Source organism: Grampus griseus, assembly GCF_964374135.1.
Source record: "Grampus griseus genome assembly, chromosome: 6".
NCBI lineage: Eukaryota > Metazoa > Chordata > Mammalia > Artiodactyla > Delphinidae > Grampus > Grampus griseus.
In genome coordinates, this window is record NC_139000.1 from 48836572 (window position 1) to 49124929 (window position 288358).

General features: G+C 40.5%; 1 protein-coding gene across 3 annotated transcripts; it reads right to left on the reverse strand.

The window, feature by feature from the left end:
* Nucleotides 1–282: 282 nt before the first annotated feature.
* MAMDC2 (MAM domain containing 2) lies at nucleotides 283–163845 on the reverse strand. Of its 3 annotated transcripts, none has more exons than XM_082656560.1 (14): nucleotides 163510–163845; nucleotides 163055–163171; nucleotides 85275–85546; nucleotides 83598–83682; nucleotides 80354–80491; nucleotides 65714–65970; nucleotides 61834–61927; nucleotides 55716–55859; nucleotides 52347–52612; nucleotides 33360–33453; nucleotides 31523–31675; nucleotides 6667–6926; nucleotides 1439–1523; nucleotides 283–1300 (listed from the first exon to the last, which is right to left on the reverse strand). In XM_082656560.1, exons 1-14 carry the CDS (start codon nucleotides 163541–163543, stop codon nucleotides 1236–1238), a joined length of 2064 nt encoding a protein of 687 aa, XP_082512686.1. In that variant the 5' UTR covers nucleotides 163544–163845; the 3' UTR covers nucleotides 283–1235. The 3 variants fall into 3 exon arrangements, with proteins under 3 accessions (XP_082512686.1, XP_082512685.1, XP_082512687.1); XM_082656559.1 differs by having other exon boundaries at nucleotides 163055–163168; nucleotides 163510–163661; XM_082656561.1 differs by lacking the exons at nucleotides 283–1300; nucleotides 1439–1523 and having other exon boundaries at nucleotides 6693–6926; nucleotides 31527–31675; nucleotides 163510–163661.
* Nucleotides 163846–288358: the final 124513 nt, after the last annotated feature.

Below are 288358 nucleotides of genomic sequence, written 5' to 3' on the forward strand. Positions count from 1 at the left end.
AATAGCAAATAAAACAAGAAAGAGTTGTTGTCTTCACAGAGTTTACATTCTAATAAGATAAAATTTGGGAGAAAATTGAGATTATGTGAAATAAAACACTCCTTAAAAATTAATTATTGCATCCATGTTTGCAATGCTTATGTCACACATAAAAAGGCTTAAGAAGCATTTAAGTGTGGCAGAGGAGAGATTCAAATTAGAATTGGCAGTTATACAGTGAAGATATTCTGATAAAGAAAAATAATGTTGAAAAAAGTTAATTGCTAGTGAAGAGATTTTCAAATTATTTTTTATTAGGTAATCGTAATTTCATAACAGTTGTTTGGGTATACAAATATGTATATACAATTTTCTAAACATGTAAATAAAAGGCAGTAGTCTAGTATACCTGCTTGAATTCATATTACTCAAAATATTACTAAAACATTTATTTTAAAAATCAGTAAAATTGTTTAACCCATTATAAAAATCTGGGGGTATGTGTACATAAACATTTTTAAGCTTGCTTTACAAAAAAAGAGTGCAATTTCTATCCAAGTGTTCAGAGTGACTTTCAAAAGTAGTTTAAAGGGGGAAAAAAGAAGGTAGCATTGCCTTGTAATACAGCATTAATTAATACTGACTTATACCTTGGGACATTCATGAAAGATCCTTTGTTATCACATATGGTAAAAATATTTAAAAATTAATACTCCATTTCTATGAATAAAACATAGAAAATAAGACTTTATTTTCTTAGATTAACTTGTTACTGTGAAAAGCTGCATTCATTCTGCAGACATTACTGACACCTCACATTATTACTTCAAAAATATTTATGATACTTGAACTTCAAAAGAAAACCCACAAGACCTATTCTCCTCCCAGTACATTCACTGAATGCAGATTTAAGTGAGCACATCTCATTTTGATTGTGCCCTTTATTTGCATACTTTAAAATGACTACAATATAGTACATTTGTATTTTTAACTGGTACCAAAATTAAGATGAATGATCTAGGCAAAACCAGCAGCCTGTACTTCTAGTAACAGTTGTCATATGCAAAAAAAAAAAAAAAAAAAAAAAAGCCCTGAGTCAGTATTTTTTGCAAAAGTAATGAAAAAGAGTGCTCTGAAGTCATTTTATAACTTATGAAATGGTTAAGACTGTCCAGTATTCATTTGTCTTTTTTTTTTTTTCATTTTGATTGAAGAGAGGTATGGCTTTGTTTAGTTAATCCAATTCAGATCATTCCTTAATACTCAATTTCATTTAAGTCCTCAGAATATCCTGATGAGTGCTGAGTTATATCTTCCATTTCTGTCAGGAAAGACAAATAGACAATAATAGTTTTCTCTATTTTTACTGCAGAAAATACTTAATTTGCATTCTTATGATTTGAGACTATTGCAAAATCCCTTTTCAGTCAAACTTATATAATTGTAAAAATATTGTTACCCGCACAGGATCCTGCTTGAAATTTAACATCATCAATGGCAATATCACTTCTTATTGACACTCCCCGAATGGCTTCAAAAATTATCTGAAAAATAATGAAGTTTGAATTTAGAAATAGAGTCATCCTGGTGAAACAATGCTGGTCAAGGGCAAATCCAGGCTGTATGGGTCTGGAAGCCTAGATTGTTCTCAGGGGCCCCCTTTCAGGAAAATAATACAAAATCACCAATTCAAATTTAGGTACAAAAGGGAATATTTATTTGAAATTTAAAGAAATTCACAAAAATTACTGGAGCCTTGGAGATTCAAGTTCCTTTCTTCTGAGACATTTTTAGGCAATTTCCCAGAAATGCCCACCTAGAAATGCCTCCTGGTGGTGACCTGGTTTCCGTCCCCACCTAGAACATTCTACTCCCGGTACTCACAGGGCCTATGAGAGTGAGGGGCCCAGAAGCCTAAGATTCCTTAGGCTCTCCCTAAAGCTACCTTCATACTAGTACTAGGTGGGAGAATTAAAATGACGGATGAGACCCAAGTATGAACAGCAACATATAACAATTAAATTTACCAAAAAGACAATGGGTCACTTGTCATGTTAAATACCATAACATCCAAGACACAGCCCAAGAAAAAGAGGAAACCAGTTTCATGACTTTAGATCCTAGAAGAAAATAACTGATCAAATATTCAGGTTCTAAGGAAAATAGATCATATTACCAGCTCTAAGGCTGCTCTGATAATGGTTAATAAACCACCGAATACTCCAGGGAGGCTTATAGGTAATGAAAATCGTCCAGAAGACACATTTGCTCTACTCATTTTATGAGCAAATGACTCCCCATTGAACTAGTTTATGATTTAAACTAAATCAGAGACTATAAAGTGGATAATTAATAAGCATATGAAACTATCTTGAAATTAATGACTCAAAGAAGCTTTAACGACGGAAATGTTGCAAAATAACATTAATAGAAATTCTAAAGATATGACCCTAAACAAGAATCCAAATAAATGGCAAAAAGAGGAAAAAATGTCCTAACACATCTTGATAGGAAGACATATGAGTGTAGTTAATAAGTGTTTTGGTTTTCTGGACAACAGTAAAATCGGTTTTTTGACCTCCACCTCTGCAATGAAAGTATAATAGGAAAATCACCTGATGGAATTATACCCTGAATTGTCTTCAGTTGGGCCAAACACTTGATTTCATACAATCCTCTCCTTTGAATTTCCTTCATATTTGAGTGATCACCGTTTTATAGCATCATGATTGCCCCTTTGTATTATTCCCCTATTTGTATCTGTAGAAATTCTATTAAATAATTGTGGTTATTTTAGAATTAGATAGAAATATTATTTTTTTCTTTCAGTTTAAGTATATTATTTTTTTCAAAAGGTTACTAAGTCATTAGCACATAAATACTAATTGTTGGGACTCCACTACTTGATAAATGGAACATTAGCTATATTTTGGTCTAGGGACACCAGGAAAAAAATTACTGAGATTAAGGGTACCATGAATAAGAAAATTTGAAGACCTGCTCTTAGCTCAGTACCCAGCACATAATAATTCCTACTAAATGTTAGGCAGTGTAATGAACAATATGAATGATATAAATATTTCATTGAGCTGAGAATTTGTCTAACACTCTCTTTCAATGGTATCAAAATATAAGAAATCAGGGAGGAAAATACCTGAGAGCAGAGGAGGAAAGGTAAGCAAGGAATCCAAAGGAAATAAAATCATTTTGTGTTTTTGATCAATGGTGAGTCAGGTTCTGCTTAGCACTTTAATAAATCCCTTAGGAAAGGACATGATTAAAATTTTGCCACTTAATGCATTTTTTTCTACAAAGAAAAAAATCTGATGACTGGAATATCATCCAGAGGCCACCCAGGTATTTCCCCTATAGGATAAATCTCAAATGACGGCAGTACTACAGCATTCTAAAAATCACCTACACCTGCCCACCACCACTAGTGATGTACACATTTACTTCTCTAGTTCTGTGCATTTTCCTCATCTCCAGTCTCATAGCCTATTTTTTACTTGACACACCCACTTGGATGTCTGATAGACATCAAAAGCTTTGCACATCAAAAACCAAACCAGACCAAACCAACTGTTAATTTCCCTCCTGCACATACCGCCCTCACTCCTCCAGATCTGCTCCACCTAAGGTCTTCCTCATCTCAACAAAGAGTGACTCCACTCTAGCAGTTGCTCAGGTCAAAAACTTTGAGGTCATCTGGACTCTTTCTCTCAAACCCCACATTCCACACGGAAGGAAGTCCTGTGGGCTTCTGATGACATCTCACTTCTGCTGCACAGCCCAACCCACCACTCCTACTCCTCTTGCAGGAGCCCCCAGAGTCTACTCCACTGCAGCCTACCGTCCATGTAGTACCTGGAGTGATCGTTTTAAAATATAAATCAGACTGTATTACCTTAAAGCCATCTGATGGTTTCTCATTGCTTTTGGAATAAATTTCAAACTCTACCATGTCACCCAAGGCCTTACATGAGTATTCCCTGATACTTCTTTGACCTCATTACCTGATCAGCTTGACTTATTCTTTTCCATATCACTTATTAACACCTGATGTTACATTGTATATTTTTGTTTCACATTTTCTACCTCTCCACCACTAAAATGTAAACTAAAAAAGAGTAGGAACTCTATGCTATGTGCATTGCAGTATCCCCGGCACTTAAAAATAGTAAATGGTCAATAAATATTTATTAAAAGGAGATATTTTGGCCTTATACTATAGGATCTCAGTCTGGATGCCTGATGTAGCTATTGAGATTACCAAGTCTGCCATGGTTATAAAGACCAGAGATATTTGGGAGAGAATATATTTTTAGAAACAATAATAGTATCTTTTTATAGTTTGGTACTTTAAAGTTTATAAACCCTTTCACAAGCATAATCTCATTGGACCCTCACTCTAACTCTGGTGATATCAGCACGGCAGGCATTATTACCCCATTTTGAAAATGTATAAACAGTCTCAGAGAGGATAACATTTCTCCAGGATCACTCAGTGCTTGTGGCACCCAGGGCAATGAGTGTATTTTGGGACTTCTATGGTGGGAGGGAACGTAGAACAGTGGCTTAGAGATACAAACTTTGGAATCAGTCAGATCTGGGATTGAGTTCTCACTCTGCCACTGACCAGCTGGAGATTTAGTTTTCTCCATCTTTAAAGAGGAGCTATAATATCAATTGGAAGAACTCATGCACAGCTCTCAGCACTGTAAGTACCTGGCACATAGAAGATGGCCATTTGCACATGAGTGTCTCTGTGTTTTATTAGACACTAGGATGTTTTGGAGAACCTAGTTCATCGTGGTCTCCAGACAGTCCTGAGGGAATCACAAAATCAAGAAGAAAATTCCTCATGGCAGGTTCACATCTGTTCCATTCTGAGCCAAAGGGAATGGTCTGGAATCTTCTTTCCAAATTGAGAGCTGAAAGTCTCTCAGGTCATTCCTCACCTTTGAACTTGAACACCCCAAGATGCCACCCCAGGTGCCTCACTACTTTGTGCTCAAAAATATTTTCAAACAACAAGCCACCTAGCAAGTCTAGTATATGCAAGGACCTGTACCTGGCCCCCAGGTTAGATGCTGGGAAGTCACCTGTTCCATAGAACTCAAATTCTAGAGCTCTTCTGCATCAGCATCATTTGGGGCTTTTAAAAAACATCTGTGCTCAGGCTCCACCTGAGAGACTCAGATTCCTTTCTCCCAATAACAGAGATTCTTCATCTTTAGAGTGCATCAGAATCACCAGGAGGCTTGTTAAAACATAGATTTCAGGGCCCTAATCCCCAGAGTTTCTGGTTCAGTAGTTCTGAGGTGGGGTCTGAGAATGTGCATTTCAGGTGAATTTCATATTAGGTGCATATGCATTTCAGGTGTTGCTGCTGGTCTCAGGACCACACTTTGAGGACATTTGAATAGGGTAGGAGTATGAGTGCCCTGATAGCCTAAAAAATTAATTCATCATCTCTGAATGATGATCAATGATATCAGTAAGTTCCTGAGTGATCCATTTTCCTTCTGTAAGCAGATATTAAATCACTATCAAAATTATTCCTGGGGCTTTTTTTCTTTGCTAAAGTTTTAGATAATTTTATCCATGCCGAGATAATGGGCCAACAGTAAAGAATGGCACATCTTCCCTCTGTCATTTGTTCTTAGCAATCCAGCACCCTAGATGGCACTGTAACCTGGTCACCTGAGCTTCTGCAATTCATTCCCATTTAGATCTGCAGAAAATTAATTTTGGTTAAGGGCTGGTGTAAAATAATGTCTTTCTTTTGGATACTTCTTCCTTAAATCTTCCTTTAAGATTTGCTTAAACCAAGCGGCCAGTGGTTGAAGTTGAGGGGTGCTGGTCCAGAAGCAAGGATGAGGAGGAAGTAGGGCTTTTAGCTGAAGGTCACACCTGGAATTCCATAGAGCAATTTCAGGAATAGTCAGGGGTCTGATGATATCTCCCCAAAGCTTTCTGGAGCCTTGGCTCACGGCAGGCAGGTGAAGTCAGTGGCTTTCAGGAGGCTGCTGCTGATTTCTAGACTAACTGGCTGCTTAATCTCACCCATTGGAATTGAAAAGCCTCTTTCTTATTGCTGTCCAGATTCCCTTATAATTGGGATCCTGTAGGATGGAGGTCTTCTACCGCCCGTGAGAAGACCCAAGGGGAGACCCAGGACATAGGATCAAGACTAGTTTCTTCTGCATCAGTGCGGACAGAGGCTTAAAAATTTACTCTGGACCACATACTCTGTTAAATAGACGCTTACAACAAAAGCCCTTGTGTGTGGCTAATGATGAGTGAAAGATGCAGCTGCAACAACTAATTAGGTAACACCATGTTTAGAAGAAAGAGAGACTCTGTTTTGGAAGTTTGCAGGATACACAGAATATACCTGACACTCAGAATGCACCAAGACAAAAATAGATACACTTTCATCACTGAGTTGCAAAAATCACTTTATGCATAAATACCCAAAGCTTTCCCTTTCTGCCTAATTTCCCATTCACTGCTTAGGTTCAGTCAATATAGACTAATTATTTTTACTCTTAAACAAGTACTGCCTTTATCTATGACCCTGAAAAAGAACAAAACATTCTTGATGGTAGCAAGAAAAAGAAAGAGCATCAGAAGGTTAAAGGAACATTTCCCATCACTTGATTCTTATCTCTTTTGGCTTACCTGGTGTCGCCTCTCACAGGTGTATTCAATCAGCACTCGTAGCCAGGAGATGCTCTGCTCACCTTTTCTTCTCCATAAGAGGGACTCTTCACTGTCACCTTCCTTTTTCAAATAAACATTCAGGAGGCCAGTCCCTGCTCCATACATGTGGTAGAAAAAAGTCAAGCAGTGTTTTCCAGTGACTCCTCGTAGAGGCCTGGACAAGAGTCGTGCTTTTTGTCCATACACCATGTGGGAAGCCTCGATGTACATGTAGTAGCCTTGACAGCAATGCAACGTCAGGTATTGTTAAAAAGGACACTAATTATATTCGCTTCTTTCTCTTATATATACATGTATATTTTTCCAGATTATTTTCCATTATAGGTTATTACAAGATATTAAATATCGTTCCCTGTGTTGTACAGTAAATCCTTGTTGCTTATCTATTTTATGTATAGAAGTTTGTATCTCTTAATCCCATACTCCTAAGTTATCCCTCCCCTCTTCTTTCTCTTTTGAGTAGTGTTCTTGGAAACAAATCAGAGTCAATGGATGACCTGACTACAGTACTGATAAAGGATTTATAATTTTGGAGAATATGTATAATCCAAGGAGGATAAATATGCTACAAAATTTAGACCATCAAAATAAGTGTTTTCATGTAATAATTTATAATTCAGTTTAATATACAGGAGGTAATAAATATACTAGTATTGTGCCACTGAGGTGGCAATTAACATATCAGAACTTATCCTACTAATTCGTGGACAATACTCTGAGCTTCTAGACACTGGTTTAGGGGAATAGTCAGGTAGATCTGGGTTCAAGTCTTGGCTCTAACATTTGTTGTCTGTGTGACTGTGGTCTAATGGATTATCCTCTCTGAACCTATTTTCAATTTAAAAATAAGGATTAATAAACCTGTGCTACAGAGGTGTGAGAATTAAATAATGTGTGCGACATATGCTCACATCTAATACATATTCAAATATGAGTTTCCTGTCCTGCCCTCTTTCCTGAGGTTTTCTGTGACACTTCTTGAAAATATAATTATATAATATTTAATATAATTATATATGACATTTTATATATTATATATCTTATACTATATACTGTACATTGTATACATGTTAATTATATAACACTTTACATTTCCATTTTCCTTTCCTAACTTTAGTTTGCTTTTTAATTTACTGGTTTCAGGCAGAAGCGGAATTAGTTCACATGTAAATAAGGCAGTGGTGTGTTGGAGCCTGTTTCCACTGGCTCCCAACCATCAATTGTGTGATTTCTGTTGGTAGGTCCAAATGGCTTCACATTGGTAGTTTGAAATGGGCCATGATGGAAGTATTTACACCACAGAAATGGGACATAACTACAGATCAGCCTTCCCCGCAAAATTGAGCTGGTTGGTATTAAATAATTACCATGAAGCTACTGAAACAGGCAATATATTAATAGTAATTTCTAGAATAATACAGCCATAATATAATTCTGTGCACCTGTGGCTCATTTTAAAAAAGCCTTGCACTCTACATAAGTAGCTCTTAATCTTTGCTCATTTGATGAAAACTTTATATCTCTTCTACCTGAAAAAATATGCACAGGTTTTTGTATGTGATTTCATTGTCTTCTTTGCCAATATTGATTTTTTTTACATACACAATCTAAAAATAATTTTTCCATAGTGTTATCTATTATTTCACACAGAAATTAATGGCTGCATTGAGGGAAAAAAAGAGATCCCAAATAATGCATGCAAATGAAATGGCTTCTAGAGCATCTTTATAGTTTGAAGTTTAATCAATGAGGTCCATTCATTTCCCAAAAGGCAGTGCGTGAGATACCCCAACCAGAACTGATCAGAAGTTCCACCTACGCTCCTTCAAGGCACTCCTCCTCTTCCTTTCCCTCATTTCCGTAAAGACCTGAGAATCCTACATGCTATTAAAAGGGTGGGAGAAAGAGTCCTACCCAATTTGGTCTTATCAAATAGTGTGCACTGTGCAACCCCTTCCCCCAGCGTTTCACTCAGTAAAGTTATCACCCTGAAAAACTGGGCGATCAGAGTCATGGGGTGTGGGCTTTGTCAACCAGTCATCCCCACGACCTGCTCTAAAATATTGGGAAAATATTGTCATGTTTCTGGCGTGCTCGCCAATGACATCCTCATTACTAAAACCAGTGGTCAATTTTCAGTCCTGGTCATTCTTGTCATCAGTAGCATTGGACAGAGTAGATCACTCCTGCCTCCTAGAAGGACTTTCTTATCTTGGTCTGTGGGAAGCTGACCTCTCCCGGTTTTTCCGCCACCTCACTGCTTACTCCTTTGCTAGTTCACCCTTTCTTCTCTGACTTCTTGACCCTGGAATGCTCCAAGGCCCAGTTTTTGAACTTCTCTATTCTCACTCACTCCTTTGGTGATCTCATCTTGTTTCATGGCTTTAAATGCTCTGTGTTGTCATATCTCAAATTTAAATTTCCAACCTCTTTTCTGAAATCCAGACTTGTTTATTTAAAGTGCCTAGTAGACATCTCCACATATTGTCAAGTAGACATCTCAGACTGAACATGGTCAAAACGAGGCTCCTAACAGCCTTGCCCTAAAGCCTATCCTACCCTTTCTAGTTGACCAGGCCCCAAACCTGGCCATCATATGCCACTCTTCGCCTCCTCTCTCTCTTCACATCCAGATGGTCAGGAATTCCTGTTGGTTCTACCTTCAAAATATGTCCAGAATCCAGTCATTTTTCTCCTCACCACCTGCATTGCTACCCCCTGGTCTGAGCCAGTATCATTTCTCAGGTGGATTAATACAACACTTCCCAACTAGTCTGCTTGCTTTTACCCTTGTTCTCTGCAATCTAATCTCAACATAGCATCCACAGTAAACCTTCTAAAACAAAAGCTAGCTTTTACCATTCCTCTGTTCAAAACCTTCCATTGGCTCAGCATTTCACTCAGAGTGAGAGCTGAATGCCTGAAAATGTTTAGGGCCCCATACGATCTCCTGCTCATTTTCTTAGCTCTCTGATTCTACCACCTTTCTCCTCACTCACTCTGGGTTGTGTGGTCACACTGAGTTCCCTAGTGTTCCTGGAATACAGTAGGTATACTACCACCTCAGGGCCTTTGTGTGTGCTAAACTCTGCTTAGAATGGCTTTTCTCTCATATAATCTCAGGTCTCACTCTCTCACCTCTAACTCTGCTCAGATATTACCTTTTCTATTAGGCCTATTCTGACTACACCATTTTCAAATAGCAATTCCCTTCCTCTGGCACCCCTCTTTCTCTATACCCTAATTTATTATTTTCCACACCATTTAATTGCCTCTTAACATACTGTATGATTTTCCTATTTTTTATGTTTGTCTCCTTCCTCTGGAACACACAAAGGCAGAGATATTTCCTTGTTTACTTCACTATGCCTCCAGGTCCTAGAACAGTGCCTGGAACATAGTAGATGCTCAATAAATATTTGTTGAATGAACAAATGAATTTTTTCCACAGCTCTAAGCCACAGACCAGTTTGACCATTTCCAAAGCACATGGCTCTACCAAGGTCCCTCCAGTTGCATGAGGATCTTGGCAATGAGACATGTACTTGAATAGGATGCGCCAAGGCAAAGCTGGAACAAGTCCAAGTTTTGATAAAATTAAAGTCATATCAAAGCAAGTGTTCTCAAGCTAGTTCCACACCATCTGATGTATTTTTTAACCAAACACACATTTTTAACTTCATTATCTTCGTTCTTTCACTGGCAATAAAATTGCTACACAAGAAGCACTGGGGTTTTTACACCTTTAGCAATGAGAGGAAATTTTGTTGTTCTTTTCTCTAATATTTCCTAACTTAAGCAAGACTAGATATAAACAAATACAGATACACAAAATCCTTACAGAAGGGTGTATTTAATTTAATTCCATGGAAAATAAAGTCAAAGCATGAAATGACCACGGTTTCTCACCTACTATGCACAAAGGTATTCCATACTATCCTATACATAAGTTAGTATAGCACAGTGAACTGAAACCCTACTTTAATGCATGTTTAAATTAAAAAATATTTCCTCCAGAAATAATTCTTAGGTAAATAAGAAGAAAGTCAAAGAAAAATAACTTTGGTGCCTGGCTTTGGGGCACTCAAAAGCCTACTTGAATCCTAAGAAAAGGACCTTGGCTAAAGATGAAACACTCAATTGTGGGGCGGGGAGGGCTCCTCTGAAAGATGCTGTCACTGGGAAACTGGAAAGTAGAGACTATTGTGGGTCTAAAACATGAAGTCTTTTCAGAGTGGAAAGGAAGCAATAGATCCATCATAAGTGAGAGATGACTCAAGAAGTATCTTCCGTCTAGTGATGTTAGTGCATCCCAGTGATAACGACATGAGTCCTGGCCAAAATAGTCTGAGGTCCTGGAAGAGAGGTAAACCTCTAATCACCTCCAGGATTATCTAACTGAATTCTTTCTTTCGTGAGTACTGTGCACTAATCATTTAGCCTCAACTGGATGAAGCATTACTCTGGTAATGCTTTCAGCTCATGCGTCTCTGGGTCTTGGGTATCTGACTGAAGCCATTACCTAAGGCTTCCAGTTCCAGAGATTGTTGTGTTTAGCACCATGAAAGATGAAATGAAAGCTCCTAAGGTGTTTGACATGTGTAATTGTGCTGCTTTTGGAAGAGAGGGGTAACATCCAGGGGAGTGTCAGTATAACTGTGCCTCTCTGGGGCACTGGCACCAGTCTGCTTTTCTTGAGTAATGCTGACCGTTCCAAAAATCCTTCAGGTTTTTTTGTTGTTTTTTTTAAAATGGTTTCTATTTTAAGCACATATGCATATTCCATAAGGCAATACTGATTTAGACTAATCTAGATCAACATCTATACCTAAAAATAATTGTAACATATTTGTCAACTGATCAGAATTTGTCCCTTTGATGCCCAGACCAATTATTCCTCTTGATTCCAAATATGTTTTGCTTCTTGACTTGCATGTGACACTTCCTTTCCCCAGAAAAGATCACAGCTTCACGGAGAGCCAGTCTGCCTCACATGTGTTTGGAAAGCAGAGAAAAGCCCTGTGTGTTGACAAGCTTTGCCACATTCCAACTCCAAATGCTGTCTGTCTCAGCAAACAAAAGCTATGGATTGGAGCCAGGAGCCCCAGTGCTGAAACCTCAGACTGGCTTACGTGTTCCTGCACATGAAGGATTCCAGTCTGCAGAAGGGATTATTAACTAGAGAAAACAAATCACTTTCTCTCTGTGGATCACTGTTTAACATTCAAGACGGGGGTTCCAATGGGTCTACTGGGAGATGAGGGTCCCATCTGTTCTTTGCTCAGCAGCTGTGATGTGTTGAGACACACACCATATTTGTAATTTGGAGCAGTGAAGCAGCTGTTCCTCTAGTCTAGCAGCCTCCTCTCACCAGGGCCAGGAAGGAGTGGGGGGCCGTGTGGAATGAATAGCTAGCTGCTTCATTAAGCTGAAAGAGGATTCTTAACAATCAGGGAAAAAAGACACCAATGCTTTGGGAAGAACAACTGCTAAATGCGTCTCTCTAAAATTGCTCTTTGCTATATCTTTTAAATGATTTTTAAAGCTCTGTCATAAATGAGGAGTTATTATTTATTGGGTACAGAGTTTCAGTTTGGGAAAATGAAAAAAATTTCTGGAGATGGATGGTGGTGATGGTTACACAACAAGGTGTATGTATTTAATGCCACTGAATTACGTATGTAAAAATGCCTAAAATGGTAAATTTTATGTTATGTATATTTTACCATTATTTTTTTTAAAAGCCTGTCATAGAAGCCTTCTCTTGTGTAAGCAGAGTCTGACAATATCAGAAACTAGTGTGACAAGTTATGAAAAGATTGAGGGAGATTGGAGATTTTAATAATCTGGAGCCAACTGCCCCAATAGTTACAGCCTAGTGGGGTAGCATCATTACATGTCTGGATATTAGTACCAAAATTCTTAAAAGACAAGGACTTGAATGAGACTGCTATTAAATTTCAGCTATATAACCAACACATTAAACATATAATTTTGAATTTCTTTTGTCTGACAGCACACTTTTATAAATAAATGTCATTATTTGGTATTTTAATGTATCATTGATATTTCTACCACACAAGAAGGGGGTGTTCTTAGAAGTGCATAAGACTCCTACGTTTAGTAAGTAGCATGTCGGAAGAGAATTTAATTGTCAGAAGTACAGAAGATGTATTGAAACACTGAACAGTACCACAAAAGAAACTGATGGTGTCTCTTTCTTTGGAAATTGTTAAGAAAATGATGAATAGCTACTTTTCTAGGATTTGGTGGTAGGGAGAAGAGAGGGAGGACTGGATGACTTTTAATCTATTCACTGGTGGACTCAGTGAGCTAGGAAATGCTACAGTTGAAGGCATTTTCTCACTAAACTGGATAGCTATCTGTTCCTTTATTTATTCTACTATCTTTTGGCCACAAAAATCCATGTAAACTCCAGGGCAACTAAAACAATTGTTTAAAAAGAATTCTGGGGCTTCCCTGGTGGCGCAGTGGTTGAGAGTCTGCCTGCCGATGCAGGGGACACGGGTTCGTGCCCCGGTCTGGGAAGATCCCACATGCCGCGAAGCGGCTGGGCCCGTGAGCCATGGCCGCTGAGCCTGCGCGTCCGGAGCCTGTGCTCCGCAACGGGAGAGGCCGCAGCAGTGAGAGGCCCGTGTACCAAAAAAAAAAAAAAAAAAAGAATTCTGACAGCATGGCATCATATAAATGTTAATAAAATTTCAATAGCCAATAAAACCCTTGGAATTTTGTTAAGACTTTTCTTCATTATCTTGTAAAGAAGTAGCATTAGTGTCAGGGAACTTTCTGATTCTGCGAGGATAGAGCTACTCAAGTAGATGGTGACAAGAAATGGATAGACAAATCCACCAGAGTCCATTCTAGCTCAATGCAAGTCAAGATTTATCTGTCACAAGTGCCTTTATTATTTTATTAAATAAGGAACCGAATGGTGGAGCTAGAATTTTTTTTGTCTTTGTTGTTGTTCTAGTAGAATGACATATTCTATGAGATGACTGACTTAAACATTGAAAATGTTTCCCCAACTTTAGTCACACAAATACTACCATCATGATATATATATTTACTTATCCACATACTACCTGCACTGTTATTCATTTAATATTTTTCTTTAAATAGATTCCAGTTTTGCTACTTAAATCCATTTATTCAAATAGGAAATGCATGTTAGCATGAAAACAGAAAACAAGCTATAAATCTGTGAAATAATGGCTTTGCTGTACTGATTGTATATTTTTCTTATACATAAATATTACTATCAAAAATATTCATCCACTTACCCCTTAAATTACCCAGTGGTACTCTGGAAAACATTGGTTTAAGGTCTACCAAACCTTCTGGTTTCTACTAAGTCATTTTATTTGTAAGCATAGGCCATGATTTTCTATTTATAAAGGCACAAGTGACACAAAACACCGAGTCCAAGAAAGTATCCCAGAGATGAGCATCAGATTTTGTAAACTAGTCACTCATTATAAAAATAGTAATACTGTTCACTTCAGTGGAGTTTATATAGTATCAAGCCTTTCAGAAATATAACCTCAGTTAATCATCACAGCAGCCCTAAGAGATTAGCAGGGCATCCACTGTTGTATTTATTTTACACATGAGGAAACTGAGGCTCAGAGAAGTTATGTGACCATTTTCCAGGTTATGCAGGTAGCAAGTGGAAGAGTCAGCTCACTGTGTACCCATTGGTCTTTCCACTAGACCACATACACCATGCTACACCCTAGAACTGGAAACTGCATCAGCAGTTAGTGAGTCAGGAACTACGGCTCCCTTGGAATTGCTATGTAGGATGATGTATTGATTCTGATAGACACACAATAAACTATATCATAGCCTTTCTGAACTTCCTTTTTTAATTTAATGAACCTATATTTACTGACCATCTAATGTAGTTGTCTGTAAAATAGCTTTGTATGCCTCTCCTCTATTTTCTCTTGTATATGTTCTTCCAAGTGTAAATTGACAGGCTTTAAGGATGGGAAGTAAAAAGGCAGAATGCAGTATATGAGTACAGGTATATCCTCTGAAAGTCCCAGAATGCATTGCATTCAAAAAAGATTCTGCTGTCACTAACACCTAACAAATACCCTCCAGTCATCAAAGAGAAAGATACTGTTGCTGGTCCAGCATTTGAGCCTGTCACTTTATTAAAGTATGGAATAAGAAATTCAGCCAATTTTGTACCCTGCCATTATTTTACAGCCTGTATTTGAAAAAAGAGACATAGAAAAGATTGTTAGGACTAAATGTAAAAATAGCAAAAATTCAACAATGCAGGCAATAGAAGACATTTTTGGATGTAATTTCATTATTGTTTAAATTGTACATCTAATCACAGGCAGGTTTGCTATTGCTCTCCCAGGATCCAAGCAGACAATAATTAAAATTACTTTGAATGAGTTTCAGTGCTTTCATATTTAAAATGTGTATGTTGTCTTAACTGATCTATAAGATCTTGTCTACCTCCAGCATCCTATAAATCTATGAACTGTTACTAAGCCAATTACATTTTCTTATTACTTCAGACCATATCCCTGTTGAAGAGAAATTCTAGGGACATTCATCTAAGCAACCGTAAGTACATTTACTATGTAAGTCACTTCTTTAAAAAAAATAGGAGGTGGACTTCCCTGGTGGCGCAGTGGTTAAGAATCCGCCTGACAATGCAGGGGACATGGGTTCGAGCCCTGGTCCGGGAAGATCCCACATGCCGCGGAGAAACTAAGCCTGTGCGCCACAACTACTGAGCCTGTGCTCCAGAGCCCACAAGCCACAACTACTGAGCTTGCGTGCTGCAACTACTGAAGCCCATGCACCTAGAGCCCATGCTCCACAACAAGAGAAGCCACCGCAGTGAGAAGCCTGCACAGCGCAATGAAGAGTAGCCCCTGCTCACTGCAATTAGAGAAAGCCTGCATGCGGCAACGAAGACCCAACGCAGCCAAAAATAAATAAAATGAAATAAAAAATAGGAGGTAATTGTTAAGTGGTTTCTACCATAATTAAATTTAAAAGGCATTTGCAGTATTTTTTTTTACTATGATAGTTGTCCCCAATATTTATTACTCAAGATTGAGAGTTATAAAGGGAAAAAAGTAGAATAGTCTCTCAGACAGTTCATAGCCAAAGGCAGTATAAATGTAAATTTTAATATTCTGCTTCTACTACTCCTTGCCAAAGACAGAACACCGTGCAATAACGTAATACCAGATACAGCAAGATCTTGGGTAGAACAGCCAGGAAATATCAACAAAAGAATACAGTTGAAAGAGACCAGAGACACATAAAGCTCATTCAAAAACATTATGATGGGTTGGTTTGTAGTGCAGAAGAAAACAGCAAATGCCTTCAAATTTTGAGTATAACAATCATGCTCTTAAATATATGATGCTAAAAAAATGAAATACCAGGGACATCCCCTTGTGGATATGTTGAGTAACTTGTAGCTGACCTACGCTTCCACTGAGAAAAATTATTTTTAAAATGGATAAATTTTTTTTAGAAAACATCTGTTTTGAAGTTGTCAGAGAGCTTCCCAAGCAGCAAGAACTTGAGGGGCCAAGATCCCTGAGACAAGGGAAGGTCAGTGAAGTGAACTCAACATTCTTCAAGCTGCTTTCCCCACTGGGGCATTTGCCTATTCAGTTTAGAAGTTAAGCAGAGGGCAGCTAAGAGGCAGAGAAACCAACAGTTCTCACTGTGGGATGATAAAAACTGGAGTTCAGGGCTGCAAAAGCAGCTGGGGCTTGAGGATCAAGTTTTGTGAGAAATGATACACACAGCAGAGTGAGCAATCTTCCCTTGAGGCATGTGCCAAATTATTTTATTTATTTATTTCTTATACAGCATGTTCTTATTAGTTATCTACTTTATACATATTAGTGTATACATGTCAATCCCAATCTCCCAATTCATCCCCCCACCGCCACTTTCTCCCTTTGGTGTCCATACGTTTGTTCTCAACATCTGTGTCTCTATTTCTGCCCTGCAAACCAGTTCATCTGTACCATTTTTTTAGGTTCCACATATATGCATTAATATACAATATTTGCTTTTCTCTTTCTGACTTACTTCACTCTGTATGACAGTCTCTAGGTTCATCCACGTCTCTACAAATGACCCAGTTTTGTTCCTTTTTATGGTTGAGTAATATTCCGTTGTGTATATGTACCACATCTTCTTTATCCATTCATCTGTCGATGGGAATTTAGGTTGCTTCCATGACCTGGCTATTGTAAATAGTGCTGCAATGAACATTGGGGTGCATGTGTCTTTTTGAATTATGGTTTTCTCTGGGTATATGCCCAGTAGTGGGATTGCTGGATCATATGGTAATTCTATTTGTAGTTTTCGAAGGAACCTCCATACTGTTCTCCATAGTGGCTGTATCAATTTACATTCCCACCAACAGTGCAAGAGGGTTCCCTTTTCTCCACACCCTCTCCAGCATTTATTGTTTGTAGATTTTCTGATGATGGCCATTCTGACCAGTGTGAGGTGATACCTCATTGCAGTTTTGATTTGCATTTCTCTAATAATTAGTGATGTTGAGCAGTCTTTCATGTGCCTCTTGGCCATCTGTATGTCTTCTTTGGAGAGATGTCTATTTAGGTCTTCTGCCCATTTTTGGATTGGGTTGTTTGTTTTTTTAATATTGAGCTGCATGAACTGTTTATATATTTGGGAGATTAATCCTTTGTCTGTTGATTCATTTGCAAATATTTTCTCCCATTCTGAGGGTTGTCTTTTCATGTTGTTTATAGTTTTCTTTGCTGTACAAAAGCTTTTACATTTCATTAGGTCCCATTTGTTTATTTTTGTTTGTTTATCTGTTACTCTAGGAGGTGGGTCAAAAAATATCTTGCTGTGGTTTATGTCAAAGAGTGCTCTTCCTATTTTTTCCTCTAAGAGTTTTATAGTGTCCGATCTTACATTTAGGTCTTTAATCCATTTGGAGTTCATTTTTGTGTATGGTGTTAGGGAGTGTTCTAATTTCATTCTTTTATATGTAGCTGTCCAGTTTTCCCAGCACCATTTATTGAAGAGACTGTCTTTTCTTCATTGTATATCCTTGCCTCCTTTGTCATAGATTAGTTGACCATAGGTGTGTGGGTTTATCTTTGGGCTTTCTATCCTGTTCTATTGATCTATGTTTCTGTTTTTGTGCCAGTACCATATTGTCTTGATTACTGTAGCTTTGTAGTATAATCTGAAGTCAGGGAGTCTGATTCCTCCAGCTCCATTTTTTTCCCTCAAGACTGCTTTGGCTATTCGGGGTCTTTTGTGACTCCATACAAATTTTAAGATTTTTTGTTCTAGTTATGTAAAAAACGCCACTGGTAATTTGATAGAGATTGCATTGAATCTGTAGTCCAAAAATGCTTTGGGTAGTATAGTCATTTTCACAATATTGATTCTTCCAATCCAAAAACATGGTATACCTCTCCATCTGTTTGTGTCTTCTTTGATTTCTTTCATCAGTGTCTTATAGTTTTCTGAGTATAGGTCTTTTACCTCCTTAGGTAGGTTTATTCCTAGGTATTTTATTCTTTTTGTTGCAATGGTGAATGGGATTGTTTCCTTAATTTCTCTTTCTGATCTTTCGTTGTTAGCATATAGGAATGAGAGAGATTTCTGTGCATTAATTTTGTATCCTGCAACTTTACCAAATTCATTGATCAGCTCTAGTAGTTTTCTGGTGGCATCTTTAGGATTCTCTATGTATAGTATCATGTCATCTGCAAACAGTGACAGTTTTACTTCTTCTTTTCCAATTTGGATTCCTTTTATTTCTTTTTCTTCTCTGATTGCCATGGCTAGGACTTCCAAAACTATGTTGAATAAGAGTGGCAAGAGTGGACATCCTTTACTTGTTCCTGATCTTAGAGGAAACGCTTTCAGTTTTTCACCATTGAGAATGATGTTTGCTTTGGGCTTGTGGTATATGGCCTTTATTATGTTGAGGTAGTTTCCCTTGATGCCCACTTTCTGGAGAGTTTTTATCATAAATCGGTGTTGAATATTGTCAAAAATTTTTACTGCATCTATTGAGATGATCATATGGTTTTATTACTTAATTTGTTAATATGGTGTATCACATTGATTGATTTGCGTATATTGAAGAATCCTTGCATCCCTGGGATAAATCCCACTTGATGATGGTGTATGATCCTTTTAATGTGTTGTTGGATTCTGTTTGCTAGTATTTTGTTGAGGATTTTTGCACCTATATTCATCAGTGATATTGGTCTGTAATTTTCCTTTTTGTAGTATCTCTATCTGGTTTTGGTATCAGGGTGATGGTGGCCTCGTAGAAAGATTTTGGGAGTGTTCCTTCCTCTACAATTTTTTGGAAGAGTTTGAGAAGGATGCGTGTTAGCTCTTCTCTAAATGTTTGATACAATTCACCTGTGAAGCCGTCTGGTCCTGGACTTTTGTTTGTTGGAAGATTTTTAATCACAGTTTCAATTTCATTACTTGTGATTGGTCTGTTCCTATTTTCTATTTCTTCCTGGTTCAGTCTTCCAGATACCTTGGAAAAGGTATTTCTTCCTTATACCTTTCTAAGAATTTGTCCATTTCTTCCAGGTTGTCCATTTTATTGGCATAGAGTTGCCTGTAGTAATCTTTCACGATGCTTTGTATTTCTGCAGTGTCCATTTTAACTTCTCCTTTTTCATTTCTAATTTTATTGATTTGAGTACTCTCCCTCTTTTTCTTGATGAGTCTGGCTAAGGTTTATCAATTTTGTTTATCTTCTCAAAGAACCAGCTTTTAGTTTTATTGATCTTTGCCATTGTTTTCTTTGTTTCTATTTCATTTATTTCTGCTCTGATGTTTATGATTTCTTTCCTTCTACTAACTTTGGGTTTTGTTTGTACTTCTTTCTGTAGTTCCTTTAGGTGTAAGGTTAGATTGTTTATTTGAGATTTTTCTTGTTTCTTGAGGTAGGATTGTATTGCTATAAACCTCCCTCTTAGAACTGTTTTTGCTGCATCCCATAGGTTTTGGATCATCATGTTTTCATTGTCATTTGTTTCTAGGTACTTTTTGGTTTCCTCTTTGATTTCTTCAGTGATCTCTTGGTTATTTAGTAATGTATTGTTTAGCCTCCATATCTTTGTGTTTTTTACGTTTTTTCCCCCTGTAATTGATTTCTAATCTCATAGCATTGTGGTTGGAAAAGATGCTTGATATGATTTCAATTTTCTTAAATTTATCAAGGCTTGATTTGTGACCCAAGATGTGATCTATCCTGGAGAATGTTCCATGTGCACTTGAGAAGAAAGTGTAATCTGCTGTTTTTGGATGGAATGTCCTATAAATATCAATTATCTATATCTGGTCTTTTGTGTCATTTAAAGCTTGTGTTTCCTTATTAATTTTCTGTCTGGGTGATCTGCCCCTTGGTGTAAGTGAGGTGTTAAAGTTCCTATTATTGTGTTACTATCAATTTCCTCTTTCATAGCTGTTAGCATTCGCCTTATGTATTCAGTTGCTCCTATGTTGAGTGCATACATATTTATAAATTGTTATATCTTTATTCTTGGATTTATCCCATGATCATTATGTAATATCCTTGTCTCTGGTAACATTCTTTATTTTAATGTCTATTTTGTCTGATATGAGTCTTGCTACTCCAGCTTTCTTTTGATTTTCATTTGCATGGAATATTTTTTCCATCCCCTCACTTTCAGTCTGTATGTGTCCCTAGGTCTGAAGTGGGTCTCCTGTAGACAGTATATATATGGGTCTCATTTTTGTATCCATTCAACAAGCCTGTGTCTTTTGGTTGGGGCATTTAATCCATCCACATTTAAGGTAATTATGGATATGTATTTTCCTATTACCATTTTCTTAATTGTTATGTGTTTCTTTTTGTAGGTCCTTTTTTTATCTTGTGTTTCCTACTTAGAGAAGTTCTGTTAGCATTTGTTGTAGAGCTGGTTTGGTGGTGCTGAATTCTCTTAGCTTTTGCTTGTCTGTAAAGCTTTTGATTTCTCCCTTGAATCTGAATGAGATCCGTGCCAGGTAGAGTAATCCTGGTTGTAGGTTCTTCCCTTTCATCACTTTAAATATATCGTCCCACTGCCTTCTGGCTTGTAGAGCTTCTGCTGGGAAATCAGCTGTTAACCTTATGGGAGTTCCCTTGTATATTATTTGTCATTTTTCCCTTGTTGCTTTCAATAATTTTTCTTTGTCTTTAATTTTTGTCAGTTTGCTTACTATGTGTCTCAGCATGTTTCTCCTTGGGTTTATACTGCCTGGGACTCTCTGTGCTTCTTGGACTTGGTGGCTATTTCCTTTCCATGTTAGGGAAGTTTTCAATTATAATCTCTTCAAATATTTTCTCAGGTTCTTTCTCTCTCCTCCTTCTGGGACGCCTATAATGCAAATGTTGTTGCGTTTAATGTCTCAGAGGTCTCTTAGGCTGTCTTCATTTCTTTTCATTCTTTTTTCTTTATTCTGTTCCATGGCAGTGAATTCCACCATTCTGTCTTCCAGGTCACTTATCCATTCTTCTGCCTCAGTTATTCTGCTATTGATTCCTTCTAGTGTTTTTTTCATTTCAGTTATTGTACTGTTCATCTCTGATTTTTTATTCTTTAATTCTTCTGGGTGTTTGTTAAACATTTCTTGCATCTTCTCGATCTTGCCTCCATTCTTTTTCTGAGGTCCTGGATCATCTTCACTATCATTATTCTGAATTCTTTTTCTGGAAGGTTGCCTATATCCACTTCATTTAGTTGTTTTTCTGGGATTTTATCTTGTTCCTTCATCTCGTGCATAGTCCTCTGCCTTTTCATTTTGTCTATTTTTCTGTGAATGTGGTTTTTGTTCCACAGGCTGCAGAATTGTATTTCTTCTTGTTTCTGCTTTCTGCCCTCTGGTGGATGAGGCTATCTAAGAGGCTTGTGCAAGCTTCCTGAGGGGAGGGACTGGTGGTGGATAGAGCTGGGTGTTGCTCTGGTGGGCAGAGCTCAGTAAAACTTTAATCTGCTTGTCTGATGATGGGTGGGGCTGGGTTCCCTTCCTGTTGGTTGTTTGGCCTGAGGCAACCCAGCACTGGAGCCTACCGGGCTCTTTGGTGGGGCTAATGGCGGACTCTGGGAGGGCTCCCACCAAGGAGTACTTCCCAGAACTTCTGCTGCCAGTGTCCTTGTTCCCGTGGTGAGCCACAGCTGCCTCCCACTTCTGCAGGAGGCCCTCTAACACTAGCAGGTAGGTGTGGTTCAGTCTCCTATGGGTTCACTGCTCCTTCCTTTGGGTCCTGATGCGAACACTACTTTGTGTGTGCCCTCCAAGAGTGGAGTCTCTGTTTTTCTCAGTCCTGCCAAATTCCTGCAATCAAATCCGTCTAGCCTTCAAAGTCTGATTCTCTAGGAATTCCTCCTCCTGTTGCTGGTCCCCCAGGTTGGGAAGCCTGACAGTGGGGCTCAGAACCTTCACTCCAGTGGGTGGACTTCTGTGGTATAAGTATTCTCCAGTTTGTGAATCACCCCCCCCCAGTGGTTATAGGATTTGATTTCATTGTGATTGCACCCCTCCTACCGTCTCATTGCTGCTTCTCCTTTGTCTTTGGATGTGGGGTATCTTTTTTGGTGAGTTCCAGTGTCTCCCTGACGATGATTGTTCAGCAGTTGGTTGTGATTCCGGTGCTCTTGCAAGAGGGAGTCTCTCATCCGCCAGGATGGAATTTCTTCTGGACTCTGCTGTGTACCTTCCACTCTCTCCTCTTCAGAAATAGAGCAGCCAGTAGTCCTCCCTCCAAGGAAATGGTGAGCTAAGTTGTGACTATGCAACAAAGTCTTTTTTACTCCATTGGAAACGCTGTTTAAAATTTCATTTTGAGGTTTTACATTTCCTTACTGGCCTCAACAATAGAGGATAGATTGAAAAGATAAGGCAAAACATTTAAAGTTATCCACATTTAGCAAAGCAATACCCTTCCTCTCCTCTGCCTTCCCAAGACTAAGACTACCCAAATTCTTTTTTTCCTTTTTTTAAAATTGAGATACAATTGTCAATAAACATTATATCAGTTTCAGGTGTACAACATAATGATTCGATATTTGTATATATTTAAAAATGATCACTCCAGCAAGTCAAGTTAACATCCATCACCACACACAGTTACAAATTGTGTATGTGTGTTTTGTGATGAGGACTTTTAAGACCTATTCTCTTAACAACTTTCAAACATGCAATACAGTGTTACTAACTATAGTCACCATACTGTACATTACATACCCATGACTTTATTTTATAGCTGGAAGTTGATAGCTTTTGACCACTTCACCCATTTCACCCACTCCCCACACCCTACCTCTGGCAAACATCAATCTATCTATATATCTATGAATTTGGTGTTTTGTTTTGTTTTTGGATTCCACATATAAGTGAGCACATATGGCATTTGTCTCTCTTTCTCTAACTTATTTCACTTTGCAAAATGCAATCAAGGTCCACCCATGTTGTTGCAAATGGCAAGATTTCATTCTTTTTTATTCCTGAACAGCATTCCAGTGCCATATCTATATATCTATATACTATATAGATAAATATTCACACATAACATACATACATAGAGAAAACTGTCATTACTTGACCTGCTTCGCAAGTTTCATTCCCACACCTTGTCTTTATTTAACCTGACTGAGGTAAACCTTATTCTGTATGAACAGCCTTATCTCACGGGCATTTGCCAAGAACAATCAAACAATTGTTTAACATTGCAATTGCCTAAGGTGCTATTAATAATGGAAGCTAACAAAAGGCTGACAAAAAAATTTTCAGGAAAAAATTAGGGAATGATATGTCTGTGGGGGGCTTTGCAAAACTCCAAAATATTCTTGTCAATCTAGAAAACGATGCACATGTGCAGAGATATACACATACCCAGGAGAGAACTGAGAAGGTCCTAACCTGGCTGACTTTGAGTCTCTGAACAAGAAAAAAGTGAAGGCTAGCAGAGATGTAAATTGTCTACTTGAGCGTTGAAACCATGCCCCAATACAAACACAGAGCACCTTTGCAAGGGCTGGGAGATGTATTGGTTCAAGTCATTTAAGAAAAATCTCTCTTCAGTCGTTAGTTGATGGTTAAGCTGAGCATATTTTTCAGTGGCCACACACAACAAAGAATACAGACTCTATATAATTAGTTCAAGAAAGTCAATAAACAAGCAACTAGCAGGAACAACAGCAATAACAACAACAACAACAAAATGTTGGGAGGAGGGGAAGCTGTCACATTGTAGTATTAAAAATAACCAGTTTTTAACAAAAATTATGAGACACACAAAGGAACAGGAAACTGTGGCTCATACACAAGATAAAAAGCTGTCAATAGAAACTGTCTCTAAGGAAGCCTATAATTGAACTTACTAGACAAAGACTTTAAGTCAGCTATTATACATATGTGCAAGGAATTAAAAGAAACTCTGCCTGAAGAATTAAAAGAAAGTATGGGAGTGATGTCTCACCAAATAGAGAGTATCATTAAAAAGAGAATTTACAAAAAACCAACTAGGAATTATGGGTTTGAAAAGCACAATAACTGAAATGAAACATTCACAAGAGAGGCTCAACAACAGATTGGAACTAGCAGTTGAAAGAAGCAGTAAACTTGAAGACAGGTAAACTGAGATTATCCAATCTGAGGAACAAAGGAAAAGGAATGAAGAAAAATGAACAGAGCTTCAGAGGTTGGTGGGACAGCATCAAGTGTATTACCATATGCACAATGGGAGTCTCAGAAGGAAGGAAAGAGAGGAAGGGGCAAAAAGAACATTTAAAAAATATAATGGCCAAAAATATTCCAAACCTGATGAAAAATATTAATCTACACATCCAAGAAGGTCAAACAACTCTAAGTGGATAAACTCAAGGAGACATGCACCTGGAAAAATCACAGTTAACTACTGAAAGACAAAGACAAAGAAAACTTTGAAAGCAAGAGAAAAGTGACTCAAGTAACTCATCATGTACAAGGGATCCTTAATAAGATTAACATCTGACTCCTCCTCAGAAAACATGAGACCAGAAAGCAGTGAGATGACATAATTCAAAAGTGTTGAAAGAAAACCAAGAATTCTATATCAAGAAAAAGTATCCTTTAAAAGCAAAGGAGAATTTAAGACATTCCCAGAAAAACAAATACTGAATTCATCACTACCTACTAAAGGGAATCCTTCAAGCTGAAATGAAAGGATACTAGACAATAACGCAATCCACATGAAGAAAGAAAGAGCACTGATAAAGGTAACTATATAGGTATATATAGAAGACAGAATAAATGTATTTTTGTTTCTCTTTTTAAAATATCTGATTTAAAAGACAACTGCATAAGGCAATAACTTAAAAATCATGTCTATGGGCTTATAATGTAAAAGATATCATGTACATGACAATCATAGTACAAAGGAAGGAGGAGGTTTTGTATACCATGAAAAAATTAAGTCAATATTAAATATAAACTAGATTGTCTTAAGATGTTAATGTTAATCTTTAGGGCAATACTAAGAAAATCACCTTTAAAATATATAGTAAAACAAACAATAAGGAGATTAAAATGTTATCTTAGAAAGTATCTATTAAACACAAAAGAAGGCAGTAATAGAGGAATAAAGGAACAAAAAAAACCCTGTAATACATACAATACAGAAAACAAATAGGAAAAAAGCAGACATAAATTCTACCTTATTAGTAATCACATTAAATGTAAATGTACTAAACACTCTAATCAAAAAGTAGAGACGGGTAAAATGGATTTCAAAAGATTCAGTTATATGCTACCTCCAAGAGACACACGTTAGATTCAAAGACACAAATAAGGGGCTTCCCTGGTGGCGCAGTGGTTGAGAGTCCGCCTGCCAATGCAGGGGACACGGGTTCGTGCCCTGGTCTGGGAAGATGCCACATGCCGCGGAGCGGCTGGGCCCGTGAGCCATGGCCACTGAGCCTGCGTGTCCGGAGCCTGTGCTCTGCAACGGGAGAGGCCACAACAGTGAGAGGCCCATGTACCGCAAAAAAAAAAAAAAAAAAAAAGACACAAATAAGTTGAAAGTGAAAGGTTGGAAAAAGATATGTCACTCACAGTACCTAAAATAGAAATGGAGTGGCTATAGTAATATTTGACAAAACAGACATTAAACAATGAGATACCACCTCATATCCATTAAGATGGGTATAATCAAAAGCAGAAACCAACAAGTATGATAAGTATATGGAGAAATATGTGTGAAGGAGAAACTTTCACACACTGCTTGTGGAAATGTAAAATTGTGCAATCACTTTGCAAAATAGTCTGGCAATTCCTCAATGTTTAAATATAAAGTTACCATATGACCCAACACAACCAAAAGAAATGAAAACTTATATTCACACAAAATCCTGTTCACAAATACCGTAGCATCATTATTCATAATAGCCAAAAAGTAGAAATAAACAAAATGTTCATCAGCTAAATAATGGATAAACAAAATGTGGTATTTCCATGCATTGGAATATAATCACAATAAAACCAAATGAAGTGCTGATTCATGCTACTAGGATGAACCTTAAAAACATTATGCTAAGTGAAAGAAGCCAATCAAAAAACTACATGTTGTATAATTGCATTTATATTAAAGATCCAGAATAGGCAAATACATAGGGACAGAAAGTAGATTAGTAATTATCTAGGGATGGGGGTGGCAAGAGTTGGGGAGGGAATGGGAGTGAGTGCTAATGTATACAAGGTTCCTTTCTGAGGTGATAATGATGTTCTGGAATTAGATAGTGGTGATGGTTGTACAACTGTGTGAATATGCTAAGCACCACAGAATTGTATACTTTAAAAGAGTGAATTGTATAGTGTGTGTATTCTATCTTAATAAAGCTAATAGTAAAAAAAATGGAAATTTTGTAACTGAAAAATAGAATTACTAAAATTAAGTACTCAATCATTGAATTTAACAGCATACTGGACATAGCAAAAAAGACTTGCAAACTAAAAAAAAATAGGTCAATAGAAAATATCCAAGCTGAAGAAAGAACAAAAAGAAAGAAAATCTTTGTAAAAGAGCATACAGGATATATAATACATGGTGAGATCTTTTAATGTACATGTAATTGGAATCTCAGGAAGAGAGGAGATAAAGTGGGGCAGAAGCAATATTTGACAAGATAAAGGTCAAGCATTTTTGAAAACTCAACATAAAGATTAAGGAAGTTTAATGAACCCCAAACAGAATAACTACCAAGAAGACTACACACATGCAAATCAGTTTAAAATGCTGGAAACAAAACATGAGAAGAAAATATTAAAAGTATCCAGAGAATAAAAGTACCCTTTCAAAGGAACTATATGACTGAAAACTGACTCAATAGAAATGATGGAAGCCAGAAGACAACTGAATGACATCTTTAAAGATCTGATTAAAAAAATGATTGTCAACTTAGAATTCTATTCTCAGCAAAAACATCCTTCAAATGTAAAGGAAAAATAAAGACATTCTCAGACAAACAAAAACTGAGAGAATTCATTAGCAGTGGACTTACACACACACACACACACACACACAACCCCAAACCAAAACCAAAACCAAACAAAACACTAGGTGCAGAAGAAAATACTTCCGGCAGAAGAAAAATATTTCCTAAAAAAAAAAAAAAAAATTCAAGAGAGAAACATGGAAATTCAGGAAGGAATGAATACTAATGGAATGGAGAAATATGTGAATAAATATAGAAGCAACCAAACCAGTCATATCTTTTGGGGCTTAAAAAATACAGTTTCTATATGCCTAATAACATAGGTTCAAAATATATACAAGCAAGAATTGATAGAACTGAAAGGAGAAATAAATTCACAATCATAATAGGAAATTAATACACCTCTCAATTGAACAGATAAAAATCAGTAAAAATATAGAAAATAGGAACAGGATTACAAGCTTGATTCAGTCAACATATACAGACCACTTCATACAACAACAACAAAATATACATTATTTTCTAACACACATAGAACATTTACCTAAATTGACTCTTTTTTGGGCATTTCAACAAATTGCAAAGGATTGAAATCATTAAGGGTATGTTCTCTGAGCATAGTCGGATTATCTAGAAACAAGTTAAAAACAGTAACTAGAAAATTCCCAAATATTTAGAAATTAAGCAATACACTTATAAATAACCTATGCATAAAAGAAAAAAGCAAAATGGAAATGAGAAAATACTTTGAACTTAATGAGAGGGAAAACACAACTTATTAAAACATGTGGGTTACAGCTAAAACTGCATTTAGAGGGAAATTTGCAGCACTTTTCTATGTACATGTTATACTTCAGTAAGTATTTTACTTTAAAAAAATGAAGAGCAATGTACTTTTCTAGCAGTATCTAGGAGATCCCTGGCTGGGTATTTAGGGGTCCTGGATTACAACCCAAGTTCTAAACTAATACTGAGTAGTTGTCAAAGTAAGGCTAAAGGAAAAGCATCTCAGTGTAGGAAAAGAGTGCAGAACTGGGTGTCATGATCGTCTGGTTCCAGTCCTAGACCCCCCTTTAACTATGTCAGTTTGTTGAATCAAATAACCTCAGTTAGGAGGTAAAACCTGGGAGCATCTGAGCTAAACTTGGTTGCAGATACTTATCTAGGTATCACAATAATTTTAAAACTTGATTTTGTACCTTTAGATGATGCACATACCTCAGCAAACCACAGTCCCCACCGCACTCTGGTACGTAACAGCCCTCCTGCTAAAGACATGGTTTCCTAACACACGACTGCATCTGAATTTGCAACCTCCGGGCCATGTGTTTTCTAAGGTCCTTTCTGGTTTTAATGTTCTTTGTTTCCATGACTTGCACTCAAAACTATGTCCAAAATCTGGATATACTTCTACTAAATATTATTCATTGTTTATCTGAAATTCACATTTAACTGGGTGTCACGTACTTTTACTTGCTAAATTTAGCACTTCTACCATCAATGCAAGTGATTTTACAAGATTCCACAATAATAACCCGTTCAGGAGGGACCATTTTGAAGGCTGATATAATCTATGGTAGACTGTTTGCAAAAATAGCCATAATTATTCCTTCCCTATATCCAGTAGTTCCTCCCATCAAGATATAGAGTCCATTTCCTCACTCTTTGAATCTGAGCTAGCAGAACAAGTTATCCCAGTTGAGGCCCCCCTAAACTAGCCAGCTCCTCACTAACCTGGCAGATGGCTTCAGGTGCATGAATGAGACCAACCAAGAACTGAACTGCCCAGCTCAGCCCAGATCAAATTGCCACCTTGCAGAATAGTGAGTGAAATAAGTGGTTATTATCTTAAGCCACTAAGCTTTGGGGTGTTTGCTATACACTAAAAGCTACCTGATATAGAACCAATTCTAATCCTAATAAAGGAGTTAGATGTGATAATCCTTTTTCTTATAATGTTTTTGACAACTGGTCTCTGATTTATGAAGCTGATACTCTTTCATATTGTACAACATTCAACAAAAGTCATTCATTCATGGTATTGGCCTGTTTCTTTTCAAGCTGATCTGAATATAAATGCCCAAGACCTCACCTTACGTATCACCTGAGATGAAGGCGGAATCAAGAGAACTGTGTTTGAGTCCTGGCTCTCATACCCAATTTGCCTCTGTCTACCCTCATCTTTATGAGAGAGCCACTAGAGAAGGGTTTCAAGCCTTTTCTGAGATTGAACTGCTTCTCATTTTCCCAGACCTTTGTGATGACTTAGACAGATGTTGAGGATAGTGTTAGATGTAAAGCCCCTAAGCAGGATGGCTAAGAAAGTGGTGCCTAGTATGATGTCTATTGGGAAAACTATCAAGTAAAGCTTCATCATTTTGCTTTGGGACCACTAAAATGGTCCATTTAAAGCCTTTCAATGAATGCTTTTTCTACAAAGAGTGAATATGCAAATCCCTTAGCATGTAGACGAGGCTCTTGGTGATCTGGTTCTCATCTGACTGTCCACTGTCATCTCCCACCACTTTCCTAGATGTGGCCATATGAGATGCTTCTGTTCACTACTACAGATTTTCTGTCTCACTGGTCTCTTATTCTAGTCACTATTACTACAACTAATTCTACACAGGCTTTAAACAGTTTCACTCAGATGCACCTGATAGATGCCTTGTCTTGGGCCCATGCCAACTGCCTGTTACTTCCTATATTTGATGCTAAGTTTTGTGCAGTCATTTTGGGCTTGGCCCTCGGCAGAATCACTCAGCACCCATGCAAATGTAACCTAGAAATAAGGGAAGAGAGAGTAGCCAATGCTGAATGGACAGTTATCCCTGGCCAGTGCAGGAAGGGAACCTGTGGACAAATGCTTCTCCCTTTCTTCCCCTGGGTGATGGCTCTGAGACATACTTCAACATGGTTTCTCAGCTGTTTGAAAGTTAAACACAGTTAAAGCACAGAGAGTCTTCCCTTTTATCATCTCCAAACTATGAATCAGGCCCATGCTGAGGGAGAAAGATGATTTGCTTGAATGAGAAACTGAAGTTTTAATTTGAATTGGACTTTTTAACATACCTGAATGTGTGGCGGCTCCTATACCTCAACCAGACTGAGAAGCTATGGGATCTGCCAAGGGGTGGGGAAGGGAGAATTCTCTAGGGTATGTTTGAAGAGAGTGTTGGAAAGAAAAAACAAAGCTGTTCCTGATTGCACCCTACCAAATTAAGCCAATTCAACAAATAGGTTATGCTATAGGTTGCTCTGTGGTGTTATTCGCTAGACTTATCTTGAGGTAGACCATAAGAAACAGCACTATGCAACTCTCTGTAAGGACCCTTCAGGAAATATCTCTATAATCTTAGTATCAGGGATAGTTCTTTTTTTCTGGGCCAAATGATGTGCTGTTATCCAATTGGTATACCAAGTAAAATTGAGAGGATCAGTGAGAAAGGTCTATTCTTTGTTTTTTTTTTTTTTTTTTGCGGTACGCGGGCCTCTCACTGTTGTGGCCTCTCCCGTTGTGGAACACAGGCTCCGGACGCGCAGGCTCAGCGGCCATGGCTCATGGGCCCAGCCGCTCCGCGGCATGTGGGATGTTCCCAGACTGGGGCACGAACCCGTGTCCCCTGCATCGGCAGGCGGACTCTCAACCACTGCGCCACCAGGGAAGCCCCAAGGTCTATTCTTTAGGGAGTATTTTTATCACTGACATTGTTTACAATTGCTGACACATGGTGATAATAAGAAGTAGATCAACTTTTAGCCTAGTTTATTGTAGTTTATACATTTTCTACAGAAAATGCACCTCCTTATTGCCTCCACCCATTGATGGACTGCTTCATCTGTTTCTATCCTAAGAACACTGTAAGTCATGTTTTACAGATGAGTTTTCCATCTTTTTCAGTTTCTAGAAAGTGAGGACTCAAACTGATATATCTCCTCCCCTGTCTGCCAGCATATTTCTATACTAGGTCTGAGTCCTGGGCTTAAGTTTACATCATCATATACTTTTTTTTCATTTTTGTCCATCTCTCTTTTATTTTTAAACCTACCTCTAATTAAATTGTCTTTGTGTGCATATTTTTGTAAGCTCTTTAAATCCTTTTTCCAGCAAGATATATAAGCAATGTAATAAACAGAAAGAATGATTTTAAATGCACATACTGAATTACCTACCCCACATGTGTAGCATCCCACACGCAGTTCATTCTAGACACATCATTTTTCCCATTTCAAAATGCAGTAAATGACCCCTAGAATGCTATTTCTGGTTTCCTTAGGAAACAGCACCATGTGGCATAACTCACCTACCCCAGTAGTGTGATCTCCCTTTGGTCCTGTGTAGGAGGTAGGAGTTTCTCCCCTCCTCCTGTGCCAGCTGCTCCGGTTCCTTCTCTCCTGAGTAAATGCACATTCATCTTGTTCGAAAGTACACTCTCCAGGTAGAGTTGGAAGCTTCTCTGCAAGGAAACAGCAGGTGATGCAATTGCTGAGGCTCTTTCAATGAATATGTATTCCAAGGCTCACTGGAAGCACGTGCTGCACGTATGGGTGTCGCCTGGCCACATGCCCCACATGAAGAGGCAGCCCCCCTCACCAGAAGCCCACCTAAGCCACGCTGGTGCTTCCAGCTAGAGGCTGGACTCCACCCTAGGTTCTGCCAGAGAGGCAGAGAACAATCAGAAATCTAGATCCAAAAGTATGGGAATACTTTGAGAAAGAAACTTTCTCTGACTTGTGAATTTATTTGTGTGAATGAGCTTATAAAGCTCTGAAAATTGGAGGTATGTTGCCTCTATGGAAACATAAAAATAATAAAACGGCATGCAGGAGCATTCTTCAGAAATCCAGAATGAGTGAAGGGAATCCTCAGAGCAACTCTATAGCTGCTTTGGAGGAGGGGGAGAATGTGAAAGAATTAAATGTGATTTTGGAGACATAGCTTAATATGTGAGGAGCAGGTTACTGAATTTTTCTGTGCCTCAGCATTCTTATTTGTAATGTGGGAATATTAGTGGTATCCACCTCAGGGGGTTGTGAGGATTAAATAAGATGATGTATGTAAAATATTTAGAACATGAAGTTCTCAATAAATATTAGCTAAATATAAATTAGAACTTGGTGTTTTGCTGCCTGGAGGTTTATTTTCCATTTCCAAAAACAAATGTTTATGTCTTTGGGTGCTATCTTCAATAACTGTAATAATGATTATTATTAGAGTGGTGTCACCTCCCAACTTCCTGGGGACTTCTTTGGTTGTACCTCCCTACCTCTAGATTCTCTAATAAATAGCTTATCTTTTCCATCTCTTGCATGATAATTATTTTACTTCATTTTATTTTATATACACTACAAGCTAATGAAGGCTCATTCCCTTTTCTACGTCTTGAGTGTAGAGATTTTTATCTTGTTTTATGTTGTTCTTGCAATGCCACACAAATCGACTACAAACAAATTATCTTTTAATTAAATAAACACGGAGATTATTCTCTGGTGCCAAACTGATGCCACAATTTGCCTGTTTGTTAAAGAAATGGATACCCTGAGACTTAGGATGCAGTGGTAATTAGTAGATAGAAACCAATGATTTGGGTTGAGGTATGCACAATTTTCTCATTAGACATAAGGTCCAACACACAGCCACAATATTTGTCACTATCATCAATGCTTGCTCCATTGCTCCACTGTCATTTAATTCACTTGGAAAATATTTATTTATTATCATTTAGATATGATATGTTTACCTAGTCTATGTATAATAATTTCACCAATATTTCTTGAAAACCGGCATGCGTATGAGGCAACAACAATAATAATAACAAAAGGAATTATAATAGAAGGTATTTGTTTTTAAAGCACTGTTTTGTGCCAGGTCCTACACTAGGGAATTTAAGTGTATTATCCCCACTTTTCAGGTAGGTATTACCACCTCTCTTATAGATGAAGATACAGGGGTCAAGTCATATGTACAAAGTCACACATTGCATTCAAGGCATCATTTCTAAATGAGAGAGGCACTTCTGACAAGAAAGGCAAAGGACAGACTAGCACAGATTAAATGTACGTGGTATGTTCTTAGAGAAACAGGACATGCCATGAAATGGCCAGGGAGACAAAAGAAAGCTGAAATGACCGCCGTCTTACCTGGAGACGAGCAGCTTCCCAATTCTATTGTGATGTCATCCAGGGCTACAAGTCCACAGTCCCAAAAACTTTTGCACAGGCTCATGAAAACCACCTGCAATTCAGAAAAGTAAAACTGTGAGTTCTGTCAACCAAAAATTGGAAACACTTACGACCTGGGATGTACTTGACACAACAGATGTGCAGAAGCAAACTACAGGCACCTCTTCATTGTCTGTGAACCACAGATCACAGTGGCATGAGTAATGGTTAACCATTTATATATGACCCTGGGACTACTTCTCTTATTTTTTTCAGTAGAATCAAGCTCACAATGATATGTTGTGTACACTAATGCTGAACTTAGTTTACATTCTTTAAAACACTGGGAGAGGAAAGCAAGAAGTTAACTAGGTGGCAGAGGAAAACCAGTCAACTTTTAAATATTTTCCCCAGATAATCCACAAAGCGCGTACAGGGTGGATGGCAGTCCAAGCTTTTTTACAAACATTTCCAGTGTAAACACACTATTGATTCTTTGGAATTGACTTTCTGGCAATGTGCTTCATTCATAGAGTGAACAAAGTCCCAGTGATTTGCTATCTGGAGACCCAAGTTCCATTTCCAAAGTAAAGATCTATGTCCTTGAGTGTTATCACTAATAAAAGCCCTAAATGCAGTTATTTTATCAGGCCAAACATTTTTACTGTTGTATGTGAAGGAAAAATAAATCTCTACTATAAATTATTAAATTCATGTGCCAAAGACAGAGAGAAAAGTCTTGGATTTCTTTCCATTAAGCCAATTTAAAAGTCTCCTTTTCATGTATAGGATGAGCAAAGAGCACTTTTCAAAACATTTATACTAGATTTTCACTGTACTTTGCAGTTTACAAAGCTGCTTCACAGGTATAACCTAATGCTTAATGAGCACAAGGTCATTCAGTCCATGGTCAATCCCTCAAATACAAATCTTAATTCAAAAAAGACAAAGATATTACAGAAAGTACAACCCAAATTATGAATAATGAGAACATTTGATTCTTTTTAGGTTCTAATATACAGTATGCTATGTCTTCAATTTATCTGTGTTATCAATAGGATCTAACTGCTCTTTGATGATCAGAGCCACCAGAATATAGAATTTATTTAAAAAGAAATTGAAAAATCTCATGACAGTTTATCACTATGCAAAATATAAAATGTCTTAGGCCAATATCTTCAGAATAACTCCTAATCGTAAGATGTGTGAAAGTTTACTTGGACTGTATTCATATTACTTTAAATTATAAAAAGGATAGTTTGGAGATGTGATAATATATAACTATATGTATTTACAAGGAACAAAATAAAAGGGGCGTTTTGGGTTTTTTAATTTAACTTCCATTAATTTTCTTATCTTTATAAATTCTAGAGATGATCTGACTATGTAAAATATTTTACTTGTAGGATTTATGCGTGGGAACTTGTTCCCCGTTTGCAAAGCAGAGGTCTATGGCATCAGCCCTGAGTACAGTTACATTTTATCAGCAATTCTTCCTGTTCTATGGGAAGGAGTAGTAATCTGTCTCGTAATTTACTGAATTAATAGTGCTGCCCCTAGAAAAGATCTGGCTTTCTTTTCCTTTCGCTTCTTTAAAGTCTGTTTTTGACATGAATGGTGAAAAAGTACTTTTTCAAAATGATTCTGTGGTAGTGAAATGATTCACCATGTAAAGTATTACCTAAATAAGACTCAAACATTTGGCAGGTAAACATATCTTAAAGAGGAGAAATGTAAACATGCTTTCACATGTTTACTACAGCATTATTTTATAATGACCATAAAACCAAGCAAGCAAGGAAGCAAACAAATGAAAGAACCCAAGATTTCAAAAACAGAGGAAATACACAAATCATGGTGCTACAATCTAAGAAATAGGCAATCATTCACTCTGACAGCTTGTGAATATTATTTAGTAGTAGAGAAATATATTCCTCTCATAATGTTAAGTGAAAAAAAGCTGGTTATAATAGATAAAATAAAGCAAAATAAAATAAGGTAAATTATATCGAACTCATCTAAAAATACATAGAAAAAAACCTTGAAAATTTACCAAATGTATAACAGTTTTGTTAGGTTCATGAAATTACGGGTATTGAATAGAATTTCATTTTCTAAACATTCTTTAATTTTGCTATATTTATAATTGAGAGAAAAGAAGAAGGAATCAAAATATCTATAATGAAGATGTGGAATAATGAGTTACTGTTTTTCAGATTGGCACTGTTTATTATAGTAGCCACGAGGACATGTGGCTATTTAAATGAAAACTAAATAAAATTTAAAATTCATTTCCTTAGGTGCACTAATCACATTTCAAGTGCGTAACAGCCACATAGAGCCAGTGATCAAGTGAGCTGGTTATGGAAGATATGTAACATTTCCTCATTGCAGAAAGTTCCACTGGATAGAGCTTCCTGGCTCCTTTTGGACATTCCAAACAAATCTGTGAACTGCCACAGTGGGTTAAGTGAAATGCTAAAGATGTTCTGGACAACAGCAGGCCACTAGGTTATTCCTATCTTAGAACTCTTTCTACACTTTGAATACCGGCCAGACCACATGTTGTTCTGATAAAAGAGCCACAAAGTCAGTCAGCTATGTACTAGATTGAAACTATGGCCTCAAACCTCAGATCTGTTTGGCAGTTGTCTATCAGCATTCCAACACACAAAAGAAACGTGACAAGATCAGCTTGTTTGGTCTAACACATTGGATTTCCACCCTGCTATAAATAATGCTGATAATGTCGTCTCCTATTCTTGTGCCGCCATCTTGCATTTTGAGGGCCTCTTGAGGTGGAGAGGTTATTTTAGGGTAGTTGGTGACTGGGTAAGCTGAGGATTGGGCCTGGCTGACACAGGCGAAGAGAAAGCCAAACATTTTGGTCTGTTCTTAAGAACTCTCTCCCTGGGTCCCATTAAGAATGTGACAAGAAGGAAATTGTCCATAGTCTAAATTCTTAAGGGGATTAACCTCTTGTTTATTTATAGATCTTTTTTTTTTAAAAAACAGTGTTTATTTCATTTTTGGCAGTATTTCAAAGTAAACAGAATATCTCTAAAGACTGGGAAAAAAATCTTAGGCAACTTGAATAGATACTAATATCTATTTAAGAGGGGAGAAGAGGGACAAAGTAAATTGCTGTCCCTTAGACAGTGTTCTTGATTTTATGCAAATCTCTTAAAAGTTAGGGCAAATTAGATTTGTGTAAATGAATTTGTTTCAGTGCACTAAAGGTTCCAGTCCTTAGGGACTAGTGATACTTAAAATTTTTTTTGATAGAGAATATTAATTGTTGAGAAAACTTAGCTAGACTAACTTTGGAAATACAAATAGGCAGTGAATGGAGAGAGTGATAAATACATATTTGCAAACAAATAATTTTAAATATAGTCAAGTAAGGATCAAAAACATGATTTAACTTACTTCTTATCATATTAAAATTAGACATTGCATATGCTCATTTATCTACAGCAGGGTGTTCTGATCTCAGCCCTATTGCCATTTGGGGCCAGATAATTGTTTGTTGTAGGGGACTGCCCTGTGCATTGCAGGATGTTAAGCATTCCTGGTCTCTACTCACTAGATATCAATATCACCCCCAAGTTATAACAATCAAACATGTCTCCAGACACTGCCAAATGTCCCTTTGGGGAGGGGGGCCAGGGCAAAATCTTTTCTGGCTGAGAACCACCAGTCAAAGGTGGTAGAAAACTGCTATGTGGATTATCAAACCCCACTTGCTAAATTTCTATTACGTGTAGTCCCTATGTGAGGAACTTTCAGATCTGTTACCTCCTTTTTGGATTCTCTGTCAATTTCCACCTGTTAATTCTTCCCAGGCAGAGCAGGACAGTTGTTTACACGTTAAAAGCAGGCTAGATTGAATTAGTTTTCTTCGCCTCTGCACATCACCAGGTGGTAGTTCTAAGGAGCAATGAAATACCCTCAAGCTCTGGAAAGAAAAGGCAAAGGAGCAAAAAAGCAAGGGAGATGGACTGACACTCCAGCTGAATAATCATCCTGGAGATGATCAGGGCTTCACTCTTCCAATTTCCTGCTTCAGAAAGCTGCAAATTGTCAAAGGGCAATGGAGTATCTTCTTTGTTTTCACTCGCCTCCCTTTCAAAAAAGAATGATCTACTCCCTCAAAATAACATAATGACAGGGAGCAAATCCTAAGGGTAACTGAGAAAACTTTCCTCATAGTATACAGATTTTAATTCTCTCCTAAAGTTTTTCCCTCCCAGGGGGTGGGGACAGTGGGGTGGAGAGAGAGTCTGTACAGAAACGCAGCCACAAGGCTGGGTTACTCAGAGGGGCTAGACTGCCCCTAAACCTGTAAAAGTCCAGAAAAGTTCTTGATTAAAGCATGCAGGAAAGAAAAAGCATTAGGGTTACTAATTATAACTTTATGAAGTGTCATAGTTTAAGTGGTACCCAACACAATGAATAGGGCTTTGCTGAGGGAGGGAAGTAATGAAAGCTTTTGCAGGGAACCACAAACCTTTGTTGTGTAGTTAAAAAAGCATCGTTGGTATTAAAGAGCTCAACACTGGCTGAACTGACTGGTTTTTCACTGACTTTTAAAGTAGTTTCATGGCCTTCCAGAGAGACATCGCTGGCCAGGTTGTTGGGTTAATCCACCACCTACTTTACCAATTGAAGAGCCCCAGTTGGGCCTATAATTAGTATGTGAATGATAGTTTCCAGAAATGGCCTCCTATCTTCACATAGAAACATTTCAATCCTATGCCAACAACACCATAAATTACCCATGTTCGAAAACAAACCTAGTTACGTTCTTGTTATAAGCAGTGGACCTCAACAATTTACCAGAGAGTTTCATTCTGGGTTAAATTTAACTTCTATTCTGACGAGGTTTGAAATCTTCTGGAATCATCTGCACAGATAAATTTGGATATGGCAACTGCAGAGCTGGTGGAATAATTACTCACAAAATTACTATAATCCAGTCAGTGGAATTCCAGAGCCCTTCATTAAGATGCTTTTGACACAATTGCAGGATATACTATACTATGTAATGCAACTGCATTCATTTAACTGTTTGACAATAAGTTGTTAAGAGAATTAAAAAAAAAACATAAAGCAAAACAAAAATTCTGACATTAGACACTTGGCTAAAAGGGTGGAATTTTCACAAATCCCTAAAGACAGGCTGAGTGGAGCTTTATCTAGAAAAATGAGTATAAGACTTTAGTATTTTTAGAATTCCAGCCATGTTTGGGGAAATAGTTGCTAAACCGTAACAGCATGCCTCCTGCAGATACTATATTTGGTCTTCAGATCCCACAAAAGGGAGAATGACCATGTGTTTTTAAATAAGTCTTTAGCTGACCAACACTTTTTTCTTAAAAGATCCATCTGTTTTGTTTCTTTTTTTCTTAAAGACCCATCTGATTTAATTCAGCTCTTGGCTTTCACAAGCAACAAAGAGTGAACAGCTTCCAGCTTTACCCAGCATGAGTCCGTCTGCTTGTAAGAGCCTTCCATTTTAGGGTAGAGGGCACCCTGTGGTAGATTTGCAGATCAGCAGCAAAGTTTTTCATTGTTATTTGTGTGGTAAATACCCAGATCTCTCAACTCACTGATTTCAGAAATCTGCATTATTTTCAAATCATTTGGTCACTGAAAAGGAAAAGGAGTTTCCAGAAGAGACCTCAGAATCAGATATTTTTTTAGAATGAGGAAAAGGCCCAGAGACCCTATGATATGAGCTCAAGGTCATATAACAGCTAGCTGTAGACCCGGCCATGAAACATGACACTCCGAATATCTGATAGAACATATTTCATTATACCAATCTGCTCATTTTCTCCTTTTTGCTTTAGGTATTTTAGAATATGATTCTGAAAGGCTTGAAACTCCCCAATTAATAGCAGAGGACAAGTATGTCTTTGACCTGTATTTATATTACAACTAGCTTCCTGTCATTTTGCCTTATGTATGTTTATAAAGAGCTCTCCATCACCTGGCACCAGAACCTGAATCTTACATAGATCGTGACTGAATTTCAGGGCTGGTGAGTGTTGAAACCTCTCCTCGCAGGCAGTAACCCCGCCTCTCCACAGCAGGTGTTCCCTAACTTCACTGATGTCCTTCTCTCTCTTAGCCGATGACCTTATGTCTGCTCCACACGGAAAATTTAGCCCATAGGAAAGAATCCCCTCAACTCCCCACATCCACACCTTCAATCTTATCTTCATTTGCACCCATTTTCACTTCCTTTCCTTTGTTTTGGGAGTGAGGTCTGTCTGACTCCAAAATTCATGCTCTCTTTTTTGTGGGACATAGATCCTGCACAATCCTGTACAATTAGTATTGAGGGTCTAAATGGAAAATAAACATGAAAAGCCTCTGAAAAAATGAACATTAGAACTAAAGGTGAGATGGTATCATTTTTAGAGTTTTAGGATCTAATCTCACACCCTAATAACGAGAACATTATTATATAAAATTTTCCTATAAGCCTTTCATCGTCACTAAAGGAAATAGGTGTGAATGCCTTCCTGGACATACAATGTGGTTCATCTCCGGCCCACCTCCCTTAGGGAGGACCCCTGGTCAAACACTTCCCTGAGCAATGTAATGTAATCATCAATTTAATTGTCATGCCCAAGGATGAACATCATAATACGGTCCTATTGTGACACGTGGATGGAGATATAAAACGTCAGTCCTACCAGGAGACTTGGAGAACACAATCAATTGCAAAAAAGGCGGAATCTACATCTTTGTCTTGACTCTCAAGGGCTCACCCCTGCTCTGGATGAATTTCTCTGGGTCAGGAGAAGACAGTGACCTTAGCTAATAGCCAAACAGGAATAATGACTTCACTCTGCTCATGTATGAGACATAGAGACAGTGTGGGTCTTATTTTCATTAACTCCCAGGGCAAAGTGGAGATCCTGACTTGAGGCAGAGCTGTGGCTAAAAGCTTGTATAATGCTAAGCCCTTTTTAGCTGTGTTACAACTTATTTAATCAACCCCTACTGATGGATAATTGGGCAGTTTCCAATTTTGCAATATTACAAATACTGCTGTGATGAATATTGGTAGATAAACCTTTGTGCATAACCATGATTATTTCCTGATGATAAAATCCTAGAATTAGAATTATTATGTCAAAGGATATGCATGTTTGGGATCTTTCTTTTTGATACAGGTAATTGAATTGTCATCTAGTAATATTATATCAATTTACCTTCACGCTAGAGCTTATGAGAATCCTATTTCCTTGAATACTCACCTCTCCAGGGCAATGATTTATATATAATATACTTAAATATGTAATTATATATATATATAAATATTTAATAAATGAAATTTAAGTATATAAATAACTCCTATATTATATATACATCTATATATTTTTGGCCTAAAGTGAAAGATTTTTTAATTGATAAACTGAACAATATAGGCAGTATGAATGCAGCTATTAATACAAATATCATACTCCAGAGTATTATGTTTTAAAAATATCTTGATCCATTTGATAGACAAATGTGCTATTTTATTACTTTTTAAATTTCTTTGATTATAAATGAAGTTGGACATGTTTGTGCATTTATTTTCTAGTCATATTTCTTTTTTTCTGATTAGCCTATATATATTCATTGCCCACCTTCCTACTTCTTAGTTCATGTTTTGCTTATTGATATATTAAATTTAAAGCTTAAATGTATTAGGAGTTTGTCATATACGTTGCAAACTGTTTTTTCTGGCTTGACATTTGCCTTTCAGATATGTTTATTAGGCAATCTTTATTTGGAGAAAGACACTAAGGGAGAACTAAATGTCTTGGTTCAGAGACTGAGATGAAATAGGCAGGCCACAAATAGTAATGCGTCTTTGAGCATTGCCTACGTTCACATGTAAGCCAATGTTGAAGAGAAAATAGGAGCTCATGACCCTTCAGGGTGTGGTGGGAGATGCATAGGGAGGTAGCTTGTTGACCACCTGGAGAGAGACTTCTACTAGATGTAGCTACTGCAAAGACAGAGCACAGAATGCCCAGAGAAAGCCACACAAGGGAGGGAGAAAAAGGTGGGGATATCTATGCAAAAGAAAATAAGGTATTCTTCTGTGGGAGAAAGTAGCGAGTCTTTACTAATATGTGAATTGCCGATTTCCAAGTAAGTGAATTGAGCTTATACCTAGAGTGTCCAGCAAATACTTACCTGGTCTATGAGCTCAGGAAACCAGAGGATCACCAGAGAATCTCAAAGTGCAAATTAGTCAGTGTTGCCTCATCCAAAAAACCCGGGAAAAGATTCCCTATAAAGGCAGCCATCGTGAGACTGTGAAATACAAGATTAGGAATCTGGAAGTGTGGAGGGAGGTAGTGTTTTTAGGTTTATAAACAATCTTTGGAATACATTTTTGCTTAATTAAGCTTATTAATAAGACTATGGGGAAAGAATGTCCCAGATATCTCCATGGTGCTGAGAGAACAAACGTGGTAATCCAGCCATATTCTATGAAATTAATTCCTTGGGAAAGTCATGAAAGAATGCACTGACATAAACACCACACTCATGTAAGCTGTGTGTTAGCAACTACCAGTTGTGCTAATCAGTCTTTCCAGTCATTTCCCTATAAATTGACATGAAACACAGAAACCCAACAACAAATATCTGAAAGGAAATGAAAGAGAAGGAAAATCAGAGTATCTCAACTCTGCCTTATGCATATTTAAAGTAATTTAGAATTCCTGGACTGACAGCTGACACTGAGTTTTGCTTGGAAAAACTCAACAGTAGGCTCCTTTTCCATACTTAGCTCCTCTATCCAATTTCACATTAAGACATATTCCACTTGACAGTATAATTTTCCTGGCTCTGTGTATGGAAACACCCTAATCTGTTCTATAATGTGTTGATTATTGTGTCAGAAATTAATGATCTTGCAGTTTCTGCTTTGCACTCAGCTGCCCTGCTTTACTTATGCTGGAACATTAATATCCTGGAGCAGCCATTTCCCAATGTTCTCAGACATCATGAAATGTGATAGGAAATTCACCTTTTCTCATGTATCTTATCTACACATTGGTTTTCTGATTCCTTAGTCCCTTTATAGCAGAGTGTCTTGTTATTAAATAGCCACCTATTTATAAAATCTCTCCAGAAACTTACTAGACCTGTTCTTCTATCCAAGCAAACTGCTAAGTGTTGTCTTTAAAAATTTTAGAACCCTAGATATTTTACAACTAGTTTCATTTTCATTATTAAAGGGCAAAGTGAAAAGCAGAAATCCAAATCACAGACAAATTTCATTCACTTTTTGCTAAAATGAGAAGATAATTGCGAGAGGAAATAAAGTAATAGAGAAAGCTATCCACAAGGACTGTGCTGCACAATATTAAAAGACAGTTCCTGACATTAAGATGTCTAAAAATATAATAAGAATTAGAAGAGACTGAGTGGACATCTTAAAACATGTTTTTATTTCATGGAGAGGTGACATGACATTCTGATTTGTGTCATTTCATGCCAGAGTCAAGACTTCAAGCCAAGTCTTCCTAGCCCTGACCTAGGATCTTTTATCATACAATCTCATCCCAACAAAACACAAATTAATGACTTATACAAGATTCAGAGAGGAAGGGGCTCTTGAGATGGACTTTGAGAGAAGGGTAGGATTTTCTCAGGTATGATGATTCCTGCAGCAAGATCAATGGGAAATATTTGCTGTTGATAAACCCTTGAGGGAGCAGTGGGGGAGGAAGGCAAGGATTTGAAGGAGAAACTGCACTGGTTCCTAGACAGTAATTGAAGACACGTGTTCCAGGGAGTTTGAAGACTAAAGGAATGGAATAGGGTGGCAACTTAAATGGGTAAAAAGGTGAAAGGAAGGTTTGCTGTTCATTTGTATGACCAACATATGTTGGCAGCATGCAAAGGACTAATGGAAATTGAAAATTTATGAGAGAGGGAACAATTTATGAAATAAGGTCCCAGAGGAGGCAGGACGACGAAATCAAACGTATAGATGACCGGTTGGTTTTGACTGAGAAACCAACTGTCAGATTCAAAGAGAGGCAAGTGAGGATTCAGAGAGGAACAGAATTGAAGGGGCTTGTGTTCAATGTCTTCATTCTTTTGGCAGTTGAACCCATGAGGTCACATCCTAAGAATGAGGCAGGTAGGATCGAGTTGGAAACTTGCGAGTGAAAATGGATCTGAATATCTGGGGTGGGGAACGAGCGTGGAAGTCAGTGAGAGATGATCTGAATAAAAGGCTTTCCCAGCAGCATGGATCCCAGCAGCCTGGAGGGGACAGTGGCGATTAATCTCATTTTCTCCAGCTGTGCTGAGAAGCTTAGGGAAAAGAAGATGAAAATACCTGCTGAGGGTTCCCAGGGGTTAAGAGGACCAAGGTAGGAGAAGCCAGAAGGACCTGTGGGTGGGGAGACTATGATGTGGAAGTGGGTGCTCCATGGACCACAGCACAGAATGGAGGCTGGAGAAGCTGTGTTGGGGGACAGGAAAGGGATCACGAAAATCAAGAGAGCTGGGAAAACCTCATATCAGTCTTTGGGAATAGGGAAATGGTGCAATGTAAGTTGTTCCAAAGAAAAGAGTTACAGCTTTTGGTTTTAATAAATATCATCATAAAAAGCCCCAAACCAGACTTGGCATATATGTGTTTATGTGCATCCTTGTATCCACTCCAGCAGGATGTTCCTGCTTTTAAGTGTTCACATTCAAATTCCTTGCAGGACCAATTGCACAGGTGCTATGTTATAAGAGATTATGGTTTATATGATTCAAAGGCAGAAACAGTTCACCTTTCTTCTTCCTTTGATGTATTTACATTGTTCTTCCTTGCCATCAACACATATTCATTGAGAGTTCGGTTCTCTTTCCAACTATTTATTGAGTACCCACTCTGTTCCAGAAATTGTGTTCACATAAGAAATAAAAATAAATAAGATATGGATCTCTGTTCTCCAGAAGCTTACAGTCTGATGTAAGCTAATGTAGGTAGGCAGGTAAATGGACAATTTCCATACAATACATAATGCTATGATAGTAGTATGATGCACAACACAAGGGTTCTATGTCAAGTACTCTGAGGAAACTGCCACCTTACACAAGGTTGAACAGGATTCCTTAATGTAGAACTTACCAGAGTTTCTAACATGTTACTGTGCAGGGTGAATCTTCATGTGTGTATGTGGAAGTAGAGATCTAGCATACAAAACTTCCCCAACTCATTTGACCACAGAACCCCTTTTCAATGGAATAACTGAAGGGATTTGTACTCCACGGGACATACTCTGAGAAGTGCTGACATAAGGTTCTTGCCTGGTCAAAAAAAATGTATTTATATTTTTTTCAGACTGGCCAGATGGGGGTTTTCTCCATCTCCATAAATGACTTTTGAAGTTTGTTCTTTAATCTTACAACAGAATAAAGATGCAGACTTAGAAGGGTTTACCATGCAGACTTTAATGACTGCTGAGCTGATCATTAAGCCAGACCCAGATGAAAGAGAATGCCTGGTCATGCTCTCATTTATGGGACATTTAACATTTTTTCCAAAAGAAATATTTGATGAACATGATATTGAGTTCCTCCCAGTGCCTCTAATTAACAGACCACTTAATGGTCTTTTGTTACAGGGAAAACTTGCTTCAAGTCAAAAGATATTGCGGGACCTGATATAGGTGCTATAGTGACCAAGCGTAATGTCAGCCCAAGGATTTGAACATAAGAGATATGGGAACATATGTATATGTATAACTGATTCACTTTGTTATAAAGCAGAAACTAACACACCATTGTAAAGCAATTATGCTCCAATAAAGATGTTAAAAAAAAATTCAGGGACCAAAAGCATGTTTACACTAGGCTCAAACATTTTTTTCATACATTAAAAGAACATCAAGCCACCCAAAAAAAAAAAAAAAAGGCTAATGTTTGCACTTCATCATTACAGACTTTCTGACAGCGACTCTTTAGTCTCTCCTGACATTTAGCTTTCAAGAAAAGCACTTTGGAGTGAATTGTTCCCTCTCCGCATTACCATCTCTAGTGTGTGAAAGTCTCAAGGTAACTCTTGATTACCTGCTCTCTATTTAGTAACATGCTGAGGAAAAACAGATCAAGAAAACCATTTCATGATTCATGCCCTTACAAAATGTTTCTAAAACGTTAACAAATATATTGTCAGCAGTTCATGATTGTGTAAGTGCAGTAGTCTAGTACTATTAAAATAAAGATTTAACTCCGACCTGATTTTAATTTAAAGAATACTTCACAGCAAAAGTTCAGGGACAGAATTACCCAGGTACTGAAGAGATGTCACCTATGAAACCTTATAAGGATCAGGACCTAGGAAAAAAATTCTTTAGTCTCTTTGTCATTCTCTCTCCAGCTACATTAATGTCAGCTATGTGCCAGGTACTATGCTAAGGGTTTTACATGATGCACCGTAATCCTATGAGGCACGTACTACTAATACACTCATTTTGCATATGAAGAAAAGCAAGGCTCAGCAATATTCACATAACTAGCCCCAATTATAAAGGCGTAAGCGCCAGAGAGCCCACAGCCAAGTCTCTTGAGCATTATGCTGTACTTCCCTCTACCCCACAGATCTCCTTTGTCTGTGCTGAACCACCTTGAATTTTGACCCCCTCCTAGGAGCCAAAGTGATTTCTAAAATAGAACAACAGAGAGTTAATAATGAAGCCCTAGAGATTTTTTGAAGTCTTGAGTTAGGGCTGGCTTCCCCTTCTTATCTGATCCTACACTTTCCACATTAGCCAGGAGAGGGCTGGGGTGGGGGCATTAAGGTATGGTATAAAAAGCATGGATTCTGGATTGAATAAGACTTGGATTTACCTCTCTGCTCTGCCTCTTAATAGCTGTGTGCTGTTGAACGTCCTTAATGTTCTGCACAAGCTTTCTTTGTCTGTTAAATAGGGCTACACAGCTTTCCTTCCTAGCGTGCTGCAGCATCAAATGAAGTAATGCATGTTGAGTGCTTAGCACGGTGTCTGGCACGTGGAAAGTGTTCAATAAAAGTTCCTGTTGCTGTTGGCAGCTGTGACATTACACAGCCATCCATACGGCTATTTTGTTAGAATGGTCTCTGGGAAATTCTTACCATTGCTATCATTCCTTAAGTAGAAATATATATTATAGTTTCCATCAAACATTAGACTGTATAGGGGAGAGAGCAGGGACTTGTTAATCGAATCAGCCCATTGTCCTTAAAATGGTCTGGGTAAGAACTAATATGGAAATAAAGGTAAAGAAACATCCAGAGTGGGAGGTACCCGGGAAGGCACAGGTGAGCTAGTGTGCAGGGATTAGGATTGAGGCAGGAGGAGAAACAAAGGGAAAGAGGCCGACAGTTTTGACTTTACAGTTCTGTCCAGGCTGCCCGTCACTCCACTCAGCTCTGATCTCACATGACAACTCACTGAGAGGTGAAAATAATGTTCATGAAAGCAGGCTATACTAAGAAGCAATGTGAAGGGAAGAGATTATTGTTATTATTTTGTGCAGCACAGATACTCAAACATATCTACCAAACATCTCCACCGGTGAAACTCACACGGGGATTAGGGTTAGGCCAGGTGTAGTCAAGATTCAAATACAAGGCTCCCAGCCAGGGAACAGGTGTGAAAAGGCAGCCATTTACTCTCGTTGAGTTGGGCCTTGACCACTCACACCTGACCGGCTTTAGGAATGGCGTGGCGAGGACGCAAAGCAGAGACAGGGAAGGGTCTTCCCCACAACAGTGACGCACATTCAGTGAGCTCTGAGTTTAGGCATTCATTGCTAGAACATGACCTTGGGTTAGTCTAACTGTATTCTAGAATGCCAAGAGCACTAAAAGGAGATACTTTACCTCCCTTACGGGAATGCTGTGAGAATGAAATAAAATAACAGACGGTGCCTATGCCCCAAGACATATTGGGAGCCTCACTTTTTCCAGCTGCACAAGAACAGGCTTTCCCCAAGACTGGATGGAAACCTTGAGCACCCAAAGATACCTGCGGCAAAGGGCAGGCTTCAAACAGTCTATAGACCGCGGTTCAAACCCCAGCTCTGCCACTTACCATCCTTAGAAAGTCCACTCTTTCATTCTTTTACTTATTCCTTTTCATTGTTATATTTTTATGGGAAAAGAGAAATGGACAGTGAACAAGTAGACAAACAAATCAGAAAATTTCATATTGAGGTAAATGCTATGCACAAAATAAAATAGGAAATATCATGGGGAATAACTTGGGGATGGGAAAAGCAGTTACAGACTGGGTGGTCAGGGAAGTTCCTTTCTAAGAGGAGACATTTGACTGGGACAGTAGAATGGGAACCGGGCTTGACGTAGGATAGATGGGGGCAGGGCATCGCAGGCAGAGGGGATGGCAAGTGCAATGGCCCTGGTGAAGGAAAGGCCTTGGGACTCAGGGGACAGAGAGAAGGCCGGTGTGACTATGGGGACTGTGTGACTATGTGATCATGGGCAGAGTGAAGGGAGACGAAGTCGGTGAAGGAGGCGGGGACCAGATCGTGCATGGCCTCATAAGCCACAGGAGGGAATGGAGGTTTATTCTAAAGACAATAGGACAGTTTCATGCGGGAGAGTGGCCTGATCCTATTTCTGTTTCAATATGATGATTCTGGTGGCTGCATGAGAGCGTAGAGAGAGCAAGGTGGGAGCAGAAAAACCAGATAGAAAGATACGAAGCAGTTTAGGTGGCTGGGGAGACACAAGTGGGCATATTCGGGATGTAGTTTTGAGGTATAACTGTTAAGGATTTTGTCTGGAATTTGAGGGACAGTGGCAATGCGACAGCAAGAATAGGACTATTTTAACTTTTTGAAACTTCACTCTTCAACTGTAAACTTATAAACATGCAGCATGGTGAGTATAGTTAACAACACTGTACTGTGTATTTGAAAGTTGCTCAGGGAGTAGATCTTAAAAGTGCTCATCACAAGAGACAAAATTTGTAACTGTGTGAGGTGACAGATGTAAAGTAAACATTGCGGTGATCATTTCACAGTATATACATATACCAAATCATTATGTTGTACATCTCAAACTAATATAGTGGTATATGTCAATTATACCTCAATTAAGGAAAGAAACTAAGATTGCAAAGCCATTTCAGTAGTAGAGTGGAGATTTGAAGCCAGAGAGACTCCTGTCTCATTATCCCGAATCGCTGTGCTATCCTGTCTCCAAGACGACGCAGGAGAGGCCTAGGAGGCCCAGGGCACCCTAACCTATTCTGGGCAGTGAGCCAGAGGAGGGGTGTCTGTGGAAGGGACATTCAGCAGTGACTGAATTAACAAGAGTCTAGGCAGAGGAGATGTGTGCAAGGGCTCAAAGTGGGAGAGGGCAGCATGTTCCAGGAACTGAGTGCAATGGGATTAGAATGCAGGGAGAAGCGGCCAAGCTGGGGAGGGGATCGTGTCAGAGCATGAGAGCCTTTTCCCTCAGAGCAACGGGAAGCCAGGGGGTCACTGCACGGGAGGCTTCCTCATCATCACTCTGCCTCTGGGCAGAGCGCAGATCGGAGGTGGCAGGCATGGACTGCAGGTGGGGTCGGCTCTTAATTTCAATTTTCAGAATCAGCTTAGAGAGCAACAGTTCTCATCTGAGAATTGCACGCACCTCTGGGGCCGTTTGGAAATGTGTGGAAATAATTTGGGTTGTTGCTGTCACTGCAGATGTCAAAACCCCAACCGTGTGAGGCCCCTCACAAAGGCAGAACTGTCCTCTTCTAAACGCCAAGGGGGCCCATACTGGGAAATCCTGCCATTGGCAAGGCACTGAAGGCTTCACTGGAGGAATATAAATGTTTTCAGCCATGACCGTGTAAAAGCAATTGTACAGCTGAGAGAATTGAGGGGTGAAGCGGGCAAGCAAGGTGAGGGGAAATAGAGGGGTGAAAATGCACTCACTGCACATAGTGGGATGTCAAGGGACACTATCTAAAGTTTATGGAACCAAAAATAGATGGCTAGGTGTATTAAAGTTACAAAGGGAACCAAGAGAAAAGTTAAAAATATAACTAAAAATTGGGAGGAGGAGAGAGAAAACAAAAGGAAATAGCGTAAATAAGCTAAATTTCTTATCTTTCATAGCAGGGAGTCAGCAGATACTGCTAAGGTTAGTGAAGCAAGCAATGAGGTGGAAATAGAATATTTAGAAGTATAGAGGAAGGTATCAGAAAATCAGGAAAAACCCTTTAGAAAAAGAAGTAGAAGTGGAGTTTGAGTTCAGGGGTGCTTAAGGGAAACTCTGGCTTCTCATCTTGTCCCTTCTCTGAGATACTGTTTGTATGTTTGTTTCCACCTGTATGTGTTCCATAAGTCAGTGAACTTTAGTTTCCTGCCTTACTCAATGCTGCCTCTATGGATGTTAGATGGTTCTCTCACTCTCTGAGCTGGTTCTGTTTAGAAGGGACCCGCCAAAAACTACTGGCCACCTTCAGATACGTGTCCAGAGTTTCCTGGCATTGAACTGTACCTACCGTCTCCTCACCTGCACTGGGGCCAAATCCCTGAATAGGCTATAAGAACTTCTCTGCCCCCACTGGGTCTAGATCCAGTTTTCCTGAAGTGGCTGGGGAGGGTCTCTGTGGTCGCTGGGAGGGCTGGAAGTCAGCCAAAGAAGAAAGGGCAAATTCTCTGGGGCACCCTTATTTGCTGGGGGGCTTGCTCCCATTCCATGGAAGTCAGGTAAGAGCAGAGACTCACTCTGACGAGCCGGAAGATTACTAACACCCATGTTTTGTGAGTAGCGGATGGGGGGAGGGTTGGAGGCAGAGAGGGAGGGCTAAGCGTTGGGGAGAAGGGAGGAGTCGGGGGAGGCATGAGCAGGAGTTAGAATCCAGCATGGCCTGAACGTTAACCCTCCGAACACCAGCTCAGCTGGGCCTCTATTAATCACTGTTTTTTATATGTCCAATTGGTAGAACTACTCCTCTACTTTTCTATATAGCCCTTCTATGAGACAGTGAGATTGTGCTGTTGGTAGTTATTTTACGTATCTGTATCTTAATGTTCTATCATCTGTGATCTCATTCTCAGAAGTAGGATCTGAGCCTCATTCATCTTTATATGCCCTGCACTGAGCATATACCTAATAAATTATGGTTGAATTAAGGAATAAATAAACGAATGAATAAAGTCAAATAAATGAATAAAATGTTTATTATGTTCTCCTTTTTTTAAAACGTTAGCAACAGAGGGTGTGGAGTACAACAAAAATTCTCTTATTTTCTGGTGCATCCCTGATTATGTGGGTCTGGTGCATGTTTGCTCTGTGTGTGTGTGTGTTGCCATAACTACTTGAGAGAGTTAAATAAATAGTAATGGGGAAAGAATGTAAGCCTTTGGGATCCCTAAGAGGTGCAGGGAAGGACTAGGAGATCAAAGAGGAAATGCAAAAATGCTGCAAATGTGAGATGACATTTATAGAAAGATAGTCTCATTCAGGAAATGTTTGGAACTGGCTAGGAAATAGGCTTAAAAAACATAAGCCTAGGCTAGGAGTTGGAACTTGGCAACAGAAACATCAATTTGTTTCCTCTGTTGCTCAGGAGGATGAGCCAAATAGCTCAGTTTAGTCAGGTGACCAAAATATGATGGGATTAAGAAGGGGATGCCTACAACAACCTATTTAGTCAGCAGGAAAACAATACCATCAGTGCTTATAAGATTGTGATAAAACTTGTGTGCTTATATTCTGCTACAGGTATCATAAATTGGTTTGACCCTTTTAGAAATCAGTAAGTCAAGGAGGCTGCCATGTCATTATAATCATAATTTCTTCTTGCCTAGCAATGAAAAAGAACTTTGTAAATATTTTCAAAGATCTTTGATTAATCATTGTAAAGATTTAATCATGCTTTGGTGGGTATTCCAATATACTAAGAGTAACCAAGCAACATTATGATGGGAATGGTGTACAAAATTTAACAGGAAGTTATAGACAAAGCTATGGTTCTGTCCAGATGGTTATAGCTAAGAGAAGTTTGGGCCATTAATGTTTATGAAGAAGGTTCTACAGCTCTGCTAGGCATGTATCTTCCCCTGGGGAGCCTGGACTTTGGGTAATTCCTAGTTAATGAACATGATCAACTGACCCATCCATTCTTCAGTGATATCTATTGAGCTCCCATTGTATGAGGCATCTGTTTGTAGGAAGGGACCTTCTTTTAGCTTCTTTTTTGCACAGAGGGTACATGAGAGAGATCTTCTGACCAACTGACAGATGAAACAAAATGGATTTTCCCATTCTAATTTCATCTGGGTTAGTTGACAGAATTTATTGCACCTGTAAAGCTTAAGTTTAAGTTTATGAGTTGTAAAATTCAGGAGATCACAGTTTTCTTTTGTATTTTCCCCGCAATGAAGATCTCTGTTTTCTTATTGCTATCAAATACTCTGCTGATGGTTCCATTATTTAAATTCTCTCTGTCTGCGTTGGCTCTCATATTTTACTGAGTTTCCCCATCCTGTGTTCAGCTAGAGGTTTAGGTTGTTGACCTTAAAGCCTCAATGTAGAACCAGGCTCACTGATTTCACATTTTGAAAGTACTAGCATATGTGTGTGTGTGTGTGCGCGCGTGTGCGTGTGCGTGTGCATGTGTGTGTGTGTGTGAATTGTGGCTTCGAACAAACGTATAGCTGTTGAACTTGGATTATTCACATATTCTCTGTCTTTGGACTATCCTCAAGGAATCTACAGACTAAACAAGCAAACTCCCTAGGTGACCATGACTCAGAGACAGAAAACTGAAAAGAACTGAAGGATATAACTCGCGCATGGCTGTGGACAGGGTGTGGGAGTGGGGCTCTCAGCTTGAACAGAAGAAAAACAACGCATCACCAGCTGAAAATAATTAAACAGAAATTCACTAACCCAGTTTAGCAACTGAAAATTGCAGAAAGGTTCTACTGTACCTTGGTAGGCATGGGCTTCTTAAAGGTGATTTCAGCTTGCATCCAAACGCCCCTTGGGGACTCCAGCACAGACCAGATCTTGTCTTGAACCATGTGGTTCTCTTCAAAGATATAAACTGCTAAGGTGTCACTCATTTTTAAAAACCCATAGATGGCATAGTAAAAACGCAAACAATACTGCAAGTTTCCTGGCAGGGAGGGACCGTAGAGCCTTCCAATGTAGCCAGGCTGAGACGTAAACTTTGTGTTGGCCATCAAGAAATACCCTGCAAATAGGACAAAACATTCAGTGCATCAGCAATGAAAAACCTAAATAATTCAGCCCAGATTATCAAGTGGGAAAATTTGGTTCAAGCAGTGGAGTTTGCCAACAGAGACTATTTCTACAGGCTTTAAATGATAGAAAGCATTTAAAATATTGAAAATATCTGTGTGATTCTATTGCTAATAAACCTTCTCCTTTTTTTTTTTTTTTTTTTTTGCTGTATGCGGGCCTCTCACTGTTGTGGCCTCTCCCGTTGTGGAGCACAGGCTCCGGACGCGCAGGCTCAGCGGCCATGGCTCACAGGCCCAGCCGCTTGTGGAGCACAGGCTCCGGACACGCAGGCTCAGCGGCCATGGCTCACAGGCCCAGCCGCTCTGCGGCATGTGGGATCTTTCCGGACTGGGGCACGAACCCGTGTACCCTGCATCGGCAGGTGGACTCTCAACCACTGTGCCACCAGGGAAGCCCAAACCTTCTCCATTTTTAAGTAAACCTGTACAGATTTCCCACTGCATATGTCCAGATTCTAGTCATCAATCAGGATTTATATTTCTTTTTCTTTTGGCCGTGCCGTGGCTTGCAGGATCTTAGTTCCCCGACCAGAGATTGAACCCCAGCCCTCAGCAGTAAAAACATGGAACCCTAACCACTGGACCACCAGGGAATTCCTAGGATTTACACTTTTCATGAAACAAAAAGGATGAAATCATCTTGGGGTTCCCCACTTTTTGGACAACCAACTGACAACTAGACTGAGTAGTACTGAGTCATAGAGAACACAAGGCCCAGAGCAGATTTTCCGTCTTACCCCTGCAGTGACCAGTGGAGGGGGAGAGGTTACAGGGCCTGGCAGTCCTTGGGGGGTGATGGGTGGAGAGTGGTTTGTGTATCTGGGCAGAGCTTACTCTCTTGTTCATATGTTAAGCCTGCTCCGAAAAAGCAGGTTTTAAATCAGATAGACCCTCCCAGGTGCTGAAGATCTGAGCTTCCCCAATTTCTCCTAAATAACATGAAAAAATAAGATCAAGAACCTCCCCTCCCACATGCTCCACCAACCCCATGGTAAACTTAAAACAGTTTACCATGTTAAATTACATGTCCTATAAAGCTGGGGCAGAAAGAAAAAGAATAATACCTTACTCTTTTTCCTTTTCCGTTTTTGATCCTCCTTCATCAGTTTTCTTCTGGGTGCCTCATTCTTTGCTATACAGTTTAGTTTTATTTAATCCAGCAAAAGATTCTTTGGTTATTTCATGAGTTGTGTTACGGACTGAATTATGTCCCCCAAAATTCATATGTTAAAGCTCTAACCCCCAATGTGACTGTATTTGGAGACGGGGCCTTTAAGGAGGCAATTAAGGTTAAATGAGGTGACAAGGGTGAAGCTTTAACTCCCATGTGACTGGTGTCATAAGAAGAAGAGACAGCAGAGATCTCTCTCTTTCTCTCTCTCTCTCCATGTGTACACACATAGGAAAGGCCATGTGAAGACACAATGAGAAGGCGCTTTGGAAAAGGCAGGAAGAGAGATCTCACCAGAAACCAACCCCAATGGTGCCTTGATTTGGGGACTTCTAGCCTCCAGAACTGTGAGAAAATAAATTTCTGTTGTTTAAGTCCGCCAGTCTATGGTATTTGTTATGGCAGCTCAAGCAGACTAACACAGGTGGCCAATACAACAGCCAGAGCAATCTTTTTTTAAACCTAAATTTAATCCCTCTCTTCTTTACTTAGACTCTTTCAATGGCTTCTCATTTCCTTTGCAGTAAAATCCCAGTTGCTTACTCTGGCCTGCCACGCCCAAGATCTTCCTCTCTACCTTCATTTTCCTTCACTCTCCTCCCCACGGTGCAGCCACTCTAATCTTCTAATTCCTGGGAGTATCCAGTTCTTTCCAAACTCAAAGCCCTCACAGATGCTGATTCCTCTGCCTGGGCTGCTCCTGCTTCCACAAATAAAAGCCACAAAGATAAACTCCCCACCCAAAATGTGGTTCCTTATTCTCTCTCAGAGGTCACTCTTCGCGTCTCTCAGCACACTCCACAACTGGTAATCTTGAGTCTATTTGCGTATATGTTTGTTTAGGGTTTCTCTTGCCCCTTGAAATGACGGTCAGCCAGCAAGGGTGGGATACATACCTGATTTGTTCACTATTGTATCCCCCAGGGGTTAGGCTGGCCAGGGTCAGAATAGGTTTTTATTCTGTAATTCTACAAGTTAGCCAACCCCTAAGCAAAGAATACAAAATTACAAGTATGAAATTGCAAGGGCCCCTCGAAAGTGAGGGGCCCTGAAACAAGCTTCATCAGCTTTCTGGTAAGTCACCCCCGTGCCCAGTATATAAATAATTGTTGAATAAATGAATTAGACACTAACCCCTTGAGAATAAGCTCTTTCCACCAGTCTCTACTGGAGTGGGCTTCACAAGGGCTCCCTTTAATGAGATAGGTAATCCTTACATAAGGGGAGCTCAAACTGATTTCTAAGAGTTCCGTGTAGGTCCATCCAAAATTGTCCAACAGCTGTGATAGCTTTCATGCCCCACTATATATTATTTATTGCAATAAAACACACATAACATAAAATTTACCATTTTAACCATTTAAAGCATACAGTTCAGTGGCATTTAGTACTTTCACAATGCTGCACAGCCACCACTATCTACTTCCAGAATATTTTCATCACCTCAAAGGGAAACGCTATACCCATTAAACAGTCACTTCCCATCCCCCTCCCCAGCTCCTGGCAACCACTAATCTGCTTTCTGTTTCTATGGCTTTGCCTCTTCTGGATGTTTCATATAATTGGAATCTAATAGCTTTTTAAAGGTACTTCTCCATCTAAAGTGAAGAGCAAGATAATTTCCAAAGGTTTGACTATTTAATAAACTGGTAAATACTCCTGCTAGCACAGCAGCTTGAATTCCAGTTTTGAAAAATGGCCAGACACAAGGTTACCTATTGTCTTTGCTTCTTCACAGCTGCTCCCACACCCACCTCCCTTTTTCAAGCTGGTGTCCTGGTGAGAACGGCTGGCGAATGGAGATGAATACTACCGGCTCCCAACCCCCAACATGACATCCCACACAACAGACTCTGATTTACCTAAGCCTGAAGTGTGGTCTCCCGCCCGATGCATGTTTGGTTTTACTTTCACTCGGGTCCAGCCTGGACCTTCTTTGTCTTGGTAAAAGTTGCAGAGATCTTCCTCAAAATTGCAGCTTGCTTCTACGGCACTAAAAGGACGCTCTGAGCAAAGGAGAATCAAAGTTAAAGTGAGCCAAACCCAAGGATCTCAAAGGACTACATTAACTGATTGACAAATATGTATACATTTGTACCAGGGGAGCTCAGAGAAGTAACACACAACAAAAATATTTTTACCCTAGTGGCATGCTGACAGGTTAGCATCAAATCCACTTTTCAGCATGACAGTAAAATTGTTCTTTTCCTCCCTAAACGGATGGAAAGAAGGAGCTCTGTTCACATTCTCTACAAAAATGAAGTACCAGACTTCAAAAGAAATTTCCTTTCTTGATTAAAGACTGAAAGCATTTATTCACATACTTCTTCACAATTTGAAATTCATTAACACAAAATTAAAAATACAGAGAAAAAGTAAGGATTTTATAGAATTCTTAATTTCTTTCTGACAGATATTTCAGAAATAATATTTTCTAGAAATAGTTTTCCTTTGTTGATCAATCTCTGTGTCAGAAGCACAGCCACTGTCCATTTATAATTGACATTAGTAGTAACATCTGATCTGCTGGAAGAGGATCATTACTCAGAATAAATCACACTGCTCAAACAGTCACACCAATTCTGTCACCCGTTCTGATATTATTTTGGCTTTTGCTGAGTTCTGGTGTCACTTGCTCTGGTCTATAAACATCACCTCATCCCAGATTGCCTGGAGGAAAGGGAACATAAAAGATTTCTGCTCTTTCAAGAATGATGTGGTCCTAGCAACAAGTAACTGTAAACATCACTGTTCAGATTGCCCTCTGTGTCCAGAGGAGACGTGACTGCAGCGGGTTGGGACACATTCAGTGCAGCCAAGTGTAATCTTGTTCTGCACACTGACATACACTGGTCTAACCTTTTAGGGCCAGAGACAGCACTATTTTGAATAAGCAGAAAATCACTTTTAGAGAAACACTTGAGTTCTAGGTGCAGAGATGTGATGAAACAAAAAGCTGTTTAGGGACAGAGACTCAATTTGTTAATTTTCAAAGTAAGAAAACATTCCAGTGGGCTGAGGAGCCGGCCTGGATAAAGGGGATGAGAGACACATGACAACCAAATGCTACAAGGGGTCTAAGATTCCATCTTGGTCCAGAAAAACAAATACCTATAGAAGACTTTATTGGCGCAATTGGTGAAATTAGTATATGGACTATAGGTTAATTGATAATATTGTATCAGTGTTAAGTTTCCTGAACTTTATAATTATTCCATAGCATGTTGGAGGATGTCTTTGGTTTTAGAAAATACCCACTGACGTATTTAGTGGTGAAAGGACATAATATCTGCAACCTACCCTTTTTTTTTTCTTTTTTTTTTTTTGCGGTACGCGGGCCTCTCACTGCTTTGGCCTCTCCCGCTGCGGAGCACAGGCTCCGGATGCGCAGGCTCAGTGGCCATGGCTCACGGGCCCAGCCGCTCCGCGGCATGTGGGATCTTCCCGGACAGGGGCACGAACCCACATCCCCGGGATCGGTAGGCGGACTCTCAACCACTGCGCCACCAGGGAAGCCCTGCAACCTACTCTTAAATGGTTAATAAAACAAACGTGGCAAAATGTTAAACGTTTGTAGGTCTGGGTAGAGAGTATACGGGAGTTTTTTAACATATTCTTGCAAATTTTGTCTGAGTTTAAAATGATACTGAAGAGTTTTAAAATGCTAAATTAAAAAGAAAAGTGACTAGCACCACGTTACAAAGAGAGAACAGAAAGAAAATGCTCCTATAGCAAGTGTACAAGGAGAGGACCCTGATGAGCCAGATAGGAAAGGAAGAGAATTCTCAGTGCTCTGAGACTGGTGGGTTAACCCACACACTGCTCTGTCTGACTCTGTCAGCATCATGGTAACTCTTTAAGCTGCGAAGATAAAGTCATGAAGGTATTCATTTGAAAATGAATATAACGTCATACAAACAAGGATCCTTTGACATCCCCCCGTGGAGATCTGAGCCCATGGGAAACCCCACTATGGTCTCCAGTCTTGGTCACCCCTCTGCCACCTGGTAATGAAAAAGCAGATGGGAATTCAGATCTACAGCTGGCCATCCAGCTCAGAAAATGGTGTGGCACTCCCAAAAGCCATGCATAAAGAGAACAGAAGGTCAGTGAAATTATTCATCAGGAATACATCCTAAGGAATATACACCTGGGCATCCACAAGAGAACCATAACCCATTTCCTAGGTGTGTGGGAGGGGGTGAGAGGTGGTATTAAAACTTGAAAGTAAGCAAGCCTCTGTTGTCTCCATAGTGACAAGCTGAGTCACACAGAGAAGATTTTTCTGAGGATGCAATTATATTATTTTGCTAAACACTTAGTCTGAGCAATGGATTTTTCTGGGGTCCTAAGAAGGTCTGATAAAAAGAAAACCTCAAAAGCATAACTCAAAGCCTAAATCTTTTTCACCCAGAATGCTTCTTCTAGCGTGAGATAGTATCTAATTACTGAAGATGAGGCCAGAGGGCCTATGTGTGACCTAAAATAAGCTCCCCAAAGATCTGGGGTGAATGAAGAGCCTTTGCTTCAGGCTTGTTTCAGACGCATGAGTCAAGTGGCAATCACAATTGTATTTGGGGAGTGTTAATGACATATTTGAAGCATAGGGAGGAATCAGAGGCAACTGGAAGTCCCTGAGCATCAGCTGATCATCCCCGCCCCATCCAAAAAAAGAAATAAAGTCTCTCTGAGCATCCTAATGTACGATTTAGTTAATTACTTGATTTCTGACATTCGAACTTTTTAGAATCAGGAGGCTCTGAAGGTATACTACTCAGGTAGAGGGTGTTGTGGTTTGAGAAGAATGGTTAGGAGTATTTCTCATCTTTTCCTCTGCTTCATAGAGCTCATGGAGATGAACTCAGTATCAGTCCTCGAGATCTAAGAGGCTTATCAGCCCCTGTAGTGCTAGAGAGACTTTGGGCGTGGTGCTCTTTAGGCTGCTAAACTTGCATAGTAGTTCTTATCTTAGCACAAGCCAGTCCAAAAGCAAGCTGGGACAGCTCAAGGCTGGCGAGGGAAGAGAGTGAGTGGGAACTACCACCAGACTGAGGAATCATGATGGAGCAGACTGGGCCACTGATCAGGCTGTGGAGATCTTTGAGGGCCTCTGAGCTGAGGAAGACTGTCACACCTTCGGCTGTAACCTACACAACAACTGGAGCCAGGTTTCCAATTAGACAAGAGGTCTGGGCAGTGTGTTGTTGATGAATGGTCAATATTGGGACTTAGGCCCAGGTAGACATCCTTTCAGATGTATATCCATGAGTGTCAGGATCCTCCCAGACCCTGGTCTGGGTGTGGGGCGAACCCAAGCCCAGAGAGGAAGTTAGGTCTACATGTGGCACAGCCTAGAGCGCTCAGTTTGGGAGTTGGGCATTGAGGCAGGATTCCTAGAAGCGAATGGAATCAGCTGTTAGGCATTCAAGGACTTACAGACTAAGAGGAGAGCTTATCCCTATGATCTAGATTCTAGGCTAAATGTGGCGGTAGATGGGGAGTTTGTGGGTGGAAAAGGCTTGGAAAGGGAAGTGTGGTAACTCAAGTTGGGGGGATGGGGTAAGGTCTCACTGTCCTCTGGAAGCATCCTGGGGGACTATTTGGGGTGGGGGTGTTGGCACGGTAGCAAGCCACTGGTGCTTAATACCTGCTACTCTGAGATAGGTCTCAGGTCTGGGAAACTGGATTAACTCTAAGAGCAACCAGATGGTGGGAACAAGATGCTTCATATGTTGAAATAATTCCTGTCTCAGCTTACTAGGGAGATGAGGGAAGAAACCACCAGATCCATCTGGGAAAAGCAGAGACAACAAGTCTGAAGCTAACCAAGATAAAGAAAAAAATGTTGGCACCTGTTTCGAAACAGAAGGCCATAAACTATTTGTGAAATGCAAGAGGAAGTAAGAAAACCAGAGGGTTCAGCTTCTAAGACTCAGAATCTGGCCCACAGCTGCTTAATGAAGGGCATAAAGCAGGCTCCAGCTTACACATTCATCAAAGCAGTGCCCTTTGCTTGTTCTCTTTGGTTTCAATCTGACCCCCTGTTCTCTAGGGGAATGGATGGGAATATTTTGAAAATTAAGTAAATATTAGGTCTAATGACTAAGCATTTTCTGTGTGCCATACTCTGCTAAGGCTGTCACAGACACTATTAACTCATCATTCACCCCGACACCTCTATGAAACAGATTCTTCCATCCCTGTCCCATAAAGGTGAAAACAGAGCCTCAAAGAGGTTAATTAACAAAGGTTACACAGCTTGTAAATGGCAGAGTAGGGATGTGAGTCCAAAAGGCTGGCTCTCAAGCATAACACTTTGATCATGTAATTAAACCATTTTAAAGCAAAGTTGGTATGTTGGGAAGTTCTGAAGACCAATACAGGACCTTGGTTAACTTTATATAAGAATGTGAATCCCCGGTGGTCCTTACAGAGGGAGGGTCTGGGCTGGATTTTACAGACTGAAGGGTCACCAACTCTCTTAATAAGCGGTCCTTATTTTGCTGGAATCTTTCTTTTCTTTTCACCAGTCAGTGGGAAAGAGCTCACATATATTCTATATATTTTTAAAGGGGAGAACGTTTCTAAACATTCCTTCTAAGGTGGCCTAGTAGATTCTATCACCTTCCAGCTGCCGCTTCACCCCACCTGCTACCCAGTAGAGATGCTGAATAAATACCTCTTCTCCCATATGTATAACTTGGAAATATAGAAAAAAGTTCAGTGTAAGTGCCCAGTGACTGAGAAGACGAACTTTCTGAAAGTAATCACAAAGATGTTGTAAAACTACTATTAACATCACTGAAATATTAACTGATGGAATTAGGGAGTAATCAGATTTAGAGAAGTAAAACAATTTTGCTTTCTGTGTTCTGTCAAATTTAGAGACTCTTTTAATTTTTGATTACAGCTGGATTAAAGCATTTTAATGAAAAAATATAAGTATGTAAATCCAGTCTGGTTCTACCTGTTTCACTAGTTTTTTTAAAAAAAAATTAGTCAAAAATAATATTTGGTTTTAGCTAATTAGCAAGTTTCTCTGTAATTTGAGGGTAACAGTTTAGCTTGAGTAGAAAACATTCTTTCTCAGTTCCCTTGCCTATAGAATATATATTTGAAACCATATTAGAGACTAACTCTACCTTAAGTGAAAGTTGGACTACCAAGGCCAAGTTCAAAAATTTACTTCCCACACTCCAAAACCCAGAATGAGGGCTCCTTAATAAGTCGGATGACCACAGTGTCTCCCTGGAGCCTCTTAAGGAAACAAATTCACTAAAAGTTAAGGTCGACTGCATGTATCTGGGTTATCGTTAATATAGTGTCACCCTTCTTATTCTAAAACATTTGTTTTCTAATTCACTTTGAATCAGTTTGTTTCCCTAATTTCCCAGAAAATAAAAATTTCCTCTTTTTCCCAAACACCAAGTTTATGGAAACAAAATTGGCCATGATAAAATAATGTGAGGGTTCACTTAGAGAGATTAAATTGAGTATATATTCTGAGGCCAAAAGCCATCATAGAAATGTATACCAAATACTAACATCTTTAAACAGGAGGACATTTAAAAATTAGATTCATAAAATTAGTTTTTTATAAGTTTTTATAATTCTACTCAGTAGATTTTGAGAGTTTTTTCCACCTACTCAGCCACCTGTCTATGGACCCAAGATACCCTTTAAAGAGAAAGATGGAGTGGGAGTGAGTTAGCATTATTTAATTTTAATTTCTTAGTAGGTAGAGAAGATAGAAGCTTCTTAACCCATGACAATTGACCTCTGGTATCAGAAAAATTAGATTCACTCTGTGAGAGAAAAAAAGAGTAATATGCCAGAAAAATGACTATTCGGTTAAATAATTTGTAAGGATAAGAGGAAAAGGTAGGGAAATTAGAAGGAATTAAAGCAAGTCTTGACCACAGGCATCTGTTGAGAAAGGAAAATTCCAGATGTGAGGAAGGAGGAAAAGAGAATGCTTACCTGTCTGATTCTGGCAGGGAACAGGAGAGAAAGAAATATCATCCAGGGCAACATACCCTCCTTTGGGACCATTGAAGGCAACTTCAAAAATAACCTGCAGAGGAGAATGACAATATTGCTACATGTTTATATTTTCTTTTAGGCTTAAGTGCTTGTAACTATGATTTAAAATGGTGTGTCAATCCAGCCAGGTGTATAGGCATTTGGGCAGCTCCCTCCTTAACTCACAGTTTTCTTTTGGGGAGAGTGAATACTAAGCCCTAAGTTGCATTTTATTGGTGGACTCCGCCCCCCGCCCCATCCTGCCCCTTGAGTGTCAAAGTACCTATATCACTTTCTGATAGAACTACAGAATTGACAATTTGCATTATGAACTTCAATTAAAGAAACAACAGCCTGCTTGCAGAAGGCAGGCTAATTTTGCCGCTGCCCTTCACAGAGACCTAGGCCCCTCCAAGGTCCTTTCCCTTTTTCATACATAAAATTCCATGTCCAGGGCTTCCCTGGTGGCGCAGTGGTTGAGAGTCCGCCTGCCAATGCAGGGGACACGGGTTCATGCTCTGGTCCGGGAAGATCCCACATGCCACGGAGCGGCTGGGCCCATGAGCCATGGCCGCTGAGCCTGTGCGTCTGGAGCCTGTGCTCCGCAACGGGAGAGGCCACAACAGTGAGAGGCCCGTGTACCAAAAAAAAAAAAAATCAAGTACTTAAAATTCCATGTCCATCTGGACAAAGATGCAGAGATGATTTCCTGATGCCTAAGTCAGAATCAGGCCCAGAAATCCTATGTACGGATATTAGGATTTCAGCATATCCTAGCATGCTCAAATGGTTAAAGAGAACACAGGGTTGTTAATGAGTTCAGCTCCCTTTAGTTATACTCTCTTCTCTGCCACCAACTGTAACTTTGAGGTCAGTGGACGACTTTCTGCTTGTGACCATGGGGATCAGGTGTGGTGAGCCCAGCGCTCACCTGTGTTGGGAAAACTACCCCAGTGTGCAGTCTACTCTGCTGAATTGATAACATGAGAAGATACAGTGTTGAGCAGGGGTGGAAACTCAAGTGCCTACCCGGGCCAGGCAGGTAAATGTGTCACATGGGTTTGGTCTGATGCAGCAGGAAAGGGTGTGAAATGGGGAGCAAGTCTCATCTAAAGGGGGCAACTGGTACCCAGCTTCGTCAATTGCTGACGTGTGGGAATTTAGGACTAACATGCCTGGATTTACCAAACTGTCAAGAGGACCTGGATCTCTAGATTTTTATTTGAAATCTTTGGACTTTTCAATGTTAGCAATTAATTCAAAAACGAAAACAAACATGCAAAACAAAAACAAAGAAACAAACATATACCACTACAGCAGCTAGGCAAATCATCATAGGCTAGATTTGACCCATAGGCGTCTAGTCTTCAACCTCTTCTAAATAGAATGGTGTCTTGACAGCAGATAGACCAGAGTTCAAATCCCATTTCTGTCACTTACCTAGGTGACCTTGGGGACATAGCTAACCTTCTTGGGACCTCGCTTTTCTTAGTTATAAAATAGGCATTATAACACCTACCTTGTAGGACTGTAGATGCCATTAAATGAGATGCTGTATATACAGATCCTAGCATGGAGTCAGGTGCATAACGAGCTCTGAACTAAATCCATGCCTTTTCCTCCTGGGTGACACCCCCTCCTGAACTCACATTCATGTTTGAGGCTAGTCAGCCACTAAGTAACTCCAGCTTGTCCCTTCTCCACTCTAGGTCTCAATTTCTTAATTTTTTAAAAAAGAGTTTGGACAAGACGATCCCTTTCAGCTTAATGACTATGGTCCTTAGACACCTGGCCTCTGCAAAATCTAAGAGGGGCCCTGGAAGCTTGTCTCTGGCAATACAGGAAGGGCTGAGAACCAAGGAAACAGATGTGGACGAATGAAGAGGGGCTAATTAAGTTTACAGACTCAACACAGGTCTGTGACATCTCGTTTTCAAGGTTCCAGCTGATAAAGCCAACGACAGAATGTGATCTTACTGAACAGTAAGGGAGAATAAGAATATTTCCGATCATAATTGGCAAATCACAGCCTCTGTGCCATTATGTTCTCTCTTGTTCAGAATGAGGGTCTCAAATGTTTGTTTTCCTTTTAAAAATTCACTTGAGAATATGGGGACCTTAAATTCTCTGATTTCCACAGGATAAATTTCTTTCCTCCCGCAATTACCAAGAGCAAATAATCCCGGCGTAATGAGTCCCGACTGCTAGGGCAAAATCACACACGTGTGACCCAAAAGGATAGGTATTGAAGTTTAGTAGTGAACTTAAGCAGTAAACAGACACTGTAACTTTTCAAGCATTGGTTAAAAAGAAAATTCAGCAAAGTCTCACTCATCTAAACGTTGCCCCGGGAGTTTACGGTTGGATGAAAGGAATTTGCGAAGAGGACGCCTTCACTGTGTGTGTGACTCATTTGACTTTAATAGAAGGAAAATTTTCTGAAGCAGTATGTGTATTTCTTTTCCTCCTTGTAACCCAAACTCACAGAAAATTTTCCACTGGGCTGCAAGAGCCAATCAAGCCCTGGTTAGACTTTGGGATAGGAAATAGCACACATACTGCCACAGGCCCCTCTCCGGGGCTGTCTGGGGGAAGGAGAAGGATGAGAAGGGGAGTGGCAGGCACTGGACAGGACCCATCAGAAACTGAGACTCAAGCCCAACGCTCACTGAAGCTCCACATCAGGTGAGCAGATGGTACCGCTGAAAAGCATCCAGAGGGTAATCTGCTTCTTTTGCACTCTAAACGGAACTAGGGAAGATATTGCAAAAGCGCAAAGCGAAAGCAGGAGACGTTAAAACCTGTGGGGACTAAGACTGTGCTTAGAGCTCCAGATCTGCAACCACAATGTTGCACCCACTGACTCTAGAGGTCCTAGGGGTCCCCGGACAGAGCTGACCATCTTGCTTCAAATTTAAGTCAGATTTAACGCAGGAACTTTTCTGAGTGCCCTGGCACGCACCAGCAGTGTGACCCAGAACAAAACGTCAGACTTCTTGCACTCTCCATCTCCTCCTCTTTCATCTGTAATATGGGGATAATTTTATCTACTTGGTTGGATGGTCATCAGTACTGGACCATCCAACAGACACATACATAGATATGTATTAATATATGTGCTTTGAAAACAGGTCTGCGGGTGTGCACGGATAAACACCAAAATGTTAGTAGCTCTTATCTTTGCAGGGCTGGCATAGGGTGTTTTCGTTTGATTTGCCTCTCTAAGTTTTCTAATTCTTCTGCACTGGACATTTACCACTCATGTAGCTATAAAGAGTTTTAAACCATAAAAAGTTAAAAAACTTTATAGGCCCCCAAGGCTTGTTTCAAATTAGGGCCACAATCGTAAGTTTATTTCTGACTTTTATGACATTATTTATACTGTAAAGGAGAAAAGAAGTCTTTTTTTTTTTTTTTAAATTTAGAGAGAGTATTCCCTCAAGTAAGGGAAACCTTCAGTTGCTGTCAGGAATGGAAGTTCAAGGGGGAGTTTCACGTAGAAGGCGTTTCACTGATCTCCTCTTCTGAACTCACGTGACCACAGTGCAAGGCTCAGAGGGAGCGTGTGCCCAAGAAATCTAGTGGGTTGACTGGCTTTCCCATAGTTGTCCTTATTAGAGAATACTCTCTCTAGAAAATGAAGTGATAAGGGATGAAGGTAGAGGGAATAAAGAGGGAGAAAAGTGGAGAAGGCCAAGGAAGGGAAAAGGAAGATTAAGACAGACACCACGGAAAAGAAAGAATGAGTGTGAGACTGTAGTATCTCTCGAATTCCACTCCTGGGTGTGGGTGGCATCCCTGTAGAGCGGCCAGGCCAGGGCACACCTGGCACACCTACCTCCATGGGGTACGGGGCGCTGAACTCCACCTCAGCGAGGTTCCAGTCAGCATTCCCTGGATTGCCCATTTTCCAGATCTCCTCGTACAAGCCAGCCGCATCCCTCGTATACACGGAGAAGATGCTGTCATTCCCCTGCTGGAGTTGGTAATAAAACAACAAGCAGCCAGACATGGGGGCCGTGGTCACTGGGGAGATGAGCTGTGCCACCTCCTGGTAATGCGTGACGTAAACCGAGTCCACATACATGTAGTGGCCTGAAATCACACAGAGAAAACAGCCTAAGACAGGCGGGCGGAGTCTCAGACACAACTACATGATCTGGGATTTACTTCACAATAATCCAGCGGGAGTGGAGGAGAGGAAGCGAATGAGTTATTGAGGAAAGAAGTTTGGCCACGGGTTGATGAATGTTGCAGCTTGGAGATAAATAGTGGAGTTCACTGTGCTCTGCTTAATACTAGATAAGCACCATTCTTTGTCTTCCCCTTAATTTTGATTGAAGTAAAACATACATAGAGAAACGTCGATGTGTCATCTGTAAAGTGTTAGAATTTTTACAAGCTGAACACAGCTGTGAAAAAAAAAAGCAGGACATTACCCCAGAAGTCCCCCTCCAACAAGCCTTCTTTGAGTTGTATGGTTTCTAAGAGCATACCAAACATACCATCTGTTCTTAAAATCGCAGTGACCCTCCTGTACATCTTTCCCATGTACACAAAATGTCGCTGTGTGTTCTTTGAGTGAAACTGATATGAATTCAAACTAGATGACAATTTTTACCTCTTTAATAGAATGTGTAGGTCAGTCAACACTGTTGACAGGGTTAGGATTGGGGAAGTTGAACTTGGGACCCCACCCGTGGCAAGGCTTTGGTGGGCTCCGGACCCAAAGGCTGACTGCATTAGAGGCATTTTGGTGAAAGAGAGAAACTGTGAGGCAGAATGGGGAGAGCTTGGATTGGACATTAAAAGAACTGACTTTGAATCCTGCTCTATATCTTAGCATCCCTGGGACTTTGAGTAAGTCACTCAATATCTCTGGGCTTCAATTTGTGATCTCTAGAATAGGAATCAAATATTTCTCTCATATGGTTGATCTGAGTATTAAATGAGATTATGTATGTGAAGTGGTTAGCATGTGCCTGGCACATTGTAATTGCCTAACATGATTATAATGAAGTAAAGCAATGCCATTAATGTTTTTAGTACCATGCTTTCCCCAGTATGGTACTAATATTACCAGCAATTTTGTCTAAATTTATTTGAGCTGCAGTGACAGAGGAGTAATAGCAATGAAGCTTTGATAGAACGGCCTTTCTATTTACAAGCTCAGAACAATTACAGCTTAATGTCTTTGCTTTTATTACCTGGTGACAGGTTTATAATCATTCCTTTTATCCTCAGCAAAATAGCAGTAAGGATATTAGGAAGAATATATGAATTCACACACTGGAGACTTACTTTGCATCTAGCACACTGCCTAGTATGTGGTAGGTCCTCAACAAATGGTGATTCAAAACACATACAGGGTCTCAGAAAGATCCTCACTGCAACATGGCAGAGGGGAAAGGTGAATAAATTAAAACTCATTTTCTCCTGGTAGCAAATTGTTCAACCCCTCTGAAAAATCTCCCTTGCTTAAACAGAATTGTCTGATCATCTTGCCAAGCCATGCAACTGTGAATAACCAGAAATCACAAACTCAGATGATCAGAGCAGCCAGCCAGATCAAGTATATGATTGAAGTGGAGTGGGTCAGGGAGAAAATAGAGTGATGGATTAGCTGCCAACATTGAAAATCACATTTTACCAGCAACGAGAAGCAGAAATTAGGCTTCTCTGAAAAAATCAGAAAATCTGATAGTGCTGGGTCCATATTCTCGGGCTGCAACAACCAGCTGGTGGTAAGGGGCGCCAGCCCTGTGCATGGACCTGTGCTCTTCCCTGAGAGCCCATCCCTCTACTTCCAGCTGATGCCCTGACATCCAGCCAGGTGCTACAAGCTTTTCCCATTGAAACTCAAAATCCAGAATTTTCTGGCAAATCCATTCATTTAAAAATGATACCTCTATTAGTTTGCTAGGGTTACCATAACAGCACCACAAATGAGTTGCTGAAACTAAAGAGACTTGTTGTTCCACACTTCAGGAGGCTAGAAGTCCAAGGTCAATGTACAAGAAAAATTAGTTCCCTCTGATGACTGTGAGGGAGACCCTATTCTATGCCTCTCTCTCTCCTAGCTTCTTTGGCATTGGCACTCGTTGACACTGACGGATTGATCTCTGCCTTCATGTTCACATGGTATTCTCCTTTCTGTGCATGTATCTCTCTGTGTCCAAATTTCCCCTTTTTATAAAGACACCAGTCATATTGGACTTGGGGCCCACCCTACTTTAGTATGACCTCATCTTAACCAATTACATCTGTAATGACCACATTTCCAAATAGGTCACATTCTGAATTTCTGTGGGTTAGGACTTCAACATATGAATTTTAAGGAAATATAATTCAACCCATAACACCTCCCACCATAATTTTTTAAATTTTGTGTGTGCCAAATAAACATATCTGCAAGACTGGAAACAGCTGATGGGCTCCCAATTGGCCACCCCTGAGGAGGGATTTTAAAGGAAGAATCAGAATGTCAGACCGAGCAGAATCCAAGAACCTCTGATAAGGAAGCAGGGCCATGAGTCCCCCTCCTAAGCTCGGGTGTCCTCTAAAGCACTGCTGGTGGCCAGGTAGCTCCGACTAATGCAGAATGGGTGTGACCAGCTAGCCCTGTAACACGCCTTTGCTCACTGAGAATGCATGTGAGTGTCAAAGGCAGAGAGGAGGTTTTTATGCCCTTTGTAATTTGTCTAACCGGTGAAACAATCTCTTTCCAAGATATCCAGCCAGGGAGAAAGGGTAGAGGAGCTGTCATACTTTGTTTCCTTGGTACCTCATTGCGGGGCCATGCTGGCGGGCTCCTGACATACTCTCCATTCAGTGTCCAGCTGCTTCACCTTTGGATCCACAACAGCAATGTGTGCCAAGGCCATGCCACATCGGGTGTCCTCAGCTGATGACCAAGCAGAGCAGGGGTACCAGGGCAAGGCCATTCTGCCTGACAGGGGCTCTTCAGCAACTCCCCATCGGCCTGGCCCCCCTCTTTCACAGGTGTTAGCCTTCCATCCTGTGCTGAAGGCTCTCCCCACCCAGGCCACGTTAGGACTTTTGTTGGGGCCCTAGGCACTTTTGCTGCGCTGGACCCCTTTCTCCACAAAATATATAAAATTTTTATTTTATAACTGCATTCATATAAAGATGAATATGATCTAGGCTGGACCTATTATAATATTTGTTATTATGACATTCATTTTTTCCCTCTGATTTTAAAATAAATCAAATTAAAACATGCTCATGGATTCCTAAAAATGTCAGGTCTCCTAGGCACTGGGACTTCTATGCCTAATGGACACATGGTCCTGGCCTCCAGCTGCTCCAGCTCTCTCCCCACTTATGCTTCCCAGCCATTTCCCCCAATAAGTCTCTTTCCACCTAATCCCAGCTTAGTGACTGCTTCTCGGAGGACCCAAACTGCCACAGCCATGAAGCAGGAAATCAGTCTACCTGGGGTGATGGGCACCTCCAAAGGCTCCACGAGACTCTCAGTAAATCTAGGAGACCTCACAAATCCACTAGAAATTATTCATTCTACTTCCGGAGTGCACGATAACTGTGTTTAGGGGCAATGTCTCACACTCTAACCCATTATGAATGTATCTTCCTCACAGTTCACAGATATCTGACAGTGTTCTTTAAAGGCTACTTACTCACCTCCTGGGTGGACAATAGTTTAACCCCTGAATTTGCAGTTAAGTGCCTTGTGCCCATGCACAAGACACTAGGCCAAGTGAGCCGCAGTCCCATTCCTGATGCAAAAAAACAGCAAACACAATGTGACCTGCTCAGAGTGAGTCAGAGAGCCTGCTGGGAATCAGACCAGGACTGCTGACACCAAGTCTCATATGGAACCACTAGACTAGACCACATTCTGTTGCCCCTCCCTTTCCTCTCCATCATTCCTTTGTTGCCAAGTTGGGTATTATTTACTAAGACTGTTTTTCACTGGAAAATAAAAGGTAGCTCATCAGAAGTTTATCATCTCAGTTGAAAGGGTGGAGATGATTCAGAAATCACCAGGTGTCTACCCCAGGGGGCTGGGCCAGAGAAATGACCACCAGCCCAGGCTGGGTGTGTGGCATCGGGTACAATCTGCTCTGAGGAAGAGGAGCCAGTGGTTGGGGGGGCGTGTGCAGGCACTGTTTTGTGTACACTTCCAAGGGGAATGAAAAAGGTAGCCTGGAGTCCTCGGGAAATTATGTCTAGTGTCTGATATTATGAGAACATTCCTGCCCAGCTCAATGAGGCCAACCCTGCTATCTGGTCCAGGGTTCTAGAGCTGGTAGAATCTCTAGAAGAAGCAACTTTTATCAGATTCTTTAAGTCTGAGTAGATGAAACTAGGTATAGATAGATCTTAGGTGGAAAGGATCCTATAATCAACCAAATCACTGGGGATCCTGTTGAAAGATCAAAACTCTCGGTGATGCCAGCCAAAGCTCAGGCCCCTCTGGCATAATGCCTGCGATAACGGCACATGTACACTTGCTTCTGAAGAGGACTTTCTTGCAGCAGTCCTCTGTACTAGCTCAACTTTTGTTGTGGAACCAGTGGCCCACTGGTAGTCAGCCATTTTCCCTTGACTTAGGCAAAGAACTTTGAGGGCAGCTCCTGAACTTTTATTTTCAAACAGTCTGGCTAACCAGCATTCCACAGAGATTGCCTTGGCTGCGATGCCAATGGCGTCCTCTGACTCATCTATGATTTGGTCCCATTGGCCACATTTGTGCTCCAGTTGCAACGTCTGCATCTGTGTCGTGGTGGTCTGGACAAGCCGTCTCCCAGGTAAGGGAGAAAACTTGAAGGAACATATGCCAGCTGGTCTGCTGCCGTCGTGAGGAGACAGTACCCAAAGACAGCAAGTTATCATGCCCGCTCTCCAGTCTATGGATCTGAGAGTCATCTGCTGAACCTTTAGTTCTAAGGGTTTGGGTAAGTTTTACTATAATAGAGTCTGACTCTATAGTAGAGTCAGATTGAATGGAACTTCTCCTAGTTTCTGCTAAGACCTCAGTGCCAAGAATGATGGGGGACAAGTCCCTCTACTTTCTACAGAGTGGTGCTAGACCATCCCTGTTGGATGTGCTACATTGTGGCAGACCTGGAATCTAAGCCAGCTCTACCAGAGTAGCCCATCTCTCCACCAACCCTGCCAGCCTGTATATATGAGAAGGCCAAGGAGGGATCAGAGAGACTGGAGACAGAGTTTCTTTGAAGAGAATTGTCACAGAGCTGACCTGCCATGTGTTTCTTTTTGACCCCCCAAGGGAACGGGAGGAGATTGCTTCCCCTTTCTTACCTTGATCCAAGGGAGGGGGCTTCAGGGAACCACTTGTAGAGAGGATGGGGGAGGGAAACTACCATCTAATTTCATCCCCACCCATGCTTGCAAGTTCCTGGGTTCTGTGACTGCCTTGGGCCTTGAGAGGAGGGTGGCAGAGTTAATGGGAGAATTTGATCAGTGGAACTGGAGTTTGTGGGGTACAGAGGCTGGGGCCTAACTCTTCACTGCATGCAGCTAGAGGTTGTAGGGGCCTGTGAGGGCAGAATGGAGAGAAAGGATTTTTGTTGCCAGGGAGCTGTACTTCCAGAGGTTGATGGGGCAAAGATTTGAGTTTTCCCTAAGCCTAAGTGGGCAACTCAGAAGGTAGCTGGGCTAGAGCGCCTTAAACAACTCTTCTCAAAGAGACTGCATGCAGGGTGTTAACCCCAACAGAAAGGGGCTGGTGATGTTAAAAAAGAAAGGGGTTGGTGTGGTGTACCTAGTGACAGGCACTAAGGGAGATTCATAGATGGCCAGAGAGTGCATCATTTTTGTCATTGGCTGTGAGAGAAATGGCCAGCATCTGGCCACCTGCAGTGTGAAGGGCATCGACCCCAGATTAAACAGCACTGGTCACATACAACCTTTTGTCACCTTCCCTTCCATTTCTGTTCCACCCCCATCCCACCTTTCCCAACCCTGGAGGAACTAGAAGCAGCCATGTGAGTGGGGAAAGAGGAAGAAAAGAGCAAAGGGAAGAAGTATGAAGAAATAAAGCCCAATCCCTTCTCTGATGCTGCTCTGTGGTCTGGTCTGGGGGAAAATTTGAACTGGATGAGAAAATGGAGTTTTGACTTGACTGAACTTAATCCTTAAAAACGAAGCTATTTGTTAATACTTGAAAGTGCCTGGAAAGCCATGGTAAAGTCACCCAAGGACAGAGAAAGGAGATCCAGCAGAGCTTGCACAAAGGCAATGGTAAGAAAATTAATAAAGCTGCTCCCCTACTGGGTGCTTATGCAATGAACCAAATGGATCAGTGCAGAGAGACAATGAACAGGTGCTGTTACGATGATGCTTGAACTCAATCCAAACTGAAATGGGAAAAGAATGTCATGAGTTATGGAAAGACGATCCGTCTATCTCACGGTCTTTGATGGAATAAAACAGTTCTGACCTTATTTTACATTTTGAAACTTTGTTCAGCTCCTTCTACGATGGCACCATATGCAGACCTGATTTCTAAAATCTCAGCAAAGAAACAGATTTCCCTCATTATCTTTCCAGCAATTATCTTCTTTTTGCTAAGGCAGGTAGGAGACAGTAATGATCTGAGCTGTCAGTAGGTTACCCCCTGAAGGATTTTGTTTCACTTCATAAAATATTAAAAAAGGAAAAAAAATCCATATGTGATGAATCCAAACTGAGTAAGAAAAAGCAACATAATATCCCAGCCCCTTCAGTATTCCACCACAATCTTACTGTGGTAGTCATTTCCACCATAAGACAGGAATTTGGAGACATGGTGCTCATTTGAAAAATCTGACTCATTGTTTGGGGCTGTTAAAAACACACAGCCAAATGAAGGAAAACTTATATCCACATAATATTTTTCAGATATTACATTCACTGTTCCCTCTTCTATAACACGGAAGCCAGAGCCTCCGGGGAAGACTTCCTTCAGCAGCTCGGCAGCTCTGAAGTTTCTGAGCAGGCACACAGCTGCCCTCACCCCTGCTGTTTGTTTCTCCAGTTTTCATCTGAAAGCAAAAGCATAAGCTGCTTCCAGGAAACGAATGAACAGGAGATGAGTTTATATAGAGGCAAATCTGCTGCTGCGGGCAGACATCTGAACCATTTAATCTTTCCTTTGCCACCAAAATTGATGGAGCTCAGGGAAAATCAATATACCTGGTAGAAGGTAAATGTAATAAGAAGGCAACCTCTCTCTTGTTTAGAGCATTGGAGGTTTTTTTTTTTTTTCCCCAAGAGTGATCTTGGTCAAACCTTTGAGTCATATGAGCACAGAGCTTTTCAAGTAAAACATTTTAGAATTTTTAGAACCCATCGTTTTTAGCCCTGTCCTATGCAGCAGGGAAGTCTTAACATAGGAGTCTACGTGTGAGGAGTATGAATGAGTGTGTGTGTGTGTGTGTGTGTGTGTGTGTGTGTGTGTGTGTATTGGGTGGGGATGAGAAGGCTCTTTGGCTACTGATTGGGCAAAACCTCACTCCAAAAGTTGAAGAGAAGTTGAAGTGAAATAGCAGAGAAGAGCTGGAAGAAGTGAGTGGAAAGTAAGTATTCAAGATTCCTGATGATCATAAGCAGAAACATAACCTAGGATCTAGGGCCTACTCTGCCATCATCTTCCATACTGGCATTCTCAAATACTCCCTAGACATCAAAGAAACCATTCACTCTCATGCCTGTACATCTCTGCATATGCTAAACTTATCTTCTCCTTATCCATCAGGCCAAATTCCAGTTCTGATATGACTTCCTGTAGAAAGCCTCCCCTGACCCCCAAAACCAAGGTGGTCTTTCACTTCTCTATGATCCCATATCATTTATTTCATACCTCTATTGATCATACATCACTATGCATGTTTACATAGCATTTCAGTATTTGAACATTTTGAGAAATGCCATAATATACATTAACACAGAACTATATTAAAGGCACTGAGAAGTCCTGAAATAAATCTGTTTAGCTTTCTTTAGCTCTGGGTTTCCACAGTTTATTTGATCACATATATAGCCCTTCTTCTCTCATATAAAGACTTTTATACTCAAGTACTGGTATTCTAGGGAATAGCACTTTGGAAGAATTGGTTCCTGTGATCTCTTTGAGGTCAGTGACAGTTTTTGTATCACCAGGATATGCAAGAATACCTGACCTATAAAGAGTGCTTATTATGTGTTTGTTGAATGAATGAATGAGTGATCAATGAAGAAGCGTCATTCTGATGTTCAGGCTCTGACTAGGATGACTATAATCAGATGCTTTGCTGGAAGGGAGATAAAAGTCTTCCTGGATTCCTTCCCTTCAGGCTCAGGATCAACGACTTCTATAGGCCTTGGTATTGATGTCAGGGGACTAAACAATGCTAGAGGGCAAAGCTGCCTGCCTTTGTCAGGTGTTTTAGAATAGCCAAGGAAGAAGAGAAAAGATAGAAAAGATGAAGAGGAGGAGATGGAATGGAGAGAGGGAGGGGAGAGGAGAGAGGCGAGTGCCTACAGCAGGGGTAATACACCCTACTACCAAGTCTCTGTGCTCCTCAGGGATGACCATGTCATCATGCCTATCTCTTGATATAGATATTAGAAAATCTCCTGGTCGAGATATTAGAAAGGCCAGGTCCTCTTTTTCCCATTCCTTAGTCCCTTTAGTCTCCCTTCTTCTTTTTTTCTAATGTCAAATGCAATGTATTTATATGTACTCAAGAGGGACCCAAAGCACTCTTGTTTTTTTTTAAATAGATCTCTATTGTAGTATAATTGCCTCACAATACTGTGTTAGTTTCTGTTGCACAACAAAGTGAATCAGCTACATGCATACATATGTCCACATATCTCCTCCCTCTTGAGCCCCCCTCCCATTCTCCTTATCCCACCCCCTGGGTCATCACAAAGCACCGAGCCGATCTCCCTGTGCTGTGCTGCTGCTTCCCACCAGCCAACTATTTTCCATTTGGTAGTATATATATGTCAATGCTACTCTTACTTTGCCCCAGCTTTGCCCTCCCACCCCATGTCCTCAAGTCCATTTTCTATGTCTACCTCTTTATTCCTGCCCTGCAACTAGGTTCATCAGTACCATTTTTTTTTTTTTTTTTAGATTCCATATACATGCGTTAGCATACAGTATTTGTTTTTCTCTTTCTGACTTACTTCACTCTCTATGACAGACTCTAGGTCCATCCACCTCACTACAGATAACTCAATTTCATTTCTTTTTATGGCTGAGTAATATTCCATTGTATATATGTGCCACATCTTCTTTATCCATTCATCTGTTGATGGACACTTAGGTTGGTTCCACATCCTGGCTATTGTAAATAGAGCTGCAATGAACATTGTGGTACATGTCTCTTTTTGAATTATGGTTTTCTCAGGGTATATGCCCCGTAGTGGGATTGCTGGGTCGTATGGTAGTTCTATTTTTAGTTTTTTAAGGAACTTCCATACTGTTTTCCATACTGGTTGTATCAATTTACATTCCCACCAACAGTGCAGGAGGGTTCCCTTTTCACCACACCCTTTCCAGCATTTATTGTTTCTAGATTTTTTGATAATGACCATTCTGACTGGTGTGAGGTGATACCTCATTGTAGTTTTGATTTGCGTTTCTCTAATAATTAGTGACATTGAGCATCTTCCATATGCCTCTTGGCCATCTGTATGTCTTCCTTGGTGAAATGTCTATTTAGGTCTTCCACCCATTTTTTAACTGGACTGTTTGTTTTTTTGATATTGAGCCCCATGAGCTGTTTGTATATTTTGGAGATTAATCCTTTGTCTGTTGTTTCATTTGCAAATATTTTCTCCCATTCTGAGAGTTGTCTTTTTGTCTTGTTTATGGTTTCCTTTGCTGTGCAAAAGCTTTTAAGTTTCATTAGGTCCCATTTGTTTATTTTTGTTTTTACTTCCATTACTCTAGGAGGTGGGTCAAAAAGGATCTTGCTGTGGTTTATGTCAAAGATCTTGTTATGGTTTATGTTTTCCTCCTATGAGAGTTTTATAGTGTATGGTCTTACATTTAAGTCTTTAACCCATTTGGAGTTTATTTTTGTGTATAGTGTTAGGTGGTGTTCTAATTTCATTCTTTTACATGTAGCTGTCCAGTTTTCCCAGCACCACTTATTGAAGAGGCTGTCTTTTCTCCATTGTATGTTCTCGCCTCCTTTGTCATAAATTAGGTGCCCATAGTGCATGGGTTTATCTCTGGGCATTCTATCTTGTACCACTGATCTATATTTCTGTTTTTGGGGCAGCACCATACTGTCTTGATTACTGTAGCTTTGTGGTATAGTTTGAAGTCAGGGAGCCTGATTCCTCCAACTCCATTTTTCTTTTTCAAGATTGCTTTGGCTATTCGGGGTCTTTTGTGTTTCCATGTGAATTGTAAAATTTTTTGTTCTAAGTCTGTGAAGAATGCCATTGGCAGTTTGATAGGGATTGCATTGAATCTATAGATTGCTTTTTTTTAAAAATGATTAGTTTGGCATTATTTATTGTCTATTTTTGTTACATAGTCTAATAATATTGTTTCTCAGTCATTGTCAGTCTTCCATATTTTCAGTAATTTTCCTTTTAACATCTTTATTAGAGTATAATTGCTTTACAATGGTGTGTTAGTTTCTGCTTTATAACAAAGTGAATCAGCTATACATATACATATGTTCCCATATCTCTTCCCTCTTGCATCTCCCTCCCTCCCACCCTCCCTATCCCACCCCTCTAGGTGTTCACAAAGCACCGAGCTGATCTCCCTGTGCTGTGCGGTTGCTTCCCACTAACTATCTATTTTACGTTTGGTAGTGTATATATGTCCATGCCACTCTCTCGCTTTTTCACAGCTTCCCCTTCCCCTTCCCCATATCCTCAAGTCCATAAGATATCCATGAAATATCTGGTCCATATGACATTTGGTAGACGCCAAAGGTCCTTGATATTTGGTCCTGTCCAAAACCATTTGGCATGGACCAAATATGCTTATGGATGTTTTGGAGAGGACCAAATTTCAAGGACCTTATGGCATGGGCCAAATGTCTTACTGGACGTTCTAGACAGGACCAAATGTCCACTGATCACCCAAAGTAATAGAGGGCTCTGATAACTAACTGGGTCTGGAGCACAAGCCTTCTGACCTCTAGCCTAGTCCTCCTCTATCTCTTGTTGATGCAAATATGGTCAGAATGTTCTGTGCTCACAAATGAGAGTGAGGAAGAACTAGTGGTGATGCATTCTTCAAAGAATAGATGATACTCAGGTAACATAGTCAAGTGGATGATTTGACACTAGTCCACAGATCTGCTGTCTCTCCCAAGAAATACGTGTTCTCCAAGCCACCTGGTCCTTGCCACCATTGAGAATGAAAAATGATGCACTGAACAAGTAATTATTAGGTCATGATATTGGTTACCCAGAGGATCTGACTTTGGAACTAATTTTTAAGTAATTTGGGAACAGTTATCTAACACTGAAGCTTATACATCTGTGATAATGACACCAAGGATTATTGCAATTTTAATGCATTAGTCTTTCAAGATTCTCTCTATTCCTTGCACTAGAATTTTTAAATATGGCAGAAAAACAATCTCAAAATCAGCCAACTTCCATAAATTAAGAAAATGTCATCTGGCATTTCTTTTTGAAACCCCAAGACATTGTTAGTTGTTTTATTCATTTAAACAAAGGTTTCAAGAGGTAGTAACATTTTATTGTTTTGAGTTAACCCAACTGTCATTTAAAATACTCATTCAGATTCATGGATTAATCTGTCATAACAGCTTATCATTCACTCTACACATAACACTCATTAGACGTGTGGTTCCTACAATGGCCACAAGTAGTGATGGGCTGTGTGTCTTTAGGACCAAAATATGGATATACATATGGAAACCCAAATCTTTTGTCATCTCCAAGAGTGCTAAACCTTACTTTTAAAAGAAGGAAGTGAATACATTTTTGGTCTTTTTCTAATTTCAATTCCTTATGTAAGTGACCATAGATGTATCTAAAGAAATGGTTTCTGGGGCATTTTTCGTTCTCTTGTTCTACCTTTCAGTCCTGTATCTACTGAGATAATCACCATCTGGTTAATCAAACTAACACAGTGCTGTGATTGCAACTCTCTCTTCTCAAAGACCTCCAATGGCCTCCCATCATCAATGGAATAAAGTTAAAATCTCTTTCCTGGCATTCAAAGCCTTTTAGAACTGCCCCCATACTGTTTTCTCACTTATCTCTCTTTCTCAGCTGCTACCGCTTGCCAGAGGCATCATGGCTCCTGCCTCTCTTGTCTCTGCCTGTCCAAATCATGCCCATCCTTCAAATACACTTGACTTCTCGCATCATGTCTTCTAGAACATCCAAACAGTAAGTGATCCCTCTTGTCGCTGAATACCAAGCACCTTTCTTTTTTTTTTTGGAAGCACTCGACACATACTACTTTGTCTTACGTCCATTTGTGGTAGAAATCTTTTCCTCTTTCTCAAATGTATGTTCCTTGAAACCAGGCAGGGGCCATAGAGGACCTGTCATTTTAATTGTCATTTTTCCAATCATACCTAATACAGTGTTGAATGAATGAAAATGCTAGATCCAGGGCTTCCCTGGTGGTGCAGTGGTTGAGAGTCCGCCTGCCGATGCAGGGGACACGGGTTCGTGCCCCAGTCCGGGAAGATCCCACATGCCGCGGAGCGGCTGGGCCCGTGAGCCATGGCCGCTGAGCCTGCGCCGGAGCCTGTGCTCCGCAGCGAGAGGGGCCGCAATGGTGAGAGGCCCGAGTACCGCAAAAAAAAAAGTTGGCTTTGTCTTAACCAGGTAAACCACAGGAGACAGGAGACTCCAACCTTTCTTATATATGGTTACTTATAAATATGTTGTTCTAAGAAGCCTGGGCATGTTAAAAAAGAAAAGGAACTTACAAAAAAGGTTGCAAAGTAGAAGTTGGCTAACTGGGTCTGACCTGAAGATGTGTTTGGTTGGCCTTGTGGTGTTTTTTAAGAGAATATTCACCAAGTTAAAAATTGGGGAAATTTCACATAAAACCCATGCCTTGCTGATTGTCTTGCAAAACTGAAAGACCTGGTTCCCTGGGCTTGCATTCTCGCATGGTGGCAACTAATTGAAGTTGAGTACTCTTTGTACGTGGTCCATGCTCTCTAGTTTGCCACCGTCCTCACCCAGCCTATATGTCACTCTCTTTATACCATCTGCCTGGCCCCTTTGGGAAACTGAATCTGAGACTCTGGATATAAAGGAGACAGAACAGGAGCAAAGATAACAATAAGGACAGAATGAAGACTGTCCAAAGCCAAGATAAGCCATAGGATGGACACTTAAAAAAAGTTGGAGACGTGGTTAAAAATATTCACATGAAGAGAAACTACACTGAATGAGGAATGAAGTAAAGAACCATAAAAAGTTGCCATGTCTTCAGGCAGCTGAAGGGGACACACTGTCATCATCAGCAATTTATTGTGACTGAGCAGATCACCTCAATATCTGCATGGCCAAGGAATGAAAGGGAAAATGTTACCCTTTGCAGCGGAACCAACATTCCTATTCTGTCCTTGATGGAAAGCCAGTCACCAGAATCTTCTCGTTGGTCAACAAGAACTTACAGTTGATGACTGGAATGTTTTGCAACTGCAGGGAGACCTAGGCTTTTATGAAGCCTACCAAGGTCCCGGTGAGAGCTGCCATAACTCACAAGGACGCAAGCCCTTGCCCTGTCTCTGTGGGGACTTTCTCCTCCAGCCCACTGCTCACTGATGACCTCTCCTCTCTATTTTCCCTGCAGAGAACCAGCCCGCTTGGCCACTAGGGGGCCCTATTGCTCACCGCATTCAGGACTGACCATCAGTACTATTGGCTCCCCTCCCTGCCACCAGGGAAGTTCTTAAAAACTTATTCCCATCACTCCATGTATTTTTAGTGAAAAGTAACCTAGGATTATTCCAGCCTTGTCTTTAGAAATAAGAAATGTTGAACAGCAAACAGAAGAAAGTCAAGCATAATATGGAAATGTGAAAATAGCAAGACCTCGGTGCTTTGTGACCGCCTGGAGGGGTGGGATAGGGAGGGTGGGAGGGAGAGAGATGCAAGAGGGAAGAGATATGGGAACATATGTATATATATAACTGATTCATTTTGTTGTAAAGCAGAAACTAACACACCATCGTAAAGCAATTACACTCCAATAAAGATGTTAAAAAAAAAAGAAAAAGAAAATAGCAAGACCAGGTCACAGGGGAAGAAAAGCTGTTATCTGGGTGGCCTTCTCCTTAGTTACAGAGCTCGTGTCTGCAGTTTGCCTCTCTCTCACGGCTTACTCTTCTCTTCCACCAGGTCTCTCGGTCCCTACTCACCCTCCTCTCTCTGTCTCCTTCTCTGTCGACAAGCCACAGTCAGGTCAATGTAGAGAGAGATGGCAGAAACAGTTATTCTGGAACAAGGACTCCATTTGTCCCCAGCTCACCCAGTTCACTCCTGAAGGTGTGGTCCTGCGGAAGAATGGAGTGGGAGTTCCGCATATTGCCTCCTCCAACAAACCAGTTCACGTTGGGGTTCCAGCGGTTCACAAAGCCACAGAGATGATTTTCTTCAAAGTCACATTCTGGCAAGAGAGAAATAAAAACAGACTTCATGTAGATGTAGTTATGCCTGGGTACACCCAGGCTTACTGCAGTTTGCTATTAGATACTCAGATACGTTTCTCACTCCCTTTGACCACTGGGATCTTTGTACCAGGACCCCTGGATAATGTCGGTCAAGAAGAGAGATCCTGTAATGAAGAGATTATAATTCATCATTGCTTCTTTGGATTGTGGTCCTTCTGCCTACTTGCCATGTGGCTTGCTGTGTGACCTCTCCTAGCCTCTATTTGTTCCTAGGAGAAATAGGGGGACACTCCCCCTGCACAGGGCTGTGGTAAGTGTGGACAGCTGCCAGCACAGTGCCAGACACATGGTTAGTGCTTGGTCAATCAGCCAACTCTGTGTCAAAGCACTATTTAGAGCTATGCTTTTAGCTCCAGAAAGTTTATCCACCACCTTTCTGGTAGCCCATTCCCCCATCCCCTTCTCTCTTGATAGTAGACAAGGTGCTAAGCTAAGGGCTAAGGGGCATGTTTCCTAGATGCTAAAATCATCTGCTTTGCTTATAAACAAGAACCAGGTCAGCGTAGTCGGGACAGGAATATCTTAGGCACTGGGTCCTTCTGCAGCTCCGGAGTGGAGATAAAAGAGAAGACAGACTCTCTTTCCCCTTTTCAATAGCACTGACATGTTTGCACAGATAAATTGTTCCCAGTCAACAGACTCCTTTACGGGGAACAAGAAACTCACAAGCCAGTTCTTTCATTGACCCTCATAATTATCAATTAAAAATATGAAGTGTGATTGTGCTGATCATCTCTTATTGGCCCCTCCAGTCCCACCCACCTTTCTTCCACGGGGCTCCATTCTCCAGAGGCTGACGTGTACGGCCTTGTATGGACTTCCCTGCCTTCTGGCTTCTCATTGGATTCAACCAATGGAAGGTAGGAGGAGAGTAAGGTTGGGGGTGTTTATTCCTCCAGTTCCCTCTCTGCCAGGTTGCCATGGGTTGGCTGTGTCTCTCTACTGAGGGACCGTACAGCTACTGTCTCCAGGTTCTGGTAACCCCTTCTCCCTTGCCCCTTCAGACCTAAAGATATTGATGACTCATGAGTCATCACTCTGACTAGTCCTGGATTACTGCACTAGCTTTGACTGGCTTCCTTCACCTACCCACACCTTTGTAGTCCCTTTAGTGAGTTTTCCTCAAATTACTCAGGTTGAATGTATTCTGTTTCCACTTCCCTGCCAGGGTCCTGACTGATACAGTTATCAGTGTGCTTTTGTATTAACAAGCACTGAACATTTTTAAGATTTTCATTTTCAACTTTTCCACTACAGCATCCGCTAACCCATGCCCAAGAGTCGGTGCCAAAGGCTGCCGCAGAGTAAAGGAAAAGCAAAATATTCCTCAATGTGCCAGGCAGTATTCTGAGCACTTTATACAAATTAAATTACCTAATCCTCAAAACAACCCTACAAGGTATGTACTATTATTAACCTCATTTTACAAACAAGGGGAGCAAGAAGAGTGCACAGATAGGAAGGTAAGGTGAGAGTACGATCATACAGTTCAACAAGAAGAAATATCAGCGCTCCTTTTGTGTTTTAAACAAACTAGAAGCCATCAAGTGATTTGGAGAAAAGCAATGAACATTTTTGAGTGCCAAGCACTGTGACAATAACCTTCACATTCCTGATCTTATTAGTCCCCACAACAATCCTACGAGGGAAATATTTTATCCCCATTTTGCCGGTAATGAAACAGAGGCTGAGGGCAGCAGTGCATTGACTAAGCCAGCAGGTGGCGCTCCACTAGGTAGGTACGACTCAAGTCGGTAGGGTGTTAAGATCCCCGCAGCCGCCACTAAGGAGCTCCAAGGAAGATACAGTCTTAACTCAGAAAATGGTCACAATCTTCAGAAAATGGTCGCAATCTAGGTCGGTTTTCTTTCAGAACTGCCCTTGACTCTCTTGCCTCTTTCCTTTCCACAGCCATTCAGCCTCCAAGTATGGTCAGTGCTGAAAAATCCCTCAGATCTACCACCTTTATCCCATTCCACTGCCAACCCCAATTTTAGACCCTCGTATGTCCCCTCTGTAAGGTCACAATCACTTCCTAAGGGTTTTTCTACCTCTGACCTATTTTCTTTGTTTCCAACTCATTTTCCATGCGGCAGCCAGTCATCATCTGAAAACACAGCTGCAGGCCCCTCCCCTGATGACTGACTTCTAACGCCTCCCAACCACATAATCCCGGAACCCAAGCTCCACAGCTGGGCTCCAGACTCTTCCTTAACAGACTCCCTTAACAGTGCTGATTCTCACCTCAAACACTACCCAGCCTCTCGCCTTTGCCTGGACACACTCGGTGCTGTCCACCCGCTATGGGGTCTGCCCAGAAAGAGTGCTTTCCTTCCTACCCTGCTCCTCTACCTGACTAAATTCTACTCCTTCTTGAAACTACGGCTCAAATGCATCTCCTGGATTCAGTCCTGTCCAATTTTCTCCCCTCCTCCCGACACCTCCACAGCACGGCTTGTCCTTCTCCAGCAGAATTTGTCATATACAGAAACGGCTTCAGTAGGAGGCGAATGGAAGGTGAGTGACCTCAGGACATAGAGTATGTCTGCTTTTGATGCCCTCTCAGAAGCTGGCACAGAAGAGGCACCTACCAACCTTGCTCAAGTGGAATCTAAGTGACAACTGTGAGTATAAAGACAGAGCAATGGTGTGTAAAAGAGAAATGGAGGAAAGTGAGGAAAGAGGTAATAAAGAGGTAACAGGATGCCTGCTTTCTGGCAAAAGCTACAAAAAGCTGAATATGCAGCAAACTGGATGTCACGTTTATTAGAATATGTTGAGCTTAAGGCAGCAACTCAGGTTACAGTCGCTGCATCTACTTTTCTTTCATCAACCCAGTCAATCGAGGCAAACTCTAATGAGCCTTCCTCTGCTAAAGACAGAGAAACATCATACAACACGCAAGTGATGCAAAATTCAAAATGCACTGCATGGTGTCGTTTATAAAATGCCCTGCTTTTCAGATTGATTCAATTCCCCTGGCAACAGGAGATTTTAGAAAAAGATGCATGTTCGGATGCAATGAAAAGGAAACCCACTTACCGATACAGTAGCCAGTTGTTATCTTGATTTCAAAGAGTGCGATGCTGGCTGTATTTCCATGTCCTAGCACACCTTCTATTAAAATCTGTACAACACATGCGGGAGAAGGGAGTGAGACTTCAAAACACCACGTGTCCTTTATTAGTATTTCAGCTACTTGTCAGGAGCTGTTCAGCGATTCAAGGCAAAACGAGATTGTTTGTCTCGGCTCATTGCTATAGGATATCAATCTCATGATGGACTTTACTGAAAGAAGGGGTGTGTGTGTGTGTGTGTGTGTGTGTGTGTGTGTGTGTGTGTGTGTGTGTGTGTGTGTGTGTGTGTGTGTGTGTGTGTGCGCGTGTGTGTACACAAGCTCATACACATATTCTCAGAACTTTGAGGTGATCAAGGTGTCCAATAAGAGCTCAGAGTCAGCTGTCTTCCATCGTAAGCACAGTCACCACCTTCTCCGGTGCTTGTGGTGGCACCAGTTGGCTGCAGATGGACAGGAGAGCTTGTGTCCCTGGCGAAATCCATTCTGAGACTAGCCAGGAACTGAAGGCAGAGGCCTCAGTGGGGAAAAAAAAAATCCCTTGCAGGAGGAGGTAGGGAGTACCATTTGACTAGTGGTGGGGGATTTCTGCATGAGATGGAAGACGCTCAAAACTCATCTTGTAGTTTCTATATTACTGAAAATTTGAAAATTTTACATAAAGAACAGAGAGAAGCATAACAACTTATGTGGCTGATTTCAAGCACTGTTCACAGTAGGCCCTGCTTCTGAAAATATTTGCTTCTCCTTATGTGATTTTAGTCCAATATTTTGCAGCTATGCTGGTAGACCTAGGGTGTGATACACTGTCCGGAGGATGCTGTGAAATAGGGAGCTCAGACCTTCAATGCTCCGTCCCTTAATCCACCCTGCTGCCTGATGGGAGGGACTACAAGTAGACAGGGAATGTAGAAGAATACCGTATTTCAAAGCTTGTTGAGGAAGAAGAGATATGGCATAGGGAATTGAAAAGCGGACTAGGAATGGAGAACGTTTTCTAGAAGGCTCCGCTTTGTCCCCCATGACATGTTCTCACTAAATACCACACTTCATGGCCGAGTTCAGATTACATCTTCCTTCCCTGCTCCAATACACAACCAACTTTATCTTACTTTCTCTACCTTATTTTCCCATTACTTCTGATGGAACAACTTCCATCTCTGAAAAGGAATCAGAGCATGTCCTTTAAGTATCTTTCCTCTTTCAATGTATTTTCATTTTTTATTACAGTTAATGTCTTGTTCAAAATTTATAGCAAACAAACCATCAGGAAGACAACATAAACACATACCACACATAACTTAGGAGGATGAAACAAAATTATAGGAAAAAAAATTGTAAGAAATGAGAATGCTCCCTAAAGCCCACTGGAAAATAAATTCCCATTGAAGAGGTTGGTTTGAGCCCCTTTTAGAGTCTTACAGAAATCCCACTTAAATACACACAAAACAAATCTGGGAAGAAGCTCTTTTAAGGAATCAACAAAATACTAATTTACGCTACTGATATTTTTCTATGATGCAGCTCCCATAAGATGTCACATCCTAACTCAGGAGATAACTAACTTCAATAGCAGAAGTTTTCATAAGATCTTAGAATAGCATAATGCCAAATAAGAAGCCCTGCACATAAACTCTACCTACCTTGAATTTCTTGGAACTGTTTTGCAAGTCCAAGCTGGCTATGAGCCAGCTGTCCGAAGGTTCCTTGGCTGACCAAAGCAAGCGATCAAAGCTTTCATCATCAAATCTCACATAGAGGTTCAGCCGGCTGGGCTCTGATGGAGACCCCGAAGATGTGGCTATCTGGTAGACCAGTCGAAGGCAGCTCCATTCCTCAGTCTGTACATCAGAACTCAGCAGCACGGCTTTCTCCCCCTGCTTGGCAAAGGAGGTGTCCACGTAAATGTAATGGCCTGGAAGGAGAAAGGGACACAGAGAAGAGATCAATCTTCTGCTCACAACTCAGGAAAATACACAACTGTGGTCCAGTAAATCTGAGGGCAGATACTGCCTGCAGATGCATTTTGTGGGGCCACTGAATGTTGCCTGAACATGGGGTCTCTGCTTCTGGTGAAAAATTAGAAGGTCCAGTAACACTGAGGCTACTTGCACATGACACATGACAGTAACAATCCAGAGCTGAGTAGTGCTGCCTCTTCAGAGGTGGTATGCGGGCTCCATTTTGCCATAATCCCCACTACGCCCTATAACCTTCTGACATTGAAGCCAAGTATCTGTTGCCTATTATCACCTTCTAACAGGCCCATTTAGTACATTGCATTCATCTTCCTGGTCCCCATAGGCATATGAGTTTGAGAACCCAGGCTAAGGGGCTTCAGAATCTGGAGGAGCAGCATTCCTCTACTGGAGTCAGAAAGTCTCCCTTCCCTTTCCATAGCTCCCCTCATCCCTAATGACTCAATCTGCATTTGACTTGCCTCATTATTGTAGATTAAATTGATTTGGTTACCTTAGATCTTAGAGCCTAGGCAGAAAACGTTCATTGCAAGTTCATTAGGCATAAGACTCTCCTCCTCTAGACTCTTCCACGACCGAATCTCATAGTTCTGATAACTAAGTGAGAAAGTACGTGCAAAACATGTAGGACAGGGCTTGGAAATCAGTAGACACACTGGGCCCAGCAAGCATTATTTCCCTCTCCTCCCTTGTCCCCTTCCTCGCTCCCTCCTTCCTCCCCTTCCCTTCTGTCCTCCCCTTCCCTTTTCTCCCATCCCTCTCCACTCCCTCCTCCTTTCCTTTCCCTCTTTCACTCCCCCTCCCTCCTCCTGCCCCCTCTCCCCTCATCCTCCTAATATGGACAAGGGGTGCTCTGCTGGCTACAGCAGGCTGTAAAACAGCATTTCTATGACCAAAAAAAGGGGTTGGAACCGAGAATTCTCACTTGAGCCTTCCAAGTCTAACTCTGGTCGTTGGCTTCCTTAACACTGATCTGATCTGCCTGTGGGTCTTGGGGACCCTCTGCCTTTCTGACCTGAACCCTCATGCTTGCTCAGAGGTTCCCACATTCGTGGCCAGCATCTAATAGGCAGTCTTCTGTCATGTGACCACCCACCCTACCCCTTGCATTTGGGGCTTCCCAACACTAAATTCTTACTGGAAAGGCCCTAAAAGGCCTCTTTGCTTGATGTTCTTCAGCCCCTCTTCCCACACTTGCTGCCCCAAATGCTCATCCCAGCCCCATCCTGTGGCAAGTGCAGACAGGCCAGTGGCAGCTCAGCTGATGACCTCCCTCACAGTTAAGGAACAGTTAGGGCGTTGACTTCAAGGAGCCTCACTTGCCTGTGGAAGCTTTCAAGATCAAGATCTATCTCCAGCTGGCAGTCTTCTCAACATAGCAACTACCCACTGGGTGCAAATACAACTGCTTCTAGATGCCAACCCAGGCACCCTCTGTGGATAAACCTGGCCCTTGCAGTAATCACCAGCAACACCATTACCGCCTAGGTACAGCGAACACTCATGAACCAGGTGCTGCTTTAAGTGCTTCACATATATTTACTAGCTGTGGGGTTTGTTGGGTTTTGAAGCACTAACTAAGCTGGGGTTCTTTTTTTTTTTTTTTTGCGGTACGCGGGCCTCTCACTGCTGTGGCCTCTCCCGTTGCGGAGCACAGGCTCCAGACGCGCAGGCTCAGTGGCCATGGCTCACGGGCCCAGCCGCTCCGCGGCGTGTGGGATCCTCCTGGACCGGGGCACGAACCCGTGTCCCCTGCATGGGCTGGCGGACTCTCAACTGCTGTGCCACCAGGGAAGCCCCTAGCTGGGGTTCTTGATGCCAACCCTTTTTTGAAACATAATGTTGCTTCATTATGACACGAGGGAATGAATAAGCACCATCCTCCTTGTCCCACCCTGCTACTACCCCAAAAGAAGGGACTCTAAGCAGACTGGTAGTGGGGTGGGGTGGAGATGGGAATTGATGGAGATTCCTGAGAGCACTTCGAACATTTTCTGAGGAAGTAGAGGGTTGGTACATGGGATATAAAAGAAGAAAGAAACAAAGAAAGTCCGTGCTGTGTCCTATGGATGTTTACATTGCTTGCCAACTTGGTTGCCGTACGAGGCCCACTTCTCCCTGGGGCACTTGCCCAATTTCTTTCCCTCCTTCCTTTCCCCATTCTAGAAAGGAACAACTCACAGCAGGGCCTCTCAAACTTGAGCCCAGAGTCACCTGGAGGGCTTGTTCAAACCCAGATTACTGGGCCCACTCCTAGAGTTTCCGATCCAGTAGGTCTGGGGTGATGCTGCACATCTAACAGACCGCATTTCTGAAAAGTTCCAGGTAATGCCGATGCTGCTGGTCTGTGGGTCACAATTTGAGAACCACTGATTTACACATCTGACAGAGAAATAGGACTCATTCTCAGGACACTTCTTATCTATCAAAGAAAGGTCAGGCATGTAAGTACTGATAGTATGCAAAGGAGGGAGGAAATAGTTTTACATGGAGGTAGAACTCAAACTTAAGTAAATGTGTGTTATAGTAGGCTCAATGAGTACATCTACTGGTGATTATCTTGATTTTTCAGTGAATGCCATAAAACAATCTTTCTTGACATAATCTTTTATTATATCAGATTTTATTATAAGCATATGCTAATGCTCTTATGTTAAAAGCCTTTGAGAACACACAGTATATAAAATGTATTATTTTAAATACCATGATGTTATACAGTATGAAAGTTAATGCTATTTATTGAGTGATTTTGACATCTTGGCCATAAATATTGGCTGTTTCAAATTATTGAGATTCTGCATGCAAATTACAGAACTCAAAATCGCTCTTAGGTCATGCTGTGTGGATATGCCTATTAGCTGCATTACAGTCCATCCAAAGATTTATCCACCCAAGTGATTTTGCATCCACTTAGCTGAATAATGCATTTTCCTAGATCAAATAACTAGCTCAAGAGCTACCCACCTCCACTACCACTGCCAATCTCAAAATAGATTTTCTTAGTTAATCATTACAGTTTTTTTTTTTTTTTGCTCAGCCTGGATATAGCCTCAGAATCCTTCTAAATACAGTGTTCCATGTAATCACTACCAATTAATCTGAACTGGCACCTAAGCTGGAACTATTTCTTATCCTTGCTTGTGGTCAGATTACATCTTGTGGTCATATTAGAGCCAAATTGAACTAAAAGGAATGTGGCACATTTTGAAGAGCTTTTAGAAAATTAAGAAAGAATGAGGAAGATACTGATATCAGGGATGGTGACTTTCCCTGGACTGCCACTAATAAAATTGCTATTCTAGAAAAAAATGATAATGTTTTTGGTGAGCTGTTTATTTCTCTTACTTTATTAAAAATAATCATTTCAATAAACAAATGGGACCTAATCAAACTTACAAGCTTTTGCACAGCAAAAGAAACCATAAACAAAATGAAAAGACAACCTACAGAATGGGAGAAAATATTTGCAAACAATGCGACTGACAAGGACTTAATTTCCAAAATATACAAACAACTCATACAACTCAATAACAACAAAAAAACCCAAACAACCCAATCAAAAAATGGGCAGAAGACCTAAAAGGACATTTCTCCAAAGAAACATACAGATGGCCAGTAGGCACATGAAAAGCTGTTCAACATCACTAATTAGAGAAACGCAAATCAAAACTACAATGAGGTACCACCTGCCACCGATCAGAAAGTCTACAAATAGAGAGGACCTTCAAGATGGTGGAAGAGTAAGACGTGGAGATCACCTTCCTCTCCACAGATATATCAGAAATACATCTACATGTGGAACAGCTCCTACAGAACACCTGCTGAACGCTGGCAGAAGACCTCAGACCTCCCAAAAGGCAAGAAACTCCCCACGTACCTGGGTAGGGCAAAAGAAAAAAGAAAAAACAGAGGCAAAAGAATAGGGACGGGACCTGCACCAGTGGGAGGGAGCTGTGAAGGAGGAAAGGTTTCCACACACTAGAAGCCCCTTTGCAGGCGGAGACTGCGGGTAGCGGGAGGGAAGCTTCGGAGCCGCGGAGGAGAGCGCAGCAACAGGGGTGCGGAGGGCAAAGCGGAGAGATTCCCGCACAGAGGATCGGTGCCGACCGGCACTCACCAGCCCGAGAGCCTTGTCTGCTCACCCGCCGGGGCGGGCGGGGCTGGGAGCTGAGGCTCGGGCTTCGGTCAGAGCGCAGGGAGATGACTGGGGTTGGCGGTGTGAACACAGCCTGAAGGGGGCTAGTGCGCCACAGCTAGCCGGGAGGGAGTCCGGGGAAGAGTCTGGACCTGCTGAAGAGGCAAGAGACTTTTTCTTGCTTTATTGTTTCCTGGTGCGCGAGGAGAGGGGATTCAGAGCGTTGCTTAAAGGAGCTCCAGAAACGGGCGCGAGCCGCGGCTAACGGTGCAGACCCCAGAGACGGGCATGAGACGCTAAGGCTGCTGCTGCCGCCACCAAGAAGCTTATGTGCAAGCACAGGTCACTATCCACAGCTCCCCTCCTGGGAGCCTGTGTAGCCCGCCACTGCCAGGTTCCTGGGATCCAGGGACAACTTCCCCGGGAGAACGCACAGCACGCCTCAGGCTGGTGCAATGTCACGCTGGCCTCTGCCGCCGCAGGCCGCCCCGCACTCCGTGCCCCTCCCTTCCCCCTGGCCTGAGTGAGCCAGAGCCCCCGAATCAGCGACTCCTTTAACCCCGTCCTGTCTGGACGAAGAACAGATGCCCTCAGGCGACCTACACGCAGAGATGAGTCCAAATCCAAAGCTGAACCCCCAGACCTGTGCGAACAAAGAAGAGAAAGGGAAATCTCTCCCAGCAGCCTCAGGAGCAGCGGATTAAAGCTCCACAATCAACTTGATGTACCCTGTATCTGTGGAATACCTGAATACACAATGAATCATCCCAAATTGAGGAGGTGGACTTTGGGAGCAAGAATGTATATATATATTTTCCCCTTTTTCTCTTTTTGTGAGTGTGTATGTGTATGCTTCTGTGTGTGATTTTGTATGTATAGCTTTGCTTTTACCATTTGTTCTAGGGTTATGTCTGTCCTTTTTTTGTGTATAGTTTTTAGCACTTGTTATCATTGGTGGATTTGTTTTTTGGTTTGGTTACTCTCTTCTTTCTTTCTTTTTTTTTATTACTTAAAAAGTTTTTTAAAATTATTTTTTATTTTACTAATTTTATTTTATTTTACTTAATTTTATTTATTTTATATTATCTTCTTCTTTCTTTTTTTTCTCCCTTTTATTCTGAGCCATGTGGATGAAAGGCTCTTGGTGCCCTAGCCAGGCGTCAGGGCTGTGCCACTGAGGTGGAAGAGCCAAGTTCAGGACACTGGTCCACAAGAGACCTCCCAGCTTCACGTAATATCAAACGGCAAAAATCTCCCAGAGATCTCCATCTTAACGCCAAGACCCAGCTCCACTCAACGGCCAGCAATCTACAGTGCTGGACACCCCATGACAAACAACTAGCAAGACAGCAACACAACCCCATCCATTAGCACAGAGGCTGCCTAAAATCATAATAAGGCCACAGACACCCCAAAACACACCACCAGATGTGGACCTGCCCACCAGAAAGACAAGATCCAGCCTTATCCACCAGAACACAGGCACCAGTCCCCTCCACTAGGAAGCCTCCAAAACCTACTGAACCAACCTTAGCCACTGGGCACAGACAACAAAAACAATGGGAACTACAAACCTGCAGCCTGCGAAAAGGACACCCCAAACACAGTAAGTTAAGCAAAATGGGAAGAGAGAGAAACACACAGCAGATGAAGGAGAAAGGTAAAAACCCAACAGACGTAACAAATGAAGAAGAAATAGGCAGTCTACCTGAAAAATAATTCAGAATAAAGGTGGTAAAAATGATCCAAAATCTTGGAAATAGAATGGAGAAAATATAAGAAACATTTAACAAGGAACTAGAAGAACTAAAGAGCAAACAAACAGGGATGAACAACACGATAAATGAAATTTAAAATTCTCTAGAAGGAATCAATCACAGAATAATTGAGGAAGAAGAATGGATAAGTGACCTGGAAGATAAAATAGTGGAAATAACTACTGCAAAGCAGAATAAAGAAAAAAGAATGAAGAGAATTGAGGACAGTCCCAGAGACGTCTGGGACAACATTAAACACACCAACATTCAAATTATAGGGGTTCCAGAAGAAGAAGAGAAAAAGAAAGGGACTGAGAAAATATTTGAAGAGATTATAGTTGAAAACTTCCCTAATATGGGAAAGGAAATAGTTAATCAAGTCCAGGAAGCACAGAGAGTCCCATACAGGATAAATCCAAGGAGAAATACACCAAGACACATAGTAATCAAACTATCAAAAATTAAGTACAAAGAAAACATATTAAAAGCAGCAAGGGAAAAACAACAAATAACACACAAGGGAATCCCCATAAGGTTAACAGCTGATCTTTCAGCAGAAACTCTGCAAGCCAGAAGGGAGTGGAAGGACATATTTAAAGTGATGAAGGAGAAAAACCTACAACCAAGATTACTCTACCCAGCAAGGATCTCATTCAGATTTGACGGAGAAGTTAAAACCTTTACAGACAAGCAAAAGCTAAGAGAATTTAATACCACCACCAGCTTTACAAGAAATGCTAAAGGAACTTCTCTAGTCAGGAAACACAAGAGAAAGAAAAGACCTACAATAACAAACTCAAACAATTAAGAAAATGGTAATAGGAACATACATATCGATAATTACCTTAAAGGTAAATGGATTAAATGCTCCAACCAAAAGACATAGACTGGGAGAATGGATACAAAAACAACACCCGTATATACACTGTCTACAAGAGACCCACTTCAGACCTAGGGACACATACAGACTGAAAGTGAGGGGATGGAAAGAGATATTCCATGCAAATGGAAATCAAAAGAAAGCTGGAGTAGCAATTCTCATATCAGACAAAATAGACTTTAAAACAAAGACTATTTATTACAAGAGACAAAGAAGGACATTACATAATGATCAAGGGATCAATCCAAGAAGGAGATATAACAATTGTAAATATTTATGCACCCAACATTGGAGCATCTCAATACATAAGGCAAATACTAACAGCCATAAAAGAGGAAATTGACAGTAACACAATCACAATAGGGGACTTTAACACCCCACTTTCACCAATGGACACATCATCCAAATGAAAATAAATAAGGAAACACAAGCTTTAAATGACATTTTAAACAAGATGGACTTAATTGATATTTATAGGACATTCCAGCCTAAAACAACAGAATACACATACTTCTCAACTGCTTATGGAACAGTCTCCAGGATAGATCAAATCTTGGGTCACAAATCAAGCCTTGGTAAATTTAAGAAAATTGAAATTGTATCAAGTGTCTTTTCCAACCACAATTCTATGAGACTAGATATCAATTACAGGAAAAAATCCGTAAGAAATACAAACACATGGAGGCTAAACAATACACTACTTAATAACCAAGAGGTCACCGAAGAAGTCAAAGAGGAAATAAAAAAATAACTAGAAAAAAATGACAATGAAAACACGATGACCCAAAATCTATGGGATGCAGCAAAAGGAGTTCTAGGAGGGAAGTTTATAGCAATACAATCCTACCTTAAGAAAAAAGAAACATCTCAAATAAACAACCTAATCTTACACCTAAAGCAATTAGAGAAAGAAGAACAAAAACCCCCAAAGTTAGCAGAAGGAAAAAAATCATAAAGATCGGATCAGAAATAAATGAAAATGAAATGAAGGAAATGATAGCAAAAATCAATAAAACTAAAAGCTGGTTCTTCGAGAAGATAAAATTGATAAACCATTAGCCAGACTCATCAAGAAAAAAAGGGAGAAGACTCAAATCAACAGAATTAGAAATGAAAAAGGAGAAATAACAACTGACACTGTAGAAATACAAAGGATCATGAGAGATTACTACAAGCAACTCTATGCCAATAAAATGGACAACCTGGAAGAAATGGACAAATTCTTAGAAATGCAAAACGTTCCGAGACTGAACCAGGAAGAAATAGAAAATATGAACAGACTAATCACAAGCACTGAAATTTAAACTGTGATTAAAAATATTCCAACAATCAAAAGCCCAGGACCAGATGGCTTCACAGGCGAATTCTATCAAGCATTTAGAGAAGAGCTAACACCTATCCTTCTCAAACTCTTCCAAAATATAGCAGAGGGAGGAATGCTCCCAAACTCATTCTACGAGGCCACCATCACCCTGATACCAAAACCAGACAAAGATGTCACAAAGAAAGAAAACTACAGGCCAATATCATTGATGAACATAGATGCAAAAATCCCCAACAAAATACTAGCAAACAGAATCCAACAGCACATGTAAAGGATCATACACCATGATCAAGTGGGGTTTATTCCAGGAATGCAAGGATTCTTCAATATATGCAAATCAATCAATGTGATACACAATATTAACAATTCAAGGAGAAAAACCAAATGGTCATCTCAATATATGCAGAAAAAGCTTTTGACAAAATTCAGCACCCATTTATGATAAAAAACCCTCCAGAAAGTAGGAATAGAGGGAATTTTCCTGAACATAATGAAGGCCATATATGACAAACCCACAGCCAACATCATCCTCAATGGTGAAAAACTGAAACCATTTCCACTAAGATCAGGAACAAGACAAGTTTGCCCACTCTCACAACTATTGTTCAACATAGTTTTGGAAGTTCTGGCAAAGCAATCAGAGAAGAGAAAGAAATAAAAGGAATCCAGATTGGAAAAGAAGAAGTAAAGCTGTCACTGTTTGCGGATGACATGATACTATACATAGAGAATCCTAAAGATGCTACCAGAAAACTACTAGAGCTAATCAGTGAATTTGGTAAGTAGCAGGATACAAAATTAATGCACAGAAATCTCTTACATTCCTATACACTAATGATGAAACATCTGAAAATGAAATTAAGAAAACACTCCCATTTACCACTGCAACAAAAAGAATAAAATACCTAGGAATAAACCTACCTAAGGAGACAAAACACCTGTATGCAGAAAATTATAAGACACTGATGAAAGAAATTAAAGATGATACAAGTAGATGGAGAGATATACCATGTTCTTGGATTGGAAGAATCAACATTGTGAAAATGACTCTACTACCCAAAGCAATCAACAGATTCAATGTAATCCCTATCAAACTACCACTGGCATTTTTCACAGAACCACAGCTAAAAATTTCACAATTTGTATGGAAGCACAAAAGACCCCAAATAGCCAAAGCAATCTTGAGAAAGAAAATCGGAGCTGGAAGAATCAGGCTCCCTGACTTCAGAGTATACTACAAAGCTACAGTAATCAAAACAGTATGGTACTGACACAAAAACAGAAATATAGATCAACAGAAAAGGATAGAAAGCCCAGAGATAAACCCATGCACATATGGCCACTTTATCTTTGATAAAGGAGGCAAGAATATACAATGGGGAAAAGACAGCCTCTTCAATAAGTGGTGCTGGGAAAACTGGACAGCTACATGTAAAAGAATGAAATTACAACACTCCCTAACACCATACACAAAAATAAACTTAAAATGGATTAAAGACCTAAATGTAAGGCCAGACACTATCAAACTCTTAGAGGAAAACATAGGCAGAACACTCTATGACATAAATCACAGCAAGATCCTTTTTGACCCACCTCCTAGAGAAATGCAAATAAAAATAAAAATAAACAAATGGGACCTAATGAAAATTAAAAGCTTTTGCACAGCAAAGGAAACCATAAACAAGATGAAACGAAACCCTCCGAATGGGAGAAAGTATTTGCAACTGAAGCAACTGACAAAGGATTAATCTCCAAAATTTGCAAGCTGCTCATGCAGCTCAATATCAAAAAAACAAACAACCCAATCCAAAAATGGGCAGAATACCTAAATAGACATTTCTCCAAAGAAGATATACAGATTGCCAGCAAACACATGAAAGAATTCTCAACATCGTTATTCATTAGAGAAATGCAAATCAAAACTACAATGAGATATCATCTCACACCAGTCAGAATGGCCATCATCAAAAAATCTACAAACAATAAATGCTGGAGAGGGTGTGGAGAAAAGGGAACCCTCTTGCACTTGGGAAGTATTCCTTGGGTGGGAATGTAAACTGATACAGCCACTATGGAGAACAGTATGGAGGTTCCTTAAAAACTAAAAATAGAACTACCATACGACCCAGCAATCCCACTACTGCACATATACCCTGAGAAAACCATAATTCAAAAAGAGTCATGTACCAAAATGTTCATTGCAGCTCTATTTATAATAGCCAGGACATGGAACCTACCTAAGTGTCCATCAACAGATGAATGGACAAAGAAGATGTAGCACATATATACAATGGAATATTACTCAGCCATAAAAATAAACGAAATTGAGTTATTTGTATTGAGGTGGATGGACCTAGAGTCTGTCATACAGAGTGAAGTAAGTCAGAAAGAGAAAAACAAATACCATATGCTAACACACATATATAGAATTAAAAAAAAAAAAAAGAAAAGTTCTGAAGAACCTAGGGGCAAGATGGGAATAAAGACACAGACCTACTAGAGAATGGACTTGAGGATACAGGGAGGGGGAAGGGTAAGCTGGGATAAAGTGAGAGAGTGGCATGGACATATATACACTACCAAACCTAAAATAGATAGCTAGTGGGAAGCAGCCACATAGCACAGGGAGATCAGCTCGGTGCTTTGTGACCACCTAGAGGGGTGGGATAGGGAGGGTGGGAGGGAGGAAGATGCAATAGGGAAGAGATAGGGGGACATATGTATACGTATAACTGATTCACTTTTTTATAAAGCAGAAACTATCACACCATTGTAAAGCAATTATACTCCAATAAAGACGTTAAAAAAATGTCTATAAATAAGTAATGCTGGAGAGGGTGTAGAGAAAAGGGAACCCTCCTACATTGTTGGTGGGAATCTAAGTTGATGAAGCCACTATGGAAAACAGTATGAAGTTTCCTCAAAAAACTAAAAATAGAATTACCATATGATCCAGCAGTGCCACTCCTGGGCATATATATGGACAAAACTATAATTCAGAAAGATATATGCACCCCTATGTTCACAGCAGGACTATTCACAATAGCCACGACATGGAATCAAGCTAAATGTCCATTGATAGATGAGTGGATAAAGAAAATGTGTTATTTATATACAATGGAATCCTACTCAGCCATATGTAGTATGGCTACTTTGCAGCAACATGGATGCAACTAGAGATTATCATACTAAGTGAAGTAAGACAGACAGAGAAAGACAACTACCATATGATATCACTTATATGTGGAATCTAAAATATGATACAAATGAACGTATCTATGAAATCGAAACAGATTCACAGACATAGAGAACAGACTTGTGGTTGTCAAGGGGGAGGGATTGACTGGGAGTCTGGGGTTAGCCGATACAAACTATTACATATAGAATGGATAAACAACAAGGACCTACTGTATAGCACAGGGAACTATATTCAATATCCTGAGATAAACCATAATGGAAAAGAATATTTTAAAATGTGTATATATGTATAACAATCATTTTGTTGTTCAGCAGAAATTAACACAACTTTGTAATCAACTGTACTTCAATTAAAGAAAAAAAGAAAGAAAAAAATCATTTCACCACTTAGTTAATGAAGTTTCCTCTGTGTATGAAATATTTCATTTATTCCATCCTAATGAGATTGACAGCTGGAATTTAATCTTGGACATAATTTACATACAATAAAATTCACCCTTTTAATGCAGTTCAGTGTTTTTTAGTATACTCACAAAGTTGTGCAACCATTACCACTATCTATTTTCAGAATCTTTTCATCCCCCCCAAAGGAAATTCCATACTCATTAATAGTCATTCCTCATTTTTCCCTCCCCCTAGCCTCTGGAAACCACGAATCTACTTTCTGTGTATATGGATTTACCTATACTGGAAATTCCATATGAATGGAATTATATAATACGTGGTCTTTTGTGACTGACTTCTTTCACTTAGCGCAGTGTTTTTGAGGTTTATTATGTTGTAGCATATATCAAAATTTCATTCTTTTTTTTTTTTTTCTTTTTTTGTGGTACGTGGGCCTCTCACTGCTGTGGCCTCTCCCATTGCAGAGTACAGGCTCCAGACGCACAGGCTCAGCGGCCATGGCTCACGGGCCCAGCCGCTCCGCGGCATGTGGGATCTTCCCGGACCGGGGCACGAACCAGTGTCCCCTGCATCGGCAGGCGGATTCTCAACCACTGCGCCACCAGGGAAGCCCCTCATTCTTTTTTGAAGCTGAATAATATTCTATTTTATGGATATATCACTATTATTTATCCCCTCATCAGTTGGACATTTGTGTTGTTTCTACTTTTGATTAATATTAACAATGCTAATATGAACATTTTTGTGCAACTTTTTTTTTTTTTTTTTGCGTTATGTGGGCCTCTCACTGTCGTGGCCTCTCTCGTTGCGGAGCACAGGCTCCGGACATGCTGGCTCAGCGGCCATGGCTTATGGGCCTAGCCGCTCTGCGGCATGTGGGATCTTCCTGGACCAGGGCACGAACCCGTGTCCCCTGCATCGGCAGGTGGACTCTCAACCACTGCGCCACCAGGGAAGCCCTGTGCAACTTTTTATGTAGACATAAGTTTCAATTCCCTTAGGTATATGCTTAGGAGTGAAATTGTTAGGTCATATGGTAACTCTACATTTAACCCTTTGAGGAGCTGCCAAACTGTTTTCTGAAGTGGCAACACCATTTACATGTCTACTAACAGCGTATGAGAGTTCAACTTCTCTACATGTTCACCAACACTTGTTACTGTCCATCTTTAAAAAAATTATTACAGCCATCCTAGTAGATGTGAAGTGGTATCTAATAGTGCTTTTGATTTGCATTTTTCTAATGGCTAATGATGTAGAACATCTTTTCATGTGCCTATAGGCCATTTATGTATCTTCTTTGGAGAAATGTCTATTTAAGTCCTTTGCTCATTTAAAAAAATTGGGTTATTTATCTTTTTATTGTTATAAGAGATTCTACATAATCTGGATACTAGATTTTATCAGACACGATTTGCAAATATTTTTTTCCCATTCTGTAGGTTGTCTTTTCGCTTTCTTAATTGTCTTCTTTGAAGTACAGAAGTTTTTAATTTTGATGAAGTCCAATTTTCTATTTTTTCTTTGGTTGTGTGTACTTTTGGTGTCATAACTAGGAATTAATTGTTTAATTTAAGGTCATGAAGGTTTACACCTATGTTTTCCTCTAAGAGTTTACAGTTTTAGCTCTTACATTTAGGTCTTTGATATATTTTGAGTTAATTTTTGCCCATTAAATTGTCTGGACACTTCCGTTGAAAATCAATTAAGCATAGATATAAAGGTTTATTTCTGAACTGTCAGTTCTAGTCCATTGATCTATGTCTATCCTTATGCCACTACCACACAGTCTTGCTTACTATAGCTTTGTAGTAACTTTGAAATTGAGAAGTGTGAGCCTTCTGACTTCATTCTTATTTTTCAAGACTGTTTTGACTATTCTGGGTCCCTTGCATTTCCATATGCACCTAAAGATCAGGATAGGATAGGGTAAGTTAAAATACCACAAAGTTCACTGTTCTTACTGATACTCAATCCTTTTCCTTGAATAAATGTTTATGGGGAGAGGATTTTCTGAAGTCCTTACTCTACCATTCCTGCAAACATCACTCCATTTCCCAACTTTTTAACCAGTAAGAATAGAAAACAATGCTTCAGAGATGTTAAACACAAACAAGAAAAAGGCAAAGGATGGCAGAAATCACATGTGGACTGGGTTGTTGACTATGACGCATGGGGCCAAGGGTCTGGGGGAGATTTACTAGCCACAGTGTTGGAAACATGATGACAGGAGGGGAGGGAAGGACCCTTTTCAAATACTACTGCTTAGGTAATTTGAACTAATTTATGAGATAGTTATTGGAAATGATAAAATCTTTATAAGGGGTCAGAAAAGGGCCATAAACTTCCAAACAGATTTTTTTTTAAAGTCAGCAGTCAAAACCAATAATTAAACCATCCTGCCAGAATGGACAGGCTCCACATGCTTCAGGGTCTGAAGGTGTCTTCTAGTCACATGTAGGCATCAGAAAACAACAGAAAAGGCTTTTCTGTTCCAGTGAAGGCAGACATAAAAACTGAGTCTTGAGGTCATCCTCAAATGCTACACATATCTGCACAGCTCGAGCTCAATGTATTAATGACTTCTATTAGCCAAGCCACAGTGTGATGGGACTAAATCCCAGGCCATCACTATGGTGGTATGGCCAGGGCATAAATCACGAGGGACTTCTTGGTATCCCTGCAATTCTTTTTGCTAATGAATGTACTGGCATTCAGGTGTGATAATCATGCTGGGGTGGCCATATGGAACAGTGGTTGCAAAGCATAACCTTGGCTTAAAACTTCATCGTGCATATGCTAAATGCATCATCAGTCTCTTTACCTGCAAAATGGGAATAATAAACAGTGGAGTCCTATTACATATACATTCAATATTTGAGAAATCACTCAGTATACTTAGAAAATGACAAACCAACTAAAGCACTCCAACCAGTGCAATACATACATACTTGTATGAAATAGGTTTTTCATACGAATAGCCACTAAATGAAATTTATTTTATGTATTTCAACACAAAAAGGAAAATCGGCTGTGTTGTACATAGAAATGGTATAACATATAGAAAACCATGTATGCTATACTCTGTGTAATTTAAGGAACTTTCAAGGGCAATTTTGACAGTATCCAATTTTCACTTTTCATGCTGACTTTAGAATGTAAAGCTCAAGTGAGAAATGATTTCATATCTACAGAGTTGTTGTGGAAACCTGATGAAAATGATATATATAAAAATGCCTTGTAAAGTGTAATGTTAATCGTTAATTATTTCTCTTCTCATTATGGCGGCAGGGGTGGGGGGCGTCCTTTAGTTGTTCAACAGAAAGAAATTTATATTGTCTTCTTACTTTTTTTCCACTATGGTTCAGAGGTGATATTCGTTCAGGTAACAGACCAGCAGCACACTCACAAGGCTGACATGAGAACAGTCTTCATTCTTTTCAACCTAATTGACTCTGTTGTTGAAATCTACACGTTTGTCCTCTTGAGTACTAGGGCTCTCCTGGCTGCCCATCCTCAGCAGTTCCCATCCTCACAGCTAAGCCCCACGGCTCTCACCCAGGATTAACCACCATCTGAAGTAGAATTCAATATATTTACCCCTGATATCGTTCTGGCTGAAACCTTGTGACCCAGGTCTGATAATGCTGCCTACACCTCTGTTTGTTTAGCTCTTAGTGTCTCGCATGTGTAAGACAAGGACACTGCCTTCTTGTTGGCAGCTTCCTTCCCAGGGCTGAAGTCCAGTCCCTGAACTCAGGCAAGGATCTTCTTGCCAGATTTCCTGAATGCCCTACTGCCTGCCTGTCTGGATTGGGCCCTGTCTGTGGAAGCAGAGTGGTTAAAACTCTGTGGCTATCACTCCAGCCAGATATTGGTTGAAATCCCAAACACACTACTTACAAATCATGTCACTTTCAGCCAGTCACATATGCTGAGACTCACTTTCTTCACAGGTAAAATGAGGATGCTAAATAACGACTTTGCAGAGTTTTAAAGAAGATTAAATAAGATTAGCTCTTAGCACAGTGTCCAAGGGCATGTGGTAAGCTCTTAATGAATGTTAGGTCTTATTTTTCCAAAGATCTGATCAGCATGATTTTCCTGATGGCTAGCCCATCTCATCTTCTCATACCGGACCTCCCTGATATTAACTGCTACTAGTTCTGCCTGCTGCCTATTGTCTTGCCCTTCTGACACCGACTTCTGCCCACTGTATGGAAGATCCGTATGCAGCTGCATCCATTCTCCCTAGTGCCTGCTCTACTACTCTGGGCACATCTTTTTCTAGGTCCCAGCCCCTCCTGGTCTGTCCCGTCCCATTGCCCAACTATATTTTCTGTTGGCTATCATCTTTAGGCTCCACCAGCTGATCAAATCAGCCTGGACAACAATACATGCAAAGCATCTGGCAAATGCTCATAAAGTATTTTGCAAAGAACCAGATTCCTTTCATGGAGAGAGGAGGCTTCCATGCAACTGCATCCTGAATTATGTATCAGCCATCAGCTTACATTTAAAAGGAGTCTTGCTTTCTTTGCACATCAAAGACTTTGCAAAAATTAAAAAGTATAGAAAATGCAATGGGTACAGGGGTTCTCAAAAACAGTTGATTGTGTTATTAGAAAACAAATGGTATAGCATTCCCCAAATGTAAAAACTGTATTAAATATTTGTTAATCAGTCAGATTGACAATTATTTATAAATGTACTGGTTACCTCTGGCAGAAGAATGTTCTGTTCTGAAAATATCTAAGAAAAATCACAAATGTCTCTGACTTACATAAACTATTCTCACCTTCTGTTTGAAGTTTCCAACTTTACTATTATCCTCTGTAGTTGTTTAGTGAATCACTATATGAGTATAATTTTGATCATATGAAAATGAAGACAGCTTTCAAGAATTCATCTCGGACTTCCCTGGTAGCACAGTGGTTAAGAATCTGCCTGCCAATGCAGGGGACACGGGTTCGATCCCTGGTCTGGGAAGATCCCACATGCCACGTAGCAAATAAGCCCGTGTGCCACAACTACTGAGGCTGCGCTCTAGAGACCATGAGCCACAACTACTGAAGCCCACATGCTCCACAACAAGAGAAGCCACCGCAATGAGAAGCCCGCGCACCACAACAAAGAGCAGCCCCCGCTCGCCGCAACTAGAGAAAGCCCGCGCGCAGCAACGAAAGACCCAACACAACCAAAAATAAATTAATTAATTAAAAAAAAACAGAATTCATCTCAAATCATCTGTTAAGAAACAAAGTTCAAAGGGGACTAGCATTCATTGCACTGCAGGCACTAGGTTCTCGACATACATTCTTCTCTCTTAATCCTGACGAATGATCCTGTCAGGTGGGAATTATCACTTTACAAGGGAGGAAACAGAGCTTCACGAAGGCTAATTCAGCAGTCCAAGGTCACAGCTAGTAAGTGTCCGAGTCCATGCATTTCCCTCTGCTCTATGCTGCTTCCAAATATTTCCAAATATGCTGCTTCCAAATATTTCCCTGTATGTCTCTTTATTAATTTACCTTTTCATGAGTGTACTAACCTTCCTATGTCAGGAGAGCAAAGTTTTCCTCCTTTTCCTTACACTGGGATCCTGAAGGGATGGATAGTTTTATATGGTAGCCCGTATAGACTTTTCTACAAATGCTATTCCTTTCCATAACACAGTAAGCAGATGAACTTTTCTATCACATTGCCTCACATCTAAAAGGGTTTTAAATACATAGTTTTCTAAAATTAGGGTATGCCTTATAACTGACCCACAGTAGGGCACCTTTCCCCCACCAAAAGGATGTTAACAAATCGATGGTTAGAATCAATGCATACAGGATAAGTTTTTGCACCTGCACTCTGGTTAGTGACAGTGGACAGAGAGACCCCACAGTCTTGGGCTCAGAGGACCCTAGCCAATTTCACCTATAAATATTGCTGGGAAGTGGGGAGCAGGGCAACATGGAAATGAAGGGTTTTCAAGCCACTCAGAGTGAGGGCAACACTGACAGACCAGAGACCTGTAAGTAAAAGGCACAGCCCAGAATTTCAACCCAGTGTCTTAATAAGTATTTACTAACTTATACAGAGCAGAAGGCACCATGTGTGCTTCTCACGGGTAATCCATTTCCATGCTGTATTTGGACCCCTAGGTGCCAGACAACAGGGTGCTCTGTACTGTCTAACATAAAACAAGTCCATCAGGCTCCCAATCTCCCTGCTGGGTTAGAAAGGATCGCTCTACAAATTTTGCAAGTCACATCTGTTTTCAGTCAATGTTTTTAATGGGAATAGCTTCCTTTCTTCTTTCTTTTTGCCATATGAGGTCCTTAATAATGACACAGTTTCAAGAAACTTCTCAGTCCCATTCAATGAAACTGCACGAAACACCTGGCTTTTGGTTAGCTTCAGTGGATAAGGAGACGAATGAGGTTTAAGAGGCATGAGCTTAAATCTAAATCCTCCCAGAAATCAATATACCAAGGGTGGTTGATTTGTAGGACAACTTTATAGACATGACCCGCTTCTGAAATGCAACTTATGGAATAATCTATAATTGAGAAGTGAGTAGCATTTGCAGTTTTATTTTGGTCCCAAGTGGTAAGAAACCCCTCCCAGAATGAAACCTTCCATGGTGCAGCAAAGAGGCTCTACCCTTTGTAGTAGTTTTGCTCCTACCTTCTACTTCTGGCTCTTCTCTGTGGGGATTTCCATCTTTGTTTGTCTCTTCAGGGTTTGTACTTCACTGGGTCTGGGTCTGGTTTCTCTGCCCTGATGAGTCTCCTTCATTGTGGTAGGAACTGCTAATTGCACACCCAGTATCTCTGCTTTCTCTCTAAAGAACCATAATTTGATGGGGCTGCCAATGTACCCAGCCACGACATTGCTGTTGCCATGCCACCCCTGCACGTGGAGGTGGCCAATGACTGAGTTCTAGACAGAGATGTAAGAGAAAGTTGTTGGATGGGGCTTCCAAGAAAGCTCCTTAAAGAGGGCCTCAGTCAGTTGGCCTGTCTCTTTTGTCCTCCCTTCCTTCTTCTTCCTGTCTGAGGTGTGGATGCAGCAGGTTGGAGCTGCAGTGGCCATCACAAAACTAGGATGTGCAGAGGTAACTGACTCATTCCTGGTAGCCTGGGACTTTCCTCGTTTTAAAATGGAAAGTCTCATGTCTGGGGAACCCCTTCAGTCCCAGGCAAACCAACACAGTTGGTCAACCTAGCAGGCAACCCTGAGGATGGAAGCCATTGCTGTGTGTAGGGCAGAAACCCAGAAGGAGCTGGCTATTCTTACTTATATTGTCGAGTCTTCTAAACATTCTGACTTCCTACCTCTGCACTATTCATTATGAAAGAGAAAAACAAATCTCAGTTTAAACCACCGTTATTTAGGTTTTTTTCTGCTTCAGGCTTCCAAACTACCTGATTCACCACTCCTATGTCTTCCAGCGTAATTTTTATACAGGTGATTCCCAAGTCTAGTTCACAAACTGGGTCCCTGATTATCCTCCAAACCCATACATCTAACTTCCTGCTGGGTGTCTCCATTTGGACACGTCATAGACACAAACTCCTCTCTTTCCTCAAAATCCTGCTCTTCCTCTGTGCTCCAAATCCAAGTGAATGGAGCCCTGACTATCCAATGACCAATTGAGAAATCTCAGTATTTTCATTGATTCCTCCACCTCCTTCCTTCTCCAAAATTGTATCAATCTTGATGACTTAACTTCCTAAATTTCTCTCACAGCCATCCATTCCACCAAGTTCCCTCCACTGCTCCAGTCTGGAACGCCATCTTTTGTCTATATTGTTGCCAGAGACTCCCAATAGGTCTTACTGCTTCAGTCTTGCCCTACTCTAATCTGATCTCCACACTGTGTCCAGAGTGTTACTTCTACTGTGCCTAACTCATCATATTACTTTCTGGCCTAAAACACTTGAGGGGTTCCCCACTGTCCTTGATTTATAAGGTCCTGTTTTTCTGACTTTCATATTTTAACCACCATACTCTTTTCACAGTCTACGTGGCAGCCACAGAATTTCTTTTAGTTCTGCTAAGCTAAGGCATCACATACTCTCTTGCTTCCAGGCTTTCTCACACGCTATCTCCTTTACTTGGGATGCTCTTTCATTGGCTTTCCTTCATACGTTCCACTCCACTACTTCCTGCCTCCTTTCCTAGGTCACTCACCACCACACGTCATTAACGTCTTAACTTAACAGAGCCAAAAAGTACAGTTGTGCAATGCACAACCTAGACAACTGTACACGGTGGTCCTGTTTAAATACTGTCTTTTCCAGCAGCCTTTGCTAACCTCCACCTCCAAACCTGGTTAAATGTCTCTTCTAAGTCTCTTTTAGTATCAGTATTAAAATTTATGTGGAATCTTCCCGGACCGGGGCACGAACCCGTGTCCCCTGCATCGGCAGGCAGACTCTCAACCACTGCGCCACCAGGGAAGTCCCAGTATTAAAATTTTTATTCTTAATTTTTTGATTATCTGTATTCCTCACAGGCTTTAAGCATATAAGGGCATATACCACATCTACCTGCTTCCTTGTAGATACTTTCTATATTTTAAAATAAATGGGTAATGCCACCGAGCAACTAAGCCAGTGCACCACAACTACTGAGCCTGCGTGCCACAACAACTGAAGCCCGCGCACCTAGAGCCCGTGCTCCACTACAAGAGAAGCCACCGCAATGAGAAGCCCGCGCACTATAACGAAGAGTAGCCCCCGCTCGCCACAACTAGACAAAGCCCATGCACAGCAACAAAGACCCAACGCAGCCAAAAATAAATAAATTTATAAAATAAAATAAAATAAATGGGTAAACTCCTTCCTAATGATAGATACAGTTATGTTTACACATAAAGGACGCATTAAAAGTTTTTTATTATGGAGATTTCTCATTCGGTTTGAACTTCATAAATTACTCAATTTACTATTATTCTGGAAAAAATGATATTTAATGAGAGCTGTAACTTCACTGGCAACTCACACCACACTTAATATTTTCACATATGCTCCCACTGTTAATACTTTCTGAAACACAAATTCTCATTATGTCAAGATACATAAAGGATTGTTAAAGTGTATAATTCTTTGCCTTCCTGGAACGCAGAGTCTGTGAGAAGCATTCAGGAAATGTTTCAGTGTGTGACATTTCTGGATTAAAAAGAGCTATAGTTTTATCAGCTTCAAATTTCAAGGAGTTCCGAAGTGCAGGGATCAGCAATACATCAGGAAGTGATGAGGTCAGCATTGCTCAGATGTCTCAAATGTCATTTTCGTTCCCCCTGGCAACAGGAAAATTACTCTTATATCCTGGCTAACACCGCAAAAGTAGTCTTAAAAGATTACGAAACATTAAGCCTAGCAAAAGTAAAACAAATGCCAGGAGGCAATCTCCAGTGTAAACAGTACGCCAACATTTGAAGCCACTACCACAGATGTTTGCTTCACTCTTTTTCACAGGGTCTGGGAAGGGCGTAGCTTTGAACACTTTTGGCCCCAGTGGCAGTTTTAGAAGAGAAGTTTACCTTAGCAACTACCAACAGAAAACCAAGAGATGAGCCCACAGTGAAAGGTCATGGGGTATTTGGAAAGGGAGCTACACTTTACGTAGTATTTAATAAAGAAGTACGAAAGTATAAGAAAAGGCTGCGTTACCAGATAGTGTTTGTTCTACCAAAGACCAGTTCTCAGAACACGTTTTCCACTACATGAATTGCCAAGTAGGTAAGATATTCCTTGGAAACTTGGAAGTGTCCCTCTATTTAAGATAAAGGAAATGCAGAGAGCGATGACATCAGGGGATGGGTATGCATAGGTAACTGGATTCTCTCTTCAGTTTCCCTGAGTGTACCTGGAAGGAAAAAAGTATTCTTCTTCCATGGAATATACATTGATTTATAAGGAAGTTTTCTTATTTTGACTTACAAGAGACTCTGACTCTCTATCTTACAGTTTTGCTAATAATAACCACCGAGAGCACAGCTGAATATTTTTGCTTATGCATTATGCAAGGCAATTTTGTCAAACAAAAGGAGTTATACACATTCTAGCTTCATTCAAACCAGAATAAAATAGGAGTGCCTATGAAAATTTCACCACAGTACAGGTAAATAAATAAATCTGAATTTAAACAAATATTTATACATATGTATATATATATATATATGTGTGTGGGTGTATAGATATACACATCACTTTTATTTGCACTTCCTCATTTCAAATTCTGCATTTTACACCTATTATAAAGTATTAAAGCAAGTAGGAACAAGAATGTTCAACTTGAAATTATAGCTCTAGAGGTAAACACATTTTATTTTGTTGCCTTACAGAGAAGATACAACTTTCACTGGTGTGAGCATAATAATAGAAAGAGGAGTTTAGATGAAAGTAAACCCTGTAATATCTGTAAAATGAGTGATCTCATCTAGATTTGTGGCTTCTTTTTGTTTCTGTAACATAACTGAACACAGATGTCCACCTATTAACAGAACAAAGAAAAGTGGCTGTGACTGTCAGGTGGGTTCAAGAGTTTGATACAGTCATTTGTGGTCCAGGGCAATTTTACCTACCAACTCTGTTCCCTTCCAATCAACCTCCTTTCCAGGGGCCCTAAAACTTGTCCTCAGGACCAGGTGTGGACACCCTGGACCTAGACAGTCTTGGGTCTCCACAGCACAGCAGTCTAGCACACTACTGACCAGAGCCACTCCCCACACTGCCCACTCCAAGCTGGATTCCTGCTCCTTTCATGTCTGTTTTATCCAGTTAGCTGGGCGTTGGGTCTAGTGCACGCATTCACTCTCTACATGTCTATGTAAGTAACCACATTCACGCTGGCTGAGAGCTTCTCATTTGTCAAATAGACTCTATTGAGTTTGAGAGCCAACATGCTCTACGCTCCTTCTAAGCCAGGAGTTCTTAACCCTGGGTGCACCTTGCAATCACCCAGGGAGACCTGGGTCTGCAGTGTAGTCTAGACATCAGTCCATGTCCTGAGGAACCCCTGCATCCTGGACAAATTGGCCCGGTTGTTCACCCTACTAACAGTAGAATTTTCAGAATCTCCCCAGATGATCTAAAGTCAAGCCAGGCTTGAGAAACACTCATCTTGCCTGTCTACCTCTTCCTTTGGCCCTACCACTGCTGAATCTCAGCCAGACCATGCATTCAGGGAAGTCAGGATCTGTGTCTGTTTTACTCACCCCTTCCTTCCAACGCCTGCCACATACTAGGTGTTCAATAAATATATGCTAATTGAATTAAGCAGGACATTCTGCCACTCAACTTACGATAAATATGGTTAAAATAAAGGCAACAAGTTTAAGTCCAAAAACAATAATGAAGTCCCAGTTAAAATATTTTAGAATCCTCCTTAAACATGAAAATAAATGTATGACTATGTGCCTACAGCTTATAAGAAATCACAGCAAAGTTGGTAGAAAACAAGACAGTGGGTTTCAATAAGCTGTCTGCCATGGAGACTAGGGTTTTGATAACAATGATGCCGAGAGAAGCTGTGTTCATTCTTTACGATTTTAGAAGACTTAGTTATTCACTAAGCACCGGGGCATGTTTAATCCTCACAGCAACCCCACGATAAAGCTGGAGAGTTATTACCCTTCATTTCGTAGATCAGGAAAGCCAGGCTCGGAGAATACATGCAGCCTGGTGAGAAGCCAGGTTCAGGATCCCACTTGGATTGCCAGATTAAGCAATTAAAAATACTGATGTATGTCCCAAATATTGCGTGGGGCATACTTATGCTAAAAATTGCCTGTTTATCTGAAATTCAAACTGAACTGGACTTCCTCTATTTACTTGGCAACTCTAGGCTCCAGGCCAATTCTTTTTCTGTGAAAAGAGAATATTAGATTTGAGGGTCACTGGGGACCCTTTCAGATAAAAGGGCTGAGGCTGTGGCTCTTTTCCCCTCCCCTTCTGACCCTTCCTGAAGGTTCTGCACCTGCTGGCCTGTGACGTGTGCCTTACTCCAGCACAGCAGAGAGCCAAGCCAGGCAGGGAAAGGGGTGGCAAAGAAGGACACGAGCCATGAGTCTCAGGACTCCAGGGCCACACACTCCATGTGGTTTCAGTGTTTTTTAATTTTATTATGATTATTTTTGAATAGGTGGTACTGAATTATGCAAAACTGAAAGATATAACACAGTGAAGGTAAGCCTCTCTCTTACTCTCAATTTCTGGGACATCCTTCCACAAATACTTTATTCATATACTAATACATATATGTATATTTAAACATAGCTTTTGAGTTTTTATACAAATGTATAATAGTATGTCCTTGTAGTTGTAATTTGAATTTCTCTCATTATGAGTGAAGTTAAACAACTTTTTACATGTTTTAAAGTCATTGATTTTCCTTTTTGTGTTGTCTTTGGCCCATGTTTCTATTCAGTTTTTAGTCTTTCATTATTAATTTACAGAAATTCTTTACATAATAAGGAGATTAGCCTAATATCTGTCACTTGTTGCAACGCTCCCCAGTTTATCATTTGTCCTTTGATTTATGACTTTTTTAGCATGGAATTTAATGAGTTTTCTTTTTTCTAAATAATTTAATTTATTTATTTTGGCTGTGTTGGGTCTTCGTTGCGGTGCACAGGCTTCTCATCGCGGTGGCTTCTCTTGTTGCGGAGCACAGGCTTCAGGGCTCGTGGGCTTCAGTAGTTGTGGCGTACGGGCTTCAGTAATTGTGGCTCACGAGCTCTAGAGCGCAGGCTCAGTAGTTGTGGTACATGGGCTTAGTTGCTCTGCGGCATGTGGGATCCACTCGGACCAGGGCTCAAACCTGGGTCCCCTGCATTGGCAGGTGGATTCTTAACCACTGAGCCACCAGGGAGCCCCTTAATGAGTTTTCAAAACATCTTATATTTACAGGAGCATAAAACATGTCAAGGTTAGAAAATGATCATTTTCAACAGCACACATAATTACCACCATAACTATAATAGCTACCATTTTCAGGAGGGCTAATTATGGGTCAAGCCCTAATCATTTAAATGTTTATCTCTTTAAATCATAACAGCAGACCTATGAGGAAGGCACAATTGAGTCATTGTACCAATGGTTCCTAAGATTTATTTTGGGCCTAGAGGTAGACTGAGAGAAAATTACAAAACCATGGGGGCTTTGTCTTTGGTGTCTTCCCAAGTTTTTAGTCAACCTTCATCCTTCACCGTGGCACTTCTTCATTCTTCTCTCTTTCCCCACCATCCTTACTCCCCTCCTGACACATCCTCCTGTGTACACTCTGAGGAACAGCCTGTTTATAATTCACTGCGTTTTCCTGCCAGCTCTCACCCATTCCCTAACTAGGGTGTAAACTATACGGTAATCTCAAACTTGCAGAGCGGGAAGACAATCTTCTTGAGATGCAAAAATTCAAACATATATGAAATTAGAGATATAATGATGAATTTATAGGATAGAGGAAGGGGAGTACTCACAGAGTCAGACAAAGTAGAAAGTTTCATTTCCTGTCTGCTCATGTGTCCAGCCCTGTTTAGACTGTGAAAAGCATCAGAAAGCCGCTCTGGAATTTGAAGCACTGTGAATTTTAGAGAAAAACCTGCCAGGAGTTGAAGTCAGAAGATATGAGGTCCTGTCCTGGTTTTACTTTTCTGTCAGCCACGAGTCCTGGAGTGATAGTGTTGTTGGTGGAAAGAGCATGGTTTTAGAATCAGGTAGTTCTTATTTAAAATAACAACTCAGCCAATAACTGCCTGACTTCAGAAAAGTTAATTAACCTCCTCTAAGCTTTAGTTCCTCAGGGGTAAAATGGGGATAAAAATATGTACCTTGAAGGATGTTTGTAAAAATTCAAAAATCTCATGCATGGGAAGTGCCTAGCATAGCAACTGGTGTAGTGTAGGTTCTCAATAAAGAGTGGTCTCAGATTTCATATTTGTCAAATCATTATTATACTACTCTAACAAAATTTTTAAAATTTTGAGGTTATGTATATCAGAGTTTTCTTAAATTGTATAATTCATGCACCATGCTTGGGGTTTTTCCACGTCTGTGTACCACAGGTTCTAATGTTATATTATGTTTTTCTTTAACTGTACTCATCTTTGAAAAAATATAATACTTATTTTATCTGGTTCCTTAGCAATACTGTTCATGAAACTGGGGAGTTGCTGTGCTGGTTAATCTAGTATACATACATAAATTATATGTCAATTATATCTCAATAAAACTGGGAAAATACATAATTATCAAAATTGTAAAATATGGCCATGTGCCACCTAAAATAACCTTATAAACTACTATGGCATGCATACTCCACTTTGGAAAACACTAATTTTTATCAAAGTTAGTTGTTATTATATTTTCAACCTTTCCTTTTGGAAAGGACACTAAGACCCAAAGAGGGTGAGAAATTTGATCAAAGTCAACCTGATAATCTATTGCAGAATTGAGACGAACCCAAGTGTCTGCATTTCCAGGTCCACATCTCCATTAATCAGTCTCCTAAAATACCTCTAGTTGAAACCTAAATTAGAATCCTGCTGTAAAACTACAGGATTAACACTGTAATATCCTAAAGCAATCTTGTTCTTCCACCACTGTTATTATTTTGTCACCTAGGAAACCTGAAAGGCAGCCTTTCCCTCCCAGAGTGTGTACACCTGAGCTGACCTAGCTATGAGCCTTGCTCAGTTCATAGCTTTGTTTGGTATGGGAACATACTCCATCCCAGCAGGTGGTGGGGTGGGGGTGGGGCTATAGACAGAGGAGAGCAGAGCAATCTGGGGTTATCAATACTACGTACTGTTTAGAGACTTTTCTGGAAGTTTTCTGACCTTGTTCCGTCCTCTCCCAACCAAACACTCTCAAATGTATCAAGCCTTCTAATGGATTATCTGGACATCTCTACCAACTGTCTCCAAACATATAGGGTACGTTTAAACTCTGTGCTTTTTTTGTTGTTGTTGTTGCGGTACGCGGGCCTCTCACTGTTGTGGCCTCTCCCGTTGCAGAGCACAGGCTCCAGACGCGCAGGCTCAGCGGCCATGGCTCACGGGCCCAGCCGCTCCGCGGCATGTGGGATCTTCCCAGACCGGGGCACGAACCCGTGTCCCCTGCGTCGGCAGGTGGACTCTCAACCACTGCGCCACCAGGGAAGGCCCTGTGCTTTTTTTAAAAAAATCAAGAAATCCCTGTATGTTCTCCAACTGTGTAATAAATAAAGAGTTCATAATAGAGGTGGGTCTGGGGTCCTACAGAAGTAGCAACTGTGCAGGCAGCTAGCTCTGTGGCGAGCCCTCTCACCTCTGTTCCTAAGTATCAGTCTGAAAAGCCACCTAAGAGTTGAGGGTGTTTCAGTAGATCCATGTTGTTTTTACCTTCCCAGCATCCATTCCCTCCTAGTTCTGGTTAACAGCAACCTGTTTCTTCCCTGAGAAACCAGCCCTTCCTTATCTTCAACCTAAATGGTTCGATTGCGACTGACTTCAACCTCCCGTTGCAGGGGTGGCCACTTGACCCAGGCTTGACCAATCAGATCATTTAAACCCTTTTGGCCACAGAGGTTGGTTCAGGAATGAGCACATAGACCAACTCAGGTAAATGAGGCTCAATCATGAGAATTCTGAAGAAGTTAGGAGAAACTTCCTTTTCACAGGAACTATCAGTTATAAGAACATTGGATGCCTCCACCTGCTGGAGTCCATGATGAAAGGCCCCTTGGAAATGAAGCTAGCACAACAGAAGCCAGAACCAAGAGCTATAAAGAGACAAAGATTGAAACGGATGGAATTTTTAAGCTTCTAGTTGCACCTGAAGTCAGATATCCCTGAACTTCTAATTTATGTTAGGTGACAAAGTCCTTTAATTGAAGCTAGTTTAAATTAGAGTAGTTTTTGGTTGAGGACAAAAAAGCCCTATCAATACAGAATCCAGAGTTAGTGCATGATGTATGGTTTCAACCATGAGGCATCAGGGAATGGGAAGGGAGGAGGCAGAGGATGTGAAGTGGGCAGCAGAAGGTGGTCAGGAGACGAGTCTTTTGTCTCAGCTTTACTCCTTCTTAGCTATGTGGCCTCGAACTGTGAGTTCATCTCTCCAAGCCTGAGTGTACCCATCTATAAAGTAAAGGAACTGAACAATCAGTAGTCCTCAGACAGAGCTTTGTGGAGCCCTGTAGTGTCTCAAGCGATGGGAGGGTAATGGGGACCCAAGTTCCCAGACTTTCCTTCGTGGAACTCAATCTCCTTTTATCTATATTATTCACCAGGATCTCTAATAAGGTTTTATTGGAAGAGTGGGCTCTACTGCTACAACGGATTATTTGACCATTCCAGTTCTATTTATAATGAAGTCTAAAATGAGTCAAGGCTTGGGACTTCCAGTGGTAAAAATCTGCCTTACAATGCAGGGGACGCGGGTTCATTCCCTGGTCAGGGAACTAAGATCCCACATGCCGGGGGTCAACTAAGCCTGTGCACCACAACTACTGAGCTCATGGGCCTCAACTAGAGAGCCTGTGTGCCACAAACTACAGAGCCCATGCACTCTAGAACCTGTGCACCACAACTACAGAGCCCACGCGCCCCGGAGCCTGCACACCACAACTAGAGAGAAGCCCGGGCGCCGCAACGAAAGATCTGCATGCCTCAACGAAGATCCCACGTGCCACAACTAAGACATGATGCAGCCAAAAATAACTAAAAATAAATAAATAAATAAAATGAGTCAAGGCTAATCTGGGATGTGGTCCCTCTATGCTAAGAGTTGGTCAGAAGCCAAGGTCAAGAGCTCAGTCCCTGGAAGGCTTATTAGCTTCATACAGACATAAAAAATTGTTAAGGGCAATGATCTGTACCTCTAATCTTGAGAACTATCTTAGAGATGTGGGTCATTGGTCACACAGGGACTGGGAAAAGGAATGGACATAGTTCCATGCAGTCATTAGCCTTGCCATAAATGCCAATACAAACACCACTGGTAATACTCAAGGCAGACAATCTCTTCATAGCTAGAAAACAGAGGCTGTTGTGCTTGGAGGTTTGTTTGTTTTTCTTTCTCAAGACAGTGCAATCATTGCAGAAGAAGCTGAAAACAGCAGAGTACTTGCTACACAATCAATTGCACAACACCTGATGTGTATCCACAGTGCTATAAGTTAATATTTGCTTTTCCTTATAGAGACAACGTACACATGTAGAGGAAATCAAATGAGACAATTTTTATGAAAGTACGTAAAAGCACTTTTATGGGAACATAAATTACTAATCTTACATTAAAAATATATTAACTTCTAGGCAAATTTGACACTGTATATAAATTTGGAGTGTTCCAAATATTTTTAAAATGTATCTTAAAAATACATTTTAGCACCAATTGCCAGAATGGGTTGTCTACTACTATAGTCAAAACAATTCTCTTTGTTCTATTTCACATAATTGCCAATGTGACTAGAGTCTGTATGACAAATATATGTTCCTAGAATAATGTTGATCTTGCCCACAGTAGCTGAATATTGAATTTACTCTAGCAAACATGCTGAAAGACAATAAATTAAGAATGAAAATTATTTCTCAGTGTGTCCTTCTAGTCTGTATACCTAGAAGTTTTCTCATTAGAGAGCTTTTTGTCAACCATATATATCAATAACTTAGGCAATTTATATTAATACAAAAATAAAATCATATATAACTTGAGGTGTACTTTCTCTTATTGATTAACTTCTGATTTATATTACTGTGCTTACATGTGTTATAGATACAGAAGGCCCAGATGGGCAACAGGGTGAGAGAGGACAAGAGTTAAGTCAGACTAGGCAGAGTCAAGACAAGACGCAGGCAAAGGGTTAGTTGAGGGCGAGCTATGAATGTGTCACAACACATCTCAGGATTTGGAAGCAAGTAGTGGTCAGGAAGGATCCAAATTGAGAAAGACAGATTGTTTCAGGATTAGACAAATGCAGAAGGGTGAGGCTTAAGAGAGGCAGAAATATATGACAATACTGGGACAAAATATTCAGATCTACCAGAAGACAAGGAGTTTCAGACAGCACCTTGGATAGCTCCCTGGGCAAGAGGTGCTCTGACAAAGCTAAGACCCTAAGAAATGAAGGATCTCATCTTCTACGGCCCAGAATTCCCAACTGGTACCATCCCTGATGGAATGAACTTGGTCCCTGGAGGCTTAGGGAACCAATTGCAACACTCTACTGGAAGGTTTGACTTAAAGCTCTAGGGATGATGTCTACAGCCTGTGGTAATAGCCTCTTTGGTGATGGGCCAGGAAGGCTGGAGGGGTGGGGAGTGGATGAGGTTGTGACAGGAAATATTGTCCTCTCAAAGTTCATATAATTTGTTTTTCAAGAGTCTATCCCACTTAATTTGGGAACAGAAGTTCATCCCAGGACCAATGTTGCTGTGAACAACAAGGGGCCCTGTGGTGCAGTTTTAATGTGTTAATGTTCACCTTTGACTTCATATTGGCTCTTCTGGGCACCTACACTTGTAGATTAGAGGAAATGGGATATAGTATTTATTAGATGTTAGAAAGTCTTATATTAAAACAAGTTTAATTTTTCCCATTACTACAACTTCACTGATAGTTCATAATAATAACAATCCCTGGGTGTGACCTTTATGCAGGCAACTGTTAGACTTTATTGCCCTCTGACCAAGTACTATTAATAGTGTAGAAAAGTTTGCTTCAGTTGACTCCTCAGTAGTAGAGCCCAAAGTCTCTTGGGTTCAAGGACAAGCAGTGTCATTTATCTCAAAGTTCTTTGGCTGTATTCGCCTTATTGAGTCAGTGGATCATAACAATAATTGGGAAACCAAACTCATTCCAAATGGCTTATTCACTAAATGAAAACATGACATTTAGATTATTAATTAAGTGGATAGGAAATTTTTATAGATTAACCTAGGAAATGAATCAGGCAGAAGGAAGAAAAAATAAAAAAACAAGTTGCAAGTGGAATAATAGTTGGGCATGGGGTGGGGTGGTAACAGAGAAGAGAATGACTGGTGATACCTATCCAGTGTGTGATTGTGACTATGTGGGGCCCAAGACATCATGATGTGGTGCCAGCTCTGAGCTCAACAATACTTATTGAGCATCTACTCTGTACCAGGCACTGTTCTAAGGTCCTGGAGATATAGCTATAAACAAAATAGATGCTCATGGCATTATTTACTCCTCCCTGGTGAGCTTAAGTCAGGTCACCTTGAGTGAGAGCTGAGTGGCAACTCTTCAAAGACTATAGTCAAGATACAACATAAGGAGGTGGCAAAATAAGAGGTGGAGATGTCAGATCTGGCAGTGGGGGATGTGAGAGACCTGGATAAGAAATTTGGGAGTTGTAAGTCCCTCACAAAAACCAGCCCCACATTATGTAAGTTGAGAGTGTGCAGAAGAAGGGAAGTGGGTTCTAGTTGGTATTTTGAAGCCCAAGAGGACTTGACATATTAAAGGAGATATTGGTAATATCTAGTTGGGTTTCTTTGTATGGTTTCTTGGAGATCACAAAATATTAACATTAGAAAAGACTTGAGATGTCATTGAGTCCAACCCCCTCTGTGAACTCTTCTTAAGTCTCTCAGCTAATTAGTGTTAAAGCCAGAACATGCTCATCTTTACTGCAATGGAAGCAAGATGTTTCTCTGTATGATTTTTACATTTTAATTGTGTCTGGCTAAAGAATCTTCTCACTAACAATAAGTAACAGAATCCACATTAATAAATATAAACTTGAGGGACTACAAGGCAGTTGTCTCTGTTGCTTCCTCAGGTCCCTGAGAGACTGGGCTTTGGCTTGTGATGAGGGGTATAAGAAAGAAGAAATCACGGGTAATGAGGAGAAGAGGAATGAAGCCAAGGGAATGGAATGCAAGGCTTGACCTGGAGCTGGCTGGCTTCCCTCATTGAGAAAGATCATCCTTGTCTTCAGTTACAACTCCCTCTGGCCTGGTGATTGTTACTACTCTTTAACAGAAGAGATTGTCATAAGTGATCCATCAGACAGGACTTGCTTTGGCTTAGAAGACATATTATGTATATCCATGCAGAAAAATTGTCACTGGACTCGGAGTCCTTCACTGCTTTGATTATAGAACAAACAATACTTAAAATCAAAAACTGAAATGTGCTCTATTTTCCAAAAATTCAGTCCAAAACAAATATAACTTTGTGAAACTAAAATTGGAGAATCCCTTAGATATACGCTTTTTTTTTTTTTTTTTTTTTTTGCAGTACGCGGGCCTCTCACTATTGTGGCCTCTCCCGTTGTGGAGCACAGGCTCCGGACGCGCAGGCTCAGCGGCCATGGCTCACGGACCCAGCCGCTTGGCGACATGTGGGATCCTCCCGGACCGGGGCACGAACCCGTGTCCCCTGCATTGGCAGGCGGACTCTCAACCACTGTGCCACCAGGGAAGCCCAGATATACGCTTTTAAATGAACATATTAGACTAGATTCTTTACTGCTAAACCAATGGTGCAACATGAGTATAGAGAGGTGAGGACAATAACAAACAAACCACCCATTCATATCTGAAACTGTTCTCATTCTTGGGAAAAGACAATCACAGCCACTGCTCACTTCCATGGTTTTCAAAACTTGGTCACACTGGCTATTCTGGACGCTGATTTTACTCACAAAATAAAATGCCCGATGTTTCCTTTCTGTTAATTCAATCCTTGGTGGGAGATGCTAGGGCGTAAAAAAAAAAAAAAAAAACCCATGTTTTGAAATTTCGCGATGATAATGTCTCCTAGAATATTCCTATGGTAGTTAAAAATATATATATATATATTTTTTAATATTTTCAACATTCCTCTGGTGCAGAAGGGTTGGCATTTATTAGAAAGTTCCGATTTGCAGGTGGTACTGTATTAAGCGCCAAGAGTAAGCCAGGTAGAGGAAATTGCTTCTTAAGCTTGCAGGTCTGAAAGAGGGAATTGCCTCTCTTCAAAGAAAAGTAAGTTCCATGATTGGCACTGTTTTCTAAACAGGAATCATGCCAAAGACAGACCCAAATCTGGACTAGGTCACTTGTAGCAGGCTCTTTAGATGTAAGGCTGCAAGAACTCTTGACTTGCCTTTTAAAGGGAAGCCCAGCCACATCTTTGAATTCTTGGATTAAAAGACGAAGGATTTACATATACAGAAAAAAGTATACCCCAATATTTTTGCAGAGATTAAAAGAAAACACTCCAAATCAGAAATAATTGAGGCAAAATCATAAAAAACTAGTGACATTAGATGAGAGAACATACTTTTCACCAACTTTTCTAATAGGTGGATAACAGACTTTCATGGGGAAATTACAGTAGACTGAAGCTAGGCTTTTCAAGACAGCTAGTTTTAGAATTTTTTTACCTAATGAATTTTGCATTCCGGAACAAGTAATAACTATAATTCACAGAGCTTTCTGAAGTTTACATAGAGCTTCTACCCACACTCTTTTATTTGAGTTTTGCAATAATCATTTGAAGTTGCTGTCATTACTCCATGTTCTTTATATCTTAACACTTCATGGTCTGTATCAAGAAGCAAGATGGAAAGTACTATTTATCCTTCTCTTGGCATTTCCCCCTGCTTGTTAGGCTTAAGCCACACCCAACTCATGGGTCTCGCCAGAACTGGGATAGCCTGGAATGTCCAGGCAGGATATCTTTTATTTTGCCTAGAAATGAGGTCATCACAAGTGAGAACATCCAGAACAGGCACAGTAGGACAGAGGCAAGTATTAGGTAAATCAATTTTATTTGGTCAGCTTACTTAGATATTCCTGGGAGGAAGTTCTGGCCGACTACAAAGACTTCCAAAATAAAGATGATATTTTGAAGCTTGTTAGTGGACTGGGTCTTGGGCTGGCTCATACAATGAATTATAGGACCTCCAGAGTGCTGAACCTATCCACAAGCTTCGATAGCATTTGAGAGACTGGCTAACGTTTTGGAGGCCACCAAGAAACTCAGGAAGACTGAGGACTAGGGAGGAAGTTTAATTGTTCTTGAAGGGTTTTTGAATTGTTCCCCAATTATATTTTTCTTGATGGATCTGTGGAAATATGTGGTATGTATACACATACACAAAAATCAGACTACAGACCAACTCACAGTATGAAAAATTAGAGTTTTGTTTCTATTGTTCTGAATATTCTTTGATGCATGGAAACCTGGCAGAACAAACTATAAAAACAAGGTACAACAAACTCATTCCATGCAACGGGCAGGAGAGGACGGTCCCTCCCAGTTCATCAATCACAATGACGCATAAAAGCCCCAGTCAGCTTCTCCACTCACTGATCTGGCCATTCCCTCCCTGCCCCCATTCCACCAGAAAGGTTCTTGTGGCTTTCCATTGCTCTCAGGCCCAAGATAAACATCCTCAAGATCTGATTTAGCACCAATCACTAGAGCAAATGGAATTACCTCACTTTCCTGGTCTCCTCCTAATCTCAAATTGAATCTTATGCCTGGGCTGTCCTTTCCCCACTGTCTCACCGAGCCCTCTTCTCTGCATCAGACAAACATCCAAGAGTCCCTCTTCAGCAAGACTTTTTTTTTTAATGGTCCATTTAGCTCAAAAGACATTTACTGAGTACCTACTTTAAGCCACACATAATACAAAAATATATAAAGAGGCCTACCTCAGTGAGCTAACAGCCTAGTACAGAAGTACTATGTTAAAAAATATTCTCAGTCCTTGTGTGCAACGTAAATGCTCAAGGGAATTTTTAAAAATTAGGTGTTTCCACACTATTTTTCACAAAATAAAAACTAGACCTGTCTTGCAATTAAAACCTTCCTGACCATTTAAAAATTTTGCAATATTTTCCGTTCCTTGACATTCAGTTTGCATTTGGCCACAAGACATGGTTTAGGAAGAGCTGTTGGCTGCCAAGTCACACAGATTGGCAATGACACACGGAAACCTAGGAAACAGACCTTGTAAACAAGCAATACTCCCAAATGCTCACGCAACCAACCATCCCTGCAAGCTCTATCACTGTAGAGCAAGGCACTTTTCTCTTCCTTTTTTCTTAATAAGGGGCCTTAAGATTAAAAAATACATATTTTTAAAAAAAATCACCGGGCATGTGAAGGACAGAAAACCTAATTAAGAGGAGATTAAAACAAACTGAAGGTCAAAATGAAGTACATGAAAAAAATCATAAAGCCAAGGTAACAACCTTTGCTTTTGTCCTTATCACTTAAGAACAGAGGAAACACTACAGTGGCCAGCACTGGGGAAATGATTAAATAGATTATGGACCGTATTATAGACTACTAGAGAATTACTAAAAAGAATGAGGTATCTCTGTATTGACTTGGAGATATATTATATGTATAAGTACTGTATATGTAAATATATGTAAATGTAAATATATATATGTAAGTATATGTAAAATATATATATATTTGTGTGTGTATATAGCCATAGCATATGAAAGGCATATTTGTGCTTTTATAAACTATAAAAATAAGAATTTCTATTTCTACACACATAGAGGGATTGTGAAAAGTTACCTGCAATGCTCTACGTTAACATTCGTTACCTCAAGAAGACTTAGTCATTTATACACTTCTGTATTATTTGAATTGTTCTGATCACTTAAAGCAAAAACAGGAGACTGGGAAAATATTCTATTTTCTACAAAATGCGTGATCAATTTTAAATGTTTCAACATATACAAAGTAAATCAGGGTAATATTTAGCAATAGCACTTGTAATTGCATAACATCTAACCACCAAGGAGCTCTGTTTGCAGATAAACATTCATTGGTTTTAATCTACTGCAGCTGCACACGTTCCCACTCAGCCAGATAAAGAGCAGGTGTGTTTTGCTTGCGTTGGGGAAGGCTGAAGGCACACCTGGCCAAGACTTCCTCAAGGTCGCGCCGTGGGCTGTGGATCAAAGGGAGGGCCTCTAATCTCACCCAAGAGACCATTCACATGTCCATGCTGGGGCTCTGGTTTGTAAAGGGTGGATATATTATGACATCTGAGAATAAAAAAGTAGCCATTTTCCTGCCAAAAATCCAAAAGTGGCCATTAAACGTGCAGTTTAGGATCAATTAGTCAAGTGCTCACAAATAACATGCAGAGGTTGACCAGAGAACAAAACCTCTTGGCTTTGATTCATAACCCCCATCGGACCACCCACACTGTATGCTCAAGGACCATATGTGCTCATTAACAGAACAATAAGATCTGAAATTCTAGGCCTGTTTATATTCGCGGCACTCTGCTGGGTGTCTTGCTCAGTAGGAGATGAGAGTAGTTAATGTCATTATAGCAGCTTGTAAGTGTTATAAATTTGTTCCTTGAATAAGCCCTTTGGAGAGCTTCTATGTCCTAATGTCACAAAAACATCTTAGACTATTATGTAAAACTCATGAATCTATGCCAAGAGGATTCAACTCTTTCAGGAGTTCTAACAACTACAGTAGTTACCGGTCTATGGCATTTTAGGGCTTCCCCTTAGGGGGTCAAGTAAAGCATGTTATTACCAATGGGCATGCATCAGAAGCCAAGAGATGGTGGCCCAACACTAGGCCTTGACCACAAAGCACACAGGCTAAGTGGAGGCTGGAGTGAAGACTAGTTCTGGAGGATGGCTCCCTCTGTGCTAACGCTGGAGGTCTTGGGCCTTCCAGATGGACAGTCTTAGGAGTACAGGTCAGCAGGAGCTGAGGATCTGAAGCAGGCTGGGCTTGCTCTGGGCCATCGAACCTCCCCACTTCCTAAGGAGATAAAATTCCTAAGGAAAAAATGACTAGACCTATATCTTAAAAATTCTGGAGCCTAGGCCTAGAGATGTAAGTGTGTGAGGGTTGGAGATGAGGACTTTTGTTGGCAGGACCTGGTGGGTTACATGATGGGAGGCTCGACTATGCATTGTCTCTTAATCAGCAGCATAAAAAAAAAATTAGGTACCAGGTGATTTGGAAAATACCACTGAATGGACTACGATAAAACATGAATACTCTGAAGGGAGAAACTGGAGGTAGGAGAGAGTGATCAGATTGACTTAGGGTTCGTAAAATACACAAGATTGAATGATGTTTGCTTTTGCAAAGCCACCTTGGATATCTACACTACACACAAGACTGTTTTATAACAATAAATTAGCCCCTAATTGTTATAACCACACACACTGTGTGCTACAGCAATTAGTTTTTTTCTATTTTCTGGTAAAAATTATAAGCAGGAATTGGTGGGCTTGGGTTTTATGTAAGTCAAGGCAAGTCCCTGATATTAATGAATTGATTGACTTTAAAGGAATACACATACACAAGAGAGGTGTTCTCACTTGTGAATATCAGGTGCAGTGTTGTGATTTCACACCTCTATTGTTTGAGCAGCGCTTTCATACCCATCTGCCCCTCCAGGGACTGAATCCCTGGTTTGATTCTTGCAAATGGACAAACACAATCAAAGAACAGCTTGGCATTGACATCTCTGGCTCACGGAACCCAATAAGGAAGTTGGGATGGCCCACCCCTCTCAGAACGTCCAAAAGGGGGAGGCAAGGGTCAGTTATATCTATTCTATAAGATGGACAATGAATGCACACAGCACTAATATGACATTACCATCATCTTAATTTGCCATAAAGGAAGAGTTCAGAAATCATAATTCCTGACTCCTCTTCCAAGCTCTGGGAGCTACGCTATCCAAATGGTAGCTGCTAGCCATTTAAATGTGACTATTTAAATTTAAAGTAGTTGAGGGCTTCCCTGGTGGCACAGTGGTTGAGAGTCCGCCTGCCGATGCAGGGGACGTGGGTTCGTGCCCCAGTCCGGGAAGATCCCACAAGCCGCGGAGCAGCTGGGCCCATGAGCCATGGCCGCTGAGCCTGCGCGTCCGGAGCCTGTGCTCTGCAACGGGAGAGGTCACAGCAGTGAGATGCCCGCATACCACAAAAAATAAATAAATAAATAAAAATAAATTTAAAGTAGTTGAAATGAAATACAATTAAAAATTTGGTTCCTCAGTTATACTAGCTACATATCAACTGTTCAATGACCAGTGGCTATTGGACAGAACAGGTTCACAATATTCTCATCATCACAGAAGGTTCTACTGGACTTGGCTGGTTCAGATTAACCTTGGATATAACTTTGGGCCTTTGTGATGAGAATCATCTACCAATTAGAGCAATTAAAGTGCCAAGGTGAAGCCTGAGGGGATGGTGAAGGAGAGCTTTACCTCTACTGTCCATCGGCTACCCCTTCACTCCTTGACACGGTCAATTTATACTTCTTTGATCTTACATAAATGACCATGAAAATGTAGCTTCAAGCTCTCCCCACCCCACATTCTGGAACCACTACTGGTCATGATACAACTCAGAATAAATTAATTCAGGCCCCAAACACAGGAAGCAACAGAATTTTTATTATGCTAATGGATCATGTACTATTTATCTACTTCTTGTTGCCAGAGTGTTTTTTAACCCTTATTTTTTAAATAAAGAAAAAAAAATTGACTTGTTATTTGGGTTTCTCTAACTCATAAAGAATTCCAAGTTCTGCCTTCTTGGGGTTTCACGGCCATATATGACGATCTCCAAGGGAACACTCTGTGCTGCTTTTGCTCTAATAAACTGCTCTACTAGCTCTGAGATTTGACACCTAATTTAATGGGAAAAACTGAGAGGACTATTTTTAGAGAACAATCTGTTATTGAAACTCCCTCATATTTCCAGTCAAGAGTGTAAGCATTCTCTTAGGTACAAAAGAAAACACCCTACCAGGAGAGAGCAATCCAAATTCAAGAGGAGATAGGCATCATACAGAGCTAGAAGAAGAGGACCAATCATCCAAACCACTTAAAAAATAAATACATAAAGTTTGTTCCCCCCAGATCCAGTCCAGGTCTGAGGCAGCAGCCTTTCCAATGGGAAATGATGAAAAAGTTTGTGCAGTCTTGGAATCATTCTACACTCAAGAGCTAGGTTTACTGTTTCCAAGAGATGTAATAGAATGATTTCCTTTGTCGTGGAACTGATGAATAGGACCCACCTTGCCTAGGGCAGAGAGGCCCTAAGTACCTCCATTAATTCTAAAGACAGCTGTCAGGGAGCCTTCAGCAACCTAGGGCTTACTAAGAGGGGCCACAGCTGACTCTACTGCCCGCACCTGCCGTGCCAGCCTGAGATCAGAGTTCATAAAGAGAGAATCGTTTGCGGGAGGTGATTCTCTGGCCTGGCTGTACTATGCACACTATGGGCACTGTGTTTTCTTCACCTCTCAAGATGTCCTAGAGCTTTCCCTACCTCAGAACTTAGCGTTCTTCCTCATTCTGTGCCAGTGTGTGGAGCGACTTGGCCAGCTCTCCACTGCTGGATGCCTGGGCTGCTTCCAATATTTTGCTATGATGAACTATGCCGCCATGAACAATCTTGTACCTCTGCCATTTCATACACGTGTAGGTCTATTTGTAGGATAAATGTCAGGAAGTGGGACTGCTATATCACAGGGCCAAAGCATCTGGAGTCTCGGTAGATATTGCCAAATTCCCTTTCACTGGGTTGTCACCTTTTGCTTTCCTGACGCAATGTATTAATACGAGTATCCCGTTCCTCACAAATTCCCAGACAACACTCATCTCGGGAAGTTTACTGTAAACATAAACTTTCGAGCAACATTTCTTAAAGTTCCTAAGAATCACCTGGAGGAATTTGTTTAAAACGAAGATTCTTGTGATCTATCCTGAGATATTCTGATTCAGTAGCCTGGATTAGAGCCCAGGAAGCCACATTTTAAACAAGCACTGTAGCAATTCTGGTACAGGTGATCCCATGACCTAACTTTTTATAAGATCTTCACTGTCTTAGTAAACTGGAGCATCCCTGTTGAGCCACAGAGGGTGGTTTTTGCTGGCTAAACTGCAAGGGCAGTGCCACACAGGGATCCTGGACTTAAAATCCAAACTGCCCAAGTTTGAATCCTGGCTCCATCACTTGCTAGACACGTGTTCTGGGGCAAGTGATTTCATATCTGGGTGCTGCTGTTTTAACTGTAAACTGGGGCTAATAGTACTATTGCCTTCAAGATTAAATGAGCTAAAAGTTGTTAACACTTTCAATAATGCTTGATCCCTGGTAATTATTTTTAGTGTTATCTTACAAGGTGGAAACTGCTAGTTATCTACCCCAATATCCATTATCCCCCATCTTCCATGGTAACTGAACTCCTGATTTGGGGCTGGGCATAGCCACCCAGAACAAAGATTGTATTTATCAGTCTCTCTTGCAGCTCTTTGTGGCTGGCAAGTGAGACAGAGCAGGACTGACTACATAATTTGAAGGGTTTGGTGCAAAATGAAAATGAAGAGCCTTTTGCTGAAAAGGCAGGAAAAGGGTGCTATTAAAGGTATTAAATATAAAGCTTTTACATTTCTTCTGAAATTTCTCACTTGACCTGTCAGGATGATTTTTATTTGCTGTTTGATGTTGCTCCCTGGGGCACGCAGATTCTGGGGGGAAGTGGAGACACTCAAAGGCACCAGGAGGACAGCCCAGAGGATACTGGGTTCCCCATCTTGTTCAACACTGGGGGCTGGGAAGTCAGGCTAGGCATCTACTCTTCCCACAGTCCCGCTGCCCCCGCCCACTGCAGATGGGGGACCCCCAAGTGTGTTACGACCTCTACGTGCTGGGATGGTCTTGGTGTCTGTGGTGAAGGTGAGTGCGTTGCTAAGCCCCCAATGAGTCCTGCTTTGTGTGCTCTGACACTGGTGCCTCAGGGTGGGGACCACAGTCGCCATGCCCTGCTCCAAGTTGCCTTGGGACACTTCACCTGACACAAATCCTCCCTAGACGCATAGGCAACTGCAACTGGGTGCAGAGGGCCACAGCAACTGCTAGGTGGAGATGGAGATGGGGAGACTGGGAAGGCCCAGGGCGCCAGGGGGAAAGGGGTCAGCTGTGGAGAACTAGTCCTGGGGAAGTAAGAGGAGGCAGTGGGTGGAACCCTGCCTGAGCTGAGGCCTCAAGCCCCCAGCGCGTTCTCCACTGTTCCACTGAACTTCACTTACGAAACACAAACATGAATTTATTAAGAAATTCAAGATGGTGGCTACAGAGCCCTAAACCCAAACCAAAAGGCCTCATGTAACTGTACTGGTTGCATGCCCACGGAGCTAGTCCTGCACATAAGTATATGTCGTATGGGCAACTTTCGGGAGATGCCCTTAAAATTATCTTTCCCATCCATCTTCCTGCCTTGGATGCATTTACAATGGCTGGAACATTTGCCACTATCTGAGGCCATGAGGATAAGGGCTACACCTGGGGATGGCAAAGTGTGAGCTAGAAGGAGCCTGGATTTCAAAATAGAGCCTTTCATTTAAAGTTATTAGGGCCACGGTTCCTACCCTGGGTACAGGGATGGTTTCAGAGGTTCATGACATTGTAGACAAACCATTATGTGTCTGAATATTTTGCTGGGAGAGAATCCATGGCTCTCATCAGATTCTCAAAGAGGCCCATGACCCTAAGCATTTAAGGACTGAGCTTTGAGCAGCTGCAGACATAGTTTTCTTTAGCTGTTTACCTGTTGAAGTAATACCAAGGCACTAACCAGAGCCATGTAAAATGTTGAAGTGAGCAACATGGATAAGACATCAACAGGACTGGAATGATGAAAGAAGGGGATTGTGGCCAGGCCAGGAGAGAGGTTCTAACCCCTTTGTGCCCAGCACTGTTTTGGTGAGATGAGATTCATGGTTTACACCAGAAATATAAAGGACTTCCACTTGATCATGATCTGAAAGTTGCCAGGTCCCTGGATACAATTTATTATTCAAAAGCTGCTGCACACTGTCTATAAATCACTGCAAAGTAGTGGCTCTTTCCAACAAGTCTTCAATGTCCTTGGCCAAAGGCCAGAGTTTAAGAATCCCTTCCGTAACTTCAGGGGAGGCATCTGAGCTACAGGGAGCATACTGACATTTGCAGTGGCCAGCCCGGCATCTAGACAAGACAAAGTCAGTGGTCCACTCCCACAGAATTTTCTGTTGCCTGGATAGAAGTCTTCCCTTTGGAATGAATCAGCCCTGACACCAGCTCTTGGTTTTATTTTGGTTTTAAACCAACTAGGACAATTTATTACAAATACTCAGTGCTGCTCAGGTACAAGATGTACAAGTACCACAAATTAAAACAAACTTGGCTTGTCAAAAGTGCAAGCCTTCTCCCTTCTAAATCACATATCTGCACATACTTAAGCTTGGAAATGAGAGCTTTACTCTTTTGTAGCCAATTTTTCATTCCCTTACACAAATTTCTGTTGCATCTTAAACAGAAGTAATAAAAATATGTTTTCATCTTTCCTCTTAAAATGTGCCTCTCTCGCCTTTAATTTTTGGTGTACTCTTTTTATCTCACTTTTCCATTTTAATATGGCAGAGATAGAAACAAGTACTATTTTTTAATCTTCCAATAGTTCAGAAGTTTGGGAATGCAAGTATTTAGAGAGACAATACAGTCTATCAGTTAAAAACTCAGTTGCCTAGATTCAAATCTAGTTCAGTATAATCTGGGCAAGTTACTTAACTTTTTCATTGTGCCTCAATTTCCTCTTCTGTAAAGTGGGAATAATAACAGTACTAATATCCAGCTCATGGATCTGTTGTGAGGATTAAATGAGTTATGGCTGGTATGCAGAAAATATTTGATAAGTATGAAGCTACCACTATTATCCTAGCACACACACTATCATAATTCTAAAATGAAAATAATTTATAATCTACTTTGGAAGGGACTAGAATTCAGGGTCACTTATTGAGAACTTATCCTGAGGAAAGGGGGCCTCAGCTAGAACCGGACGTTTACTCCTTGGGAACTTGGGATCCAGGCAGATGAGTCACACAATGGTGGGATCAGTACAATTGGGAACCAAATTTCTTTGAGATTGGTTTTATATGGAGATGGTGCTGCTGGGCAGGAAATCTCCATACCTTGCTCTTGTTGAGAGAATTAAAGACAAGATAAACTAGATGAGGGTCAGCATCTTCTGCCCTCTCCAAATTACCATAACACTAAAAACTTCCTAATAATAAATGATTCTTAAATTATTATTATCAGTCACAATATTGATGGCACCTACTTAATGGGCAGCCAATCTTTAATAAGCTCTATGAGGTTTTAATCTGAGTGGTTCCTGAAATAGTTGAAATGAGGGCTCTTTTAAATATTCCACATTTATATTTTAAATTCAGACTTGCAATGTGCCTCCTTCATATTGCATAAGTTTACTTTGTAATATATTCCCAGGAATTTTTGGCAAGTAAAGAAAAACATCAATTTCATTTTGGTCCTTCTTTCAGCCTCTTTGTTCATCTATTTATAAACAGTCTTCTCTAAGCCCAGGTGCTCCCCTTCTGCTCCCCAACTTAGTTTCTTTAATATATCATCACTTTGCTTTCTTTCTATAATTGCTGACTCTTGAGTTCTTCCCCTATCGGCAACTCCCCAATGGAAATGATTTCAAACAGTGCTGAAGCAAAAAATTACCCAAATATTGTGTGCTGCATTTTCTTTCTTTGCCTTTATCTTATCGATAAGTAAAAAATAAAAAAAAATATACCTCAAGTGTCTACAGAATATTAAGTTTTATAAAACATTTTATATCTCCCCTGTCTCCATTGATCTCACAATAATCCTGGGAGGAAGGGAGGGTATATGATAATTCAGAGAAATTAAACAAGCAGCTCGGTGCTTTGTGACCACCTAGAGGGGTGGGATAGGGAGGGTGGGAGGGAGGGAGACGCAAGAGGAAAGAGATATGGGGATATATGTATATGTATAGCTGATTCACTTTGTCATAAAACAGAAACTAACACACCATTGTAAAGCAATTATACTCCAATAAAGATGTTAAAACAAAAACAAGCAGGCATTTTGACCTTATAAAATTTGAGGATCATAAAATTTTCACCAAAAACCCTAGACTTATGACTCCTGTTATGTTCGTTAGCTAATTATTCCTACTCGAATGGAAAGAAAAATAGAGCAATCTCTTAATTCTGGAACCCCTGGGATGTAGCATGGTCCCCATCAGGGAATTTCCTGATTCATGAAAAGAAACTATGACATCTTGGGTAAATCAAGTACTGCTTTCAAGTTTTCCTTCATCTCACAGTTGGTCTCCTTTATGAGGAGGAATGGGTCACAGTGTATGGTAAAATACACACTATTAACCCAATGTAACCCAAGTTAACCATCAAAACTAGTGTCAGTAAGTGTCTCCCACCCTGGTAGACCAGTGATCTCCTTCTGAACCTCTGAAAATCACTGTTAACGGAAGGATTCCGTTAGGTTCTTTTTTATTTCCTCAGTTTTACAGTGTTCTAGACTTGGGATATCTGGTGTTAAGAGATTCATTGACCATTGATATGCAAATATTTAATTGGTCATGATTTTTGAACACCTTTCCACACTATTTATTGAAAAAATATTTTACTGACATTATATATTAAATCTCAGAATATTTACCATAAAAAGCAGGGAGGAGACAATTGAGTGTGGAAATGGGAGAAGAATATATTCTGCTGAAATGGGAAAAAGAGAAAAGGGATAAGACAGTGAGTGTATCAGCCAAGGATCTATGGCAAAAAAATGCCTATAAAGAGTCTAGAAATGGCCTGGAGTTTGAATATAATTTACTACTCAAGTTCCAGGCCCAAAGACCACATCATATGTAAAATATATTGTTATAAGATCTTCTTGTCTCCCAAATCAATCAAACATGCAGTCAATAGGAAGTTACTGGACACCGATGATGTGTTCAGCCCTGTGCTTTCAGTGACTCAAGTCCTGGACATCGCTCAACACTTGTAGCGATTTATACAACACTAGCCATATGGGGGCAGGGGGTAGAGTTGAAGGTACAAACTCCCTACCTCTCACCTTCCTTATTCCAAAGGATTAATTAAAATTAAGAGAAAGAAAGTCCACTCTCCAAAAAAAGAGGGAAGCTCCTAGAATTTATGATAAGGACTGAGCCACAATTTTGAAGTAGTGGAGCTTTCTGAAGTCCACAAGCTCATGTTGGTTTAGTCTTCCTTCTCCTTCTTCCATATGCTTCTACTAGTAAAGGTCTGGGCCCAGACATGCATAGGGTGAGTCTAGATTTCGTTTCCTTTCCTCCCAAGAAGCAGTCAGGCCCATGCCCACTTTGTACCTATGTGTTTCTCAGGAACCTAAAGAAATCAAGCGGTCACTGGGCAAGGAAGGATATGGGATCTCCCAAAGAGCATGCCTGTTTCTAACAACACACAGTGAAACGATGACCCACCAGCAGCCTTCTCTCACCCTACACCATTTCCAAAAGTCAGCTTATCCCTTTTGAAACCACCTCCCCCATGAGGGACGTGGTAGGGACATGACTTCAAAAAGGCACATTAAGACCATTAATCTTAGTTGAGGAAATTGTTAAGAGGAATAAATTCTTCTTCAGCCAACATCATGCTGACATAAAAATGACGTCCTAGGAAACAAGGGGAGAGTAACCAAAAGGACAAATGTTTCTGGTTAAAATTCTTTTTTTTTTAATTTAACATCTTTATTGGAGCATAATTGCTTCACAATGTTGTGTTAGTTTCTGCTGTATAACAAAGTGAGTCAGCTGTATGCATACGTATAGCCCCATATCCCCTCCCTCTTGCGTCTCCCTCCCACCCTCCCTATCCCACCCCTCTAGGTGGTCACAAAGCACCAAGCTGATCTCCCTGTGCTATGCGGCTGCTTCCCACTAGCTATCTATTTTACATTTGGTAGTGTCTATATGTCAGTGCCACTCTCTCACTGCATCCCAGCTTACCCTTCCCCCTTCCCGTGTCTTCAAGTCCATTCTCTACGTCTGTGTCTTTATTCATGGCCTGCCCCTAGGTTCACGAGAACCATTATTTTTTTAAGATTCCATATATATGTGTTAGCATATGGTATTTATTTTTCTCTTTCTGACTTACTTCACTCTATATGACAGACTTTAGGTCCATCCACCTCACTACAAATAATTCAATTTCGTTTCTTTTTATGGCCGAGTAATATTCCATTGTATATACGTCTGGCTAAAATTCTTCTCCAACTTTTCCTGAAACTCTTTAGGAACAAGAAGTTCCAGAAAGCAAAGCAGTTCCCTTCCAGGTTACTCCAGTGTGGATCAGTGTGAATGCTAAATATTCTCGATCATCTTCAAAGAGTTCCCCATCTCAGCAGTAAGAAACATTGTGCTAGTCACTAAGGAACAAAGTAGCATTCAATTTATACAAACTTGTCAGGTATTCTATTCTAAACTAATTATCAGAAGGCTGTGTAAATTCACAATTTGCTTCTGAAATGTTGTATCTATGAAATGTTTACAAAGACAAGCCCTGGTTATTTGACTCACAAAAGTACGGAGGATCCTGAGGCTTATGTTAGCCTATCATCCCAGAAAGCAGGCTGCACAAGAAACTTGTGCTATGATTAGAAAAACACATTAAAAATACCTGTGGGTAGGGCTTCCCTGGTGACGCAGTGGTTGAGAGTCCACCTGCCGATACAGGGGACACGTGTTCGTGCCCCGGTCCGGGAAGATCCCACCTGCCGCGGAGCGGCTGGGCCCATGAGCCACGAACGCTGAGCCTGCGCGTCCAGAGCCTGTGCTCCGCAACGGGAGAGGCCACAACAGTGACAGTCCCGCGTACCGCAAAAAAAAAAAAAAAAAAAGTAGCATTCTAAGTAAAAATTTCCACAATCAAGGTTTTGACATGCTAAATACATATTAAGATAAATATATAACTTTTCAAAACTGGTGGGCAATGTCTCGTTAGTAGTCCATGTGCCAATTTGGGGGAACACTGGTCTACCGAAATAAGAGCACACTTGTACCTGCTCCTAATAATTCCGTGGTAGTGTAACCCCAGAGGAGATATTCAGTCTCATTTCAGCTTTTCATCTCTTAGAATATGGGAGTGCAGCATAGCACAGTGGTCTAAAGTTTAGACCTTTGAATAACACTGTTTTGAGTTCAAGTCTTGCCTCAGTCACTTACTAGCAGGGTGACCATGGGCAATTTACTCAACCTGCCTGTGCCCCACTTTGCTCATCAACTCAATGGCATCAATAATACCTGTCCCATAGGGTCACTATGATGATCCCTGAAGAAATATGCTTAATACCTTTAGGACAGGTTGACATGCAGTAAGCACTCAATAAGTGTTAGCTATGATAATTCTCCCATTTTGACCTTTGCTCCATTCATGTTGGACCACTCTTATACTGGCATAAACTTTGCAACCTATCTTTGTGTCTTTGCCGTGTACCTGGCTTGCCTTACCCAACTTTCAGAATCCTATTCATCCATCACAGCACATCAGAAATTTCACCTCTTTCAGAAAACTTCTCTGCTGCCTTCCCTTCCCTAACAAAACTTCTCCACTCTTTGGACTCTGTGAACCTTTGTACCTCTTCTGTTACACATACCACATTCCGTTCTGGAACCTGGATGTTTGCCTCCTATTCCCTATTGGCTTATAATCTTTCACAGGAAAGATCCCTGTCTCCATCATTGCTGAATCCTGCCTAGCCCAAAGCCCCACACCCCTGCAGAAGAGACACACAATAAATGCTATTTCCCTTGTCCCCAGCTGCAGGTGGTACCTCGGAATACAGGCTGTGCTAGATTCAGAGTCATTAGTGTGCCTTTTAAAAAGTAGCACATGTGCCCTGAATATTCATAAAACAGCCTTTTGCCTAATTTACAATTTAACTAAAATAAATATTTTCCTTACTTTTATAGTGTCTTATACTTTTGAGTTGTCAAACTGTCAAGCTTAATTCAGCTCTGGATTCTCTTTGTAAGTCTTTTAACAGCTCACAATTGTATAAAACTTTACAGTTTGTAATGTTCATCCACCCAAATCAGTTCACATGAGCCTCACAGTACTCTTTATGGGAATTCTCCTCCTTCTGCAGATGTTGAAAATAAGACTTAGGATAAATGCCTTGTATAAGACCACATGGCTGAGCACACTCAGACCCTGGGTGGGGCGTGCATGGTGGTAGGTTGAGATCTGGTTCTGATGCAAGTTCTGGTGAGGAGCTCTCATCACAGTGATACCATACTGGTGATCCATATAGTTAGGCAGTCTATTAGAGCCACAAAGAAAGGCTAAGAGGTGTCTTCCTCATATACAAAGTGATTTTCTTAAGTTATCCAAAAGCGCTGCATCTCCCACTTGAGTTTTCCACTTGTATCACCAAAGAGAAGGATCCTATCTTTAAATAATAAACTCATATAAAGGCCATACCAGCCAATGACTGGTCCCGAGGACCACCTGAGCACCTTGTCAGATAAAAGACCTCTGAATTCATTACTCGTTTGCTCTGTGTATGGTTTTCACCCTTGTACACTCTAAGCTTGCTGAGGCTAGGAGCACGGGCAACTTCCACCCAAAAAGTGTAAGTCAAACAGGTTTCACTGCACAGCCGTGTGAAACGTTTACTGGTATCTGCCTGGAAATCTGCAGGGGGCTGTATCTGAGCAAGTAGAGAACTATGAGAGTGTGCATGCCATAGATACAGGACACTGAGTGTTTTCCAGACCCTCATCAACAGTATCTTCTGTAATATCCTAAAAAATGACCAAATCAATGAAGCTGATTCCAGTTTACAAGTACAGTCTCAGATCAGAAGCAATCTTGGAGGCAGAATGCCTTTATCTCAAGCTACCTGGGACCACTGTTCTAATCTGATTCAACTGGGTGCATTTGGGAATGAGGGGGAGAGTTACATGGATCATAAAGCCTAAATATAAAGTAGTTAAAAGATTCCTGGATTCTAACCTGCCTCTATCATTCTACTTTTCCAGGCTTCTGTTTCCTCATCCATAAAATAAAGGGATTACAAACACCCCTCCATCTGTGCCATTCCACGATCCCAATAATTTCAAAATTAATAGGCAAAAAAAGCAATAAGTACAAGTGAAGAAATCAGACCCTGGTTTGTTTTTTAATGAAACGGAAGAAAACAAAAACTGGTTAATTCTACGCCAGAGAATGCAACCATTTTCAGTCTGCTCGACAGTGGAAGGAAATTTGTATATTTCTCTGTGCTCCAAGAGATAAAAATTTACAGATGACTTCAGGAGGGGTCATGAAACTTGGCTCCCCCAGCCAAAGGGAAACTGCTCAAAACTGCTTTCTCTATTCTACTCAAACTGTTCTTGCCAAGATCACCAGAAACCTTCAGTGTTGTTCCAAATCCAATATTTTCTCTTTGTCTTCATCTCACTTCTCTGCTGCATTCAACACAGTTGGATACTCCCGCTAGAAACACTCTCTTCCTTTAGCTTCTACAGCATCCCCCGTGTTGACTTGTCTTCTGCTTACCTGGCCACCTCTTCTTAGTCCTCCTGGTTGGCACCTTCTCTATGTCTCCACTCTAAACTTTGGAACATCCTCAGGGCTTAGTCTTCTACCCTCTCTCTCTTCTTATCTATATTATTTTGCTAGCTGATCATGTAGTCCTGGGCATTAAATACTAGTTGCATGCAGATAATTCCCAAATTTTTGTCTCACCATCAGACCTCTACTCTGAACTCCAGACACCCATATCGAATTGTCTGCTGGACATCTTCATTTAAAGCTCCAACAAGGGCCTCAAATGTCACATGTCAAATCAGAACTCTTGATTTTCCCTCTCCTCACTTTGGCCCTCTCCCATCTGTCCCTCTCCCATTCTTCTCCATCTCTGTAAATGGCACACCATCTATCCAGTTGCTCAAGTCAATTACCTAGAGATTATTCTTGATTCTCCTTACTTCCCACATCCACTGCATTAATGAATCCTGTTGGCTTACCTCCAAAATATGTCCCAAACCTACTCTTCAACTCTACAAACTCTACCAGTATCGAAACCACTATTATCTCTTGTATACATTACTGCAAAGGTTGGTGTCCTAACTTCCATTCTCACTGCGTATTTATTCTCCACAAAGCAGAAGTGTGACCCTTTTAAAATAGAATTCATACTTAAATCCCTTCAATGGATGTCCACTTCAATTATTATAGATTAGAATCCAAATTTCTCACCATTGCCTGAACATATCTCCCCAAGATCGAGCCCTGCCTACCTCTCGACCTCTCTCCTTAGCTCACTGTGCTCTGGTCACACGGGCCTCCTTTCTGTTCCTCCATCACACGCAGTTCACTCCTACCTCAGGGCCTTTGCACTGCTGACCGTCCACCTGGTATACTCCTCGTCCTCCCTCCCTGGTGCATGGCTGCTCTTTCTCCTCACTCTGCTCTCAGTTCAACGTCACCAGAGAAGCTCTCCTAACAATTAACTGTAGCAGGCAGTCCCATCCTTCATGATTTCCCATCACCCTCTTTCATTTTATTCATAATGTACCTGAACTGACTTTATTTCTTTGTTTATGTGCCCATTGCCAAAATTCCCCACCAAATTATAAGCTCCACAAGGGCAGGATTATGCCTGGCTTCTGGGTATCCAGGGTCAAGGCACTAGCCCTTCTCCACCTAGAAGTCAGAGTGACCTTTATAAAACAAAAGTCATATCAGGTCATTACTTGCTAAAAACCTCCAGAGGCTTCCGTCTCTCTCAGAATAAAGTCGTAAGTCTCCATGGCCTGCACTAGGCTGACATGATCTGGCCCCCAGATTCCTGTGTGGGCTCATCTCCTCTCCCTAGCCCCCTCTCTCACTAGCAGCTACACTGACCTCCTTGCCTTCCCCCAACATAGCATTCCAGCCTCAGATCAAACGTTTCCTCTCCAGAGAGTCTTTCCCTGCCCACCTGAGCCCACACTTACCCTGTCCCATTTCTCTCCATGAAACTTACACCTTCTGCCATGTTGTACTGTTGTTAGTTGCATCATTTATCTCAAGCTCTCCCCGCCAGGATGCATGCTCTATGTGACATGGACTATTATTTTGTTCACTCCTGAATCCCCAGCACTGGGCATACGTAGGTCTTCAGTAGGTATTTGTTGAATGCATGAATAATCTGGTCTTCTGAAAATTGCTAAGTCTTTCTAAATTGTGCCTGTCTAGGTAGATTATACATAAGCATAGAAAGATTTATCCTAATGGCAATTGTTCTTCTTTTCAATGGTCTAGGCCCAGAGCAACAACACCCAAGCTCCAGATAGGACAGCTACACCTGAGGGAAAGAACAGAGGTGCCTCTACCCAATCCCTCACTGGCACAGCACCAAGGGCACCTCTTTTCCCTGAAGTTTCCATTTCTAGTTGGTCTTACCATTTGTGGACTTGAAGCTTGTTTTCAACATTTTAATTCTATGACTTAGAGAGACATGTCTCTGAAGAGAGACTAAAGTTCCCCCTGAAAGTGGTGATTCATTCTGTAATGAGCATGTTTGCTGAGATGAGAAGCTGCCCAATGGACACTTAGACCCCAGATTTCTGTCTTATTAATTGCTACTGTGAATGACAAAGCAACTGCATTCCACTTACAGATTCCTCACTTGGCTAAGTCTTCAATGTTCCTAATACAAATAATGAAAACAGCATGAAAAAATAGGCTTAAGTGAAAACAAATTAAGCCTGCTGACCTTTTTGGTATAAAGCTTTTTGCCAGCTGTAAAATGGTGACTTCAGATATTAATTTAATATCCTCAAAATTAAACTATTCTTTTTCCTCCAGTCCATCTCTTACAGTCCAATTAGTAAATTCACAAATATTTACTGAACTTATTATAATCTACTGAGCCCTGGTGGAGGGATGGGAACAGTGGGAGAGATGTCGATACACACACACACACACACACACACACACACACATATTTATATAACTCATATATTTATATATCTTACAGTGTGTTCTTCCAAAATAACTATTCTGATTTCTTTAAATAACAAGAATAAGGAAAGTGGGAAAATAACAAAATGAAAGAGAAATTCCAGGAACTTCAGAATCTTAGACAACCAAGGGCAGTTTTTAATTTAGAATTGCTAAGAAAACTCCCCCTGTTGGGTAGACTGCTGCTCAGACTGGTAGGGAAGCTGGACTCTGGTGGCTCTTCCAGGCTTGGGTGAGTGTGACCAGTACAGCTGAATCAACATCTTTATGAACAGACTGACAGCAAGAAAGTCCAAGAGCTTTAGTCCATCTGATTCATCAATGAGTTCTGAATGGTAACACTTCACTAGATCATTAATGGCACATTTAGCTCACGTGAGCCAAACACCAATTCTATAGTCCATTCATTTAATACATTTTAAGTGCTTTTACAGGGCTGGGACTAGGCAAGGGAGGCCAAGTCCAGGGTCGGAGTCTGTCTTTATTTAAATTTTAATATTTTCTTCATCATGGAATTTTTGCATTAGTTTTGCATTTTTAAAATAGACATTTTTCAAAAGAAGACATACAGATGGCTAACAGGTACATGAAAAGATGCTCAGCGTCTTTAGTTATCAGGGAAATGCAAATCAAAACCACAATGAGATGCCATCTCACACCTGTCAGAGTGGCTATAACCAAAAAGACCACAAGTAACAAGTGCTGGCAAGGGTGTGGAGAAAAGGGAACGCTTGTGCACTATTGGTGGGAATGTAACAAAACAGTATGGAGGTTCCTCAAAAAATTAAAAATAGAACTATGACCCATATGATCCAGCAATTCCACTTCTGGGTATTTATATAAAGAAAAATGAAGACAGTAACTTGAAAAGATATATTCACCCCCATGTTCATTGCAGCACTCTTTACAAAAGCCAAGATCTGGAAAAAACCTAAGTGTCCATCAATGGATTAATGGATAAAGAAGATGTGGTATATATATACATATACGCACAAAAATGGAATATTATTCAGCCATAAAAAAGAACAAAATCTTGCCATTTGCAACAACATGAATAGACCTTAAGGGTATTGTGCTAAGTGAAGTAAGTCAGACAGAGAAAGACAAATACCATACCATGTGATTGCTCTTATATGTAGAATGTAAAGGGAAAAAAACAAGCTCATAGACATAAAGAACAGATTGGTGATTGCCAAAAGTGGGAGATGGGGGATGGGAGAAATGGGTAAAGAGGGTCAAAAGGTAAAAACATAAATAAATATTATTATTATGTATTTTGATGACTGAGTTTTTATGGGGTCCCCTGAACTTTTACAGCCATGGTGAGTGCCTCACTTACCTCACCCCAGTCCCGGCCCTGATTTATTATGTGCAGGGCATTTGGTAAGGTATATAGGAGATTAAGAGAAGGAAGAGACATGGATGCTAACTTCTAGAATCATAGCATAATAGGAGGGAAAAGATATGTTCTTAAATAAGGCCAATAAAATGAAAGAGCAATAAATGCTTTAAGAGAGGTTCAATAATACTGCCAGTGCTTTGGGAGTGCTGTGGCAGGACAGATACAATGATAAGCCTTCTTGCCCCAGCTCTGCCACTTCTAGCTGTGTGAGGTCAGGCAGACCACTTAGCCACTAGAGACTTCCGTTTCCTCACTTGTGAACTAGAGGGACTGTCACCCACTTCAGAGGGTGATTGTGAGATGAAATGAGGTGAAGCACACAGGGGCCCAAAATAAATGACAGCAATGAGTAGTCATGGTTCTAAATGCGCCTGGGGAACACAGATCTAAGACCTTGGTTGTGATACTGGTTATCACACGCCTCCAGAGAGAGAAGGGTGGAGAGACGCAACACGCTGTGTGCATTTTTACAAGAATGCATGAGAGCTACAACCAGACAATCACATCCATTATTTGGGAATTTCTTTTCAAACTGCTTCAAGGGCTTCACATGGAGGTCTGTGTTATTGGGATCATAAAAGAAAAATCTGTGATAAGGGAGAATGTTTTCCACATGGTCTGGAATCTGATTACCATGATGGATTTCAGGTATCAGCTTGGCTGATCTTAGGGGAAGAGAAGAAAATTACAACAGTTGCTTGAATAATTTACACACAATCTGTACTACAAGGAACTAGCCAGTTTTCTGAAAAATCACTCTCACACCACAGACTACCTAAGGATTTATTCTTCACACACAGGCGCACACACACACACACACACACACACGTACGCACATACACAGGCACGCGCACACACACACACGCCCCTTCTAATTCATGTTTGGGCAATGTCTTAGAATTTAGTTTTTAAATGTTCTATATCTTTCTTTGTTCCACAAATTGCTTTCCACATTTGTCAAAAGAAGAAAATACTGGGCTTCCCTGGAGGCACAGTGGTTGAGAGTCCGCCGGCCGATGCAGGGGACGTGGGTTCGTGCCCCGGTCCGGGAGGATCCCACATGCCGCGGAGCGGCTGGGCCCGTGAGCCATGGCCGCTGAGCCTGCGCGTCCAGAGCCTGTGCTCCGCAACAGGAGAGGCCACAGCAGTGAGAAGCCCGCGTACCGCAAAAAAAAAAAAAAAAAAAAAAGGAAGAAAATACTATCCTGTGTCTGTGTGATAAATCTCTGTTCTCCAGTAAAACACTTGCTCAAACTGGCAGACAATGGGAGAGTTGGTGGCATCATAATGGCAGGACCAAAACGTAACTGAAAAATTCACCTTTTCTATCTGATGCTTCTGCCTAGACACATTCACAGAATGTCTCTGTGATGCCCAGGCTCACCTGGTATTTCTTTTCATTCAGCAAATCCTGATAATGTGTTGGCCTTCATACATTTCCAAGGCAGCAGCACCGCAGTGACTAAGATTTGTTCATCCACTTGTCAAATATTTATTGAGTACCTTTCTGGTGGTAAACACTGTGTTGGGCATGGGAGAATCCACAGTGACACAAGTGAGACAGGTTCCTTGCTATCGCAAAACTTACAGTTTAACAGGGTTGGCAGACAATAAATACATAATTAAATAAACAAGAAAAATATCAGAGCTAATGTGCTACAGAGAGAATTAAAATTGGGCGATGTGATAGTGACCATGAGGGAGATCATACCTGGGGTATGGGGTGCCCCAGGAAGAGGGTAACATCTCAGCTCAGGCTGAGATGATGAGAAGGAGACAGCTACATGAGGGTCTGGGGGAAGAGGGTTCTAGGATAGGAAATGGCACTACTGAACATTCTCGCCTATTTCATTTATCAGTGAATTAAGCATGTCGTGAGCTCCAGTAAATGGATCTTGTGAATTGGTATTAAGTGTGGGAGGGCAGGCTTCATGGGGACAGAACCGTTGAGCCTTTTAAGCATCTCTTCTAGCTAACAGAGCTATGAGTCATCACGCCGTCCCTGGAGAAAGGATGAAGAAATCTATTCTTCAAGGATTGAGGACCAAAAGAACTAGTGGGCAAAAGTTTTCTCTCCACTTGAACTTTACCAAAGCTGGCTTTGGGAAGTGGGACATGATGGCAGTTTTATGATAGAAACACTAGGTCCCCTGAATGATTGAAGAAAGAACTAGTTTTAGGCTTGGAAGAGCCAGTCATAAAGGACTGAGAGCCAGTGGGAGAAACAAAGAGGGGAGGGGATCATGAAAGCTGAGCTTAACAGGAAGGGAGGGAGGAAGATGAGTTGAATTGAGTCCAATAAGCCCTCCTTAAATGCCTACCATGATGAGGCCAGGTGCTGGGGACACAAAGCAATCCCCAGTCCCAGTGGAGTTTGGGAGAGATGTTTATGATGGATGATGGCAAAGGCCAACAGCTCCTGGCAAAGGCAAAGAGGTAAAGAGGCTGGTTTGGGAGAAAAGGTTGTCAAAATGGTCAACATCTGAGAGGTTGGAATCCTATTCACTACTAGAGGGCAGAAGTTAAGTCCTGCCCTTCTCTGGAAGCCCCTTCAGCATCAAATCCAGCGCCAGACATCCAATGGCAAGATAGTGGAACAGACACAGGCTTTGGAGCAGATAGACCTGGACCCCATCCTGCTCTGGCTGTGTGACCTGGGGCAAGCTGAGTCACCTTGCTGGGTCTCAGTTGCTATATCTTTAAAATGGATATAGCCACACAGATCATACAAGGTTATAATAGGGTTTAGAAATAATATGGGCATGGTATCTGCAACATAGTGACAAGCGGTCATTATTATTATATCATGGCTGAGGATCTCACTGACAAGTAATTTACCATACTATATATTACAGCTCCACAGAAATAACTGACCAGTCATATAAGAGCTGAATACTGAGCCTCTTAGCATATTGTCCACCAGGCCCTTGCATTTTGTTGACAGATGCAAACTCACTGATCAACTGCCTAGGGCTACGCTTTCACTGCTGACTACTCATGAGTTTATATTTTTAGTCAAAACTCAAGACCAAATATCACTTATATGTGGAATCTAAAATACAATACAAATCAACATATCTACGAAAAACAGACTCACAGATATAGAGAAGAGACTTGTGGTTGCCAAGGGCAGGGAGGGGAAGGAAGGAATGGGAGTTTGGGATTAGCAGAGGCAAACTATTATATATAGAATGGATAAACAACAGTGTCCTACTGTAGAGCACAGGGAACTATATTCAATACCCTGCGACAAACCATAATGGAAAAGAATATGAAAAAGAATCTATATATATGTATAACTGAGTCACTTTGCTGTACAGAAGAAATTAACACATGGTAAATCAACTATACTTCAGTAAAAATTTTTTTTAACATCTTTATTGGAGTATAATTGCTTTACAATGTTGTGTTAGTTTCTGCTGTAAGAATAGCCATCATCAATAAAATTTTTAAAGAAAGAAATTAGACATTCAAAAGTAAACAAATACATACATAGTCATGACTGAAAAGAAAAAAAAAACCTCAAGACCGAAATGCATGTCTTTCTTTAGCTAAGCTAAAATGTAAGTTTTACCAAGGGGTCATTTGTTGCTTTTGCTCCAAGGTTGAGGGATTTTCATTGTCCTTCTGCTTGTTTGGTGTCTCCTGCTTATATCCCTACTGATTTGAGTGCCTAATGTCTTTTTCCATAACCCAAGCAGACAGATATTACATTTTTCTTTCTTTTTTTTTTTTTTTGCATGAGGATACTTGACATATTTTTAAAACAAGACCATAAGATTATCAAGGAACATAAGTTCTACTGGAATTTGTCCAGAGAATGTGGGGCAGCCGTGGGGATGCTTTGACTGCGAGACTCTCATAGGAGTTCCCAATGTAATCTCATTTAGAACTTGGAACCAAGCAGGAATTCTTCTGTTGCCCCAGGGTTCCGTGCCATTTCTAAAGGAAAAGATTGATTTAAAATTTCCTCAAATTAGAATTTATTTGGTGATACTGCCCTTGTGTATGGAAGAATCTGGAAGAAACAATGCCCTTTCATGGTTCTCTTAGTCATTCACATCAGAACTTAAGTAGAAAAGTTTCTCACCTCAAAGTGCACTGGAAAAAAATGAGTATTATAATTGCTATTTCCTTCACAGAGCACAGACTGGAACAAGAAGACCTGTTACAAAATACAGCCTTGCCACCTGGGATCCCTGTGACCTGCAAGTTATATTACCTCTGTATGCCTCACTTCCCTTAACCCTAAAATGAGGATGAAAATAAGACTCAACTCACTAAGCTGTTGGGAGAATTAAATTAGTTAATAACATCAAATACAGAATAATATATAGATGAGTATTTACAAGTTAGCTATTATTATAGCTATCATTAATATTTCTATCACAAAGATCCTTTGAGACCCCATGTTAGGGGAGAATGGGGAAACAGAGATAAAATAGCAGAATGATTCTTTTCTTAGTCTTTGGAGACAAATGTAGGTTAAAATCCAGGCTCCATCAATTACTTGTTCCATGACTTTGGGAATGTTAAAAAAAAAACCCTCTAAATCCCAGTTTCTTCATCTGTAATGAGTATCTCCTCATTGGGTTATTGTAAGAATTCAATGAGATTATACATGCAAGGAATCTAGCACAGTGCTTGGCATATTAGAATTGCCCGATAAATGCTAGATAAAATAATTATCATTATTTGTCTACTGGGTCTTCTAGCTCAATGCCAACACATTCACCCAGTGCTCAGTAAATGCTTGTAAATGGTCTTTGAGTTTTAGAAACTCTGAAAAAAGATCTAAGGATAAACATAAAAAATGATCATTGATGTGTCCATTCTCAAAATATTTAAATAAAATACGCCAGGTATCATCCTCAGCTCCCAGCTGAGAGTACCTTGATGGCAAGTCATTCTGCAATGCAGCTGGTGGTTGGTGATCAAGACTGAAAGGAGATCAGAACTCTGAATCCCTACAGTTTATTCTTCAGGATTTTTCCTTTGTCGAGTGTTTCTTAGGAAAAGTTCTTAAATCATCTGAGCCTCAAATGCAGTGTCTACTGTGTATGACCATGTTTCACTGCACATTTGGATAGAATGATGGTGAATATTATCTATTTTTCCAAGACCCATTAATTTTCTAAGAAATCTTAGACTACTAGGCTAATATTACGCTCAGCAAGAGATCATCCATTAATGTATCGAAACTTATTTTATGACAAAATATTGTCACAAAATTATGAATGACTTCCTGATCACCAAAATGACAAATGAACAGAGTTAATTAAAAATATAAACAATTTCACACCCTTTTCATCTCCCAGAAATTTTTATTGTGAGTAGCTGAGTTTGTGGAGAGGCAAGAGGCTTGAGGGATATTCTGAGGGACAGAGAAATTTTATTAACAACTAAGCTGTCCATTTTCAGCTGTTACACAAACAGGTTGCCCTCAACCTCTCTCAAAAGTTGCTTAACGACATACTTGACAGACAAGAGGCCCACGTGGATCAAAATTGAGCATGAAATCATTGGTAATTATTGATGTGTTCTTTAAATGGAGGGTGGTCTAAAAACCTGGGATTTATTCTCTATAGCTACTCTAGTTTCCTTTTACATTCAATACTCTTTAGAGCATACATGTATGGAAAGCAAATAAGTCCTACTTCACAAGCCCAAGATTAAAAATGAATAATGCATGCCTAATAGCCAAGATATGGAAGCAACCTAAGTGCCCATCAATAGACGAATAGATAAAGGAGATGTGGTGTATATATACAATGGAATATTACTCAGCCATAAAAAAAGAATGAAATAAAGCCATTTGTGACAACATGGATGGACCTGGAGGATATTATGCTAAGTGAAATAAGTCAGACAAAGACAAATATCATACGATTTCACTTATATGTGGAATCTAAAAAACAAAACAAATGAATAAACCTAACAAATCAGAAAGAGACTTATAGATATACAGAACAAACAGGTGGTTGCCACGGAGGATGGGGGGTGGAGGAATGAGTGAAATAGGTGAGGGAGATTAAGAGGTACAAGCTTCCAGTTACAAAATAAATGAGTCATGGGGATGAAATGTACAGTGTGGGGAATAGAGGAAATAATAATGTAATATCCACGTATGGTGACAGATGGTAACTAGACTTACTGTGGTGATCATTTTGTAATGTACAAAAATAACAAATCACTATGTTGTACAAAAGGAACTCACAAGGTGTTGTAGGTCATTTATACTTCAAAAAAACAAACACATAGAAAAAGAGATTAGATCTGCAGTTACCAGAGGTGGGATTTGGAGGGAAAGGGAATTGGGTGAAGGTGGTCTAAAGGTACCACTTCCAGTTATAAGATAAATACATACTAGGGACATAACGTACTACGTGATAAATACAATTAGTGCTGTGGTACATTACATACGAAACTTGTTAAGAGAGCAAATCCTAAGAGTTCTCATCACAAGGAAAAAATATCTTTTCCTTTTTCTGTTATTTTGCATCCACATGAGATGATGGATGTTCACTAAACTTACTGCAGTAATCATTTCATGATATATATAAGTCAAAACATTATGCTGTACACCTTAAATTTATACAGTGCTGTATGTCAACTACATCTCAATGACACTAGAAGAAAAAACATGAATTATAACTCATGTGAATACTATGCATCTTCAGATACATCATCTTCAATATCGCTTCTCCTTTATTACACAATATTCAGTAGAGAACCACCTGTAGGTAGGTTATTAACTATTTCATGTTGACAACAAAGATGAAAATCTTCAGATAAAACATATAACCTATGATATATTAGGGCTATTAAAATGTGAGTTCAAAAGGATCTGCTCGAATAAAGAAAGAAGAATGAAAAGAATTGAGGACAGTCTCAGAGACCTCTGGGACAACACTAAATGCACCAACATTCGAATTATAGGGGTCCCAGAAGAAGAAGAGAAAAAGAAAGGAACTGAGAAAATATCTGAAGAGATTATAGTTGAAAACTCCCCTAATATGGGAAAGAAAATAGTTAATCAAGTCCAGGAAGCACAGAGAGTCCCATACGGATCAATCCAAGGAGAAACATGTCAAGACACATATTAATCAAACTATCAAAAATTAAATACAAAGAACAAATATTATTAAAAGCAGCAAGGGAAAAACAACAAATAACACACAAGGGAATCCCCATAAGGTTAACAGCTGATCTTTCAGCAGAAACTCTGCAAGCCAGAAGGAAGTGGCAGGACATAATTAAAATGATGAAGGAGAAAAACCTACAACCAAGATTATTCTACCCAGCAAGGATCTCTTTCAGGTTTGAAGAAGAAATTAAAACTTTTACAGACAAGCAAAAGCTAAGAGAATTCAGCACCACCAAACCAGCTTTACAACAAATGCTAAAGGAACTTCTCTAGGCAGGAAACACAAGAGAAGGAAAAGACCTACAATAATAAACCCAAAACAATTAAGAAAATGGTAATAGGAACATACATATCAATAATTACCTTAAATGTAAATGGATTAAATGCTCCAACCAAAAGACATAGACTGGCAGAATGGATACAAAAACAACCCGTATATACACTGTCTACAAAAGACCCACTTCAGACCTAGGGACACATACAGACTGAAAGTGAGGGGATGGAAAAAGATATTCCATGCAAATGGAAATCAAAAGAAAGCTGGAATAGCAATTCTCATATCAGACAAAATAGACTTTAAAACAAAGACTAATACAAGAGACAAAGAAGGACACTATATAATGATCAAGGGATGAATCCAAGAAGAAGATATAACAATTGTAAATATTTATGCACCCAACATAGGAGCACCTCAATACATAAGGCAAATACTAACAGCCATAAAAGGGGAAATCGACAGTAACACATTCATAGTAGGGGACTTTAACACCCCACTTTCACCGATGGACAGATCATCCACAATGAAAACAAATAAGGAAACACAAGCTTTAAATGATACATTAAACAAGATGGACTTAATTGATATTTATAGGACATTCCATCCTAAAACAACAGAACACGCATTCTTCTCAAGTGCTCATGGAACATTCTCCAGGATAGATCAAATCTTGGGTCACAAATCAAGCGTTGGTAAATTTAAGAAAATTGAATACGTATCAAGTATCTTTTCTGACCACAACACTATGAGACTAGATATCAATTACAGGAAAAAATCTGTAAGAAATACAAACACAGGGAGGCTAAACAACACACCACTTAGTAACCAAGAGATCACTGAAGAAATCAAAGAGGAAATCAAAAAATACCTAGAAACAAATGACAATGAAAACACAATGACCCAAAACCTATGGGATGCAGCAAAAGCAGTTCTAAGAGGGAGGTTATAGCAATACAATCCTACCTTAAGAAACAAGAAACATCTCAAATAAATAACCTAACCTTACACCTAAAGCAATTAGAGAAAGAAGAAGAAAAAAACCCCAAAGTTAGCAGAAGGAAAGAAATAATAAAGATCAGATCGGAAAGAAATGAAAAAGAAATGAAGGAAATGATAGCAAAGATCAATGAAACTAAAAGTTGGTTCTTTGAGAAGATAAACAAAATTGATAAACCATTAGCCAGACTCATCAAGAAAAAAAGGGAGAAGACTCAAATCAATAGAATTTGAAATAAAAAAGGAGAAGTAACAACTGGCACTGTTATATGCCAATAAAATGGACAACCTGGAAGAAATGGACAAATCCTTAGAAATGCACAACCTTCCAAGACTGAACCAGGAAGAAACAGAAAATATGAACAGAGCAATCAAAAGCACTGAAATTGAAACTGTGATTAAAAATCTTACAACAGGGCTTCCCTGGTGGTGCAGTGGTTTGAGTCCACCTGCTGATGCAGGGGATGCGGGTTTGTGCCCCAGTCCGGGAGGATCCCACATGCCACGGAGCGGCTGGGCCCATGAGCCATGGCTGCTGAGCCTGCGCTTCTGGAGCCTGTGCTCCGCAAGGGGAGAGGCCACGACAGTGAGAGGCCCGCATACCACACACACACACAAAAAATCTTACAACCAACAAAAGCCCAGGACGAGATGGCTTCACAGGCGAAGCATTTAGAGAAGAGCTAACACCTATCCTTCTCTAACGCTTCCAAAATATAGCAGAGGGAGGAACCCTCCCAAACTCATTCTACGAGGCCACCATCACCCGGATACCAAAACCAGACAAAGACGTCACAAAGAAAGAAAACTACAGGCCAATATCACTGATGAACATATATGCAAAAATCATCAACAAGGGCTTCCCTGGTGGCACAGTGGTTGAGAGTCTGCCTGCCGCCCCGGTCTGGGAAGATCCCACATGCTGCGGAGTGGCTACGCCCGTGAGCCAAGGCCGTTGAGCCTGCAAGTCTGGAGCCTGTGCTCCACAATGGCAGATGCCACAACAGTGAGGGGGCCGCATACCAAAAAAAAAAAAAAAAAAAAAATCCTCAACAAAATACTAGCAAACAGAATCCAACAGCACATTAAAAGGATCATACACCATGATCAAGTGGGGTTTATCCCAGGAATGCAAGGATTCTTCAATATATGCAAATCAATCAATGTGATGCACCATATTGACAAATTGAAGGAGAAAAACCAAATGATCATCTCAATAGATGCAGAGAAAGCTTTTGACAAAATTCAACGCCTGTTTATGATAAAAACCCTCCAGAAAGTAGGCATAGAGGGAATTTTCCTAAACATAATGAAGGCCATATATGACAAACCCACAACAAACATCGTCCTCAATGGTGAAAAACTGAAACCATTTCCACTAAGATCAGGAACAAGACAAGGTTGCCCACTCTCACGACTATTGTTCAACATAGTTTTGGAAGTTTTAGCCACAGCAATCAGAGAAGAGAAAGAAATAAAAGGAATCCAGATTGGAAAAGAAGAAGTAAAGGTGTCACTGTTTGCAGGTGACATGATACTATACATAGAGAATCCTAAAGATGCTATCAGAAAACTACTAGAGCTAATCAATGAATTTGGTAAAGTAGCAGGATACAAAATTAATGCACAGAAATCTCTTGCATTCCTACACACTAATGATGAAACATCTTAAAGTGAAATTAAGAAAACACTCCCATTTACCATTGCAACAAAAAGAATAAAATATCTAGGAATAAACCTAGCTAAGGAGATAAAAGACCTGTATGCAGAAAATTATAAGACACTGATGAAAGAAATTAAAGATGATACAAATAGATGGAGAGATATACCATGTTCTTGGACTGGAAGAATCAACTATGTGAAAATGACTGTACTACCAAAAGCAATCAACAGATTCAATGCAATCCCTATCAAACTACCACTGACATTTTTCACAGAACTAGAACAAAAAATTTCACAATTTGTATGAAAACACAAAAGACCCTGAATAGCCAAAGCAATTTGAGAATGAAAAATGGAGCCAAAGGAATCAGGATCCCTGACTTCACACTATACTACAAGCTACAGTAATCAAGACAGTATGGTACTGGCACAAAAACAGAAATATAGATCAATGGAACAGGATAGAAAGCCCAGAGATAAACCCACACACATATGGTCACCTTATCTTTGATAAAGGAGGCAACAATATACAGTGGAGAAAAGACAGCTTCTTCAATAAGTGGTGCTGGGAAAACTAGACAGGTACATTTAAAAGAATGAAATTACAACACTCTCTAACACCAAACACAAAAATAAACTCAAAATGGATTAAAGACCTAAATGTAAGGCCAGACACCATCAAACTCTTAGAGGAAAACATAGGCAGAACACTCTATGACATAAATCACAGCAAGATCCTTTTTGACCCACCTCCTAGAGAAATGGAAATAAAAACAAACAACTGGGACCTAATGAAACTTAAAAGCTTTTGCACAGCAAAGGAAACCATAAACAAGTTGAAAAGACAACCCTCAGAATGGGAGAATATATTTTCAAATTAAGCAACTGACAAAGGATTAATCTCCAAAACATATAAGCAACTCATGCAGCTCAATATCAAAAAAACGAACAACCCAATCCAAAACTGGGCAGAATACCTAAATAGACATTTCTCCAAAGAAGATATACAGATTGCCAACAAACACATGAAAGAATGCTCAACAATGTAAATCATTAGAAAAATGCAAATCAAAACTACAATGAGATATCATCTCACACCGGTCAGAATGGCCATCATCAAAAAATCTACAAATGGGCTTCCCTGGTGGCGCAGTGGTTGAGAGTCCGCCTGCTGGTGCGGGGGACACGGGTTCGTGCCCCGGTCTGGGAGGATCCCGCGTGCCACGGAGCGGCTGGGCCCGTGGGCCGTGGCCGCTGGGCCTGTGCGTCTGGAGCCTGTGCTCCGCAGCAGGAGAGGCCGCAGCAGTGAGAGGCCCGCATACTGCAGAAAAAAAAAAATCTACGAACAATAAATGCTGGAGAGGGTGTGGAGAAAAGGGAACCCTCTTGCACTGTTGGTGGGAATGTAAATTGATACAGCCACTATGGAGAACAGTATGGAGGTTCCTTAAAAAACTGAAAAGAGAATTATCATATGATCCAGCAATCCCACTACTGGGCATATACCCTGAGAAAACCATAATTCAAAAAGAGTCATGTACCACAATGTTCATTGCAGCTCTATTTACAATAGCCAGGACATGGAAGCAACCTAAGTGTCCATCGACAGATTAATGGACGAAGAAGATGTGGCACATATATACAATGGAATATTACTCAGCCATAAAAAGGAATGAAACTGAGTTATTTGTAGTGAGGTGGATGGACCCAGAGACTGTGATACAGAGTGAAGTAAGTCAGAAAGAGAAAAACAAATACCGTACGCTAACACATATATATGGGATCTATAAAAAAAAAAAAAAGAAAAAAAATTTGTTCAGACGAACCTAGGGGCAAGATGGGAATAAAGATGCAGACCTACTAGAGAATGGACTTGAGGACACAGGGAGGGGGGAAGGGTGAGCTGTGACAAAGTGAGAGAGAGGCATGGACATGTATACACTACCAAACGTAAAATAGATAGCTAGTGGCAAGCAGCCGCATAGCACAGGGAGATCAGCTCGGTGCTTTGTGACCACCTAGAGGGGTGGGATAGGGAGGGTGGGAGGGAGGGAGGGAGGGAGATGCAAGAGGGAAGAGATATGGGGACATATGTATATGTATAACTGATTCACTTTGTTATAAAGCAGAAACTAACACACCATTGTAAAGCAATTATACTCCAATAAAGATGTTAAAAAATCTATTCTAAAATCACCAAATAGAATACTGAATATTTTAAAATAATTTGTTCACTTTTCTATGTATAGAACTGTATTTACGAGACAAAGATATGTGAAACTAATAAATATTTTACCACCATTAGAAAGTATATGCTCTAAGCTAGTAGTAAGTGACAAGAAAGTTTTGAGAAGTCACTTCTTTAGTAAATGCTTGTATGTTATAATGAATTTTGTTGGAAGATTTGGCTGACTTTTTTTCCCAAGAAACTCAGTTTCTAATAATAAGTACTCTGTAATGCAGAGTGATGTTTTATAAAAATAGATCAGTGTCACTTGGAAAATAGGGTTGGACAATTTAGCTTTGAGTTCCAGCTCTGTCCCTTACTGTTAATAACAACATTTGTACATAATAACTTGATATACAAAATTATCACCTGATTAACTCTGGCAATGTATATACCTGCAAACTGTTTCTACCTCCTGAATGAATGATTTCTTATCAATGTGACTGAAATTATACCAGCAGGGATATTGACCATGGAATTTAACATGGAATTAGTGTATGGTAATGTGAATTTTGGTTCAGGGGACCAAAGAAGCAGATGCGCTTTGAATTGAATGGACAGATCATAACTCAGAAAAAAGACAATGAGTAAAACAAGAATATCAGCAATTGTTATATCTACTTAACAAGTCCCAGACAAACATCAAACTGTGAAGAACTCAGTTATTTCTTGGAATAGGTGTGCAGATAGAGGCAGAATGAAGAGATAAAATTCCAGGTATATACACATGGAGACTTTTTAATCCTGCTTTTAATTCTGCTTCTTGGATCTGAGTGCACTAACAAAAGGGCATAATATTTTATTACCTATATTTTGGTCTCCTACGGTAGGTTATTCCTGTAGAAGGGATTGTGTCTGATGAATACTCCTCTGTAAGACAGGATTTCTCAAAAAGCCAAAATGTTTTCAGGACATTAATAGATTTTACCTAAAGTACCCATGATCCTTTAAATATAAGAAACTGTGAATTAAACAAAGGCTACAGATTTAAAAAAAAACAAAACAAAAACAAAAGGGTCTGCTCTTCAGTGCTGATTCTCAAAAAAAACCAAAAACGGTACTAATGTGTAACTCACATTTTCCTCATCAGAATTTTTGGAAAAGGGAAAATGTTTTCAGATGCGTATTCCCAACTTTCAGGATTTGTAGTGGAAAATCAAAAGCTTTCCATAAAGCTTATATTTTAAAATGGGCTAATGCAGAGTCACAATACACTTTAAACACACTCTAGTCTATTACCCATTTTTCATAAAGTCACAAAATTAAAAGAAATCTGCAGAAGCTTAAAAAAGAAAACTTATTAAGTTATGGTATCAGACAATATGGTCTTAGTCATAAAATATTGGTAAGCAAAGAAGGCATCTTCTTGGTGAAGTTAAAGCATATTAAAGTCATCTTCATTACAAATGTGGCCCCAAATAACACTTCAGCTCTCTTTGGCAGTGAGGCAAAAGTTTTTCAAATAAGGAATGGAAATTTCTCTGAGCATAGAGCTAAGTTATATATTACAATATTATATAATGTTGCTGGATAGCAACACTGCCATTCTGTTAGGAGTAATGGAACGAGTGAGTACCAAACTGCTCGTGTAGTAGGGCAACTGGCTTGCAAAAACACATTTATCTGTGTACTCTTTTAATTCGTTCACAGTACGAATGGATGAATTTGAAGTTTAGGAGTATTCCTTAAGACTGCCAAAGCATTTTAGGTCAAGCTGTAAATTTTCCCTAAAGTTCTCTGCCAAGGTAATGCTGAGGACTGAGAAGAGAATCCTTCAAATGGTTCCAAGAGTAAACTTTAATCTGTTATGGAAAAAATAAGTAGAAGTATATTTCCCTATCTTGGCTTGATGCTTGCGTGGTTCCAAAGGCTTACCACCACATGGCAGGCATGCTGGTTGTATCTGGGGCCTGGAACCCCAGGGCAGGAGTTGGAATATTGGGACACCATCAGTATTTTGCAGAGGTTTCCCACTACCTCTAGGGAAGCATAAATCTTGCAGGTCTGTCTTCCTCGGTGATGATCTCTGGAAGTATGAAGGTGACAACTTACTCTCTGATGGGAAGGAGCCTAGGGCCCAGTGAAGCTCAAATCTTTGGAGCCACATATGCTTCAGTCCATATCCTGACTCTTTGTGTTGATGTTGATAAAAACCACCTCCAGGACTGTTGACTGTTGTGAAGGTTACAGACAATGACGATAAATGTACTCGACAGGTACCATGAAAGGCCACCTATGGGTCACACACCGTGGCTGCACAGGAAGCTATATTGTGTAACTATTTCACTAGGTTTTACTTCACAGTTCTCGCTGGGAACTATTCCTATAACAGAAACAGAATATGCTATGCTGTTAAAGTTTCCTTATACCTAAACATTCTCCTGTAGCCTATAAAAGGTTTGGTTTTGCTTTTTGATAAGTATATTCTAGGATGCATCCTAATTACCACAGATTCAGCCCAATCTCCTACATCCTCTGCATTTACAGTAGAAATAAAATTTCACACATTTTGAAGTTGACACAAGTGTTATTGAGCCACTCAATGGAGGGATCTTGGGTTATGTGAGTCCAAGAAATCGGTATTTTCTTGAGGTTTCTGAATCGTCAAAGTGGAAATTGGTTCTAGTGCAGAGCTAGAGCCCCCCTGTCTCCTGAATCTTCTTTCTTTACTGATCCCTTCCTCTCACTTCAAAAACAAGCTCAAGTCTCCCCTTCCTAAAAAAAAAAAAAAAAAACCAACAAAACAAAAACTCTTTCATCTCAAGTTTCTTTAGAGGTATGGTCCAACCTCTCTCTGAGAAAGAGAGAACATCTGAACTTACTGAGAACTCTGCTAACTGTTTACATTCTCCCTTCATTCTTCCACCAGGGCATTCAGGGTCTGTCCTCATCATTTCACTGACACTGCGCTCATTCAAGCACCTAATTGTCATTTCCAACAGACAAGTCATACTGTGCCCACCTCTCTGCTTTAGAAACTCCTAAGTCCTTTGGCTTCTGAGGCCCTGCACTTTCCTAATTCTCCTCCTCCTCTATGTCTAGTTCCTTCTGTTTCATTTATTCCACCATCTCCTTCCTATGCTTAATCCTTAAACATGAATTTAAGGCTCCACCCTCAGCTTCCTGCTGTTACCACTTTATACATTCTCTTTGGGTGATCTTACCTCTTCTCAAGATTTCAACCACTGTCTTTATGCTAAGGATTCCCACAGCCATAGTACTACCCAGACGGTACCTGACCTTCAGCTTCCTACATCAAAGTCCTGCTGGAAATCTCCACCTGGATGTTTCCCAGGTAACTCAGAACTGAACACAACTTCTTCTACCCTAACATAATTTTCAGTTTGAAATTCTCTCAACTGTTGACACCCTCAAACAAACAGCTGTCCAAACCAGAAATCTGGGAGTCACTTTCCCTGACTTGTTACTCCCGCCCAATCAATTAGCAAGTCCTGTCAATTTAGTCCCCTTTCTGGTGTTTTATTTACTCTCTCCCTTTTACCTTACTCCCCTTGTCCTATTTCAAGCCCTCATCATCTCTTAGCTAGACCACTGCACAGTTCCCTAACTAGCCTCTCCATTGCCAATCTTCCTCAAATCAATCCTCTTCTCAGCTACTGGACTGGAGAGCAAGCAATATCACTACTCATTGTCTACAGAATAACGAACAGGCAGGCCCAGAAGTGCAGTAACAAATATCTAGTGGTAAAGTCCACAAATGGCTCCTCCAGTAGGATTTTGCCTACAATATGTATCTCTTTACCCTTGCCCAAATATAGCTCTCTAGACTTCCTTCTGATTCTGAGAGCTAGTTAATACCCTTCCAATAAATTTCTTTTCTGCTTAATTTAAACAGCCTACTTATGCAGTTTGCAATGAAACTCCTGGGCTAGTATACAATTCCTTTTGCTCTCTACCATAATTACAGATTTATGTTTCTTCCTGTTGGTCTCTGGTGACCACAAAGGTCAGGGACCATGACTGTGTATGTATTTCATGCACTCTCTGTACTCCAACAACTAATATAGTGCCTGATGGGTAGTGGGCACTCAAATGTGTGTTGATAGAATGAATATTCTTTTTTTTTAAACATCTTTATTGGAATATAATTGCTTTACAATGGTGTGTTAGTTTCTGCTTTAATATTCTTTAGAAACTTTTTCTGTAAAACATATGATTCATTCATGATACTATGACATTATGGCATGATACCACTTGTTTTGGTTTATTATTTTATTCTAAACCTCAGAATCCCCCAAAACACAGATAAATGTCTCCAAAAGTAGAAAAAGCAAATATTCTGGCAGATAACACTGAATCATAAACCTAATCCTTTGGTTTCTCCATAAGTCACCACAGTATGCAAGAGCTGCTTCCAGGAGCAGACAAATATCCCATAGGGTGGGTACTATACTGATGTCTCGCACTTGAGTTCCTTAGAAACAACAGTTCTCAACAGCTAGTTCAAAGTCTGTTCATCTTTTGCAAAAAATACTTTTTAGACCCATCAGTGTCACTCTCAAGGCTGCTTTATGATTGTTTGTGATGGCAGAGGATCAAGGGATTCGGGCAGCCCTGATGGGTAAATAATCCAAGGGCTATTTGCCCATGGGTATGTCGGGGATGAAACAAATCACACATTGGTGAGGCAAGCTGAACTACGGCTTCACTGTTATATCTGGAAATTACCACAGAAGCCTCCAAAGTCTTTGAAGTCCTATGGTAGGAAGGATTTTTAAACACAACCTCTTTCACTACAGGGGAAAATGTCAAGTTTTGTTTTGTTTTTTTTTCTTTTTAAATCAATCTCAATAAGGGCTTTAGAGACTGATTAAATCCAGAATGTTTGTTTGTAACACACACTGTCTGTCAGGTGTTGTGGGAAGCATGTGATCCCTGTTCTTACAGTGTAACACTCTGATGAGGTGAAGAGGTGGGGACGCCGATAAGGAGACACTAAGAAGATTTACATGGTGGAACGTGAAGAGAGCCATGGGAAGGGAGGACAAAGAGGAAAGGGAGAGGTTCATTTACTTGGGAAAATCAGGGAATGTTTCAAAAAAGAGCCCTACGTTAAAGCACGGATAGATTTAAATAGGCCGGGATGGGGCAGGGGAATGGAAAAGCAGGATAATACAGACGTAGAGAACAGCACAAATAGAGCAGGGAGGCAAGAAAGTAAAGAGCATGTTGAATGAACAGCACGCTGGGGATTAATGGGAGGGAAGAGTAGAAATACAGCTGGGGGCAAATCACGAAGGACCTTGTGTGCCAAGCTAGGCAGTTTGCACTTTACCATGTTGGCAATTGGTAATCATTAAAGGACCCTTAGTAAGAGGACGTTCCTTCTTTTTACATCTGGTTGCGGGGAGATGGGGGCAGTTGGCCATTCTTCTAATCACTGCCCTCAACCCTGGCTGCATATTGGAATCGCCTAGGGAGTTGGTTCATTTCTTAGTGTCTCTTTGTTAACGACACCAGGTCTGTTCATTTCTTAATGTCTATTTGTTAACAGCACCAAGTCTGGCCCCATGTCTGGCCAAGTAAATCAGAGTCTCTTGGGGTAGGGCTGGACACAACTATTTTTAAAGAAACTTTTAGGTGATTTTAATGTCCAGTCAGGGTTGAGAACCATTGGCCTAATGCACAGGTGTGAGAATTTCTCTATAAATTCCTATTTTTTGTCAGGAATGTTTTATTGATATTAGGTATGACATTATGCTTTCCTTAATTAGGTATGGCCTAACGGATATGATAGAAATTTCTGATACACTGTGAAAGTTCTTTGGTCTTAAATAACTTCCTCGTTTATCACCAGCCATATGTTCTTCTGTGTTAAGTACTACCGTCTTCCTGTAGGTATTTCATATACATACCTACATATATATGAAATTAAACATATAATCAAATGCTGCAAGAGCCTAGATCTGAATGCATGAATACATTTATATGACTGAATTGATTAAGACAAGCATAAGAGAAATTGAGGAAGAGTGTGTGGGATAACTGGTAGAAGTAAAAATCAGGATTGACCAGCAAAGACGCCCAACACATGTTCAGCTACCTGCTGGGCTTATATATCAAGACCATCACTTCTATTAACATAAATAGGTTTCACTCAAATTCTTAAAAATCAAACATTGTTTAACAAGAGACAGAAGTAGGACTATTGCTGGGGTGACCTACCAAATAGGTTCTGCTATTTTAAGAACCAGGATTTTTTATAAATAGCATATCCCAAAATGTAAGTCATAAAACCTGGGGACTGCATGCTAAGAGATTTGAAGATGACAGTGAAAGCAGAAAGTCCTATGACAAGAAATTACTTTTTCCTCCCAATATATTGTGACCACAGCTGACTTCTGCAATTATGGGAAGGAAAACATCCCACAAATCCTGGGCGCCTTGTCAGGGATCAGACCAGGAGCTGGGTAGCAACTTCCCATTCAGCAACTCTAATTTGAGTAGGGAGGAACCCAGACTGGGTGTTGGCCTTGATAGGAAGGCCAGACAGAGCCTACATCCAGAGAAGTGAGTCACAGCAGAGAGGAGCAGGCAGAGATTACCAGTCCAGGTAGGTTAAGTCCCAAGTGGAGGGGCCAGGTAAGAGAACCCAAGAACTCAGATTGATTGACGGGGAGGCCATGGGTTAGGGACCTGCCTAAGAGCTTAGGAGATGAGAGTTCAGAGGTCTGCTAGAAGGGACCAGCATGGAACTTGATAGATGCTGAGCCACCAGCTCCGTGGGACAGATCAGTAGGGAAGAACAGGCTGGGGCAGGGACCAAAGCATTCCTGACAAAAACTAAGAATTTATAGAGAAAAAGGTCTAAGTCATAGGGAGAGACTGTAAACCAAGTGCGAAACTTAGTCTTATTGTTTTATATCCACACTTCAGTCAGCCACACAAAACTTAGATGGCCCAGGAGGCTAACGGATGATTAAATTATTAAATAAATAAATAAGATAGAGCCAAACAATAAGAAAAGGAAAGCTCTTCCTCTGGTTGGAATAGAGAACAAATGGCAAAACTATAATGAAAAGAAAAAATACCTTCTCCTGAGCAATCCGGAAGCTGTGTTGGAAAGCTGTCTGAATTGAAGAAATAATGTTTGATAAAATACAAAACTAGTAATAATAAGAGTAACAATAATAATAGGCTACATGTATAAAGTGCTCACTATGTGTTAAATATATTAATGTATTTAGTCTTCATAACAATCTTAGGAGATAGGTGCTTTAATTATCTCCATTTTACAGCCAAGGAAACTGAGACACAGAGGGGTTAAATAATGTGCCCAAAGCCACACAGCATATAAGGGTAGAGCCTGGATTCTAATCCAAGCTGTCCAACTCTAGAGTTCATATTAACCACTAGGCTTACATTGTTTCTTATGCTAAGGAACTACCTTTGAAAGGGCAGAATGAACCAGGGGCACACACGAAACGCATAAGGACTTTTTAATCATCCAATATTGAAGTTATTCCTTCAGCAAATTCATTCATCCAACAAATATTTGTTGAGCATCTACTATGTGCCAGGCACTCTTTTATATGCTAAAGATTGCAGGCAGGTGAGATCCCTACACATCTGAGTGAATAAATGCATGGTCTGGCATAAAATATAGTGTTTTGTGGGTTTGGTAGGCCCAAAGCACTGCACCTTTGGAACCCATGTTCTTCCACATATATGAAATATAATTAGATGTCTGATGAAGAGTTTCTAACACGTTGCAGAGTTTAACTAACACACCAAAGTGTCAAGGTCCAGGAGCTGGTGAAGACAGGGACATTGGGAGAGGCAGCAATGCTAGAAGAAAGAAAGGTGAGGAGCTGAGGAAATGAGGCCCTGCCCCAGGGCTGCCACTGACTTGGTCATTGACCCTGACTGGGAGCCTGTGTGGCCCCCAGTGCACGCCTCCGTAAAATGAGGAGGTTGCACTGGATGAACTCCAAGGCCCAGCTCTAGGATCTAGGATCCCAGGCAGAGCCAGGGCAGAACCAAGGCCACGCTCAGGCACAGCTCACAAGAGCCAGGTTCAATCTGACATCAGTAGTAGCCAGGGCGGGCCGGGGAACGCCACAGGGCATTGCAGGAAGAACTCGGCCAGTTCCTGGGGTCGACTGTTACTCCGAGAGGCATCTGAGGAACACCCCAGACTCGTGCTGCTCTCAGCCTCTCCACAACACGGGGGCTGTGTTTCTGCATAAAGGGCATCAAGAGACCGACAAGCAGAGGCGATGCAGGTTTAAGCAGATCCAGAGGGTGGGAATTGCCTGATGAACTCCTGATGTCAGGGTGGGATGCTGAGTCAGAAAGAGAGCTGTAACCCACAGAAAGGGGGGACTGGTCCTCCTCCTCTAGGAAGGCCCCCGGGGATGCTGGCCAGACTTCTGGCTCCAGCCGGGCCTCAAGAAATATCAGGCAGGATTTATCAGTATTAATAACTAGCACATGACTGAGTGAAGAAGTGAAACTCAGCTGACCAAGTAACTGAAAGTGTCCTTAAGAGAGAAGGAAGGGGTTTGGGTAAAGAAAGGAGGTTGACAGGAAGAGACACACACATGTACGTACACTGAAATATCGGCCTACTCTACCACCCGCCCCCCATTGGTTATGCCAAACTTCTAGCTGGCCAGCCTGCCTCAGATACCATCACTTGCTCCTGGGTACAAATACCATCCAAATTCTTCCTGTATTAGGCAATTACTCAAACACTGACCCCCACTGTTGTAGAAAAAAAAATACTTTCTCTACAAGTGCTTTGAATTTCCTTTTTTACCTCCTCTTAACCTGACACGTCCACATCTACCTCTCTCTCTGGGGTGGCTTTAGGGTTCCAAACTTCTAATTAAGGAGCAGTACCTGGGTTTGGATTTTACCCCCTCCCTCCCTCAGTTCCTCCAATGACTTCCTCATAGAGCCAGCTTAAAGATGCTAAACCAAGGGGTCCAAAGATTGGAATGAAGCCAACACCCAGCCGATGACTCGTCGTGACCATTCTGATGTGAGGCCAACTTTACAGTGTCCAAGAATGCTCAGCCGGAGGGCTTCTGCCCCCCACAGCTGGCAGTGGGGAAATGGAACCAACAATCTCGACTTCAGCTGAGGACGACTGTTCAAAGGGGTTCCAATATTCTCTGAACTGCGAATGAATAAAGATTTTTTTAGATGATAAATGAATGAATAAGGGAGATTTTTATAGGATAAAATAGATCTCTTCTTTCCAGGGTTTAATTCAAACCTAAAATTTAGATGCAAGTTCAAAGTTTGATTCTGACACAATCTCACTTGCCTTGACAAGTGAGAGAAAATTAAAATATCCTACCGAAAACATGGAGGTAAATCAAGAAAACAAGAAACTGGAAAGTAGACGAGGCTAGGTTGCCGTGCCCAGTCACCTGCTCTGGTGCCACCCTCTGTCCCTGGGGGTACCCTCCCTATGGTATGCAACCCAAGTCAATGCATCGCCTTGTCAAAACTCATCCATTTTGTGCCCAGTGGAAATCAAGCATATTTCAAAATGGCCATGAGCTAGGGACATTGGAATTGTAATTGGAGAGGCTTAGAGACCTAATACTCTAAGTAAACCAAAGGGGTGGACCTCAAATACAACTTGGGGCAGCTGGGAGATATTTTGAGACAATGACTCCCGATTTGAATCTCCTGTAATGGAATTCTAATTGGCAGATTTTTTTCTCTACTTAATTCTCGTCACTGGGCTTTAGCATTGATCTCTCCACTGTAAATTAACCTACTGACCAAGGACATCTAGAAAGTGCTATTTGCGTTCCAAATACTTGTGGGCAAAAGTCACTGAAACCTATAATTTTCTATGCCGCCATACAATACACGGAGGTGGATGGAACCAGTTTCAAAGGGTTTTTGCAGCCAGATGAAGTAAATTTGCAGAAAGGCTTGTGAACAGATTTCAGCCTGGGACACTTGTATTGTCTTTAATCTACCAACCTAGGAATGGGTTTATGCCGGAAATTCTTAGTGATGGCTTCTCAGCAGGCAGCAGCAGTGGCTGCCACACCCCTACCTCGCTGTGCCTCTGGAGTGGACTGTTATGTCCAAGTTCTGGCCTCCGAAAAACGTGATACATAAGGATGGAAGCCTAACCAGCCTGCTCCCCGGGGAATGCTCAGAGGAGAATGAATGAACTTTCCCCAACCCTGAGCCAGAAAGCTGTGGCTGTTAGAAGTTAAAAAGAAAGCAAAGAGGAAAGCAACAGTGTCTTCATTTTGCTATAAACCACAATCACCTTTCCCTATAAGCATCGTCCTGTTTTCCTGGAGGGGCACAGTTTAACTGCCACTGGTGCAGAGGTGCCAACTCAGCAGAGAGCACTTCCTGCGGGTCTCGGTGGCAGTTGAGTGCAGCGAGCTGTGGCCTGCCCACTGACCCAGGAGCAGGCTGCCAGGGGGCCACCATCCTGACGGAGGCCTGGCAATGGGGGCACAGGACTGAGGCTCCTGGATTAAGGGGTGATGTTGATTTCCTTTTCTCAGAGCCAGGCTAGGGCGAGGCAAGAGGGGTGTCTAGGGCACAAGATTTAAGGAGGTTTTCACTCTCAGGGTCATGCAAGGGGCTCTTTCACCTTAGTCCTAGCCCTGCACAGGGCCACCAGCAGAGGTAGGGGTTCTCAAAGGTCAATGGTTCTCAAAATGTGATCTCCAGACCAGCAGCATCACCTGGGAACTTGTTAGATATGCAAATTTTCAGGCCCATCCCAGACCCACTGACTCTGAAAATCAGAGGTGGGGCCCAGCAACCTGTGTCCTGACATACCCACCAGGTAATTTTGATGCAGCTAAAGCACTGTGCTAGAGAATAGTGCTCTCCAAAGCCAGTCAGGTGGTCCAGGTCAGGCCACTGCTCAAAATGCTTCAAACACAACCAGAACAGGGAAAGGGGTAAGGTGGTGAGATGAAAGAGACTTCCCTAAGGCAATCAGCAAGGTAGGAATCCTTCAAACGATAAATCATGAATTGATTTTTCCCAGCTACCCCTAAGTACTCTGTAGGAAAGACTTGGCAATTGTTGGCAATAAATAAAGCTTACCACTGAGTGGTTCCCTCCTGTTTTTTCCCTGATCTAGTCAGCTCAGAGCTGACACTGACTGGTAGCTTGGGACATGGGCCAGCCATTTGAATATTGTAAGACTGAGAGTCCCTCCTCTGTAAAATGGGGCTAACATCACCTCCCTGCCAATGTCAGAGAAGCTAGTATATGCAAAGCCCCAAACAGAAGCCCAAGGCAGAAAAGCTGTGATGTCAGTTCATACATCCTAAGCAGGGGTTCTGAACCTCTACCTTCTCCAGGGAGCTTAGATAATCTGGGGGCCTGAGGACAACTGAGATTCCTGGGAAGGAGGTTAGCTGGTCTCTTTTATGCTGCAGTGTTTTTTAAAGGAGGCTATTTCCCAGTCCCAGTGGCCTGGGGCATCAAGCTTCTTAATGGGGTGGTACAAGTGAGAGATAAGGGAAAGAAGTGCCTCCTCTTGGGTGTTAGAGAACTACTTATTTTTTACTAAATAAATGAAGGGCAAGAAGCTATATCTGAAGAGCCCACATTTAAACTCTGTCACTCGAACCCGAACGGTATGAGTAGTAAGACAATGACCAATGCCAGCCAGCTGAGAGACCTCAGGCACATGGCCATGGACTTGGTATCCTCTTTCGCCAAGTACTGGATTATAAATACAACAATAACATGAGGATGATGTCATGCAACAAAACGCTGTCAAGCACAACATAAATGTGAGGTTTAGCACGGAGGTCCCATCACAGAGTTAGGGCACCATTTCTGCAGGACGAGAAGAAAACTAACCTCACCCAACTTTCCCAGCTCACCAAGGTGTCTACTGCGGACCAGAGAGGCTGTTGACCTGCAGAGGGCACGCAGCTGGTGCGAGACAATCATCAGCTGTGCCCCCTTTCTCCCTTCCGTGGGGGGAGGGGGCGGGCAAAATCGCAGAGCCTCTACCCACAGGCCAGGTAAACAAAGGCCTCCATCTCTTCATTGGCCATCCATGCAGCACAGCTGAGAGTTGGAAAGATGATCCATGACTCACACTTCTCCTCCTGAGAGTACTTAACTCCAAGATGATAACATTGCCCATGCGAAAGAGCCAACCAGAAAAAAAGGAAAGTTCACCTTGGGCCCCTGTGCACTGACTCCCTTACCTTCCTCGTTTAAAATCCATGGCAGGAACTCGAACACCGAGTCAAAGTCGCAGGTGCTCTCTTCGAACGCGCAGGATCCCGCGGGCAGGTCCAGGGCACCAGCAAGCTGCAGGGCTGCTGGCACAAAGCGGGTTTCAGTTCAGGCTCGGTCTCAGGAGCGTTTACACCAACTCAGGGCACCCTGGGGAACCACCTGGTGATAGTGAGAAGGGGTGCGGGAGGGGACGGGAGAGGGAGGCAGTATTGCCGCCCCCGCCCAGGGCGCTTGCACTGCGCGACCCGTGCGCGGTCGCTGGGCTCGGGGAGGGAGGTTAGCGGCTGTGGAGATGGATCCGTAGGCGTCCTCGGATGGCCCAGCCTAGGACCGCGAGCCCGACCAGCAGGGCTGCGGGATTGGGAGAGGGTCACGAGAGCGCTCCTCGGAGGAACCCCCCCACCCCGGATCCAGGCCTTACCTTGCACCGCCAGCAGGACGCCCCCGAACAGCATGGTCGGGGAGGAAGACTGGACAGGGATGCGAGCCGCCAGCCCGCTGGGACAGGCTGCTCCGGGTGGAAGGAGTGTGGGAAGCGGGGGCGCCTGGAATCGGGGGAGGGAGAAGTCGGAGGCAAAGCGTGCGCTTGGAGCTGCCCAACTTTGCAAAACGGCCCCGCGAGCAGAGCGGAAAGCCGAAGGTGCCTGAACTGTGAGCGCCGCTCGGTGCGCTCGCGTCCTAAGTGAAGCCGGCCGGCCGCACAGCTGGTCCTGGGCGAGGATGGGGCTGGGCAGGGAGGAGACAACTGCACACTTTTGAAAAGCCAGCCAGAACTGGCTGGGAGAGGAGAGGTCGGGATGCAGTGCCACGGCTCAGATTTTTAAAGCTTGAGACCAGACCCCTGGCAGATACTGGAGAGGGCAGGCCTCCCGGGAGCCCCTCGGCTGAACTGGGACTGGAGGCGCCCCGCCCCACCCCGCCCATCCTAGTGGGAACCAGCTTATTTCTGGGGACAGCCTCCCTCTATCTGGAATGCCAGTCCTGCGGGGCTTGCCCTAATTTTAACCTTTTCTCCCCAGAATGGAAGAGGGTGGAATTCTCTTAGGAAAACCTAGAGTAAATTTTGGGAACGGTTGGGTGGAATAAGCTTTACATCTAAGAGTTTCAGCGTTTATGGCCCGTTAACGCTAACCTTGGAACACACACACCCCCCACCCCCCACCCCCACCCCGCCTTATTTAGCAGTGGAATGTTTGGCATGTCTGGTGCTCAGCATTCCCTCTGTCCGGTGAAATGGGGGCATTCCTCCTCTCCAAAGAGCCATGATAAATTAGTAGAAGGTTTCTAAATTGGGATGGGGGTAGTGATGTCAGGGAGGGGGTTATGGTGAAGTACCCATTGGCTACAAATTTGCTTTGAGCACTAAGTGGGTCTTTAAAAATAGTCTCCTCCAGTAAAGAAAGTGGTGATAGGGGTGGGGGTTCTTCTTAATGCTCTTTATTATATTGGGCAGGCAATGTTATGCCTAGGGCAATGATTCTCAAATTTTAGGGTACATCAGAAGCCCACGATCAGAGTTTCTGATTCAGTAGTTCTGGTCTGTGGTCCAAGATTCTGCACATTCCTAACAAGTTTCCAGGTGCTGATGCTGCTAGTCTGGGACCACATTTTGAGGACCACTGGCCTAACAAACTCTTGTTCAACCATCAAAGCCCTGCTCACATGCCTTCACTTGGTTTCCAGACTCTGTGTTTTCCTTGTCTTTCATTCTTCTCCTTGCTGTTTCTTTTTCTGTCTCTGACCCCCGGATACTAGGGTGCCTCCAAGTTCTATCCTTTCAGCTCCTGTTTCCCTTTCTCCTCACTTCCTCAGTGATTTCATCCAGTCTCATAGTTTGAAACACCAACTAAAACCTGATATCTCCCAAATATTTTTCTAGTCCAGACGGCCCGCTGCCTCCAGACTCTTCTGTCTCACTGCCACCTCAGCATTTTCACTTGGATGCTTAAGAGCTATCTCATACTTAACAGGTCCCAGCATGAACACCTCATATTCCGTCCCAAACCTGTCTCTCCCCTGCATCTTCCTCATCTCAGTTAAAGGAACCTTTCCCTTCCTGTTGCTCAGGACAAAATACTTAAGTGTTATCCTTGACCCTTTTCTTCGTCTCAGGACATTACCAAGTTCTGTCAGTTCAGGATTCAAAACATAGCAGGTACTGACCATGCTCCAAGCCCACAGGACTGCCCTGATCCCAGTCGCCACTGCTGTTTGCTGGGGATGTTGCAGTAGTTTCCGAAAGGTGGTCTCCTTGCTGCTTCTGCCTTGCACACCTCCATTCCATTCTTAGCACAGTTGTCAGGGCGTCCTTTTGACAGAGAAGTCGGACTATGTCACTCCTTGGTTCCAGACTCCTAACAACTCCATCAATCATTTAGCAGAATCCAGACTCTTCACAATGGCCTACCAGGTCCTACAAAACCTATCCCCACCCACTTATATCTCTGACCTATTCTGCCCTGCTTACTTCCCTCCAGCTACATGGACCTCCTGGCTGGTCCTCAGACACAGTCTAGCTGTCCTCTCAGAACTTCGCACTGGCTGTTCTCTCTGTTTGAAATGCTCTTGCCGGGAGAGCCACAGGACTCATGCTGGCACTACCTCTAGGTCTTGACTCAGATGTCATCTTCATGATGAGAAAACTTGAAAGCCTTCTCTCTAATAAGAATAAAGCTCCTGGATCCTTTTAAAATAAGTTTAGACAAGGTTTCAGGAGTTTTCTGTAGGCAGTGGCTCAAATGATCTAAAATTTGTTTAGTGTGTGTGTTTATATGCTTTGCCTCAGGGAGTAGCTAATAATAATAAAAACATTGATCATGTTCACTATTATAAACATTTTAGATAGATAATCTCATTTAATTTTCTCAAAGACTCTATGGGGTATGCACCATTATTATCCCCATTTAATAGATGGGGAAACCGAAGTGCAGAGTTCAGTGACAGCACGTGGTAGAGACAAGATTCAAACTCAGATTGGCTTTATTCCAAAAGCCTATTTTCCCAACTGATACAGTAGCCTATCTCCTTTGTCTTTCTTTTTTGATTTCTTGCTCGCAGATGGTGCTACATATCTGATGAATTTCATCAAATTACTTAATTAAAAATTTAAAGATGGATATGAATCCAGTTGAAACTTCAAAACACTATTTTCAACCAAACAAATTTTCAGCAACTATCAAACTGGTTCTCCTCTTCCCAGGTACCTATGGAGTATTTCAAAGCTTTAGGGTTGCCTTAGATTCATTTGCATGTTCCAGGTGTTAGGAAAATGAAAAACTTCAAAGCCCTAAAGAGATCTCCAAAAATTTAAAAATACGATTTAATACTTAAAGGTGACATCGTTTATTGCCACCTATGGGAAACTGGATCATTACATGTAAGTGCAGAATTAGTTGGAGTAAAAGTTCTATTTCACATATAATTGCATGATCCCAAGAACAGATGACCGTTCCACATTGGCACAGACTGGGGACTCTGGAGAGCAGACTCTGACTTGGAGTTTAGCGCACAGAATGTTCACTAGGGGGCACCCTTGGGATCAGCTCCTGTGGAAGGGAGTGGGAAGAAGCAGGATTGGGTCCAGGGAGAAGTGACAATGCAATCAGGTCCCTTGAAGCCCCTTCTGACCCCACAGGAAACTCTGGAGTTTAAATGGCCCACTTAACTTGCCCCATGTTAGGTTAAAATGGCCTGGCTCTTTGTACAGCTGCCTCCATCTGTCACTGGATGTGGCCCACACTGGAACAGTGAGCTCCAATGAGGCGGCTCTCTACACGGAGGCCAACCCAAAGGGGCGAACAGCTGAAGGCTGTTTGATGACAACACTCCCAGCAGCTGGGACAAGTTCTTTCCTGAAGACATTTTACAGGGAAGGGAAAGGATATTGTATGTGGAGAGGGCCAAGGAAGGAATCTGGAAAATCTAGAAATGATGTGTGTCAACACACTTCACAAAGCCACATGGCTGTTCACTGCCACATCATTTGGGAAAACAGCATGAGGCCCCAAGGTAAGAACTACCTGGGCCTCTCTCCGTAAGATGTAGCTTAATTGAATAATCAAATAATGCACATAAAGTTCTGATTTTAGAAAGCACTCAATAAACATTAGGTAGTATAGTGGGTTAGATGGTAGCCCCCCAAAAAGATATGTTTATATCCCAGAACTTGTGGATGTGACCTTATTTGGAAAGAGGGCTATGCAGATCTAATTAAATTAGGAATCTTTAGATGAGTTCATCCTGGATTATGGGGTGGGTCCTAAATTAATGGCAAGTGTCCTTATAAGAGAGAGAAGAGAAGTAACAGGCAATGTAAAGAGGGAGGCTGAGATTGGAGTGATGCAGACCCAAGGTAAAGAATGAAGCTGGAAGAGGCAATGAACAGATTCTCTCCTAGAGCCCTGGAGGAGTGTAGCCCTGCAGACACCTGGATTTCAGACTTCTGGCCTCCACTGTGAGAGAATAACATCCTGTTGTTTTAAAGCAGCCAGTCTGTGGTAGTGTGTTGTAGCAGCCGTAGGAAACTCATACAGAGTGTTATACATCAAGCGAGCACATGCCTGGCACTCTATGTGTGTTATCTCATTTAATCCATGCAACATTCCTATCAGGTGAAGACCCCTGTTATCTTCACTTACAGACAAGGAAACGGGACCAGAAGGGTCATTTAACTTGTTCAAGGTCACATGTCCAGCCAGTGTGAAGCTGGAATTTGATGGCATACGCTGCAGTGCCCCTAAAATCTTCCTCTTTGCGAAGACCTGTCTCTCCTCACAAGGGCCGCCTACACCACAGGCAGGCAGAGCAACCTGCTGTCTCTGTGGGCACGAGGCTCGCCTCTCACAGAACCTGGCACATCCCACTGCTCGTCGCTGTTTTGTCTCTGTCTCTTCGTCGGTCTCTGTCTGGGCTCGCCTCTACCTCTCATGCCCACTCTAGCCTCAGTGTTTTGCTACCTTCCTTTCGCATTGTCTCTCTCTCTGCACATACACACGAACATGTACACCATCAGGCTGAAAATGAGCTGGTAAAAGAATTCCAGGCTCTGTGGCTTGTCCTGCCAGTGACCTTCGTCGCATTCCAGCAGGAGGTGTCTGGGGGCTCTGCCCCGAGGCCGGCTGGCATTGTCCCTTGCTTCCTGCCCAGCACCAGCTGCCTCTCACCCATGAGGAGCAGTCACATGCCTGCTGTGGGTCAGAATCATCCCCCGTGAGGGAACAAGGCCCAAGGTTAACCAGTTATTACAAATATCCTTTTATTACAAAATATATACCCCACTGTTTAAATTGCTGCACTCAAATGACCTGAACTGGGAAAGTAGATATTTCTTTCAGAGTGAGTATTTAAAAGGAAATAGATATTGAATAGATACTTTCTCTCCATCATTAATCTCTTCTTCATCAGCTTACTCCGAATCCTAGCTTGGTGTCAGACATCCTTCGTTATGATTTGAATGAAACCTTTTAATTTTTTTTTTTTTTTGGTCAAAGTTCTCTAGGCTTACTCATCACAGTGATGATACCACCTTTTGTTGAGTGTTTATGATGTGCCAGGTGGTTTCATGCTCAATTTATGGAGGAAGAAACTACAGCCAAAGCATTGAAGCGATTCGCCCAAGGGTAGGGGGGCTGGACGTAAACCCAGATCTAGCTACCAGCAAAGCCCTCTCGATCTCTCTAATCTTCCAACACAGGGGAGGTGTGAGCAGACACTTTGAAATGTCCTGTTCCTGGATCCCTCACCTCCTTCCTCCACCCTAGGCTGGGCTGAGGCCAGAGAGGCAAATTTCTCTCTGTCCCAGTGAAGTGTCGATACCCGGAGTCCTGCTGGAAAAGCCCTTTGTAATCAGAGGCCCTACCTCTCCATCCCACGTCCATCCCACACTAATACCTGTGTGCCCACTTCCCTTTCTCAGACTGCATCCTCTTATCCCTCTCACGTGTTCACACGTGCTCCTTTTTGTTGAGAATCAGAACGCCTTCCTCCCCTTCCCTAGTTGGTAAAGTCCTTGTTATGGGTTGAATCATCTCCTCACACCCACGTTGATCTGTTCAAGTCCTAGCCCCCAGCACCTCAGAATGTGACCTTATTTGGGAATAGGGTCATTGCAGATGTAATTAGTTAAGATGAGGCCACATTGGAGTAGTGTGGGTCCTAATCCAATATGATTGTTGTCCTTATAAAAGGGGAAATTTGGACACAGTCACACACAAGGAGAACGCCATGTGAATGAGGACAACGGCAGAGATCAGGGCGATGCTTCTACAAGCCAAGGTAAGAGAAACACTGCCAGCAACCAACAAACTAAAGCTAGGTGACAGGCCTGGAACTGATTCTCTCTCACAGCCCTTAGAAGGAACCAACCCTGCTGACACTTTGATCTTGGATTTCTGGGCCCCAGAACTGAAATTTCTGTTGTTTAAGCCACCCAATTTGTGGTACTTTGTATGCAACCCTAGGAAACTCATGCACTCCTATTCATTTCTAAAGACCCAGTTCAAACGTCCCCCTCTCCAAGCCTGTTCTTCACTGTCCCCCCCACCCAAGCTGCAGCGTGTGTTGCGCTGTATCGCAATGACTTTATTTATGTCTCTGTTCTGCAATGGAGGCTGAGATTTCAAGGGCAGAGAACACATCTGCTTTATCTTTGTGTCTGCTCCTGTGCCATGTCTGTGCACAGCTGATTGTAGGCACTCAATAAATGCTTGTTGAAGGAAAGGCTAAGGACCGGCATAGCTCACTGGTCCACACAGCCCGGAGGCCTGCCTAAGCTTCATCCCTGTGGTTGGAAGAAAAAGAGCTAAATGTAAACTGTAGGTCATCCTTGGGGATGTTTATAGAAACAAATGAGCTACACAGATGTGCAGTGTGAACAGGGAGTCAGAGCAGGCTTTCTGGTGTCAGAGCAACACAGCTGGGACTGGGGAGAGGGGAGCGGGGAAGGCTCTCAGAAGCCTACTTTCATGAGAGGCAGAGGAAGCTCCAGGGAGAGGGCTCGGGCCCTGGAAGGAGGCACCAAGCCTTGGCTGTTGCAGGGAAATAGAGATGATGCAACAGCCTGCATCCTGCCTCCTGGGTTGTCCCAGCCCCACCCTGTGGGCTCTTGTCTGGGTCCAGGAGGAAGGCTAGGCTGTTGGGAAAGCCAGGAAGCTCTCTTCTCTACAAAACACTGGGCCACAAAGAGCTCTAGACCCCCGTGGCCATATTAAGAAAAGAGCAGGTGAGCAGTGTCACAATGCACTTCGCCACAGACCTCCAGCCCTTTAGCATTTCAGCGTTCAGGGCAGCGAGAATGGGTACAGGTTAGTTCGTGAGGGTGTATGTGCTCCCTTGGGACATTCCTCCCAGTCCTGGGAGTTGAGGCTCTATGTCACCTGTTGGGGCTAAGAGGGAGCTGAAGGACATTGGAATTTGATTTATTACAGTTAATGGTGGCTCCAGAGACCAGTGAGGCCCGTGGGCAAGTTGGGCTAAACCCAGGTGGTATGCTTTCTCCTCAAGATTTGTCTGAGTGCTGTGGCATGGGGAAAAAAGAGGAAGGAAAAGCATTCTGTAGCCAAAAATATTTCCGAAAAGAGGAGTGAAATCCCAGCTTAGCCTCTGACGTTATTAATGTGTTAGATTGGGGATCTACACATTACATGATTTGGTCTAAACTGAGTAGGGGGGACTTCCCTGGTGGTCCAGTGGCTAAGACTGGGCTCCCAATGCAGGGGGCCTGGGTTCAATCCCTGGTTAGGCAACTAGATCCCACATGCCACAACTAAAAAAGATCCCGCATGTGGCAACGAAGACCCCATGTGCCGCAATTAAGACCCAGTGCAGCCAAATAAATAAATATTTTTTAAAACAAACAAACAAACAAACTGAAGAGGGACAAGATGATATTCACAACCAGTAAGTCCTGGGCACTGAGACACAGAATGGACACCAACTGGGAAGGTGACAGACAGCGAATATCAGCTCTGAACAGGCATATGAGGTGTGTGCATGCATGCACGAGTGCATGCTGTGCAAAGACACATTATCCATGAGAAGCCAATTCACACTATTACTACTAATCTGGAAGACTGAAATGCAAAGGGCTGAAACACTGGGGATTTAAAGGCCCAAGTAATTGGTGATAATGAAGAAATTCTACCACCAGGTATTGCAAGATGCTTCAATGAGCTAATCCAGTGCATCATGATTCCGGATGCACAATAGAACCATCTGGGGAGTTGCTTCTTTTAATACAAAGTTTGGGCTCCACCGACCAATTAAATCATAATTTGTGAGATAGGACCAAAGCATTGCTATTTCTTTAAAGCTCTCCAAGGTGATTCTATTGAGCCAAGGTTAAGAAGGCACTGACTTAATCTTTTCATCAGCAGCAAAATTAAATAATTTTAGTGTTAACAGGGGGGGAAAAGCTGTTTTAAAAGAATAAGAGAGTATTGTATCAGAACAGGGAACATGATTTTGTCACTGAGACTGTGGACTCTGGAGCCAAACCACTAAGGTTCAACTTGTCTTCTGTCACTTATTACCTGTGAACCTACAGTACATCGTTTGGTCTCTCTATGCCTCAGTTTCCTCTTCTGTAAGATGAAAATAATAATAGTACCTATCTCACTGGGTGGTTGTGAATACGAGATGAGTTTATATTGTTAGAATACTTAAAAGAGTACCTGGCACTCTGTAAGCACCATATAAATATTTACTATTAATTTTCTACCCACCTAAGTTTTTCACGGGTCTAGGCTTGTAGTTGAAACTGAAGATGTAGTCTAGTCATCAAAATAGCCTTTCACATAGTGTCCTGCCTTTGGAGGTCGAGTACAGGGGGTACAGAAACTAGAAATACAAATTGGACTATTGGTAAACTGTAGCTTTGATCTTCTATCAGAAGAGAAGAAAAATGTAAAGTATTGAGTGAATTCCATTATAATTACCAACAACTAGAACATTAAAAATAGTAATGAAGAAAATAGTTTTAGTCTAGGGAGGGAAGAATATACAATGGAGAAAAGACAGTCTCTTCAACAAGTGGATCTGGGAAAACCGGATAGCTACATGTAAAGAATGAGATTAGAACATTTCCTCACACCATATACAAAAATAAACTCAAAATGGATTAAATTCCTAAATGTTAAGACCTGAAACCATAAAACTCATAGAAGACAACATAGGCAGAACACTCTTTGACATAAATCATAGCAATCTTTTTATGGATCTGTCTCCTATGGTAAAAGAAATAAGATCAGAAATAAACAAATATGCAAGAGGGAGGAGATATGAGGATATATGTATATGTATAGCTGATTCACTTTGTTATAAAGCAGAAACTAACACACCATTGTAAAGCAATTATATTCCAACAAAGATGTTAAAAAAAATAAAATAAAATAAACAAATAGGACTAATTAAACTTAAAAGCTTTTGCACAGCAAGGGAAACCATCGACAAGATGAAAAGACAACCTACAGAAGGGGAGAAAATATTTGCAAATAATATGATCGACATGGGGTTAATATCCAAAAAATATAAACAGCTCATACAACTCAATATTAAAAAAACAAACAACCCAGTCAAAATACGGGCAAAAGGGAGAACGATATGTGACTATGAAGGCAGAGATAGGAGTGATGTGGCCATAAGCCAAGGAATGCCCTCAGCCACCAGAAACTGGAAGAGGCAAAGAATGGATTCTTTCCTAGTCCCTCAGAAGGGAGTTTTGGTCCTATGTTACTAGTTTTGGACTTCTAGCCTCTAGAACTGTGGAAGAATAAATTTCTGTTGTTTTAAGCAAAAAAACTCAAAATGGGCAAAAGACCTGAAGAGACATTTTTCCAAAGAAGATATACAGATGGCTAACAGACACATGAAAAGATGCTTAACATTGCTAATTATTAGAGAAATGCAAATAAAAACACGAATGAGATACCACACCTGTCAGAATGGCTATCATCAAAAAGCATAAAAATAACAAATTGTTGGAGAAGATGTGGAGAAAAGGGAATCTTGTATACTGTTGGTAGGAATGTAAATTCATGCAGCCACTATGGAAAACAGTATGGATGTTCCTCAAAAAACTAAAAATAGAACTACCATATGATCCAGCAATGCCACTCCTGGGTACATATCTGGAAAAAAATTAAAACACTAATTTGAAAAGATACATGTACCCTAATGTTCATAACAGGACAACTTACAATAGCCAAGATAAGGAAGCAACCCAAAGGCCCATCAACAGAAGAATAGATAAAGAAGATGTGGTGAGATATATATATATTTATATTTATATAAATGGACTATTACTCATCCATTAAAAAAATGAAATTCTGCCATTTGCAGCAACATGGATGGAGATAGAGAATATTATGCTTAGTGAAATAAGTCAAAGACAAATACTGTATGATATCACTTATATGTAGAATCTAAAAAAATGATACAAATGAATGTATATGTAAAACAGAAACAGACTCACAGATATAGAAAACCAGCTGGTGGTTACCAACGGGGAGAGGGAAGGGGGAGGGGCAAATTAGGGGTATGGAATTAAGAGATACAAACTACTATGTATAAAATAGATAAGAAAGAAGGATATATTATATAGCACAGGGAATTATAGCCATTATGTTGTAATAACCTTTAATGGAGTATAATCTGTAAAAATACTGAATCACTATGCTGTACCTGAAACTAATATAATATTTAAAATCAACTATATACTTAAATTTAAAACAAAGAAGATAGTTTTAGGATTAAAATAGAAATCTTTATTTGACAATACTTGAGGTGGAGCAAACAAAATGGGATGGAATATATCAAGAGGCATCTTACAGGACTGTGTTTCTAGAGGCTAAAGGAAGTTATCTTGGGCCCTGGTTATAACATAGCCTGAGGGGCAAGTCTGTCTGTGCCCAGTAAATGTGTGTTCCAAGAAAAAGAAACAGAGAGAAACTTTTAAGTGAGACATATTGTTTCTGAATTGCTGGAGCCCTCATAACTCCTCCCAAAGTGAAAAGGTGGTTTTTTTCATGACCCATTTGACAACTTTATATGCACATTTTAAACTTATTTTGTTATGAAGAGGTTTTATTTATTCACTCACCCAGGTTCAAATTAGACTTCTGGATATCTAACTCATTGGATGCAGAATTTCTCTCATGGTGGTGGGGAATGGGGATGTTCCGTGGGGAAACTGATTCCCTCACCTCTAGGCTTGGCAGAGAACTGGGGAAACTGATTCCCTCACCTCTAGGCTTCATTCCAGAACCAGGCAGTGGACCGGGGTGGCTTCCTTCACTCTAGCTTTGGAAATGCTTTATAGTGGGGGCTGCCTTCTGTCTCTTTGCTAAGTTTCCATACTGGGCCAAAGACATCCCCACATTCTTCCAGAAGATGTGGTACATATATACAATGGAATACTACTCAGTCATTAAAAAAAGAACGAAATAATGCCATTTGCAGCAACATGGATTGACCTAGAGATTATCATACTAAGTGAAGTATGTCAGAAAGAGATAGACAAATACCATATGATATCACTTATATGTGGAATCTAAAATATGGCACAAATGAACTTATCTACAAAACAGAAACAGACTCATAGACATAGAGAACAGACTTGTGGTTGCCAAGCAGGGGAGAGGGAGAGGGATGGACTGAGTTTGGGGATAGCAGATGCAAACTATTATATTTAGAATGGATAAACGACAAGGTCCTAATGTATAACACAGGGAACTATATCCAATCTCCTGGGATAAACCATAATGGAAAAAATATTTAAAAAGACTTGTATATGTGTATAACTGAGTCACTTTGCTGTACAGCAGAAATTAGCACAACATTGTAAATCAACGATACTTCAATAAAAAAATAAATAATAAAAAACAAAGACATCCCCACATTCTTCCAGAAGGGAATAACTTCCCCATAGGTGGCATCCGCCTGGATCTCCACCAGGCCACCAAGTCTATTGATTCTTGTAGTCCATGCTTTCCTTCAAGGTTCATTTTCCTGATTTTTGAAATATATCCTTTAGTAACCTTTTTCAGCAAAGATCTAGAGAGGTCTATTCTCCAAACCTTTGAAAACATCTGTCATAAAAAATAGTTCAGTTGGATGTAGGCTTCTAGATTAAAGTTCTGGGTAAAGATGGTGGATTGAACATATTCATCCAAATTTTGCTTCTCCAGAAACCACATAAAAACCACAATGAGTAGATAGATATTATTTAGAAATGTATGAACATTTAAGAATATGGAAAATGGGAAAGGAGACAACAACAAGGTTTTAGAAGCTAGAAAGAAGATGGAAAAATAAAAACTGACTAAGCAGATCAAAGGAAGTCAGATTTGAAGCTGGCTTGGTTAATTCTGCAACACCATCAACAGTCCAGGAGATGGTGACACCAGGTAACATTAGAAATGGGCATGAAGAGGGTGGCTTAAAATAAGGAGGGTTAGAAAGCCATTTGGGAAGCACTACCTTCCTCGATCCCCTCCATACCCCATGTTATGGATGACTTGTCCTCCCCACCTGTATTAGTCAGTTCTCCAGAGAAACAGAACCAAAAGTATATATACATATACAGAAAGAGATTTATTATGAGGGATTGGCTCATGCAATTATGGAAGCTGAGAAGTCCCATGATCTGCTGTCTGCAAGCTGGAGGCCCGAGAGAGCCAGTGGTAGAGTTCCAGTCCAAACCTAAACCTGAGAACGAGGGGAGCCAAAGGATCCACCTGGTCCAAGTCCAAAGGCCTAAGAACCAGGATACGGATGTCCAAGAGCAGGAGAAGATGGATGTCCCAGCTCAAGCAAAGAGTAAATTCACCCTGTCTCTACATTTTCTTTTCATTCAGGCCCTCAGCAGATTGGATGATGCCCACCTGCATTGGTGAGGGTGATCTTTTTTACTCAGTCCACCAATTCAAATGCTAACCTCTTTCAGGGACACCCTTACAGACACATCTAGAAGTAATGTTTTACCAGCTATCTGAACATCTCTTAGTCCAGTCAAGTTACATCATGAAATTAACCATCACACCACCCTAGCAAAAGCATGGATGTTTATTCTGTGAAAAGGGAAAAACAGAAGTATATTGGACGTGGATGACACAGACCCGGTTAAGAGCAAGGGTACCATGCTGAAACCAGGGTGAGTAGATGAATACGCAGACACTGAAAGCTGAGTGGGACCCCGCCTCCAAACCCTGTTCACCCACCTACCTTCCAGAAATGGTTATGACCAAACGTTTTCTCTCCAGGTGGAAGAATTAGAAGAAGAGTTATCTCTGGGATATCTGACCCAGAGGAAGAACTTAAGATACTGATATTGAGGTTTCCCCCAACAAATAGTCCAGCCATATCACCCTCCAATGAAACCCACTCAGACCTTCCAATCAGCTTTTTTACTCACCCACAATTAAACATAAGCAGACACCTAAATATTACCAGACAGCTGCAGAATGCCTCTAATAAATAAGAAAAAGATCAAACAAACAAACCACAAAGAGAGAAAAACAACTTGGAGGAAAATTAAACTATGAAGGGAAGAGAAAATTTCAAAATAAAACTATTATTAATATCTTCAAAGAGATAAGCAATGATACTAAATCCTAGAAACAGGGTCAGAATGCTATTTAAAAAGGAACATTCAGAGAACATAAAAGAGCCCTTAGAAATTAATAACATGATAGCAGAACTAAAACACTCAATAGAAAGTTTGGAAATTCAGGTGAGTCAATCTCCCCAAAAGCAGAGCATAAACCAAAGAAAGGGAAATATGAGAAATATATAAAATATTATATTATGTTACATAAATTTATATTTGCATGTATTTTATATAGAAAGTATAAACCCTTACATTATATTATAAAACATTGTATAAAACAATCTAGGAAGGCCAATATCTGAATAATGAGAGTTTCAGAAAGAGAAAACAGAGAAAAGGAATGAGAAAAAAATGAAAGAAATAATTTGAGGAAAACTATCCAGGGACTGGATGTAATAGACTGCTGAGTGGGACATGAGCTATTGTCCAGAGACCACAAGAACAAATATCCAGGGAATGGATGTAACAGAATGTTGGTGGGACATGACCTAGTGCTCAGAGATAAAAGAGGTATGAAATGCCCCAGATTTGAAAGAGAAATGAAACCAAGTGGCACTTCTTCCAGGGATTATTAAGAAGTGGTTAAATGGGCTCTGGAACTCTCAGCCTCTGCCCCACATGCCCTTCCAACTCTAGTTTATATAAGAGAAGATCAGGGCGAGAAAGGAGAATCCTGAGAGTGGGGTGTTGCTGGTGAAGGATGAGAGTACTGTGGCTTTTCCCTCCTCTCCCCTTGGGAGAGGAAAGGGAAGCTGCTTTTTTCCAAATCCCCACAATGTGAAAAGGGCTCCAAATATGAAACTCTCAGATCTAAAGTGTCTTTTTGACATCTTATTCCTTAGCTTGGCTTCTGTTTATACAGTGTGCTTGCTGATCTGTGCCCTGTACCTATATAAATAAATGGAAAAAGATGGCAGGGCAGAGAGGATGCAAGTGTGTAGCAGTCTGTACTCTCACTATTTGGTGGGGGCAAAGCTGTGTCAGTTTCCTGTGGGTTCACAAGTAGCCAGGCTTGAGCTGCCTTGCTAGCACCCCAACCAAGAGGGTGAGCCATCAAGCAAGGACTCCAGTAGCTGGAGTCTGTGGGGTGTTCTATCATGGACTATGTTGGCGTCGGGCGTGGGGTGGTAAAGTCAAGTCTGAGTGGACCTCTCAGGTCAGCAGATGGGTTCGGGGGATGTGAGGAGCTGGAAGCGAGACTCGCATATACAAACAGGGCTCTCAAATGGAGGCATCTTCAGTAACTAGCATGTTAGACAACCTGAATTCACAGAGGCATAAATATAAACTGGTTGGATTTTTTTTCCATTTACTGCCTTCAACCATGCTTTACTGAATCTCCCTATTCTTTAATGACATCTTGTGCAGATTCCACAGCTCTCTGGTCACTTGCATATATAGAAAAGTCTACCACCAGAGGACAAGCATTTAGATCCAGGCCACAGAGAGGGTAATGCTCTCTGAGAGGGAACCACAAAAGCATCAGTTAGGTGAACATTCTTTTTTATCTTTATCCATCCTCCCTGCTCCTGTAATGCAAGAACTTAGACTACAGGAAAAAGACAGAAGGAAGCGTGAACATGTAGAAAATGCCCTTTCCCCACTCAAAGGCCCCCAGGCAGAAGCATAGCTGGTAGTATGGGGCAGGGTGAAGACAAGTAATCAATTGGATATGCAACTAAATTAGATTGTAGTGGACTTTTTTGGCTGGAGAAATAGGCTTGAGGCTGGGTTTCCAGGAACAATGCCCAAAATCATGCCACAGAAATAGCTTGATGAGGAAATTCCACTGTCACCCTAGACTTCAGGAACTTGACAGCATTGGACCTGTTGCCACTGTGAATGCCCCCCAAAGCCAGGCTCCATTGCCACCACTCAAGCCAACAAATGGAAGCACTGAACTGAGCTTATATTTTTTATTAGTCATTTAGAAATTAAAATCTTGCATAGGTGCATCTGATTAATGGATCATGCAAGGTCCATTTAGCTGTGAAAGAAGCTGGGGATTTGAACTCTGAGATCTACATTGGAGCAGTAGAATTTATGGAAATTCTCCATAGTTAGAAAAGCTATTCAGAAGATGGGTCACTGCAAATGTGACACATGTCCACTATAGCTAATATTGTTTAAAATCAAATTGATTATCCACTTCATACTCATTAGGATGGCTGTTACCAAAAAAACAAAATAACGAATGTTGGAGAGGATGTGGAGAAACTGGAACCATTGTGCATTTGCTGCCAGGAATATAAAATGGTGTAGCTGCTGTGGAAAACAGTATGGTAGTTCCTCAAATTTTAAACATAGAATTACCATGTGATCTAGCAATTCTACTTCTAGATATATATACTCAAAAGAATTGGGCTTCCCTGGTGGCGCAGTGGTTGGGAGTCTGCCTGCCAATGCAGGGGACACGGGTTCGAACTCTGGTCTGGGAAGATCCCACATGCTGCGGAGCAACCAGGCCCGTGAGCCACAACTACTGAGCCTGCGCGTCTGGGGCCTGTGCTCCGCAACAAGAGACGCCGCGATAGTGAGAGGTTCGCGCACCACAATGAAGAGTGGTCCCCGCTCGCCGCAACTAGAGAAGGCCCTCGCACAGAAACGAAGACCCAACACAGCCAAAAATAATAAATTAATTAATTAATTTAAAAAAAAGAATTGAAAGTAGGTACTCAAATAGATATTTGTACATCAGTGTTCAAAGAAGCATTATCATGATAGCCAAGAGGTAGAAAGAAGCAGCCCAAATGTCCATCAATAGATGAATGAATAAATTAAACATGGTATATGTGTGTGTGTGTGTGTGTGTGTGTGTGTGTGTGTGTGTGTGTGTGTGTGTATGTAATGGAATATTATTCAGCCTCAAAAACAAATGAAATTCTGGTACATGTTACAACGTGGATGAACCTTAAAAACATTAAGCTAAGTGAAATAAACCAGACGTAAAAGGACAAATAGTACACGATTCCACTTACGTGAGGTACCTAGAACAGTCAAATTCATAGAAACAAAAACAGAATAGCGGTTAACAGGGACAGTCCTTGAGCAATGAAAGAAGATTTAAAAGGCCTTGAATCAAGAAGAGGAGAATGTGCTTTATTGATAAGAAAAATATCAGAAGCTGGTTTTTTCTTTTTAAGATTTTTTTTTTTTGTGGACTATTTTTAAAGTCTTTATTGAATTTGTTACAATATTGCTTCTGTTTTGTGTTTTGGTTTTTTGGCTGTGAGGCATGTGGGATCTTAACTCCCCAACCAGGGATTGAACCCACACCCCCTGCATTGGAAGGCGAAGTCTTAAACACTGGCCCACCAGGGAAGTCCCAAAAGCTGGTTTTCTTTTCTAAAAGGTCTTCAGACTCATTCTCTCCAGCTTTAAATAAAAACCAATTATTAATATATGTATAAATCAGAGAGAGAGAATAACCAAATAATAATTAGCCCAGGAACTTTGGAGCCAAATATTCCCTGATCTCCAGTTGACCTTGAGTGAATCACTTAAACTCTCTGCTCTTCAGCTTCCCTGACTCCACAATGAAAAACACAGCTTCCCCACAGAGGTGTTAGGAAATTCCCTGAATTCACTGTTGTCAAGCAAATCCATGGCCTGCAGAAACCCAGGGGAGATATTCTGTTTCTTTCAAATTTATAGAAAATCTAAAAACAGTATATTGAGCTAGAATCATCAGGTGTTCATTTTGGGCACGTAATGCTCCAAACAAGAAAACAGACGCTTTATATACAACTGTTAGTTTTCTTTTTTATGACTCTCAGAAGTCAACACACATTGGTTGCCAGTTGCAATGCAATTCCACCTTCTGTCTCTTTGCCTTTTGTCGTCCTGGTGACTTACTGTATCAAATACTGAGAAGAATAAGTAGTTGAGCAAAGGGGCAGAAGTGCCAATCTTCTCCTTTCTTGCCAGCTCTCTTGTTTTGTTTTGTTTTGTTTTGTTTTTCCCTAATCTCACTCATCCTAGCGCAGTAATGGTGCAACCCTGAATCCAGGCGTGTGTTCCCAAGAACCTCTCAAGTGCGTGATTTACAAAGACTGCTTTGGAGTTGAAGCAAGCTACCTTGATCCTTTAAATACAAGTGACATTGTTACCTTAGGAGGAAAATAAGAAATCTATCAGAAGGACTTTTAGGCTTAAATTCTTTTTCAAGGATCCTAAGTTAATTAAAGAGGACAATATACAAAAGAAGATGAACTTTTTCGTATAAGCTATAAACATGCCATCATTAACGAATTGCATTACAGGCAAGAGAAGACAAAGAGCAGTTCTGGTTAAGTTCAGCAGTTACTTAAGTTGATGGAATGGCAGACAGTGTAGTTAATGTTTTGAGTAGTTAAGATATTTTTACAAAGCCGTTCGTTAAAAATAGACGTAAGCATTAAAAATAAATGAATATACTGTAAAGCAATAAACTTTTGCTTAGACTTTGGGATCATATTAATGATTCATCTTTCTGTGTCAACTAAAGATAATTTAAAAATATTAGTCAGAAAGAAAGAATTGTAGGCTGACTACATCTGACTTAACAACATCCTTTCTTGTAGTTAGGTGGCTTTTTACTATAGTACCTTGGTGAAGGGAAATTTGTTTTACATTAATAGCAAATGAAAACAAATTTGGCCTTTGTGGCGGGGGAAGAATGCTATATTTCTTCAGCAAAATTACATTATAATGTGCTGACAAATTCAAAACAACTGTTCTGAGTAATGAATGCATAGGGAAACTCCAGACTGAAGGGATTGGAACAGTAATGACAGAAAGGAAATACCCTGATTTTTTTTTCCCTAAAAACTGAGCTGAAGCTCCAAGTGCTTTTCACTCAGTGGTTCCAAATATCTTTCAACAGTGTCACTACAAAAATGAAATGAGGGAAAAGAAAGAGACATCTGAAAGCCCGATCTCTTCCCATTAGAAATACATGGTTAATTTTCATGATTAACAAGTCTTCTTTCATTAAGCCCCACTGCCTCCTGCCCAGCCTGGTGGTAGGGAGATATGAATTCCATGTCAGGAGCTCCACTGGTAATGTTACTGTACTCTAGTTTCAAGAGCATAAGGTTTGGTGTCAGATGCCTGGGTTTGAATCTCAGCTCCACCACTTAGCAACTCTGTGACTTAAAAGCTGCTTAAGGTCCTTAACCTCTCTGAACCTCATTTTCTACTGTAAATGAGAGATAGTAACAGTCACTGTTCTAAGATGAAATGAGATGATGCATGTGAAGCACTCAGCACAGGCCTGACACATAATAAGCGGTTAATAAATGTTAACTATCTTCTTGTTTTTTGCTACAAACTTGGATAATTTAACAACTCCCAAATGCACAACTCAACTTATTATTCAAAAATTATTTAGGCAGGGAATACCTGCCTAAATTAGTAGAATTCAGTGATTTCTTTCAGGGGCCAAGGTTACTTTCTGGTATGAATTAGAAGTACAGGGAACTATATAATTGCAGAACAAGAAGGAGAAGAAACCGTGATGTGGTCCTTAACATTGGTAAAGAAGTCTCAAGGAAGGAGAGAGCATGGTAGAGTCCATAGCACATTGATCTTGGAATCAGAAAGAACCTGGATTCAGTTCTTAGCTTGGTCACTATAGTGGGTTGAATGTTGGCCTTCAAAAGATATGTCCAGTTCCTAACCTTTGGTACCTGTGAATGTGATCCTTATTTGGAAATAGGGTCTTAATAGATGTAATTAAGTTAAAAATCTTGAGATGAGATCATCCCAGATTTAGGGACTTTAGACACTTGTCCAATGACAAGTGTCCTTATATGAGACAGAAAAGAAGACAGACACACACAGAGGGGAAGTCCACATGAAGATGTAGGCAGAGTTGGAGTGATGTATCAATAAGCCAAGGGATTCCAAGAACTGTGGGCAGCCACCAGAAGCTCGGTGAGAGGCACGGAATGGATTCTCCCTCAGCTCCTTTAGAAGGAATCAACCCTGCTGACACCTTAGTTTTAGACTTCTGGTCTCCAGAACTGTGTAAATATATATTTCTGTTGTTTTAAGCCACCCATTTTATGGTAATTTGTTATGGCAGCCCTAAGAAAGTAATACAATCAGTAAGTTGGAAAGTTAGTGGACCTCTCTGAGGACTAATGAGATCAAGAATACAAAGACACCGGCACATGAGAGGCATTCGATAAACGTTCGCTGAAAACATTCTTTCTCTTCATCTTCACAACAACCCAGCAAGTTAAGTATTATCCTCACTTTCCTATGAATAAATGGATTCCCTGAAAAGTTGACCAACCAGTCCACAGCCAGGTGAGTGAATGGCAGGTTTTTTGGCTCCAGTACTAGTATCTTCTCAACCATACCAATTTGTCCTCTCTCTTGCTTACAGAGTTTTACCAAAATTCTGTTTGTTACTTACTACATTGTCACTGTACCTGACTAAACTGCCATGAATCCCATGAATCCAAAAAATAAAATATTAGCTGAGGAGGGAGAGGAAGAGACAGTAAAAGTGGTGTGTATGGAGGAAGTCAAGGAAAAGCACACAAAATCCAAAGGCAGATAATTCATCTCAAATCAGGATGTTAGAGAACGGTTCACAGAAATAATGAAAGTTTTGTAGTAAGCCCTAAGGGATAGAGAGGAAACCTTTCTTAAATTAATAATTTTACTGATAAAGAGTGGTTATCATCTAATTATAATATCTCAAATCCATTACTGCCCACCTGGGAATTGAAGGCTGGGTTTGACAGAGTCTAAGAATCACAAAGGGGGGCTTCCCTGGTGGTCTAGTGGTTGAGACTCCTAGCTTCCACTGCAGGGAACCCGGCTTCAATCCCTGGTCAGGGAACTGAGATCCCACATGCTGTGCAGTGCAGCTGAAAAAAAAAAAAAAGGTAAAAGAATCACAAAGGTAATAAATCTTCATCACTTATTTATAGAAGTCAGGAAAAGAGCACTTTTTGAATGATTAAAAGGTCTTTAGGTTTATCAGAAATGTGGATTATCTCACTTTTCACTCATCTCAAACATTTTGTTAAAATGATCTTTTAACTTTTTTCAGGAATTGAGAAAAATACAAGTTTTTTAAAAAAAATAATTTCTTTTATTTTTGGCTGTGTTGGGTCTTCATTGCTGAGAGTGGGCTTTCTCTAGTTGCAGCGAGCAGGTTTCTCATTGCTGTGGCTTCTCTTGTTGCGGAGCACGGGCTCTAGGCACGCGGGCTCAGTAGTTGTGGCTCGCGGGCTCTAAAGCGCAGGCTCAGTAGTTGTGGCACACGGGCTTAGCTGCTCTGCGGTATGTGGGATCTTCCCAGGCTCCAACCCGTGTCCCCCGCACTGACAGGTGGATTCTTAACCACTGCGCCACCAGGGAAGCCCTTGGCTCTTAAACATAGGAAAAGAAGTGCTCAAACTCACTCATTAAAAGAATGCACATTAAGGGCTTCCCTGGTGGCGCAGTGGTTGAGAGTCCGCCTGCCGATGCAGGGAACGCGGGTTCGTGTCCCGGTCCGGGAAGATCCCACATGCAGCGGAGCGGCTGGGCCCGTGAGCCATGGCCGCTGAGCCTGTGCGTCCGGAGCCTGTACTCCGCAACGGGAAAGGCCACAACAGTGAGAGGCCCGCGTACCGCAAAAAAAAAAAAAAAAAAAAAAAAAAAAAAGAATGCACATTAAAACCACATTGAATTAAAAGTAATTTTTTACGTACCAAAACTCAAAACATTTGAGAAAATTTTGCTTTGTAAGGGTGTAAGGCAGTGGACCCTCTCATGCATAGTGGAAGTAAAAATGTTTGCATCCTATATGAAGGGCAATGTGGAAATATGTATCAAAATTTTAAATATTCATATCATTTTAACCCTGTAATTCTATATATAGGAATTTATAAATCAAATAGGCTTATATATATCCAAAATGATGTATGTATGTCCAAAGTTATTCATATTATTGTTTTTTGTAATATTAAAAGATTAGAAATGACCTGAATATGCATTAACAAGGGAATGGTTAAATCATCATGGTATATCTATATAATGCAACACTGTAGGAGTATTTTCAAAATTAAGATTCTTTTTATGGACTGATTTGAATAATCTCCATGAAATATTGTTAAGAAAAAAACAAGGTACAGTACACCGCATACATCATGCTAAGTGGGAAGAATATGTATGCTCATCTTGTCTATAGAGCAGCTCTTAAATGCGTCGCAAGAAACTGGTGACAGTGTCTCCTGATACGGCAGCAGCACGAGGCTGCGTGCAGAGGATGGAGTGGCAGGTGAAGGTGCAGGAGCTGGGCCCCGCCGGGTGCAAGTCCCGGTGTGTGAACGAGGTGCCGTCCTTCTACGTGCCCATGGTCGACGTCAACGATGACTTCGTGCTCCTTCCGGCCTGACGCGGTGAGACAGCTGCCCGGGACACAGGCGAGCCCCCTACGTCTGCCGCCGAGTCCGGGAGGTGGAAGGAGACCACGTCCCCGGTGGGGACACCCAGGGAGAACCCCGCGCTGGGCCCCTGGCACGCGCCTCTTTCACACCCGCCGCCGCGGGAGGACGCGGAGCCGGGGTCGCGTGCACGGACACGGTAGCCTCAGGCTCTTTTCCGGCGGCTGCACGGGCATCTCAGGAGCTGCAGGACGAAGAGCGTTTTTAAAATTCCTTGTTCCATTTCTGATCCACTAAAGAGAATAAAATTAAGGCGTCCACCCCTCACCAACAGCGGCCTCCGGGGCGGAGGGTGGGGAGAGCTTCGGACCGGCTGCTGTCCTGTTGCCACGAACCTGCCTGCGGACTGTGCCGGCCTCGCACCTGGGCTGGGACGCCGGGCCGGGTGAGGGTCTGGCTGCGCCGCCCGCCTCACAGGGACACAGAGGCAGGACTTTCGGCTGTGTTCTTAATGGAGTCAAATCCACGTGGTTTGTATATTTTTTCCTTTAATCTTGGGCATTTTGTTTCTCTTTCTGAGAACATAACTTGAAACACTACAGAGCCAATAATCATATAAAAAGTGTACCGGTAAACGCTGTACAGTTTTATACACGTTCACAATGTACTTTTGCTGCCTTCTAGATAACTTATTTTGCAACATGTTACTGCACAGTTGTAAATAACTTATGTACTGTAACATCACTTCAGTTATGTGTAAAGAAATGAATTAGTTAATTAAATGCTCTTTGTGAAAAAAAAACACGAAAGAAACTGGTGACATTGGTTGCATTGGTAAAAGTAAACTGAGTGGCTGGGGAAAAAAAAGCATGAGAGGGTACATGATGGTTTTGAAGCAGAGCTGCAAATCCTTTGACCCTCCTCCCATCAGGAGGTGGAGTACAGGACCCTTCGCTTGGAGTTTGGTGGGCCTTTGCAACTGCCCTGATGAACAGAATGCAGTAGAAGTGGTGGTGCCCAAGGCAGCGTTTGAAAAGTCTCGGCAGCGTCTGCAGGTTCCCCTTGGGACAGTCACTCCAGGAGAGAGAGAATAGAAATGCCCTAGAAGCCCCAGCTGCTCGAGTCTTCCCAGCTCCAGCACCAAACGTGCAAGTGAAAAAACCTTTGAGATGACCCCAACTCTAGCCACTTTCTGACAGTAACTGCATAAGAGACCCTGAAGGAGAACTGACCCATTGACCCCCAGCTTCATTAGCAACTAATGACATCATTACTGTTTTAAGCCACTATTTTGGAGTGGTTTGCTAGGCAGTAAGAGATAACTAGAACAGAGCCCTTCACTGTTTACCCTTTATACATTTTGAATTTTGAATCACATGAATGTATTTCCTATTAAAAAAGTAAATAAAGCTAAAATTATCCTCCAAATTCCCTGGCTTAATCTTTTATCTATCTTTAACCCTTAAAATGGGTTCAGTAACAGAATTGTCTAAGGTTTCCTTGGCCTGATTATCCTCAAGGACTTACTGATAAGTAGGAATCTGCCTGGTGTGAATTGAGAAATCCTGGAATACCCCTGCCCCGGCTCCAAACAAACAAACAAAAATCTTTGCTTCCTCAACAATGGAAATTACTTCCTTAGCCAATAACATATGAAAATATGATCAATATTCTTAACATTAAATAAATGCATTCCATCAACTACTTTCTAATTGTGAAGTGAGAAGTGTACCTTCACAATAGAGGGTACCATCATAACCGAGCATTGTGAATAGAGGGCTAATGTGACATGATATGCCCCAGGATGCAATGCAACATGAAGTATACAGCATCACCTATGAACAATTTGCTCCAAAAACATTGAACCAGAAACTACTCAGGCTTTTAGATCTAACTTCAAGTTTACAGGAAGTGCAAGTGATAGAGAAACAAATTAAACACCACCATGAGAAAACAATCAGAAAAATTCAGAATATGGAACACTCTACAAGATAATTGGCCCGGTCTCTTCAAAACAGCATTGGTGAAGAGGTGGGGAAACAGGCATTTTCATGCATTATTGTTGTAACTCTAGATGTATCTCCAAGACCATGCACATTCCTGGCTTAGAAAAATCCCTTTATTCACCCTGAATGCCAACACACACTCACAAATAAAATTTGAGTTCATCAGAATATACAACAAGAGGAATAATCATCTAAGAACTGACAAAGAAGAGTATCATTTAGGACAAAACATTAAGGATTTGATTAAATTAAATTTATTGTGAGTATACTTTGTAATATCACTTGAGGTACCAGGTATTAATGCCTAGATTATAACCAAATTACAGTGAATATTATGAAGTAAAGGGAGAGTTCAATCAATATCTTCACGCCTCTCTCAAACTAGAGTCTTTGTTTTTTAAACGTATTAATCCTTTGGGTTCATGTAGAATTCCTATAACAGTGCTGAATTGTTTTATGTACTTAAAGTAGCCTGAGACTGAGTTAGAATTGCTATGCTAAGAGAGCTAGTAGTTGCACTCAAATAAGTTAATTATATCCAAAAAAGCCCTTCATCTATCTACCGCCCACTGCTGTTCTGAGATTTACTATGCCATCAAAAGTGGGACTCAAGTAACCTAATGAAATTCACTATTTATGCCTATAATCACAGCAGTGATATTTCAAGGTCATCTCATTAGCAGAAATATTTGTAGTCAACCCATTCGGGATGCCCTTGGAAAAGAAATATGTGAAGCATATCAAAAGGGCATTGTTCCCTTTCAGAACAGGGATTTATTTATCAAAATCTTAGAGTAAATACCAAGATTAGATTAGTGCAACTGTTTCATTCTTTCCCCCAGACAACAATAGAAGATGTCAGGCCAGCTAAAAAAGTGCTGAGTTTAGAGTAATGCGAAGTTGTAAATAGTACTTTGCATTGAGAGAGAGTACACATTTAGGAGAAATTAGAAGCAGAGATTATTGTCTCTATTTTTCTATCTGGTAGCTTCCAATCAGTTAATATAGTACCATCCACAAACCTGTTTAGCTATATTACCAAATTTTAATTTAAGAAATGAGGATCTATAAAGTGTTTGCCATAAGTCAGAGAGGGCTCTCCACTCCTGGGATAATGAAAGGGAATTCAGATTCAAACGTCTCAATAAACACTGTATCTTACTCTTTTCCTGTGACACAACCCGCTGACATGTGCAGTGACTCCCAAACCCACAACTGGTTTACCTACTCAAAACACTTAAGACTTGGTCTTCATACTAGTATACTAGTTGAGAGAATGGGCTTAAATTCTCTTCTACCATTTACTTCAATTAAACAAGCAAATCACTCTTTAGGCCATGGTTTCTTCATTTGTAAAATGGAAGTAATAATAGTAACTACCTCACAGAGCTGTGAGAAGGACAAAATGAGGAAAACCATGTAAAGCACTTAGAACTCTGATGAGCACATAATATCTACTCCTCTTACACTCAGCATTTACTATAGAAGGCGCCATGCTAGGCACTGGTATCCAGTGATGAATAAGACAGTTTCCTCTCAGTGATCTCACAATCTAGCTGAGGAGCAGACATGGAAGTAAATCATTATAATATTATAATTGAGACATAGAGGACATAGACAGCCCTCCCTAATTCGCTGTAGATTATGCCAGGGCCCCTGAAATGTCTCAGAACTTCACAGGATACAGACACTTCAGCAGGCCCTTGAAAGATGAATAAACCTTTCCCTTGAGTTGAATGTTCTGAAATTATACACATTCAGTAATTTAGTATTATTTTCAGTTACACCACACTGCATAATGCTGCTACATGGAAGAGCCAGGAACATGCTTGCATTGCTCTCTAAAACCCTCTTTCTGGATAAAGAAGATGTGGTACATATATACAATGGAATATTACTCAGTCAAAAAAAAGAATGAAATAATGCCATTTGCAGCAGCATGGATGGACCTAGAGATTATCATACTAAGCGAAGTAAGTCAGAAAGAGAAAGAAAAATACCATATGATATCATTTATATGTGGAATTTAAAATACGGCACAAATGAACCTAACTACAAAACAGAAATAGACTCACAGACATAGAGAACAGACTTGCAGTTGCCAAGGTCGGGGGAGGCAGAGGGAAGGACTGGGAGTTTGGGATCAGCAGATAATAAACTATTATATATAGAATGGATAAACAACAAGGTCCTACTGTATAGTACAGGGAACTATAGTCAATATCCTGTGATAAACCATAATAGAAAAAAATATGAAAAAGAATATATATATGTATAACTGAATCACTTTACTGTACAGTAGAAATTAACAAAGCATTGTAAATCAACTATAGTTCAATAAAAAAATTTTTTAAATACCCTCATTCTTATGTCCATGCATAGGAGATTACACATTACAGCTTTGTTCCGTTTATACACCCATGAAAACTGCCACAGTGTTTTCCTAGGCCCAGGTCAGCTGAAAACTGTCCCAAAGGTTTTGAGTTGTCCAGCAATTCAGGTCAAACTAGAGTTTTAAGAATTATTGCAATGGCTTTTCTTGGGGAAGGGTCACAAAGAATTCCCTCTTGGCTTGAGAAAAAGTTTAGATTTATATTATCAAACTGTATCAGTTAAAACTGAGGGAGTTTTCCTCTTTGCTTTGGTTACTGGGAAACTTGGAGACAAACTGGCTATCTGACAACTTCAACTATACGGGGCCAAGTGCTACTCTTTCCTCTTGTTTTGAATTCTTACCAATATCTGACATCTTTGCAATTTATTTAATTTGTATGGCATGTATTTTTGAGACAAATTCAAGTCCTCTCTCAATGAGAAGGAAAATAATACGTTTTTAGAACTCTCAAATTATAACTAAGTAATAAAGTGGTACCCTTAAAGAGTTAACACCCTGCCCAAGGGCTTTATTAACCCCCGGGAAATTTACTCATTGACAACAGATCAAGCATAAAGTTCCAAACCATCAAACACCAGGCGGATATTTTTCAGGGGAAAAAAAGAGCACCTTAGTAAAACTTTTTCTGGCAAAAGAAAGCATTCAGATGTATTTGCTAGAGCAAACAGGCCACCTAGCACTAAACTAGCTAAGGACACATTTGAAGGACAGTGGCTGTTAGAGGGCAATGGAAATTCTGAAATCAGCGAGTTGGAAGAGCCCCACGGGCCAGACCAACTGGATAGTCACCAGGACCGCTTCTAACAGAGACTTGCAGGAGACAAACTGACAGTGGAAAGAACTGAAAAATTAGGAGACACACACACACACACACACACACACATACACACACACACAATCAAAACAAACCCAACAACCTGATAGTGTCTAAAAAGAAGGCTATTAAAAAAATTTTTTAATGGACAACTCACTCTAGAGTTACCACTGGGATCAACATGAAATTTCAAATGATCCCTATGATTAGAGAATGATATTTGTTTCAAACGGCCCACCAAAATGAGAAGGATATAAAGTGACAGCATTATGTAGACCTATATAGACACAAGGACACATACCATTCATGTAGCTACCTGGACGAACATCACACACTTATAGCTCGACTTTGTGCTAGTATGTTACATATATTAACTCTTTTAACTCTCCTAAGAGGTAGGTTTTAGGTCTTACACCTCTGTTGTCAGGAGCTGTAGAAATGAACAAACTTTGCTCGGCACACACGCAGTGTATCAGTGTTTGAGCTGGACTTCCATCCCAGGTCTGAGTAACTCCTCTGTAAATCATGCAATTTCCATTCCACCATGTGAACCAGGGAGGTGTGGGTAGAAGGAAGACTTGGAGATTCCTTGGAGGACACTGAGGAAAAAGTTATTTGAAAGAGCATGCATGCTTCTTTGCTCACATGAAAGAGATTAATGCTACACTGTCTTTCCCTATTACTAAAACTTACATAAGACCTTTATGAAAACTTTACATGTTCCAGTTTTGCCACTAGCCTGAAAAGACCTCTTTGGCTGCTTATTTAGAAAAGGCATATTTCATCAGAGATGATTCCAGTGTCTGTGCTCTGAGAGATCCTGCTCTTAACTTTCATGAGTCACAGGCTGTGCCTACATGATGCCACATGAGGAGGAAAAGTTAACAATTCACTCAGGAACAGGAATTTAGCTACATGATCCAAACTTCTGGGTTTGGGGAAACATCTGGAGGTCTGACATTGAGAGACACAGTCTGAGCCTCAATTGCTATTTTGCTTGGTACATACCCCTGTATGAATCATAAGAGAGCTAAAAACCATATACAAAAATAAACTCAAAATGGGTTAAAGACCTAAATGTAAGACTGGAAATCATAAAAATCCTAGAGGAAAACATAGGCAGAACATTTTCTGACATAAATCATAGTTTTTTGGATCTGTATCCTAAAGCAAAGGAAATAAAAGCAAAAATAAACAAATGGGACCTAATTAAACTCAAAAGCTTTTGCACAGCAAAGGAAACCATCAGCAAAAGGAAAAGACAGCCTACTGAATAAAAGAAAATATTTGCAAATGATAAGGGGTTAATATCCAACATATATAAACAGCTCATACAAAAACATTAAAAAAAAAACCTGATTTTAAAATGGGCAGAGAAACTGAATACACATTTTTTCCAAAGAGGAAATGCAGATGGCAAACAGGCACATGAAAAGATGCTCAACATCACTCATCATCAGGGAAATGAAAATCAAAACCACAATGAGATAACACCTCACAACTGTCAGAATGGCTATCATCAAAAAGAACAAAAATAACAAATGTTGGCAAGGAAGTGGAGAAAAGGGAACCCTTGGGCACTATTAGTGGGAATGTAAATTGCTGCATCCGAAGAAAACAAAACCACTAACTCAAAAAGATACTTGCACCCCAATGTTCATAGCAGCATTATTTACAATTGCCAAGATATGGAAGCAACCTCAGTGTCCATCAACAGATGAATGAATAAAGAAGATGTGGCATATGTATATAATATATATATATAATATATATATATATATACACACACATATATATACATATATATACAGTGGAGTACTACTCAGCCATAAAAAGAATGAAATTTTGCCATTTGCAGCAACATGGATAGACTTGGAGGGTATTATGCTAAGTGACATAAGTCAGACAGAGAAAGATAAATACTGTATGATATAACTTATATGTAGAATCTAAAAAAATACAACAAACTGGTGAATATTAACAAAAAAGAAGCAGACTCACAGATAGAAAAAACTAGTGGTTACCAGTGGGGAAAGGGAAGGCAGGATGGGGCAATATAGAGGTAGGGGGTTAAGAGGTACAAACTATTATGTATAAAATAAGCTACAAGGAGGGACTTCCCTGGTGGTCCAGTGGTTAAGACTCTGCACTTCCACTGCAGGGGCATGGGTTCAATTCCTGGTCAGGGAACTAAGATCCTGCATGCTGTGCAGTGTGGCCAAAAAATAATTTTTTAAAAACAAGCTATAAGGATATATTGTACAACATGAGGAATACAGCCAGTATTTTATGATAACTACAAATGGAGTATAATCTTTAAAAATTGTGAATTACTATATTGTACACCTGAAACATAATATTGTACATCAGACCCACCACCAGTCCCTCCCATCAAGGAACTTGCACAAGCCTCTTAGATAGCCTCATCCACCAGAGGGCAGAAAGCAGAAGCAAGCAGAACTACAATCCTGGAGCCTGTGGAACAGAAACCACATTCACAGAAAGATAGACAAGATGAAAAGACAGAGGGCTATGTACCAGATGAAGGAACAAGATAAAACCCCAGAAAAACAACTAAATGAAGCAGAGACAGGCAACCTTCCAGAAAAAGAATTCAGAATAATGAGAGTGAAGAGGATCTAGGACCTCAGAAAAAGAATGGAGGCAAAGATCAAGAAGATGCAAGAAATGTTTAACAAAGATCTAGAAGAATTAAAGAACAAACAAACGGACATAAACAATATAATAACTGAAATGAAAACTACACTAGAAGGAACCAATTGCAGAATAACTGAGGCAGAAGAAAGGATAAGTGACCTGGAAGACGCAATGGTGGAATTCACAGCTGCGGAACAGAATAAAGAAAAAACAATGAAAAGAAATGAAGATAGCCTAAGAGACCTCTGCGACAACATTAAACACAACAACATTCACATTATAGGGGTCCCAGAAGGAGAAGAGAGAGAGAAAGGACCCAAGAAAATATTAGAAGAGATTACAGTTGAAAAGTTCCCTAACGTGGGAAAGGAAATAGCCACCCAAGTCCAGGAAGCGCAGAGAGTCCCATACAGGATAAACCCAAGGAGAAACACACCAAGACACATAGTAATCAAACTGGCAAAAATTAAAGACAAAGAAAAATTATTGAAAGCAGCAAGGGAAAAACGACAAACAACATACAAGGGAACTCCCATAAGGTTAACAGCTGATTTCTCAGTAGAAACTCTATAAGCCAGAAGGGAGTGGCATGATATACTTAAAGTAATGAAAGGGAAGAACCTACAACCAAGATTACTCTACCCAGCAAGGATCTCATTCAGATTCAATAGAGAAATCAAAAGATCTACAAACAAGCAAAAGCTAAGAGAATTCAGCACCACCAAACCAGCTCTACAACAAATGCTAAAGGAGATTCTCTAAGTGGGAAACACAAGAGAAGAAAAGGACCTACAAAAACAAACCCAAAACAATTAAGAAAATGGTCACAGGAACATACATATCAATAATTACCTTAAATGTGAATGGATTAAATGCTCCAACCAAAAGACACAGGCTTGCTGAATGGATACAAAAACAAGACCCATCTATATGCTGTCTACAAGAGACCCACTTCAGACCTAGGGACACATACAGACTGAAAGTGAGGGGATGGAGGAAGGTATTCCATGGAAATCAAAAGAAAGCTGGAGTAGCAATACTTATATCAGATAAAATAGACTTTAAAAAAAAGAATGTTACCAGAGACAAGGAAGGATACTACATAATCATCAAGGGATCAATCCAAGAAGAAGATATAACAATTATAAATATATATGCACCCAACATAGGAGCACCTCAATACATAAGGCAACTGCTAACAGCTATAAAAGAGGAAATCGACAGTAGCAATAATAGTGGGGAACTTTAACACCTCACTTACACCAATGGACAGATCATCCAAAATGAAAATAAATAAGGAAACAGAAGCTTTAAATGACACAATAGGCCAGACAGATTTAATTGATATTTATAGGACATTCCATCCAGAAACAGCAGATTACACTTTCTTCTCAAGTGTGCACAGAACATTCTCCAGGATAGATCACATCTTGGGTCACAAATCAAGCCACAGTAAATTTAAGAAAATTAAAATCATAGCAAACATCTTTTCTGACCACAACACTATGAGATTAGAACTGACTTACAGGGAAAAAAACATAAAAACCACAAACACATGGAGGTTAAAAAATACATTACTAAATAACCAAGATATCACTGAGGAAAACAAAAAATACCTAGAGACAAATGACAATGAAAACATGACAATCCAAAACCTATGGGATGCAGAAAAAGCAGTTCTAACAGGGAAGTTAATAGCTATACAAGCCTACCTCAAGAAACAAGAAAAATCTCAAATAAACAATCTAACCTTACACCTAAAGGAACTAGAGAAAGAAGAACAAACAAAACCCAAAGTTAGCAGAAGGAAAGAAATTATAAAGATCAGAGCAGAAATAAATGAAATAGAAACAAAGAAAACAACAGCAAAGATCAATAAAACTAAAAGCTGGTTCTTTGAGAAGATAAACAAAATTGGTAAACCATTAGCCAGATGCATCAAGAAAAAGAGGGAGAGGACCCAAGTCAATAAAATTAGAAATGAAAAAGGAGAAGTTACAACAGACACCGCAGAAATACAAAGCATCCTAAGAGACTACTACAAGCAACTCTATGCCAATAAAATGGACAACCTGGAAGAAATGGACAAATTCTTAGAAAGGCATAACCTTCCAAGACTGAACCAGGAAGAAATAGAAAATATGAACAGACAAATCACAAGTAATGAAATTGAAACTGTGATTAAAAATCTTCCAACAAACAAAAGTCCAGGACCAGATAGCCTCAAAGGTGAATTCTATCAAACATTTAGAGAAGAGCTAACACCTATTCTTCTCAAATTCTTCCAAAAAATTGCAGAGGAAGGAACACTCCCAAACTCATTCTATGAGGCCACCATTACCCCGATAGCAAAACCACACAAAGATACTACAAAAAAAGGAAATTACAGACCAATATCACTGATGAATATAGATGCAAAAATCCTCAACAAAATACTAGCAAACAGAATCCAGCAACACATTAAAAGGATCATACACCATGATCAAGTGGGATTTATCCCAGGGATGCAAGGATTCTTCAATATACACAAATCAATCAATGTGATAAACCATATTAACAAATTGAAGAATAAAAACCATATGATCATCTCAATAGATGCAGAAAAAGCTTTTGACAAAATTCAACACCCATTTATGATAAAAACTCTCCAGAAAGTGGGCATAGAGGGAACCTACCTCAACATAATAAAGGTCATATACGACAAACCCACAGCAAACATCATTCTCAATGGTGAAAAATTGAAAGCATTTCCTCTCAGATCAGGAACAAGACAAGGATGTCCACTCTCACCACTATCATTCAACATACTTTTGGAAGTCCTAGCCATGGCAATCAGAGAACAAAAAGAAATAAAATGAATCCAAACTGGAAAAGAAGAAGTAAAACTGTCACTGCTTGCAGATGACATGATACTATACATGGAGAATCCTAAAGATGCCACCAGAGAACTACTAGACCTAATCAATGAATCTGGTAAAGTTGCAGGATACAAAATTAATGCACAGAAATTCTTGCATTCCTATACACTAATGATGAAAAATCTGAAAGAGAAATTAAGGAAACACTACCATTTACCATTGCAACAAAAAGAATAAAATACCTAGAAATAAATCTACCTAGGGAGACAAAAGACCTATATGCAGAAAACTATAAGACACTGATGAAAGAAATTAAAGATGATACCAACAGATGGAGAGATATACCATGTTCTTGGATTGGAAGAATCAATATTGTGAAAATGACTATACTACCCAAAGCAATCTACAGATTCAATGCAATCCCTATCAAATTACCAATGGCATTTTTTACAGAACTAGAACAAAAAGTCTTAAAATTTGTATGGAGACACAAAAGGCCCTGAAGAGCCAACGCAGTCTTGAGGGAAAACAACGGAGCTGGAGGAATCAGGCTCCCTGACTTCAGGCTATACTACAAAGCTACAGTAATCAAGACAATATGGTACTGGCACAAAAACAGAAACATAGATCAATGGAACAAGATAGAAAGCCCAGAGATAAACCCACGCACCTATGGTCAACTATCTATGACAAAGGAGGCAAGGATACACAATGGAGAAAAGACAGTCTCTTCAATACGTGGTGCTGGGAAAACTGGACAGCTACATGTAAATGAATGAAATTAGAACACTCCCTAACACCATACACAAAAATAAACTCAAAATGGATTAGAGACCTAAATGTAAAACCAGACACTATAAAACTCTTAGAGGAAAACATAGGAAGAACACTCTTTGACATATATCACAGCAAGATTCTTTTTGATCCACCTCCAAAAGTAATGGAAATAAAAACAAAAATAAACAAATGGGACCTAATGAAACGTCAAAGCTTTTGCACAGCAAAGGAAACCATACACAAGATGAAAAGACAACCCTCAGAATGGGAGAAAATATTTGCAAATGAATCAACAGACAAAAGATTAATCTCCACAATATATAAACAGCTCATGCAGCTCAATATTTAAAAAAAAAAACAAAGCAATCCAAAAATGGGCAGAAGACCTAAATAGACATTTCTCCAAAGAAGACATACAGATGGTCAAGAGGCACATGAAAAGCTGCTCAACATCACTAATTATTAGAGAAATGCAAATCAAAACTACAATGAGGTATCACCTCACACCAGTTAGAATGGGCATCATCAGAAAATCTACAAACAACAAATGCTGGAGAGGGTGTGGAGAAAAGGGAACCCTCTGCACTGTTGGTGGGAATGTAAATTGATACAGCCACTATGGAGAACAGTATGGATGTTCCTTAAAAAACTAAAAATAGAATTACCTTATGACCCAGCAATCCCACTACTGGGCATATACCTAGAGAAAATCATAATTCAAAAAGACCCATGCACCCCAATGTTCATTGCACCACTATTTAAAGTAGCCAGGCCATGGAGCAACTTAATGTCCATCGACAGATGAATGGATAAAGAAGTGGTACATATATACAATGGAATATTACTCAGCCAAAAAAAGGAACGAAATTAGGTCATTTGTAGAGACGTGGATGGATCTAGAGACTGTCATACAGAGTGAAGTAAGTCAGAAAGAGAAAAACAAATATTGTATATTAATACATATATGTGGAACCTAGAAAAATGGTACAGATGAACTGGTTTGCAGGGCAGAAATTGAGACACAGATGTAGAGAACAAACGTATGGGCACCAAGGGGGAAAGCCGCGTGGGGTGGGTGGTGGTGGTGGGATGAATTGGGAGATTGCGAGTGACATGTATACACTAATGTGTATAAGACTGATGGCTAATAAGGACCTGCTGTATAAAATTAAAAAATGTACATCAAGTATACCTCGATAAAAAAATAAAATAATTCCCTCCACAAAAAAAATGAGAGTTAAAAATAGAGAGCAGTAGAAGGCAAAGCAGCACAAGCCTGAGGAAAACCAGTGTGTCTCCACCATCAGTTACAATGGAGTGGGGCCCCATGGACCTTGGCTGGGACCTGAAGTTTGGGCCTGAGACCAAAGTGATGGTGAGGGCCAGAGGTTCCACTAAAACAGAGGTGATAATGGACTACTGGGACCCAATAGTGAAAGAAAGGGGTGAATACTAACCCAGAGGAGCAGAGGTGAGAGAGGAGTTCAGAGTCAAGAAACAGGCAAAAAGCAAAAGCAGATTGGGATGAAAGGCAGGAGGAGTGGATGCTGAGAACCCTGGTTGAGGGCCAGCAGGGGATGGATGTGACAGGAAGGGGCACTGGCCATGATTTATTGATGTACTGTGTGTTGCATTTCACTCATTCAGTCTGAGGAACAAAGAAGCTTAAGTACATGTGTTACTCATACCAAAAAATGTTCTTGTTAAAAATTGATATCAGTAATCAGCTTTCCTTCTGGCTTTTGCTTTTCAGTGGGAATAAGAAGTAAACAGATGATGGCATGTGTAAGATGAGAAAAGGGCTGTGAACATTATTTCCTTTAATTTAGAACCACAAACTTAAATCATCCTCCCAACAATACTAGCAGAGGCAAACACTTATGGGGGACTACCGTGCCAGGCACTGTGCCCCATGCTTTAAATGTACAATTTCATTCATCCCAATGGTAACCCCAGGAGGTAGTTACTCTTATCATCTCCAGAGGGAAAATCTGAGGCTGGAGAGGATGAATAACTCGCCTAACACCCACAGCCAGAGCCCTCTCAGACTATAAAATCCTGTGCTTTTGAATCACTCTGGTTTGCAGTCTCTAGATTATGGTTTTCAAAGCCCTTCCACATGCAATACAATGGTCTTTTCAACAACTCAAAAACAGGCCTGGTTGCAAACCTCAGTTTTCCCCTTCCCAGTTGTGCTCCCTTGGTTCTCCTAAACACTCTGAGCTGGGGCTTGACCATCTGTAATATGAGAATAGCGATGGTGTCTAACCACCCACAGGGATGCCGTGAGGAATAAGTGCGTTACTGGAGGCACAAGTGTGCCCAGCATAGAGTGTAAGCTAAAGAAATGACGACAGCTCTATTGACGGGCAGGGCAGGGTTTGGGGTCTATTTGCAGACAAGCGGGGTGGAGCTCAGGGGCTTTTACCCAACGCCACCTGCCAAGAAAAGGTGAGGAGTTAAACTCAGATCACCTGGTGCAAAACCCAGCATGCTTTCCCCTGAGACTTCCTGGCCCCAAGTTGCCCATGACACCACTTCGTGGAGCTAAGTATGGCTTGCCTTCCCAAGGGATCCTGGCAGCTGCGGTAAGAAGCAGCCTCTGGTGAAGGTGCACTTTAGCTCAGCAAAAACATCTGGATGCTCTTCATGGCAGCGTTGAAAGGAAATTTTCCCCATTCTGTTGGCACAAGTGGACAACAGTTTTTGAAAAGTGCAGTTCAGAGCACTGCTGGTCCTGATTTCCCCTGAACAAGGGCATGTGTTTGGAGTGCTGCCAGAAGGCCTGACGGTGTGTGAACTGCAGGCTATGTTGTTGTTGAAATGATCAGGATTTAACTGATGATACCTGGCCCCAGCGACAATTGGGAGAATCTGTTTCTATCCAGTATGAAGGTTTGGAGAGGGAGGGAGAGAGGGAGAGGGAAAGAGGGAAAAGGAGGTGGGGGAGAAAGAAGGACAGAGAGACAGAGACAGAGGGAGGGAGGTAAGAGGGGGGTGGAGACTGCAGAAGGGAAAGGATTCTCAGACAAAAAACAGAACACAGGGTCAAATTTCTTCCTGAGAATTTATAATGAGCTTGTTAATGAATCATCTGCATCTAAAAGTAAGCTCACTTCCCTCATACTGGAATCTAGCAGTATCAGCCTCGAACAAAATTGTGAAATAGGCTTTGTTTGCTAGTCTCGTCAACCTTTTAGCTTCTTGTTCTGTCTTCTGAAGCCCCTTCTCCCTGTCATAACTGTGCAGTGAGGCCAGCCTCCCCAAGCCCGCCACCCACCACGCCCACATACAATTCTTTACCTTTGCCTCATTCTCCCTCCAAATGTGATTGATCTCAACTCACGGCAAGGAGGAAAGCAAACCCAGGGAGATGAATCCGTATCAAGCTGTGAATGACTGATGGCCTTCCCAAGGTACTCATGGTTTAAGAATTGGTATACTCTATATGGTAAGTTTTAGAAAAATTTTCATCAAGCTCTGAACCAGTTTATCTTCACAAAAGCAGATCATTACATTGAATTCAAGATCCTGCTTTCAATACATATTTAATCACTGACCCACTGAAGAAAATATTTATTGACTGACAGATACTGTGCTGGGGGTTAACTGGTGAGTGAGGAGAAATCCTTGCTAATATTACAGTCAAAGAATCTACAGCTTCCACTAGGGGAGTAAATAGGTCACCCAGCATGCACTGTCTTCTTGGTCCAACGCTTTGTAAATATCAGAGGAAAAGCAGGAAGAGGAGATTATGGAGGAGGAGCTGAAAGATGAGGGTGGGCAGGAAGGGACTCGAAGGCCTATAGGCAAGGCGTACCCCTCCACCCTATTGGCTTTGTTCCCCATTACCTTCCTGTCTCCAGAGTTTACTACCTGGACTAGGAAGATATTCTTGTAATACATAGTAGTACTAAGATTATTTTATAATCTCGGACATTTGTTAAATATCAAATTTGGTGACAAAACTTTAAAATACACAGCTGGAAAACGGGCTTCCTTAGAACATAAAGTTACCACAGAGGTGACTGTATTTGTTGCATTTAGTCTACCGCCCTCCGGCACCCCCCATGCCTGCTAAAGTATGTATGCTAAAAGTTAGGAGAACTGGATTCTAGCTCTCATTCTGTGTTACTTGTAAGCTGTGTGACCTCAGACAAGTTGCACCTCTCTGAGCTTTACTTCTTTATCTGTGAAGAGAGCGGATTGGGTTTTATAATCTTCAAAGTTTCTCTCAGGTCAAATAATGTTGTAATGCTGTGGTTCTTCACTGATCCCACAGGCTTCAGTGAGATTTTAATAAAAGAACTTGGCATAGTTCACTGGTTACATGACTCAGGAATCCACCTCAAAGAAACACAAAATAAAGGTTGTCAGAGAAAACAGCAGACTTTCATTTCCTGGGAAAAATGCTTCCTCTGGGACCAAAGAATGTCCATGTATTAATTCCTGTTACAAAGAAAGCTCAAGGAACTATAGAAGAGTAAAAATCGACAGAAAGCATAGCCGATCATATGTAGGATACATCTACAAGTAAAGATTTGTATATGATGGGTGCTTTTTGGAACCAAAAATGAAATCTAATGTTCAAAATTAATTTTAAAGTAGGCTCTGTGTTTCAAATCCCCAAGTCACCAAATCGAAATATAGCTTGTCTCATCAGGCTATATTAACAGGTCTCCAAGTGGACTGTTTTCTTGATGCACAGAAAAGGGGGAATCATCGTACCAGACTCTGTCTTACTAAAGGGCAGAGAGGCTATGGCTGGGGAGAAAGACTGAAGTTTCTTAGAAATGAATGGATTTTGCAAGGGAAAAGAGCAATGATGAGCATGATCAGTTTATAGGTGGCAGGTCCCAGAGAGGAAGTGACCTGTTGAAGAGACAGTACAGGATGTCACAGTTGGTGAACCAGTTGTAAATGGGCCAGTGCTTAACCCTCAAGCACTGGCCAGCATACAGTCCACCTCTCCACCTACTGCCTGCAGTGAACCATGTATGGAGGAAAAAGGGTAAAAGAAATAAATAGGCTAATAAAATACTAGTTAGAATGTTAGAACCAAAAGAATATCTAGAGGCTTGCTAGTCTCACTATCTCATTACACAGATGAGGAAATGAGACCCAAAGAGGGAAAGTGACTTGGCCAAGGTTGAGCAACTCATGGACCACATCCCCCCATTCAAGTCAATCTAAGTAATAACACTAACTGGTACTGATTAATTCACTCCTTCCTTCCTCAGCAGACTCTTTGTCTGAGGAACGCTATTGTCATTCACTGCTGTGATACTTAAGGTTTCATTTAACATACTTACTCTTATTTTATCCCTAAAATGTCTGGGCTGGGAGTTGAGCCCTAGAGACAGCTGCAAAACTAAATTGATGCAAGTGATACACTGTGATGGGGGCCACATGCAACTAGGGATTGCGGGAGTTAATACCACAGCAAGAGGAGTGTGATTGTCATGGCCAAGGGGTCAATTGGTCAAAAGGACAGAATTGAGGCACCCTAAGCTGGTTCTGACACCAATAAGATGTGACCACCACCACCATCAATTCCTAAGTAGTCTTGAGTCTAGGTTTATGGAAATCTCAACAGTGTTCAAGGTTACTAGAATAACATTCGCTATAGCTATGAGGAAATTCATTCCTAACAAACATTCACCCTTCCTTTCTCCCTACCTTCTTATTCCCACTTACCCCCACCTCCCAAATCTCTTTGCCTTGACAAATAGATTACCCCTATTCATAGTGGAAGAAAAAAAAGAAGGATCCTTTGTCATATGACAAAGGGTCTATGTTAGGTTTTGCTTCCTGATCCAGTTTGACCAGTTATATCCCATTGAGTCCTAGTTCTGAATGTGCTGTTGCAGGATCTATCGCCAAGTCTCGGTTTCTTCATCTATAAAATGGACTAGGTAACTCCAGGTTCCTGGCTGTAAAATTCCCAAGATTTCATAACATTTTTCTGATATTACAAGTGGCAGCCAGCTTCCAAAAAGCTTGTCATTTGTTTATTAGATGTGTAAAGTTGTAAATAGAATGAAAGATAAAGTTACATATTTTTAAAAAGTCAGTTCTGTTCTTGCGATGTACCCTAAACATTTCATCTTATTCTACCCTCACCATCAAGTACAGACATAAGGACACAATAAACATCTGAGATTATGAGTCAATAATCAGAAGAGAGCAAAATCTGACACAAAGTGAAATCAATGTTGGGTTCACTATCAATCAGCAGATATGCTCCTTGTACCTAGACAAAACCCAACTGAAACTAAAACCAAGATGGGTCAGATTTGCATGACGGAACAAGTCATGGTTCAATCACAGATGTTGGAGGTTACTGTTGTTGGCCCTTCATCCATCTGTCTATTCATCTTTGCATTCATTCTTTTATTTTTATTTTTTTGATAAAGTAGAATATCTAAGGTATTAAGCAAACCCTCAAAATGCTCAGACGTGTCTCTGCTATTAAGACATGTTACTAGAGGATACAGAATAACAATGAAAAACATTGCAACACGAGGTGTGACATTCTTTCCTTTTGGAGAGTCATCACTCGGCCCACTCTTGGAACTCAGCCATACACAGCCGATAATCAAAATGAGGGAAATTCCCATGAAGAACAAGTTCTAAGTGCAAATACTGTCTAAAGTAGTCATCTGTGCGTGGCTGTGCACTAATTCCCCTTCCCAGGGAAGAAGAAAAAGGAAGAGTAAGAGCCATTAAGTTGGCCTCTCAGTACAGTATATTCATAATCCTCTCATTAGAACAGTTAGTTCACTGTTTTTAATGTTTTTCTTGTACACAAACTTGTACATTGTTCTGTGGACTTGGGAAATTCTCAAATACCCCTTTAAGGACCCCCTTTAAGCCCAGACTCACATTTTGGTACAAATACAAAGCTCACAGGACTGAGCAGTCTGGGGTTGTGCATTTCATACACACCAAGAACGGCCATTCCTGTCCCTTTGCCAGGGTCAGCGGGCCAGGCTTTCCCCCAGTACTAGAGGAAGCTGATGTATCTCAGAAACATGAGCAAATTGGAAAATCTGAACAGAGGTTATTTGTTCCACAAAAAGCAGCAGATGTGGTACAACTTTAAAATTCTAATGACTCCACCACAGCCCTGGACTTCTGCCCCGAAGAGGTATACTCCTCACCTTAGAAAGGCTGTTGCCTCACTGTTTCCCAAAAGGGCCTAAAATCGCCACCCCTCCCCCTTACGCACATACCTTGTTAACAGCCAGGAGGTCACACCTCTAGATAAACCCTTCTCTACTTCTGCAGTTTGCTAACTGGAAGAATACAGCCCTTCCCTCATCAGTTTCTGTCTCTCCCTTAAAGTGGTATCTGCAAAAGCTAAATGCTCCCCGTGGAGTTTATTGCACGTTTATGGAGTAATTACTATGTGTCCAGCTTGAGAGCTAGCTTAGCAAACACCAGCCTTAACCAAGCATTGCAATCACCTGGGAAGCTTTAAAAAACATAATGTGCCAGTACCCAATCTCTAAGAGATTCTGATATAATTGGTCTGGAGACTTGGGCAGCAGTACTTTCAAGGCTCCCTGGTGTTTGTAATGTGCAGCCAGAGCTAACCCCCGAGCTAGGAACTAGAGATACAGAAACCAAGGTGGCACAGTCCCTCCCTTCTAACAGATCATGTGTCTTTGGCTAATTTGTAACTGGCACTAGCGTTTCACCTTGGGTAAGACAATCATCAGTTTGGGCTTTATTGACATTATGTGCACAGGACATGGATCACTTTGGGGAGAAATACGCACCATCTGCTAGCCAAATGAATGGGCCGCATGGTTATTTCAAAACGTCTCTGATTTATTTCAGTGACTGTCTCTCACAGGCACAATTTCCTCTGGCAGCTAGAGCAGTCCATTAAACACTGATACCTGCTCTCTCCTGCTCAAAGGTCTCCCAGTGCCTAGCACAGGAACTGGCACAAAGACAACACACCATCAGTCCTGGTTCAGCCAAAGTCACCCAGCAGAGCCAATCACAGACAGAACATCAATTTTGTCACAGGAGACATGCCTAGTGAAGTGCTTATGACTAAACTGTTTATCAAACATTACTGCAAATACTATTCTTAATCACATGGGAGAGATGAAAATATCTCCTATTATTTTTTGTCTTTCATCCTTTTGAGCAGGAGTCAGTCATGTTTTCCACCAGCTCAGAGTCTGGCCGATTGTGACCAGTGTAGGAGGTATTCCAGGAGTCTTGGCACAACTGGCCAATGGGAGCCTGTATCCAAGGGGTGCTGGTGTCCCACTGGACCTCTCTCCAAAGGGGAGAGAGGGGAGATAGGGCAGGCATCTCCTGTCTGTCCTCTCCTCCCCGCCAACCACCACCATCACTACCCCCAACCTTGTCTAAACGGACAGATGTCTGCCTTAGTGTCCCTGTTTACCCTTATGTCCTTTGCTGGCTAGAATTCTGCCCCCAAGCCAAGCCTGCTTACCCTTGACCTCCATCACAGAACCACTGGCTAGTGAAAGCAAACCCCAGACCAGAGGCATAGCCAGCAATCCTGGGGACAAATATTTTCCAGTCAGTCTTCCTACACTTCTCACGTCACCCTGCCCAGTCTGGACACAACACACACAACAAGACCCTCTCCCAACTGGGGAGGAGATTTTGTCTCCATCCCTCTCAACCAGGCCCACCCCTAATGTTCATGGGGTTCAGAGCAGGAATACAATTGATGGCTCTCACCTCGCAACTATTTAAAAGTTACAAATCAAGTTAACTAACCATTAAATAAAATACATCCTACCCTTCTGCCTTGACAAATACATCTTCATAACGAGGGTTAGTTTTTCCTCTTCAGCTACTTAATTGAACTACATTTTGGTATGGTTATTATGATTACTTTTATTTTGTCATGATTGCATTATTATGATAATGATTGTAACTTATACTCATTTATCATGATTGCAACCTGTAGTCACTCCCAATAGTATAAAATATTAAAATATAATTTATTCAAAGTACAAAAATCTTGAATATATTTTTACCAAAAATTTAAATTAAATGTTAAAAAATAAATTTTTTCATGTTTTTGGAATTTTATTTCTTCTGACATATTCAAAATTATATATTAAAATTAAAAGGCAAATGATAACTAAATGAATAGCAAATGTTAAATTTTAAAAAGTTTTAAATAATGTTGAAATTATAAAAACTGCTCTTTTGGAAATTTATTTAAATCTTAATATTTTAGCAAAATTTAACCTATTCAAAATTCTAGAATTCAACATTGGTTTAGCTGGTGAGGTAAAAAATCAGTATCAGGGATTCCCTGGCAGTCCAGTGGTTAAGACTCCATGCTTCCACCGCAGGGGGCACGGGTTTGATCCCTGGTTGGGGAACTAAGATCCCGCGTGCCATGCAACGCAGCCAAAAATTAATTAATTAATTTAAAAAAATCAGTATCACACTTCACACATGCTATATCTACATCCACATCTACATACATACAAATTTAACATAAATATTAATATTTTACTATTTCCAAGCATTCTTCAGTTGTCATGTGCAACTGTTGCAGATACTACAATAATTTGTGAGTATCTCTGGTACAGTAAATTGTAACACAAAGAGAAGCAAGAGAAAATGAACATTTGACATTATTGGCAAATGATAAATACGAATTTTTTGCATTCATGCTGTCTAAGAAGAAGAATTTGACAATTTGTCTTTTCTCTCACTAAGTGTTTCTGCCATTTGAATCCTCCCAGCTCCCTAAAGCAGTGTCTGCCTCTGAAATCATCAGTGGCACCACCCACAAACCTTCCTGGCATTCAAATGTAGTCACTTTTGGAAACATTTTGATTCAAGGACACAGGGGCAGAGATGTAAAGAAGCAGTCCCCTTGGGCCTGAACAGTGTAAGTCACCTGAAATCAGATCTCAACTGACAAAGGCACCACTGCCCAGATGTTCCTAATAAATTCATTTGTGTATGTGCTTGTATATTCCTCTAAAGGGTGGGGTCCAGAGGAGAGACCTCTCTTGCCTAGGTCTTTCACCAGTTATCAAAGGGGCTGGTTCAGAGCTAGAATAAGCTCTCAACCACAGCTGGAGAAAGATTGAATAATTTAAAAATATTTAATACTGGAAATTCTGTTTCCAACCATGATGAAATAATTTGAACTTAGAAAAATATACTAAATAACATTTTTAGATATTGAACAACAGGCAGGATATGACTATAATTGTTTTGAGAGAAAGGAAAAAACATGACGTGAGTCTTAATGATTGCCCTGGCTTTCTGTCTGGAGTCACCTTCAGGAAAGCAGTGCAGGGAGGAGGTTCACAGCAAGTACAATAAAATCACTGAGTTCAGGGAGGTGAAGGCAGCTGGAATCCATGTGGCAGAGAAAGAGCTCCAGAAATTTGCACAGAGTTCCTTTAGAGTCCATTGCTAATATTAAGCCATGAGTGTATAGGATGAAATTCCTTTATGTCAGGCAAAGAATGACTGGGGAACTGCACACTGAAAAATTCCCAGAGCTCACACAGGACTGGGAAATACTGAAGTTCTGATCAGCCAAAGAGGAGAATACTCAGGGCATTCAGTAGAAACTCCAGAAGGGTCACACTTAATAATCAGATAAACTAGTCCTAGATTAAAATTTACCCCAAACCTGCCCTAACAGAGGTTTAGACAAGCCTTGAAAGGATAAAGCTGGTCAGCAAGTATTACTACCTACCAGAACAAAGTCTAATATTCTTTAAGGAGAAAAAACAAAATCCAATATTCAATATCCTAAAATTTACAATATCCAGCATTCAATAAAAATTACAAGGCACAAAAAGCAGCAAAATGTGACCCACAACTTGGAGAGAAAATCAGTCAATTGAAATGGACCCCAAAATGACAAAAATAATGGAATTAACAAAGATATTAAAATAGCTATTATAAACACTTTCAAGTATGTAAAGGAAATATAATGAGAAGAGAAATTGAAAATAAAAAAAGAACCCAAAGAAATTCTAGAGGTAAAAATATTCACCGTGTAGAAAGAAAAATTTCACTGAGTGGGATTAATAGCAGATTGGATACTGCAAAAGAGAAGATCAGTGAACTTGAAGATAGAACAATTGAAACTATCCAAACTGAAACAAAGAGAGAAAAAAAGACTGAAACAATGAACAGAGCTTCAGTAATCTCTGGAAAGTGTGAAGCATTCTAATATATATATAACTGTATTCCCAGAAGGGCATGGGACTATTAAAATATTTGAAGACTAAGAGAATAAAAAGACAAGCCATGGACTGGGAAAAAATACTTGCAAAAGGCACATTTATTTGATAAAGGACTACTACCCAAAATATATTAAAAAAAAAAAAACTTTTTAAAGCTCAACAATAAGAAAACAAACAACCTGATATTAAAGTGGGCCTAAGATTTTAACAGACATCTCACCAACAAAGATTTGCAAATGGCAAATAAGTGTAGAAAAGATGCTTAACATCATGTCAATAGGAAATTACAACAAAAATGTGATATCACTACACACCTATTAGAATGACTAAAATCTAGAAAAATGACAATACCAATGATGTGGAGTAACAGGAACTCTCATTTATTGCTGGAGGGAATGCAAAATGGTACAGCCACTTTGGAAGACAGTTTTGCAATTTCTTAAAAATTAATTATAGTCTTACCATATAATCCAGCAATCATGTTCCTAGGTATTTACCCAAATGAGATGAGAAACAAAAACCTACACACAAATATTTATAGCAGTTTATTCACAATTTTCAGTAACTGGAAACAACCATGATGTTCTTCAAAAGGCAAATGGATAAATAAATTATGGTTCATTCATACAGTGGAATTTTATTCTGAAAAAAAGCTACTAAAAAATATGGGGGAATCTTAAATGCATATTGCTCTCTGAAAGAACCCATTTGTAAAAGGCTATGTACTGTATGATTCTAACTATATGCATTCTGAGAAAGGCAAAACTATAGTGACAGTAAAAAGATCAGTAGTTGCCAGGGACTGGGAGTGGGTAGGGGAGATGGGTGAATATGTGTTGCACAAGGGATTTATAGGGCAGTGAAACTATTCTTTCTGTATGATGCTGTAATGGTGAATATAGGACATTATGCATTTGGTAAAATCCATAGAACTGTACAATACAGAGTGAATCCTAATGTAAACTATGGACTTTAATTAATAATAATGTATCAGTATTGGCCATCAATTATAACAAGTGCATCACTAATGCAAGATGTTAATGATAGGGGAACTGTAAGGGTGAGAGAGAGAATATACAGGAACTCTCTGTATGTCTGCACAGTTTTATGTAAACAAAAAACTGCTCTAAAAAAACAGTCAATTAAAACACAATAAAACAAAACCCTGGGGGTCAGCAAGGGCTGTTCAGCACCACACAGCTGATTAGTGTTACAGTCCAAGCTACAGTCCTGGTGCCTTCACCCCAATTCAGGGCAAATACATTCATTTCCGGGAAGGTGAGGGGGAGGTGGAGTGGGGAGGAATCTTCCTCTACACCAGAGCTGTCCCTCAAGTTACAGATGGAAGCTATACCAGAAGCTTTATTCTCATAGCTAGGGTGACCATGCATACTGGTTTGCCTGGAATAGTCTTGGCTCATGCCCGTGGCCAGCATAAACATTAATAGTGCCCCTCTTGACATGGAAACAACCTAAGTGTTCATCAACACATCAATGGATAAAGAAGATGTGGTAGCTAGCTAGCTAGTAAGACAGATATTTCAGCCTTAAAAAAGAAGGAAATCCTGCCATTTGAAACAACATGGATGGACTTCAAGGGCATTATGCTAAGTGAAATAAGTCAGACATAGAAAGATGAATACTGTATAATCTCATTTATATATGGAATCTTAAAAAGTGAATTCATAGAAAAGAACAGACTGGTGGTTGCCAGAAGTGGGGGCAGGAAGTGAGAGGTGGGGGAAATGGGGGAAGGTTGTCAAAAGGTACAAACTTCCATATATAAGATAAATAAAACCTGGGGATGAAAGGTACAACACAATGATTTTAGTTAACAATACTGTATTATACATTTGAAAGTTGCTAAGACAGTAGATCTTAAAAACTCCCACTACAAGGAAAAACACTGTAACTATGTGAAGTGATGGATGTTAACTAAACTTACTACGGTAATCATTTTGCAAAATTTACATATATCAATCATTATGTTGTACACTTTAAACCAATACAAAATTATACATCAATTATATTTCAATAAAACTGGAAAAAATAGTATCCCTTTTCAATCTCAAACTTGATCAGTTTCGTACAATTCATTATATGACATCCTATTTGAAGCACACTTTTATTATCTTCAATAATAACTTTATAAAATAGATACTGTCACTATCCCCATCTCATAGATGAGAAACTAAGGCATTAAAAAAATATCTGAAGATATAATGGTCAAAAAGATGTTGAAATTTGATAAAAACCATAAACCTACGGATCCAAGGCTCAGTGAATCCCAAGCAGTATCACTACACACACACACACACACACACACACACACACACACACACCCCACACACCAAAGCATATTATAATCAAATTGAACAACATCAGTGAGAGAAAATCTTAAAAGCAACCAGAGGAGGAAGATACAGTTCATAGAAACAAAGATAAAAATGATTACAGAAATTATCAGAAACTATGCAAGTGAGGTAATAATAAAACACCATCTTTAAAATGCTAAAAGAAAAAACTGTTAGAATTATATATCTAGTGGAGATAGCCTTCTATGTTCTAGAAAAGTCCACGCTTATCTACTGTGACAGAAAGTAGCCCAATGGTTGGCTTACACAAGGAATGGTGGGTGGGGATTGACTGCAAATGGCGCACGAGAGAACTTGTGGTATGATATTAATGTTCATTATCTGATTATGGCAATGGTTGCATGGTTGTATATTTGTCCAAAATTATTGAACTATACACTCAAAAGAGGTGTGTTTAATTAAATTTAATTAATTTTTACCTCAAGTTGATTTTTTAAAAAATTATTTTCAACAACAAATATTTTCAATTATTTAAACAACAACTATTTACAACAACACTGTCGATATTTCAGTGCCCCTTGGCAAATCCTTGGTTGCTCTACCCTAGTTAAAACTCAGCTCTTTATCTTCCAGCTGAATAGATACTTGTGAATGACCTGGAGCTAAGCCTTTGAAAGTTGCCTGACAGTTACCCAACTCCGTCTTTCAGCAAGACACTACACTCTCTGAAAAATAGTCCCCCAGCACCCCACCATAGATCCAAACAATACCCAGAACCGGGCTTCCCTGGTGGCGCAGTGGTTGAGAGTCCGCCTGCCGGTGCAGGGGACACAGGTTCGTGCCCTGGTCTGGGAAGATCCCACATGCCGCGGAGCGGCTAGGCCCGTGAGCCATGGCCACTGAGCCTGCGCGTCTGGAGCCAGTGCTCTGCAATGGGAGAGGCCACAACAATGAGAGGCCCGCGTACCGCAAAAAAAAAAAAAAAAAAAATACCCAGAACCATCCCAGATGCAGATGTGGTCAGACTTCTCTGATTTCTGAAGCCTGGTTAGATTCAGAGGGCCTCTATCCCAGCCACTGACAGCAAGTTGAAGCCCCAGTATCTTCACCAACAGGAGTAATGCATTATCTACACTGGTTTTGTCACTGAATTATAAAGATCTCTAACAATTATATAACAATTGATTCCACAGGCAATTCCAACACACTTGTCATTGTTTCTCTTTAGTACATTCCCCAGATTCTGAGGAAAAGATTCTCAAACTTTAGTGGGCGATTGTTTATAATACAGATTCTGCCCCCCATGACTCTACTTCCCCAGCTGAATCAGTAGACTGGAGACTGTTATCTGAATTTTAAAGAAGCACCTGATTCAGGCAGTCTGAGGACCACATTTTGAGAATTACTACATTGAACTACTGGAGGAAATATCTGGAGGAGCTCCAGGAGTAGAACTCAGCTAAAGGCTCACAGGAAAGTCATCTGGAAGCAGGAGCCCAAGAAACTCCTAGAAGCCCCTGAAGGTAGGAATGGGGGAAAGGGTTTGGAGATTGTCAGAAAGAGGACTAAAAGGGCAAAATTGTTCTAAGTGGAAAGTGCTAGAAGGAAAGGTTCAGATGTGATTGCCTTAAGCTGGTGACTGATCCTGGCTTCTCAATCCTACCACCCTTCAGTGAGTACAGGACTTGGTGGGCTTCTGATTGTTGAGATGTGATATTCTATATCTTCCTTGATCCTATACTATTTAGTTATCCCTCTATACCTCAGGAGAAAGCACTGACATGGAGATTAGCATGCAGGAAATTTATTAAAGAGTGCTCCTGGCATCAACAGTCATGGAAAGAGATGGAAGCAGGACGGGGCGGAGAAAGAAGTTAGGCTGGGATGCAAATAGATTCAGCCAGTCCCTGGGGGAGCTCTGAGATAGGAGTGAGCCTTTCAGCATTGTCTCAAGTTGGGGCACCTCCACCTTGACCTGTTATCACACATGCCTCAGAGAAAGGATGACACCTTAGGAAATGGAACTCCTTTCAGATGAGTCTTCCTGGAGAAGGCTGATGGCTGAGGATGGTCTCAGCATCCCTCTCAGCAACTGGAGGAATAAGTCCATAAGGTCCAAAGGGGGATCTGGGTGGTGAGTCATTATAACCACTACACGTCCTCACTTTCTTTTGCTGATGTTTTTGAAGAATAATATTAATATTTTAGCTGAACATTTCATCAGAATAAGTTTCTCAGTCTTCTAGCCTATGGTTGCTTATGCTGATGTTTCCATTGTCCCCATGACCTTTTGGTTCCCCTTTCCTGCCCTCTTCCACCTGACAACCTCCTACTTATCATTCAGTTATCAGTCTAATGTGGCCTCCTCTGTGAAGCCTCTCAGTTTCCACCAGTAGACACAGGCTTTCCACTTTCTGTGATCCTAGGGACCTCCAGCTATCTCTGCAAAGATTTAGTCTGTGGTATGTTCATGTCTGTGTGTGTTTGTCATGATTAGAATGTAAGATCCTGGGGGAAGAAACTGGATCACTACTTGATTTGTGTAGCCCCAGCATTCTAGTGCAGGCACAGCACCAATATTTGTTTAATTATATTGGTTGATATGAATGTAGCAATGGCTCCATGATCTTGGAAAAGCCTCTCCTAGGAATTGTGGGAATCTGAGGAAAGCTAATGATTTGGCACTTGGTCAACCATTATTTTTTCATGCTTGTTATTTTGTAAGATTAGAGAGAATTTGAAATTTAAAGTGTTCGCTTTCAGAAGTAAATTTCATTAACAGTGTATTTTCTATTGGCCAAAGTAGGATCACTGTTTCTAAAAGCTCTAGGAATATGTCACCTATTCTTCTGTATTTCTTGTTCTCCTTTCTTTTGTGAATTTAAAAATTAGTGTGTTTGCAGGCAAATTGAGGAAACTGAAATTCAGATAATAAAATAAGTCATTTACACTTGGTTAACATACTACGCCATGCATTCTCTAATTCCAGACATTTTAGCAGGCTGTCAACTTTCAGCTGACTGTACAAATAAGGAGCTGTATATGAACAGCTGAGTTATCTGGCTCTGATTTCTCATTTATCCTAGTGATGGTTTAGTGCTCTTTATAGACTGGCAGCTGAGGCAGGGCTAGCTAGCCCTCCTCCTAATCTGCTTGTGGTGGACTTCAGTTTCCTCATCTGTAATATGAGAAAAATCCCCTAGAAATTCTAATGTTTCTTCCAGCTCTAGCACTCTTTGATTCTATGGTTCTGTTTATATTGAAGCATAGAATGGCTAATTATTAAATGTTTTGATATTTTACATACAATTTAAAACTTAGACAATGTTCTTGTCACAGAACATGATTTCTATTTAAAGGTAGTTTAGTTTTGGAACACTTTTTCAGAACAGTCATTCCTATTCTTCTTTGGATAACCCAACAAAATGTTGCTACGTTAAAAATTTCACATGAATGCATAATGACCTAAAATATATTTTAGAGCAGCTTTTTGTTGTTGTTGTTTGTTTTTTGGCCATGCTGTGTGGCATGTGGGATCCTAGTTCCCCACCAGGGATCAAACTTCTGCCCCCTGCAGTGGAAGTGTGGAGTCTTAACCACTGGACTGCCAGGAAAGTCCCAACCTAAAATATTTTTATCAAGAAATATGTATGTGAGATAAGGGAAAAAAGAGATCAAAATGAGAAATAGGTGATGTAAGGCTGCTACTTAGAAATAAAATAATTTCCAAACCCTGAGGTTAAAATTGGAGCCCTTATTCGTGGATCATCTCTATGGCACTTCGCAGAGAATAGAAAAGTGGGTGCCTGAGAATGGTGTTTAATCTCTCTGTGTGTATCTCTGTCTCTCTCTCTGTCTCTGTCTCTCTTCTGAATTCTCAAATAATGTATTTTCTGCAGTTACAAATAAAGGGTTCCATTTCTGGGGAGCTAGACATACATGTGATCTCTGAGAAGAAATGACAAGAAGCTAAGTTAAATGGCATGTGCAGAAGAGAAAGTTGGAACAAAATGATGTGTTTTGGGAGATGTATGGCATCGTCGAAAACATCACACTTGTGGTTTCCTGGTATCTGTGAAACTTGGACCAATTTAAGGTGCCATATTTGATAGATTCTGGCAGAACTGAAGGGAAACTAGGCTGTTGTTTTTTAAAGCTTTATTGCTTTCTGGAAGATAAATTTCTTCTTTGAACATTATCTATCTCCTTCTATGAGATATATTACTATACTACCTGGCCATTTGGGAGCCAATACAGTTATTTCTTTTTTTGGCTGACTCCTGATCTTACAATGGATCTTTTTAGGTAACAGTCTCAAAAAACGAGAGATGCACGGATGATATAGAATCATAGAATTTTGAAGCTGGAAAGGGCCCCTGAGGACAAAATTTCACAGCTGCTCTGTGACTTTGTTTCATTCTCTGTACATAACAAACCATCCAGTCCAAGTGAGATGCGGAGAATGAGGCCTGTGTGGGAAGCCGGGCTACTGAGTTATAGCACTCATTTTTCAGCCAGCCATCTGAGGGCCATGAACAAATCACTTAACAGTTGGTTAACTCTCAGTGAACCCCAGGTTGACCTGGAGCAAAGCATTTAATCTTTAGTTTTATTCATCAGAGAATGGAGCTGAATTAGAAAATTGCAAGAGCCTCTTTCAGTTGGGAATATTCTGTCCTTTCTTGATGCCACACCCAAAGCTTAAGTAATGTGTATTTCCCTCTCAACTGCCTAATTCGGTTGCCCATTGCTCTAAGAAAACTCAATATACACAAAAAAATGAATTTTCAAAGAAGTTAGGGGATTGGCATTCATATTACAAAAGTACCCTCTCCCTTAGAGCCACAAATTTCCTTTAAATAGCTAACTATTACATACATTTTTACTTTATGACAATTAGATTTTCACACTTTTCAGTAATGCATATTTGATGAAAAGTCAGATGTACCCTCCAATAATCACCACCCTCATGTTTACTATGTCCCTCTCCCTCTGACTTCATGTTTATAGCCTTAGCAATCTCTTGCCATAACTTCCATATTATCCACAATGCCTCATACACCCTCCATCCCTGTTCTCCCATCTGAGCCACATAGCTCAGCACCATTCTCTCTTGCACTAACTGAATCCTTTTCTCATGCTCATCATCTTTTTCTCCCGCTTCTCCTGCTTCAGCTGACTATTGTAGTTCATCCTGCTTCAGCTAACTCTTATAGTTCACCCAGAGTTCACTCCTGAATGCTTGGTTCAAGTTCAACATCAAAATGAGCCCTGCTTCCTAAATCTACGTTGTTGCAGTTATGGTTGTTTTGAAACTTAAGTGAAGTTCCCTTCCACATTTTAACACTGAAGCTCACCCCATTTCCTGCTTCTCTCTGAATTTCAACCAATTAAAATAAACACTCTCTATGATCCATAGGTTATATATATTTTTTACATTATCACTGAGAAAAATCAAATTAGAAATTTTATGAATAAGAAAAATAGAATTTCTCACTTGAATATATTAAGTTCTTTTGAGAAAGGTGCCATAAAACTCTGCGATGTTATTATTGATTTTTGGTCAACAAGGAAGCAATGCTCTTCTTAATTAACTTCTTTTTTAAAATGTGCAACAATCTTAAAAGAGAAAAGAGATCCACTTTTCATGAGATGTCTCAGTACTACAAAAACACTGCTAGAAATATATCTCTTGATTCTAAGTCTGTCTTTTAATGGAGCATATTCTACATTTTACCATATAGGTTAAGAACCTCAGGAATTTTCCCATCTATGCTCTGTGGGATTTGTCCTTTACATTCCTATACCACAGTGTCAATGATCAGGCCACTTCTTAACAGAAATCCCATTTTAAGACAGGAAGTTGATCCAATACGGGAACAAAATGCATCATTGTTTCCATAAAAAGTGGACACCTACTTCCAGAATTTACTTAACTTAGAATAAGGCTGAAATCTATGGTGTCATTCCGGGTGGGACCTTTTAGCATTTTCCTAAAGTTACTAAGGCTTAAAGCTTTTTATAAAATATTAATTCCATGCAGAGCAAAATTTCTCTCCAAAGAGTTAAAGTGACTTGCCTAAATTGACACAGCTGGTGACAGGAAAAAATGAACTTTCTGATTTTTTGATGTAGTTTCAAAGTCACACAAACAGAGAAAACAGGAAAAATACATACTCTCATTTTCTATTCCAGTTTCTATCATTTTGGCCATGCCTACTGTTTTAGCTCAGACTAATCTTCAAATTCAGTCTTGTTAATTTTAATTTCCTTCTGTTTCCCTTTCTACAATTTTCAAAGGGAGTTTTAAGGTACTCACTGATATACGTTCTATGATAACCTCAAGTTTTAAAGTTACATATATTTTAAATTTCCTCTGTTGTTTTCAACTACAATAAAGCCAAAATTAGCTCTCGTTTTTAATTCAGAATGACAGTTTTTCTGTTATTTTACTATGTTCACATGTGGGTAATGTAATTACTCTATTTACTTTAGAACCTCTAAAAATCATTACAAATATGGTAAGTTTTAATTGTTCATGGAAATCAATTTATGTGCAAATAAAGTCTATTTTCATTCCTTACAATTTGCATTTTTACATTTCAGATATGCTTGTGCAGCAATAAGATGTGAAGTATGATTACTAATTGCTTAAATACGTAAGGTAGCTTCAAGAAGCACAGAGCTACAAACAATTTTCATAGAATAAGTCTGGATTAGAAGGAGCCTGTTCGATGAATACAGGAAGGCATACAGAAGAGGGCCAGCATTCACTGGGGCTTATTCAAAGGCCCATAATGACAGCTGATGAAAAGGTGGCATATTGATTGCCAGTAATTCATTCTTTTCATTCAATTCCCCCCATGACTCATGGTTATTATTTTGTTACCTATGTACATACAAAAAAGTAAATAAGAAGGTGATATGAAATTGTGTTGATTCTCTTCACTTCTTACCTTCAGAATGCAATTTCAGAACAGTCCTCGAGAGGTGAACTCTTTCAGGTAGACTTGATGATACCCTGAGCAGTAATCATTGTGAGAGTCTGATGCCTCACACCAGCTTTCATGCTTAGGATCATAGAATTTAAAGTTGGAAGGCCCCTAAAAAATCATCCAGTAACTCTCACTGATTGTATAGATGAGAAGGCTAAGGCCCAGAGGGACTAAGTGACATGCCCAATGTCACACAGATGGTCAGTAACACAAGTAAGAAGAGAACCCAAGTGTCTGGATCCCGAGACCAGTGCTTCTTTCCTCAATTCCCCTCCAGGATTCCATTTTGACTTTTGTCTCAGTTGTATCTTTTATGTAGGCAATTCAAAGATTCCTAAATTCTCACATGATAGCTTAGCAAATGTTGTAGCAACAAAACATGGTAACAGTCAGAAGTTTAAAGAGGCAGCACCCTGACACAGAGTCTAGAGGGATAAGTTAGATATCTGAAGTTCAGGATTCTTTTTATTCATCAGTCACCATGATCAAGTACTTCAGCCTCACTGCGCTTGCATGTCCTCAGCAGTGAAATAGAAAGGTAATGGGATGATCAATGAAATAGTGTAGGTGGAAGCAGCTGACACATAATGGTGTTCAGTAATAACTGTCCAATCTGGATTGATTGAATAAGTCAGTCAACCAACTAAATGGCAGCATGGGACTCATAAAATCACTTTAAATCTGATTCTTTGGACAAATTATTCCAAGGTATCCATTCAGTCAAGAAATATTTATTGAGTGCCTACTATGTGCCAGTCAGGCACTGTGCTAGGTACAAGGGGTAAAATGGTAACATAAAGGCATGGTCTCTATTTTCAGCAATTTTACAGACTAAGGGAGGAGACAAGCAATGACTTGCTATGATGACACAGCACAGAGGAATGGACCTTAATTTAGGCCAAGGGGATTTCGGAAGGCTCCCCAGGGGAAGCCACTTGTGAGATGAGACCTGACAAATAAGAAGGAATTACCTAGACCAAGAGTAATGGGTAGAGCATTCCAGGAAGAAAAAAATATAACGTGAAGAACTGGAGGTGAAATAGTTTCATGTTCTAGCGGAAATGAAAGAAACTGATTATACTCTGGTTAGAGTGTGAGGCTTGAGGCTGCAGAAGAGACAGTGGCCAGTGCATCCAGATCCGATAGGCCAGTTTAATGTACTTATCTTAAAGGCGATAGAAAACTGAAATTTTTTAAGTAACAAAGTGAAACAATCACATAAATGGCTTTCTTGATGAGGAATAAAATTTTTTTTTCAACTTTGAGGGCTTCTTCCCCAGTGGCATGAATATACCTATGTGTGTTCACTTCAATATTTAAATAGCTCATTCTCTTTTGCCCAGAATCCATATAAATCATTACTCAAATAATAACCACCCCCACCAGACCTACATCTTTTTAAAACTTACAGAGGCGAATTGATTAATTTTACTTAAAATGACAGCAGGGGGCTTCCATGGTGGCACAGTGGTTAAGAGTCCGCCTGCCGATGTAGGGGACACGGGTTTGTGCTCCGGTCCGGGAGGATCCCACGTGCCGCGGAGCGGCTGGGCCCGTGAGCCGTGGCCGCTGGGCCTGCGCGTCCGGAGCCTGTGCTCCGCAGCGGGAGAGGCCACAACAGTGAGAGGCCCGCGAACCGCAAAAAAAAAAAAAGAAAAAAGAAAAAAGAAAAAAAGAATCCGCCTGCCAATGCAGGGAACACAGGTTTGAGCCCTGGTCCAAGAAGATCCCACATGCCGTGGAGCAACTAAGTCCGTGCGCCACAACTACGAGCCCTCAAGCCACAACTACTGAAGCCCACGTGCTTAGAGCCCGTGCTCTGCAACAAGAGAAGCCACCGCAATGAGAAACCCACGCACTGCAATGAAGAGTAGCCCCCGCTCGCCGCAACTAGAGAAAAGCCCGCACGCAGCAACAAAGACCCAACACAGCCAAAAATAAAATTAAAAAAAAAAAAAAGACAGCAGGGCCCACAATCATAAGTGACCAATCAGGTTAAAGAAATATTTATGGGATAAATACATGCACTGCAAAGTTGTAGTTAAAATTTCCAGCATTTGATTTAAGGAGAAAAGACAGGAACGACTAGGGTAAAAAAACAGTGTAAATAAACAGAAGGAAATGTGAAAATACACTCGAAGCTGTAAGCTTATTAAAATCACCATACCCACCCTATTTACGGGATGAGGGCAGCTCTGGAAAGCTACAACAACACTAACTAACTTTGCCAGATAAACCAGGTCATGCCAAGGAAATTGGGTCCTCAGTGGAAAAAAAAACATACTTGTGTTTGCCAGAAGTGATGCCATGACCAACTTTTCCTGAACCTCAGCCTAGAAATTGGCTCTGCCAATGCAATCAATGGCTGAGGTCCTGGGCCAAGAGCTGGTGAGTCAGGGTCCACCTCCTGTGCATTTGGGGGCCTGGAAGGGCACCATGCTTTTATATCAGAAGCCCTTTTGTGAATGGGAGACTGGCACTGTCAAGGGGATCCTAAATTCTGTGGGCTTTGCCTGTCTTGACAAAATCCATGAGCTACTTTCTAGCCAGCTTTATCTGAACATCTTCTACACGCTTGAGAACTGTAAAGCAAATAGAAATAGCAGTCATCTGCATTTATTATTACTATTGAGTATTTTTCTTTCTAAAAGCCTGAAAATTCAGAATTTGAGCACAATGTTGTCTGGGAAAAGCAATCCCCTCCACTGAAGATTTTATTTTATGAAATAAAAGGATTTATTGACTACAAACAAGGTGGTGGTAGCAGCTGTAGGGGAAAGTCGAACACCAAGAGTCCCTCAGGTGGAAACGAGAAGAATAACAAAAACAAGCCTTCGGGTGGGAGAAGTGACAACTATCTAGGAGATGGGAATAAGGAAAGTAGGCAAGGGCTCTTTGCAACTTCTGTTAAAGTTCTAACTTTTATAGCTTAGTTGTTTAATTGCACACACTATACACAACTTTTTAAACATTATGTATAAAACATAAGTTTACTGCACCCAAATTTGGTAAATACAGATAAACAAAAATGAGAAAAGATAATTCCAGCACTGAAATATAATCACAGTTAACACTTTTGTATCTATCTTTCCAAATTTCTGTTGTTCTAGCTCTCTCACTTTCTATTTATGTGTAATTGTACACACATGATATCACTGTTCTAATATATTAATTTATATATTCAAATATATGTTAAAAATAGGATCATACTGCACATACCATTTCAGAATCTTTTTATTCTTAACAATCATGAACATTACTCCCTGAAATATAAGTTTAATAATGGTAGAGATTTTGCTTGTTCATTGCTGTTTCCTTAGCATCTAGAACAGTACCTTCAGGTGGGCATCCAATAAATATCTATTGACTGAATGAATAGTGCATGTATATTGTTACAGGTCAATCAAGTATAGATATTTATGCATGCAGCATATTAACATATAATATAGATAATTTAAAATATGTATACAATTAACATCCCAGCTCTGCCATCTGTATGCACTAATCCTATCTGCCCCAGGTCAAATGCTACCTCTGTCAAACCCACCTCAGCCTCCCCTGGCTTTTTCCTCCCAGCTCTTCCTCCTCTGACTACCATGGGTTGTTCTCTACCTCTTTTTGGCACTTAGCATTTTCCATCTTGTTTTATAGATATTTCAGTCTGTGTTTCTCCATCTGAATGAAGCGTAGTTTCAGTATGGCATCTAAGTCTAGTTTATCTCTGTAATAATAATAGCAAAAATAATTCTATGCATGTATTCATCATTTTATGTGTGTCGGGGACTGTACTGTTATGTGTGCATTCTTAATAATCACAGAAAGTAGGTGTATTAGTTTGCTAGGACTGCCATAACAAAATACCACAAACTGGCTAGCTTAAACAACAGAAATTTATTTTCTTACAGTTTTGGAGGCTTAGAAGTCCAAGATTAAGGTGCTGGCAGTGCTGAATTCCTCTGGCTTGCACATGGCCACCCTCTTGTTGCTTTTTCACATGGTCATTTCTATACATACATGCACCCCTGTGTCTCTTCCTCTTCTTAAAAGGACACTAGTTATGTTGGATTAAGGCCCCACCTCAATGGCCAATTTTAGCTTAATTACGTCTTCAAGGACCTTATCTCCCTAATCAAGAGAGTATGGTACTGCCACAAAAACAGAAATATAGATCAACAGAAAAGGATAGAAAGCCCAGAGATAAACCCATGCACATATGGCCACTTTATCTTTGATAAAGGAGGCAAGAATATACAATGGGGGAAAGACAGCCTCTTCAATAAGTGGTGCTGGGAAAACTGGACAGCTACATCTAAAAGAATGAAATTAGAACATTCCCTAACACCATACACAAAAATAAACTCAAAATGGATTAAAGACCTAAATGTAAGGTCAGACACTATAAAGCTCTTAGAGGAAAACATAGGCAGAACACTCTATGACATAAATCACAGCAAGATCCTTTTTGACCCACCTCCTAGATTAATGGAAATAAAAACAAAACTAAAAAATGGGACCTAATGAAACTTAAAAGCTTTTGCACAACGAAGGAAACAGCAAATAAGACAAAAAGATAAGCCTCAGAATGGGAGAAAATATTTACAAACGAAGCAACTGACAAAGGATTAATCTCCAAAATATACAAGCAGCTCATGCAGCTCAATATCAAAAAAAAAACACAGCCTAATCAAAAAATGGGCAGAAGACCTAAACAGACATTTCTCCAAAGAAGACATACAGATGGCTAAGAGGCACATGAAAAGATGCTAACGCATATATATGGAATCTAGAAAAATGGTAGTGATGAACCTAGTGGTAGGGCAGGAATAAAGATGCAGATGTTGAGAACGGACTTGAGGACACAGCAGGGGAAGGGGAGGCTGGGACGTAGTGAGAGAGTAGCATTGACATATATACACTACCAAATGTAAAATAGATAGCTAGTGGGAAGCTACTGCATAGCACAGGGAGATCAGCTTGGTGCTCTGTGACCACCTAGAGGGGTGGGATAGGGAGGGTGGGAGGGAGACGCAAGAGGGAGGGGATATGGGGATATATTTATATGTATAGCTGATTCACTTTATTGTCCAGCAGAAACTAACACAACATTGTAAAGCAATTATACTCCAATAAAGATGTATTAAAATAAAAAGAACTTATCTCCAAATATGAGGTACCGGGGATTGGTAATTTAACATATGGATATGAATAATAATTCTGCCCATCATAGAGGTATTATGATTATTCTCATTGTATAGATGAGTTATCTGAGCCTCAGAAAGACAAAATGACTTGCCCAAGGCAGAAATGAACCTTTCACTCAAGCCTATCTCTCCAGAATCTGTTCTGTGGAACCACTGTTCCCCTGCATCCTCACCTCTCACCTCCTACTCCAAGATCATTGGCAGCAGTGCCTCGTGTACATGGCAGAACCTCAATGAATTATTGTTGAATGAATAAATGAAACATGGATAAAAATGAAGTGTGAGTTGATTAATGATGAAAAAATAAGCCCTGAGATTGGGATGTCCAAGTGGCTTGGTCTGAGGGCTGCTGAGAGGGAATTGAAAGGATAGATTTAGGGACATAGTTCAAAGTGGCCCATCTAATTTTCTCCTATTCAATAGTCAGAAGACGTGAGGACAAGGAACCTTTCTCCATAAAAAATTAAAGGCAATTTAGAAAGGATATTCCAGCCCAAAACAAAAGCAGGAACTTGATGGTAACAACAGTGCCTCTTCAGAAGGGCTAAGATATGGTTTAGAGTAAAAATCAGATAAATAAAAAATCTGGGACCTAAATTTAGGTGAATACAAAAGGTGAGTACAAAAGGTGAAAATGAGAGTTAAATCAGCAAATAATTGGAAATGAGATCATTGGGATATTGTGTAAAAGAAGAGAGCTACAGGTAAAATTCTAGAATCTTGAAGCAGTGAACAGAAAGGTACCACTCTATCAGACTCTTCCTTCACGATAAACAGATTAAAGTAGTAACAATGTTCTCTCCAGCTTCTCCAGCTTCCAAACTGTAGCGGACACTTTCAAGTGCCCCATCCTTATCCCCTTGGTCCATACCAGTCAGTCTGACTTCCAGATGCCAGCCCCTGCATGCCTCTGCCAGCTTTCTCTAGCCCCTGGAGTCTGCTCTGTCCACGTGGCTGAGAGATGAGAAGTGCCAGGGAATTAAAAGGATCAACCCTAAACTACCCACTGGCAGGAGCTGGTGGACAGATGCCCCAGATCCCTCGCCACTCCAGTAGAATAACTTGGAGGTGCAAAGTCTACACTACCTCTCAGAGCTCCCCAAAGCCCCAGTTGTCCCCAGTAAAAAAATTGCTTGATAACACATTATTTATCCACTGCCTTACCTCCCTTGCTTCACTTTCTCAGTCCACCACGAATGTTTCCTGGGATCACTTCCCAAATAAATTACTTGCACTTAAATCTTTGTCTCAGAGACCTGCTTCTGGAGGTAGAGGGAAGAAGTAGGGCATGCCTTTGGGGCAGAACATGTACACAGATGCCTAATCCAGCTGCCTCTTACATTGTAGCTTTCTCCTATATGACATCTCCCCATCTGGGAAAGTTAGCAGAAGAAGGCAGTTAAGGAACCAGAGTCTTGAAAATACAGAATGAGAGATCATCTCCCAGTAAAACTCCCTCATGTTTTAAAAGATGAAACGAAAATTAAGTGTGCCCTATATTCCAGGGTCCCAGACTTAACACAGATTTTCCAAAGTGATTTTTTAAAATGTAGGTCTGCCACTAAAGGATATATACAAAAAAATTCCATGGATATAAATTTGGGAAATGCTGTGTTAAACAAAGTCAGTCAGGATTTTTATAACAGGAATTCTTCTAACTTTTTGTATGCTAAGGGATATCCAAAATATCCAAGAAGGAGGTAGAGTGTGGAACATCTCCCAGATTATTTCCCTAAGAGCCTCTTGAGGGGCCAGAGGTCCACAGAACATGTAGAGGGAAACATTGCCTGTTTCTAAAATAATCGGTAGGAAGCCCTTCCACAGTCCAGTCTTGGTCTCCCTACTCAGCACCATCTCCCACCACTGTCTTATCTGTCCCCATCTGCTGCCCAGACTTCAACACAAAAGTGTTTCTCAGATTTCTCTAAACGTATCAGGCCTGTTCATGACTCTGGGTTTTTGGGCATGCTGCTTCTCTGCCTGGAATGCCAATCTCTCACTTTCCCACCTGGTGAATTCCTCAGTTCATCTTTCTAGACATGCTCAGAGATCACTCCCTATGGATAAGCTTCTCCAGCAACCTACATCTTATTCATCTTCATGTTCCCAGCATTTTGCAGGGGACCTAGAAACTACATAGCAGAGACTTGTATGAATGAATTCAAGGAACATATGAGTGAAGTGAGGCATAAGGAAGTTAAATGGTGCTGGACAAGTCATGCTTCTTTGAGTCCAAAGCCAGGAATAGAATAAGGGCTTCTCACTCATAGCCCAGGCTCATCCCACTACCTCTGTCCACATTCCAGAAATCAGTGATATTCTTCAGGGAATTTTATTATTTTTTAAAATTGTGATAAAAAATACATAGTGTAAAATTTACCTTGTCAACCATTTTTACCGTATAGTTCAGTAGTGTTATGTACATTCACATTGTTGGGCAATTAATCTCCAGATCTCTCTTTTCATCTTTCAAAACTGAAATTCTGTACCCATTAAACAATAACTTCCCATTCATCCCTCCCCCCAGCCCCTGGTAACCACCATTCTATTGATACTTTCTGTCTCTATGAATGTGACTACTCTAGGTACCTTGTATAAATGGAATTATACTGTATTTGTCTTTTTGTGACTGGCTTATTTAAGTTTGCATAATGTCCTCTAGTTTCATCCATGTTGTAGCATGTGACAGAATTTCTTTCCTTTTTAAGGCTGAATAATATTCCCTTGTATGTATAGACCATGTTCTGTTTATCCATTCCGTCACTGATGGTTGCTTTGGTTGCTTCCCATTTTTTGCTATTGTTAATAATCCTGCTATGAACATGGGTGTATAGATATCTCTTTAGGACCTTGATTTCAATTTTTTGAGTCTATCTAATGGTTCTTTTTTGAGCACATTTAAGTTTCAACATTTTCCTTTGTGGTCAGAAAGGTACTGAATAATGGTGTAAACTTTCTCTTGTTAGCTATCACCAGAAACATGAAACCAGCAATTTGGTATAGAAAAACATGTGACAAATAGGACTCTTTGATTAACTATGAAGAAACCAACTTTCACTAGTCTAAGCCAATGAGGAGATTTATTGGAAAGGTTTGAGGGTATCTGTGGTACCCAATGAAGAATCAATCTCACTCAAAGAAAGACACTACTTGGCTGTAGGAACAAATAGTACCAGAGCTCCAAGTTGCCCTCGGGACCCTCCATCTCTATGTCTCCACTCTCGCCTTTCTGCATGCCTGCTCTATTTTTTTTCTCACTGAGCTCTGGTTCCACCTGGAAGAAAAATGGCATCTAACTCCCCTTGTAACCAAAAGTGGGGTCCGGCTGCTCGCTGCTCAAAAGCAAATAAAGAGGCCAGGTTGGTGGAAAGGAAAGTTTGCTTTATTTTTGAGGCCGGCAACCAGTGGAGGGGGCAGGGCGGAGAGTGGACTCCTGTCCAAAGGCTGACTCCCCCCCACACAATCAGTGGACAAGAGCTTTTGTAGACAGAGGGAGGGGGCCACATGCAGAAACAGCACAGTCAGCTCTGAAACTGGTCATCAGTGGTCTGACCAGCATCATCTTGATGTTTTAAGTACAGTTAATCTTCAGTTCCGTGGTCCATTTGTTCCCATTTCTTTGAGGCCAATTCTCGGAATTGTGGCAGCTTATGTCATGGCTGCAGCCTGGTCATCATGTAGTTCACTTCTTCCACCTGGTGGGGGTTTCCGTATCTATAAGACAGCTCGCAGGATGTGGCTCAGGATATTATCTACAGCCCTTGAGGAGGAACTAAAGGTCCTTGACTTTGATTAATGACTGAACTATTATTATTCAGTCTCCTTTGACTGTTTTCCTTTGCTTCTGCATTTTCTCACTTCTCTGATTAAACTTATTCTTTGGCTAAAATTTTCCACAGATGGCAGGCAGGCTGAGGACATGGGGGTAAGGACCATAGGGTCCTGCTCCGTTTCACCCTCACTTTCACATTCATGGCTCCAGCCCCTATAAAGAGACTGGCCTAACTCTCTCTCAGTCCCAAATCCAATATCCCAGGGAAGACTGTTTTTGTTAAGTTCCCACCCACTGATAAAGTATGGCTAGGAAGGCATAGTCAAGTTGTATAAAATGGCTGCTTCCAGTGCAGTGATGTGGATATATACATTGGAGAAGAGCAGGCAGTTACCAAAATGTCACAGGTCAAGAATAACAGTAAGTCTGCTAACACCTTAGTAGATGGGCTGAGAGTGAAAGCAATGGAATGAGAAAATATTCAACCACCTCCATCCCTGATGAACACTCTCATGGAGTCAAGAGGAAGGTGCTGTGTAGGAAGCAATGAGCCCCGGAGTGGATAAACACTTTAATCACAATTCTGTTTCAGCAACTAAATGAATCCAAAAATAATGAGGCAGGAAAAAGGTCTGCTAGCCCTGAGATCTCTTTAGACAAGTTTTTGTGTCATAGGGCAATTCTAGCAAGAGACTCATGAGAGAAAAAGGAAAAAAAAAAAAAGATTTCCTGTGGTATCAAACAAATCCAGAGGCCAAGATTAAAAGGAAATAATAACAACACCAGAGAGATCCTGGACTATACCATTTCCAGGCAAGAACACCCAAGTTCAGGTACCTCCAAGGCATCTTATCTGATAATTAGGTAGAGAAGTGCAGTTAGCCACAGAAAGCAGAAAGAAGAGTATAAAACTATTACTAAGAATCAAAGCTAAAGCTCACATCCCTTGTGGCCTGTCTCTGGGAAAATATTTCTCCTGTTTGTTCATTGATTCTGAATGTTAAATAAGTCTTTCCAGCAGTGGTTCCAGGGTGCTGGAGCAACACATCTCAGACAGCAAATGAAAAATGAGGGCTGCAAAGTTCAGAGAATAATAGAAAATTAAATCTTAACTGAGATGCTGTAAATATCACAGCCTGAAAACAGAGTGCATCAGCAAACTCTACTGGCAGTGAGGATAATGAATTTCTCCCCTCCACACAAAAATTACCAGTGGTGCATAATAGGGTATTCTGGGGTTTGGGGGTGAGGAGGTGGTAATGAGGAGGGAGAGAAAAAGGAAAACAAGCGGGGTTTGTAAATTAAAGTAGCTCCTTAGTAAAGAGCTCCTTTTCTCAGCCAAAGCCAACAGCCCAGCTCAAATGACCCTCTTTTAGTAACCCACTGACTGCAGACACCCACAGCCCATTAGCTGTAGCTCTTTCACAGCACTCACCATTTTAGGGTATCTATAGTTATTTGTGGACATGTCTTATCTCCACAGCAAGATTAAAAACCCCTGGAAGTCGGGAAAGAGAGGGTTTGTTTCCTCTGTTCATCTTTGTATGCCCCACAGCATCCAGAGAACTAATATTTATTCACTGTCTCCAACATGCCATGCACTGGGTGATACATTATGATACTGTATCCCCCTAGGGACTGCCAAGCACCCTGCAAGGGGAGTAGGGCTAGTACGAATGCTGTAGAAGAGGCCAAAGCTCAGAACAGTAACTTGCCTAAATTCACACCACGACAGAATTGAGATTGGAACTCAAATCTACCTAATTCCAAAGCCTATACTTTTTTCTGCTTGCTACAGTGCCACTTGGTAAATAGCCGTCATATTTGCCAGTAATCTTGCTGATAACAGGAACAATAGCTAATGCCATCAAGGACTTTCTCCAAGCCAGGTGTCCTAGGGTAGATGCTTTCCATGTATTATTACAATTAATCCTTATCACAGCCCAAGGGTTCGGTAGTATTATTGTTCCTGTTTAATAAATGAGAAAACTGAGGCACAGAGAAGTTAATAAAATCATCTAAATCTTATAGTAAGTGTGTGCTTTCAAGCATTAATCCTACATTGATTTCAAAATAAAAAATAAACACATACAAACAAACCAGCCAACATGTTTTGAGGAACTACTTTGCACCACCAGGCTTTGTGAATTTTCTAACTTAGTTCTCATCACAGCCCTCAGGGCAAAGCAGGTATTCAGTAAATTGGGGAATGAATGAAGAATTGAAGATAAAAAATAGAGCCACAACTATCACCCATTGTTAAAGTAGAAAAATCCAGAAACTCCTCTGTGTTTGCATTGGTAACACCATGGGTCCCAAGCTATGAAGGGTCAGCAAATGAGTATTGGAAGCATAAGAACAATTCAGACAGTAGAAAGAATTTTTAGTTTGAAAAATGAGTGTTCTATAAAATTAAAGACAACACACCCAGTGTGAACAGCCCTCCGTTATTACTGTAGCATCTTAAATGAACTGTGCCAGAAAATCAGCATTTACGAATAAGATAAACAGAAGCCTCCAACTTTGTCTTGATTGCATTTCAGAAATACAGCCTTCCCAAGCTAATGACAAACCTGTGGGATACACCCAGAAGAATTAGATTATACTGTGGAAACCTTGGGAGTGTACAGAGTGCTGGACAAAAAATTAAAATGCCTTGGTTCTACTTCTGGGTTTTCCAGCTTTCTTCATCAATTGCACTACCCACCAATGTTTCTCTGCCACCCTTGAGGTTAGGTATGACCATATGATTTGCTTTGGCCAATGAAATATGAATAGCAGCGATGTGTCCCTTTCAGGCAGAAGCTTTAGAATCAGCACATCGTTTGCAATGTTCTCTCTTCTTCTGTCATGTTGACAGATGATGTTCTAGATGACATCTGTCTGTCATCTTGTATTCCAAAGTAAAAATTATATGGAGCAGAGCACCTGGCTAACCTACAGTGGAAACACAGCATGAATGAGAAATAAATATGTTGTTTTACGACATGGACATTTTGTTGTTTGTTACTGTAGCATAACTTAGCCCAACCTGATTGATACACCAACTAATGACGTGTGTGACCTTGGGCCAGTCATTTACTGCATTTTACTGACTGAGTATAAGCTTCCATATCTGTAAAACTAAGGAATTAGCCTAGGATAGGGAGGTTTAATATGGGGGCCAATGAGTGGGCTTCAGGATGACAATGAACCTTCAAATTATAGGTAATATTTTGTGTGCATGCATGTGTGTGTGTGTGTGTGTGTGTGTGAGAGAGAGAGAGAGAGAGAGAGAGAGAGAGAGAATTTGCATTTCTAAGGGAAAAGAGTTCATAGATTTTCAAATTTTAAGAGGGTCTATGTTACTCAAAATGAGGTTAAGAATCTGGATAATCTCTAAAGGCATTTCCAGCTCTAATGTGTTTTGTAGCATCTAGAGTAGAAAAAAAGATAGCTAATAAGTTTCCTTTTTGATCTGGCATTTCAGGACTTGCCTTGAATCAGATTTTGTTAATGTTGTTTTCAAATAATTAAGTTTAAGAGTTCTGCTTAATAGGATTGAAAATATCAAAATCTCAGGAGGTATTCCTTAGTGAAAAGAGGGAATTCACAATAATTCTTTTTAAACTAAAGAAGGAAAGGTTCTTCACAAACTGAAAATGAGGTCCCAGATCACATGTGGTGGGTGGGACAGAGTGGAACCTATTCCTGGTGGGAAGAAGAAAGAGTTTCTCTTCCAAAAATACATCCCCACATATGAGTTAAGGCCTGAAAGGCCAGAGTAATACTTTAGCTAAAGACAATGAGCTCTCTTAAATATGAAGACGGTTGCATAGACAAGGTTAGAAGAGGGAGACTGGGTTTTGTAGATGGACAACCTGTGTTCAACACTGTTGGGCCACAGATTTTTTGCCTATAAAATAGGGACAGTAATACTCAGCTGGAACAGGGAGAATCCCAGCAGCAAATAGATAATACACTCAAACAGGGTAACTGAGGAGGGTTAAATGGGGGACTATTTACAAAGCTCAGTTAAGGGTTCAGAGAAACCAACAAGATGTATCGAAGCACTGCGGGAAGGGAGCCCTTATCACTCCTAGATGTGAAGGGACAAGGAGAGAGGACAGTTACCATGAGAGGAGAGAGCTATGGCTGTAGCTAGAGAAAAGGGCTACACAGCAGGAGCTGTGGCCTTTCAAGGGAAATACAGATGGTATTAATCCCTGGTCCAGCACGGAGGGAGCCAGGGGAAAACATACCTTGATTTCCTTCTCCTCTCACCCACCTCTATCCTGCTGGAGCCTCCCACTGGCCAAACCCAAGAAAAAACCAATGGGCAAGGAAGCCTGTGACATAGTCCATAGAAAGTCAATCTCCTGGGGACAGTCAGAAGGATAGAGAAAGGTACAGAGAGGATATGAAGGGGGAAATGAGCATTCCAGCTCTTGGGGTCATTGCAAAGATTGAAAGAGATAACATTTAAAAGCATATGAAGTGTTACACAAATATTAGCTATTGTTTACTCTTTTTATGAATGAGTACTTCACATCCTTTGCTAAAAACAGATTCTGAGAGGGCTGTGTGGGGAGAAAGTCCTTGGCCCCTGAGAATGTAGGGAGAGGGGGCAGGGATAGAGAATCAGGCCTCAGAGTGAAGCCACTTTGCTTAGGGAGTGGATTGGGTGTTGAAGAGCTGTTTTGGAATGCTTTGACCTAGGATGAACCAGAATATTAGGCTGCAGGGACAGAACAGCTGAGACGCATCTGCCATTCCCCAGAAAACTGAGGTGGCCAAGACATTAGTCCTTCTGTGACGCTTCCTGCTGCAATCCCAAACAGCTCCTGTTTTCCAGCTGCTTAGGAGAGATAGCTTTCTAAGCAAAAAAACCTAGAATCGAATAAGCTTCTTATTCACGTATCAGGAGGCGTATTTCCAGATATGTGCATAGATGCCAAAATACTGACTTCTTGTTCAAAATGCAACCCTGCAGTGTTTGAACTGTGAGGTACTCAGTTGCAGTTTTCATATTAGATTATACTGAAGCTTGTTCACTCACTAACAGGCATAGATGTACTTAGCCCAGGAGTGATATGCAAAACGTGGACAGGTTTTAGTTAATCATTCTTTCACTGTACTCTGCAGAGGCAGCTTTCCTCAGAGAAAGACTGTGGGGCTACAACATCAGGAGACTGTAACTTCTCTACTGAGTATCCTAACAGGAGGAGAGACAGCCAGATGTTTTGACCTACTCAGCTTCCCTTCTACCTTAGCTTCCTTGAAAAAAATGCCCCTCCTTCATTGGATAGGGTCTGGGTGAGACAGTGAACATGTGACCTGAACTGGACCAGTCAGATTTTTTCCCCTAGGACTTTGAATCTTCAGGGGAGTGACCCAAGTTTGGGAAAATCATTGAAACTAATCAACCCATCAGTGGAACCCCTGAAAGACTGCTCAGTCATTTCTGCCTCCAGTAGATCTCAAATTAGCCCAGACTCCCTTCTATGGAGGTCTGCTTGCTCAGCATTTCTTTTCATCCCCTGACCTACTACTCTGTATCTTTTAAATTCATTATTCTTTGGCATAAATTAGTTAGCTAGGCCAGACCATAAAGGGATGGTCCAAGTTTGAGGACTGACAAGCATGATGACTTGGATGAGGTTTTAACAATGCTTTAACTTCAGTTTATTCCCAAACCAGCCAATAAGCAAATTGTAGACAACAGCAAATTGTAGACAACAGCAAATTGTAGACAATAGGAGAGGATACTTGAGTGAGTGGGTCCTAGCTCTTCATAGGGGCATGGCTGAGGTTCAGAAGACAAAGCATCCCATGTAAAGTAAGACTCCTGCCTTTTATACTTTTAGGCTGGAGTTTGTATTCAAGAGTCTAACTATGGCCTAAAAGAGAATGAGCTAATGCCATTGGCAGCAACATGGATGGACCTAGAGATTATCATACTAAGTGAAGTAAGTCAGAAAGACAAATACCATATGATATCACTTATATGTGGAATCTAAAATATGACACAAATGAACTTATCTACGAAACAGAAATAGACTCATAGACATAGAGAACAGACTTGTGGTTTCCAAGAGGGAGGGGTGGGTGGGGGAGGGATGGATTGGGAGTTTGGGATTAGCAGATGCAAACTATTACATAGAGAATGCATAAACAACAAGGTCCTACTGTATAACACAGGGAACTACAATATATTCAATATCCTCTGATAAACCATAATAGAAAAGCATATGAAAAAGAATGTATATATAACTGAATCACTTTGCTGTACAGTAGAAATTAACACAACATTGTAAATCGACTATACGTCAATAAAATAAATTTAAAAAAATAAAAAAGTCTAACTATGGCCATATAGGAAAAGCTTTGTTATTCTAGTGCTATATTTCCTATAAGCTTCCACTAAGCCTATAATAGGCTCAGCCATGCCATATCACTGTTGGTCAAAGCCCATCTCTATCCCTTGTGGCCAAGCATCTTGACAGGCAGAGCTGATGGATTTTAGTTCCTCCATAATGAGTCCAATTTCCTTTCTGTCTTATTACTCACTGTTGCCTTTCACCTACTCTACAGGATTATTATGGGGAAAATACAGTTATGTACATTATCAGTAATCCTCATAACATATCACCAAGGTAAGAACTATTTCACCATTTTATAGATAAAGGAATGAATGCTTGGATAAGAGATCTGAGCTCTTATGCTGCAGAACAGGAATTCAAACCCAGATCTCTTTAACTTCAAGGTCCACACTCCTGCCCTATCCTATCCTGCCCAATTTTTGATCCCAGCTCTAATTTTAATTATTTAATTCTTTGAATAAGTCACTTCTCTGGGCTCCTTTGTGAAGAAGCTCATAATCATATCGTTTTACAAGATTGTTGGGACAAAATGGAGAGGGAACATATGAGAGTATCAGGTAGGGTGACAGAGTGGTTTCTGATAACTATGAAACTATGTAGCTGTTTCTATTCTTTTTGCATTTTTCAATGGCTACTTCTTTTCAAAACTGAGACATAAATATTCTTTCTTTGTTTTGGAGTTGGAAATTCTCCTACCTACCCTAAGCAAATGAAACACCCCAGAGAGTGGTGTTTCTGGCTATCTTAACCTCTCTGTGAATGAATTTCTTTCTACATTTGCTTTCCAAGGCTTAGGTGTTCTCAGTGGCAGCTTTTCTTTTCAAATTACTCCCCAAATATCTCCTACATTGACAGTAAGTTGTTGGAATCACCATCATCATTGGCCTAGGCTATTTAATGCTAGTTCAACCACTCATCTTAAGCCCTAAAGGAGCCAGTAGACTAAGGGGTTCTTTTATCCTATTTTCTGGATCCCAAGTGTGTTCAGGTGGCCAGCACCAACTGGAGAGAAAAGTAAGCTTCTGTGACCCAGGAATCAAGCTGCATCAGAGAACCTGTCCTTTCTAGAACAAAATCTTAACATCAAGCAACCGTACTGTATGCTAACACATATATATGGAATTTAAGAAAAAAAAAATGTCATGAAGAACCTAGGGGTAAGACAGAAATAAAGACACAGACCTACTGGAGAACGGACTTGAGGATACGGGGAGGGGGAAGGGTGAGCTGTGACAGGGCGAGAGAGAGGCATGGACATATATATACACTAACAAATGTAAGGTAGATAGCTAGTGGGAAGCAGCCGCATGGCACAGGGATATCAGCTCGGTGCTTTGTGACCGCCTGGAGGGAGGGTGGGTGGGAGGGAGGGAGATGCAAGAGGGAAGAGGTATGGGAACATACGTATATGTATAACTGATTCACTTTGTTATAAAGCAGAAACTAACACACCATTGTAAAGCAATTATACCCCAATAAAGATGTTAAAAAAAAAAAAAAGCAACCCTGCAGCAGAGGCCCTTCCCCCACCACCCCCAAAGTATTGGTTTTCATCTCAGACAAAGGAAATAATTGGATTTCTGCACTGAGCTCTGTGATCTGCTGCTGCCAGCTGCATGGCTGTAAAACCATTAAGTCTTTGCAGAGCATTTTATCTCTGCAAGAGGAAGACAGAGGGAGAAACACATAGGTCAGGGCCAACTGAAAGGGAAACATTTTCTAAGTGGTGCAATGTAAATTCCACTAACACAGTATCCATCTCAACTGGATTGAAATTCTGGTCAACATCTGAGAATAAAAACCAGAGAATCTGGAACAGAACAGATTTCTACCTTCAAGAGCAACTGTGTCCATCACACAGCAGTTGCTGGGAAAGAGTTTAGAATTCCAGTTCAAGTTGCGTCTTTCTCTCCTTTGGACTCTTGGCATTCACATCCATCTCCAACACGTCATCACCCACCAAGTGAGAAACAAGCCAGTCTCTCCACTTTCTCCACCTACATTTGGGCTTTAAATGTTCATGAGATCCTCCTGGGTCACTGTGAATCAAACCTACTGCAGAAAAGGTAGGGGCTGGAAAAACACAAAAGCAGATGCCACACAGCCTCTGACCCAGGAAGCCTCCAGAAGAGCACATTGAATTAGTTATTTAAAAGGCTTACGGGGAAGTGGAAAATACTGATTGATAAATAGGGGTACACTGAATGCATCTCCATCTAGGGAGCAATGCCCTCACCAGGCATCTCATTGCAGTTATTTGTAATTCTCTTACCAATGGAAATAAGGCTCAACAAAAATTAACTCTCCCTTCTGTTTAACATTTTAAGACTCAGTCATATTTCAGGCTGATGAGAAAACTTCCAAGGGTGTGACTAGTTATGGGTATCACTCCAAATTTTTTTGGAGTCTCCCCAGTGTTACCCACGCAATAAACACTTGGGCTCATGGAAGCAAGTACTTCTCTCTCTAATGGGACTAACCTCATGCAGGCAATAAACCAAACAAAAGTCAAAGTTTGAGCAAAATATTCAGGAGCTTTAGTTTAAGGAATATCTTCTAATCCCACCTTTGCTGCATAATCCTTCAAATTTAGAGATAGCTTCTTGTCACTTGTTTTATTTTTTATTTTTTTGTCACTTGTTTTAAACATTATTTTTTCAACCACTTTTAGTTAAGACAGTTGAGGTTAGCCCCTCTGTTTGAACAGCTGCTCACCATTAGCAGAGTAAGTATTCCTCTCTGCACCTGGGGGGGATCCTAAAAAACAGGCTGACATCCCTTTTCCCTTCAGTCAGTGCTCGTTGACCTTGGCCTTGCATCCTTTTGCTCAACTCTTCCTTCTCACCTTCTAAAAGAATTTTCAAAACAGATTTCCTTTGGGAGGTTTTCACAAGGAACATGGGTTTGCCTTGCCATCCTCTTGGAGTTTTAATATTTGAATTTAAGGAATTTTGGAGACAGGGGCTTGTAGTTGAAGAAGAACTTGAAGCCAGCCTCCAAACGATGGTTCCACTTTACATTAGTGAACACCAGTCACCATTAGGGACTTTTCATATAATCACTATGAAAAGAAAGAACCACAAAAGTCGAATGTCAGCTAGGAAATAAGTAGGTTACATTTGGGCAGATGGTTAATATCAAGGGGAAGGATATCCAGATTCATGATTTTATTTTTCCTTAACAGCAATATCAACAAAACAAGGTAACCCTTCTCAGGCACTGGAGGTGAAGAACTCATGTTGCTCATATTTAGGCTTAGCTCATGGCTAATTTCTATCAGTCAACTCTTGTCTATTGACCATCACTGCATGGCTAGATTGTTCCCAGGATGAGATGCCTAAAGGGTTGTTTTATTCAATTGCTGGCTTCCATATTCATCAGGATTGTTAAAATTGTTTCTTAAGCCTAGCTTAGTGAAACATTGCACTTGGATTTGCACCTTTCCTTCCAAAGTTAACTGATGTTTTAAAAATGTCCCCTCTGAATTATAACTGTGAATAGTTACACACAGTATTAGGCTGATAGTTTTTTTATCCCAAACGGTCTACTAATCTGCTGATTGATGCAATAGTCCACATCTGCTAAAGGAATGAAGAGCATTTCCTGAATATCCTTTGCTTTCTTACCCTGTATGGGTATTTGGGATAGTGTAGAAAGTGGAGGCACAACTATGGAGAGAAGGAGGGAAGAGTAAAAAGAGCGGAGGGAATTCATCCTCTCTACCTGAAAGCCACATAATTACAATGGAGTCCAATCATACACACTGTGAATATGCATAATTCACAAGACCCACTTTGGAAAGATGCAGACAGAACCCTCACCACATACACACCCAAGAAAGCATAACTTTTGGTGCAGCATGTCCTCCAAACATAACCCAGTAACTTTATCTGTGTTCAACTGAAGAGAGAATGACCAGTTCCAATGCAACTGAAATCACTTAGAGAGAGACTTGGAGATTTAAGGGATTTAAATGGTAATTTTGTCTCCATTAGATTTCTGCTTTAGTGTTTTTGGAAACTAACCCCAAGTAATTTATGACCTCACTATACCCCAAGCAGAACACATTGACTTTTAAAGCTAATTGCTTCTCATTGTGCTTCACTCTTTCATCCTCAGCACCACCATTTTCCCCATAACAAATGCTTGGAAGCTTGGAATCATCACTAACTTAACCTGTGCCTTTATTAATAATATTCAGTTTTGGAGCGTGTGCAAGACACTGCGCCAGATGTTGTGGGAGATAAAAAGGAATATGTAAAACAGTCCCTGACCTCAATAAGGCTGAACTGAGCAGAGTGAGACATGTGTACACATGAAAAGATAATTAAGGAAATATAATGTAAGAGTTAAATGGCTATGGAGACCACTCTGGGCATGGGTGAGGGGAAGACTTCAGGCTGCAAGGCAACCAGGTGGAACACCATGCAGACCCAGCCCTGCAGCCATGATGAGAGCAAAGGCGAGAACACGCAAGAGAGACAGCTAAGAACAGGCTAAGGTCCAGGAAAGCAACAAGGTCTCTGGATTTTGCCTTCATCATGCTCCATGCAGCTGTCCCTCCCTTTCTGTAGTTTTTAGTGCCCACACATTCCAGTTTGAACTCTAATAGTAGTGACTTGCTAGAATTTGTTGAGCACTATTTTATACGAGGAACTTTTCCAAGCAATTCATACATTTTAAGTCTTTAATCCTCAAACAACTTTATAAGGTAAATTCTATTATTATTCCCATATCACAGGTAAGGAGACAGGAAGGTAAAGGAGACAGAGAGGTAAAGAATCTTGCTCAGAGTTAAATATCCAGTAAATTGAAGACCAGAATACCACCCCACCCTTACTTTTCCATCACATTGCCTCTGTGTCATTCAAAATGTCAGATCTAACCTCAAAAACACAATTCTCATCTGCCCTCCACCCCTTAAGAATGTTTGAAACCTCCTTATTGCCTAAAAGATGACTTACACTCTTTAGGCTGGGAATTCAAGAGCTTAGCCTCCGCAATCTGCCTTAACCTACCCTGCCAACCTGATTCCTCTCATCTCTTCTCCAACGAGAGCCCTCTACTCTAACCAAGCTGGTCTATGCATTGGCCCCATGAGACACCTGCATATTTATATCTTCAGGACCCACGATCACAGATATGGCTTCCAGAGGCCTTTAGATCACAGCCTGCTTGTGTGGTGGCAAAACGAGGTCCCTACTCCAGCAGCAGTTAGACCACGGCAGATCTGAAGGCCTAGCTTCCAAAAATGCAACCCAAGATTAACTCGTAGTTAGACCACACTCTACTTGATTCAAAGTTCATTCATCATCGACTAAAATCGCCAAGAATCATTTTGTTCTGAAATAAGAATTTCTGCCATTCCAGATCTCTCCTACACTGTAATTTTGCAAATGTTTCTTTTAAAACTAGTGCCAGATATTACATACATCCCTTTTCAATTTTATCTTGCTAGCTTATGTCCAACTTTTCCACCCTGAGATTTCTAAAATACTAATTCTTTCCACCCACCTATTAATATTGTCTCAGTAGGATACATTTACAGCCATCCATGTTGTTGATTTTAAAAACTCTTAATAGGATTTGGTCAAAAAAAGTAAGGAAGACTTTTTTTTTCCAAATTGGCTTTGATCCATTAAATCAACATACTTCAGGTACATTTGTTCAGTCAACTATGAATTCATCTAAATTTTCTGTGGTTTAGTCTACATTTATTTATTTTGTCTGCATAATTATCATAGGGCACTTTATCAAAAGGTTTGCTGAATCTTTTGTTTGCTCCACACAGACATATCCCTAATAATAACTCTAATAGGTTGAAAACCTCAGTCACCTATTTGGAGATATTTGAGTCTTAGTTAATTTATACTTGTTCCTGATGATTTCCTACCTTTCTAAGTGCTTGCAAACTACTTATTTAGTAATTTAGTTCAAAATTTCACCAATAATTAATATCAAGTTTGTGAATTCTCCTTATAAAATTGGAACATGCCCACCACCAGCCTTGGGTAACTTTTCTTTTTGCAGTGGTTTTCCAAGTCTGAAGTAATGATCCTGTATTAGTTTCCTATTGCTGCTGTAACAAATTACCATATGTTTATTGGCTTAAAAAAACACAGATTTGTCATATTACAGTTCTGAAGTTCAGAAGTCTGAAATCAGTATCATCAGGCTAAAATCAAGGTATCAGCAGGGCTGCATTCCTTCTGGAGTCTCTGAAGGCAGAACCCAGTCCCTTGCCTTTTCCAGCTTCTAAAGGCCCCCATGTTACTTGCTTGGTTCATGGCCAGGAGCCAGCAATCGCATCACTCTGACCTTTGTTTCCATGATCAGATCATCTTCTCTGGTTTTCCTGCCTCCTTTTTATAAGGATCCTTGTGATTACATTATGCCCATCCAGAAAACCAGGTAATCTTTCCATCTCAAGATCTTTAATTTAATCACATCAGCAAAGTCCCTTTTGCCGTGTCAGGTGGCATCGTCACAGATTTCAGTGATTAGGATGAGGACATCTTTGGAGGAAGCCATTATTCTGCCTATTACAGATCCCAAGATAAACACATAAGCAAGTTGCTTCAATGTCTTTGGCTATAATTCATTTGGCTTAAGTACTGAAATGCATTTTAATGGGCTAATACTCTTACTATCATCTTTATTCTCTCGAACTACAGTTCTCTCTGACGTACTAGCATTTCTATGTTAAAAAAAAAACGTTTCCTTAAGAGGGGAAAGGTAGACAAAAAAGGCAGCTGAAGGGTTCTGCTTTCTCTTTATACATCTTCCCCAAACAATAATCTCTTCCTTTTTTGTGGGCTTTTTTTTTTTTTTTTGCTTTAAAAAATAAGTGAAAACACCAAACTTTTTTTAAAAGAATTTTTATTTATTATTATTGATGTAACATTGGATTGTTACATAAACATATTCACAGTTAGTGTTCAGGATGTAGCATCTGTATAGATTTGTGCCATGTCTGTGGTCTTATATGCATCCTTAACCATGTGGCCTGCTTCTGAGGTTGTTTTTGTTCTTTCTAAATCTAAGCTTGGGTTGTTCCTTGAGCATGTTTTATTTCTTTAATGTCTTCTCAGTGTCCTTCTCATTAGGCTAACCCAAAATTACAGAGTAAGCATTCCTTTTTTAAAAGCTACTTATTCTTCTTAAGTGATAGTCCCTTTTAGAAACTGACTATGGACTCATTTTGCCTTTCTCTGATTAAAAAAAAAAAAAAAGAGCTTCCCTGGTGGCGCAGTTGTTGAGGGTCCGCCTGCCGATGCAGGGGACGCGGGTTCGTGCCCCGGTCCGGGAAGACCCCACATGCCGCGGAGCGGCTGGGCCCGTGAGCCATGGCCACTGAGCCTGCGCGTCCGGAGCCTGTGCTGCGTAATGGGAGAGGCCACAACAGTGAGAGGCCCGCGTACCAAAAAAAAAAAAGCCAACGGATGTGTCTGAACATACCCATTTGTTCCCCTTCTCTGCCACGATGAATTTCAAGGTGACTCACACTTCCTGCCATGTTTCCCATACCTTCTGTTTCACCAACTGGCTTTTCCTTTCTGGTCAGAATTCATTTTGTCCTCTAATCAGCTGTTCCACTTTTAGCAATAGGAGCCTCCCAGCAGATGTTTGGAGAGTTAAAGTCATGGCATCACCACATGACTATTATATGGCTAAGCAGTCCTTACCCCACACCCCATCACTTCCCTGCATCCTTTCATCTCTGCCCAGAGGCTTCCACACATGGTTCTGGAGCTTTCCACATGGTACTTTGTTAACATCTAGTGCTCTGACTTGAGTGCGAGGGCTGGAGCTAAGAAAAGTTAGAGCACCAACTAGACGTAGGATCAGAGAGCAGTCAGTAAGTGGTCCAAACCTATCTGCATGTCCTGTAGGTAAATGAGCAAAGGGCAAGCACTATGATTTAGTTTAAGGGAGTCATATAGTTTCAGGAAAGAAAACTCCACTCCAGCTATAGGAGTAGAGCATGTGACTGAGGCTATGGTAATCATTACATTTCCCTTCATAACCACAGCGATCGGAGGTGAGCACACAACCTGAGTCAGACGAATCAGAATAAACATCAGGGCTTTGGCTGGGGAGGTTGCAATGAAGTTTCTCTTGCCTGTATTGAAAGCCCATGGCTCAGGGAGTGCTTGCAGGCATCTTGGGACCACAAGAAGAGCTTATTTTAAATGAAATTGACACCATGGAAGGGGAAACAGACAAAATGAAAGAAACCAGGTTCTTGATGACATCAGTGAGTCACAAAATCAAGTTTTCCCTGTGGCCAGCCCCTCTTTAGAATTTTCATTCAATGTTGAAGCCCCTTTGAGTTGGGGTTTCTATTCAAAATGTGTGTCCTTCTACTTCATAACTTGATCTGAAGCTCTGTTCCCTCAAATTTCAACAACAGCTAACAGATCGGGTTAAAATATTAAGTTTACTTTGTTTATTACCAATATTTCTGAGTATTAAAGCTAGACAAAAAGAAGTGGTTTGTTTTTGTAAACTGGAAAATGCCAGTGGGAAGGGACAAAATATACAGATATACAGCATTATTGAAGGGACAGGTATCAGGAACTAGTCTTGTTAGGGGGCATGGTAGAATTTTGGCTGAGATGAGAAGGAGGTTTGAAAAGATATAGAGAAATTCCCAGGGTATAAGTCCCAAAAGGAAGCATGGGCAAACTTTGTCAGGGAAGAGGGGGATTGAGGGAGCTCCCACTAATGTGGGAGACAGGGTGGGAGGGCAAAGCGACAACTAATTTGAGAATTGTTGGGGGTAAGGCAACAACTGATTTGGAGTTCAGAGTTTATAAGGAGTCAAGAGGAGTCAAAAGAGAACTGACGGACTGAAAGAATAAAGAATGACAGAGGGATGAGAAGTGATGTGGAGAAAAGGTTGTCTGGCAGGAATGAAGGAGTGGAGAGTTGCGGGGGACAGCTGTGGTCAGTGAGTGAGCCCTGAGTTCTAGCCACATAAGGGCATCTTCATCTTCTACTTTCTGTCTTGCCTCTATGCACACTACAAAAAGTACAAGGAGTTATTCTTTCAAAATGCCATATTTCCCCACAGCTTTTTGCTTCCACAGTCTCAGTTTCAATCTTATGCACAAATATGCCATATCTGGGCAGTTGGTAGAATCAACTAGATCATTTAGTCAAATGTCAGTGATGTACATGGAATTCCATTCCTCCTCCCCTTCAGTCATGTACATAAATATCCCTGAATCCTACACACATCCATAAGAATAAACCTACAGAACATCCCTTTTCAGATGCCAATAGTGGCCCCTAATCAGAAGAATTAGCTTTTGCTAATAAGTTTTATAGTTCTTTTCCCAAGACTTTCCTCCCTTATTAAACCAATTCCATTTCACTATACCTGTAAAAAACAACTTGTAAAAACCCTTAAAGGACCATAGAGATTAACTAATCTACCTCCCCCTTCTGCAATCTGGGAAGTTGAGGCCCAGAAAATTACAAATACTCATACAGCTAGTGGCCAAGCTGCCATTTGCATTAGCATTGCAGTGCCTGAGCCCTGGCCCTGGTTTGTTCCTCCACATCATGAGGGTCTCTCCTCAGCCCACTTCCCCGCCAAACTAAACCTTGCTTAAGGTCCAGCTTTTTTACCAAAATTTATCCTTGTTTCAACCCAGTTCCTGATTATGTATAGGGTTTACATGTGTGTTTGTTTCTATTGATTTTAGTCTCTTTGCCCCAGCAGAGTGTAAGCACCCCCAGGCAGGGACCACCTCTCTGCCTCTCACATCTTTCTCTGCACATATAACCCAGTCTAATTCCCTACCCTACCCCAGGACTGTAAGCCACTACGGGCAGGGTTGATTTCACTATTTTTGGCTATTATGAGCAATGCTGCTACAAACATTCATATACGAGTTTTTGTATGAACATGTTTTCAACTCTCTTGGGCATATACCTAGGAGTGGAATTGCTGGGTCATATATGTTAACATTATGTTTAACTATTTGGTGAACTGCCAGACTATTTTCCACAGCAGCTGTACCATTTTACATTCCCACCAGGAATGTATAAGGGTTCCATTTCTCCAACCCCTAACACTCGTTATTTTCCTTTTTAAAAAATTTATTATAGCCACCATAGTGGGTGTGAAATGGTATCTCACTGTTGGTTTTATTAGCGTTTCCCTAATGGCTAGTGATGTTAAGCATCTTTTCATGTGCATATTTGCCATTTGTACACTTTATCTGGAGAAATGTCTATTCATATCCTTTGCTCATTTTCTAAATTGGGTTGTCTTTTGTTATTGGGTTGTAAGAATTCTTTATATATTCTGGATATTAGTCCCTTAGATATATGATTTGCAAATATTTTCTCCCATTCTATGGGTTGTCTTTTCACTTTCTTGACAGTATTCTTTGATACACTAAAGTTATTAATTTCGATGAAATCCAATTAATTTTTTTCCTTCACTGCTTGTGCTTTTAGTCCATAGGCTCTTTGAACTCCAGTCCTCACTACCAATGAGGTCGTATCTTCCTTACTTCACTTTCTGGAGAACAAGTCTGGTGGATCACTGGCTAATCAAAGATTGGCTCCTCCAAGGGCAGGTCAAAGGATTTGAAAAGCAGGAGTAACAAAGGGAGCAGGGATCACATGGAGAAACATGACCCCCAGGGGTATGCTTTCAGCAAGGGGTAGGGGTAAGGGATCGTTCCAAACAAAAAAGCACACACAGGGTGGTCACACATGCCCGAAAATTGTCTCCTATAGCTGATCTGACACTTGGCAGCTGGCTGCCACCCAGTGGTGGTTATGGGCAAGGCTTAGGAGTACTAGTTTACAGTTACTAGTTAAGTTGCTAACAGAAACATTTTGCTTGAAATTTCAAATAGGCCACTCTTCGGGACAGGATGTATTTGGCTGTGGGGTTGCTAATTGCTCCACTGGATTTGAGTGAAAGACAGGCTCATCTTCCTAAATTTGAAACTGCCACCCTGGAGAGCCACTTATAAGGCAGAGCACCACCTCCCAGTTGGAAGGCGGCACTGTCTTAGGCGGAGCAGTTTGCTTGGTGGCCCACTTGTGGCCCAGTTATACGCTACTTGTACACTTTATAGATTTTTTTTTTTTTTTTTTTTTTTTTTTGCGGTACGCGGGCCTCTCACTGTTGTGGCCTCTCCCATTGTGGAGCACAGGCTCCGGACGCGCAGGCTCAGCGGCCATGGCTCACGGGCCCAGCCGCTCCGTGGCATGTGGGATCTTCCCGGACCGGGTCACGAACCCGTGTACCCTGCATCGGCAGGCGGACTGTCAACCACTGCGCCACCAGGGAAGCCCCACTTTATAGATTTTTAAGCTGCCAACAGTAGGCCCCTTAATTTGACGTGATTTTCCAGCAGTGAAAGATCTGTTAGGATGACAGCTGTAGTTGTGAACCAAAGCAGACGCAAGCCCTGGCCTTGGGTTTGACCTTCTCACTCCAAACTCTGAATGATCAGAATAAGTAACAGTAAATTTGGCAGAGTAGAGAGGAGGACTCAATTAATAGGCTAATTATTTAAAGTTATAATCCAGTAATAACATCTCCAAGGTACTCTACACCCCAATGCAACTTTTGATTGGCTAGTGGCAGAAATCCATCTCGAATGAGCTTAAGCAAAAGGCAGAATTCATAGTAAAGATTTGGGGGTATCTCTTGTAATCACAAGCAGGTTGTATAACCAAATTATGAACTGGTAATATGCATTGAGGGGCCTCCTGGACAGTGGGAACCTAAATTCAGTCTCACTTAAACTCTCTGTCTCTGTCTGTGCTATCTCCATTCTCTCTTAGAGAAATAAGCATTCTCTCATAGCTGAGACATAAGCATTGAAAGCTCCCCTATTTCACGTTGCGGCTCCTACCAGGGAGGGTCTATGTCAGTCAGGGTTCAGTCACAGATAACAGGAACCCCTCCAACAAGTTTAAGCAGAAGGCAGACTACTGGGAGTCAGGCTTTACCATGTGATCCCCACTCCCTCCATCACTCCTAGAATTAGGTGTTTACAAAATCACTGGAAGAGCTGGAGATGCAGGCACCAGGCTGAGATTCCAGGAACAACTTCCAGAACAATACTGCGGAGTTTGCTGCCACAGTCAGAAGGCTGCCCACTGCCTCTGCTGATCTCCATGCAAGAGAAATCGATGTCCCATGTTCTGCTTCTTGACATCCCCAAAGCTAAGTACCAGCCACTGGGACCTCAGCTACTTCTGTCACAGGAAACCAAACACCTCACACCTCGCTTGCCCAGGAACAGCTTCACAATGTGAACTTCTGCCTTTCACATCTCTCAGTGGCATGTGCTTGGTATCAGTTAAGCCACGTGAAAAACCCAGCTATAAAAGAGTCTGGGTAAGGACGTGCAAAAATTGGAACCCTTGTGCACTGTTGGTGGGAATGTAAAATGGTGCAGCCACTGTGGAAAACAGTATGGAGTTTCCTCAAAAAAGTTAAAAATAGAATGGCGATAGGATCCAGCAATCCCATTTTTGGGTATATATCCAATTAAAATTTAAAACAGGATCTTAAAGAGATATCTGTACACCTGTGTACATTGCAGAATTATTCACAACAGCCAAAAGTTCGAAGCAACCTAAGTGTCCATTGATAAATGAATGGATTTTTTAAATGTGGTATACACATGCAATAGAATATTATTCAACCTTAAAAAAGAACTAAATCTTGTCACATGCTACAACACAGATACCCCTTGAGGATATTATGCTAAGTATAATAAAATAAGCTTATCATAAAAAGACAAATACTGCATGAGTCCACCTATATGAAATATTTAGCATAGCCAAAATCAGAGAGACAGAAAGTAGAATCGTGGTGGTCAGGGGCTGGGGAGAGGGGAAAATGGGGAGTTGCTTTTTAACAAGTATAGCGTTTTAGTCTTGCAAGTTGACAAAGTTCCAGAGATCTTCCCCTTCCCCACACCCCCACTATTACATGCGCCTGTGTGTGATATTTTACCATTTCAAAGGCAGCAAGGCCTCATGGGTAGACATTTCTCCCTGGAACAGGGAATAAGGAAAAATCCCTATAAACTCCAACTAAGGCAAAGGAAGCTCTCCAAGCTTCCTTGTGTGTAACATAATGTGAGGTCAAAAGCAATGTTCTCTTTTTAAAAAATTTACAAAACAGAGGAAAATTTGGAATTTCAGTCACATTGGAGAGTCTAAACTAGAGGTTTATTAATTTGGCTGTGTAAATGGGTTGCAAGTGTTCTTGATAAATATTGGGTATATGTGCATATGTGCAGTTTCCCAAAGTCCATGTTACTTTATTATTTGGAGCAACTTTCTTCCTCTTCCGAACCTTTCCCATCTTATCCAAGTCTAGGAAGGTCTTTCATAGCCAAAAAGGCCTGTGAAGACCAAGTGATGACTGTGTTTTCCTAATAGAAGTAAAAAAAATTTTAATCTACTATGGAGAAGAACTATATCATCTCCCTGGAAGGCAGAAGAGGTTTCAGTTATTTCATGTTCATGATAGAATTCTTTTCTTCTAATCAAAAGTGGTTTGCATGACCATGATAGGCCAGATAATGGCACTCCAAAGATGTCTGTGTCCTAATCCCCAGAAACTGGGAATATGTAACTTTACATGGCAAACGAGATTTTGCTGATTGGATTAAGTTAAGGGCCTTGAGATCAGGCATTTACCCTGGATTACCCAGGTGGGCCCAATCACATGGGTTCTTAAAATCTGAGACCCTTTCCCAGCTGTGGTCAGAGGGAGACATGACCACAGAAGGGTCAGAGATATGTGACATTGCTGGCTTTGAAGATGGAAGAAATGAGTCAAAAATCCAATCCAATCCAATATGGGTGGCCTCTAGAAGCTAGAAAAGGTAAAATACATACATAGACTTCTCCTCTGGAGTCTCCAGAAAGAAAGACTGTCAACACCTTAATTTTAGCCCAGTGAGACCCATGTTGGACTTCTGACCTCCAGAGGTATATAATAATAAATTTGTGTTAAATTTGTGTTAAGTCACTAAGTTTGTGGTAATTTGTTACAACAGTATTAGAAAACAAATACAATGACAAAAGTGAACTTTGCAGAGAAGATTTTTTAAAAATACGTGATGACAGAAACCACGGGAGTGAAGTAGGAATATTCTACCCAACCATTCTTTGACAACAAATCCTCTCCCCCACTGCCTAGTAACACTCACTTGTGGATGGAACTCAGTGCTTTTTGCACGTGCTCATCACACTCCTCAGTACTGTGAAAAGCAAAGATGGAAATACAAATAGAAAGAAATTGAAAGCACCCTCTTCCAAATGTTCATAAAGGGTGACTCTATTTCGTAAGCTATGTTATCTCATTTCTCTTGACCTTAAGTAAAATCGTGTTTGAACGTGCCAACCTTGTCACCACTGAGTTTTGGGGTTTCAGGGCAATCAAGTGTCCATCCATAAGAAATATTAAAGATCACCTACAGCCCAAATAAAATGATGGTAACAGTGGAAAATGATAGGAGATTCTTAAAAGTCGGATGATAATAGAAGACAAGAGTCAGGACCATGTGGTCCAGCCCCTTCACCTTTGGAGAATTGTTCTCCAGTGCTGGCCATGGAGGACACAAATTTTATTCAATTTGCATCTTAATATTAGAGGCTTCTGGATCTTTGAATTAAAAGAAAATCATGGGAAACTATATACTCCTTTTCCCAGAACTGTTTTTCTTTCTTAAGCTCATCTTTGGAAACTGTTGCTGCTCCATTTTGCCTCCTTAAAGCTACAGTGAATAAATTTCTCATGAGATGACATGGAACCACTATTAAAGTTACAGGAAATAAAACAGAATACATCACAATCATGAGAGATATGACTCCAGTTATGAGGGTCAGCCTGTCTGATCAGACCAACCACTACATAGCCATCAGCTTCCATCGTTCCTGGAAAATCCCAAGAAGCACAGTTAAATATACCTTTGCAAACCAACACATGTACAGTGGACACCCCCCACCCCAGCCCCATACACATGGTCATAGCCACCGAGCTCTATGCAGCCTTGCTCTGTAGTATAAAGTTCTGCAATACCATGGCCATGGGTGATTGGCCTGGGGGTGGGCAACTGACCGAGATTAATAAATCAGAGTCTTTTCTTTTCTCACTGGAGAAAGAGAGAAAGGGGTGGGAGGTGTGGCACAGAAAGAGACAAAGATAAATATTTCTGGAGAATCACAACTATAACATTTAAGCTCAAAAGCTGTTTGAAAACTAGTTTTTTCCAACAAAATCAAAAAATCAGAGGAAGCTAGACTGCAGAAAGACAGAAAAATGAAGCAGACACAGAGACACACTCTTGTGGTTCCCATCTGCTCCTGGCTTAGCTGCATCCCTGCCTTGGAATATTGTAAAACATTTCTTTGCCCTTTTAATAAATTCTTTTGCTTAAGTTGGTTTGGGTGGGTTTTGTCCACATACAACCAATGAGTCATGACGAATAAGGCCCAGTGCTGAGGAGTGAGTCCGAATTGTGATGACATGGCTTTTGGGTGGAACATGGCCTTGGCAGCCCACTGTCTCACCCACCACCATTAGTGCCTCACTTCTGTAGGCAAATATGCAAGAACTAACCAAAGAAGAAAGTTGCTTTTAAATGCCTCTTTTAAAAATGTAAGGAGGAGTGTCAGAGATTCTCTTGCTAGTTTCAAAAACAACTCTGTTTTACTCTACTTTCTCCTACATACATCTCAGGAGGAGAAATAAACCAAGGAGCCAATTGCTTTAGTCATTTACAAAAATGGCTACGATTGGAACAAATGAAAGCAGAAAGTTTTACTAGTGAGCTAAATACCACAAAGGGCTACCACAGACCAGAATTTATGTGATGATGAATTACTGCATTGTCTCCAAAAATTAAAATAAGCATATTCTCCCTGCCCCCAAAACACACAGAGCCTCTCTGCCTCTCTCTCTCTCTCTCTCTCTCTCTCTCTCTCTCTCTCTCCCTCTCGCACGCACACACACACATATTCCTTCCTCAGTCTTAATGCTTCATATCCCACTCTGTCAATTCAGGGGTAGGAAGACAGACTCTCCTAAGATCACAGAAATGATCACATGGCAGAGAAATAGCCATCAGATTCAATGATACAAAATATGACCTGAGCTAATACAGGGCATAAAGCCAAGATGTGCCTTATTAACTGCTGGTTTCTGGCAATGTCTCAAATAGAAAACAAACCATATGAAATGCTGATACACACCTACCATGAGGTTTAGAGTGTGAGATTTGGAGTCAGGTAGAATTTGTTTTCTGTACTAGCCACACTACTGACCAGCTATGCATTACTCAAGCTCTCTGGACCTCAGTTTCAACAACTGTTCAGTGGGGGAGATGATATTAACCTCATGGTGGTGTTGCTGCACCAGGTGCTCTACCAGGTATAAGACACCCTTGGTGATACCCCACCAGTAAAGGGTAAGGAGAATCCTCAGACATTCTGGGGAACCAAAGGTTCTTTCTTTTCTTCTTTCTTCTCAGAGTTTTTTCAGGCCAGGTTTCCCTTTCCTATAATTAGGCCTAAAGAACTGCCCCAAGCAAAAGGGATAGAAAGTCAGTACTCAGGGACCTTCAAAAAGGAAGATCAAGAAACCTATGCATGAGAGAATTTCTTCAACTCAAACCTATCTGCAATGTAGGGCATCTTCTTTCCATCCTTCCCTTCCCTTCCCTTCCCTCCTTCCTTCCCTCCTTCCTTTCTGGCTTTCACAAGAATAACAATAAGGAATATTTCACATTTGTCTACAAAAACAAAACAAAACAAAACCCCTATTCAGCTGTTCCTTATTCAATCTAGATTTGCAGATTTGCCAGGGCTCATAAAGCATGAGTTTAAATTCTTATTCTCACCTTCACCCCTGTCCCCTACCTAGGCTAACTACCTCCATGACCCCCTCTCCCTTTAGAGAGGAAGTAAGGATCATCCAGAAGATGCCACCTGGATGCTTCTAATGGCTAAGTCAGCCCAGCCTAGCTTAGTGCAGACAGACTCGTGTAAGTGACCCATGATTTATGTCAGGAGGGGTAGGTATGCATGTCTCTAGCCTCATGTCATCTTCACAACAATCTTGCATGCAGTTATCATTTTACTTACTGTGAGGGATCTGTAGTCAAGAGAGATGGAATAGCTTTCCCAAAGCCCCATGTCTATCTGACTTCAGAACACCTTGCAGCCTCAATGGTCCTTAGAGAGCATAATTCACATTATGTCACTCCTTTGCTTAAACCTTTCCAATGGCTTCACATCACACTTTCAGTAAAATCCAGACTCCTCCTCACAGTCTGCAAGACCTACCATGATTTGGCCCCTGACTTCTCCAAACCAGCCAGACACTGGCAATAAAGAAGGCTGACACAGTTTTGCTAATAGGAACAAGTCTGGTTAATGTCCTATCAAGTAATAAAGTGTAATGTTTAGGATGATTCTTTCTGCAGGGCAAAAATCAGTTGTCTCTATATTCTTGCTATTGGCCGGAATCATTTACATTGCTATCAGTTTTCCATAAAAGAACTTCTATCCTTATCAAATGGGACAATATCCATCAATCAAAAGACAACCAAAAGTGTCACCTCTATGTAATCAGCTAATCCCCAAAGCATCCACTACACAGTGCCCAGCACTTCACTGAAAGGACATTCAATAATCTTTTTAGCATATTTCCAAGTCTTGGATAATTCTTCCTGACAATAACTTTGCTGTACCTTGGCTTTCCATATAGTTGGGAGAAGATAAGCGTCAGAACCTGCTTTCCTGCCCAGAGTCAAATCCATGAGTTGGAAGTGGTTCAGGGTAGAAGAAGGAGATTGCAGGTTCTGCTGATTTGGGCAAAGATGGCATTTTCCAGGTTCATGGCTCTGAATAATGCCTGGTACGTGACAGGCATTCAATAAACATTTGTCAAATATATAAATGAAGGAGCAGAGAGTTGAGGGGGACACGCTTGTGTTTGAATACCAGCTCTGTCATTTACTGTCTGGGTGACCCTGGCTAACTTAATATCAGAGTCTCAGTTCCCATGCTTGGAAGACGGAGATAATAATACCTACCTGGCAGGTTTTGGTGAAGATTCAAAATAGTGTTTATGAAGTACTGCACATGGTGTCTAGCATATCGTAGGCCTTCAATACATAATAGGTATTAGTGTACGTGCAGGTGATCACTTACACTAGCCATAGAGACAACCAACTATCTCCTGCAAAAATCTGGTGGTGAATTTTCAACCATAAATTCTTCCTTGTTATTATCCTAATAATCAAAATCATAACCAAAGAAAGGAAACCGAATCAGCAAATTCTTGGCAACAAAAGAACTCAACTATTTTTTTTAACCTTTTCAGTATGGAGAATGTTAAATATATACAAAATGAGGTATCACCAGCCTAAACAACCATCCACCCATTGCCAGTTCTTTCCCACCCATTCTCCCCTTCCACATTATTTTAAAGCAAATCCTAGACATAGAAGAAGAAAAACTTTTCTTCTGCCATCTTAGGTTCAGTGGCTGGGGAGGCCTGTAAATTAAACTTAAAAGACAAAAGACAGATTAACAGGAGAGAAGGCATGTAAGTTTATTAATTTTTAAATTTACTTGCACAGAGACATCACAGAAGGAAGCGGATACCCAAAGGAGTGATGAAATTTGAGGCACTGCTTTGAGGCAGATAAGGGATTTCAGCAACTCAAATGCTTTCAGCTGAAAATAATTCTTAAGCTAAAGTGACATATTTTGAGATGGCATATCCTGATCCCCTTCAGCATCATATCACTTCATCCATAGATGAAATTCGTTGTTTTTAAAAAACAGCTCTGTGTGTAAAAGAGATGCTAGGGGGACAAGAATTGTCAAAAGGAGAATCGGAGGGGAGGCACCCTCAGGAGCTGCACTCCCGTGTTGGACAATGCAATTCATGGTAAGTGATGGGGTTCAGAACACACCACCCTAAAATATGGCACCTTGACTGAAGGAGGTTGAGAAAACAGTAGAAACAAGTTGGTCTCTCTGACCTCCCACCCCTCTCCCCGCAAGCAGGTCATAAGACCCTCATGTGAGAGGTGTCCTCCCTACTCCCAGAGGAAAGGAGCATCCTGATCTCCAAGACAAAGGGACACAGAGAGGAATCAGACTGAAACAGGCCTTGCTAAGTTTCCCTCAGTTTACTACACTTACCTCATAGTCCTTAACTTATCATATTCCTTCTCAAATGTGCACCCGTCATCAAACCTAGCATAAAATACTCAGGTTTAATGGTTTCTGCAGGTCTTCATTTCCTTAATGAAGGCTCCTATGTCATGTCAAATGTGTATTAAATAAGCTTGTATGCTTTCCCCTTGTTACTGTCTTTGTCAATTTAACTTTCAGACCCAGCCAGGAACCTTAAGCGGCTGGAGGAAAACTTTTTCCTCCCCTACATAATCTTGGGATTCCACTGAGGCTTGATTTATATAAAGCTCAGGCAGTGAACTGTTTTTTCTGGTCACTTAACTGGAAACTGGATCTCTGTCTGACAGGCCACTTTGATCTTTCTCCTGGAGAGATTCTTCCTGGAGGCTGACCTCTTCCAGAAAGTATAATCTGAGTCACTGAATGCTGGGGGCAGGCAGAGTCCTCCATAGGATGTGTATTTGGGAGTTTTCCCAGTCCAGCCCCCAGAGTGAGTGAAATGTAAATTCATTTGAAGAGAAGCTAATGATCACTCTAATGCTATTCCTAAGGAAACTTGTGTCTCAGAGTGGTAGCTGCTTTAGAGACAGCTGAGAGACCAAAGAAGGGAAATCCTAGGTGGAGTGGTGTGGTGAGAACTCTTCAGGAAATTTTTGGAGAAGGGGCAGTAAAGAGTTACTGACCCCAAAAGCCGGGTGTATGGAGAAGGGTGGATCAAGCTTAATGTAATCCTGAAGAATTAAGATTTAGGTAGTGTAAGAGGCAAGTGCAAATTAGAAATAAGAGGCTTAATTCTCCCTGTTGAAAATCAGGGAGAAGATTTTCCTCCCTCCTCTCTGTTTTCCTTCAGAATTTCTTTCTCTGTCCTTCTCAGAGGTATGTAAATCTTCTTAATGACTTTAATTGCCAGTCTCACAACTCGGAAAAATTTCCTCAAGGACCCAGCAGCCATCTCTTTGGAATGTAATCATTAAGAAAAGTAAGGCCCATCCCCCAGCATCCTGGGAGGAGATGGGTCTAACTTGTCACCTGACTGCAAATTGCAAAACCTATCTAATGTAATTGCCACTCAGCTACATAAAAGAGCGAGATTTCCCTCTGTCTTGCAGTCCCTTCAGTGGGTTGCCTGTGATGCTCATCACATTCTGGTTTAATGCTTCTTCAACATTAAAATTGTCTCTTTCTCTTCCATCTTTGTGGCAAGATTTTCTGGATTGAGAGATTTGGCTTTTAATTATGTTTTCCCAACAACTGCTTGAAACCCAAAGAAAGGGATGATATTTGGGGTCCAAGTGCTTTCCCAAAGGCCAGGGAAATGGAAAACATTAGCTCAAATTTTGACTGGAAAGTAAAAACAAACCAGATAAGGACTGTGAGGAAAAACATACCACGGTAGCTAAAATGACGTATTTTGGTCTTAGATACCCTTAGGTTCCAGATCTAGTTTTACCACTGACTAGCTAGGCAAGGTAACCTTCTCTGAATCTCTATTTTCATCTGTAAAATTGGCATAACTAGCACCTATGATAGTGAGATTTCACGAGGGTAAGATAATGCAGTCAAAGCACTTAGTCCATGCCTCCTACATGGGCCGAGCTCCATAATTCTTAATTATTCACAATGTATAACCTTAGTATTTATAATAACTTCTAGATGTTATTATAAAAATCTGAATTATTGGGCTTCCCTGGTGGCGCAGTGGTTGAGAGTCCACCTGCCGATGCAGGGCACACGGGTTCGTGCCCCGGTCCGGGAAGATCCCACATGCCGCAGAGCGGCTGGGCCCGTGAGCCATGGCCGCTGAGCCTGCGTGTCCGGAGCCTGTGCTCCGCAACGGGAGAGGCCACAGCAGTGAGAGGCCTGCGTACCGGAAAAAAAAAAAAAAAAAAAAATCTGAATTATCTTTAAATGAGTGCTGAACTACCTCTAGAAACTAATGGTTGTTGAACTGTAACCCAATGATTTGACATGTTTCCAAGATTACCTGGCCCTGCAATAAATCACACTAGGTCAGAGTAGACATAGCAGGAGAGATTTAGGACAGACGCTGAGGATTATGGACTGGGGTTTTGACAGAATCACTTTGGGAGACTTTTTTTAAAGCTGATTGATTCCCCAGATGGGAGCAATAGAAAAATATCTATGTGTTATAAAATCTGCACCCAAAAAAGGCCAGTTTGTGGGTGACAATGGGCTCGAGTTTGTTACATCCCTATGAAGAGGAAGAAAACATTTTTCCTTTTGCTTTTCTAGTTTTTTGGCTGGGACCAATGTTATGAAAGACAGATTAACAAGAGAAAAACAAACAGAAGTTTATTAACATGTATATCTCTCATATACATGGGAGAAACTCAGGGATGAGTAAATTCAAAGAGGTGGCTAGAACTTGAGCTTAGAAACCATCTTCAGCTAAAAAAAAAGGAAGACGGGTACAGGGGAGGCCAGTTATGGGAAAATGACCAGAAAAATACAGTAAAGAAGGGTAAGATTTGTTATGCAGATGTAAGTGTCTTCTCCACTAATAAGAGTCTTTTAGGATTTAGAGTCATCTTTCTTTTCCTGGTACAGAGAAAGAGACACCCTTACAAATGGTAGTTTCCTTTATAAATGTAAATTTCCCTTTCCAAAGGGTAACTTCTACTCTGTTTTCAGAGCTTTTCCCTTGGCTGCTGTTTCTCAAAATAATCCTTATGCCAAAGAGGCCTATTTAAAATGGCATATTCTGGTCTCCCAAAGTTATATTTTGGGGCGGCATATTCTGGTTTCCTATACCTACCTTTCCATGGTCATCTGCCAGATGGCAGGAGCACTTTGACTGTGGACTCTGGTGTGGTGAGCATCACTCACCCCCAGACCACCTGCATGATTAAGTATGAACACTGGACTGTGGGGGGCTCCTCTCTAGGAGGGTATGCCTGCCCTGGCAGAAGACGTTTCAGTGCCATTCTCAACTATAACTGACATTCCTATCATTTTTGAAATGACTTTTTTTTTTAATGTAAAATGACATTATATCTTGGAGCTCTCTCCTAAGCTCCAAAGTCAGCATTAGAAACTGTTGACTGTGGAGCCATAGAAACCTCATTGGGAAGTCAGAACACCTGGTGAAAATGTGCAGAACATTTGTCAGAGCTCTCAAAAGTTGCTGAAAGAAACTTCATGCTCTGATGGGTTTCTCTGTAGTCAAGGAGCTCCCTTAGAAAGCTGGCTTTGTAAGGAGGCCATAGCTCTGGGACTGGGCCTGCCAGACTGACTTCCAGGCCCAGGAATGAGTGAGTCCCAAGCCCAATCCCAGCTGGAAAACTGTAATGTGCTAGGGGAAAAATCTGGGAGGAAGAAAAAGGCAACTCATTAAATTGCATGACTGCCTGCCACATAGAACACTGGTAGTTTTAGAGATAGGGAGGTAGTGTAATTTCTCAGATCCAGAAATAGTGATTTCAAGTGTGTTCATCATAAGGGATCTGCTTCAAATTTGGAGGACTGATCCTCCACTCCCAAGAATTCTGCAGGAAACATATGTGCACAGATGTCACACACATCTGTTCTAAACTAAATTAACATGTTCAAGGGGGTAATGAAATTTTAAGGCCTCAAATAGCACCAGTGGACAGGAGAGCTATTCAAAGGGCAATTTTTAAATGCCTGGGGTTGGAATTATGAACCTCAGGCTAAAAGAAGATCCGATCCGGTATTCACTATATAGCTCAATCTGTGTTGAACTATGAATCTTAATGGGATTCAAGTTGATGATCAATAGATACAATTTATTCTATGTCACCTTAGCCACAGACTCAAAAATAATAACCACTATTTTAGTCACGTATGATACAACCGATAAAAACACTTCATTAAAAAACAATTTGTAGAGACTAGGTAAGTACTCTACATAACACTGAATTTAAAAATATTTTGTAATTGATGGCAAAATTTACTAACCTACAGTTATTATACTTGTGACATTTTTTTTCCAACAGAATATAAATATGCAAATTCCAACGAGCATGAAGTGGCTTTTTTTATATTCTGGATGGCACCTAACCACCATGTTACTTCTTCTTTCTCATTAGTAGATGTGTTTTCTGATGGATGTAATGATGTGAGCCCACAGAGCACAAAACTCTGTTAAAGGTACCAGGGCTTTGTAAACTTTTTCAAAAGGCAACACAGGGCCTCTCACTAAAGTAGGAATAGTAACACACCAACATCAGTAAGAATGTTGGTGCTAGCATTTAAGTTGCTATTCAAGGGTATTATTACTATTAAAATCCTACTCTCACCCTGCTTCCCTTTAATAATATTGATGCCCTTATTTTATTTTATGAGAGGGGGTTTCCACTGGATTTTTCCATAAATCATCCCCTAGGCTTTTAACTTTTCAAAAATTATTTTGAACTTCTGAGTGGTGAGTTTTGCTCTCATGGCTCCTCAGTAACAACTAATGAGACTTCAAAGATGTGTACCTCTCATTCTATTCATTTGGAACCACATGACCCCTTCACTGTTTAATAAAATGCACTTGAAACTATTACTTGATATTAATGCATTTTAAATGCCAGAAAGATGGTAGGCACACATAAGAAGAATAACTAAAGCAATAATTCAGTGTCAGTGTTATACCAACATCCATAAAGGTCTAGAGTCATATGTTTATAATTTCAATTGAGTCCTAATTGATTATGACTATTGAGTTTGAAGAGAGTCCAGGTCAAGGGGAAAACCTGAGCCAGGATTTGGAAACAGGAATATGCAAGGTACATTTGAGGAATAGAAAACTGTCCAGTTTGGCTAAGTCATACAGTAGATAATAAAGCAGAGCAAGAGATAAGGCTGAAAGAAGACACTCAGAATATAAATCAAGGGTTGAAAACCAGACTGAAGTATCTGTACATGATTCTGAGGGCAATAAGGGCATGCTGAATATTTTTAAGCATGGACCTTGCTTGATTCGAGCCAGGCTTTAGGAAGATTAACAGAGCAGTGGCTTGCAGAACAGAATAGAGCAGTCAGGGGAGGGCAGGGAAATGGAGTCAGGATTGGAATCAGGGGGCCCCATTAGAGCCATTACAACATTTCCACTTCGATGGTCCCAGGCATCTCAAACCTAAGATCACCAAGACAGAACTCTTCATTTTTTTCCCCACCAAATATACTCCTCCCTTAATCTGCCCCATCTCAATAAATGGTACCACCATCGATCTAGTCCCTCCAATCAGAAACTAGACGTCACATTGGACTTCTCCCCTACTCCTACCCCAACATTTGATCCATCAGGAAGTCTTGACAGCACTACCCCAAAAGGACACCCTTTATCCAACCACCTCTCTCCATTTTCCCTGCCCAAACTCGAGTCTGGGTTTCTGCACCATAAACCTTCACCTGGACAGCTGCAACAATCTCCTGAGTGGTGTCCCTTTGCTCACATTCTGCAAATGGCACCTCAGAGAGTTCTGTACAATGTGTAAATCAGATCATATCACCTTCCAGTTTACAACCCTCCAATGTTTGTCTGTTGCGTTAAGAATAAAATCCAAACTTATCTTAGCCTAAAAGGCCCTATATATTCTGCCCTCTACTTAAGCCTCAGATTTCATTTCTCTCTTCCTCTTATTTGTGATGCTTTAACCTTCTCCCAGTCACTTGAACATATCAGGCTTATTCCCACCTCAGGGTCCTTTTTAGTCTCTGGGAACTGTAGTGTAACTAAAAACAAAAGTCAGTGGAGTGTCAACTAGGACTCATTCTTTCACTGTGAATTTTTACAGAGCAGGGATGAGATCTCACTCATTAAATCTATTCATAGCTTTTCAACAGCCACATATAAAGATTTTTGGTTTGTAGTTGCAGTAGCTATTGTAGAAATTGACGGTAATAAAGAGGGTCTTCTTGTGGAGAGCCCCCAAATAGAAGACTCTGCTAGCTTGTTTCCTCCCCTTGACTCTCTGGAGTGACATTTGGTTGACACAAACCAAAATATCAAAGGTGGTAGTGGGAAAGGAAGGGAGAGCTGAGATTTCTTCTGCAAAAACCTTCTCTGAGGCCGCATGGACCACTCCCACTCCATCTCCAACACTGTTCCCTCCACCATGTCAATTTCTCTCTAGAACTCTTGGTTCATTCAAATACACAAAGCTTCTACTACTTCATGTCACTGTAAAAGAACATATTCCCTTTAACATGTAAACATTTCCTCCCTTTTCCTACTATGTACCTTCTCCCAATCATACCCCCCAAACAAACCCATCCTTAATATTTTATTTATTTTTTTCATCCTTAATATTTTAAAAAATATATATCCAAAACGTTTTCTATGTATATACGCATCACTGATTTTTAAAAGTTATCTCAAAATTCTGTGGCTGAAAAAAATCTTTTTTTCTTTCAGCACAGGGATTCTATAGTTTGGGACTTTAGATAGGGAATGATAAGAATGACTTGTCCCACCTCACAGTGTTTTGGGTTCAGCTGATTATTCAGGAAGACTCTCTCACTTGATGCTGGAGACTGAAACCAACTGAAGATTTGATCACTTACATTCTGGAGCCTCAGATGACTCGAAAATTAGGACTGTTGACTGGACTGCTCTATTTCCTGAAAGAAACCTCGGCTAACACAATAGGAACAAAGGTGGGGACTGTACCCAGGCAGAAGGAAAAGCATCCACATACCAAGTTTCCCTGGTGAGAGGGAGCACAATGCATTAGAGGTAATGAGAGAAAGCAAGTGAGGCTAGACACATACACACACACAGCAAGAGTGAGAAAGAAGTCCTAGGTGAGGGGCTAGACCCCACATGCCCTTATAGCCCAGTTTTAAATTTGTGTTTTACCTTAAGAGCAATGAGGACCCAGTTAAAGTCTTAAGCAAGAGGGTGAGGCATTGGGGGTTAGGACTCCAACATATCTTTTGTGGGGGGACACAATTCAACTCATAACACATGCTAACAGCATTCCACTGTTGCCAGTCCCTTGATGCTCCACCATGGTGCTCCACCATTTCTTGTACGTTAGCTGGGGCTTTTCCACACCACTATAAATGGTCCCTTCATTAAAGTCTCTTCGGTGAAACCCTTCAAGTGTGCCAGTGTTGCTCTGGGACCCTGACTCATAAATCCATTTTGAGAGCTATTTAATAAATAAAATGGGATGGACTTGGTGATGGGCTGCATGGGTAGGGAGTGGAAATAAGAGAATGGGAAATATCAGGTATAATTCCCAAGTTTCTGTCTTGTTGTTTATTGATGGGTGTGGTACCTTTCACTGAGATCAGGCATGCATAGAAGGACCACTGCACAGGAGATAACATATGTTATGACATATGAAGAATGCATAACCCACAAAAAAAAAAAAACATGAATGTCTGTGCATGACAGAGTTTATATGCTCTGGACATATAAAGTCAGTCAATTTGGATTCAAATTCTGGCCCTGCCACCTTATTATTTGAGCCACCTAGGACCTTATCATGTCCATTTTTATCTGTAAAATAAACATCACAATATCTGTGTCATAGTGTTGTTGTGAGGATTAATGAGAAGAGCCATCTAAAGCACTTAGCAAAGTGCTTGACATTTAGTAAGGGCAAGAAGTGCTAGTATTAGCCAGTATTACTCTTACACACTTAATTTCCATCTGGGGAAAGTATCACCAAAAATAAAGGTTTTGAAATGATCCACCTGAACGTTGGATTTAGGAAATAGGAAATAATTCCTATTTTCCACTGCAAATTTAAAACTATTTTAAATGTACTGCAGGACTGGAAAAAAGAAAAAAGTTGCTAGCAGGCTTGTACTTCTAAAGCTTTCTCTTTTCTATTTCATTTTGAACTCAGTATGCCTATTTAAAACAGTTACTAACCTTGATGCTGGATATCCATTGGAGATTTGGATAAATTTCAAAGCAATGTAGATATTCTAGGATGTCAAGGGGGCTTTGGAAAATTATGTAGTCTGATGTCTAATTCTTGGATGAGGAACTTAAGATCTGAGAGGTTAAATGACTCATCTGAGGTCACACAACTAGAGGCAGAGTTGGGACTAAAATCCAGGCCTTGGGACTCATAAACTGGCCCTTTCATCTCTAACATGGCAGCCTCCAGCAAAACAGTCCAGAAAGAAGGCACCCATCTACAAGCCGGGAAGAGAGCTATCACTGAAAACAGAACCATGTCAGTCCTTGATCTTGGAATTCCCAGCCTCCAAAACTGTGAGAAAATAAATTTCTATTGTTTAAAAAAAAAAAGTCCAGAAAAATGTTTATTGCACAAATTTTAAATTTATATGATGAACGCTACTCTAAAAAAGTATATATATAAGTTAAAATGAAGAACGAGGCACGAAAGTAGGAGTTCAAAAACATACTGGAGAGCTTCCCTGGTGGCGCAGTGGTTGAGAGTCCGCCTGCCGATGCAGGAGACACGGGTTCGTGCCCCGGTCCGGGAAGATCCCACATGCGGCAGAGCGGCTGGGCCCGTGAGCCATGGCCGCTGAGCCTGCGCGTCCGGAGCCTGTGCTCCGCAACGAGAGAGGCCACAACAGTAAGAGGCCTGCGTACCGCAAAAAACAAAACAAAACATACTGGATTTTGATAAATTCACTCTAACAACTTCGTTTGAAAAATAGGTGAATGCTACCAAACGTAAGGTAGATAGTGGGAAGGAGCCGCATAGCACAGGGAGATCAGCTCGGTGCTTTGTGACCACCTGGAGGGGTGGGATAGGGAGGGTGGGAGGGAGGGAGACGCAAGAGGGAAGAGATGGGAACATATGTATATGTATAACTGATTCACTTTGTTATAAAGCAGAAACTAACACCATTTAGTTAGTTAGTAAAGCAATTATACTCCAATAAAGATGTAAAAAAGAAAAAAGAAAAATAGATGAATGAGGATTTAACTGGCATTTAAAAATTTTTAAATGTATGTTCTTAACGAGGTGTCTGACTACTTTTACATATGGGAATAGACTTTTCTCACACTCCTGAACTATGAATTGTCATTTTTGGAGTTTTATTTTGTAGATTTGGTGATTTTTTTTTGTCCTCTGCAGCAATGAATTAATGCTGTGTTCAAAAGTATTCATCCTAAAGAGATTCTATTTTATTTTATTTTATTTTATTTTATTTATTTATTTATTTATTTTTGCAGTATTTGGGCCTCTCACTGTTGTGGCCTCTCCTGTTGCGGAGCACAGGCTCCGGACGCGCAGGCTCAGCGGCCACAGCTCACGGGCCCAGCTGCTCCACGGCATGTGGGATCTTCCCGGACCAGGGCACAAACCCGTGTCCCCTGCATTGGCAGGCGGACTCCCAACCACTGTGCCACCAGGGAAGCCCAAGAGATTCTATTTTAAAGAATTCTGACTCAATAAACCAATAAAATGGTTATATACCTTTTAATAATCAACCTGGTTTTCAAAGATTGAGTTAAAAAAATCTGAACATTACAACTGAGTCAATCTTGTTGTGATATTTGTGTGTAATTATGTGGAACCAATGAAATCAGTTTTCCTGCTTAGATATAATTAAAGCCAGAGATATTTATTTCTCCAAATCATCTTTTCTAGTGAAAAAAAAGAGGAGCTATAAGAAAATGAAAAATTTCAGGGCAAAATTGGAGAAAAAATTAAAATACACTTTCTGATGTTGGGAGAAAAGGGTGTAATTTTTTGTATTTAAAAAGAGTATGTTGCCCCGAGAAAACCATAATTCAAAAAGAGTCATATACCACAATGTTCATTGTAGCTCTATTTACAATAGCCAGGACATGGAAGCAACCTAAGTGTCCATCGACAGATGAATGGATAAAGAAGATGTGGCACATATATACAATGGAATATTACTCAGCCATAAAAAGAAACGAAATTGAATTATTTGTAGTGAGGTGGATGGACATAGAGTCTGTCATACAGAGTGAAGTAAGTCAGAAAGAGAAAAATAAATACTGTATGCTAACACATATATATGGAATCTAAAAAAAAAAAAGGTCACGAAGAACCTAGGGGCAGGACGGGAATTAAGACGCAGACCTACTAGAGAACGGACTTGAGGACACAGGGAGGGGGAAAGGTAAGCTGGGACAAAGTGAGAGAGTGGCATGGACATATATACACTACCAAATGTAAAACTGATAGCTAGTGGGAAGCAGCCACATAGCACAGGGAGATCAGCTTGGTGCTTTGTGAACACCTAGAGGGGTGGGATAGGGGGTGGGAGGGAGACGCAAGAGGGAGAGGATATGTATATGTATAGCTGATTCACTTTGTTATAAAGCAGAAACTAACACACCATTGTAAAGCAATTATACTCCAATAAAGATGTTAAAAAAATAAATTAAATAAATAAAAAGAGTATGTTGGGTAGACATAATAGTTAAGAAAAAAGCCAACCTAACTGAACTGGATTATGTTAAAAGAATTCTATTATCTCGAAGACTTGGTATCCATAGCAACTGAGACATCTCTATACTTACTTTTTCTATCCATAACAAGGGAAATAAATAGCCAAAGAGCTTGCTATTTCCTGATGTCATTATATCATAGCTAATAAATCACTATTTGATGAGACCCTTTAACAAACCCTACTGTTGTTTTACTTTAAAAACTGGACCCCCCCCGCAAAAAAAGAGAAGAAATAAGAAAATGTAACCAAAACACAGGAATGAAAAATCAGCTCACAAGGGAGAGTTGCAACAGCACATCTAAAGAGGGAAGGAGTTACTCTCTGAACTTGGCCCCATGCTGGCTGATGTCCAAGGCAGAGAAGCATATTCTGGGCTCCTGCCAAGCTACGGGTCACCTGGTCCTCTGACCATGCAGACTCGCTTGGTTTGAAAGGGAGTCCAGACCCAGTCAGGCCAACCTCAGACAGACCAAAGATATTTTAAACAGAATGTCCAACCACTGACAGAGGTGTGCCTTTTGCATATATAATTGATTGTAGTTACAGAATAACTTTTTTCATTAATTAAACATTTGCTGTATGTCTATATGTACCAGTCACTGTGTGTGTAAGGTGCTAAGGATGTTAGATGTGAACAAGGCAGTCCCAGCTGACAAGAGGTTCACATCTCGTGTGGAACCTAGATATATCAAATTTTCTACTAAGAGCAGAAGAGACTCATTAACATCCATCTATGATGGGCACATCATTATATAATATCCTTAGTACCCAGGACAGTTTTTTGCAAACAACTGACACAAAATAAATGTTGACTGAATATAAGAACTCAAGGGTATGATCAGGATGAAGCTAACAAACAACGTTGAAATTATCTGTAAGAGGGAGATCTTCAAAACACAAAACCTCAAGTTTTAGTTAATGAAAGGAATGCAGTTTAAAAATTGTTATAAATAAAGATAAATAAAATTAAAGTTTTCAGAAATTCATGATAAAGCTGGGATTTGAATCTATGCAGCCTGGCTCCAGAGATTTCTTTTTTTTTTTTTTTTTTGGCCACACAGCATGTGGGATCTTCCCCAACCAGGGACGGAACCTGTGCCTCCTGCAGTGGAAGCTCGGAGTCCTAACCACTGGACCGCCAGGGAAGTCCCTCCAGAGATTTCTGTGCTTAACCACTGTACTATGCCACCTTTTAGAGCAAAGCAGAACAGAAAAGGAGGACGGATGTTAAATTCTTTCTACAGCTGCAGTAATTAAAAAAATAAAATAAAACCAGTCCAAAAGTGCAAACTGCAAACCTTTGGGAGCCAAACATACAGTTTGAATTACATCTATTCATTCATTCATTTATTCAACAAATATTCATTGTGCCTCCCTGAGCCAGGCATTATTCTGAGCACTGTGGTTTTCATGTATAAACACTTTAAACCATTGCTCTCATGGTCTCTTTTCTCCACAGGATTGGCTACCTTCAAACACACCTATGATTTACTTATTTATTAAGCTTATTGTCTCCTCTTAACAGAATGTACATTCCATGAGGACACAAAATTTTGTGTTTTGCTCCCTGAGAAAAACTGTCCTTAGAACAGTGCTTGGAACACTGTAATAAACATTTGTTGAATGAATGAATCATGGAGTTTACTTTTTAGTGGGAGATAATGTAGGTTTTTAGAATGAAATAATACTTAGGAATATGTGCCAGGTAAGATCATAAATTTCCTGTGCCTCATTTCTCTAAAATACAGCAGAGATAACTCTTAATTACTATTGGATTTGGAAGGACATTGTAAGTTTTAAGCTAGATGTGCGAACACTTTGGAACCCAGGAAAGATTGTGGTCCCTAACATACAAGAAAGCTTTATAGTTTCTGTTTCTAAATGCCTTCTATTTTAAAGTATTAGGGAGATAAATCTGAATGTGTATTTATTATTTTCAGTGTTACTCCAGCATATCAATAAATGTTACAGGTGATGCAATGACCAGGCATCCTGACCTCACAGATGCTCAAAACCCCACACTGGCCAACATCCTCACTATTTTACGTATTTTATCCCTATATTTATTTGTCTTCCTTCTTTCAGCAACCCTTTATCTTTTAAAGATTTGGGGAAATTCCCTGGTGGTCCAGTGGTTAGGACTCCGCCCTTCCAATGCAGGGGGCATGGGTTCGATCCCTGGTTGGGAAAGTAACATCCCGCAAGCCCTGCAGCACAGCCAAATAAACAAACAAAATTCCCTCCCCAGCCTTAAGCAAACATTAATCTACTTTTTGTCTCCATAGATTTCCCTATTCTGGATTTTACTTCTGAGTAGAAGCATAAATATGTGGTCTTTTGTGACTGGCTCCTTTCACTTAGGATGTTATCAAGGTTCATTCAAGTTACAGCATGTTTCACTGTTTTATTTTTACCTTTTGGCCAAATAATATTTCATTGTATGGATATACCACCTTTTGTTTATCCATTCATCTGTTCATGGATATTTGGGTTGTTCCCACCTTTAGGCTATTATGAATAATGTTGCTATACACATTTATAGGCAAGTTTTTGTGTGAACATATGTTTTCTTTTCTCTTGGATATATACCTAGGAATAGAATTGCTGGGGCATGTGGTAACTATGTTTAATCATTTGAGGAACTGTTTCCAAAGCAGCCACATTTTACATTCCCACTGGCAGCTTATGAGGGTTCTAATTTCTCCACATCTTCAGCAACACTTGTTATTATCTGACTTTTTAATTCTAGCCATCTTAGTTAGTGTAGTGGTATCTCACTGTAGTTTTGATTTGCATGTCCCTAATGACTAATAATGTCAATCATCTTTCCATGATTTGTATATCTTTCTTGGAGAAATGTCTATTCAGACCATTTACCCATTTTCTAGTTGGCTCATTTGACTTTTTCTTATTAAGTCATAAGAATTCTCTATATATTCTAGGTACAAGTTCTTTATCAGATGTGTGATTTGCAAATATTTTCTCCTATTCTGTAGCTTGTCTTTCTATTTTCTTGATTGTGTCCTGTGAAGCACAAAAGTTTTTAATTTTGATGAAATTCAATTTCTGTTTTTTCTATTGTTGCTCCTGGTTTTGGTATCATATATAAGAATCCTTTGCCAAATTCAAGGTCATGAAGATTTACCCTATATTTTATTCCAAAAATTTCACAGTTTTAGCTCTTACACTTAGACCTCTGGTCCATTTTGAGCTGACTGTTATTTATGGTGTGAGGTAAGGTTCCAACTTCATTCCTTTGTATGTGGTTATCCCATTGTCCTAGCACCATTTGTTGAAAAGACTATTCTTTCCCCATTGAGTGATCATTGGCATCTGTGTTATAAATCAGTTAACCATAGAGGTATTTATTTATTTATGGACTCTCAATTCTATTCCATTGATCTGTGGTAGCCCTCCTTAAAGGGGGTACATTTGTTCCAAGATCCCCAGTGGATACCTGAAACCGTGGATAGTACCAAATCCTCTATATACTATGTTTTTTCCTATACATAATACCTATGGTAAAGTTTAATTTATAAATTAGGCACAGTAAGAGATTAACAACAATAATAATAAAATAGAACAAGAGAATATAACAATATACTATAATAAATTTATGTCAATGTGGTCTCTCAAAGTATTTTATTGTACAAATTTAATGCCCTTTTCATCTTAACTAAGTACGTATCATGCACTATGGCCATAACTTTTGTAGTTTGAGGTACAACAGCAAAACTAGCATGAATTTCCTTTTTCTTCCTCACAATTTCATGGACAGAAGATTTGTTTTTACTGTAGAACTTAGCAACTTCAGCATACAATTTCTTTTCTTTCCTTATTAAGTTGAGAACTTTCACCTTTCCACTTAAAGGAAGCATATCTTTGGCATATCCAAACAGCCAGCATCACTACTCTTGCTCTTTGAGGCCATTATTAAGTAAAGTAAGGGTTACCTGAATATAAGCACTGTGATACCACAACAGTCAATCTGATAACCAAGGCAGTTACTAAGTGACTAACAGGTGGGATAAACTGGACAAGGGGATGGTTCACATCTCAGGTGGGATGGAATGAAATATTGTGAGATTTGATTATGCTACTCAGAACGGTTCACAATTTTAAACTTATGAATTATTTATGGAATTTTCCATTTCATATTTTCAGACTATGGTTGACTGCAGGTAACTAAAACTACAGAAAGTGAAAACAGGGATAAGTCTGTATATGTCTATTATTGTGCCAGTACCATGCTGTCTTCATTACCATTGTTTTGTAGTAAACTTTGAAGTCAGGAAGTATGAGTCCTCTTATTTATTCTGTTTGCAGGATTTTTTGGCTATTTTTGGCCCCTTCAGTTCCATATGAATTTTAACATAAGTCAATTTCCACAGTTGGCAATTTCTACAAAGAAATCAGCTCAGATTCAGGTAGAAATTGTGTTGAATCTGCAGACCAACCTGGGGAGTATTGCCATCTTAACAGCGTAATTTTTCCAATCCATAGATCTGGGAAGGTTTTCCATTTACTTAGATCTTAATTTCTTTCAAAATTGTTTTGTAGTTTTCAGAGTATAATGTTGAACTTCTTTTGTTAAATTTGTTACTAAGATTTCATACCATAAATAGTTTTCTTAAATTCGTTTTTGGTTTACATGTTGCAAAGTATATAAAAATACAATTGATTTGTATCCTTCAAACTTTGGGTATGCCCTCAGTAATCCTGGGATGACAGTGATATTGGTAGGGCCCTCTTTTTTTTTTCTTTCTCTGACCACACCCAGCTGTTAAAATCCACTAATTGCTAGCTAGTTGTACTATTGTTTTGTATAACACCCATAAACAGCTCCATAAATTAATCCTATCAAATTATGGCTCCTTTGAAGGAATGGTTTCTGATATCAGCATTTGGTATTTGTTCTCACCCCAGGAGGGTTCCTTCCAACTGTCTTATTCTGGTGCTCTCTTGCAAAGTAGCCAAGATGTAGCCAACCTCCATCTAAGCTCTATTTTATTAAATCCACAAATTTGCCTCACAACGGCATTTCACCACTATTTCCACTGTTCTTAAGAGTGCCCTTTGGCTTGTATTTCTGCATGGTTTATTGTGAATGAAGTCAGTTTGGGGGGGAAGAGATTGATTGCTGTCTATTTTATGGCTTCCTTCTTTGCCCAGGTGAAAATCTCTGAGCCAGGGCTCTGAAGCTGGGGGTGGGAACAAAGGCAAATTTCTCTCTGAGTGACACCTGTGCTCTAGGAGCTGCGAACTTGGTGGATGGGGGAGGCAGGAGCCTGAGTTTGCTTATCCTGGCATGAAGCCACTATGTCATAAGCTGGGGTAAGGGTGATGGAGCCCCAGTACTCTCAGCATGTCACGCGCAAGGTAAGTCACCATTCCGTGAGTGGGCCTGATGGGAAGGGTGCCCTTATTTATTGATTGTACTGACCCAGGCCTTAGCCTCAGTAACAGAGAGCTGGAGAGCAGGATGAGAAATGCTGAAGTCCTACGGAACCATAAAAGACCCAGAATTGCCAAAGCAATTCTGAGGAAAAAGAACAAAGCAAAAGGCATAACCCTCCCAGACTTCAGACAATACTACAAAGCTTCAGTAATCAAAACAGCATGGTATTGGCACAAAAGCAGACATATGGATCAATGGAACAGAAGAGAGAGCCCAGAAATAAGCCCACACACCTACGGTCAATTTATCTTTGACAAAGGAGGCAAGAATATACAATGGAGAAAAGATAGTCTCTTCAGAAAGTGGTATTTGGAAAGTTGGACAGCCACATGTAAATCAATAAAGTTAGAACCCACCCTCATACCATACACAAAAATAAACTCAAAATGGCTTAAATACTTAAATATAAGACATGACACCATAAAACTCCTAGAAGAGAACATAGACAAAACATTCTCTGACATAAATCATACCAATGTTTTCTTAAATCAGTCTCTCAAGGCAATAGAAATAAAAGCAAAAACAAACAAATGGGACCTAATCAAGCTTACAAGCTTTTGTACAGTAATGGAAACCATAAACAAAATGAAAAGACAACCTATGGACTGGGAGAAAATATTTGCAAATGATGCAACCAACAAGGACTTAATTTCCAAAATATACAAACAGCTCATACAACTCAGTAACAGAAAGAAAGAAAGAAAGAAAGAAAGAAAGAAAGAAAGAAAGAAAGAAAGAAAGAAAGAAAGAAAGAGAGAGAGGGAGGGAGGGAGGGAAGGAGGGAAGGAGGGAGGGAGGGAGGGAGGAAGAGGGGGAGGAGAGAGAGAGAGAGAGAGAGAGAGAGAGAGAAAGAGAGAAAGAGAGAAAGAGAGAAAGAGAGAAAGAGAGAGAGAGAGAGAGAGAGAGAGAAAGAGAGAAAGAGAGAAAGAGAGAAAGAGAGAAAGAGAGAAAGAGAGAAAGAGAGAAAGAGAGAAAGAGAGAAAGAGAGAAAGAGAGAGAGAGAGAGAGAGAGAGAGAGAGAGAGAGAGAGAGAGAGAAAGAAAGAAAGAAAGAAAGAAAGAAAGAAAGAAAGAAAGAAAGAAAGAAAGAAAGAAACCACAACCAAAAAATGGACAGAAGACCTAAATAGACATTTCTCCAAAGAAGACATACACATGGCCAACAGGCACAGGAAAAGGTGGTCAACATCGCTAATTATTAAGAAATGCAAATCAAAACTACAATGAGGTACCACCTCACACCAGTCATAATAGCCATCATTAACAAGTCTACAAATAACAAATGCTGGAGAGGGTGTGGAGAAAAGGGAACCCTCCTACACTGTTGGTAGGAATGTGAGTTGGTACAGCCACTGTGGAAACAGTATGGAGGGTCCTCAAAAAGCCAAAAATAGAACTACCATATAATCCAGCAATTCCACTCCTGGGCATATATATGGAGAAAACCATAATTCAAAAAGATACATGCACCCCAGTGTTCATTGCAGCACTATTTACAATAGCCAATACATGGAAGCAACCTAAATGTCCATCAACAGATGAATGAATAAAGAAGATGTGGTACATATATACAATGGAATACTATTCAGCCATAAAAAAGATAAAATAATGCCATTTGTAGCAACATGGATGGACCTAGAGATTATCATACTAAGTGAAGTAAGTCAGAAAGAGAAAGACAAATACTATATGATATCACTTATATGCGGAATCTAAAATATGACACAAATGAATTTATCTACGAAAGAGAAATAGACTCACAGGCATAGAGAACAAACTTGTGGTTGCCAAAGGAAAGAGGGAGTCGGGGAGGGATGGACTGGGAGTTTGGGATTAGCAGGTACAAACTATTATATATAGAATGGATAAACAACAAGGTCCTACTGTATAGCACAGGGAACTATATTCAATATCCTGTGATAAACCATAATGGAAAAGACTATGAAAAATAATGTGTATATATATATATATATGTGTGTGTGTGTGTGTGTGTGTATAACTGAATCACTTTGCTGCACAGCAGAAATTAATACAACATTGTTAATCAACTATACTTGAATAAAGGAAATTTTAAAAATAAGAAAGAAATGCTGAAGTCCTGTTTCTCCTGGGAAGAAAGCCCTCCAACTGGGAACGGGGAGGAGAGAGATCCCTGTCCTGTTGTCTGCAGCAGTCTGGCATGAAGTCTGCCTCACTGAGCTGGGAGAAGAGAAGGAGAGAGTGCTCCTTGTTCACCTTTCTTACCAAATTTTTGTAGATTTTCTTGAATAGATGTTTCTTCACTTGCTGTTTGTTCTTAGGACCATTTCCAGAGGCTTTAATATTTTTTAAAGTAGTTTTCAGCAGTTTCTCTGTGAAGCAAGTCATCAGATCTCCTCACACTGTAATGCAAGAAGTCCAGCAAACCTTCATTTTAATGGGTTTATTCATTGCTAACTTATAGCAGAATGGCTATGAAGTACATGCTGTCCATTCATTAATGCCAAATGGATTTGTATCAACTAGTAACATGATGTGAGGTCCTCAATTAATAGCGGCAAGATGCTTATGGTGAAACCATGCTTTGCGCTGGTGAGATCACAGGCACTAAGAGAAAACAGCTCATAGAAGTTGTCGGTTTGTCAGTAATCAGATAGACACCGTACACTAACACAAATGATTAAACTTCTAAAACTCAACCTGTTGTACAGGCTTTGAAGAAGCTGTGAACCAATTAGTCTTTTTATCTTTCAGAAACAGCCTGGAAAACAGGATCTTAATTCTAGCTCAGCTTGATTTCTGGGCTTAAAATAAGAGATGTCGGTGATATAAAACAGGGAACAGTTGATTAAATCTCATCTGAATTTTAAAAGCTAAATGCTTGGAAAAGCTCTAGTCATTTGCAATAATCACATTTACATCTACCTTGATGAAAATGAGGTACTGCTAAACCTCAGAATCATTCTCAGCTCTGGAAGGCATTTCATGTTGTCTAAAGTCTTCAGAGAGGTGCCGAGGAAGCACCTGATGTTACTTTGTGAATATTAAGAACACAGAGTCCTTTTGTTTCCAGTTGCGCCTTTCCTTTGATGCTAAAACCTAGCACCCAAGAACTACCAATGAGTTTGAAATAGAAGAGTCTATGTTTTCTAAAGATGTTTCAGGGGCTTCCCTGGTGGCGCAGTAGTTGAGAGTCTGCCTGCCGATGCAGTGGACATGGGTTCGTGCCCCAGTCCGGGAAGATCCCACATGCCACGGAGCGGCTGGGCCCGTGAGCCATGGCCGCTGAGCCTGCATGTCTGGAGCCTGTGCTCCACAACGGGAGAGGCCACAACAGTGAGAGGCCTGCGTATCGCAAAAAAAAAAAAAAAAAAAAAAAAAAAAAAGATGTTTCAGGAGGAAGAGAGATGTATTGTGCTCAGATATAATTATTTGACTTTTGACTCTAGGGGTTGCTATTTCCCAGTGGACTTAAAAAAAAAATCATTCCCATAATGATTTTATATCTTCTAAGCGGAAAATATGGGAACAGCAGGGGACTGACATTTAGTTCATTAGGTTGGAACTGAGGTTTCCCACACTGATGCCTCTGGGTACTGAAAAGGCACACTCTCCCCAGAGAATAACCTCTCCCCCACATCTGTGTGTCCAGCACCAGCATGAGGTGGTATTTATTTAGTTGGGTCTCATTTTGTAAGTTGTCTTTTTAATCCTTTCTTAGAATTTATATATACCATATTAGTTTTCCTTGCACTTACAAATCGAGTGATAATAATGTAAGTGGATACATATATGTGCTTATTATATACCAGAATCTGTTCTAATGGCTTCGTGTATATTAGTTTACTATTCACCACCACAACCTCAGGAGGGATGTGAGGCATAAAGAGGTTAAGTAAATTTCCCAAGGTGAAACAGCTGGCAAAAGGCAGAGCTGGGGCTTGAAGCTCTGGCAATCACTACAATGGACTGCCTCCATATGAATAATAACTTAACATTGCTTCTTGAGGCAGCAGAATAAGTGAGCAGTAGAGTGGTCCAAACAAAGTCAGAATGGCTTTAGGGCTCTATTCTCTCTGCTTACTAGTTCACTATTAGGTGAGGGTCTGTATACACACATACAGGTATGTAGGAATGGTTTTACTATAATGGATGTGGAAGTTCCAGTGGGCAGATAAAAGTAACATACTGAACTGATTACAAAAGATTTACATAGGCATTTTAGCACTACAAGATGAGCTTAAGGTTGAGACTGCTGGACCAATAAATAGAACCAGATATGCAGATGTGCTTTCTAAGGAATCAACTTATGAAGAGTCTAATATTTCCATTAAAAAACAACTTTAGGTTATTCACTGAGAGAATCCAAAATCATCTTCTACAGTAATAATGAAACCAAAATTTTATAACCCATCCCAACACAAATATCACCCTCTCATTAAAATCACTAATTTCCAGTTCAGAAAGCCAGTCAATCCTCACAGCTAGCTATATAGGAACCAACACCCAATCAAGGAGATTAAGTGGCTATGCAAAGAAATTATCAATCGTCTGTCAAGAATTAGTGTTTCTTACTGTGAAAAAGGTCACTTCATTTGGCCATTTGGAGTTGCAGACCAGGTAGCTGTGTTTAACCTGGAATCATCATTCATACAACTTAATGAACTACAAGCTCTTTGAGGAGCAAAGATCATGTCTCACACATTTTTGTATATCTCTCTTTTTCTGACACGTAGTAGGCCATCAAGAAATATTTATTAACTTATTTTGATGCAGTAATTGCTATAAAATGTTAGAGACATGCATCATACATAATTTATTATACATGCACAGTTGGTCAATCAGGCAATTTCCATATGCATGAAGATTGGAAAAACCTGAGCTATGAACCCCTGTCCTGCATATGCTTTTTGGACCTCAGTTAAACGGAAGGGAGGGAAAGTATCATATCCTCCAGTAGAGGGAGCCAGACTTTAAGCGTTAACCAGATCACAATTTATTCCATAGTACTGTGTGCCAGATCTAGAAAGAGAAAATAAGCATTTTGATACATAATCTTCATTTCTGGGTCTTAAATAACACAGTAAAAATGGTATCATAGAGACTGACACTAAAGACAAGATTTTTCCTAGCAATAAATAGTAATTGTTTCTTCTGTTTTAACCATTCTCTATCAATTTCATCAGAAGTGGTAGGAGTTTTACAAACATTTACTCAGCTTGTGAGTTCAAGTTCAAGTAAAACTTAGATATATAAAGGTGTCACTACAGTTTGGTCATTTTTTTTAAGTGGGAACTTTTTCATTTACAGGTAAAGAGAAAAGTCTTTTTGTTTTTTATTGAGATATAATTGACATATAACATTGTATTCATTTTAGGCATACAACATAATGATTTGATACATGTATATATTGTGAAATGATTACCACAATAAAGTTGGTTAACATCCATCACTACACATAGTTACAATTTTTTCTTGTAATGAGAACACAAGAAAAAATTAAGATTTTTCTTAATTTTTAAGAAAAAAAGAAAAATTAAGATTTTTCTTCAAGTAAATCAAGATTTATTTTCTTAGCAACTTTCAAATATATAATACAGTATTATTAACTATACTTCTCATGTTGTACATTACATTCTCAGGACTTACTTATCTTATAACTGGAAATTCATACATTTTGACCACCATTTCCTCCGCTCCCCATCCCTGCCTCTGGCAACCACCAATCTGTTCTCTGTATCTATGAGTTTGGTGTTTTTTGTTTGTTTCTTTCTTTGTTTTAGATTCCACATATCAGTGAGATCATATTTGTCATATCATATTTGTATTTGTCTTTCTCTGATTTATTTCACTTAGCATAATGCCCTCAAGATCCATCCATGTTGTTACAAATGGCAGGATTTCTTTCTCATTTTATGGCTAAAAAATAGTTCATTTTATATATACATATATATATATATATAATATGTTTTATCCATTCATTCATCAGTGGACAGTTAGGTTGTTTCCATGTCTTGGTTATTGTAAATAATGCTATAATGGTACAGATATCTTTTCGAGATAGTGATTTCATTTCCCTTGGATAAATACTTAGAAGTTGAATTGCTGGATAATATGGTAGTTCTATACTTAATTTTTTGAGGAAACTCCATACTGCTTCCCAAATTTGCAGCACCAATTTAAATTCCCAAGAACAGCGTTACAAGTGTTCTCTTTTCTTCACATCCTCTCCAACATTTGTTATCTATTGTTTTTTATTATAGCCGTTCTAACAGGTGTGATGTAATATCTCATTGTGGTTCTGATTTGCATTTTCCTGATTAGTTATGTTGAGCATCTTTTCATGTACCTGTTGGCCATCTGTATGTCTTCTTTGGAACAATATCCATTCACTTCTCCTGCCCATTTTTTAATCGGATTGTTTTCTTTTTCTGCTGAGTTGTATGAGTTCTTTATATATTTTGGATATTAACCCTTTATCAGATATATGATTTGCATATATTTTCTCCCATATGTAAGTTGCTTTTTAATTTTATTGATGATTTCCTTTGCTGTCGAAAACTAAAGATTTTAACACATATATATGGAATCTAAAAAAAAAAAAGGTTCTGAAGAACCTAGGGGCAGGACAGAAATAAAGACACAGATGTAGAGAATGGACTTGAGGACACGGGGAGCGGGAAGGGTAAGCTGGGATGAAGTGAGAGAGTGCATGGACTTATATATACTACCAAATGTAAAATAGATAGCTAGTGGGAAGCTGCCACATAGCACAGGGAGATCAGCTTGGTGCTTTGTGACCACCTAGAGGGGTGGGATAGGGAGGGTGGGAGGCAGACGCATGAGGGAGGAGATATGGGGATATATGTATTTGTATAGCTGATTCACTTTATTGTCCAGCAGAAACTAACACACCATTGTAAAGCAATTATACTTCAATAAATATGTTAAAAAAAAACTAAAGCTTTTTAGTTTGATGTAGTCCCACCTGTTTATTTTTGCTTTTGTTGCCTTTGCTTTTGGTATCAGATCCAAAAGGTCATTGCCAAGACCAATGTCAAGGAGCTGCTTTCGGGTTTCCCTGGTGGCACAGTGGTTAAGAATCCACCTGCTAATGCAGGGGACATGGGTTCAAGCCCTGGTCCAGGAAGATCCCACATGCCGTGGAGCAACTAAGCCCATGTGCCACAACTACTGAGCCCGTGCACCACAACTACTGAGCCCGCGCACCACAACTACTGAGCCCACACACCACAACAACTGAAACCCTCGCACCTAGAGCCCATACTCCGCAACAAGAGAAGCCACCGCAATGAGAAGCCCGTGCACTGCAACAAAGAGTAGCCCCCACTCGCCGCAACTAGAGAAAGCCCACATGCAACAACGAAGACCCAATGCAGCCAAAAGTAAAATGAATAAATTTTTTTAAAAAAGGAGGTGCTTTTTTCTAGGATTTTTATGGTTTCATGGTTTGGAGTCTTACATTCGGCTCTTTAATCCATTTTCAGTTGATTTTTGTGTATGGTGTAAGATAGGGGTTCAGTTTCATTCTTTTGCATGTGACTCTCCAGTTTTCCCAACACCATTTATTGAAGAGATTATCACCTCCCCATTGTAAATTCTTAGCTGCAAAGTCTTCATTACAGTATTTTGGGTGAAGAGGTCAAGATGGCAGAGTAGGAGGATGTGGAGCTCACCTCCCTCCACAAACACATCAAAAATACATCTACATGTGGAACAATTCTCGTGAAAAACTAACAGGAACTGGCAGAAGAACTGCACAATCAAAGCTATAAGAAAGATCTCCATGTAACTGAGTAGGTTGGAAAAAAAGGCATCAGGTTGGGACCTGCGCCCCAGAAGGGTTCTGAAAGGAAGAGAAGGTCCATATGGGTGGACCCTTGCCCGGGGGAGCGAGCAGGTTGAGCCACAGTCTGGGCATCCCAGTCCTGGGGTCCTGTGCAGAGGAGACAACCCCCCCTCCATGGCTGTTGGGAGAACTGCTGGGACAGACAGAAGGGCTGGAGAAGCCTGGACGCTACTTGCGAGGAGTGTATGCGTGCTGGCTTGCCAACAGTCAGGGCGGAGAAAGCCTTGCACTGATGGCTGCCGCCTTGCCGCACTCCTCAATCCGAAGGGGAAAGCACACCAGCCCTGCTCATTCTACACCACAGCCTGGTGTGAGATCTGGGCCAACTGAGCCCTGGGAAAAGATTCAGTCTAGCTATGCAGAGACAGACTGGGGGGCCTGGGGTGTGATCTGGGTGGGGCAGAGGTGGCCATTGGCAGTGCCGGCATGGGGCGGTAGTGCTGCAGGAGTGTACAGCAGGTCATCTCCCAGAGCACTCTGGCCCTGCCCACTGCATACCACAGCTTAGTGCTACATCTGGGGCAGACAGGTCCTGGAAGAAGACTGCCACAGAGGCAGCTTACATCTCTAGCAGCAGCACAGCCACCTCAATTCCTACAGCCCCAACACCCTGACTCCCAGTCCCAACCTAGCGAATATTCTGGCCCCACCCACTCCACACCACAGCCTTGCACTAGATCTGGGATGACTGCAACAAGGGAAGGGATGCTATCTTGGGCTGTGCCTAAACAGAGCCACAGACACCCACACAGGTGGCACATCAGTCCTCTGTGAGCACACAAGCCCCACTTGCTTTAGCAATCGCCTCCTTTAGGGCACAGCATGCACTCAAGGGGAATGGAGACTGACTGAGATTGGCCCTCAGGGCTTCTATTCCAACAACTGGGGAGCAGACCACACTCCTGACAAGGTGGTGACAGCCACAGAGCAGAGAAGTCCCACCTCACACTCTGCACAGGCTTTAGATCCCTCAACACCAACCACACACCCTGTCAAGGTGATAATGTCCAGCAAACCTTGAGGAAAGACGTGGCTGGTGTCCATATCAAAAATAGCCCTCACACCAAAGACACTGGACACACACAGTCTACAGAGGGATGCTCCCACATAAAAGCACTCCTTCAAGACCACAATAGATAACTGTTTCTCCTAAATTCATAGAGTCTGAGAAAGTTAGGTAAAATGAAAAAGCAGAGGAACTACTCCTGATTAAAAGAGCAAGAGAAATCCCCTGAAAGAACAAATAATGAAACAGAACTCACTACTCTACCAGACACTGAGTTCAAAAAGGTAATAAAAACGCCAACTGGGTTAAGAAAGATCACCAATAGAAATGCAGATCACTGTAACAAGGAACTAGAAACTATAAAGATGAACCAATAAAAAATAGATAATTCAACTTCCAAGATAAAAAGCAATCTAGAAGCAATGAATAGCCGACTAAATGACACAGAAGAACAAATAAGTGTCATGGAATATAGAATAAGGGAAATCACCCAATCAGAACAGCAGACAGAAAGACAAATTTTTAAAAAATGAAAGCAACATACAAGGTCTATGGGGGATAATATAAAATGTGCCAACTTATGCATAATAGTGGTTCCAGAAGGAGGAGAAAGAGAGAAGGGGATCGAAAATATATTGAAGAAATTATAGCTGAAAACTTCCTGAACCTAAAGAAAATGGATATCTAGGTACAGGAAGCACAGAGGATCCCAAACAAGATGAACCCAAACAGACCCACAGCAAAACATATCTTAATTAAAATGGCAAAAGTAAAAGAGAGGATTCTAAAAGCAGCAAGAGAAAAACAGAGAGTCATATACAAGTTTTCTAAGAATTTCAACAGACTTCTTCGATCTCATCCAATCCATTAACTTCCCCCTCAGTCTACTTTAGTGATGCCCCATTCATCTATTCAACAAATATTTATTGAGCACTAATTATGTGCCATACTCTGTCCTACATACTGGGCATACAGAATTGAAATACTCCTGTTCTCATGGAACTCACATTCTATTTATACTCAGAACTAGCCCAGCCTGAATATCTTAACCTCTGGTAATATACTCTCTCATCACAAGCTCACACCCTTTTCATTTTCTCATCCCCTCACTCTTCCAAATCCCATAATTCCATCCCACAAGGTCCTCCGGTCTCTTGGCCACTCCATACATCCACACTTGACCACGCTTTCCTTCTTAAAGTGTTTGGACCCATACATATAGTACAGCACTTCAGCAACACTCTTAACAGTTTCAACTGTTTAACCCTTTTATCTACACACCCTCATCCATGATGATCTTCTTACTCTTCACAAGTAAACTCAGTTTTAATTACTAACTATGTATCCACCACAGAAAACTCTCATAGCTCCAGATCATTCTTCTGGGCCCCATTCCCATTATATCCAACTACCTGCTAGACGTCCCCACCTGGAGGTCCCAAATTCAACATGTCCCAGACCGAACTCATCTTCTTCCACATTCCCACTTTTCCTTTGGTGCTCTCTATCCTCATCAGTGGCACCACCATGTCATCTTGGACTCCTACCTGTTGCCCTCCCTAACTAATTAATCACTAAGACCTGCCAACTGTAAATCTTAACCTTCTCTGTGTGCTGCTCTCTGTCCACAATGACATCATCTCTCTCCTCACCCTTACAGTAGCTTCTTCACTGGTCATTCTGCTTCTAGTCATGCTCCTTCCAAGCATTCCTCCACACTGCCTTTGAGTTATCTTTCTAATCATATTTCTTATCATATTACTCACTGCTTAAAGCTCCTAATCTCCTGGATAAAGTCTTTTCTTCTCCATGATATATATGGCTTTTTATGATCTGGCTCCTGTCTTCCTCTATTGCCTCAGTGTCTTAGTCAGTTTTGACTACCATAACAAAATACCATAGACTGGGTGGCTTAAACAATGAACATTTATTTCTCACAGTTCTGGAGGCTGGAAGTCGAAGATTAAGATGCAGACAAATTCAGTGTCTGATGAAGTCTCTCTTCCTGGCTTGCAGACAGCCATCTTCTAACTGTGTCCTCACAGGTGGGGAGAGAAGTGGGTGGTGGGGGGCAAGCTCTGGTCTCTTCTTATAAGGGCACTAATCCCAAAATAAGGACCCCACCCTCATGACCTCATCTAAACCTAATTACCTCCCAAACACCCCACCTGATAATACCACCACACTGGAGGCCAGAGCTTCAACTTACGAATTTCAGGGAGGACATAAACATTTAGTCAATAACACTTAGCTTCCATCACTTCCTGCCACTCTCCCAATCAAAGAATTTTCCAAAATTCATCCTGCCTCTGTGACTTTACTCTAGCTGTTACCTCTGTCTAGAATTCTCTCCTCATCTCACCTTGTTCAATGTTAACAATACTCACTCTCTTTTAGGCAAATGTGTGCTCTTTCATCATGTTTCGACTCATGTGTCCCTCCTTATTGAGTAGCCTTCTCTGACTTTCCCCTAACAGAACAAAGAACATCTCTAGAATTCCATTACATTTGCACACATATCCATTATAGCAATTATCATATTACTGTCTATTTATAGATTTATTTCCCATATAATCTATGGTTTTAGATACAAGCCAGTCCTAGGTGTTTAATAAATATTTGTGGAATGAGTGAGTAAGTGTATGGACAACATACATTTCTAACAACACAGCACTACTAGGTCTTCTGCTTTGAAATGTGTTTACTATTCAGAAACCATTTATAGTCCACATTTTTTTAAATGTTGAAAAGCAATTTGGCAAACTTCTCAAGTTCAGCTGTTTTCTTCAATAAAGTTTTAAATCGAAGTATAATATACATATCAAAAATAAGCATACAAAAGCTTACAGCCCAGTGAATTTTCACAAAGTGAATATAGTGTGGTAACTACCATACAAATCAAGAAAAGGAGCATTATGCTCCCTGAAGCAGCCCTAATGCCCCTCCTAGTCATATCCCCCCAAATAATCACCATTTCAACTTCTAACATTCTAGATTAATTTTCCCTTAATTATATGTTGAACTTTTTATAAATAAAATTACAGAGTGCTTTTTTTCATCTGTGGACCCTTTTCACTTTTTTTTTTTTTTTTTGCCTACCAGATTTCTTTTTTGGAGCTAGTTTTGCTGAATGCATGTAGAAGTATTTTAGCCATTTAAAAAATAAGGTATTTCATCCAAGCAAATCAGTTTATGGAAAAAACAAGTTTCACATCACAAGCCTTGGCTATCAAATATTAAATATCACATCTTTGTGACAATTTCTCAGCCAACATCTTCAGGTGCCAGCATTCATCATAAATGCTTTTTAAAAAATGTTTAAATAAAATTTTCATTTTAGAATAGTTTTAGATTTACACAAAAGTTGTGAAGATAGTACAGAGTTCCCATATATCTCTCACTCAGTTTTCCCTATTATTAGCATTAGAATGGTACATTTGTCACAATTAAAGAACTAATGTTGGTGCATTATGATTAAGTCCCTACTTCATTCAGCTCTCCTTAGTTTTTATGTAATGTTCTTCTTCTGTTGTACGATCCCATGCACGATGTCACATTACATTTAGTAATCACGTGTCCTTAGGCTCCTCTTGGCTATTACAGTTTCTCAGACTTTCCTTGTTTTTGATGACCTTGACAACTTTGATTAATACTGGTCAGATATTTCATACAGTGTCACTTAATTGGGATTTATCTGATTTTTTCCCATGATTCAACTGGAGTTAGGGGATTTTACAGGAAGACCACAGAGGTCAAGTGCCATTTTCTTCATATAGTATCAAGGGTATATACTGTCAACATTACTTATCACTGCTGATGTTGACCTTGATCACCTGGCTGAGGTAATGTTTATCAGGAGTCTCCACTACAAAGTTACTCTTATTTCCGCACTTACATATGGTACAGTTTGGAAGAAAGTCACTATGTGCCGCATACACTGAATAAATTGGACGTTATGCTCACATGCCCTACTGTTCTACTGTTTAGTTCTTCTGTTTAGAACTAAAATTCTAGAAATATTTTCTACTGTTTAGTTCTAAAAGTCTAGAAATATTTAAAAATTTCATCATTGATATTTTCCCATGAATAATCATCACCTTCACTCCACATCAGCAGCAACTGAAAGGTGAGATGATCCACTTATCCTCTACTCAGAAAAACTCCTTCCCCTACTCCAGGACTTCAACTGAGGCAAGCTCATCTTCAGAGAAATCGAAGGTTCTTTAGCATGCCATCTGTCTGGCAATCTCTTGAGATACTTTTCTCTGCCTGATTTCTCTGAAGTGAGAGGCATTAAATTTGCCTCCACACTTACTTCATCTACTTTTTTTTAAACCGTCTTATCGTGCCTCTCAATTACCCATTTCCTTGAGGTTTTTTTTGTCTTTCATAGCTACTGTTTTGCAGTTATTCAATAAAATCAGAAATGCCAACAGCTTTTTTCCCTATCTTCCTGCTTTATGAAAGAGCTTTTTGCATACTCCACTGGACTTTAAACTACTTATGAGAAAGAGGCATTCTGAAAAGAAATGCTCTTTGCTTTATGATTTCCCTATGTTCTTTTCTTTTCTTCAGCTGGCTTGAACAGAAAAGTGTTTTCAGATTCCTATATTTGCTGGAGCCTTTTAGAAATGTTTGTTTGATGTACTTCAGTTTTTAAAAAGCCATTATTTACACTATGCAATTTGTTTTTCAAGCATTGACTAAGGGCTTTCATGTGGCCAATTCTTGGGTCTCATTAAAAAAAAAGAGCCCAATCAACTCTTTAATGGCCAGTGTTATATCAATTAGCTTATCAATATACTATCTGAAATGTCTACTCAGAGTTTGTATATTTTTTTTAATAAAAATGTGAATTAAATAATCAAAAGTGTACAATATTGAAAAATATGCTACTTTTAATCCATTTTTTCTCTTCTCACTTTCCAATTACTACTTGAATTTCTCCTCTCCCAAATATTTCTAAATTTGCTTCAGATTATCCCTTTCAGTTTGTTTTCTTACCTGGCAACTCCATCCATTTGTATAGACTTAAGTTTAATTAAATGCAATTTTTTTCTGATAGTTCTTAAGGTTAGGCTAAGAACCTATAGAATCTTACATTCTCATGTTCAATAAATAAATGGACATTTATTAGGCATCTACATGAATTCAACACATTAAATTTTAAGGTAGGACTTCCCTGGTGGTGCACTGGTTAAGAATCCGCCTGCCAATACAGGGGACACAGGTTCAATCCGTCATCCGGGAAGATGCCGCATGCCGCAAAGCAACTAAGCCCATGCGCCACTACTGAGCCTGTGCTCTAGGGCCTGCGCACCACAACTACCGAAGCTAGTGCACCTAGAGCCTGTGCTCCACAACAAGAGAAGTCACCGCAATGAGAAGCCTGCGCACCGCAACAAAGAGTAGCCCCCACTCGCCACAACTAGAGAAAGCCCATGCACAGCAACGGAGACCCAATGCAGCCTAAAAATAAATAAATAAATAAAATTTTAAAAAATTCCAACCAAAATAATTTTTTTTTAAGTTTTAAGGGGGGCTTCCCTGGTGGTGCAGTGGTTGAGAGTCCGCCTGCCGATGCAGGGGACACAGGTTCGTGCCCCGGTCCGGGAAGATCCCACATGCCACGGAGCGGCTGGGCCCGTGAGCCATGGCCGCTGAGCCTGCGCGTCCGGAGCCTGTGCTCCGTCCGCAACGGAAGAGGCCACAACAGTGAGAGGCCCTCGTACTGCAAAAAAAAAAAGTTTTAAGGTATAAAAAGACTTGTTAAGTCCTTGGTCTGGTAGTACAATATAGAATAAAATATTTATGACCTATGAATACTTGATTCTGCCTATAATAAAATGATAATTGAAACCCTAGGCCACAAATTCTAGTGGCTTTTAATGAAAATCTCAGAGTGAAATGTGACACAAGCAGTTTTCAGAAGGTAAAGCAGAGTTAGCCATTACCCTTCATTTAGAAAGATAAGGGAGAAAGAGTAGAACATGTAAATGCCAATTACCGTAATATTTAAGGTAAATCTACACTTTGTCATCATGAAGTTGGGTTTCTGTCTAAGTCTGTTTACTAAAAGAAGTACTTGGGCTTTTTTTCCTTATTAGTGGTATTGGAAATTCTTTTTTTTTTGGAAATTAGGAAAATACCTTTATTATTTCTGAAATGTTCCAATATTCAGGGTAAAAGCCATGATAATGGTTTTTTCACAACTTCACAAATTATAGAAAAATGACTTTCCACCTTCTTTACAGAATTCCCCCCCACCCCCTGCCCTAAATTAGACAGGGCTCCATGATAGCTGACACAGGGCAGGAAGGAGGGACAGAGAATACAGCAGGTAGAACCAGGGCTGTCTTAAGCAGCCCGAGGCTTTTCCGGCACATTTAAAGCCCAGGCTGAGTCCCAGAAACCTGTGAGCCCTGTGAGGGAGGCTCAGCCCACACACATCTGTGGCTCACTGAGGCTGGCCTCTGTCTCAGAGGCAGCCCTCTGTCTCAAAGGCAGGCCACCCACAGAAGGCCTGCAGCATGGCACTTGTGGCTGGCAGGCCCCAGTATTGGAATTTTTAAAAAAATCTACTTCACCTATGAATATGGTTCTTACTAGACACTCAATAAATATTAATTTTGTTCCCCATCCTTATTTAGAAAATGCTTAGAGTGATGTTTTCCCTATTTTCCATGAAATACTAATATCCCAGGATATATGAAAACATATTCCCAGCAAAAATGATTCTGTGATGAAATAAATCCAGGAAATGTTAGATCAAATAGGGGTTAACTGCCTTCTGTTCTACAGAATTTCTCAGGGTCTTTAATATTTGAATGTGCATTGTAACGCTCCAAGACAGGGATATGGTATATAGTATTCCCCAACGGCATTTGGCCAACAGAACACTTTCTTCAAGCAACACGTATTAAATCCCCAGACCAAATTTTGGGAAGTGCTAGATTAATAGAAAGAGCAATGGAGAAAGAAATTAAAATGACTGCTGGGAGGACAGTGATGCTGTTAATAGCAATAGGAAACAGGAGAGATAAGTTTGCAATGGAAGACTATTTCATTTTGAACATAATGAGGTTCCTTTCCTGTCTGGTGGAGATGAGCAGCATATATGAGACTCAAGCTCAGGAGAGAGGTCAGGTTATCAGTTATTATTGATTAGAAGTCCTCTACTACACAGTCTCAGCACTCTGATCCATTGCAATTGCTGTGAGATAGGTCACAAGTAAACTTTTACTAATATTGCTTAAAATACCAAGTTTGCAAAAGCTTTACACTTTCAAAGAAAATAGAGTATTATAGACTTTTCTCTACATAATGGTATGAAGAAAATTTCTTTTCTCAGCAACTGCTGAGGAAATGGGTACTTTGATAAATCTGAGGGTTGCAGCTGGGCTTTCAGGGCCACAAATCAATAGTAGTAAGCAGAGATTCCCTGCATGAGACAAGGAAAAGGGTGTGAGTTCAATTCCTGAAATAGAAAAGGGGAGAGAAACTATACGAGGATTTGATGAATGGAGGGATGCAAGAGAAGGGGGAGGAGGAAGAGACATGAGAGCAGAGACACTTAATGGGGGTTTTCTATTAAACTGTCACATGCTATATGATTTAACATCCTCACGTCCCAGTAACTGAAGTAAGTTTTCAAGAAACCATATAATGAGTGTGGTTTGATTCTTTTTTTAAAGAAAGCAATCATTTGTTTAGCAGAGTACCAAGACAACACCCAGTTGCATGAAAAAAAGGGACAGCCAAGATCCAGGTGACTCACTGGATGGACTTTGTTGCCTACGTGCCCAACATCTGCTTGCTCCTTCTTTCTTCTTGACACCCTGCTTTGCTTCAGGTAACCATGCAACAGGATCCAGTGGAAGCCAACCCCATTTGCAGCTCAGGAGGAGATTCCAGTTTGTCTAAGCCAATCATGGTATCCCCCTTGCCAGGGATAGTTTTAGGAATGTGCATATGACCCAATTCTGGCCACTGAGATTACATGAAGGAGACTTTCAGGAAAGTTGTCCTAGCTTCTGAGAAATGCATCAAAGAAGAGACAATCATTCTCTTTCCTCTGAACATTTTTATGCCTGGACATGAGGCCTGGAAAAGCTTCACCCGTTATGTAGCCAGTCTGAGGAGGCAAGAGAACTCAAGAGCCTAGACACAGCAGACCAAGGGCCTGTCCTACCTTTGAACTTCCTGTTCCATGAGATCATAAATGTGCTTATTGTTTAAGCCAGTCTAAGAACTTTGTTTCTTGCAGGCAAAAGTATATGAACTACGTGTGCCAATAATAAATTCGCTCTCACTGACCCGCATTCTGAAAAGCTTTCCCAGGTGGGAGAGAAAGCAACACAGTTAAACCCAGCCCGACCTAAATATTTTATAATCTGCAGTCAATCTAATCCATATCATACCTTTGGAAACTGCTTTAGTGCATGACTGTCATGCCCACCCTCTTCCCCCACCTGAAAGCATTCTATGCACTATTACATTAGTCAGGGTTCTCCAGAGAAACAAAACCAATAGGGTGTGTGTGTGTGTGTGTAGATAGATAAATAGATAGATAGGAGATAGATGTTAAGGAATTGTCTCTTGTGATTATGGAGGCTGCCAAATCCAAAATCTGCATGGTGGGCTGGCAGGCTGGAGACCCAGGAAGAGCTGACGTTGCTGTTGAAGTCTACTGCAATATTCCTTCTTCCTTAGGGGAGGTCAGCATTTTTGTTCTATCCATCAAATGACTGGATGAGGCTCACCACATTATAAAGGGCAATCTGCTTTACTCAAAGTCCGCCAATTTAATTGTAAATCTCATACAAAAACACCCTCACAGAACACATCCAGAATAATGTTTGATGAAATATCTGGGCACCATGGCTCAGCCAAGTTGACACATAAAATTAACCATTACAACTATTTTTTTAGTTCCAAACCAATTTCTTCAGACCTCATTGCACTTTGGGCAAATTCAAGGCATTATGTCATACAGGTGAATATTTTCTGTCATTGGCATCATGATAAATAAAAGAATAAAATCAGTTCTACATAAAGGTAATAGTTGAATCCAAGATACTGTATACAGAAAACAGGGTAAAAGTCAAACCAGGGAAATACCTGGATATTAGAGGTAGGAAAAGGAAGACATCCAGCAAAGAGGAGTTGAAGAAGGGAGGGGCAGTGCATCCACAGTTCACAAAAGGAGTCTAGGGTCAACATTGCCACTGCTGTGAGAAACAGAGGGTGCCAGGGTCCAAAAGACAATGTTGGGACTAGATCTGTAAGAGCTCATCTGTTTAGGGATCCAAGCAGGAAATAGATAACATGCTCAATCTGGGCTATTTAAGAAGCATTTAATAAAGATAGTATTAAAAAGGTATGGGGGACTTCCCTGGTGGTCCAGTGGCTAAGACTCCGCGCTCCCAATGCAGGGGACCTGGGTTCGATACCTGGTCAGGGAACTAGATCCCACATACAGCAACTAAGAGTTTGCATGCTGCAGCTAAAGATCCCGCATGCTGCAACTAAAAGATCCCACATGCTGCAACTAAGACCGACACAGCCAAATAAATAAATTTTTTTAAAAGGTATGGGCAGTGTGAGAAGGAAGTAGGGAAATGACAAGGGTTAACGAAGTACCCAGGTACTATTAAGGAGGAACAAAGAATGTGAACATTGGAGAAGTATTTACCTTCCCTAGGTCAGAAGGCACTTGGGAAAGGAAAGGTTCCTGGAACACAATGACTGCCTGACAGGAGCTGTGACCATCTGTCAAGGGATAAAATCAGCCTGTATCAACCCAGCCAAGAGGGAACAGGGCAGGGAAATACTATGACCTCACTCTCATTTCCTCCGTTACCTGTTAGTACTCCCATTGACTAAACCAATGGGAAGCCAGATAAAATACAAGACACACAGTTAAATTTGAATTTCTGGTAAATCTAAGTGTTTATATTCATATGGCATGGGACATACACTAAAAAATTATCGATTTACTGGAAATTCTAATTTAACCAGGTGACCTGTGTTTTCATTTACTAAACCGGTCAACCCTAAGCCAGAGGGCAATGGAGTCTACTGAAGCATCTCTAAAGTACAGCCTCTCAGGGTCCAGAATAGGAAGAAGTGTGGGGAGTGGATCCGAAGGGCAATAGTTGATATGCAGCACAGATGAACGCAGAAGCCAGACAGGAAGGAGTGGGTGGGCAGAAGGTGCAGACAACTAAGTATTGTCCATTTTTTGAGAATGACACAGTGGTTTGAAAGAGTAGCAGGATTAAGGGGTGGGGTGCATAACTGATGTAACAAGGTGCAGAAGGGACAGCCTCTCAAAAGCCCAATTGGAGAGGCCAGGGCCCTTTTCCTTCCAATTTGTGGGACTGCTTTAATGCTTCTCCTCCAAAGGAAGTCACCTATGTTTCTCTAGTTGGTGCACTGGGTGCTCTCTAGAAAACATTCTTGAAGGATAAAGATCTAGAAAATGAAATTTGTGGATAGGCAATACTTTTAAGATTTCATATTTAACTTTTAACCAGATTGCTCATTAGTATTAACAAACTCAGGAGAATAGAATAACCTACTTTTTCTCAAGACTCCTCAGAGTTGAATTATTATAATTTTTTTCTTCAAGTACATCTCTTCATTACATTGCTGTATACCAAGACTGCAGACTGCCTGCCTTCTCTTGTTACAAATTTTACTATTTGGTCAACCTCTATATTTTTAAGACCCAGGTACTGTTAATATAAATTGAGCTTTCATAAAGAGAATATAAATTTTAAAATAATATTTTTATCTGGAAGATGGGAATTGGTACCCACCATCAATGTTGTTTGTCTTTTTCTTTTAATTGCAACTCTGTAGAGTACCTACTTCCATGGTTAATTCTTGGTCATCTATGGTGCTGTAAATAGGTATACCATGGAGAAGTCAAATTTGAATGTCATTCATTTTGATATTTTGGTTACTTATTTCAGCCTTTTGGTTTGTTTACTTGTTTTACTTCACTGGGACAGCTACCATCCACTCCTAGTATATGATAGGAAGGTGACATAAGAGTTAGGTAGTTTGTGTACAGACAACAAAAAAAATGACAAAATTCTGTCACTTACTCATTAAATATTCCTCAAGCCCATAACACAAACAGAAGGCATGAGTAGAGATAAAATAAGCCATCACGAGTGACCTTCAGAGTACTTATGAAACAATTTCATTTTCTACAATAAGAATTTTGAGTGAGGAGGGCTGAGACAAACACAAAAAGGCAAACTATAGCACATTAAATATTTATCCTCAAACATCCAATTCATGACTGTCATTCTCCAAGTTTACAGCTGCCATGGTCTGTTACACTTTAGATAACCAAGTCTGTACAATGACTGTGGACCTGAGAAAGGTAGTGTGCATACTGATTTACTTTCGGTGCAGCATTTCTTCAAAACAGCTTTCCTCTCAGCTCCTCTTCCACGCCAGCTTTTCAGCTCTGTCTCACCAGCTGCCTTCATCACACCTATTGTGCTACATCAATCAACTTTCAGCATCTTTGGGACATGAGCATTATTTGTTCAAATTGGCGCTCTGGTTTGTGAGCAAATTTTTTTTTTTTACTTTAAGGAGGATTTCAGTCACATTAATGGATGCTCAGGCAAACTGTCTTGCCATACAGGACATAAAATGTTCTTAGGCCAATTTTGCCACTCCTCCCATTTCCCAAGATTACCACTGAAGCTCTTGGTAATATAAACCTGTTAATTATCTGAGTCTTTTTAGCTAAAACCATTCTGATCATATGGATTGCAATTATGATCAATTACCCATGCATTCACTATACCAGCATATGATTATGACAGATGTCTTTATGCCAATTCCCTCAGCATTTCTGAGTGCCCACTGTGTTTTAGACACAAGTGAACCCCAATGAGTAGACATGATGCCTGCTCTCCAAAAACTGTTAAATGGTAGTAAGAAAAGCAGGTGAGTGCCATAATAGAGAGAC

Coding starts and splice junctions, on each gene's coding strand:
- MAMDC2 (XM_082656560.1), bottom strand. CDS start 163,543: ATGCTGTTCGGGGGCGTCCTGCTGGCGGTGCAAG. Junction 83,683..85,274: donor ACAGTTCCAAGAAATTCAAG/GTAGGTAGAGTT, acceptor TGTGTTGTACAG/ATTTTAATAGAAGGTGTGCT. Junction 55,860..61,833: donor TCCCTGCCAGAATCAGACAG/GTAAGCATTCTC, acceptor TCCTTTGCTCAG/AGCGTCCTTTTAGTGCCGTA.